Below are 276,936 nucleotides of genomic sequence, written 5' to 3' on the forward strand. Positions count from 1 at the left end.
TTTCTCTCTTTGTTAAAGCAAAGTGAATTTCCTGGTTTACTGATAGAAGTTTCCAACTGGAGAATGCAATGCAGTCTAGAAGTTTGCTCCATTTGATTAGTGGTTTATTTGTAAAACTTTGGCTGAAGAAGCAAGGTTTTGTTCTGTTTCTTCTGAAGGTCTGAACAATAGTAGAAATGGGGGGCAGTGTATCATAGTACAACAAGAACCTTACCTTGCCAAGATTTTGATGTATAGTTAGACAATGCTTTGTAGTGAATCCAATAATGGAAATCCCTGGAGGTATTCCAAGGATAAATTGAAGTGGGTTATGTAGATGCCAAGCAGAAAAGCCCAGTTGGTTGGCTCAGAAAGGAACTGGAATGTAGAGGCTGTCCTAGTCTAGCCCCTGGAAACAGCTACTTCGGTACATAAACCGAGCAGCATGAAATGCTCACATTTTAAGATGTTGAGTGAGAAAATGACAGATTCTTTTCCTCCTTCAAAAGTTGCTGATGAGGTAAGAGATGTACAAAATATCAAAAAGAAAAAAGCCTCCTGAAGATGGTTTTGGATAATAGTTTCTGAGGTACATTTGGTTGACAAGTAGCTATAGAGCTCTCACTGGTGGCCCCAGCTGGCTTTCAAATGGGTCTTACCTGGAGTGGTCATGTAATTTATTTTGGTCTGTGTTCAGCCACGACCTAGTCAATGGCTCAGAATACCATTTAAGGTATGGAGCATCAGGTGGTATATTAATTGGCCCCCCAGACCAGATTTCATTGGACCAATGTATACACTTAACTGTTGGCAATGTACAAAAGTGGTTTGAAAGGAGCAATAATGCATAGACAGATATCCTTCACCACACTCAGAATAAAGTTTGGTTGGGCACTAGAATGAGAAACTAAAACATCTTTTAACCTGGGGGATAGTGCAGGGAAAGACGGCTGACTGAGTTGAGTTACTGTTTGTTTCATCTGACTGTGTGGGTAGTAAAAGGAAGACACTTCTGGACAGGTTTCTGGAATGTGGAGTTGAGAAGAAGGGAGTAGGGTTTTACAGCAATCCTGTATTCTTTTTACCTCACACAATTTTTCCTTGTTTTTCTGTATCCAGATGAGTTCTGGGCCTGGGACAACCCTTTTGGGTCTGGAAAAGGGAGATAGGATTTAGGACATTTGTATTTTATTATTATTTAAATTAGATGTACTGGGGTAACATTTGCTAATAACACTATATAACTTCCAGATATACAAGATCATATTTGACATCTGTGTACTCTATTGCCTGCTCACCACCCAAAGTCTGGTTTCCTGCCATCACCATATACTTGACTCATTGACCCACCTCATTCTCCCCACATTCCTTTCCCTCTGGTAATCACCGTTCTGTCTGTGTCTGTGTTTGTTTTTGTCTGTTTCATTAATTCGCTTGTTATTTTTTGTTTTGTATTCCACAAATAATTGAACAGGATACTCTTTTAATTCCTGTGAATTTGACCCTGTGTATTCTTAAGGGAACAGTAAACTGGAGGGCATGCCATGTGGGTAAACATCTAACTATGACGTCTAAAAGGCCTGACTATGAGTGCTATCTCATTGCCCGGAGGCAGATAGTTTCATCATCCATAACCCTTCTAACTCGAGTCCTTTTCCTGGGAAGGGACAGTAGAGGAAACTCTGGCAAAGCACTAGCTGCTGCCTGTCATGTGGTTGGACAGAGACTCCCACTCAGGAAGGCTGAAACAAAGTAATAAATGGAGACAAGTGGAAACTGTGGGAGATCAGAGGGCAGTATGTAACTGGGTGATGACGCTAGCATCACTTTTTTCTGGAGAGGACATCTCAGAGCAAGAGAATCCTATTTCAGCTGTTCAGGTGGGTGTTGAGTCATGGTCAATGCCAGGCAAAGGCCCCAGGTTTGTTTTCCCCTGAGAAGAACTGGATTGATGCCATACTACCAGATTCATCTGAAGACTGTACTTGGGAACATAGAGAAAGGATAGTAATCAGTATTCCATGATGACCCATTTAACATTCCATGATAAAAGCAGGTTGAAATTGCCATTTGAGTAATTGGTCATGTTGGTTGTGTTTATCCTATCCATTATTTTGCAGTGTCAAGAGGAAATGTGTCTTTGAATTAGAGGATGGATTGCAGGTTTGGCAGCTATAGCTGATACTGTGTCTCGCTGTCAATCAAGACGGTAGCCTGGTGAAGCAACTGTGTATGATGGGAGATGATCTGCTCCATTGCTGCCTGCCTTGTATGTGTGTCTCCTTTACGCTTTCGACACTACCAGATGCAAATGTGGATAGAGTGCTATACAGCTCATCTTCATGGAATCAGGATGGTGCCTCAGAGGGTGAATACTTGCTTGATATGATTATCATATATTATTGATAATCATCCCTGGAACTTCAGAAAAGAACACTTATTGGAAGTTTTAAGGTTTGTGCATATTGAACTGAGCCTAGGAGTTGCATAGGCTCAACTCATACATACCCTGCATTTCATTCAAACCAAAAATACACAGTGGCAACACTTGTGCCTTAGCCAATATTGGCTGCAATATACTAAGAGTGACTCATGAGTCTTGGGAGTTGGACTTGATATCTGAAGACAGGTGGAGATGGCTCTTTTGGAGCCTTGTCATCAAGATAGAAAATAGGGGGCAATACACATTTTCGTTAGGTCTAAGTCCACCTTCAAATAATGACCTATTGCTTTCTGTGTAGTACAAGTACTTTATAGCAGAGTATTTCCAGTTTGTCCCTCCTGTCCTGTATTTCTGACATTGCTGACCTTTATTTCACTTGTCCTTAAGGTATAATCACTCTATATACTATTACTATTAATACTCTAAGCAATAATCTTTTATGTAAGTTAAAAATAAGAAAGCTCCTTTTTATTGTACCTTTATTCATTCTCTGATGTTCTTCCTTTCTTTACATAGCTCTGAGTTTCTGACCTATACTATTTCCTTCTCTTGAAGAACTTTTTAAAACATTTTTTGCAGGGTAGATGTGCTGTTGATGAATTCCTCCTTTTTTTGTTTCTGTTTGGGAAAGTCTTTTTATTTATCTTTCACTTTGGAGGACACTTTCACTGGCTATACAATTCTAGGTTGGTGATATTTTTTCTCTTAATACTTTAAACATTTCACTTTATTGACTTCTTGCATGTATGGTTTGTGATGAGAAGTTGTTTGTAATTTATTTTTCTTTATAAATAAGGTGATTTCTCTCACCCCTACTGGCTTATTTTAAGGTTTTCTCTTTTTCTTTGGTTTCTGTAAATTGAATATAAGACCATGTGTACGGCTTTTTTTTTTCTGTATTTGTCTTACTAGGTATTCTCTGAGATACCTGCATCTGTGATTTGACATCCATCATTACTTCTGGAAATTTCTCAACTATGGTTAATTACTTCTAATATTTCCTCTATTTCTTTCCCAATTTTCTTCCTGATATTTTGATTATATATTTAACTCATTTCAAATGAATGGTTAATTCACCCATATTTTAGTTTGGGAAGTTCCTACTGACCTGCCTTCTAGCTTGCTAATTCTCTTCTCAGCCATCTGATGAGCTCATCAGAAGCATTCTTCATTTCCATTTTTGTGTGTTTGTTTTCTAACATTTCCATTTTATTCTTTCTTAGAGTTTCTATCTCTCTGCTTATATTGGCCATCTGTTCCTGCCTGGTGACTAGTTTTTTCACTAGAGCCTTTAGCATCTTAATCATAGTGACTTTAAATTCTCTGTTGGATAATTCCAACACCTGGGTCATATATTTTATGTTGTGTCTGGTTCTGATGTTTTCTTTGTCTCTTCAAGCTGTTTTTTTTCTTTTTTTTATAATATGCCTTATAACTTTTTGTTGAAAGCCAGACATGATGTACAAGGTAATAGGAACAGAGGTAAATATGCTTTTAGTGTGAAGTTTTATGTTAATTTGGTTGGGAGTTTGGCTGTGTTTCATGTTGGCACGAGTTAAAAGTGCCAGAGGCTTCAAATTCCTCTAGTGTCCTTGGTTTTGACTCATCTATTGACTTTAGGCTTTCCTAAGTATTTTTCCTCAGAGAATTTGCATCTTGTTTTTTAAATAGCTGTAATGCACCAATATAATTAATATTGGATCCCTAGAGTGTGGTGGTAAGTTGTGGGAGAGGGAAGTGTTCCATGATCTTATGATTAAATTTTAGTCTTTTAGTGGGCCTTAGTCCCTGCGCTGTAAACTTCAGAAGTGCTTCGTACTTTTATTTCCCCAGATTAGGTGAGGCAGGAAGGCCCACTGGGGATCTAAGTGGGGTAAATGCCCTTCTTTCAGGAGGGACAAAGCTATGATATGGTATTGTTCCATAGATAGTAACACTTTGTTATGGAGACTCCGCTGGCCATATTTCACAGTGGTTACTCTTTCTCCTCTCCTACCAGGGCCCCGAGAGGACATTGCTCAGTTTTTCACCCTGATGATCTGGTGACATTCCTGGAGGTAAAACTCACAACAATTGGTGGCCCACCTGAATGTGATTTCCAGAAGTTTCTCCTTAGTCCACTCTCAGATTCCACCAATTCCATTTTTATCCATTCCAAATTGTCTCCTCCAGAGACACATATCAACTCTGACTCTGGACATGCCTGTTTCTCCAGATTGGGGGTGGTTATTTGCCTTGTAACCTCAGTTGTTGATTTTCGGCTTGTTCAGCTCTCTTGTAAGATTGGGAGTTACCACTTCCAAGCTATTTCTGAGCTGAAGCCAGAAGTTATTGATTATTCTTTTGATCTGAGGCACTCCTGTTCCCCTAGCAATTTCCTTTGTCTCTCTTTCGTGAATGAAAGCCCTGGATTTTTAGATCCTTAGCTCCTTTTTTCTTGGTAAACCTCTTATTTTAGTGGAGGACCACCAATATCTTCTCAGGGGAAAAAAATGTATGAGTATAAAGTTTTTAAGATTTTGCATTTGAAAGTGCCTATTCTCCTTCATGTCTGAATCACATTTTGGTTGGTCAGAGAATTCCAAACTGCAAAAAATTTTTTCCTTAAGAATTTTGATGGCTGATGTTGGACACTCTTCAAATACCTGTGGTCCTCAACTCTCAACTCTTATTTAACAATGAGGCCTAACAAAGAGGCTGGCGGATCTGTGTGAGTAGAGGTTACCGACTGGTGGGCTTCACTATAGGGCACTAGGCAGGGATGTGACTGTTTGATTGGAGGCCTCCTGCACGTATCAGAACCTATAGGTCTTCTCCTTTGTGCTGGTCATTTTCTCTAGAGAAGTAATCTGTTTTAAGCCAGGCTGGAGGATGAGATCTAAAGGCTTCATTGTTCTTTTTAGAGACTTTCAAACAAACTCTTATTTTGTTTCATCCATCACTCTACCTCCAGAAGTACCAGGTGCCTCCAAGTTCTGAGCCTTTCAAGAGCTCTGTAGTGCAAATTAGCCTTATTCTTTTCAGTGTTAAACATAAAAACACTTAACTTCTACAGCTTGTTGGGAACCGCCCTGACTGGTATCAGAAGCTGAAACCCCCGCCTAGGCTAAAGCTAAGGGAACGCCCTTGGAACCGTAAGCCGGCAAGGAGATAAAAGCTTATCTTCCTGGCAGGAATGCTGCTTCTGCTGCTTTATTCATAACTGAACCCCAAAAAGCTTGGTCGGGTTAGCCAAAGACGGGTAAGATTCCCCACGGGGGAGCGACCTAAGCCAAGCACAATCACTTTGGGAGGCCCCCCAAAAGAAGGACTTGGGGGGCTGCAGCAAAAGGGGGTGATGGACCCTCGCTCCTCGGCTTTGACATAGCCTGAGTTCTCAGCGTCTGGGAGAAAATCTCCTTATCTCTCATTGCCTTAGTTCCCTTGCTCCACCTAAGCCTGAAACAATGACAGGGTGGTGCAGCTCGGTACTGAGAAGTGCGGATTCCCTGGGTGATCAGGCCTAAGAAAGAACATGTAAATTACTGTGAAACCTTCTTTGTTTAGAATGCTCTCAGTTGAATGAGAAGGGTCTTAGGAGGAAGTTAGTTTGTTCCTCAGTCGTACAGCTCTTTGACCCCAACTCAATAGACCGGCAGAGTTCTTTGTTTTCTATAGTTCCTTACTTCCCCTAATGAGTACTGTACTTTACCTGAATTATTATGCAAAATGAGCCCAATAAAAGCAGGTATGGGCTGTAAATCGGCGCGCTCCCCACTAGGGAGGGTGGCCATTTCGTCCCTACTTCCCCACAGAAACTAGTCTGTCTCTGTGCATGTGTTGTTTTTTCGTGCATGTGTTGTTTTTTCTCGCGTGTGTTTCGGCGAGCCATCCACAGTGTTCCGTGGTCACTGCTGGCCGGTGACCCACGCGCAACACAGCTGAAAGCCTTTTTAAAAGAAAGGGTTTATTGAGCCATATGCTTACCAGAAAAAGACCTGGTCCTGGAGCTTGAAGTCTAAACCACCAGCAGCAGCACTAGGTGGAGAAGGAAACATGTCCACCGTCCTGGAGTTTATACACCATGTTTTGGGGAAGAAAGATGTAAATTGTTTTTGAAAGAATTTATATTGGCTGTAGATAAGGGAGCGGGGAGTGAAGTAGGGGCAGTTTTGTGATAGAAGCACAGCCTGTAAAGAAGAAATATTTACTACTTTTGATTGGTTACAGGCAACGGTCCTGAGGGTTCATGCATAGTCAGGATGCAGTGGTCGGCAAATAGACTCCTGGTGGTTGACTGAAAGCTCCCACATACACTGAGAAATGTGAGCAGTCTTTTATTAACTGGTCCAGAGACATTAACTGGTTAATTATTCCCATTGCTTTCTCTCACTCTCCAGCAGCAGTAATTTAATTTAGAACTTCTCAGAATTCTTCTCTTGTGATTGGCTTCTGTCTAGTCTACTTGCTCCTCCCCCCAATACACACACTATCTCTTAAAGGCCCAGAGCTTTCTCCAGGTCCATAAATTAGTTACCATTGTTCGATTGCTTACCTGCTTATGAACATTTTGACATGTTTGTCCATTTTTATATTCCATGTTTTTCTCTTGTTCTTTTGAGCTTATGTCTCTTTTATTCCTTTACTGTCCTTTTAGTGAGGTCACAAGAGGAAATGGAGATAAGCAAATGCATTTATTCAGAGAAACTATATTTATTCTACAATGCTATTTGCTTTGGTGTTGTAACTGGTTGTGAAAAAGACATGTTTTTGTGTTTTCTTTTCTTTCCATTCCAAGCCATCCACACAAGAAAGTGAAAGGAGACTAAAGAAAGGGTGATATTTAAAATTTTTAAAATCTCAAATCATTGACAATTTTATCTAATCTTTTAATAAGGCATTTCTATGTGACTATTAATATTTGTCTTCACAACCATTAACATTCAAGCTAGACGATAAATCGTGTGTGTCCCATTCCCTCTGGTCATCTTTCTGCATCTTGTTCTCTCTCAACCTTCCAATGAGGGGTGCCTCTTTCCCTCCCTTCTCTGTGGCTTCAATCCTGTGGTGGTTCTGTCTCTTACACAGGCTTTCACTACAACTGTGTTGTCACAGACGCACTGCCCAGCGAGTTTACTTATTGGATAAAGTAGCTTTGCTCAAAGTGTTTACTAGTTCAGTAAGTAAACATTTATAGAGTTTTAAAAGTTGTTTCTTGAGCAAACCCTGTATGTATACTCAGATGCAGAAGTATAAAACAATGCCTAAACTATCTACTATCAGGCATATAAACCAAATAGCTAAGTATCAAGTAAAATATTTTATTTAAAACATTAACCCAAGGGAGTTTATACTTTTTTCTTAAACAGTGCCACCTTAGCAAACAGGCTGAATGAATTTGAGGCCCTCAAATTTATCAAGCAGACAATCAAGCCATAATTATTTGTTGAGTATGTATGTGTTCAAACCCGAATTGGTACCTGGAGGAATATGAATAGAATGTATTGTTCCTGCTCTTCCCTCAGACATGTGGACATGTCATGTGAAGTCCTCATTCAGATCAAATGCACAGGGTTGTCATTTGATATGAGAGACCAAATACTTTTACTGTCCAGTTGCTGAGACAAAGTTACATATGAAAAATGCTAGTAGCACAGCACACCTAAGTGTTTTATCATCTGTTGGAGCCAGCAAATACTATAGACATTCAGAACAGAAGGTCAAAGGAGATGGAGTGGAGAAACCACAAACACTGATTGAGTTCCTACCCCATAAAGCTTGTGTTTTAGCTGGTGGAGGAACAGACCCAGAGAGAAATGCCTAGCCATTTGGGTTGGCCATGAATGATGCACTGGATTTGTGAGGCAGAAGAAAAAACATTCCATGGAAGAAAGAAGGTGTACCTTAAAACAATAAAACAAAAGGAGGTATATACACCATTCTGGAGAAGAAGGTAGGAGTCACAGGGAGGTGAAAAGTGTTAATGCGGACATGTAGAGACCCCAGGACACAAAGGTTCCTCCCTGTCTGCCACACCTAGCTCAGATTAAACAACCACTATCTGTGGTGAAAGCTCCTTCCCAAAGCCTGCTATAGGCCTTTCATCTTAAATTCCCTTAGCACTTAGAAAGAAGGTTGAAAGTTCTTCTTGAGCCTTCTGGGCCTTAAAAATAACCAACTTAAAATAATCAATAACCCAAAGAGGCAAATTTTGTGGTTGCAAACTTTTCTGCCCTTCAGGTTCATGCTCTTAAGAGAATATGGCAGTATTGGAAGAATGCGACTATGACGGCGCTTGGTTGTTTTTGGTAAATAACTTTCTATCAACTTCTCAAGTCCCACTTCTTTGTGGAGAAAGATAGCAGGCCACATAGTAGAAGTCCGTGTCGGTTGCACTAGGCGCTGCATTCTGGGCGACTGAGCATATGAAGCTAAGGCCATAGATTCTGCTTTTCTGATTGCTAAGCCAACCTGGTTAGCAGGCAGCTGCCTTTCTTTGTCCTTGCACACATCACGCTTGACAGTGCTTAAGCAAACGGAATAAGCAACCGCTAGGAGGTACTCGAGCTATGCGTAGGACGCCAAGGCAAGCAAAAAACGGTTAACAGTGGGTCCATCCGCTCCGCAGGTCCAGGCGGGTGGCACTTTTCCAAGGTCGAGGTTGCGAAGAAGAGCTAGTCCATGGAGCAAGAAAGACCAGTAAGAACAAGGGTCCTTTAACTTGAAAGGTGGAGTTGGCGAACGAGTCTCCAAGTCACTGTCACGTCGTGAGGTGTGAGTGCTTGGGCACCAGCTACCTACACATCTGGGTGCAGCAATGCCTTTCCCCGCAGGGCGGAGGGGAGGCGGAGGACTCCGACGTGCACGCACCTCCTCCCTCTCTCTCGCGCGCGCGCGCGGGCCCGTGAGCGTCGGTGTCTCTGTGTGTGTGCACGCGCGCGCGCGCACGCGCGCTCTGGTGTTGGTTGGAGCTGTGGCTCTGGGACCGGGTGATGAGGGTAGGGGCCCAGGAAGAGATAATCTCCCCCGGACTCCGCGCGTCTCACTACGTGTTAGTAACAAACCAGGTACAGAGAGACCAGGGTGACCGGGCAGGGTGACAGTTCCTGCACGCCGGCTGCATGTCTAACGGTCAGGTTACTAGCTACTCTCTGCCACACTGAAGGATATATATATATATATATATATACACACACACACACACACACACACACACACACACACGTATATACATATACATATATATACATATATATATGTATATATATATATAATTTTTTATTGTTTGCATCTATCTCCTGAGAGCAAGGGCGGAAGAGAGGGCCGCACGCTCCAGCCGAGCTTCGCGGATCTGAACGGGTCGAAGGAGGCAATTTTGCGAGTGGGGGAGGGAGGGGGACCTTGATTTCCACCAATCCCCGGGCGTTTGTCTGCGAAGTCCGGGGCGCAGCGGAAGGCTGCGGCGCGCTGCTGAATTAACTGATGAGATCGAATTCTTTTCTTCTCCGGGAGAGGTGGGGAGCAAGGGTCCTGGCTGACGAGGCAGGGTAGCGGTCCCGGGCCGCCGTGGAAATTTCCAAGGACTTGTCGCGGCACGGAGAGCGCGTCTGGAGGGCGGGGGGGGCGGATGCCTGGCAGCGCGGGAGGCGGGGAGAGACTGCGAAGGGCGCAGGAGCATCTCTCATAAGGGGACGGCGCGGACCATGTCTGGGAGGAAGCCCAGCGGCTCCCCGGACACAAGAGAAGAACGACAGTGATGCTGCAGAACCAGGGGGAGCGATTCGCCGACGTCGCTCTCTGCGCTCTCGGAGACCCCCAATGCCCGCCTTCTTCAGGGGAAGCGACTATGGCCACAGCTTGTGATTTTGCCCCTAGCCACTTCTCTTAGAAAAAAAATCCTTGAAAAAGTTGCATTTAAAAAATCCTTGCTCCGACCTTTGGAGCCGTGAGGGCTGAAGAAGCGTTTGTGCAAGTGCAAGCAAGAAAGTGGAAGGTGTGTGTGCATGGGGGTCCCGCGGTGGGGGCGCCCTCCGCTGCCACTTCGCCTAGCGTCGTGCTGAGGTTCTGGTCTTCATCCCCCGCCCCTCACCCTGGGACCCTGGGGCTGCGATGAGCCCCTGCGGGCGGGCCCGGCGACACACGTCCAGAGGGGCCATGGCTGTACTGGCGTGCAAGTTCCCGCGGACCCGGCTGCCAGTGGGAGCCAGTGCCCTCTGTATCGTGGTCCTCTGTTGGCTCTACATCTTCCCCGTCTACCGGCTGCCCAACGAGAAGGAGATCGTGCAGGGGGTGTTGCAACAGGGCACGGCGTGGAGGAAGAACCAGACAGCGGCCAGACTTTTCAGGTACTCCTGCCCTCTCGGCTCCTCCCCTCTCGCGTCCTTTCCTCCCAGTGCGCCAAGAACAGGGTCACCAGCGACGCCCGCCTCACGGAGGCAACACTTTTCATCCAGGCTTTCTTGTCCTACTCCCTTTCCGTTCTATTCCATTCCCAACCTGGAGACTTTAGTCAGAAGCCCTTCCCACGCCTTACTCCAAGAGGTGTGCAGGCACCTGCTTTGTGCGCATTTCTGGCCAAGGCTGAGTTGTATTCAACCATTAGGAAATAACTGGTGGGAAGGGAAACTCAGGCGAACTTTATGCCTAGCCCTTATTGAGAATTTATTTCTCGGTCTCTGTAGACGTTTGAAGCTATAGAAAGCTAGAAGCAGGTAGGGGGTGCCTTAATGAGGTTAGGTAAATGGTTGGCAACATAAATCACTAATGAGGGAGTAATGGCCAGGTCTTGGGCAGTGAAAACATGCACACTCAGCCAGGCTCCAGTGGCTTTGTGTGGTGTGCCCATAACAAACACAGGGCACTCACGGATGCCCCACTAAGAGCCAGGTGGTATGTGATATTTATGTTGAGGTCTCAACAACTTTCTGATAACAGATGTTAACCCCATCTTACAAACCACAAACTGAGTCTGTAGAAGGATGAGCTATTTCCCCAAGGTCATGTACCTTTGAAGCCTCCCTGCTGGGATTTTCATCACAAAACCTCTAACCCTCCCAGGTCTTTCTCTTGACTTAGCCTGAGGAAGCCTTTTGAAACAGGGGAGACTGCTTTAAGGAAGGACTTTAAATCAGAAAACAAACACAAAACTATAACCAATTTGGATACCGGAACTCTGAGGATCACGCAGAGGTTGTAGTTTCCTTTTCTTTCTGGGAATTTCAGTTTAAGTGTCTAAAAATAAGTTTTTGGCAGGAGGGGTTTTATGTGGATTGGAAGGAAGGTAGAGCTGCTTCCCCTTCCTGTCCACTTCCCTGGGCATGTTGGGGGACACACCAGTGCTCTCACTACTGCCAGGCACCCCTTTCTCCATCAGTCCCTGGAGGTGAGGATGCTGCAGTTGACTCTTTTGTGACTTTAGTGGTTTGAATGGGAAGTGCTTTCCTTAGCTCTGCAGAGGATCTTTCAAGCAGTATATGGGCAGGTGAGAACCCAATGTAAACATTTTTAATTACTGTTACAAATGTTCAGAATCTATGAATTTAGAAAAACAATGTAAAAAACATATGGTTTCCCTTCTCATTTCAGGCCTGCTCCTGGAAAGAAGGTCAAAGAGCTAATAGCCAATTCTTTTAGGGAAGGTTGCTGAATTCTCCTTTAAACCAAAAGGGAAGACTTTTCTTCTTTTCTCACTCTTTTTAGATTTCTTCTTTCATTAAATTTAAAATAACCCCACTCCCCTTAGAAGGATATAAGGGTTAATCTTCTTTCACCTCCACGGTATTGAGTATTGGACTCAAAAGCACCCAAAAGGCATAGCATCCAGCAATTCTTTTCTCTAAAGACAGAAAGCACTTTCATTTCAAGTAGTATAAGGAAATGAGTTAAGAACTTCCCATTGGTTTGCAATGAAAGAGTCCTTTTTTTTTTTTTTTTTGTATAGGAGGAGGAATAATGAAGCTCTGTTAGAGGGTAGATTTCTTTTGTAGGACATAATCAAGTGGAAAATGGTTCATATTCTGAGAAACACAGGCTGGTAGTTTCAGAAACACATTTGCCCCTTGCTGTCTGTAGCCTGGAGTAATCTTCCGTGTGTTTGGCTGTCATTTGGTCTATCTCTCTGCGCTGAGAATTACTTATGGAACACACAGTACAAAAACTGCCTAAACACTTACCCCTCAAAGTTAGTGTCTGTAAAATGGTGTGAGAGGCTCGGTTGTTTACTGAAAAGAGTTTGGGTTTCAGAGTAGAGACCTGAATTTTTAGACTGACTATGTCATGACTAGGTAAACAGCAGAGAATCTTTGGCAAGTTATTCAATCTCTTTGAGTCTTAGTTTCCTTTTTTATAAATGGGATAATAACATCTACTTTGCAGGGTTAGTATAAGGGTTAAATAAAAGAAAAAACTAATGCTAAGTGTCTGGCACACTTACCCAGTCAATGTTGTTATTATAATTGTTAAAATTACAATTTTCTGTATATATTACAACTTAAATAAGGACAGCTTGCCAGCACATGTGAATTTGGAATGTACCACCTGCCAAATTTGAAAAGAAACTTGATTGGGCCGTATCTGCCCACATTATACCCCTCACACTTAAACTAATTAATAGTGACAATGAGTATAAAATGATCATAAAAGTATCATGGTTTATTAAGTCAAAAAATTCTTTTATTCTCATGTTAAAATCCACTGTTTTCTGGTGTGGCCCAGTGGTTTGAACACTGGCCTGAGAACCAAAGGGTCACCAGTTTGAATCCCAGTCAGGGCACATGCCTAGGTTGCAGATCAGGTCCCCAGTGGGGGAGGGGGCCACTCAGGAGGCAACCACACATTGATGTTTCTCTTCCTCTTTCTCCCTCCCTACCCCTCTCAAATAAAGTCTCTAAAAAAAACCAAATAAAATCTTTTTAAAAATCCACTGTTTTCTTTCAACCATCTGGATTGTTAGTGTGGGAGTAGTCATGTTTGTTTGTTAAATATTAGGTTAGACAGAAGACTGTATTATGTGTAGGAGACCCTACTTTGGCAAACAGGTACCTGTATTTTCCAGTTTGAAATATCTTCTCCACAAATATGTACATATACATGTGTATACATGTATACATATACTTATATACATATATACATGTATATATTTGTGCAGAATATAAACATAAATATATACACAAATGTGCAATATGTACTTATGTATGGGGATATATGCACATATATTCATAAACCATGGCATGATATCATGTATATGTACATATTCATATATACATATATAAAAATGTGATCGATTAGCCCTGGCTGGTGTAGCTCAGTGGATTGAGCGCGGGCTGGGAACCAAAGTGTCCCAGGTTCGATTCCCAGCCAGGGTACATGCCTGGGTTGCCGGCCATAACCCCCAGCAACCGCACATTGATGTTTCTCTCTCTTCCTCCCTCCCTTCCCTCTCTAAAAATAAATAAATAAATAAATCTTTAAAAAAAAATGTGATCGATTGACCACCATTTAATGAATGACTGCTATGGACCAGATACAAGTTAGGTCCTGGGGGATAGGAGTGAATAGGATGGACAGATTGCTTTCTCTGAGAAAGCTTACCCGTGCTAGGAGGTGGCTGATGAAAACAAACGGGTAAGGAAATATGATGGTTGAAAGTGCTGTGGAATGCTCTGAGGACAAAAGAAAGTGCTTCACTATGTTTATGAGAATTTCACATTACATTGGCCCCCTGTGCTTCCACTTACTTTTCTGATTTTCTCCCAGCTCACAACTTGTTAAGTCCTCACTTCTCAGAGGGGAACCTTGACAAATCCCTTGACAGGAAAGGGCAACAAGAAAGTAACAAGGCTGCAAGAGTTGAACTGAATAGGAAGTTTTTCTAACATCCATGTGGCAATAGAAAAGTGGAGAAATCAATTGACCCTATTACAGAAACTTAAGGAAGTTTCTATGTAGCTCTTGTTGCTTCAGACAGAGCAGTCAAGTAGTGTGGGGAAATGCCAGACCGAAGTGGCTTTTGGCTCTCCCTGTCCTTATCCATTTTATTTCCTTCTCAGAAGTTAACTTATTTCAGAATTTATGTGCAAGGCTTTATTCTTGGCACCTGACCTGGTAACAGTGACAACAACAATAAAACCAACAAATAATTTGGTACTTATTTGTATTGCACTATACTAAGTGCTTGAAATGTATTGTCTCATTTTATTCTCCTCAGAACCTTGTGTAAGTGAATACATTATGTATTTATAAAGATGAACATGCCCTGGTCCCTGTCATCAAGGAATTTGCTATAAGCCCATGGGACAGGCATGCATGTATACAGTTAACTAACCAACTGGAAATAGGGCCATCAAAGAGAGGCAGCAGAGCTGAGTGAAAGGCTTAGGGATTCAGGAGCTCTCAGAACATGGTTGGAATTCCAGATGTATCCCTTTCTGGTGGTGTGATCATTGGTAAGTTCATCTCAGAGCTTCAGCTTCCCCATGGGTAAAATGGGGTTTGTAGTCATGTTATACAAGTCTGTAGTGCAGATTACATGGGAGCATACAGACAGCACCTAGAATGATGCTCACCATATACCTCTGGATACTATATGTTAGTTATAATGATAGAAACACAAGCAAAGTGTTGGGGAAGTTTGTGGAACATGGCATTTAATTCTATCGAAAGGAGGGAAATCAGAGAGGAAGTGGTGCTTGTACTAAGCCTTGAAGGATGGTAAGATGGGATAGTAGTAGGAGGTGAGGGCAGAAGGATGCTCCAGGCAGAGACAACAGCAAAGGCCAAACAGGGAGGTTTGGAAGTGCCTGGTGTGCTTCTTGTATGCAGAGTTAGCAAGTAGTCCATGGAGAAAAACATAGTAGAAAGGTAGATTGGAAGTTAGGTGGAAGCCAGGTAACAATTTCCTTTGCTTTTGTTTTTAGAATTGTTTTTTAAATATATTTTATTGATTGTGCTATTGCAGTTGTCCCATTTTTTTCTCCCCTTTATTCCCCTCTGCCCTGTACACCCCGTCCCACCATCATTCCCCTACCATAGTTCATGTCCATGGGTCATACATATAAGTTCTTTGGCTTCTCCCTTTCCTATACTATTTTTAACCTCCCCCCATCTATTTTGTTCCTACCATTTATGTTTCTTATTCCCTGTACCTTTTCCCCCATTCTCCCCCCTCCACCTCCCTGCAGATAACCCTCCATGTGATCTCTATTTCTGTGATTCTGTTCCTGTTGTTTTTTTAGTTTGTTTTTTTTTTAGGTTCAGTTGTTGATAGTTGTGAGTTTGTTGTCATTTTACTATTCATATTTTGGTCTTCCTTTCAACCCCTAGTTTGTTTTTGTTATTTTTAGGTTCAGTTGTTGATAGTTGTGAATTTGTTGTCATTTTACTGTTCATGTTTTGGTCTTCTTTCCAGCCCCTTCTTGCCTGCAAGGTTTGTTTTGAGAAATCAGCTGATAGTCTTATGGGAACTCCTTTGTAGGTAACTGTCTCCTTTGCTCTTGCTGCTTTTAAGATTATCTCCTTATCTTTACTCTTGGGTAGTGTAATTATGATGTACTTTTGTATGTGCTTCCTTGGGTCCAACTTCTTTGGGACTCTCAGCTTCCTGGATTTCCTGGAAGTCTATTTCCTTCACCAGATTGGGGAAGTTTTCTTTCATTATTTTTTCAAATAAGTTTTCAATTTCTTGGTCTTCCTCTTCTCCTTCTGGAACCCCTGTGATTTGGATGTTGGAATGCTTCAAGTTGTTCCAGAGGTTCCCGAGCCTCTCCTCATTTTTTTTGAATTCTTGTTTCTTCACTCTTTTCTGGTTGAATGTTTCTTTCTTCCTTCTGCTCCAAACTGTTGATTTGAGTCCTGGTTTCCTCTCCTCACTGTTGGTTCCCTGTACATTTTCCTTTATTTCACTTAGCATTGTCTTCACTTTTTTCTCTATTTTGCATCCATTCTCAACAATTCTGTGAGCATCCTGATTATCAGTGTTTTGAACTGTGCATATGATAGGTTGGCTACCTCTTCGTCACTTAGTTGTATTTTTTCTGGAGCTTTGATCTATTCTTTTGTTTGGCCCATTTTTTTTGTCTTGATGTGTCTGTTGAGGGGTGGAGCCTTGAGCGTTCACCTGGGCAGGGTAACCCACATCACTGGGTTGTGACTCTGTATGTGGGGGAGTGGTTCAAAAGGGAGTAATGGCGCTTGCTCTGCTCTCTGCTGGATTTCAGTCACTTCCCCCACTTCCCACAAGCAAAGTGGGCCCTTCTGGTCCTGATTTCCCTGTGGGTGGGTTTGTGTATGTTCTAGGACCCTGTGGGTCTCTCCAAGGAACTCTCCTGTGAGGCTGGGAGTTTCTTGCCGCCTTAATCCCCACAGGTGTTTTCACTCAGAGGTTCAAGGCTCTATTTCCCTGTGCTGGGACCCTGGGTTGCATAGTCTGCCCCACTCCCCAGTTGTTCCTTCTGGTTTATCTGCATGTGAATGTGGGACCGCCCACTCCACCAGCCACTGCCTTGAGGCACGTCCTCTCCACCCTAGCTGCCCATCTCCACACCTTCTACCCATCTGGATGAATGTTGCTTCTTTAACTCCTTGGTTGTCAGACTTCCATCCATTTCCATTTTCTAATAGTTCTCATTATTTTTTGTTTATAAGTTTGTTGTTGTCCTTCTTTTGGTTGTGCAAGGAGGCACAGGGTACCTATGCCTCTGTTTTGGCCAGAAATCCAAGGTAACAATCTCTGAATGAGCTTAAGATGTGGCTTTAGGTAAATGGGGTAAAATATATGGTGATGGGAGAAGGTTCGAATATGGGTGGTAAACACAGTGCAATATACAGATGATGTATTATAGAATTGTGTACTTGAAACCTATATAATTCTATTAACCAATGTCACCCCAGTGAATTTAATAAAAAAGGTATAAAATCAACAGCAAAAAAATTTACCAATCCCTTACTTTATACCAGGCACTATAGTAACCCGTTAAATATATTACTACACTTAAAAAAAAAGAGAGTGAAATGAACAAGCATCAAGTATCCAAGGACATTGGCTGTGTGCCAGCTCTCAGTAGAGATGACTTGTCACTGTTACTTGTGGATTTGGGGACTGGGTAATGTTACAGTACAAAAGTGGGGGCCAAGGGCAGCCGAGGCAATATACTATTACCCAAAAGGAACCCCCCAGGTTCATTATGCCTGCCGCCAGAGGAAAGACATCTCTCAATGCTAGATTTGTGAAAAGGAAAGAAATTTATTATTCATTTGAAATAACACAAGCTAAAGTTCCCCACAAATGTGCACAGTCCTCCCAGCACCCTCCACGTGGCAAAAGGGAGCACTTCCAAAGCCTTGTGGTCCTGACTGTCACCCAAGCAGCATGGTCCTAAACAGACGCATGGTCCCAAAAAGAGAGACGCCCAATGGCTGCCTTGCCTCCATTTAAATCCCAGTGCTAATCTTCCTCTGCAGCCCCATTTTTGGCTCCTCTCACAATTGGCCACAGCTGCCTGCATTCTGGGCAGGTGTGGCCCCGTGATGTGGAGCCAATTATCTCCAAGCTCTTCTGGATCCTATTGCAGATCCCTATTTGGGGCTCCCCTCTTGCATGCACCCTGCTACAGTAACACACCGAAGTACTGGCACCCAGTGAAATAGAGTGGGTGGTGGCTACTACTCTGAGCAGCCCTGTTCCTCTTCCTTTCCCAGACTCTGAATGAAACACTACTTTTAGCAGTTCTAGCTTTATACAGAATTTTTTTCTGTACCTGTTTTTGAATCTATGCATACCAGAAGCTTCAGGTATTTCCACAGTTGCCCTGGTGGCTGCAGAGGGCACTGGAGGTGGAGGGAATGAGACATAGGTGCAGTGATCTACATATCTGGGATGTACGTTTTCTGTTAGCTAAGTTGGAGGCTTTGTGGAATTCACTGAAGAAAACGATGGTTTACTAAGTGGTAGTGATTGAGAAAATAAGCTTCAGTTGTGTTGCGGATTTACACATGTAAAAAAAAACTTCATAAACAGTATCCCCAGTAACAAAAATAAATCATTAATATTTATTGGACACAAAATGTACCAGGCCTGGTTCTTAGTTCTTATACTTGTTATCTGTTTGCTTACAGCTACTTAATAAAGTAGACATTTATATGTTCTTTGTTTTACAGATAAGGAAAGGGAAGGTCAATAAGATCCTTTAACAAAATGGTAGGATTGGCTTTGTAACCCAGAATTAGATTCAAAGCCTTATGCTCCTTCCCTGGTAATCTTGGGTAAATGAAACATTGCTGTATGTTATCTCTTATGATCTGGCCATGATTACTTCTCCAGCATCATCTTTCATCAGTTTTCCTCTTTAGGCTTTGGTAATTTGGGTAAGGGTTATAGTTCCTGAAACAAGGCAGGCTGCCTTGGTTTTTCTTGGGTCATTCTCTCTTCCTGGGATGTTTTCCTTCAAGGCCACATCCACTGCTCCTCACCTAGCCAATTCTTACTCATTTTTTTTTGGCCATGCAGTGTAGTGGTTAAGAGCAAACTTTGCAACATGCTCAAATCCTGATTCCACTGTGGGCTGTGTTTTTCAGCAAGTCAGCTGTCATTGTCCATTTCCTCGATTTCTTGTGGTTGTGAGCTTCTTGTGGGATTGTGAGCATTAGAATACATACTGTGTTGAAAATGCTTAGAACCGTTTCTGGCAAATAATTAGAGCTTAATTTACATTAGCTTTGCTCAAGGCAGCCTCCTTTACTCCTTCCTTCCTTCTCATGCTGTGTTAGTAGCTTCTCCCTGCTTTTTAGTTTTTAGTACTTTGTACAGATTATTGCATTTCTATCATTTATCCAAAATATCTACTACTATGTGCCTACCAGCATTACTGTAGAAGACACTGGAACTATAATAGTGAACTTAATAGAATTCCTACTTTCTTGACGTTTATTGGCTAATGAGGGGAGGCATAATGAACAGAAAAATATGTAAATATCTAATATCTGCTAGTGACAGGTGCATTTTTCATGCTATGTTAGAAGTATCATTTTGTCTGCCTTTTGTGCTGATTCATTCCTATTTGCATTCCCAGAGCTGAGCATGGTTCCTGGCTCACCTCATTTTTGTTGAATTACTGCATGAAAAAAATGTTTTAGGAAGGAGTGGGACCAGATAGCCAGTCAGTCAGTCAACACATGCTTACTGAGGTCCAGCACCCCACCTGGCCACGTGGGAATCAAAGGAGCCAATGGCATCCTCTCTGTTCTAAGAGTTCTCACTTTAGAGCAGTGTGTCCTAGTCTCAGCACTGCTAAGTCTCAGCACTGCTCACATTTTGGGCTGGATAATTCTTTGTTGTAAAGGGCTGTTCTGTACATTGTAGAATGTTTGGCAACACCCATGGCCTCTGTCCACTAAATGAAACAACCACATATGTCTTCAGACTTATCAAAATGTCTCCTGGCGGGAGACAAAAATTGGCCCTAGCTGAAAACCACTGCTTTAGAGAAACAAAACCAACCCAGTTGACAGGATTATAAACACCCAGAAAATAGCAGGTCATTGAGAGACAAATTTGGAAAGTATAAACTGTAAATGCTTTGACCCCTGGAAGAGGAGTGAATGAATTGTTCTTTGATAGATCCCCAGGTCTTGGTTAGGGAAGGGTAGGGAGAAGGGATGCATTTTCAGGGATTTTCTGGAAGCAGCTGTCTCTGTTGAAAGTTTGTGTGAGAGCTGGGTTGGCTTCCCATCAGGCCCTGGCTGGAGGAGCCCATGCGCTGCTCCTCCTGTGGTTTCACCCTTCTTTAAGAGGGCAGGGCATCAGTGGCACCTTTGTAGACATTGGAATTCCCTGCCCAAATGACCTGAGGCCACTTTCATAGCCTGTCTGCCTACATGGGGCGTTTCCCCCACCCCCAGTCCTGAGGGTGGCTTGTCCCTCTGCTGTGTGCACTCCTAGGCTCAAGGGATGACCAAGGAACAGCTCTTTGTGGGAAAAGGAGGCTGTGGAAGGAACTTGGATGTGGGACTGAGGGGTCACATGTGCACTTGGGATTCTCTCCCTGTGTTGCCATGTCTAGTACCAAACTTCTTGGGGTCTGAAAAGCCTCAATCTGAGTTTCGTGTTTGAGGTCTGTCATGCAGGTATATTTGTCCCAGGAGAAGGCTATGGGGAGAGAACACATTTTGTGTTTGTTGATTTGATTTAAAATATTTAAATACATTTGTACCTTTGTCCTTTGCCTTGCAAATGAGTGTGGTGTTTTGCAGCTTTGGGAGTCCCGTTACTCTTCATTTTGGAGGGGAGGATTTAGGAAGCTAGCTGGATCCATTGAATGATTATATATGTTAGTGTGGAGTGTGGCCAGTGTGTCTTCTGACAGAGTTGTGAATCATCTTGGAAGTGATGCTGACTGAATATCATTAATGCAATCTTTTGTGATGGCGTTGATAAATATCGATTAATAATACTTTGCAGTTTTTCATTCCACGTTGTCTCTGTTGGGAGCTGTGTGGCCTAGGGCAAGCTGCTTAACTTCTCTGTTTCATTTTGTCACCTGAAAAATAGTACAATATGCTAACCCACTTCATGGGGTTATGACGAGAATTAAGGGAGACAATCAGTCTAGAATCTATAGCCATCTGCATCTGACCAGTGAGATGACAGGACTCTGGTTCCCACATAAAAAGAGTCTGGACTTTCCAGCCTCAGAGAATCAGGTTTTGATCCTGATTCTCTCGTTTATTAACCTGAAAAATTTATTTGGCCTTCCTAAGCCTTAGCTGTGAGTGGCATTGCTTACCTTGAGAGAATTAGTGCTGAATAATTGCTGATTATGAAGCCATAATGATGAGCAGAGCTGCTTCCTGGGACCTACCCCCTGCCTATTACTTGCGTCAGTAATGGAATATATAGCGGTGAAATATAACCTCATGGCATGCCGTTGGCTTCCACAGTGTTAACACCAAGGATGTTATAAAACGGCCAGCAGTATTGGAAGGAAGATGGCAGAGCCCAGCCATAAATCACCCGTTTAGTGATTCATTTGCCCACATTTACTATGCCTGTCACGTGCCGGGTAGGTTGGGACAGAGGGATGAGAGTAGGACATGGTTCCCGATTTGATAAAATTTACAGTCTCGTCTGGTGTCATTAATTAAGTCAGGAAGGAACTGAATAATGTAGTGTTCCAAGGTTTTTAGTTTGTTTCGGATAATTATGCTGACTTTCAAAGCTATTGATTTTTTCCCCTTTCTGTTGGACCGTCTGGGAGCTGCAGCGTTGTGCGAGAGGAAAGGAGCCAAGGCCGTCAGAGCTGTGTCACTCCTTTAATTAGGTGCCAGGAAGAGGCTGAAATGAACTCAGAGTTATGCATTCTTCATTATTCAGGGCTTAAGTAACGGACTCCACTACCAGAGGTTTCCAAATGAGTATAATGAGAAAGCACTTTAAAAACAAAACAAAGCAAAAAACAAAGTGCCTGCTCCAATTATTGATACAACAAATATACACAAGATTTTGTGTCCCCTGTGCTTAATTAAACAATTTATAGTGTTTATTATTTGTCTGATTTTGGAAGTAATGGATACTTACTCTAGAAAAATTGTAAATGCAGTAAAAAGGAGAAAGAAAAACCCACTCATGGTTTCAGCCATCAGAAGTATTTACTGCAAACACTGTTTCTTTTGTGCAGACTTACTGGTGTGTGTGTGTATTACTAAATTGTGTATATTTTGTATATTTAGTTTTCTATCCTCTTTTATTTATTCAATGTTATATCTTCAGCATTTTCCCATATAGTTAGGTAATTTTAGCTTTCAAGTTCATGATAACATAGCTTTATGGTTTTCATTTTGGAAAATAATATTTACAGTGAGTTAAAAGTGTTACAATATTGGAACAAACAACTTTCTTCAAAAAAGATCTTTTAAAAGGATATTGAAAATTGCACTTAGATTTTTAAAAATTTCTCCATATATATTTAGTAAATACTAAACATGAGAAATAAAAAGGCTTCTTTAAAGAACTCTGTTTTCTCAAAGTTGGCATTTAAATAACGAGAACAATACAGTTTTCATTTGTAAAAAGGACTGACATTTAATCACCTAGAGACAAACATTGCTAATATTTTGGTCTATATTCTTCCAGACTAATCTGTGCTTCTGTGTGTATGTGTATAAAACAAAAATATAATGAATTCGACAGTATGTTGTGAATATTTTTGTGGTAACAATGTATGTAGATCTACATTATCCCTTTTTAATGGCTGCAAGATTTTCCTCGGTTAGGATAGTTAATAACTTAGTTAAGTAATTCACTGTTACTGGGTATTCATGTTGTTGCAGTTTCTCGCCTTTATAAATAACCGTGTGATGAACATCTTTGTGTGTGTATATATATATATATCTGTTGTTTTCTTAGTATAAGTTTCTAAATGTAGCTTCTTGATAGTTTTTTTTTCCCCATCACTTCTTAAAACTGAGTTCTTTTGTAGTTCCTAAAAAAATCCTGGACTTTGGCTAAGGGCTCCATTTCATTGTGAATAGTGACTATTGTGTGCATAGCAGATACACAGTGATTGTTAACATCAAGTGATGAAACTCTTCTTAGGGAACTGTGTTTATTGGTATTCACTTACAGTTGTCCCCCTTCTAGCTCTCCCTTGCTCCATTCAATCCCTGCTCCCAGAGACAATCCGCCCGCTCCTGCTGAGGGAATTTTCAAGAGGCCAAAGCAACTAAGAAAGAATCCCATACAACTGGATACGCACAGTGGCCGTGTCCCCTCACTGAGCACTGTGGAGACCTAGCTTTGGGAATTTACTTAGTGCTCCTGAATGCGTGCCTTCACCTGTCACAGTTATCCTCTCCATGAGCACAGTGTTTAATATACATTTAAAAAGCAATGTCTTTATGGGACCATTTGCATCATTTTTCTAGAACTTCAGTAGTTAAATAAGACTGCAATTAAAACAAAGAAAAATGAAATTTTGCTTCACCATGAGGTAGAGATTTCAAAGAGAAAAAGAAAACTGTCTTATAGAAGACAATTGTATTTTTTGACTTGGTTATTTTAAGTGTTATTTTCCTCTTTACTGTAGTTAAAAGTCTTAGGCTTGAGTCTGGAGCAGATCATACCCACCTGGGTGGAGGGTGAGGGTGAGGTAAAAAGGCACAAAAATCCCATGATGGTATTTTGGGGAGTTGGTTTGGGGAGGTGGAGTGTGGGCCATTGTGCTGACATTGACCTGTCATCTGTACCCCATGTCCTTCTCCTCCCTGCATCTGGTTTAGGTCCCTCATCACAGTCTTACTAAGTGTCTCATGAGTATTTGTTATAGGAATAAACCCATGGGAATGTCTGAAAGGCCTGTAGACAGCTTTCAGGGGTAGTTTCATTTATTGCCTAATGCTAAGACTCCATACCATACATACTCACTACCAATTCATTCCCGTACTCATTCCTTTGTTTAACCAACATCTGTTCAGTGCCTTCTCTGTGCCAGGCACTGTTGCTAGCTGTGGTTAGCGAGGAGGACATGGCCGTCCCTCACAGAAAATATATGCACACAGTACACATTATTTATAGGAGCAGTTAGAGTCTCCACAAAGTCTCTCAACTCCTTTTTTATGCAGGAAAAAACAGGCCAAAGTTTAACTTCACTTTCAGGATTTAGCTTGTACATGTGCATTTGGTACAGTCCAGGGAGTCACAAAGTACCTCTGATCCTTTCAGAGTTTGGCCCACATCATGCCTGTGAGGCTGGAGGCCTTTATGCAGTTCAGTGGTGTAATATCTTTTGACTCTGTTTAACCTATGCAACACATGAACTGTTAGAGAGCAAAAGCCCTTTAAAATTGCTAAAAGTTACATGAGTCCATGGGGGAAAGCAAAGCTCAATTACCAGTAGAATAAAAGAGACCATAGACAGGCCCGCTGGGATGGGGATTGCTGACTTGGTTAAGCAACAGACCTCTACTGAACCAGCTCGCCTGCTGTGACACAGTGATGGGAAGGGGCAGGAGCTCACCAGGAAGTGGGGTGTGGGCAGGAAACAGGACTGGGGTGAAAACACAGTAATGTGTTTTCCCTAGTAACCACTCCAACTATGCCCTGTCAAGTTTCTCTCCCTTCCCACCACTGCTCCAGTTTGCTGACTCTAAAGGATCTCTGGTCAAGTTGACAGATGTTGTCCATTGGCATCCACCTTGATTATTGGGGCAGTCTTATTCATTCTGGTATTTACCTCAGTTTTCTTGATTTTAAAGCTTCAGTGCCATCTGAACCTCCAGCAGCTGTGAGTGAAAGTGTGAAGGAGCCTTCTCAGATGCACAGCCCAGTTCTTCCCCTTGAGGAGCTACTGCTTCCCCTTTGGGCAGAGAGGACGTGAATATTCCCAGTCCTTTGTCTTGGTGATTGCAGCTACTCAGGTGCACTGTGATAGGCTGTCCTGTCCCATAACAGCAAATTGTCCCAGTTCCTTAGCTTGGCAGCCTTGTAAGGAGGAGTACTAGTAAACACACCATCCTTGCCACACCACAGGGCTTTTCACCTCCCACTCTTCTCTACCTCACCATCTCTTGCCGCTTCTGTTCTCCTTTCTAAGTAGCACAGGGCCAGTGCAGCTAATGATCCAAGAACAAAATGCCCATTTCTCCTTATTGCAGACCCTGCCAGTCTTTATAAATGATGGGTTTTGAACTCCCCTCACCTTCTCTTGCCCCCTTGTTGGCAGGAAAGGAAAGCACTGGTCTCTAGTCTCCGTGGGGGTGAATAGGCGATAGCCTCACCCACAAACACGACACGCCTGAGGCTACCCACACCTGCCCAACCTTCCCCAGTATAATCACCTGTGTGGTGGCGGGGCTGGTTTTCTGGTCTCTTACTGGCTAGAAAGGCCGTAGAGAGGTGGTAGGCTCTGACTTCTGGCAACTTCCTGAGCTTAAAAGATGGGGTACTTGGTACACATTGGTCTCTGTTTTGTCTGTGACCATAATTCCAAGAGAGATGACAAAACACATTTTGTAATACTTATCACCTGGGCATTTTTGGAACCCTTTCAAAATAGTCACTGTGCCCTGTTTCTTAAAGGATCCCTTTAGGCCCCAGCAATAGCAAAAATGCTCAAGTGGGTCAGTTCATTGTCATCTTGAGCAGGCAATCAAGGTTTCTTACAAGAAAAAGGCATCCAACCCTCCCATCCCCTATTTTGAGGGTTTAGTATAAATGTCTCCAACTGTTGTCTAGCCATTTAGAGTAATTCTTTTACTGCAAATTCTTTCTTGTTTTTTTTTCCCCCTCAGGAAGCTTGGAAGCAAACCAACAGGTGCTGTCCAGGCACCCCCCATTCTGATTTTTGGGGTACCCTCTTTTCAGAGAAGGAAAGAATCCCCACTTCTCAATGGGTTCCTCTTTCTCCCAATTTTCTCTTTTTGTTGACCAGAGTTGGGGGCCAGTCATGGTGGTGGGACTGGATTGTTAATCCGACTCCACCCCCACCAAGCCCTGCTGGAAGGCTGGCCGAGTGTCCAGTGGCTCTCTCAACTCAGAAGGTGCGGTGCTTAGCATCTCCATTTCCAGCTGCAGACTTAAACCATCATTCGAGCATAAAATCCCCCTGAACATCCTGTTACAAAATGAAAGAACCTATAAAGAAACCAAATGATTGCTTCTTGTGGATCAGATTTCAGGATTTATAACTTATAAGCAGTTCAAAGCACTCTCTTTGGGTTTTTACAATAGAGCTGCAATATGGAAAATGAAGTTCATATTTAATTAGCATTTATTAGGCACCCCTCATGTCTAAGGACCATGCTAGATGCTTTTGTGCTCAATATATCAATTCAGTCCTCGAGTTTAAAACCAGCTCCACTTTTCAGGCAATAATGATAATTTTAGCAGCATAGTTGTTATTTATTCTGTCTTCCATATGCCAGGCACTGCTTTAGCCCTTTACACAGTGTTATCATTTAACATTCACAAGTACTCTATGAGCTAGATATTATTGTCCTTATTTTATAAAGAAACTGGCTATAATTATTTGCCTGTGGCCATTTAGATTGTAGGTGATGGTGAGAGCTAGCATTTAATGATGCCTATTATGTGTCAGACCTCCTTTTAAATAATTTATATATATTTATATCATCATAGCAGCCTTTCTCTGCCTTCTCTCTACCCCTAAATAACACACATTTCTTAAGTTTCTGCATGGTAGAAGTCTAGCATGGGTCTCAGTGGGTTAACCTCAGAGTGTCAGCAGGCTGCATTCCTTTTCGGGAGGCTCTGGAGGAGGATCCATTCCCTCCCTGTAGGGGCTGTTGGCAGGATTTACTTCCTTGTGGTTGTGTGAGAGAGATGGCTGTTTCCGTGCTGGACTCCAGCTGAAGGCTGCCCTCGGCTTCCAAATGCCACCTTCATTTCCAGGCTTATGTTTCCCTTCCTTCTTAAAAGTTCCCGAGGGCAGGGTTTTTTTTTTTCCCCAAGACTTTATTTTTATAGACCAGTTTTTAGATCCACAGCAAAATGGAGAGGAAGGTACAGAGATTTCCTGACTACTCTCTGCCCCTACACATGCATAGCTACCCTGTTATCAACCTTCTCTAGCAGGGCAGTGCATTTGTTACAGTTGACGGACCTACATTGACACATTGTAATCACCAAAAGTCCATAGTTTACATTATGGTTCACTCTTGGTGTTGTGCATCCCATGGGTTTGAACAAATGTATCATGACATGTATCCATCATTATTGTATATGGAGTATTTTTATTGCCCTAAAAATCCTCTGTACTCTGCCTATTCATCCCTTCCTTCTCCCCACAACCCTAGCAACCCCTGATCTTTTTACTGTCTTCATAGTTTTGTCTTTTCCAAAATGTCATTTAGTTGTAATCATACAGTATGTAGCATTTACAGATTGGCTTCTTTCACTCAGTAATATGCATTTAATGTTTCTTATGTCTTTTCATGGCTTGATAACTCCTTTCCTTTTAGCACTGAGTAATCTTTTGTTGTGTGAATGTATCACAGTTTATCTATTCACCTTCTGAAGGACATCTTGGTTGCTTCCAAGTTTTGGCAATTATGAATAAATCTGTTGTAAACATTTGTGTGGGCTTGTGTTCAACTCCTTTGGGTAAATACCAATGAGTATGATTGCTGGATTGTATGGTCAGAGTACGTTTAATTTTGTAAGAACCACCACACTGTCTTCCAAAGTGGCTATACCATTTTGCATTCCCACCAGCAGTGAATGAGAGTTTCTATACCTCCACATCTTTGCCAGCATTTGATGTTGTCAGTGTTCTGGATTTTGGCCATTCTGTAGATGTGTAGTGGTATCTCGTTGTCATTTTAATTTGTATTTCCCTGATGATACATGATATGGAACATATTCCATATGCTTATGTGCCATCTGGTGAGGTGTCTATAAGGTCTTTGGCTCATTTTTTAAAAAATTGAGGTATAGTTGACATATAACATTATATCAGTTTCAGGTGTACAAATAGGAATTCGATGTTTGTATATACTGCGAAATGAACATCACACTAAGTGTAATTAACCAATCTCCATCACCGCACAGTCACAAAGTTTTCTTTCTTGTGCTAAGAACTTTTGAGATCTATTAGCAACTCATCTAATCATACAGTACAGTAGAATTAAGTAGAACTGTAGGCATCATGCTGTATGTTATATCCCCAGGACTTATTTATTTTAATATTAGATGTTAGTAACTTTTCACCACCTTCACCCACATCACTCCTCTTCCTCCCCGCCTCTGACAGCCACTAGGAGATTGTCTCCAACTCTGAGTTCAGGTTTTGTGCATGTTTAAATTTGGTTGTTTGCTTTCTTATTAAATTTTAAGAGTTCTTTACATATTTGGGAGTACAGTCCGTTATCAGCTGTGCCTTTGCAGACTTCATGTAGTCTGTGGCTTGTCTTCTCATTCTCTTGACACTGTTTTTCACAGAGCAGAGTCTTTCATGTTGATGGAGTCCAGCTGATCAATTATTTCTCACATGGATTGTTCCTTTGATGTTGTATCCAAAAAGTCATACTTAAAGTCATCTAGGTTTTCTCATGTTATCTTCTAGGAGTTTCATAGTTTTGCATTTTATGCTTAGGTCTGTGATCCATTTGAGCCGATTTTTGTGAAGGGTGTGACGCTTGTGTCTAGATATATTTTGTTTCTATGTGTGTGGATATCCAGTGTTCCTGCACCATTTGTTGAAAGACTAAGATAGTTCTATTTTATTGATAGAAAAACTGAAACAAAAGGAGCATAAAGGACCTTGCTCAGGGTGATGCAGTTAGTGAACTGTCTCTCTGGCTCTAAGGTTCATGGGATCTAGGGCTCTAGGCTCCTCACTATGCCGGACTGCTCCTTTGCATTGAGGCCAACGTTGACGTTCAGGGCTTCAGGCTACTGCAGTGTCTTAACACAAAGGAAATAATCTCAAATGGTAAAATTTCAGTCTGTAAAGGTGAATTATCATGCTGTATTTTACTGCTGTTAATACCCAAGGCTGTTACCACCTACTTTTCAAGGATCCTGTAGATAAAGCCATGAACTCAAGTCACGGGGAAGACTTTTTTATCTGTTCTCTCTCTGCAGTAAAGACTCTGATTCATCCCAGTTTTAGTTTTTTTCTTTTCTTTTTTATTTTTGCTCTCCCACCTAGCTGTTATAGTTCACTTGCTTAATTCCCATTTATATTTCTCCTCTCTCCAGTGCTGAAATCCCTAGGTGCTTTTCTTTTGGGGTCAGTCACTGCCTCTGAAATAGAATCCATGTGATAATTTGTATTATTCTGAAAGATAATCTAGACATCTAATGCATAATTTTTGGCTTTTTAAAATTATTGGGATAATGCATTTTTATTGTAAATGTTAAAACTTCATGCAGGTGTGTATTAAGCAAACATAAAAGTCCCCTCAGCCTTATTTCTTAGAGGTAAACAATGTTAATGTTTTGATGTGTATCCTTTCAGACATTTTCCTATTCAGAGTGTAATTTATTATCTAAACTGAGATACTTGAGGTAAAATACAAACAGTACTCCAGGACAATAGGCATAAACTAGGACTATTTCAAGCAAACCAGATGTACACTACTCCTGCTGTATGTGAGTTTTCATATCTATATCTATAGGAACAACTAGCTAGATTCCATATACATATTACAAGTACATACGGTGATAGCCTCCAAGATGGCTCCCGGTGACCCCCATCTCCTGTGTCCAGGTGTCACTCCCTCCCTGTGTGTGTCAGCAGGGTGTAGTGCCTCACTCCTAGACTAGGGCAGAGTGCTGCAGTGATGATATGTCCCTTCGGAGATGAGGTTATGAAGACCGTGGCTTCTGTTTGGGGCACTTTCTTTCTCCCTCTAATGGATCACTTGCTCTGAGTGAAGCCAGCTGCCATGTTGTGAGGACCTTTAGGCCTTTTATGGAACTGAGGTGTCTGATCAATAGTCAGTGAGGAACTGAGACCATGGACATCCATGTAAGTGAACTGGGATGTGGATCCTTCAGCCGGAGGTGACTGCAGCCCCACCTGATGCTTGTCTGCAACTTCCTGAGACCCTAAGCCAGAATTGCCCAGCTAAGATTCTCCAGACCCTCAGAAACTATGTAAGAAAATAAGTCTTTGATGTTTGAAGCTGCTGACTTTTGGAGTAATATGTTATATAGTAACAAATAGTTAACACATTTATTAAGTAATAATCAAATTATATTCAACATTTTTTAAAACAACATCCTGCCCTGGCTGGTGTGGCTCAGTGGATTGAGTGCTGACCTCCGAACCAAAGGGACACTGGTTCGATTCCCAGTCAGGGCATGTGCCTGAGTTGTGGGTCAGGTCCCTAGCAGGAGGCATGTCAGGCAACCACACATTGATGTTTTTCTCCCTCTCTTTCTCCCTCCCTTCTCTCTCTCTAAAAATAAATAAATAAAATCTTTAAAAACCCCCAACATCCTTAAATGCTCCTTGTTCCACCCACAATATATCTGTCAATAGCTACCTCATTTTAGTATGTGTAGCACAAAGCAATACAATCTCCAAAAAAAAAAAAAATGGAGAGAATACTAAATTCTGTGTTAGGGTTGAACATGGTGTTTTTCTTTTCTTTCCTTTTAAACCAAAAATGGCTTAACAAACATCTGGAAATATGTTTTTCTTCTTCTGCAATTATCTCCACAGGATAGCTCCCTTAAGAGATAATTTCAGGGTCTCGAAGCAACACGTTTCACTTTAGGTTGATATCTACAGGTCATCTTCCAACTAAAGTCATCTTCATTGTGACCAAGAGCCTGTTGGCTCTTCCAGTGCTGAATGTTGTTAACTTTAAAATGTTTTTCTAGTAGAGAGGGGAAAATGATCATTTTAACAGTTAGCAAGGTTGAGCTTTATTTCACTTCTTTATTCCTGAAGATCTCTTTTCCTAGGAAGGACACTTCCACGTCTTTGCCTGTTTCCTTCTTTTTGATGCCTACAGTGTCCTGTGTTGTTCAGGAAATGTAGCTTTCTGTCATATCTGTGGCAAGTGCTTTTCCCAATGTGTCTTTGCTTTGTTTAGGTACGTGTTTAATTATTTTTTCTGTAAAGACTTCAAAAATTCTTTGAAGTCTTTACAGAAGTTGAGTGATAATCAATCAACTTCATCAGTTTTTTCTTTGATAGCTTCTGAACCTTTGTGTCATGATTCCTATAGCCCAAGATATTTTCATCTGATATTTTTATGATTTAATTTTGGCATTTAAATTTTAGATCTATCTGTGACTTATTTTAGTATAATTTGGTAGAGAGTACATATTTTCCCTATTTGTTCTAGCATCATTCTTCAAAAACCAAAATAAAAAACTTATCTTCCCCTACTGATTTGAAATGCCAAGTTTATCCATGCTAGATAATCCTATGTGTGGGTCTATTTTGGAAGTCCCACTTTTCTTCCAAAGGTTTGTATCATTAATTCTATTCTATAGCCATACCATCTCAAATACTGTAGTTTTACAGAAAATTTTAGTATCACTGTTCCTTTGCAGAGTTTTCTTTGTAGTCCTTGTATATTTTTCTTATAGGTACATTTGAGATTGCTTTTCAAATTCAGATGATTCCTGTTGATATTATTAATAGATATATTATTACAAAATTAAGAACTTCTACCCAAGAATAAGATATGTTTACTTATATATTCAATACTTATTTTACTTCACTAAACAGAGTATTTAGTTTTCTTCACTCCGATTCTGCACATTTCTTATTGAGATTACTCCTAGATATTTTATATATTTTTGATTCTTTTGTTTTTATACCAGTAGCATCTTATTTTCATAGTTATTTTTGTGATTATTGTTTACATATAGGAAAGTTATTAATTTTTATTTATAACAATCTACCTTAAGTTTCTTAGAGTGTTTTTTTTTGTTTGTTCAGTTTATTCTCTTGGGTTTTTCAAATTTTCACTTGCATATTTATCATAAATAATGATTTATTTTTCCTAGTATTTTGGGTTCTTTAAGGGGCATGCTTTTAGAATTTCTTCAATTTGTCAATGCTGGATTTCTTTCTCTTTCCTCCCCTTCTCTTTCTCTCTCAATTGAATCTTACCCCTCATCAATTTCTAGTTCTGTGACCTTGGCCAAGTTATTAACGTAAAAAGAAAGTGGAGCTTAGGTAGAGTGATGAGAGCCAAGTTGCAAGCTCAGGAATGTCTAACTTCAGGGCTCACATTCTGAGCACTCTCTCTTCTGGCCTTGAAAATGGTTTTGGAAGCTGCTGGCTTCCAGTGTGTCTCCTCTTCTCTGTCAGTCTGCCTCTCCCTCCTCCCTCTCTCTTTTTCAAAAATTTACTTTCTCCTTCTTCCCACCCTTCTTTCTCCTCCTTGACCTCCCCCCTTCTTCTTCTTCTTTCCCTTTTTCCCTCCCTCCCTCACTCTATCCCTACCTCTCCACCTCTTGCCCTCTCCTTCTTCTCTCTCTCTTCCAGTAGGCATCCCTCCTCACTGCTTATTGTTTATAGATTCTCTAAATGTAGTCACCCAACTTCATCCCAGAATGCATTCTCTTTGAGTCATTGTGGTGGAAATGTGCAGTTGAGATAATAGGCATCCAGCTGTACCATGACAGTGGCTGGAAGCAGGTATGGTGAACCTCTGACCTTAAGGACAGTGGATTCATCATACAGCATTACTCTCTGTGAAGGAATTTTTGTTGTTGCTGTTGGAGAGCATTCTGATTCAATTTGTTTGTTTGCCCGAATCATTTCATCCCTTCCAGATTATTTCAAGTCCTTAATTCCTTCACTATTTCAAAGAATTTTCCTGCATATTCTCCCTTACCCTTCATTGCCCTAAGGTCTCCTGTTTGACAGGAAACACAGCTCACTGTGAAAGTCTTAAATCAAATGAATTTGGTTTCTGGAAATGCCATTATTTTAGGAAGGAGCACAGGAGGGAGTGTAGGAAAATAGTTTAGATTTTTGTGGGGAAATGGAAAGCAAGAAGCAAAATAGAAGGTCTGTTCAGTAGAGAGGCAACAGTGATAGGTTTTGAAAATCAGTGTGTGTTAATTTTGCTGTATTTTCTCTGCATGAATCTTTCTACAGAGAAGGAATGACTGCTCTAAACCAAGGCTCTTGTTAGTAAAGTACAGGTTTGTCATAGGCGATTTAGATGGGGATGGGTAAGGAGTAGGAAAAATGACAAAAATAGAAACATCTTACTTGCAAGTGACTAGAATTTACAACTCTGCTTAGCACATCTTTTATTTAACAAATCATGTTGAGCTTCTACTATGACGGTAACTTTGGGCATACAAAGAAAGGATAAGGCATAGTTTCTGACCTCCTGTGTTTTTGCCCAGTGGGTCAGACAAGTTAGTAATGGTACTTGGGAACAGAGAAGAGCGGATTTTAAATTGGCACATTCTGAGCCTGGGAAAGAGCATGGGAAATGTCTTTGGATTTCAAGTTATTCCAGAATGGTTGATTTGAACAGAACATGTGAGTGTGAGAAATGAAAGAAAATCTTGGGCAGTTAGGATGAGGTTTAATAGGAGTTTGAGAGTCACTCTAGGTTCCTGGGTATGGAAGTAACTCGATAACTATGATTAGGATCATGGATTTGGTAATGGTGTTGCAGCAGATTGGTAGAGGAAAGGACCTGAATTAAAAGACAGTTGTCCCAAGAATCCAATCTAGAGCACAGATAATGGGAATGATGTAGACTGGGCAGATCAAAGAGACTCAGCAGAACACCCTCTCAATTAAAAAATGATTTAGTAGGGCTGAGACGTGGGGAATTCTCATCCCCAGCTTTGTGGAGATGCTCGCTGTGCTCTGCCTGGCCCAGCTGGTGTCTGCAGGGCCTGGAGACTGCTACGTTCCACAGTGGCCAAGTAGTCCCACAGGGCTGTCAAGGTCTACACGCTGGAGGAGATCCAGAAGCACAGCCACAGCAAGAGCACCTGTCTGAACCTGCAGTGCAAGGTATACAATCTGACCAGAGTTTTGGAGGCACATCCTGGTGGAGAAGTCTTAAGGGAGAAAGCTGGAGGTGATGCTACTGAAAACTTGGAGGATTTTGGGTACTCTAAAAATGCTAGAGAATTGGCCAAAAGAAATGTCATCAGGGAGCTTTGTCCAGATGACAGATGAAAGATAACCAAGCCTTTGGATATCTCTTTACTGCCATGACTCTAATTCCAGCGGGCAGGCCAGCTGGGTGATCCCAGCCATCTCAGTCCTGGTCATGGTCCTGAGGTGTGGCCTGTACCTGGTGGAAGACTACACACATCCTCAGAAGCCAACAGAAGAAAAGACTGCTCTGGATCAGGGAGAAAGAAGCCAAAGTTAACCTTTTCCACTCACAGAAGTCTTTACCTCACAGAAAAGTAATTTTAATACACCCATTTTCCTTCCCTCCTATATTAGAAACAAAACAAACCAAAAGAACTGTTCTGTTCGCTCTACTCTTGACCTTCTGCAGTGCAACTTTTTATTCATCAACTTTATTCTAATGTCCCATGATTATGTAATTTACTTATTTTACCATGATCTTTTCAAAATATATCTGGCTTTTCAAATATAAAAAATGTTTTATTAAAGTTAAAAGAGAAGGAATATTTACAATAAGTAAGGTTTGAACCTCAAGTGTTACTATTCAAAACTGGACTGACAGGGGAATTTGACATTTACTTATGTACTCTTATCCTGAGTCATAGAATGTGGGCTGGAATTGCGGTTTCTTCTGCCAAGTGAGCCAGTTACCATTTCATCAAAATTCTTTTCTAGTAGTTAAATGGGAATCTTCTTGCATTCCCATAGTTCTTTTATCACTTCTGTGTTGAACTGTCTTCAAGTGATCTTCCAGTAGATGGCCCAGTGATTGAAAGTCCAAGCTATCACCATGATGTCATAAATAGAGAAGAAGGTTAAAACCTGTGTCCAGAGACATACTGGCTGGTTTCCTTCTTTCTTTTTGATAATATGGGATAACTGTACTTGAACTCTTTTATGACTAACAATCTACAATGAATATTAGTATTAGTGAGCATGGGAGAAGGAAGGCTATACCAGTTCCACATTAGCCATCTTGTCAATCTCTCTGCCCATTATGCAGTAGATGCTGGTGCACCTGGTGGGGTTGAGCCTGTGGGGGTCTGGATAGATGAAAGAGGCAGGCTCCCTGACATACTTTTCCCCCTCTTGTATGCCTCCTCAGATAAACCAACTCAAAGTGTTTATTTCAAGTGTGCCCCTTGTCTGGCGACCCAAACACAGACACTTGTGGTAGGGCAAATACAATCAAAATATTTTTTTTTCAATAGACATTTAAAAAAATGAAAATCTCTGGCTCTGGCAGGGTAGCTTAGTTGGTTAGTGGGGTAGGTCATCCTAATACACTAAGCTTATGGGTTCAATCATCATTCAGGAATATATAAGAATCAGCCAATGAATATATAAATAAATGGAACAACAAATCGATATTTCTCTCTCTCTCTCTCAAATCAGTAAACTAAAAAAGTGAAAATTTCTAAATTTCGATTATGAGCAAATACCAAGGTATAAATATAGTGTATCTGCTGGTGCTAAGTATTTGACCACTGACTGTTCAGCTCATATGGCCTGGGACAGCTTCCTGCTGGCCACACATGCCGTTGGCTCCATGGGCATTCCCAGCATATTCCAGATATAAAAGCACCTGTGTGAAAAGTTAAAGTACTTACCATGAAATTTGTAAATTGAGCTTATGCATAGATCCATCAATGTTGGTATAATTAAATGTACATTCCAAAGATTCTATTTTGCTCTTGAGCATCAGGGGAATCTGGCTTAGTTCCCCAGGTTCACTGAATAAGGTGACATCTGAGGACAAGTGGTTACCCGAGCCCTTTGGCACGTGCTGGAACCCTCTTGCTTCTCATTTTCTGCTCCCTTGGATATTGTTTCATTCGCTACCCCTGTTGGTTTCTCTGTGGAAATAACTCTTCCAACATTTGTTCTGTGCATTTTTGTTGTTGCTGTTGTTGACAAAACTCAAGTGTGTTTATTTGGTGGCTTTAATGCAATGACTTTTCCTGTTCTCCTGTTTCATCAGTTTTTACTTTATGTTGAAAACGAATTTAATAATAATAATGGCTACTTGAGAAATGTGATAGGTTTGATGCAAAGGGACTTATATGTATGAGCGTATTTTGTGGCCTCTGCCAACCTCTGGGGCAAATACTATTTTATTTTTATTTTCCATTTGAGAAAATGAGGCTTAGAGAGTTTATGAGACATACCCACTTATATGTAGTAAAAAATAGAGGAAAAACTCAAATTCACCATATCTTGTTTCTAAAACCCACTATGAGCAGTTACTACACCACCACATTTATGGATGATTCATAGTTGAACTGTAACTAATACAGATATGTCCCAAATTAAAGTTGTTTGAAAATTATAGCATAACATTTTTTATAGTTATTTATTTATTTAGGTTGTGTTTATCATTATTTTTGTTTCTTTTTATATCATTGTTCATGCACAGTTGTCTCCATTTCCCCCCCACCTCTCCCCCCAAATCCAGCCATCCCCACTTCCCACCCTTGATCTTATCCCCCTTTGGTTTTGTCCATGCATCTTTTATAGATGTAAATATTCATTTGTACATACCAAAGGATAAGCCCAATAGTGGACAAAAAGCTAAAGGGTTTTTTCTAAACTAACCAAAAATATAATATGGCATTCTAGGCTTAGCACAGTTTTTGAATTTGCCCATAATGACTACTTCCAATCTTTTTAGGAATTCAAGTATCTAATTATTAAAAATTTATTTTTTCAAAAAATTCTGTGATGCCCCTACTTGGGTGACATAGCAAATTCAAAGATAGTCTGCCTTTTGGTTAATTCAGCAATGCCTAAAGCAATTGTATTTACAAACAAGAGCCATGGCAGTTAAAAATCACAGCCAGTTCCCCACAACACTGATGATGCACTGATGAAATATGTCTTTTCTTACTGTGGGAATTTTAAAACTGTATGTGTCAGGCACAAAAGAAGCATGTTTACACTACCAAGTGATGCAGGAAGCCAGGCTTCTTTGCAGAATGTTGAAGGAGAATCCTTGGTAAACTCTAAAAATGTGATAATTCTATATAGTATTTGAATGCTAAATTTTAATAATTCTTAAAAATTATAGATTGTTAGTAGGTAGTCCTTTGTCACAAATAAAAATCAGAGTCTGTGTGGAGACATGGCATTTATCTATTAGAAATTAGTAAGTATCTTACTATTTTCATCGTTTCATGTCCATCACTAGGATTTGTTGGTTTAGTATCCTGGACAAAGTGATGGGGCAAAAAAGCAGGAGGAAAGATTTTACAGGCTGATTAGCTTATATATTTATTTAGAGGAAAGGGAGAATCTTATTAATATTAACCTTTTACCTTTAGAATGTACACTGGAATTTATGGAGTATTTCATCAACTTATCCTGATTTTGGTTTAAGCACCCACAAACCTGGTAGAGGGGGTGGTTGTCAGCACTAGCATTTTACACACAAGCATTAAAGAAAGAGATTTGCCCAACATCCACTTGCTAGTAATCTCCTTGGTAAATGATTGCATACTTATTTGCCAGGTATATTCTGCCTTCTAACCATGGCAAGTACGTGTGGCTTTATTAATTGTGCCCAGGGTTTCCCAAATTTAGGATATAATGGGTTAGGAAATTACCAAATAAATTAGTAAACAAACAGGGTTAATGGTATTGTATTTTGGCAAGTAAGGAAATGATAAAATACAACCATTTCATTGAAGATTTTACATGTTAACATCAAAATATAGAAAGGACATGATCTCAGTAAAAAAAAAAAAGAAGCCACTCATTAAAATGAAATATGAAAGCCTCACTCATGGCTGGTGTTTTCTCCTTTTTGCCAGAGACTGTTGAAAAAAATTATTCTGGACTGGCCTGGGCCTGTGGTGTGTGGCAACTCTGTGCCTCTGCACACTCTGTTTTCTCCGACAGGAATTTTCTACCTTTCTCATGCCACTACTAGCCTTTGGCCTGTCTGACTAAATCCCCTTAGTCCTTCAATTCTCAATTTACATGTTGACCTTAGAAAATCTTTTCCCATCTCCAATCACCTGTTCTCTCCCACCCTGTCTGCCCCTTCAGCTACCACTTCCTATGGTGGTCCGTGCAGCCTCTCCACTCACTAGCAGCTGTCCTGGGCTTGTTGGTTTGCTGCTCTCTCTGGCCACAGACCGTGAGATCCTCGAAGACAGAAACTGTGTCTTATTCACCTGCATTCGCAAAGTTTAGCATATAGTTTTTTACAAATACTCAGTGCGTAATAAATATTTAATAGATGAATGAATGAATGAGTAAATACTTGGGTGCTCTTCATGCCCTTTGTTTGTGTCTTGTGTGTTTTTTGTGACCTGCAGTTTCAAATGCAGATGATTTATTCAAACACGCTTATTGAGTTGAATTAATTTATGAGTTTTGACCTCATCAGTTCCTCTATTTTTCTTTGTCAAGGAAAACTAATTATGTTCTCCATTATTAGAGTATCTGGGAACAGTCTGCAGCTGCTGTCTGAAATCCTTCCGTGGACAATAATGCTTCTCTCGGCTCTTCTGGTCAGCTTGTGTTTTTCTTTTGGTCTGTTCATTTTTGGTTCATCATGCTGATTTTCACGTTTTTATTTATTTTTATGGCAAAAGGAATGTTAACACATGTTATAAAGTACATATGGCAAATAATCAGTATTTTTTAATAGTCTGATTACTCTAAATCCACAGAGGCTTATGACACTGCCTTTTCATTGCTGTTTCTTTAAAAAATATACACAGTTTTTTGCTCCTTAAAAAAATGTCAAAACATTTTATTCAGAAAGGATAGCCACAGCTTCTCGTAGGATTCAGTGGTGATATGAGCATCATCATTTGGAGACAGAATCTCTAAGCGGTATGAGTTACTGGGTCGAGCATTTTCCCAGCTCCCAAGATGGCTGTGCCTCATTCCATTTCACTGACTTTTGCTCAGTCACGAGGGGACACGCTCCTTTGCCTTTCTCATAGGGATGTCCCTCTCCCTGTAGACAGAGAATTGCTCAGAGTTTTGTTTTTTTTTTTTTAAGGTTATGCAGTCGCGAAAGCCCAGGCAGGCTTCAGTCTGGACTTGGGTCTACATCTTGGAAGAAACATTAGTTCCTCTTCTTGAAACTCTCTTTCCTTACATAGCATTCTCTTTTGTTATGAAGGTAACCTTTTTTTTAATAGTCAGAATAATAATCACAATGACTTATGAGCACTACCTAAGTACTAGATACTTTATGTGCCTCATTTACAATCCTTTCATTTGTTACCAACTAATTTCGTCCCCATTTTATAAGTGAGAGAGCCGAAAACCAGAGTGTTAAGTGGTCGAGCCAAAGCCACTCAGCAGTGAGTGGTGGAGTTAAAGCCATGTGACCCCAGAGCCTCTGTTCTTCCCATTACACCACACTGCCTTCCCCATCAGACCACCCAGATCATAGCTCTGTCTGTGGTCTTGTGGTGCTGCCTAACTCCTGTAAAGATAAACAAAGTACTTGACTCACAGGATTGTGTTAAGAACTAAATGGGGTAATATATACAAGAAGGCCTGGCATAGTGTCTTGTGCATAGCACGAAATGAGCACTTTCCTTAATTCCTTCCTTTCCAGTTGTCCTCTTGTCTCCACTGACCCACTCCTACCCCACCCCAACTTTAGACATCTCCTGATGGGTCCATCCTAGGACTGTTCTGGTTTGTATCTCTTTAGGATATGTGATTAGTTCTCTTAAGCTGAATAAAAGGAATGTGGCTGTGACTCAATCTCTCAGTATTATTAGAATAAAAAGTGCTGAGAACCGAAATTTAAGCCTTGGGACATAACCACATTTAAGTGATGCGAAGAAGAAATGCTGTTTCCTCAGCAAAGAGAGGAAAAGTAAATAGAGAGGCGGTAGCTGAGTAGGTTGATACATTCCCACAGATATCCAAGGTGGAGGAGCATACGAGAAGGCAGGAGATGGTCAACAATGTCACATTCCAGGGTGGGCCGGATGACTAAGGAATGTGGAAAGGCCATTTCATTTGATTTGCTCATTTGGAAGTATTTGGAGACCTTGGAGAAGGCAGTGTCAGTAGGGCCACGGGCTGGAATCAAGTGAAAAGGCTGATAAAGAGAGGCGGTAGTGATTTAATATGTTTGGTTTGTTGAACTCCTTAGAGAGATTTTTGATGCCTTAAAGAGATGGCGTATTTGAGGAATTTTTCTTTAGCTTAGGAGAGGCATAAGTATTTTTATGGACAGAAATTAAGGATTTGGTAAAGAAGAAGACTTCGAGGATGCTGGAGGGCAGGGATAATTGGTTGATAAATTTATGTCTGTTTTGAAGAAAGCCTGGTTACATAACATCAAGATCACAGGAAGAAAAAGTCATTGTACTACTTTTTAACTTTTAATTTCTTCTTTATCTTTTTTAGTATTTTTTCCAGATTTTCTACAATAAGCATCTATTCATTTTTCTTTTTAATAGCACTATTTATAAATTATTTAGATTTATATTGATAAAGTAATATAAGTTCATGGCACTAAAAAACTATAGAAACATATAAGATGAAAAATAAAAGTTCCTAAATACCCTAATAACTTATTTCCATTTATTTAAAAAATTGCCATAAAAAATTTTCCTGATAACCTTTCTCTCTCTCTCTCTCTCTCTCTCTCACACACACACACACACACACACACACTTGCATGTTTTTATTGTTGTTCAAATAGTTGTCTCCACTTTCCCACCACCACTTTCCCCAGCCCCAACCACCCCCACCTCCCACTCTCAATCCTTCCCCTCTTTGGCTTTGTCCATAGGTCCTTTATACATGTTCTTTGATGACTCTTCCCCCTCGTTCCCCTGTTACTGCCCTTCCCCCTCCCCTCTGGTTACTGTCAGTTTGATCTGTAGTCTCTCGTTCTATTTTGCTCACTTGTTTGTTTTGTTGATCAGGTTCCACTTATAGGTGAGATCATATGGTATTTGTCTTTCACCATGTAGCTTATTTCATTTAGCATAATGCTCTCCAGTTCCATTCATGCTGTTTCGAAGGGTAGGAGCTCCTTCTTCCTTTCTGCTGCATAGAATTCCATTGTGTAAATGTACCATAGTTTTTTGATCTACTAATTTACTGATGGGCACTTAGGTTGCTTCCAGCACTTGGCTATTGTAAATTGTGCTGTTATAAACATTGGGGTGCATAGATTCTTTTGAATTGGTGTTTCAGGATTCTTAGGGTATAACCCCAGCAGTGGAATTTCCAGGTCAAAAGAAAGTTCCATTTTTAATTTTTTGAGGAAATTCCATACTGTTTTCCACAGTGGCTATACTGGTCTGCATTCCCACCAACAGTGCACTAGGGTTCCCTTTTCTTTATAACCTTGCCAGAACTTAACTGTTTATTGACTTATTTATTATGGCCTTTCTGACTGGTGTGAAGTGGTATCTCATTGTAGTTTTAAATTGCATCTCTCTGATGGCTAGTGATGCTGAGCATATTTTCAGATGTCTCTGGGCTCTCTGTATGTCCTTCATGGACATACAAATACCTTACAAAATGGTCACCTCAGTAAGACTAGCAACTCACATGTCATCCTACAAATTTATTAAAATATTATTTAATGCATTTCCTATGTTGTATTTTACTTCCTTGTGTCTTACTTATTTCATCACTGGAAGTTTGTATTTCCTAATCTTCTTCACCTTTTTCACCCATCCTCTCACCCCATCTCTTCTGGCAACCAAAAATTTAGTCTTTGTGTCCATGAGCCTGTTTCTGTTTTGCTTTGTTTGTTTTTCTTTTTGGATTCCACATATAAGTGAAATCATATGGCATTTGTTTTATGTCTAACTCATTTCACTTGGCATAATAACCTCTAGACCCATCCATCATATTACAAATAGCAAGATTCATTCTTTTTTATGGGTGAGTAATATATCATTGTATATGCACACCATATCTTCTTAATCCACTTATTGATAGATACCTAGGTTGATTACATATATTGGCTATTGTAAATAATGCTGCAATGAACATAGGGGTACCAATATCTCTTCAAATTAGTATTTTCATTTTCTTTGGATACATACCCATAAGTAGAATTGCAGGGTCATGTAGTAATTTAATTTTGAGGAACCTTCATATTGTTTTCCATAGTAGTTGCACCAATTACATTTCTACCAACAGTGGACTGAGGTTCTCTTTTCTCCACATCCTCACTAACTCTTGTAATTAGTTATCTTTTCAATGATAGCCATCTTGGCAGATGTGAGGTGACATCTCACTATGGTTTTGACTTGAATTTTTCTAATGTTTGTGATGGTGATCATCTTTTCATATATGTAATGGCTATATGTATGTCTTCTTTGGAAAAACGTCTCTCCAGGTCCTCTGCCCATTTTTACTTTATTTTATTTATTTTTACTTATTTTTAAAATTATTTTATTGTTGTTCAATTAAAGTTGTCTGCATTTTTCCCCACTACTCCCCCCACCCCATCTCTGCCCATTTTTAAATTGGGTTGTATGTTTGTTCTTTTTGTGTTGAGTTGTATGAGTTCTTCATATACCTTGGATATTAATTAACCCCTATCAGATATATCATTTGTAAATATCTCCTTTTCAGTAGGTTGCTTTTTATGTTTTAAAACCAGAAAATATTATCAAAAGGTCACAGAAAAAGATATTAAACTTGAAAAGGATAAGATCATCTGACATCTGTTTTTTTGACTCCTCTTGAAAGACTGATAAAATTCTGAGAGGGAAATATAAACAGGAATGAACCTGTTAAGAATGAAGTGAATGGGAAGGAGACAATAGCCAATGAAAGACATCAACTAAATGTTAGGAGATGAAAAGCAGATGGCCCAGTGATTTCTGACTAGGAGAGTACAGAAATCTAAAACTGAGTGGTTACAGCAGGGAGAGCCAGCAAGAAGGAAGCCAGTTCATGTTGCAGAATTCCTGAAAGACTCAGCATTTAGAGGTGATACTAATGAAACTAAAAACAGGAGAATTGGTTAGAAGGGTTCAAAATCTTCCCCTACCCACAGACACAAGTTGTCTTTGCCTATTTGTTAGAAGCCTGGAGAGGAAACAGGCAGACTCTGGACTTGGGACATCAGCTAAAAAAGGGGGAATTAAGATAAATCTTGTGTTCTGAAGAGTAAGACTTCAGTCCCCCATTCATACTTAGCTCCCAGAATATTATTTATAGGCTTATACCTCATCATGATGTTGGAAGATTCCTCTCTGGGGAAACTGACTAGTGCAAGAGAAAAGGCTGTGCATGCTGACACCTAGGGATCCTGCAGTGAAAGGGCTGAGTCCCTGATGGATCACACCCTGATGAGGCCCAGCATCTGGTAATCACTACTCATGCATGAAAGGCTTTCATTCAGCCCTTTAGTACCTCATTCTTAAATGTAAACGGGCAGCTAAGGATCTGTAAATATTTCTAGAAAGCCTCTAACATGAAAGACAGAGACCAAAACAAACCAATAGAAAAAGCACACACAAAACAGACAATGGAGGAAGAAGAATACATAACAAATGATATAGTTATGATTCACAAGAAGAAAATATATTGCATACACAAAGAATAGGAAGTATGAAAATAAAACTTTTTGATGATATGAAAGAATTTTCTGGTTTTATAAATGTGGTAATGGAAATTAAAAGGTCAATGGATGAATTTATAAAATACTCTTTAGGAAATAATTCCCAAAAAAGTAGAAAAGAAAAATAAAAAGGTGAAAAATGGAAAAAAGAAGTTTGGTTAGTAGGAATTTTAGAAAGATAAATATAAAATATAAATTGAAGGCTGTTTCCAGAACAAAATGGCTTGTTCCCTGATTTTAAGGGACCACCAAGTGTCTAGTACAATTAATGCAAAGAGATCTATCTAACACATATCATTGTGAAGTGTCAGAATCCCTGCTTTAAGATGTTAAAAACTTTCAAAGAAGAAAACTGATTATAATCAAATGATTTGATTTAAAAATCATTTCTCAACAGAAACACTGCAAGTTAGAAAACAATGGACAATGCCTTCAAAATCTGAGAAAAATTATTTCTAAACAAGAATTTTGTACTCAGCCAAATATTTAAAGATGCAAAATATATACTTTGCTTGCACCCTTTCTTACAAAGGAATGAGAGTATATGCTGTACCAGAATGAAGAAGTAGTGATAAAGACAAAAAAATGGATAAAGGAATCTGTGTAATACAATACAGAAAAAGGTGAAGGCAATTTCCAAGATGACAGGGATTTATGAAGGCTAGCAAGAAAGCAGCCGAAGCTAGAGCAGGAGGACAGAAGGCTCTGGAAGAGAAATTGAATGGATGGATTTCTTGATGTGTTTGACTGCATTGAGAAAATTTTACAGTTTGTTGAAGAATTAGAAAGGGAATTATTGAAAAGTACCTGACAAATGAAGCAAATGAAAAGTTAGGCAATAACTAACTCCAGAAAGAGCAAATTTAGAAAGGTTACAAGAAGGAAAATACAGTGATAGTACACTTCATGACTCATCTATTAAATAATACTTGTGACATATATTATAAAAATAATTGCTTTAACTAAAATTTTTAATATAATTTTGTAAGGAATGTGGGATGAAGAAAAGTCTGTTCAGGCTAGGATTAGAAAGTGATTTCTGGATATTAATTTCATACCTTGCTAATTTGCTGAATTCATTTATTAGTTCTAGTAGTTTCTTGGTGGAATTTTGGGGTTCTCTCTTCTCTATAAGTATCATGTCATCTGCAAATAAAGAAAGTTTTATTTCTTCCTTTCCAAGTTGGATGTCTTTTATTCTTCTTGTCTGATTGCTAGGGCTAGGACTTCCAGTTCTATAATGAATAAGAGAGGTGAAAGTGGGCATCCCTCTCTTGTTTCCAATCTGAAGGGGAGCACTTGTAGTTTTTGTCCATTGAGTATGATGCTGGCAGTGGGTTTGTCATATATGGCCTTTATTATATTTAGGTATGTTCCCTCTATTCTCATTTTGCTGAGAGTTTTTATCATAAATGGATGCTGGATTTTATCAAAAGGATTTTCTGTATCTATTGATATAATCATGTGGCTGGTATCTTTCATTATGTTTATGTGGCAAATTACATTTATTGATTTGTGAATGTTATACCACCCTTACATTTTTATATGCCAATTATGAACTAACAGAAAGGGAAATTAGGAAAACAATCCCACTCACAATTGCCTCAAAAAGAATAAAATACCTACGAATAAACCTAACCAAGGATGTAAAAGACCTGCACTCAGAAAAGTATAAGACACTGAAGAAAGAAATTGAAGAAGATATAAACAAGTGGAAGCACATACCATGTTTGTGGATAGACCAAATTAGCATCATTAAAATGTCCATACTACCCAAGACAATAAATAGATTCAATGCAATTCCTATCAAGATTCCAATGATATATTTCACAGAACTAGAACAAATATTTCAAAAATTTATATGGAACCACAAAAGGCCCCTTATAATAACGGCTATCCTGAAAAAGAAGAACAAAGTTGGAGGAATCACACTATATAATATCAAACTATACTATAAGGCCATAGCAATCAAAACAGCCTGGTACTGGCATAAAAACAGAAACATAGATCAGTGTTACAGAATAGAAAGCCCAGAAATAAAGCCATACCTTTATAGTCAATTAGTATTTGATAGAGGAAGCAAGCACATACAATGGGCTAAAGATAGTTTATTCAATAAATGGTGTTTGGAAAATTGGACAAATACATGCAGAAAAATGAAACTAGACCACCTTCTTACATTGCACACAAGAAAAAATTCATAATAAATCAAAGACTTAAATGTTAGACCCGAAACCATAAAAATCCTAGAAGAAAACATAGGCAGCAAAATCTTAGACATTGTTTGTAGCAATTTTTTATTGGAAGTATCTCCCTAGGGAAGAGAAACAAAAGAAAAAATAAACAAATAGGACTTCATCAAACTAAAAAGTTTTTGCACAGCAAAGGAACTTATCAAAAAAATAAAAAAACCCCACAGAATGGAGAAGATATTCACCAATACATCTGATAAGGGGTTAATATACAAAATTTACAAAGTATTTACAAAACTCAATACCAAAAAAACACAAACAACTCAATCAAACAATGGGCAAAGGACCTGAATAGACATTTCTCCAAAGAGGACATATGGATGACCCATAGACATATGAAAAGATGCTCAATGTTACTAATCATCAGAGAAATGCAAAAAAAAAAAAAAAGACCATAATGAGATGTCATCTCACACCTGTCAGAATTTCTGTCATCAATAAATCAAAAAACAAGTGCTGGCAAGGATGTGAAGAAAGGGGAACCCTTTTGCGCTGTTGGTGGCAATGCAGATTGGTGCAGCCACTGTGGAAAGCAATATGGAGATACCTCAAAAAATTAAAAATGGATCTGCCTTTTGACCTGGCAGTCTCACTTCTGGAAATATATCCAAAGGAACCCAAAACACTAATTCAAAATATAAGTACCCCTATGTTCATTGCAGCATTATTTACAATTGCCTAGATATGGAAGCAGGCCAAGTGCCTATCATATATAAGTGGATAAAACAACTATGGGACATTTACACAATGGAATTCTACTCAGCGATAAAAAAGAAAATTTTACCTTTTGCAGGCAGTGTGGATAGAACTGGAGAACAATATGCTAAGTGAAATAAGCCAGTTCAGAGAAAGACAAATACCATAGGTTTCACTCATATGTGGAATCTAACAAACAAGTTGAACTAACATGCAAAACAGAGATAGACTCATAGATGAAGAGCAGATGACAGATAGAGGGGTGGTGCTACAGGTTAGGGGTTGGAGGGATTGAGGAAAAAGGACTCTTGGACATGGACAATAGTGTGGTGATTTCAGGGGGAAAGGGGTATAAGGGGACAATGATGGGGGATTGCCTAAGGGAGGGAGTAGGGGGTGCTGGGTGGAGGGGTCAAAGGAGGAATATCAGGATAACTCTAATAGCATAATTGATAATTATAATTTAAAAAAATAAAAAATAAGAAAGAAAATAAAGAATGTGATATGTTCACCTTTCATAGTAGTAAGTAAAATAGTGAGATGGTACAAATTGAAAAATAGAAACAGCACTATTTAAATGATATCAGAAATATGAAAACCATTGCTTTTTGGTCAAGACATGGGGGTCAAAATATGAAAGGGAACTCTTGCTTGTGTTGCCTTATAGTAGTTTAAACTCTGTTCCTATTTTGCTTTACTAAAAATAAAAATTAAAAGGAAATCAAAGATGGTGTAAAATCTTCTGAAGCAAGAGCAACCCCATTAGTATTTACTTTTTAATTCAGCAAATGCTCATAAGAACTTATGCCAAAGAAACCGTCATGGATGTGTTCACAAATTTAAACATGAGAATGTTAACCCCCAAGTTGTTTGTAGCATTGATAAATTGTAAACAGACTAAATCCCCATTTCAAGAGTGCAAGCACTGAGCCTATCTTTACTGCTGTATCTTCAGTTTCTAGAATTGTGTTGTATTTGATACATACTACATATACAATAAATATTTGCCAAATGTTTATTGACTAAGGGAATAATTGAATTAGTGCATAAAAATACACACAAAACAGTCTACTAATAGTGGTTATTTTTGTGTCGAGAGATTATTGTGTTTATTTTTGCCTATTCTTCTAATTTGTATTCTTGAAAATTTCTAAAATTAACATTTTAAAATTTAAAATGAAAAAATATAACACATTGGCATTTTAAAAACAGCCATTAATAAAGAGGAGAGGGCTAGCAGTCCATGGGATTGAGCTGAGATAGTTTTGTAACTACTGTATTTACCTCTGAACTTCCTGACGACCCAGACCAGAGGAGCACTTACTGAATGGATCAAAATAATGTGTATTGTTTTATAAGTAGAAATGCACATTTTAATGTAATTACAAAACATTTTCCAGACACTAAATTCAAGGAGTAAGTGATGTAGATAAACAAGACTATGGATACATAATAAATATTATCTTCTTTTTCATTGCTATTTCATGACTGCTAATCTTTTAAAAATATTTTGTCAATTATGCTATTACAATTGTCCCAATTTTTCCCCCTTTTCTCCTTCTACCTGGTACCTCCCATTCCCTCCAGGAATCTCACCCTTAGTTCATGTCCATGGGTCATGCTTATAAGTTCTATGGCTATTCCAATACTGTTCTTAACATCCCCCTGTTTATTTTGTACCTACCAATTTGTACTACTTAATCCCGGCACCTTTTCCCATTCTCCCCTTTCCCCCTGTCAACTAACAGCCCTCCAAAGGATCTCCATTCTCATCTATGATTCTGCTTCTGTTCTGTTTGTTTGCTTAGTGTTTGTTTTTAAGATTCCGTTGCTGATAGTTGTAAATTTATTCACATTTTAATATTCATAGTTTGGATCATCTTTTTATTAAATAAGTCCCTTTAACATTTCATGTAATAATGGCTTGTGATGATGAACCCCTTTAGCTTTACCTTGTCTGGGAAGCACTTTATCTGCCCTTCAATTCTAAATGATAGCTTTGCTGGACAACCTAGTAACTAGGTTGTAAGTCTGTGCTTTTCATCACTTTGAAAATACTTTTTGCCAGTCTCTCATAGTCTGCAAAGTTTCTTTTAAGAAATCAGCTGACAATCTTTGTAAATTCCTTTGTATGTAACTCTCTGCATTTCTCTTGCTGCTTTTAAAGCTCTCTCTTTATCTTTAAACTTTGGCATTTTAATTATGATGTCTTGGTATGGTCCTCTTTGTGTCCATATTGTTTGGAACTCTCTGTGTTTCCTGGACTTGTGTGTCTATTTCCATCACCAAATGAGGGAAGTTTTCTTTCATTATTTTTTCAAATAAATGTTCAATTTCTTGCTCTTTCTCTTCTCCTTCCAGTACCCTTATGATTCAAATGTTAGTATTTTTGAAGTTTTCCCAGAGACTCCTTAGCCTATCCTTGTGGTTGTTGTTGTTATTGTTGTTGTTGTTGTTGTTTTTGGAATCTTTTTCATTCTTGCTGTTCTGATAGATTTTTTCCTACCTTATGTTCCAAATCATTGATTTGATTCTTGGCTTAATCCACTCCACTGTTGGTTCTCTGTAAACTTTTCTTTATTTCACTTAGTGTAATCTTCATTTCTTCCTGGATCTTCTTTATGTTGTTGAAGTACCCAATGAGTTCATCAAGCATCCTAATAATCAGTGTTTTAAATTCTGCATTTGATAGATTACTTCTCCATTTTGTTTAGTTCTTTCTCTGGAGTCTTTTTCTGTTCTTTCATGTGGGCCCTATTTCTTTGTCTCCTCATTTTGCCAGTCTCCCTGTATAACTGCTTTACTCACTGTCTTAGTAGTGAAGGCTGTTGTAGATAAGTGCACTGGTAAGTTGGATGGGATGGAGCCTTAGGCAAATGCCAGTTCAGGGAAACCCATGTGAACCAAATTGATGTGGTGTCCCACTCTTTGGCTCTGTGTTGGGAAGGGCTCAGAAAGGGGACAGTGCTGCTGCCTGGCCTCTAGAATTTTGTCCAGAAGGAAGCTGTCCCCCAGCACTCACCCTGATGCCAGACCCTTCAATTTCTCCCCGTATACCACTGGTGTGAGCCAGGTTGATACAGTCTAAGATAAGGCACCCACCTGCCATCTCTGTGGCTCTGTGGGGGAAGGTTCAGAAAAGGGACAGTGGTCTCTGCCTGCCTTTTTGTCTGTGAGAAAGCTGTCGCTCAGCTCTCACCCTGATGCCAGATACTTCAGTTGCTTCCCATATATCACTGGTACCTTTCAAGCTGCCACCCTGGTGCTGAAGCCCAGAGGGAGTGAGTCTGCATATGTCCTAAGTCTGTTCTTTAAGTCTTTAAGAGGAGACTCCTGAGAATACTGCGGTCACTTCAGCCACCCCAATCCCCACTGGTTTTTACAGCCAGAAGTTGTGGGGACTTATCTTCCTGGCAATGGAACCCTGGGCTGCGTGGTCAGGTATGAGGGAGCCTGCAATCCCTCACTCCCAAGGTATCCCTTCCTATTTTTATTCACCACATGTGGGCGTTGGACCACCCATTCCATGTCTCCATGTCTCCACATCTGTCCGCACATCTCTGTGTCCCCACCCCTCCTACCTGTCTGGATGAATGTGTCTTCTTTAATTCCTTGGTTGTTGAACTTCCATATAGCTTGATTCTCTCACAATTCTGGGTGATACTTATTTTGTAGTTGTAACTTTTTCTGTGGTTGTGCGAGAAGGTGAGCCATGTTTACTTTGCCTCCATCTTGAATAGAAGTCATGACTGCTATTCTCAATGTAGCTGTTTCTTTTGCTGACCTTTGATAAAAACATAATGTTGTAATGTAACTTGGTGAAGGCATTTTACAGAATGGTTAGTTAATTCACAGATTTTTCAACTTTTGTATAGGTTACAGGTTAAAAATTTGTTTCTAAGTCCAAAATGACCAAAGGGATTTTTAACCTTGCTTTCCCAAGTACGTTTCTACCAAATACAGTATAAGTCTCTCCCTTGAATGCGGGTTCTTCTGCTTTTGTTGTGTAGCCAATTAGATCATTTCCCCCAAATCAAATGGGCTTTGTCTGCGAGGATGCAGCTAAGCACTTCCCCTGATCTCCTCAGGTGTTGGGAGGGGTTCCTCCTCAGCAGGTACTCCACACGCAGTTCGCAGTTCGCCTCTGTTCCCTGTAATGGACAGATTCAGAGAGGCCTTAAGGTGAGAAGCATACATGGCTGTGGCTTGCTACACATTTTCATCAGCAGTACTTGTACCATCTCCTTTAAATTTTTTCGTAATGCCCATCATTACCCTTAATTGTCATTGGGTTCATAGGCATTTGACAACTACATTCTTTCTTTGGCAGTAAACTCAACATTGTTGGACTTCTCCCTCCCTTGTTAGTCTCTAAGCACTGAATCCATCATAGTAAGCTTATCTAGTCTCTAGTTTTCAGTCTCTTGTAATCCTTTATTGACAAACTAAAAAAAAAAAAAGAAAACCACCCATTTCATCTGTCATTTTCCTCTTCTTTTGCTAATCATTGTTTCTTTTAGTTACTCTTTGTCTGATGACTCATACCAATCTATACTTGTAATATCCTTTATTTTCTCAGTGCATTCATTTTTGAGGAATCATCTGTACTTTTGTTTCCATTTCCAAGCCTACACTTCTCTGTAACTGTTGCTGTCAACTCTCTCAACACCTCTGCACTTTTCTATCATGATGGGGGTCAGTGATGTTCACAAGCAATTCAAAATTCAGTACAAATGTAGCAAACATAGCAAGCAAGGATGCTGGATGGATGAGGTGAAAGGTCTGCCTGTTTTCACAATATGTTGGTGGTAAGCTTAGCTGACATGTTTGACCTGAAGAATAACCCTGTCCTCATCTATGAAAGTTCATAGTGTGGATGTTTAAAAATAGCCACTTCATTTATTTTTCTAAAAAAATTTTAATTGTATTTATTCCTTTTCCATTTAACCCCCATATACCCTCCTCCCTCCTATAGTCACCATTGTTGTCCATGTCCAAGAGTCCTTTTTCTTTTTCACCTGATCCCTCCACCCTCTAACTCCCCCGAAATGCCTGTCAGCCTGCTCTCCATCTATGAATTTGTCTCTGGTTTGCTTGTTAGTTCAGTTGTTCATTAGGTTCAACATATCAGTGAAATAATATAGTATTTGTTTTTCTCTGATTGACTTATTTCACCTAGCATAATGTTCTCCAGGTCCATCCATATTGTCTCAAAGGGTAAAATTTTCTTCTCTTTTTATAGACAAGTAAAATTCTGTTATGTAATTGTCCTGTAGTTGTTTTATCCACTCATCTACTGATGGACACTTGAGTTGCTTCCATATTTTGACTATTGTAAATAATACTGTGATGAACATAGAGGTGCTTATGTCCTTTAAAATTAGTGTTTTGGGTTTCTTAGAGTATATTCTCAGAAGTAGGATATCTGGATCAAAAGTCAGATCCATTTTTAATTTTTTGAGGTATCTTCATAGTGTTTTCCATAGTGGCTGCACCAGTCTGTATCCCCACCAACAGTGCACTAGGGTTCCCTTTTCTCCACATCCTCGCCAGCACTTGTTTTTTGATTCATTGATGATAGCATTTCTGACTGTTGTGAGATGATATTTCACTGTGGTTTTAATTTGCATCTTTCTGAAAGCTAGTGATGTTGAGCATCTTTTCATATGTCTATGGGCCATCTGTATGTCCTCTCTGGAGAAGTGTCTATTTGGGTCTAAAAATAGTTGTTGACTTGCATGTGATTTGACTTGATATATGGAAAGAATATAAAGAGTCTAGCTCCTAGGGGAAAATCAGCTAGCATCCCTTTGTCTTTCCCAATACTCATTCCTTTAATCACACATTTAATGTGGACTAGATTATAGTCCATTAAAGGTTGTTGACAACCCGAAATGCTGATATCTGTGCTGAGAAAAGAAGGAGCCATATGTTTTAGACAAGCAGGTGGCACAGCTACTATTCTGTTAAGAAAATTGTGGAATTCTGGCTTGTGTTGTTACACAGAATCCCTTCTTGTGGAAATGGGTCATAAGGCAGAGCCAAAATTTTTCTCAGAAAATAATTTTGAATCTATTCAAGTACTGGAACAGTTATAGAAATACCAAAAGTATATAATGTAAATCATGGAAGAGGAAATTATGGCCTGGAAAAATCTGGGGACAAATGCCCCAGTCCTGCATCTGTCTGGCAGTGGAGATGGGCTGAACCCAAGGAGCTTGACTCCTGGACTTCACTTCCTAAATTTTGCCACTCCCCTGCTCATCTTAATGTTTGTTGGTTCAGTGCCCTTGTCTAGAAGAACCTGTGTGATTTGGAAAACTCATACAGTTTCTGTAACTTTGTCTCCTCCTTTTTATTTGCTTTGTCTTCCACTAACTTCTGCTCATCTTTAACAGAAATAATCTCAGACCTAGGTGTCATTTAAGCAAAAAAAGGAAAAGATGTTCCTGAATACAGCTCTTAGTTTTGGTACATAATATCTTGGCCTCCTAGTGCTCTTCAGTAACACTGCTGATCGCGATTACACAGAGAAATGCCGCTGCACCCCACCCTGCTGTGTAAACTTGTGCATTGGAGAAACAGCTCAGTTGTAAATCAGTGTAATTTGTAACTTGGAATATCTGCCACTTGGACATAAGGTTAAAACTCAGTGGAGTATGGGGCTTTATGCAGAGCCCCGTGTTCTCTCAGACCACTGCTCCACCACTTCTCTGAGTGGATGTTCCCACCCCCTCCCTTTGCTCCTCCTCAAGCCTCCGAAGTGAATTCGTTGCATTCCCCTAAACCTGTGTTTTAGTTTCAGCCCACTGAAAACATGGTATCCAAATTTGATATATATCCACTTAACTGTTTCATTGTGATGCTATGAATAGAGCAAGGGAGAGGTAATTTTGTTCATAAAGATTAAACATACATAACTGAAAAATTCTCTTTGTATCCATGTGACTTACTTCCTCATCTCCTTCTGGTCTTTCCTAAGTGTCCCTTATCCAGTGAGGATTACTTAGTCCCCTTTTAAAAACTGTACCCTGGCCTCCTTACCCACATGCTTGATTTATCTTGTTTGTCTGGCTTCTCCATTAGAATTTAAAAGAGCAGGGTATCCCCTTCCCCTCCCCTCCCCTTCCCTACACTGTAGTACCTAGTATAGAACTGGACACGTAGAAAGTGCTCGATAAAGATTTGCTCAGTGAATCACATAATGAGTGCTGTCCAAAGGAGCCCAGTACCTAAAACAGCAAACAGGTGACTCAAAAGGATAGTATTAAAATCTGTCTAGCTATAGATACAGGTAAGCATAAATAGGATGACTGAAGATAGACGTTCACTGGAATCTTTCCTGGAAAAATTTATGTTCTTTAATTCAAATAATCCTGTGTGCTCACTAAGTACATTACAAAACAAACATACATTAGGAAAAACAAGATCATCCTTGAAGTATTTGTGTTCTTTGTGTTCTAAAAATTTCTCCTTTTCTGATCAGCCTCTTTTGGAGAAATGCCGACTACACGTGACATAATCTACCTCTCTTTGGAACACTTTTCCTTTCTCATGCAGTCATTTCAAATGTGATAAATAAAACGATGCTAAATAAAAGATTTCTTGTTGTCCAAAGTAGCACATAACAGCTGCTTTTCTCTGTTTTGTAGTCCTGGCAAATTATCCAGAAGGTTAATCTTTGAAAAGACTTTTTATCTCTAGGAAACACTATTTTAACCAATAACCAAATAGAAGTACTTCTACTCACCATTTAAGAGAATTTTATGAAAAATTAGATGTATGCAAATAAGTCAGTAAAAGAAAGGCAAATACCATATGATCTCACTTTATGTGGGATCTAAAGAGCAGTATAAATGAACAAACAAAACAGAAACAGGCTCATGGAGGCGGAGACCAGTGGAGATAGTTGCCAGAGGGGAAGGAGGTCGGGGTCTGGGTGAAAAAGGCAAAGGGGTTGAGCAGCACAAATTGGCAGTTACAAAATAGTCACAGGGATGTACAGTACAGCATAGGATACATCGTCAATAATATTGCAATAACTACATATGGTTTAAGGTGGGTACTTGAAATATTGGGGGAACATGTTGTAAAGTATAATGTTGCTTTACCATTATGCTGTACACCTGAAATTAACACAAAATAATGTTGAATGTGGACTGTAATTGAAAAAGAAAATAAAATAATTAGATGAATACACATCTCTATACTATATGGAGGGTGTATTTTGAATCTCTTATGTGGACAGAAGCTCTTGCCTTCGCCACAGAGATGGCGATGCTGCTGCGACTGCTGCCCACAGCCTCCCTGCGGGCAAGGCCCCACTGCCTGTTCGCTCCAGGGCAAGTCCTGCAAGGTCTCGTTCTGCTTCCTGGGCCCTCAGTCAACAGTGACTCCAGGCTTTTAAACTTCTTTCGCAACTGATCATTTAAGACAAAGATTTCTTTAGGTTGGGGGAAAAAATAACGATGTAATAGCCCAATGTTTACCTTCCACCAATTCTTATTGTGAATCTGCCATGTAGAATAAGAAACTTCTCTGATTTCTTTGTAGGCCATCAGATTCTTCACCTAAGGAAAAGCCCTTTTACTGGATGCCAACTGGTTAGCTTCTCCTCTTAAAAGAGTGAACATATAATTTATCATCCAAATTGGGACGTGTTTGGGAGTAGACGGGGGTAACTATTAAAAAATGATGTCTAATAAAATAATAATAAGTTATGTTTCTGTGAGGTGAACAGAGTCGTGTGGTCCCTAACTACTGAAGAGAATGAAATGAATATTTATCAGGACCATATAATGTGCTTAGTGCTTTATATGCATTATCTCAATTTGAAAACCTTCTCTGTTGTGGAATGTGGCCACATTTTCAGCAGTAAATCCGAGGCTCTGTGACATTAACCCAAGGACCTGATATATAATAGTCTAAAAGGAATTTTAGAAACTCAACTCAGGACAGTTTACATACAATAAGGACTATTGATTGAACTGTTTGGAGGAAATGGCAGTAGATACACATTTTGGCCAAAAGCCAAACGTTAAAATCAATAATTGACTGAGGTTAGATATTAATGGAATAGAAAGAAGTTTTTGGAGACAAGATTAAATCTGAAGCCTTCTCAAACCTTACCAAACATTGTAAAGTCAAATTTTGAACGTTTGTCACTATGGTGAAGAAAACACTTTGTCAGCACTGTCAGCTCGTGTGGTCCCTGTGTTGCGATTCTGCAGTCCTATAGGGCTGCTAGCTGTAATCAGACTAATGTTCAATGCACAGTATAAGAAACTTGGGATTCATCAGTCAGCAAATTGCAAACATCCTGGATCTGCTACTACTGGAAATGTTTACCAGTCTATAGCAATTATTTTGACAATCTTTTGTTTTTTGGTCTCCGTGGACTAAAACTGTAAACAACTGACTTCTTCAATTTGAATTTTGATTAGTGAGAACAAAACATACATTGAGATTCTCTTGTTTCTCTGATGTTTTCTTCTTTCTTTCCTACTTTTTATTTATTTATTTAATCAACATTTATTAAATACCTGTTCATAGTATCAGCCACCATTTCAGGAGAAGGGGATCCATTAGTGAACAGAAGACAAAAGTCCCTTTCCTCACAGTTTATGCTCTGGGATTAGGGAGACAGACAATAAGCAAACTGTAAATTAAATCTATAGTGTATAAATAGTGTTAAGTGCTATAGAGAAGAATAAAGCAGGTAAGAGGGATATGAGAAATTCTCTATTAGGACTGGGTCATGATGATTTCTCATGATATTTTTAAGAGCTTTTTTCCCTCATGAATTCTTTAAGGCCAATGTGGCATTTAACTATTAATTTTTCATAACAAGATATGAAGTTTTCAACTAGGACAATTTTTCCCTGAACATCTCATTGTCTAAATGAAACGAAATAACTGACAGTTGAATATAGTTTTTTTTATTTAGTTGTCCATATGTCCTTATACATGTTCCTGAAAACCCTTCCCGATTTCCCCCATTATCCCCTCCCAAATATAGTTTTTAAAGGTTATTTTCTCTAACATTTTGAATGCTAAGACATCAAATAATTTATAAAGATTTGATTTCTCATGTAATCTTAACTTGGTTATTCTGCCTTACATTATTTTTAAAAATTTTATAAATATCATTGGCAGAAAAATGATGTGTTTTTTCCTGAGGTTATCTGTTTTCCATTCTTTCTTTCTCTATTGAACTGAATTGACCTCTTTTTATTTAACAAATACTTACACTGTACCACTTATGTACAATAAAACATAGAGCCAAGCACAGTTCTAAGAACTTTACAAATACTCATAGTCCTCTTAACTAAGCAGGTATCCCTGTTTTTACCATCTCAAAGCTGAAGGCTTGAGAGACGCTGAGGAACTTGCTCCAGGGTACATAGCTGTAAATGAGACAGCCAGGGTTCAGATGCAGGCAATCTCACTGCAGAGGCCATACTCTTAATCAGGATGCTGCACTGCCCAAGATTTTTCCTTGGTCTGGCACAGAGGTCAGAGTCTCCTAGTTGAAGGTCATTGAACAAGGTTCAACTTGGCCTTTCCTTTCAACAAATATTTACAGATGACTTCTTTCCATATTTCTCTTTTTTCAGCTTCCATTTTTTTGTTAAAATTCACAATCTTTGGTTTCCTCACACATATTAAGCATAATTATTTTAATGTTTCTGTCTGAAAACTTCATTATCTTTATCCCTGTTTTGTGCCTATTATTGTCTATTGTTCCTCTTAATTTGTAATCATATTTTGTTGTTTCCTTGTTATATATGGGTGGTTTTAATTATGTGCCAGACATTGTTTTTGAAAATTGAGAAGACAGTTAGGACTAAGATGTTGTTATCTCCAGACAATGAGGGGTGTAATTGAATGATCTCAGTCCAGTCAGAGATTGAGATCATTCAAAGTGGGGCATCAGTTCCTTTAAGGGCTGGTCTATTTCTAGTATACACTTACTTTTAAGGTACCTATACCAACCAAAAAACTAAGGGATTTCATCAGGATGATATCTCCTTGGCATCCTTTGAACTCTGGTTTTCAAATCCCCAGTTCCACAAGTCTTTTGGAAATTTTGCTCAGCTTTTCAGCCTTTCAGCTGCCTCTTCTAGAACCACCACCAGATGATGCCCTTACCAACAAAGGGGTCCTAAATGTAGGACTGCCCTTTCCAAGTTTCTTTATTCTCCTAGATCTTGACCTTTTTTTGGTACTCCTTGTTAATTCTCAGATGCTTTCAAAACAATTTTGTTTTTTGTCCAGCTTTTCTAATTGTTTTTAAATTTACTAATTTGAAAGAGAGAGAGAGACATTGACTTGTTATTCTACTTGTTTATGTGTTCATTGATTGATTCTTGTATGTACCTTGACCCAGGATTGAACATGCAACCTTGGCATGTCAGGGCGATGCTCTAACCAACTGAGCCACCCAGCTAAGACCTCTAATTGTTTTTGATAGTTTGTCCAAATTATCTAGACTACCCTTAATAAGAACATCTGTGTATAAACCATTTCTTAGCTGATGAACCAGACACAGTCCCTGCCATCAGAGGCAGTGAGGGAGATAGCCCTGGAAACACACAAGTTCAAGTGGGATAGAGTAATGGGTCATTGAGAGTGTTGGTTAAGACCAGGGTCCCTGGAGTTAGGTCAGGGTTTAAAGCTGAGCTATGCCACCATGTGGCCTTGGTTAGGTGACCGAGGTGACGATTATGATAAAGAGGAGCGGCTGGGTCATGGAGGGGTCTGGATGTCAGGGTTTACAGTAGGCACTGGAAACCCAGGGAGCTTTCTTTCAGTTTTATTGAGCAATAATTTATCTATGGTGGTTATTTTTATTTACAAAAACAAGTGGCAATCTATAGTCTGCCAACACTGCTACATTAAATTTGAGCGATGAATAAAATCCCTTAGGGGCATATATTTTCCAGGACGTGTTCTAAAGAGATAGGAAGAAGTGCATATTGAAAGAATCTAAGTATTAACCTCTCCATTTCCTTTAAATAATAGTGATTACTATTTCACATTTCATAGCCCTTTAACTCCAGTGAGTTTTATTTCATTTACTTTTTAAAACTTTTTTGTTTATATTCCATATTATTTTGCATTAATTTCAGGTGTACAGCACAGTGGTTAGACAATCGTATACTTTACAAAGTGTGCCCCCTGATGTTTCCAGTACCCACCTGACCCCATACGCAGCTATTTCAATACTATTGACTGCATTTCCTGTGCCGCTTTGGCTCCATTTTAAAAAGGCCCTACTTAGGTCGACTTTCACAAATCTGAGGATGGCTTTTGGTCGTATTGCCATTTTGACAATTTCTCTGACCCATGAGCATGGGATACCCTTCCACTTATTTTTGTATTCTTTTTTTTTATTAATGTCTTGCAATTTTTAGAGTGGAGATCTTGTACTTCCTTAGTTATGTTTATTCCTAAGCATTTTATTGTTTTCGATACTGTTGCCAATAGGATCAATTTCTTTTTTTATTTTCAGAGAATTTGTTGTTAGCGTAAAGAAACAACACTGGTTTTTGTATGTTAATTTTGTATCCTGCAGCTTTACTGGATCCGCTTATTAGACCTAATTATTCTTTGGTTGAGTCTTTAGGATTTATTGATATAAAAATCATGCCATCTGCAAATAGAGACAATTTAACTTCTTTTTTTCCAGTTATGATGCATTTTATTTCCCTGATTGCTCTAGCTAGGACTTCTAGGACTATGTTAGGAGTGGTGAGAGGGAGAACTCTTGTTCTTGATCTTAGAGGAAGAACTCTTAACCTTTCACCACTGAGTGTGATGTTAAGTGAGGGCTTGTCATATGTGGCCTTTATTATGTTGAGGTATTTTCCTTTTATACATGACTTCTAAAGTGTTTTTTTTTAATCTTAAGTGGATGTTGAATTTTGTTGAATTTTTGGGGGTGTCTATTAGGATGATTATATGTTGTTTTCTTTCTTTTTAATCAATGTCTATCACACTGCTTGATTCACATATGGTGAACAATCCTTGCAGCCCAGGGAAAAATCCTACTTGATCATGGTGTATGATTTTTTTAATGTGCTGCTAAGTTTAGTTTGCTAGTATTTTACTGGGAGTTTTTGCATCTATATTTATGAGGGATTTTTGGCCTGTAATTTTTTTTTTAGTAGAATCTTTTTTTTTGGTTTTGGAATCAGGATAATGCTGGCCTTATAATATGGGTTTGGGAGTGTTTCCTCCTCTTTGATTTTTTTGGAAGAGTTTGAAAAAGATTGGTGTTTGTTCACATTTAAATATTGGTAGATTCACCAGTGGAGCCATCTGTTCCTGAGTTTTCCTTCATTGGGAGGTATTTAACTATTGATTTAATCTGCTTATTAGTAATTGGTCTACTTTGACTTTTCTATTTCTCCCTGATTCAGTCTTGGTGAATTGTGTGTTTCTAGGAATTTTTTTATTTCTTACAGATTGTTCAGTTTGTTGGTGTATTGTTGGAAATAGCAGCCTTTTGTGATCCTTTGAATTTCTGTGGTATCAGTTGTAAGTTTCATTTTTCATTTATATTTTGTTGTTGGTTTGGGTTCTTTTTCTGTTTTCCTTGGTTGTTCCTAAGGGTTTGTCAATTTTGTTCATCTTTTCAAATAATCAAACTCTTACTTTGGTTGATATTTTCTATTGTTTTTCTGTTTTCTATTACGTTTTTTTTTTAAGATTTATTTATTTATTTTTAGGGAGGGAAGGGAGGGAGAAAGAGAGAGAGAGAGAGACATCAATGTGTGATTGCTGTGGGCCGTGGCCTGCAACCCAGGCATGTACCCTGGCTGGGAATTGAACCTGTGATGCTTTGGTTTGCAGCCCATGCTCAATCCACTGAGCTACACCAGCCAGGAGTTTTCTATTATGTTTATTTCTGCTGTAGTCTATATTATTTCCTTTCTTCTGCCAATTTTGGGCTCACTTTGTTTTTTTTCTAATTGCTTAAGGTGTAGAGTTAGGTAGTTTATTTGTGATCTTTCTTGCTTCGTAACATAGGCATTTATTGCTATGAATTTCTCTATTAGAACTACTTTTGCTGTATCCCACAAGTTCTAATATGTTGTATTTCCATTTTTGTTTATATCAGTTAACTTTTTAAAAAAGATTTTATTTATTTATTTTTAGAGAGAAGGGAATGGAGGGAGAAAGAGAGGGGAAAAACACCAGTGTGTGAGAGAAACATCAATCAATTGCCTCTTGCATGCCCCCAACCAGATATGTGGCCTGCAACCCAAGCATGTGCCCTGAGCAGGAATTGAACCAGTGACCTTTCGGTTTGCAGGATAACGTCCAACTCACCAAGCTATACCAGTCAGGGCTGTATCAATAGACTTTTTAAATTTCCACTTTAATTTCTTCCTTGATCCATTGATTGTACAATAGAGTGTTGTTTAATTTCCAGGTACACATGAATTGTCTAGTTTTTCTTTTGTTATTGATTTATAGTTTCATGCCAGTGTGGTCAGAGAAGATACTTAGTACATTTCAATCTTTTTTAATTTGCTAAGACTTGTTTTGTAGCCTAACATTGAATCAGTTTATTCATCTCTACAATGAGGTTGAGGTTATTGATCCTGTATTGAACTTTTACTATGTTTTCCACTTGTATATCCTCAGTGAATTCTCAGAAACAGTCTCTGAAGCCAGTTCTGAAGCCTAGTAACACTCTTCAGTTATGGAATTAGTAAATGGCAGAGCCAGGATTTGAACCAGTGCTCCACATTACCATCCCATTTCCACTCTAAACTTCTGATCCATGGGTAGCAAAAATATCTGAGCAAGCATGTCTCTGTGGGGTTGTCTTCAGAAGTGGTTTATGTCAACAGATCCTTCTAGACATGGGACTGGGGAGTATGCTTTTTCACTCAGGAAAGCTCAGTGAGTAAATGATATTGGTTTTTGACAGGCTTTTGATTAGAGGGGAATATAAAGACTGGTCTGTAGAACATTATCAGAGCTTACATTTGAGGGCCAAGTAGAGTAGCAGCCTGCACGGAAGGGTGAGGTGACTCAGAAGATCCTGGTGCTGTAGACACTAAGGGAGTAAGGAGACCTTCTCGAAGGTCACGGTGCTCAACTGTGTTGAACACTGCTGTGAGTTCAGACAGAGTGAGAGCTGAAAAGCCCCATGAGGTTTACCAGTTAAAAGGTTGCTTCACTAGTGTCTGAAATCACGTCTTGTTTCTGTTTTTAAGTTTCCCAGGAGCTGTTCTTCAGTCTTGTCTCTAGATGGGGACTGCACCCTCTTTTGGCTCCCTGCGTACATTCTCTCTTCCACACAGCTCCCGTAAAGTCCCTCGTCACTGAACCTAACTACCTGCTTGTTAAATCACATAAGATGCATTTCTGCTATGGCTGAATATCTCAACAGTTTCCAAAGTTAACCACCTTCTGGAACTGGATGTTGAAATCAATCAATCAATAAATATGCAATTATGATGACTATTTCTACCTTTGGATATATTTCATCTGCATCTGAGAGCTGATGTGTTTTTCTTAAACTTGTTTTTTTTATTATGAAAAATTCCAGTCAGGCATTCTGGTGGCTGGAAGAATGAATTAATAGTAGTCTAATCACCCTGGAGACACAGATGCTTTTGTGAGTTGGCACTGAGGTAAGGCTGCACATCTCTGTGGGAATGACAAGTGAATGAGTCTGCTGCTCACTTAACCTGCTGTTCCTTTTTCTCTCTATTTTCCCTCCTAGGAAACAGATGGAAGACTGCTGTGACCCCGCCCATCTCTTTGCTATGACTAAAATGAATTCTCCCATGGGGAAGAGCATGTGGTATGATGGGGAGTTTTTATACTCATTCACCATTGACAATTCAACTTATTCTCTCTTCCCCCAGGTTAGTACAGAGCTTGTTGCCTTTCCGTATAGTTTCTTACATGTCTTGGATTTTATAGGAAAGATATAATTAAATTTGAGTAATCAGATCTACTTCTTTTCATCTTCCTTCTTCTTTTCTTAATTTTAAATGTTTTTCTTTATAGTTGTTTTTTTGTGTGTAAAGGAATCACATAATGTTTTGATGTAAGAGTAGAGTTAAGATGCTATAAAGTAATAGTTTTCCAACCCTTTCTGATTTCAGTCATATGAGACTGAAGGAAGCAAGCAGAGAAGGAAGCAAGGACAGGAATTGTGGAATTCCAGTATTTTGAGGTTGGCTGTGGAGTGATCTCAAAAATTTGCAGAACTGTGTTTTCTTCAGACGGATGTTCTCAGGGAATGGGGACTATATGGTCAGAAGTTTTGTTTCTCAGAGCTCTTGAACCTTCACGCTGTGGTTAGACTCCTCCTGATGTGAAGTGAATGAGGGGTGGGTATGGAAAGAAATAATTTGGCCACTTTTCAAGTTGTCTACAACAAGCTCTCCCTACTTATTGCTTTTCTTCTTGGTTTCTTGAACATTGAAAAAAATGTTTTACTAAATTATAAAAAAAATTAATTATATCCATATAGCAAGTGAGGAAAAAGGAAATCTTTCTTTTGGGGAGCCCACGTTGGAGAAGAGGTAGATCTTAGGTGAAATTGCCATTAGGAAGAAATGGAGAAATGAGTCTTGGCCTTCCCAAATCTGTCCACTCTTGGTTTGGCCAGATGGTTGTGCAGAAGGAGAATTCATAGCCAGAGTTGGAAAATGGGATGGAACCTTTTATGTGTCTGTATTAACAGCAAAGAGTCTTCAAAGGAGGGGCCCTATGAAGTTGAGGCACAGGCTCTCCTGGATCCAAAGTCCCACTCTGTGAAATAGCCCATGTTTTCCATTTTGTCCTCAGGTGTTTTATTCTGGTTTAATGTAAAATCATTAAAATGAGTGTACTTGTAAGTTATTTTTTAATTTTTATTTTTCCATAGGAAGTAAAAGGCTTAATCATTGCCAGTGTTCACGTGCTTATTCTTCTTCATTTGCCTTTAGGAGGCTTTCTAGTGTCAAAGGACATGATTAGGAATCAAAATCACTGGGTTGTACGCCTGAAACTAGTGTCCTTTTTAGGTCACTACAATTTAAAAAGAAACAAGAAAAATCAGTCATAAAAACGTGGGATTGAGTTTTGTCTCCATCTCTTACTAAGTGAATGCTTTGCTAAGTCACCCAACTCTCCTGAGACTTAGCTTTCTCATCTGTACAATGGGGAGAGCATCCGTCCCACCACCTCTCAGAGCTGGGGTCAGGATTTATGTAGATAATTCACGTGCATGTACTTTGTAAACTACAAAGCATTCTGTGTTAGGTATTAATGTTGTTTTGGTAGCATCTTCGGATGGGGAGATAAGGAATATAATTATATTAGTCGAGGTGTAAGGCAAGGAACAGAAGTCTTCCTAGGTATTTTTCACAGAAAGATATTTCATATTAGGAATTAGGCACTTAAAACTCATTAGAAGAATGGAGACGTGGGAGTCAGGAGGTGGCTCCTGGAATTACCTAGTGCAGGAACCTACCACAGTAACTGTGGTTTAGGGATTAGAAAACCCCAGCTGCTGTTGCCAAAACTACCTCCAAGAGAACCAGGGCCAGGAAGATGGGTTCCAACTCACCCTCTCCTTCCAAATCTCCTTCAAGTGCATCCAATAGGTATGATTAATTTGCATCTGGAACAAGAGTAGTTTAGCAGTCTGGGAGAGGCAGTTTTTAAATCAAGCTTCAGCAGTGAGCTAGAAAAAGGATGGGCTAGAGGATGAACAAGCCAATACACAGTAGCCTTTTTGTTCAAAACCTGATATCAACTTGCTATGAATTGAAGAAGAGATAAGGAAGCAATCACTTTAACAGCTGGTCAAATGGAAAAAAATGTAAAGAAATCCAAAATAGGCTTTGTATACATGAAGGCTTTTGGTCAGACAAACCAACTTCTAACTTTGTGCTGGAAAACAGATTTGAAGAAAAGAGAGACAGTTAAAGAAATACAAATTAGCTTCCCATCTTATGTGTCAGTTGCAGCAGGAGGCTAGCAGGAAATATTTCCTTTTTAAGTGCGTGCACAGAACAATGTGCTTCTTGTGCCATTTGAAAGATCAAGGAATCATTTACTGATGATAACAACTGCTTTTTTTCTTAGGAAGCAGAAGTTATTCCATCACCGTGTGTGCGCGTGCAGGCATCACACATGGCTGAACCAGTTCAATGAGTAGATTTTTAAAATAGCTGTGTACCTTTCTGCTGAGATTCTGAAATGACAAATTAATTTATAGAAATCCTGCCAAATCAGTTTGCATCACCAGGAAGGACTGAGTGTATCCCCATTCTCTCGCCACACTGTTACTTCTTAGTGAAATATTTCTAGTTTGAGACCAGGAAGCTAAGTTGCCAGTTAATTGATATGCTTCCTTCATATTTCTAATGGGAAGAAGTTGTACATATGCTGATTAGACAGAAAAGTGGGTGAGTGGGCTGGGCTAAATGTTGTTAGTTAAACAAAGTGTCCCTTTTTTCCCTGAGTTTCCCATCCAGGCACTAACCATGCCTGACCCTGCTTAGCTTCCGAGGTCAGACAAGATCGGGCGCATTCAGGGTTGTGTGGCCAAGACCCTTTCCCGGAGTTTCAGCAAAATCATGCCATATCATTCATGCTCTAACTCAGATGTATAATTTTATATTGCACCTTTAATGATATATTTTAATATATTTATTTTAATTATATAGTATTACATTTTCCTCAAAATGCTCAATATATATTAACCATCATTATTATTGTTTTTATTCCTTTGCCTACTTTTATCCACTGTATTGTCCTTGTTGCTGTTGTGGTGGTTGCCAACAGGCTGTCCTGGATGCTCTGTGTGCTGTGAGTTAGCAGGTCCTGGCAGCGTGGCAGGGTCCAGGAGGGCCCCATTGAGATGCTGGGCACGTTGAGATAACACACCGAATCTCCTTAATTACAGTTAGTAGCTCTTATTTGGGCCTCCCACGATACCCCATAGCTTTGTTATTAAATTTATTCAGTTCTGTCTCATGCGAAGTTATCTATGTAACAAATTATTACAGTTTTCTTAAAGTCCTTCTCTGCTGACCTCACAAAGCTTCTCTTGTGAGCTTTTGAGGAACAAGAACAATTTTTCAGTTTTGTGCCTAGTGCAGTGCTTCCGACTCAGATGCTCACTTCCAGCTGCTCGTGTTTGCCGAGGGCTCCCTTCCTGCGTCGCCCCTGGGCCGGACAGCTGCAGTGCCTTTGCCTGCACTATTGAGGCCAAGTAACACATACTGAGGCAACCATTTCCGAATGGCTATATAACTGTATTTTGGTGAAATATTTGTTAAATATTATTAGGCATAAAGGGCAGAATTTTAACCCTCACATAGGTTTTCTAGGATATTCTGTGTGTGTTTGGAGGGGCCAGTGTGATGGTCTTCCACTATGTGACTCTCCCCATCCCCTTGGTTGGGGTCCACTCCTTCCTGCTTTGCCGGGAACTGTCCCTTTTAACCCTGCAGGGTCCCATATCTGTAGATATTACTGAATGAATGCTGTTTTGGCCTAAAACACTTATGCTCAGAAAGAGCATAAATTTTCTTAGAACTGAGCAAGGGTGTGGCAGGAAGGTTAGAAACCACATTTGTGCTGATATAATTTGAAATATATTTCCTTTTGGTGTAATAAAAACAAGGTTGGCTCATCATTCTCTTACATTGTGCTGAGTAGTCATGTGGTATAAATCACAGGCTAGACTAGTCATTTTCCCCTTAGAATAGCCACCCAAGGCCATATGTAAAGAACCACAAAATGTCATTAATGCATCACAAATGGACACTCATTTCCAGCTCCTCTGGTCATCATAAGCTCCCTAACATGTTCCACTCGGCCTGAACCTACTGTTCTCTTGGCCCATAAAAATCCCAGCAGGAAATTTTGAAGTAGATTTGTCAAAGTGGCTTTGTTAGAATGAATCCTCTGAGCTCCTGCATATCCCTGAGTCTCACAGCAATTTCTCCCCCCACCCAACCTAAGGAAATTTGGACCATACTATATGATCTATAGTTTTTAGTAGCTGCCTTTTAATTTATTAATAATATTGTAATCATTTTCCTGGCCATGTATCTTTTTGAATAGAAGGAAACTAAGGGGACTAATGTTTGTTAAAGATTATTGACAAATAATCTTTGTTAAGCATGTATAAGGTTCATGTTGTCAGGCTAGTGTTTATGCTACTATGACACAGGGGCATAGCCAAACAGGTGCTTGTTTAGCTCAAGCAACAGCAAATTAGGAGGTGGGCAGTTCAGGGCTAGATGACAAATATACAGTGCCATCGAGCTCCCAGGCCCCCGTCTTCCTGCTCAAACATCCTGGTGGCAAAGAATCTCCAGTTTCGGCCCAGGATTCCAGTAGAAAGAGGGAGGAAACAGAAGGGAAATATGGACAGACTCCTATTCGTGTGTCATTGGTAGGGACTAAATCACATGGGCAGGGGCAGTTGCAAGAGAGGCTGGGACTTTGAGTATTTCAGCTCTAGGCAGATGCACTGCATATGTCGACCTGTACTACCTGCCTCAATTTCTTTACATGTTAATCACTCCATTCATACAATAACTCTGTGTGGTTTTCATTACTGTCTTCCATAGATGGATGACACTGAGACGGAAAAGGGTAATATAACGTATTGAAGATTCCAGAGCAAGAAGGTTAGAAGGGCTGAGATATGAAACCAGGACTATCTGATTTCAGAAGTTTTATTGTTATTATTTTTTCAGAGACATGTGTTCTAGTGGATCAGTTGTTTATTTTTATCACCCAGTCACCCTGCAACTATTTTAAGGTTTTTCACCTCTCTTATATAAATACTCTTAGAGTTGAAGAAAATTGTTTTGTAGCTATTTGAAAGGAAAAAAAATAAGATCCTGTACAATGCAACAGTTTCTGTTGGCTTTGAGCTCTCTAGTGGTCCACATTAAAGGGACAAATATGACCAGTTATATTATTTAGATGTCTATAATATAGAAATCCAGGTTTTCAAAGGAAAGCAAAAATGTTCTTTGCTCACTGTTTCTTTATTATAAGACTCTGGAACATGGTTCCAGTACCATTCAATAATTCAGGTCATTTACTCTATCATTTTTAGCCAAATGCCAACATTAGAGAACTATGTAGGGAGTGGAGTCTAAAGATCTGGGTTTTAGACCTGGCTTTTCTACGATGATACGTATGATCCCAGACAAGTAATGTAACTGTTTTGGACCTGAATTTTATAATTTTTCAATGTAAGACTGTTAATACCTGTTTTTTAGGTTTCAGTGTTATTAGGAAAAACAAAGCTAGAATGAGATTATGCATGTAAAAGTGCTTTGTAATGAACTCGCTACACAAACATATAATAATATTACTGTTACTATCTTCTAAGGCATTTATGGCACAAAAGTATTTCCTTGGCATCTTGGTACTACCAGGAACTGAGGGTGGGGGGAGTGGGGGAAACACCACTAGAAAATGGGTGAATAAAATTTTCCAGGCCAGCGAATGGTGGGAAGAGATCAGCCTCCTGAATCTGGGATTCAGGGAAATACATAGTGATGGAGAGGGCTACGGACTCTGCCAACAGCACATTTGTATCATTATAGATGGAAAATAGTTATGATAAACTTAATGTGCAATGTGAGATAAATTATTAATTTCCAGTGAATTAGGACCACATATGTGAACAATGACTTAATACCCACTCTCCTTCAAATTGCTCTCTAACTGAGATGAGGAGAGTGGGTCATTACAGATGTCCAAATGCCTGTTGTCTTTGTTGGAAAGGAAAGCAAATGATTAGAAGTGAGGCAGTGCAATGGAGTTGCCCCAGAGAGGAGCTGAGGGTAAACTATTAGATGCCTTGTCTGTCAAACTTAAAAGATAATTGCAAATCAAGACCTTTCTCTAGTAAAAATTCAGAGGTTATTTATGGCTGGGAACAAAATGAAAATAACATGTAAGGAATGGTTTCTCTGGTCATGGTGTAGACCTTTTAAGAACATTTGACAGTGTGTAAAATGCAGTCTAAAGACTGATTATGTTCAGGCTTGAGGCTTCCTGGGGGAAAAGATGCATGACACCAATTACCCCTGGGTTGAATCTCATCCTGTAGGTCTAATGGAGGGGTAACAGTTTTTTAGGAGCTGTTAATGTTCCCTGTAACATTTTCTTCTTAGTTTTGGTGACATGCCAGGGTGAATTCCTGCAGAGAAAGCTGGTATAGCTTTATTTTTTTTACCCCTTCAATTGGTTTCTTCATTTTGGTCTTTCTTGCTGGCAAAGGTCCAGATATAGAAAGGAATTTCCATCGTATTTTGATATAGTCTTGAGCATTCATTTGCATACCAAGAGGCCTCTGTTTTTATTTATGCTATTGATATGCTCATTTGCACTTCTTAACTCTGTTAGAGGTCTCTTAGATGCATAGAGATACATTTGATTAATTTATAGAGGGTATGTTGACAATGAAGTTTTCTGTGGCTTAATTTGACCAGGAAATAAAAAGATACAAAGGAGTCTCGAGAATATTTTCTTAATGTATGTATCTGTTCAAATCAATTCACTCATTTTCTTCTGTTCGTTGACTTGCAATCTTTTGACCACATGGCTGGGAGCATCAATTCCTGTCACCCCTCATGGCCTCATGAGTCACACCCTGTTAAGTGCAGGCAGGGTTGAGAAGTCTGGGTACACTTGCCCAATGGAGTGGAGGAGGGGTAGGATGGGAATAGGACAGAGGAGTGAACTTAGCTGTGGGGGCCAAAAGGAAGTCCAGCCAGTAGGCAGAAAGGGGTATTTAGATTCTAACCAGAAGATAATAATAAGCACTAACAAAGTGTGCCAATAGTGCACACAATTCAGAGATGAAGAATGAGGGAGGACGGAGCTATACACAGAGATCCAGTTTAAATAACAATTGACTTCAAATTCTGAGCCACTAGCCTGGTGGTTTTAGCAACTGGCAGCTTCCAGGAGGTACTGGTCAAAAGAAGGCAGGACCCAACCCTTCTAGAAGCTTGAGAAGTGATTAAGTCAGGACTTCAAAGGAACAAGGCGGGGGTCCCCAGCCTTCGGTTTAAAATTAGGGACTGTTTTTGAGAACAAGGCTAAAGCACAGTTTTGAACCTGGGTATGAGCTGGGCACCAGGAAGGACAACATTGGGTCTGTGTTCTGAAAATAAGACAGAAGCCAAGTTACTAGAGCCACACCTCAAAGCCAGAGCTAGAAGCACTTGATGCTGATTCCCACAGCTCTGGGGGACCACTCCTCAGAACATGCCCCTGAAGCCAGGGTTGACCCGCATCTCCCAGGCTCACGCTGGATCCACAGATGTCCCAGGTTGGGGCATCTGCACATTCTGCCTCAGTATGTACACAGAGGTTGAGAAGTAGGCCTGATGAAGCAGATTTTATTGTTTAAGACAAAAACATTAGGTTCTTGCCTTCTTCTGTGTCTGCCTCTGTGTCTTCTCCTGTGTCTGGCTCCTGTGTCTGACAGTATGGAGGAAGCACAAGCTAAGTGAAGGAAAGAGTCCAGGCAAATTGTTAATTAGGACAATGTATTAGCAGCTTGTCAGAAAAATAGGGTAAGTGTGGTGGAAAAATTTAGAATAGGTGGGGTGTGGGTCAAGACTGCTGACTGTAATGGAAGCAGAACTGCTTTTTGAGGAGAACTGACATCTGATACTCTGAAAACTACAATGCAGAGTGTTCTTGCTAAATTTTATTTTTCCTGTCTACCTAGACTCAGTCTTCTCTTTGCTAAGAAAAAAAATAGTGCTGAGAAAAAGGCAGCTGCATATAACAATAATTCAATAATCTTTTTGCCTGAAGTGGTCTCTATCACTAAAGCACTGGCTAACAGCTCTTTTTATGAAATATAAAATATACATCTTTGGATTGTTTTGCTTAAATTTTTCTCTTCCTAAGGTTCAGTCTACTCTGATTTTATATACATTTTGGGTCTAATCTATTCTGATGATAGTATATTAAGAAAGTACTGTCAATTCCAGACCCATAACTTAAGAATTTCTTTTTTTTTTTGCTATGGCCTGGCATAGACTTTGGAATCCACAAGCTCAATGAGAACTGAAGTAACTACAGTTTGCAATGTGCTTTCAGATGCCTGAGATGAGGATTATTAGAGGATTTATTTAAACTCCAAGGCTAATGATATTTATAAACTCAGGAAAAAATATAATCTTTCTATATAAGCCATAACACTGAGTTAAATCAAGAATCTACAAGATAAAATCAGAGTTGAAATTAAATATAAAACAAGGATTTTATACATCAGAAATTCCCTTTCATATTTGTTAGAGTTGTCAGTCCATTGAGTATGTCCTTCTGCTAGCAAAACTATGCCTTCCTAAAATTTTGATGATTCTACATGAAGCAAGTATTCAACCATTCATTCTTCAAGTGTTTATTGAGCAACTACTGCTGTGTGTTGGGGACTGTGCTGATTCCTGGGAGAATAATGGTGAGCAAATACAGACCTAGTCCCTGCTCCTGTTTCTCCCATTAGGTACTGGCTTCAATGTCACCTGCTGCCAATATTGTCATTATAAAAATCTACTTATGAAAATTCTCTGAAGTACTCCTCACTGCCCCTCATGCAAAGAAGAGCAGTGGCCCAGCAGCACCCTCCCCAGGCCTGCTGGCCCAGGGTTCACTGGAGAGAGCTCATGGAGAAGGATGAGTAGCAACCAGTAGCTACTCTGTAGCCTTTTCATGATTAAAGTGATGACATTCTAGATGGTCTAGATTCCAGGAAAGGGCTCCTGAAATTGGGTTGCGTTTCTAGTTGTCTAATTAGGGATGCACCAACTCCTGCCCTGATAGAATTAAAGGGCTGAGATTTCATAGCACTGAGAGCACATGGCAGCATGTTGGCTTCAGCCTGATACATATATACATATATACATATATATTTTTTTACCATTGCCTCTAACAGCTTATTTCAAATGACAAAGACCTCTTGCCTAGAATTCTACAATAGTCTCTTCCTGACCTTATTGTGTCTAATCTGGCCTCTTCTCCAGGCCATTTCCACATTGCAGTTTGAGTAATTGTTTTAAAATGCAAATCAGATTGTGTCATCATTTTGTTTCAGACCCTCAATTAGCTTCCCACTGACTTCAGGAGAGACAAACTCCTTAAGGCCCACAGGCTCTGCTTGGTCTGGTCCCTGCACAGGGCCGCAGCATTAACCTCCATAGTGTTCCCTCTCGCCTGTTCACTTTCCCTTGCCAGCCTTCTTTCAGCTCCCGCAAAACACTGTGCTCTCTCTTTCCATGGAGCTTTTCAGTGCAGTGTTCCTTTTGCTGGAAAACTCATCTTCTTTTATTTAGTTCACGTGTGTTAATTTTTTAGATCCTGTTTGAAGTGTCATTTCCTCAGAGGAGCCTTCCTCATAGCACCCTCCTGGTACTTCTCATTTGCAAGTTTGTATTCAATTGTTTAAGTATGTAATTTGAGTTTTCTCTCTCTCTCTCTCTCTGGCTAGAACACTGTTTAATTTTGAGGGGATGGAGTGTTCGAATATCTCAGTTATTGTTATTAGTATAATATCTGGGACACAATAGAGATTGAGCAAATTTTAGTGAAATAAATGAATGAATAAATGATTGAATGAGTAGAGCTGCTTGGTTTTGCTATGGCCTGGCATAGACTTTGGAATCCACTAGCTCAATGAGAACTGAAGTAACTACGGTTTGCAGGTGCTTCCAGATGCCTGAGATGAGGATTGTTAGAGGATTTATTTAAACTCAAAGGCCAATGATATTTATGAACTCAGGAAGAAAGTACAGTTCTTCTATACAAGCCATAACACTGAGTTAAATCAAGAATCTACAAAATAAAATCAGAGTTGAAATTAAATATAAAACAAGGATTTTATGCATCAGAAATTCCCCTTCATATTTGTCAGAATTGTCAATCCTTGGAGTATGTCCTTCTATCAGGATTACAATTGATGAATTCATATTCACCAATTGTAATCCTGGTAGACCCCACAGCCTATGCTTTGGTATAAATATGGAGAGAGTTGGAGTTCATTGTTAGAGAGTGGAGGGGAAAATCTACATATTGGAAGCAGCCCACATAGGAAACCTCAGAATGACTGTGTCAGACTGAAGTCTTTAAGGGAAGACCATGGAGGCAGTTAAACAGGGTTACAATGAGCCCCTTTTGTTACTGCATCTGCGCTTTGCCCTAGTGTGGTTCTTTATCAATACGGTGTCTCAGGTGTTGCAATGAAATCTGTCTTGCAAAACACCACAATGGAGAAATCACTGCTCTTTCTGAAGATTTAAAATCACTGTCAGAGAGGTTAACTCAGCCAGTCTTTGCCCTCTGCCCAACCAGAACCAAAGGGTAGAAAGACTGATGGAGTCAAAGAAGGGGTGACTCTTGAGTCTCCTCCCTGCCACGAGGTGGCATCCCAACACTAGGGCCCTGTGTTGAGGCCCTGGTGCTCTCTTTCTTGAATCTCCTAAGTATCAGAGACTCCTGCACCAATTTTCCCACAAAAGGAATTTGTGCGATTTGTAGTTTGAAGTCACAACTAGTATAAACCACCATCTTTCAAATTAGCAAACAGCTTCCTGCTTCCTTTTCAAGTTATCTTAGTTCAGGTGATGGAGGAAAAGATTTTTTAATCTTTGTAGCCCTGCAGAGCCAATATGTTTAGTAAACAAAATAACCGATACGCGTCCTAAAGAACCTCTTGCCAGAGACTGATCATTTTTTAACCCATTGGAACTCTAACCAGGAAAAACATTCAGCCAGATGGACATGAGACTTGCATGCAGTGTTGTCGGTTAGAACAATGATCCTTTGGCTTGAAAACTTTGTGACTTTTCTGGAAATTGGAAAAGGACATAACTGAATTCTCTAAAACATCTTTGTCAGATTGTGATCACAGTTCATGGAAGTGGCCTTGAAACAGAAGTAACAAAATGATCTGCAAAATTTAGAAGGAAGAATATAACAGGTCAAAAATTAAAAGTAGATAGCAGTCATCAAATTCTTAAGGCATGTTATGATTTCACTGTTAACCTTTTGTATTATGAACAAATAGAGATAAGGAAGGATTTAGAAGATAAAGACTTGCGTTGAGGGAAATAACTAGTTAGCAGGAAGGATTTTTAAGATGTGCGGTGGATGAACTGAGGGCTAGGAAACCTTAGGGAGAAAGGCATACTATTATTATATTAATAAAAATCATGACAATGAAAAGTCATGGATAATGTCACATCTTTAAAAAGAGAGTGCCTGAGGGAGACACAAATTTTTTATTTTAAATTCTGTTAAAAAACAAAATTCAACTGAGTAAATTTGAAGATCTAATTGGCTTTATTAGGCAGTTCATTAATCGTACAGCTTCCCTTCTGGCAAATGGAAGGTTTTATAGGAAGAAGGGTGTGGCAGAGGACTTATTAGCAAAAGAAAAGACAGGATTATTTTAGACCAGGACATCTTTTTGGGGGGGATAGTGGAGGAAGGGAACCACAGGTTTTATCATGCAGATTACTTGGCTAGCACTAATCAGGGAATTTCAGACTGATGCACTTCATATTCCTGGGATAGATTAAAACTACATTAAGTCTAGGTTTGCTGTCATGCGAGAAATCACTCCATTTTGGCCCCATTTATTTTGTAACAGATGTATTATGTTTAGTACACTTGAAAGGAAATAATTCTAGACTCAAAAATCACCACCTATACACATTTTTTTCCCTTACTGAGTCAATTAAGGGGTGTGTGAGTCAGATAAGGGGTCCATCAAAGCCACTGCTAGAAAAATAGGAAAGCTTCATTTATTTGAGAATCCCATTGATAAATGCAAAAAAGGAAAAAGAAAAATCTGTGTATCTATTGGAAATGCAGACATTACAAAACTGTCCTACAGTTGCTGAAAGCCTACCACAATTGCAAGAGACAGGATGGCAATGAAGAGTGGATGCAAGTGATTATGGCCAAATAAATAGGAAAGTAGACATTTTAATGAAGTTTTGAAGATGTTTCTGTTACCATTGCTGTTTTACTAATTATTAATCAATGAAATAGAGCAAAGGGAACTCAACATTGACATTAATAACCTGGGGAGCATGAGCCTGCTTGCTGAGCCAGGAAGCTACAACTTCACACCCCAGGGGACCACAGCATCGCTCCACCAGGAGGATTAACACTTCTCCTTCCCCCTCATACCAAATTGTTGGGAGGTGCAGGGAGCAGTGTTGGACCAAAGAGACCTGCCCGTCTAACTAAGGAGTGTAAACACATCCAAAGACTGCAAAAACTTGGGAAGTTCATTGGCCAATTTGAAAAAGCTTGTGGTCTTTTCCAAGCCCAAACTAATATAATCCAAGGAGAACAAAGAAGCACCCTCTGGCCATCTCTCTTCCTCTCTTGTGCGTGACCTACTCTTTCACTGTGCACTCACACCACATGGTCATGGCAGCCACATGGCCCATGACCCCGCTGACTCTGCATGCAGGCTCCAGGAGGGGGCACAGCAATGGACTGCAGCTGGAACACATACACACTCAGCTAGCCAAGATGGATTGGACTGTACTGTAACATGAGGCATAAACTCTGGGCATTGGCCTTTACACTGGCCCTACTGGAGACAAGACTGGACTTTTTCAATGGTGAGATGGATGGGGATGGGACATTTGGGAGTCAGGAGAAGAACCCCCTTAATTTTACATCATCCATGGAGTTTACCATGGAAATCCACCCTCCAATGAGGTCTCAGGAAATTATTTTCTTCAAGACACCACAAGAACTTGTTTTCCACTGATAACATCTCAATTTGCTGACTATGACTTTATGACTATCAATATAAACTGTTTACAACTCCGATAAAAGTTTCTTAATTGAAATATTTTTATTTAAAAGAAAAGTTATATTGAATACTTTTGTTTTAATTCAGTGTTTTTATTTTAAATTGGAAATAATAAGTTCATTTCAATAAATTAAATCAGTTTCTAAAATAATGTAACCTTTAGGTAAAATGTCTAAGAAGTATTAATGTAAATCAAATCTATTGAAGAAAATCTACTGAAGAATGGTCTAATTACGTTATCACAATTTGATTAGATTTTGTGAATACACTCTAGAGCTATAGTTAGCTGAGAACTTACTATGTGTTTTGTATATATTACCTGCTAATTTCTACATATGGCTGGTATTATATTCTCCACTTTACATGTAGAAACTGAGGCTGAGAGGTTTTAAGCAGAATGCTCATATTAGCCAGCGAGGGGCTGGATTGAAGATGTGATTCCAAGCTGAGTCAGGGTTCAAACTCAGGCCTGTTGAAGCCAATCTCATTGAATTTAACCACTTAAACTGTCTTGGCTTTCCTCTTAGATTAAGTAATACACCATTGAATGATTACAACACACTAGTGCCTCTTCCGATCAACCTGAAATGTCTGTAATAGTTATAAGGAGTTCCCCATTGTATTTTTTTCTTATGGAAGTGGATGAATACTTGTCCTACTGCTAAAATGCCTTGATATGACCCAATTGTTTCCAAGTAGCCAGAGGAGGAGGCTGAGAGGGGGGTGCTCTCAGGCACATGGTGCCAATGAACCTGGTACAGTTTTTCTCGTGAGTCATGTAGCAATGTGTATCAAACATCTTAAATATGCGCTTATTATCTTACTCAGCAATTCCAAGTCTAAGGATTTTTCTTAAGGAATTAATTGGACAAATGTTCAAGGTTATATGTGTCAGGGAAGTGATGACTCCATTTTGGTGAGAAAAGAAAATGTTTAAGATAAGAGGCCTCAGCCACAGAGAAATCACTGTGGGTAATAGCTGAATATTTCTTAATGTTATTTTGAACTGAAATCAGGGAGAATTTTCAAGGACCGTTTGGTCTGTTCTTTGTCTCTTAGAATCCTGAATTTTTCTTTTTCTTTTTAAAAAGATTTTATTTGTTTCATTTTTAGAGAGAGGGGAAGGGAAGGAGAGAGAAAGGGAGAGAAATATCAATGTGTGGTTGCCTCTTGCACACCCCATACTGGGGACCTGGCCCACAACCCAGGCATGTACCCTGACCGGGAATTGATCCAGTAACTCTTTGGTTAACAGGCCTGCACTCAATCCACTGAGCTACACCATCCAGGAAAATCCTGAATTTTTCACAAACAGTCTTTTGAAAGGACCAATTATTTCATTTGGGCCTGGCAAGGAGAAGAGGGTCTTTCTAAATCGTTGGCTAAAAATTCCCTAAAACTTGTATTTTCCTACATGTTTTTGAATAATTTAAGATTTATGCTCATCTCTAACTTCCCACTCTTTGAATAATGTAAGTCTTCCAGGGCTCTGCCTGAGTTTTGGAGTAAGAAATGCATACTGGCTACCTGCAAGCCAAAATTGGCCATGCAGGTATATTTTGACTAATACTGTTTAAAAAAATCATTTGAGCTATATTTACCATATTAAAAACTAGGAGATTTCACATAAAAATCTGGGTTTTTAATATCATTCAGAAAGGCAGATCAGAATATCTCTTGCCCATCAACAGGGTATAAGCTCCCGATTTCTTTGGTTTCATTCTGTCCTCTGCTAACTGCAGTCCTTATTGTCTGCCTGCCACTAGCTTACACTCTCTGCCTGGAATCTGCAGGTATTTGGTTTTGCAGCTCTTATGTTCCAGACCCCTTTAGCTCATCTGAGCATCCTCAGTCTTCATGCCAGTGGTCTGAAGAGTGAACAGATTTGCTTTGTTTGTTTATATTCCTGGTATTTTGAAGTCAATTAATTAATCAATGAACACATCTATGTACTTACATGTGACGGATACAGGGCCAGAGGTATCCATTGTGGCCACAGATGCTCGACAAAACACGAGAAAAACATACACACGGACAACGGAGTCCTGTGGGGAAATAGGTACCAAATGGTCACTCTCTCTAGTGGGGAGCACCATGGCCACCCTCCCTAGTGGAGAGCACCTCAGCCACCCGCCTGAGCAGGCTTTTATTGGGTTCGTTTACACAAGAATTCAGGTAAAGCTCATTAATCATTGCCAGGAAGTAAGGATCAAACAATAGATAACAAAGAACTCTGAGGGCCTACTTTGAGTCAGCGTCAGATAGCTAAAGAGCTGTAAAACTTTGAGGAACAAACTTACTTCTTGCTTGGACCCTTATCATTTCATTGAGAGCATTCTAAACAAAGCAGGTTTAACAGGATTTTACATATTCTTTCTTAATCCTGATTGCCCAGGGAACTGCCCTTTCCAGCACAGGGCTGCACCACCATCTGTCATTGTTTCAGACTTAGGTGGAGCAAGGGAAGTAAGGCAGCCAAGAGATGAGGCGATTTTCTCGCAGACAAGGAGGACTCAGGCTATGTCAAAGCCAAGGGGCGAGGATCCATCACCCCCTTTTGCTATAGCCCTCAAAGTCCTTCCTTGGGGGCCTCCCACGTGATCATGCCTATTTTAGATCGTCCCCCCCTTGGGGAATCTTACCCATCATTGGCTAACCAACCAAGCATTGAGGGCCAGTTATGGATGAAGTAGCGGAAGCAGCACTGCTGCCAGGGAAATAAGCTTATCTCCTTGGTGGTTTACGGTTCCAAGGTCATTCCCTCAGCCTTAGCCTTGACGGGGGTTACAGCTTCTGATACCAGGCAGGGCAGTTCCCAAAACTTACAGTGGTCATTACATAAAATTAAGGGCATTAAGTGTTACCAGACATGATTTATACCCTTGAGCAGCTTATTCTCCCTTTGTGGGTGATGAGCACATACAGAAAAATAGTGGCCAGCACATGGTACCAAATGCTAAGGGCCTGGAGTGCCTTGTTAGAGGGAGTGACGTTTCATGCTGTGTGTTTCTTTGTGACAATGGGCAGGACTGTGAATGCCGATCCCAGTAGATGAGATTGGTCAGGAAAAGTTCTGTGAAAGGGAACCTTAGGCTGTATGTGAGAAGTGGTAGAATCTGGTGGGTCCCAAACTTAACCATGAACATGAATTGTGTAGGGGCACTTAGTAGCCTTCCAAGCTCTACCTAGAGATTCTGTTTCAAGAGGGTGGAAGTGAGACCAAAAATATGAATCTTTAATATGCATTTCAGAGTGATTTTGATCTATGTGGGTCACCCTATGGAAAAGAAGGGAGATGATAATCCAAGCGGGTAGGGTGAAATAAGCTCAGGTAGGAGTATGAGTGGGTGATTTAGAGGCTATAAAATCAGCTGATTGGAGGCTTGTATGGGGGCAGTCCTGAGAGATGGTGAAGGGAGCGCTGCTGGAAGAAAGGGATGCTCTGGAAACTTCCTTGCATTATGTCACAAGAAAGGATCATGAATTCTTTTTATAAAGTGGGGGTTGGGGTGAAGGGAAAGCGGCAAGAGCTAGGTATTCTCAAAGAGAATATTCTCTGCTTCATTTCTTTATTTTAAAATAGAACGATTATGTACAAGACAATCTTTGTTAATTCTAATTAATGGTTAATTAGCAGGCAGTTGATCCTGTTCTTCCTAGGTCAGGTGCTTACTCAGTTAATTTGGATTAAAAATTGAATGATATGCTGCATTACTTAAGTAATTGCATATTAATTATAGTTGAAAACAAATATCTTAATCCCAACTACATTCTAGTGGAACAAACATTGGTTTGGAGTCAGGGTTTTTTCCTCAACACCTCTTACAGTGACTGCTATGTGGTTGGTTGTCACTCCATAAATGCCTGCCACATGTTTTTAACTGAAATGTACTTGACGTTTGTAGTTCTTCATTTTCGAGAAAACTGGAGTTTGGTGAGATGAGTGGTTTTCTGCACCAGAAATTCCTTGGGCTGTCTAAGTGTCACTTGCAGAGATAAGAGAGAAACAAAGAGATCAGGGAGGGGCCCCCACCCTCTACCTCAAAGAGCATTTTCTCTTTTGTTGTTTTATTTTTGTCATTTAATGGTGTTTTTCTGCATATGATCTTGACTTTCACTGCGAAACAAACAAAATAACAACAATGATAATAACTTTGGAAGTCTCTGAAGTATTGAAGAGATGATTTGATTCAATCCCACATATATTTAGAAGCCACTGCGCACAGCTTAATACATAATTCTCATGACTCGTTGAGCATAAATGAATTTTAATGTTCCTCTGATCTGTTTCAATTTTTGAGCATTCCCTTAAATTTGTAGGGCATTTTATTGAATGCAGTACTCTCAGGCACTTTATAGATCTTAAGGATGAAAAATAATGTGGTAGGTAGAAAATGGAATTGGGAAAGTAGAGGGGTGAAGGGAGGAGGTGTTGTAGCAGCCTCCAAAAAAGTATGGAGACAGGGAGTTCAGACTATGTTGAAGGAAATGCAGGTCGATAAAACAGCGTAGGGGGCGGGGGATGTTGGTTATGAGCACAGACGATGCAGTTCCGGAGAAGAATGAGCAGCTGTTGGGGCTGTTGGTGGCTCCCAAGGGCCTTGATGAAGATCTCGATCATTTTTGTCTGTAGAAAGGGGTGAACATGGCCCATCTTGTACATTTTTTATAGGGGAGTGATTTGCACTGGCCTTTGTTTATTTAAAGATGTATTGAGGGATAATTGATATGTGAAGAACCGCACATATTTAATTTGCAGAGTTTGATGTGTTTGGACATTTGCAAACACCTGTGATACCATCACCTTAATTTTAGAAGAATAACTAGCATATGAGAGTGAAGGAGGCATGATAGGCCAGAATTAGAAGCCAACTAAGTTATAAGCCACTTTTTTATACAGGGTGGGGCAAAAGTAGTTTACAGTAGTTTGTATGGAAAATATTACAATAATTAATAAATAATAGTACAAGAATAAACTCTGTGTTTTGCACATTCACAAATGTAGGCCTCCTTTTGCCCCATTCTGCATTCACAGTGACGGTGGCAAGAGGGGAACAGAAGAGCCCTGTAGAGGAGGCATTAGGATAATATTGAGAGATGAGCAAAATTGACTCCCAGATCTCTAGGCTGTGTTGCTGAGAAAATGTTGCTCCACTGAAAATAAAAATAACTGTTACTGATCACTTACCTTGTGCTGAACAGAACTCATTTATTCCTCATAACAGCTGTACGAGGTGCGTGCCATTATTATGAATGAGAAGGCCAAGACACTAAAGTTAAATACCTTACCAGTGGTCAGGGAAGAAAACTTAAGTCAAGACTCAGGCGCAGACAGGCAGGCAGGTAGGCTCCAGGACCATGCTCACCAACAGGGAGACACGCTGTCTGTATCTGCAGGGAAAGGATCCCTCAGTAGCACTGCCGCCTCTGGAGTTGAGAGTCTAGCAATGGCATGGGGCTTAGTTCCTGCTGCTGCTGGGGCCATTTTCTGCTCCACTCCTAAGAATCACTGGCCGGTACCTTGGAAATGCTGTGCATGTCCCTCATATTTCCTTTCCTTTCCACCACAAACACCCCACAGTTTTGAGGACTCTTGTCACGTGGCCAACCTCTGGCCTAAAGTACGGCCATGGACTTCCTTACGGTTTTGACACTCACGGGTCAGAAACAACATGAGTAACAGATTCGAGTTAACCAGGAGTGGATTATGAAATGTTTAATGAGTCTGCTGACTAGTCACACAAACTGATGATGTATTTGGTTTCTGAGATCATTTGCAGAATAACACATTATATGTGAAAAATACATACTACTCCTTGCAATGCTTGTTATTTTTTAGAATGGATTGAGTAAACATTTTAATAGGGATATAGTATCCATTATATAAATATTCACACCATTCAATTTTCAGAGATGCATCCTGTGTACAAAGAATATTAATACTGTGTTTATCCTTTCAAAAACCCCAATTTTATTAGTAGAAGTGGGAATACAAATCTCAGCAGCAGTGTTTGGGAAATTTGTTTTCATGTATTTGAAGAATAGTTAAACTTCCTTGGATGTTAGGGCTGTGCAAATGTTCTATAATTAGTACTTATAAATATTTATCTGCAGGCAAAGTTTTGGGCAATGTTTTTTTAAGAGTGCAATAATATCTGTAATGAGAAGCATTTGTCTCTGAGGTAAATTACTTACTGGATATTTTCATCATAAAAATGCTTAAATATACAAAATAAGAAAACAGCTGAAATTTTAATTTGGACATCCAAGGGGCTCGTTAAATGACTGAAAAAAGCAAATATAAAGTCGCTTATTTGCTGGGAAGGACCAAAGCTGCTTTTGAGTCAGCTGTATCTTTCATTATCTTGCCTGTTTACCTGGGTGCCTTGTTTACTAAGAATTCACTTGTGGGGAGTTGCCAATCCTTAGCCAAAATAATAAAGTGGGGTACAGAGGTAGAGAGATGTGTATCTGAAGAATATTGTTGAAGGGTTGGGGGCTTAACTGGTGCACTGGATAGAATGTAAGTAGGTCCTTGAGCAGGGCAGTACAATTAAACATGTCAAGGAGGGCATAATTAGGTGGGTGGCTGAATGGTGTAATTACATTCATAAGAGGGGGGTTGTAATTAAATGTGAGGCAGGGGGTGTATTTAGATGCCTAGGTTGAGGGTTTAATTAACAGATGGGTGAGAAATTACGTGTGGGGGCGGAACATAATTATGTGTGGGAGTCCATGTGGATACGTGGGTGACGGTACATAGAAACGAATGGGTCGAACAGCAATTAGATGTATGAGTTCATGTTCTGAGGGACAAAAGCTTGAGATTTCATCAATAAGGGCAAGCATATGTTTTGACATTGTGACTAAAAGCAGCTGGAATTTAGTGACAGCTTTTCAGGCCACTCTGAAGGGTTGCGAATCAAAATCTTTGCTTTTCTATTAAGACTTGAGGCCCATATCTAACAATGACATTGATTCCTCTTCATCGTGGGGCTGGATGGTGCTCTAAACACTGAACGGGGTGGTAGTTTTGCTAGCTTTGAAACACAGCTGCATGACAAGGATGGCTCACTCCCCCTTTCTATCAAAGAGTTTGGACAGTATAGTAGGGCAAAAAAGCAAAAACAAAGAATTTTCCTTTGAATTTTGAAGTGTAAAAATAAAAGTGCCAAGTCCTCTAGCTAAGAGGTAAAGTTACATGTGTAACAAAATCAGCAAAATTTAAGTTGAGAGTCTCACTTTTTTTTAAAGCTACGAAACAATGTTTATTCAGAAATATTTATAGCATTTCTCCTTTTCCCCAAGTGTAAGAGCACCAAGGCATGAGGTGTAGCTTACTTGTCAAACAGGAGCAGAGAGTGGTAGGGGGAAGCTGGAGGAAGAAGAATCTAGAACAAGGTAGGTGAAAAAGTTATTTGGTGCATCTGAGGAGTATACATCAAAGCAGTGAAGGATGGTGAGAGTTATATCTGAGAGTGTCTGATATGTCCTGTATTAAATTTAAAGCAGAGACCTTTGTTGTCATCTTCAAAAGCAAGAGAGCATTTAAAAATATAAGTTAGCTCTTGAAATAAAGAGATTTAATTGGCCAATAGTCTCCTTAATCTGATTTAGTCTGTTCAGTTCTCATAAAGGTGTGTGGTGTAAGGCCTCTTCCTGTCAGTTCAGCAGTTAGATTGTTTCTAGAAGAGGTTCTCTGTAGATGGAATCCTTAGTGGGCTGCTTCTGGGATTTCAAAACTTTTTGGCTTCCTTGTACTCCCAAGATACCTAGATTTAAGGTTAGTGACTTTTTATCACTTGGATGCAGGGACATTATAGCCTGGGCTCCTAATCTCTGCTCTTGTTCTATGAAACATTTTTTATTCTTTGATGCTGATTTTATATCAATGTGTGATGGTAATTTCTTACATTGTAGACGTGCCTTCAAAGTATTCTCTTTCAAAGACTATTGTAACTTAATTTGTAATCACAGGTGCTTTTTTTTTACCAAAATGTTGTGTATTCCTGCGAATACAGTAATCATGGCATTGCTTAACCCAGTTCTCTTTCTATGAAATGGTTTACATTTTTCTTTCTCTCCATGCACCTCCCAACTTCTCCCCTGCCCCTCAAGGCATGCTCAAACTCAAACACAATTAGTGATGATGGTGGCTGACTCAGTTGCCTAGAGAGGCAGTGTAATTCATTCAAGACATCTAGTTACGTCTCCTGGTTGGCAAATGAGCAGGCATGATCGTGCCGGTCACGGCCTCTTAGTGCTTTGCTGTCGTTTGTGGATTGCCTGTGAAGAGGAGAGTGAAGTGAGGTATGTAGCTTTGGAAATGACTGGGAAATAATGCTTCATTCACTTACTCATAAAAGCCATTCTGGGATACTCAGGAGCTACTTACATATGGCACCAAAAAAAAAAAAAAGCAACAAAACCCAAAAAAACAAGGTTTAAATTATTCATATTTCAATAATATTCTTCCAAAAGTCACATTGTCAGTCAGGAATATTTTCAGAGTTTGCACTTGTGGTTTGTTTCCAAAAACCGTCTTCTGGCCAGTAATGACTTTTTACCTTCATTCATGCCATAAAACATGAAAGGCCCTAACTTTTGTCTTTGTTTTTTTAACCGTTCTAAGGTTATTTAATAGACTAGAAATCTCTACTATTTTTCTTACGCCTAAACTTCTGATCGCAGACCTCAGCGTCACTCCCTCAGAGATATTTCTTAACCCTGCAGCACTCTGCCCTTTCCTGTCACATATGCTACCTCCGGTCAGTCCTGTTAGAATGCGAGCTCCACAAGTGGAGTGAGCACATGTCTGCTTTGTTCACCGGTGTATTCCCAGTGTCCAGAACAGCTCCTGGTGGGTTATAGGTGCTAAACAAATACTGTGGAATGGAAAGGGAAAATGGCATCAGGGCTATTTAAGAAAAGGCACAGGCAATATAGGCTGTTGGATGATGGTAAGGGTAAGGGGTATCTCAGAAGCAAGATTCTGAATGGTTTTATTAATTGGCTCATATTTAGATAGTTGTGGGGCTCACATTTGTTCTTTAATTTTGAGAATTAAGTTATACATCCATTAAGAAATTAAGGAAATGCCTTTAGGTCAGGTATTGTTGAAAATTGATTAGATGCTCAACATAAATATGCTGATTAAATGATTAACTTATTGAATACATTGATCATTTGTGCTTTGGACATAGAGAGTTGAGCAAAAAGATATGTTATCTGAAATGAATTCTACAAAATGTGTATTTAAAAACTCATTGGTTGATGGATGTAGGAGATACGCTCTCAAAGGTCCAATGATAAAAAATATTTTGTTCAAAATTTATACAAGTCTTTGAAATTGAAAGTATCTGACACAAAGATAAATGCCACAGTGGCCTAGCAATATAATGATATTTTCCCCATAGAATTAAATTTTTTAATATATTATAATGGATTCATATCATATAATGATATTGGACTTCAGAGTTTTATGATGTTCAGTACTTCACCTTCTTTAAATTCTTATAATTGTACTGGGAGATATATGGAACCATTTCTGACTTCCATTCCTGACTTCCAGTCCTGACTTCCATTGACACACCAAGAGTTTGAGGGGCCTAGCAGACCAGAAGCTGAACATGGATGGTTAATGTACTGAATAACATGGTCATTAAGAAGATAGCCATTAACAGATGGGCAGAGTGATAGGTGGAAATAGTTGGACAGAGATCCATAAGATGAAATTGTGCTCAAGCAATATTTTGAGCTCATGGTTATAGTCGATCTGCCTACTTCATCTTTTCATTTAGAGTAGTAGTTTTTAAGGTTAGCAGAAAGAGTATACTATAATCTCAGATCCAATAGATACTTTCTTACCTGGATACATGAAAGTACCTTTAAAGAGAAAGGATGGAGTGTCTTAATAAAAGTACTTCTTGCCAAAAATCATAGTATTCATTTGGAACTGGACGACTGAAAGTTCTTTCTATGTACTAGACCCAGAAAAGAGGTGTATGGACACCTTGTTCATACATTATTCTGGTAAGTTTTGACCCTTCTCAAGCTGAGATATTCTGTGCTCTAAACTAGCATAATAATGTTGTTGCAATTAGTTTTTAAAAATTTCAGTGTTTTCTCAATTAAAATTTTCCTCCATGTAATGCATCAGTGATTTCTTGTTGTTCACTGATGTGTTACCAGTTCCTGGAAGAGGGCAGCTTAGGCTCTCAAGGAATACTTACTGACGTGAAATTGCTTGTGTGAGGACTACAAGGAGACCGAATGGAGAAGTAGTAAACAGATGTTGCCAGGAAAAAAGTCAGAAATGGCTTCTGTCTTTCTCACTGGGCATTTGTGAGAGGGCTGAACATTTTTTATAGTTTATTGGCTTGATAGTTAAATGCTCTGCTAATAAACTATTCCAGTTGTTAAGACAGAGTGAGATAAATCACTGTTGTACCATGTATCCCCCAAGCCCATGGAACCTAGGTACTTCTTGGCTTAAATAAGTTAGTAAACTCTGCTGCAAGGGGGAAAGGGGTGAAAGAAGTGGAGGAAGATGAGTGGATGACCATTCCCATGACTCTGAGAGCTGCCTTACATATATCATCTCATATAATCTCACGCCCTGGCCGAGTAGCTCATTTGGTTAGAGCTCCATCCTGATATGCCAAGGCTGTGGGTTCGATTGCCTGGTCAAGGCACACACAAGAATCAACCAATGAAGGCATAAAACAACAAATTGATGTTTCCATCTCTCTCTCTCTCAAAAAAAAAAGGCAACAACAACAAAAAATCCTGTGCAATTTTATCCCTCTTTAGAAACAGGAAGAAGAATGCCAAAGGCCTGACAGCCTGCCCCACAATCCCCTAACCCCACCACCTGGAAGTTATGGAGGAGTATTTGTACCCAGGTTTATGTTGCCACTTCCCAGACCTGCTTGTTCTGGGCCCGGATTCTTGCCTGGAAACTTGGGATTGCCAGTCAGTCTTGTTCTACAAACTAACAACACCAAAGGGAGGGGGCTAGCAAACTAAATATTAGTTGAAGATAAGTGAACCCATACTTTTCAAGTAAACTGTAGTATATTCAAATAGGTATGCAAATATACATGTATAACTCACTGATTCAGACCCGTCTTCTGTCCTCACTACTGAGCTCCATCTGTCCTTGTTGAGGTTGCCAGTGACCTCCTGTTGCTAAATCCAGTGGCAATTTTCAGCTGTTTTCCTACTTGATCTACCATAGTGTTTGGTGCAGTTTTTCTCCTTCCTCCTTGAGATAGTTTCTTTTTAACTTGACTGCCAAGACACCACACTTTGCTATAATTTTCTACGATTCCCACGGCCACTCTCTCCTAGCCTCCTTTACTGATCTCTCCTCAGTCTGCCGAGGAGTGCCCGGGATTCAGGCCTTAGACCTCTTCTTCCTCTGTCCACATCATTCACCATCTAGTTGCCTGACTTTAAATGCTCGCTATATGCCGGTCACTCCCAACTCTCTATCTCTAGGGAAGACCAGTTTTCTCACTATATTCTCATGTATCCAGTTGCCTGCTTGGCCACTAAACTGTGTAATGGGCATCTCACACTTGATACATTTAAAATTAAGCTCCAGATCATCTACCTAAAGCCTACCCCTCTCATAATCTTCCATATCTTAATAAATGGCAAGTCCAATTTTATAGGTGACCTTAGCATGATTCTTGGTTTCTCTCTTTTTCTCTTACCCTACTTATTTCCATTGTATCAGCAAATCCAGTCAGCTCTTCTTCTAAAATATCTCCAGAATCTGCTTATTCCTCATTATCCACACTGTCATCACCCTAGTCTAAACCACCAGAATCTCTAGTCTCTTGTAACAGGAGACTCCTAACTGGTCTGTTTCTTTCTGCCCATGACATCCTACAGCCTATTCACACAGCAGCAAGTGATTGCTCCAAAATATGGCATATTGTCATTCCTTTGCTCACCATTCAGTGACTTGATTGTCATCTTAAAATAAAACTCAAAGCCTTTTAACAGGCCCTACAAGGCCCTTTAGAATTTCTTCCCCAACACCCCGACCAATTAACTCTCTGATCTCCTCTCCTACTCTGTCTCCCCTGTCACTCATCTCCAGATGCAGTGGTCCCCTTGCTGTTTTTTCCAAACCCCAGAATGTTCCCTCCTCGAGGTCTCCACCAGCAGGTCCCCCCAGCATCGGTGAGGCGCACAACCTCATCTCCTCAGGGATTAGTTTATGTGACTCCTTTGAGCTCCTCCCTGCCGCCCTGTTTAAATCACAGTCTCTCTTCGAAAGCGTTTCCTGATCCTCTGCTGCCAAAGATTTCTTTCTCTCCACAGCCCATCTTACCACCTGACACGTTCTTCGTTTTACTCATTTATCTTCATTCATCATCCATTTCCCCACTAGAATTAAGCTCTAGGGCAGCAGGGATTATCACTTATTTCTCTGTCATCCAGGACAATTTCTGGAATAGTAGCACTTAGTAAATAGTTGTGCCTTAAATGAACAGCTAACTCAAGCATAAATACTTACATCTTATCTAACAATTTATAAATCTAAAGAGTTTCGAGTGTAGATTTCAAACTCTCCGCCCTCAGGACTGACTGAGAAAAATGCCACATACCATCCTGGGTCATCCTGGATGTGTGAGGGTGCTGGCCTCTGCCCACCCCCCCGTTTATGCATCCTGCTCTGGAGTTCACTCTGCTGGGCTCTGTTGTGGTTGTGCAGGGAATTCTTAACTCTCTGTGGGCAAGTGCTGAGAATTTACACTTTAAGTACTGTACCTTTCTCAACTGTGTTTTCATAGATCTGGTTGTTCCTTTCACCTACCAGAAACCAAGGAAGTGCAACTGTCCTCTTGTGCTGCCTTGGAAGCCTACCTCAGCTGCTAACGAGCACAAAGATTCCTCCAATGTTTTTTCTTGTTTAATTATTTTATGCCTGGACAAAGTTTTTATAGTATACATTCATGTATTTATTCTATTCAATATTTATTCTTTTGGTGCCATCCATGTTTTTACTTCAGATTCATCCAGGATGGCCCACTTAATATCACTGTAGTTATTTTATGTACCAGGTATGTACAGTGCAGTCTCCCAAAGAACTCCACCCATTATGCATTGCTTCATCAGGCAGGAAATTCTGTACCTGGTGGATCTTGCTGATCTAGCTAAAAGAGACCAAATGATACATTTCAATTTCAGAGCCTATTGCTGGGTTTTGATATTCTCTGGTACTATAAATACCACTTCAGAACACTCAGGTACAGTGAACATTTTCTTTGCAGCCCAGTTCCATGTTTGCAGAAAGAAAGTCACATGCTGTCCGGGTCAATTACAAGTCAGTTGTCCCTCAGTCCCTCCTAACTTCTAGACAGACCCACCCAGTGTGTTCAGTTGATCATAAACACAGCATTGGCTCTCACCATACTTTTGTGTTTTTGTTTTGGCTGCTTTCTCTGCCTGGCCAAACTGCTCATCCTTTGAAATTCATTGCAAGTGAGAAAGCTTTTCTTGAGTCGACTTGACAAAAATGCCTTCTTGCTTTCCTATAGAATTCTTGACAGTGTCTGGAGCCAACCTTTCCTACAGCAATTTCAACATTACGTTAGAGTCTGTTACATAAGTATATCTGTTCACACTCTCCTCATGTCCCAAATTGTGAATCCTGAGGCCTGTGACTTCTATGTCCTTGTGTCAGTACACAAGAGTCAGCATAGCAAATGCTCAGCAATGTTTGCTGAGTGTGCATAACCAATTGTACGAATAAATGAAATTGCATTTGAGTTTGTTCCCAGTTTAATGCCTTTAAAAATATTTCTATGTATAGCTTGGATTTTTCTTTTTTCCACGGCAGACAATACTATATGCATGGCCAATTTGATACAGAAAAAAAAGTGTCTATTTAAATACACTTCAAGAAGTTAGTTTTTTATTTTTAGTTCAAAGGAACAGGGTAGTTTTTTCCTTACAAACTTCTTGCATCTTTCTTTCTACATGTTCTCTTCACTCTGACCAGTCTTTAGTCAAATTCCTCCAAAGGATCTGCTGTAAACAATGATTTTGTGAGCAGTTGTGTGTTCTCTGCAGTGAAAACCCGCCTTGTTTTCTGTTGCTAGGCAACCCCATTCCAGCTGCCCTTGAAGAAATGTGCGGTGGTGGGAAATGGTGGGATTCTGAAGAAGAGTGGCTGTGGCCGTCAAATAGATGAAGCAAATTTTGTCATGCGGTAAGAGAGAGCACCCACAGCGTGGCCTCTGCTTTTCCTCCTTTTCCCCACCCCTCCCACCAGCCCCGGGGCCTTTCGAAACTAGTCACTTGTGGTTAATCAGTTGTAGCTGCTCTTTAGCTTCCCTTCAAGTTCATATACAAGTGGGTTCAGGAGAAGGGCCAGGGGAGCAAGGGAACCTGCCCCAAGAAAAGTACAAAGCAGAGAAAGTTTCAGAGGTCATGGGCAGACCCCCAAAATGGAAACACGCAGATTTTATTTTAGATTACACAGTTAGGCAATTAAAACTTTAAACATTTTTTCTGAAGACTAACTTTCTATGAATAAACACTTTCATTTATTCATTTCATTTTATACCACTCTTTGTTTTTCACAAAAGCATTTTTAAGTTGCAGGTAGGGTTTAAAGAGGTATTTCGTCTGTGCCTGATGAGGAAAACTGGAAGCAGGAGAGGGAATAAATTTCGAGCAGGGAGTAAACTTGGAATAAAGGACTGAGCAGAGTGGTGATGTGTGCGTCACTCTCAGTGGAAAACAGGAGGCTTCTGCAGCGGCATGTAAAGGAATTGCTGCAACACCTCCAACCAAGGGTGGAGACCATCAAACTAGTGGCACTGACCTGTCCTATTAGGCAGTTTTTGACCAGAAGTAAAGACAGCGTGTGATTGGATTGACACAAGTTGGGGATTGTCTGAGTGAAAGGAAAGAAGGACAAGGAGTGACAACATGTAGGGTACTGGCTGGAGAGTGTGCTCAGTGACATGGGCTTAAAACCTTGAAGTCTGGCTGGCTAGGAAGTGGGCCTTCGAGGCATGAAGGAGAGACGAAGGGAGGAGCCACATGGGGCAAATGCTAGGGTCCTCCAGAGCCTGCCGGGGTGTGTGGTGAGGATGAGAGAGAGGTGGGATATAAGCACTCAAGTCAGAGAATGGCCTGCTGGAGCAGTAATTTTGAAGCTTATCTTCTCTGGGGATACTCAGATGTATTCTGGAAAAAGAAGATAGTTGTCACTGAAACTATTGAAGGAACTCAGAGGACAGAATCCTCAGCAACGGAAGGCCGGGGATTCAGTTTTTATGTTCATTTTTAAGGATAATAGTAATAGTCTAAATGGTCTACTATTACAATAGTCTACCTTTGGTAAGGTAAGTGAGAGAACACTAGACCACCTTTGCGCTCTGAAGTAAGCAGATAAGGGGAAACTAAAAACTATTTGAGAGTATTTCAGGGGAAGCCACATACATGGGGGAGGACCAGGTTTCCTCTCAGAGAAAGAGAGTTGGGCTTCTTTTTTTAAAAGATCTTATTTATTTTTAGATAAAAGGAACGAGAAAGAGAGATAGAGGTAGAGAAACACTGATGTGAGAGAGAAACATCCATCAGTGGTCTGTCACACATGCCCTAGTTAAGGATTGAACCTGCAACCCAGGCAAGTGCCCCAACCCGGAATCAAACCTACAAACTTTTTCTTTGCAGGACTTTGCTTAACCAACTGAACCACACCAATCAGGGCAAGGGTTGGGTTTCTTGAGATATTTCTAATCTCATTGGTGAAGCCTGCAGCAGAATGGGGAGATCTTTTTACATGGGGAGATGTCCTGCCATAGTTTTTCCAATGTAAGACAGCATTTTCCTCTTCATTGCAATTATTTATTATTATTATTATTATTATTATTGGCAGTATATACTAACAATAGGAAAATGGAGAAGATAAAAATATAATTCTGTTTATTCAAGTCAATATAACTTCTGTTTATTGAGTACCTACACTGTATTAGGCCTTAGCCAGACCTGGAAATGGCTTGTGGAACAATTCTGTCATGGGCTTAAAATCTGGAGGTGTGGTAGTGCTGTAACTCAGAGACATACTGTGGCAGGGGCAGGGAGCATAGCTGGGTGTTTCTGAGGAAAAATGGTGTCTGGGACCAGCTATTCCACCCTGGGCACAGGAACAACCTTTTGCAAGGCTTTAATGTGGGAAAGCCACCAAGGGCCATCACAGTATCGTGAGTCACAGGAATGGTGCGAGGTGGGGCTGGAGACATATGTAAGCTATAGGAGTGGAAACAGTCACCTGGAGAGGACAGACAGAAGAACAGAGACCCTGGGGCAAATTCAGGTACTCACTTCAATCTGTTGGCATTAGGCAGAGGCTAACAAGCCAGCAAAGAAAGAGAGGTAGGAAGGCAGGCCCTTGCCACAAGCCTGCTCTGTGATCCACATTAAGTCATTTTACCTTTGCCGGTGCTCAGCTTTCTAAGGTACTTGAGGAGATGGGAGCAGACGATTCTTCAAGCCTTTCCACTGTAGAAACTCTGATTCTGTCTGTGATTGTATGAATACTATGTCATTGTAACACAGTTAATGTAGACTAGTTTAAACTTTCAAATTGCTCTTGATTATAAATTCATTTGCTCTTTCCAACAGCTATGTAAGGAAGAAGGAATGGATAATATTATGCTCGCAGATTCAGGGACATTAAGTGACTTCAAGAGGTCTTAATGCAATGTAGAAGGAGGCAGTACAATGTCTTTTTATATTGGGTTGGCTAAAATGTTCATTTGGTTTTTGCCGAGAGCCAACCCAGCCCTGCTGTCTGACACAGTCACAGAGGGAGCCACAAGTCCGCACAGCAGACATGGTGGGGGAAAGTACTTGGCACTCCTCTGCTTAATCATTGTGTTACTAGCTGTGCTTAGGGTCTATGTGATTTACCATGGGACTGGGACAAATGGCAATTCCACAGAAGAAATACAGTTCTTTGGAAGTAAGCAAGAAAATGACAGCTCATTGGAGAGTGACTCCCCACCAGAATGTCCTCCTAAGTGGGTTAGACAGTTCAAAGAATGGGAATGGAAAAGACTCCTAGGATTACTCCCTACAAAAGTCCCTGTAACCCACCCTTATTACACAGTTCCTTAGAACCAGGGCTCTGGGAGCTAGACATAGATTCAAAAAGCACATTTGGTCATCATAGTACCAGTATCCATGGTCTGTTCCCCCTCTAACTCCTAGGCCCACTGATTCCCCTTTACCCTATACCAGAATCTATCATAAAGAAACATAATGGGTACATATAAATGGATATTGGAAAGATTATTATACACTCCCCTTCTATGAAATGCTTAAGCGATCAGGATCCCCATGGTGTTTATTGCCTAAAAAGTCAGACATCAAAGATAGAGACAAATAATAAATATACATAAACACCAAGGTAGATGGCAGGCAGCCAAATGGACTGAGTGAAACAAAGATTATTACTTGCACAAGATGACAGGGTTCTGGCGCTGAAGTGAGAAGTGAGAGACAGATACTAACCACATTGACCACGAAAGCCTTCTGCACGGCCTTTGCCAGTGAGCTAAAACAGTCCTGTGCCCAGCTTGCAACTGTAGAATATATAGATTAAACTTAAGTGAAGCTTTAAGAAATTAAGGTGTTATATAATGTGGTAAAATGTGTTACTGATTAATTGCAAAGATTAGGAGCTAAAAGCTTGCACAATAATATGCAAAGAGAGCTGCTTCCTATTTTCTGCAGAATAAGGATAAAGCAAATATGCCTTAAAAACCTCATTTTTTTAATTGCTTTCACATATGCCACATGTATACACCCAACTGTATAAAAATAAAAACCGCAAGAGCCCAGCAGAGATGCCTGGCTGTTGAGCTTGAAACTGCACCTCTTGTGTCGTTCCTTCACCGAGGCCGTCCATCCATTGGGAATCCCTGGACCTGCTGGAGCTGGACTCCGGCAGGTTTTTTCTGTAAGATGGTTCTAGCAATACTTAGTTGTCTTGAACTTCATTCAAAATAATTGTGTTAGATTGTATTATGACAGCTTCCTATCAGCGTGCATTAAAAAAACATCAAAATTGGTAAACTTTTGTGTAGCCATTTCAATATTGAAGATAGAAGAAATGCAACTGAGATGCAGCAAAAGATTTGCACAGTGTATGGAGAAGATGCTGTGACTGATCAAACATGTCAGAAGTGGTTTGTGAAGTTTTGTGCTGGAGATCTCTCACTGGACAATGCTCCATGGTCGGGTAGACCAGTTGAAGTTGATAGTGATCAAATCTAGGCATTGAGAGCAATTATTATTATATCATGTAGGAAATAGCTGACATACTCAAAATATCCTAATCAATAAAGTTATTGGTAAAAATGAAAAATGTCATTTATTTTATGGAATAAAACACATGAACTTTTTGGCCAACCCAGTATTATTCCTGAGTGCATGTGTGTGTGTCACTACATTTAGGGAGATGGATATTTTAAAGGGAAAATGTGGAAGACGAGGCCTAAGCTTCTTAGGGGCTGATCTTGTGGGCCATATTTATTGTAAATCAAGCAGACTAACTTTGAGTTGTATCCAATCTGGTGTTGATATATTCAGGTTCAGAATCAAAAAGTCCCTGTGATTAGAGTGCCAGCATTGCAGTAAGAATAAAGTTCAGAGACGGCCGAGGGCACTGAGGACTGGAAAGCGTTCACAGAAGACAGCATCACAACTAGAGCTCTGTGTGCGTGTGCCTGTGATTTAATTTCAAGGCTGATGCTATTTGCATGACACAATTGAATTTTTTAAAAGCCTCATTTATGGTTTACAACATGGAAGTAATTAAATATTGGTAAATTGTTTAAAAATTATTTTTATTGGACCATTTATGGATCTATTTATAAATGGCTGCTTAGTATACATTTTGGGGGACCTTTAGAAAATTGAGATAGTAGCATACCTTCAAAATTCCACATTTAGTGAGTGAACATGACTAGAAACACACAGTGTGTCTGGCTCTAGACTACAGGACATGAGGACAGTTGCAGTAACAGCCATGGCCTTCTCTCTGCACAGTGATGTACCACAGTGGTGCTCAAAACGCCTTTTGGGACAAGAGTATAATAATGCTATAATATTCTTTGCTTATACGTTTTCTTTTTTTTTAATTTAAAAGCTTCTCTTTATTTTTTAAAATTATTTTTATTGAGGTATAATTAACATATTAGTTTTAGGTATACAACCTTCCATATTTGTATATATTACAAAATTATCATCACAGTAAGTCTAGTTAAACACCCATTACCTCATTTTTTCCACCACTCCCACCCACCCCAGCCATTCCCCACCTCCCACCCTCGATCCTACCCCCCTTTATACAGTTTCAAATACGTCTTCTAATGCTAAAAATCAATTTGCCATTTTTCAAAGTAAATGCTTGCTTTATAGCTAAAAACAAAACTTTAAAAAATAATATTGGAGAATAAAATTTATCTAGAAGGCCTGCAAGAGAGAGATAAGAGTGACTGCATCTTAGAGAAGAATTGGGTGTCTCGGGAACACAAATTAGAGCAAGATCATTGTGGTGCCTTTGACTTATGCTGAAGTTTGCATATGTAAGGAAACATAAAACTGAAAAAGTAATTTTATGCTTTCTTTTCTATTTAAAGATTCCTCTCCATCAAGCCTATTCTCTACCACTCCCACACCCCGATGCAAAGAATATTTCATTTTTGATCACTTCTGTGATTAATCTTTTAGGATCATGAGCACAGCTACTAAGACACTGTAACCATTGATGTCTGTTAATTGTGCCAACAAGCGGTAGTGCAAAATGTGAAGCACTTTACGCAATTATGCTTTATTAGGAACAATTTGACTGTATTAAATATGCCTTTATGTAAATCTATGTGATTATCAATTTAGGAGTTGAGGAGCTAAAATTATAGTGTGCTTTTTCTAAGAAAAGAGCTACAGGGGTGTGTCATAGACATTTGTACTTGAAGATAAAGTTTACCCAGGGAACTTAAAGCAGATATTCACACCAAAATATAATTTCATTATTTTACAGAAAAGCATTTATAAAATGTTGTCTTTATTGTTTCAAGCATTTCCCTCTGCTGTAGGATTTGGCAGTCAATGTCTGCAAGTTTTTCTTGGGCTTTTACTCTGGCAGGAGGTGTGAAGGAACCTAGATATATGAACCATGGTTCTACCTACAAGGAACACAGAGAAAAACGAAGTATTTTCTTTGTTTAATAGTGACAAAGCTGGTAGCCAGCACTCCTTAGCAACATACAGAGTTTGTAGTTTTAGCATAAACTGGTTGATTCTCAAATGTTATGAAGGACCACCAAGATCAGAACTGCTTCACAAGGCAAATCTCCAAACTTTAGCATGAGTTTTATCCTGGAAGTTATCTTCATGTTTGCAAAGATCAATGAAGTCACAAGACCGCAGTCAGCGCTGCGGCCAGCTGAGCCTGGTTGTTAATGCCTAAACTCACTCCCTCAGAAACCCCATGGGATGGGGTGTGCCCACCAGCGGGACACACCTCAAGGGTAGGCTCTGCGACTTGGCTTCCCCTGGGCTCCCCACCGTGCCTACAGTGTTTGTTCTCAGTCACACTCAGCAAAATTCACTGACTAGCTGACTGTCTGTGGGTAGCTGCCAGAAGAACCAGTATCTCATTACCAAAGAACAGATGAAAGGAAGATTCCAAATCAATGGAGACAGGTTTCCACCTAGGATGCCCTAAGGCGGTAGGAGTCACAGGGTAAATAAGAGACATCAGAAAACTGGAGCTGATCAGCTGAGTGGGTGCCCAGACAATTCCATGTCCTGGGGAAACTTTGTAGGAAAAAATGTATTAGTTGGGGAACTGTAGAGACATTAACATTCGTAAGATCTCTTTACCTACAAATAAACAATGCTTTAGGTTGTTGAAGTAATAAAAAGTAAGCAATGTGACCTTATTTAGTAGAAGTCGGGTGGAGAGGAGAAATTAGGACACAGAAATAAAATAAAAACTAATGGAAACTATAGATACATTTGATTATGCATACATAATAGATGCATAATTATGTTTATATGCTACTTCTGGTATGTGACATTCTTGAGCTTTTATTATGTGTGTGACATCAAAGTAGGGACTGTTTATACATTGCTTCTGTTAATCTTTACAACCTTATTAGAAAGGTAAAGTCACTATCCTCATTTTGTGTAACAGGGAAACTGAGACCAGACAGATGAGTGAATTTGTATAATTTCCCACTGACAGACAAGCCATGGGATTTGGATTTGCAGTTGCCATTTTTTCCATTGTAAACATTCGTAACACACTGTGGCCCAGGAAAGCAAACTGGGGAGAGGGTGGTGTGTGTGTGTGAGGGAGAGGCAGATGTTTCTCTCACCGGGGAAGCATCACCTATAGTCTTTCCTTCGGCTGAACCGGGATGATGGAGAATCACTGCATTTCTCCAGATGACATAACATTATGACTTCAGCAGTAATCAACCCATAGATCAGTCATGTCCACAAAAGCGGGACCTGCATTGATTTGGTACATTATAATAGTACATTCAAGGCAGAGTTTGTTCTGAATGTACTATTATAATTCAGAACTTGGGAAAAGAAGGAAAAACACAAACAAATACAATTCCCCTCTATCTCCTGAGGTTGGTAGGTATGCAGGGAACAGTGTAGGTCCTTTGTCCCCTAGTGTACCCCACCCGCCTGAGCTCTAACTTCAAGTCAAATACTTCCTGTCCTCCCACCTCAAAAATATTTTGAATGGAGTAAATTCATTCTAAATACACCTCTTTCCTTTCATAGACCATTTCCCTCTCTGGCTGATGTTTTCTTTCACTTGTGAATTGTGCCAGCCTTAAAAAAAGTCTTATTTATTATGATTACTGATGGTTTGAAAGTAGGAAAATCATTCTCAAATGTTGGTTCTTGTTTCTCTAGATGCAATCTTCCTCCCTTGTCAAGTGAATACACTAAAGATGTTGGGTCCAAAAGTCATCTAGTGACAGCTAACCCCAGCATAATTCGGCAAAGGTAAGCATTTGTGTGTGAGGAGCTAAAGAGGAAGATTTGTGAAGTATTTAGCATCATCAAGGCAGTGAGCATTACTCAGTTTAGGAAACAAAGAAGAAAACCATCTGGATAGGCTGGAAGGATGAAGAAAGAAATTGCAAATAAACTAGTCAGCATTACAGAAATCCAAACACTACTTTGCACTTCAGCTGGAATTCTGTTCCTTGCCTTCAGAGGTGGTAGAAATAACATGTGGATCCATTGTTTTGCTCAAAGAAGCAACACAATATCCTGCTTACTCATTGCTACTACTTTCCAGTGTGTTGGCTTCAGTCCTAACTCACTGATGGACATTGATCGTTAAACTGAATTGTTATCAGATTTATTAAGAATAAAAGCAAAGAAATGACCAATCTACTGCATATGCATGCATGAAAATAACAACATTGTCAGAATGTTGTTAGGAATGTATGATGATATTATATTACATTATATCCAATCAGATTTGGGAAAGCAGATGGAAAATTCTTGCTCTAGTATTGATTCCAGAAATGCTGGCAGCTGTTGTGGGAGCTTCCGAGGGTCAGTCCCTAGTTGATGAAGCCCATCAATAAGCTGTGGAGAATGAGTCAATCTCTGCAAAGATGATTCAGACATTGCCTTTAGACTCTCTTGTGTAGCTAGCAAGTAAGAGTGAATGCAAATACACCCTTCCAAAATGTTCCATTTACATCCTCTTTAGTCATAGATAGGACTGGCTGTTTCCTAATCCTGAAAATGTTATGTACTATTAATCTTTTAAATCTCCGTTAGTTTGTTGGGTGAAAAATGGTACAGTATTTACTTACTTCTGTCTTTTTTCTGAATACAAGATGGGCTGAGTGGGTATTGGCTATTTGTGCTTCTGTGAATTGCCTGTTTATATTTCTTGTTCATTTTATGCTTTAAAATGTTTTTCTGTTGATTTCTGGAACTGTTTATATTATAGATATTGTCTTTGTTTGCTACATATGTAACATATTTTCTTCTAGTCTCACACATCTTTTAACTTATGTCTTATGAAGATTTAACATTTTTTGATGCAGTGAAATTTGTTTCATTTTCCTTTATGGCTTCTTTTTATTAAAAAAATCTTTTTCTGGACAATCTTTCTTATCCACATCCCCTTCAATGAGAAAAAAGTATACTATATTTATCTAGTACCTTTATAGTTTTATTTTTCATATTTAAGAAATTTAGTCCATGTGTATGTATTTATCTTTATAACAATAATTTTATTGTTTTCAATAAAAACATATGTTCATTATCAGAATTTAAAATGAGAGAGAAAAGTACAAAGGAGGTAAACAAAAAAAATCACCCCAAACCTCACCATTTGAAAATAATGGTAATTAGTAATAGGTAAACTTTTTCCAGATATTTCATATGTTCTCAGAACTTTGAAGCTATTGTTTCATTATCTTCTAAAATTCTAGTGTTGCCAACTAGAAGTCCCATATGCATCTATTTATTTTTTGTTTGAGGGAAACCTTTCCTCTCCCCACTGTTACCTTTTAAAGCTTTCTTTTTATTATTTAAATTCAGATAGTTTACCAACATATATCTTAGAATGAGTCTTTTTAAAATTAATGTTGCTTAGCACAGTAATGAGATGTTCTGTTACTTGGGAGACTCGAGGGTTTAGCGTTGAGGATCCTGTACTCTAAAGCAAGAAGGCTTGGGTTTTACTCCCTGTTCGCCCACTTCCAAGCTGTGTGAGCTTGGCTAAGTTACTTAACCCTGTCTCCTTCAGTTTCCTCATCTGTAAAGCAGGATAAGAATACTTATAGGGAATTACACTACATATGTATGTAGGCACATATATATGTATGTGTGTATATATCTCTATATATTGAAATTATACATAGTGCTTAGCATAGTGCCTGGTATACTGTAAGCACCATATAAGTGTTAGCTATCATTATTATTATTTTTTTAAATCTCTGAACATTCTCTTTCTTGTGTGTGCTACATGCCGTTGAGTCAGCTTTGACTCCTGGCGACCTTATGAATGAATGTATCCACAAGGTCTTTTCCTCAGCAGCCCTGCTCAGCTCCTGTAGACTCACATTTGGTCTTCCTCTTGTCCTGCTGCCTTCTGTTTTTCCTAGCATTGTTGTCTTTTCTTAAGAAATCTGCCTCCTCATGATGTGCCTAAAGTAGGATAGATTAGACAGACTCTCTCTTACATGTCTGATTATTCCCTCTTACTGAAGTTGCTCTTTCTTTCTAATCTTCCTATTATGTGGATATTAGAACTTCTAGATGAGTTATCCAACGCTTCTAACTCCTTTCTTGCAGTCACATGTGTGTATGGTATGTTTTATGTTCCAAGAATAACCCTTTTCAGCTCACTAAATCATATTCCAGCTGTGTCCATTGTGCTATATAGAATACTATTTTCATTTTTTAAAATCATGCTTTCATTTTCTGTGAATCTAATTATTTCATTTTAAAGCTCCATATTTTTTGTGGATGTGATGTCCTCTTAAGTTTTATCAAGAATATTAATGGACTTAAAAGTTCTTTGATGTTGCTTATTTCTATGTTCCATTTTTATTTCCTTTATTTTTTAATTTAATGCTACATATATTATTGGACTTTTTAAAAATTGAATTTTAGTTTTCTGTTCATTTTTGTATAATGTCTGTTTGCTCTCAGTGAATATAGGTATATTACTTTCAAAATAAATACTTTGCTTTTAAAATGTCACTAAAAACCAAAAAGGCCATTCAAATTTGTGAGTAAATAAATGGATGACCAAAGATTAGCTTGATGTTTAATTTTTAGGGTGGTTTGTTTTTGATGTAGCTAATATAGAATAAGAAACAAAACATCATTCTGTATAGTTTAACTACTAACTCTCAGTTCTTGTATATATGCATTTATTTATTTATTCACTATTTTTATGGGAGTCTGATTAGGGACATGGCAGAAAATCACCAATGATTATGGTGTCTCTTTAATTTAATTAAGTGGTTTGGGGTTCTGGGAATCCTAAGAATGTGCAATTTTTAAATTTGAGGTGTGTTTTTCTCAGGTTCAAGGGAATGGACAAAAGAGCAAAAATATTTATGTAAGTTTCTTACATAAATATTTTTGATTATTAAAAATGTTTTGTTGTTAAATAATTACAGATACATAGAGAGTTGCCACACCAAAAAAAAAAAAACATAAAAAGAGCCTATGTACTCTTCATCCAGTTTTACCCAATGAAAACATCTTGTATGACTGTAGTATAATACTTTAACTATTATTTTAACTTGGGAATAACTTTTAAGAAGGAATAAATGTTTTGTGCAGGAAAATGAAATATTCAAGGGAAAAAAATTTTATCTTCCTACCTGAACATGTGAAGTTGTTGGTAAGATTTCGAAAGGAAGGTGAAAATAATATTTAGAGCAAGATTTAGTGCAAGATGAGACAAAGGTTGCAGTTGTATTTTTGAGAAAAATTACAAAAACTACAGGAGAAAGGAAAGGGTAAAAAAATAAATATTTAAGAGGAAAAGTGAACCTGTTGGTTAAGACTTATGTTCAACATAAACAGTTAATACATGATAAGCAAGAATCATTATGATTAATATTGGTCAACATTTGTACATGCCAGGTTATGTGCTATTTACATACATTGCTACATTTAATCCTCAAAGCATTCGTAATAGGTAGAATATTTTAATGTGTGTATTTACAGAAAAGGGAAATGTTATGTGCTAAATTTAGTCACCTGCTCATACTCACAGCTGCTGGTAATCACTCTGGGACTTCACTGAGACAAGGCTCAGTCCAAAGTCTGTGCTCTTAGTCAGCGACCACCACACCAGGTGATCTATCCAGGTGACCCATGTATTGTACAAGGAGACAATGGAGTTGTCACAAATGATAAGTTATTTTGGGAAAGAGAATGAAAAAAAAACTTTTTTTACTTAAAAATGTATTCAATATAGTAAGATTTTTGGATTCAAAGTCAAAATGTACATAGCCATTCCATTTTGGGAAATAAGGAAATAACATACCATTTACAATAGCATCAAGTAATATGATATACTTAACAACTGAACAAAAAGCAAGCCTTCTATAGGAAAATTATGGAATTTTATTGAGACAGTTCAGACAACCTGACTAAATGTTACATCAGTACGATGTCCATGACTGAGAGACCCAAAATTGTAAAGGTATCAGTTCTTCCAAAATTGATCCATAGATTCATTGAAATTCCAGTAAAAACCCCAGTAGTGATGTGTGTATAACTTGACAAATTGATTCTAAAATTTATGTAGAAATGCAGAACCAAGATATCAAAGAAGCTCTTTTGAATAAAAAAATGGTTGGAGCAGATGCTTTACCAGATATTATAATACTTATATATATAGTTATTATTATTAAAACAATGTGGTGTTGGCACAGGGATAAACAAACTGACCAGTTAAACAGAAAGGACCCCCCCAATGAGATCTACATACATAGAGACTCTTAATATATGACAGAGGTAATATTGTAGATCAATGAGGAAAGGGCAAACTTTTAAAAATGATTTTGAGACAGGTAGGTGTCTGTATGGGAAAAAATGAATTTGCACCTCCACCTCGTACCCTATACCAAACATTGTTTCCAGAGAATTAAGAACTAAATTTGAAAAACAAATCAAGAAATCTTATTGAAAATAATATAGGCCTTGTGATTTGTTAAATAACACCAATTAAAAGGGAAAAGGCTGATAAGTTTGATTTATTAAAATTAGGAACTTGTATTCATGAAAAGACATACTAAAAGTAGAGGAAATCCAACCACATTGTGAAAAGAAGACAACTAACAAAGGACTTGTATTCAGAATATATGAATAGCTCTTTCATATTTAATTTAAAAGAAATTAATGTGAAAAACAAATCCCAATAGGAAAAAAAAGTCAGAATTCAAAGCACAAGTCCAAATAGCCAGTAAATTAATGAATATATGCTGTATCTCATTAGTAAAAAAAGAAGTTATTTCAGAAAGAAAATCTGAGGTGCAAAGAAATCAGAATATCAAACAAAGCTAAAACAAATCTCATCTGTATAAAACAATAATTACATGTATCTTTACATATAACTTGTAGTGTCAAAATAAAAGGCACAACTTAAATACTGGAAAATAATATCACATATGGGGAGATTGGAGTTGAAGTGTTTTTGGAGCTCTTGTTTTGGTAATTTATTGGTCAACAACAAATCACTCTTTCAAGCTTGAACAATAATACTTATTTCAGTGTCTTTTGTAGTTTCTATGGGTCAGGAATTCAGGAAGGTCTAGGTTGGGCAAATTAGGCTCATGATCTCTCACCCAGCTGACATGGTGCATAGTTGGAACAGCTGGGGCTGACTGGGCATCTCTCTTTCTCCATGTGCTCTCTCCTTGTGGGCTACTTTGGGCTCCCTCACAGCATACTAGCCTCTGGACAGTTGAACTGTTCACATAGTAGCTGGCTTCCCCCAAAACTTGTGTACAAAGAGAACAAAGTGCAAATGCATGACATTAGTTCCTTAGCATTATTTCCATCATATTCTATTGGAGGAAGCAATCATGAAGGCCCATTCAGGATCAAGGGGGAAGAGTCCTAGCATATGAGAGGGGGCCTAAAAATACCCAGAATGTATTTTCTAAAGATTGTGTATTTATTCTTACATGCTTAAACTTCAGTCACCTTCACAGTACTCTCCATTTGATACAATACATCTAATGAGACTTTTTTCCCACTGCTCAAAACAGATTTTGAACTCACCAATTTTGATGACTTTGGGGCTTCTGCCATTTTTTTTTTGTTTCACCTCTTCCACATTGGCAAAATGTTTCAGAAATTTTGAGGACTTTTTTCATCCTGGGAGACAAAAAAGATTGCTAGGGACAAGATCTGATGAATAGGGAGGGTGGGGCATGGGGATCCTGCTAGGGTTTTTTGGTAAAAAATTGATGAACATTCAACAGAATGTAGGCAGGTGTGCTCATAAATCACCCATCATGAAATGGGCAGAAGTGTTGAAAGTCTTCAAAAAGAAATTCACTGAAGTCTCTCACAACAACACCAGCTGGTGCACTGATACAGATGGGTTCCTAGAACACTCACCAAGCATGGGCCTGTACTACAAGGGCCTACCCTTCAGAAGATAGTTCTGGTTTTTGGGGGTCTCCCTCCTGTATCCATCTCTTGTTAGGAGAATTATCAAAGTGACATTGATAGAAGAGTATGATAAGAGATATAGTTATGGTCATCTTTGGAAAATCTCATCTACCACAGACTTCCCTTAGGCCAAATAGTTCCTATCTGTCACACATTCAGCCCTTCTTGAAGAACCCTCAAGACCTACCTCATGACAGTATCAATTTAAAAGTCCCAGGATCTCCAAATAGTTGAGAAAAGAACAATAACAAGAGCAAAAACCCAGCGAAGAATAACCTAAAGAGAAAAATACAACAGGGGGAATCCAAAAAACTAAAATAGATTTTCTCAAACACATAAGTTGATTCATTGAAAAGTTGATAGTGGCCAGAGAGGAGGGAGGAAGGGGGAGGGGAATAATGGTGGAAAGAAGAGGAAGGAACTGGTCAACAGACACATATGGACATATGAATGACTCATGGACATGGTGTGGGGCTTGACTCTGGGAGAGAGGGCAAAGGAGGGCAAAGGGGAAAAACTGGGATAACAATAATAGAGTAACAATAAAAAAATTAAAAATGAAAAAATAGAAATGATTTAAAATATACTTTTTTATTATTTGTCAACAAATCCATCTGAAAACCCCTAAGAAAAACAACCCCTGAGAACAAAACCCTAGTGTATACACATATACATATTATGTATATATTATCATATAATTTGAAAATAATGAAACTCTTTAAACATATAAAAATATATCAGTGGTTTTGTAGCTTATGTAATATATGTAATGATGGAATAATATGCAATGACATTTTGAGATAATGTTAATGAATAATTTTAATCAATGGTAAATTGCTCAAATTATATTATTTAGTGAAAATAAATATAAATATATACGCTTCAACTATATCAAATTATATGCATAGAAAATATCTAAGAAAAAAATCAATATTTTCCAAATTTGTCGCAAAATTGAATAATAGAAAAAATCATTTAAGAAGCAAGCCTTGCTATTTTACATTTTCTCCTAATGAAAATTCATTTTCACAATACAACAGTCTTGTGAGTTCAAGGGGCAGACAATATGCATGAAGTCCTGCTTTTGTTTCTGTGTGTGTGTTCCTGCCCTTCCAGATCTAAGTGAAATTAGCTTGGACCCCAAATTTTATGTATTGAATTTGGAAAGTTAAGACGTTCTCTGCATTTTTCTATAACATTGTCCTGGGAGCAGAGGAAATGAGCATGATGCCAAGAATCCAACTCCTGACATCGAGTAGTTATTACATCAATGTTCATTTGTTTCCTTTCTTATTCTTTCCCTCTGTGACCTTCTAATCTTCAACATTAAACAGCAGATCAGATCAAATGCTTCTCTAAGGCCATAATTAGAACATAGATATTGGAATAGACTAAATTTTCAAGGTACTTTCATGCAGGTGCATTGTGAGTGGGTTGTATGCAATGAGAAAACATTAGGGGCATTGACAGCAAGGGTGCCAGGTTAAGAATCTTTACAAAGGGTTTATATTGACTTGCAATGTACTGAGACCACTGGACCAATCACTGTACCCACTTTCTCTGACCCACCCCTCTGCTGCCTTCTTTTTAATGTTTACTTCGATGGTGTATTGTTCTTGATCAGCAGAATGTCAGTGAGTTTTAATTTCAATGGAAGGAAAAATGTGCAGAAATATTTCTGGAAGCCAGTAGGGCAGCATTGGCTGTGTGGTCTAAGATAAGTTATTTAACTACTCTCTGCATGTAACATGGTAGGAAAAAGATTGTTAGCAGCTGGCACCAGAATTCTGTTTAGAGAGTGTGCTGTTTGTATATGGAACTATTCTTGCTAACTTCTGGGGCTCAAGGAGAGACTAAAGGGCCTGGTATTGTTAGAAGATTGGGTCTGGGTAATAGCAGAAGGTAGAACTGTTGGGATGAGCCCAAGAGAGGAGTTAAGAAAGTGAGAAGGACCAGAAAAGGGAGAAGCAATGAAGGACCAGGAAAAAAATCTTTGAGAACCGTAGGCAAGTCGATTAGAAAAGAACTGAGATGTCTGAAATCAACTGTAAATTATTTTTCACAAACTATGTGTTCTGATGTTATTTCCCCTCGATATAGCTCTTACTTCTCTCACTCTTCAAATTCTAATATATCTATGCATTTTATATGATATTAGTGTGCATGCACATATGTGCACGTGTGTGTAAATGGTGAAGTGACTGTTTTGCTGGGATCAACACAGTTGGTGCTATGAATAATGGCACTTGCCCTGGCTGGTGTGGCTCAGTGCATTAAGTGCCAGCCTGCAAATGGGCAAGTTGCTGGTTGAAAGGTCGAACTGGCATGGGTTGCAGGCCAGGTCGCCAACTGGGGGTGTGCATTGATTGTAACCAATCAATGTTTCTCTCATTCATCGACGTTTCTGTTCCTCTCTTTCTCTCTTTCTTCCCCTCTCTCTGAAAATAAATAAATAAAATCTTTAAAAAATAGTGGCACTCACTGGGCAGAGAGTTCTTGAAAATGTAACTCTCCTGGGAATGTTCAGATTGAGATCCTGCCTGGCAAGTGCTGCATTTGTACCGACTCTACATGCCCTTTTGGGAATGTGGACACCCTCTTGATTCACAAGGAGATTTTGTTACAGCCAAGGCATTTGTGCCCCAGCTTAACTGTGGGAGGAAACCTTAAAAATGAAGCCTGAAACTTGCTAATTATCTTACTAAACTCCTTATGTGCTTAGAGATTCTCTAGGCAAGATGGTAGGCGCCCATCTGTGAACACTTCCATTTCACAGAGTTCATTACGTATGTATTCTGTGGTTTCAGACTGTCTGCCTATTAATGAGCTTTCCTAATATCCTCATAAGAAAAGATAAGATAGTAATAATTCTTAGTATGTATATGAATATTTCTGTCATCTTTGAAAATTCCATTAGTATTACATTTCTGTGTGTGATTAATCTTACTGGAAAATATGAAACAAGTTGAGTAATTAGAATATGATTTTTTAAATTATTAATTGTAATTGTTTTGATTATTTTGGTTAATCAGTTATATATTCTTATTGAAAAAATGTTTGCTGTCCAACTGGAAGGATAAGAATGTTTTCAGAGAACATTATATTTGGTTTGGCCAAAAAGTTTGTTTTCTTCCCATAAGATGGGTCTAGTTAGGACTTAGTTGTCATTAACTTAATTTGAAATAATTTTGTTAGATTGTATTGTGACAGCTGTCATATCAGTGTGCATTTAAAAAGAAACATCAAAATTGGTGAATTTTTGTGTAGCCATTTTAATATTGAAGATGGAAGAAAATAAGCAACATTTTCAGCATATTATGCTTTATTATTTCAACAAAGGTAAAAACACAACTGAAATACAAAGAAAGATTTCTGCAGTGTGTGGAAAAGGTGCTGTGACTGATCGAACATTTCAAAAGTGGTTTGCAAAGTTTCTTCCTGGAGATTTCTCACTGGAGGATGCTCCATGGTTGTGTATACCAGTTGAAGCTGATAGTGATCAAATGGAGACATTAATTGAGAACAATCAACTTTATACCATGTGGGAGATAGCTGACATCCTCAGAATATCCAAATCAATAAAGTAATAGGTGAGAATAAAAAGTGTGTCTTATTTTACAGAAAAAAAACTATATAGGCTTTTTGCCAACTCAATATTATAGAGAAATATTCTCTGGAATTTTTTATTACTAAATTGTTTCAATTTAATATAAATTCTTTCCTTAAACCAGAGCTTTAGTGTTTGGTTGGATCTCTAAACTAGTATGCATTTCAACTTAAGTTTTCACTATTATCTTTCATATCTGTATCTCTGCATGACAAACCTGCACAGTAATATCAACACAACTAAAATCAGTGTTGATATAAATTATTGACAAGGGCAGAAAGTAGATTGGTAAGACAGCATATTTGATAAATACAATTGCACATATGAATAAAGGGAAGGACAGAAGAAAGGGATGCCCACAAGATACAATTACATACTTTACTGATTATGAGTCATACGGTTTTCATGTTTTAACATCTGTGAGACTGAGCTGCCTTTCACAGCCTCTGTTGACCAAGTAGAAGCTGAGGCATAGCTGGCACTGCCTGAGTGAAGATGACCTTGGTCATAGCTGCTCCTATACTGTCATCTCATCTGAGCTTTGTCATCATTGGTTCTGCACATATTGAGTTTGGCATTTAAAATGTCTCCAAAAGATGGAATATCTATTGTGTATGGAGAAAGGTATGGAAACAGAACAATGGGATGCTAAGTTAATTTATAAGCAAACTGTTATTTCAGGAAAATGATGGAAGCAAGTCTATATTTTCTTGTAAAGCAGCAAAATAAAAAAAAGAAGAAAATACGCACAAATAGATGAAGCTGTATTAGAAGTAGATACTGAACTGTGTGAAAATAATTGTATTTATATCACATGCCAAACAATGCAAGTGAAAATGGGAAAAATCTCTCAGTTCCTTAGAATGGATGAGAGAAATGTCAAAATAAGTGGTTAGTGCAGGACTATTCATACCACTCATAAAAACATTGATTCATAGTTCTATTTTCTGTGTTATTGGTAAATAATATGGTAGCATCTTAGATTTGATTAAATATGATTTCTTTTAAATAAATAATATCTGACTATCACTTGGAAATAAAAATGATTAGATAGAAAAGTACACATGTTTGGAGGAACACATAAAAGGAAGAAAACACTATGCATTGCATAGCCATTAGGTACATAGAACGGACACATGGAGAGGCAAGTAATGCAAATATTAGCATCATCCTGGTGTTTTTGTTTTTCCAGTGAAAACATTTACAGTAGACAGGGTAAGGGGTTTTCTTCCATCAGATATTAGCTTGCAGAACTGGCTTGAACCCAGGTCTCTGGACTCTTGACTAGGAAAGTGGTGGAGAGATACCACCGAGGGGTTTACATTTGGATTCACAGCTCAGCTAGGTCTCACTGGGAAAGAGAACTCAAGAAGTCAGGAGTGAGTTTACCACTTACAAAGGAAAAAAAGGATTCATTGATTTAGAAATGACTTGGTGAAACTCTTGAAGAGGCAAAAAGAGTGATTTTGTATTACTGTATAATCACTTTGCAATACTATTATTGCAAAGATTCTGACAGCAACAAGAGATATGAAAGAGTGAAAGAATACATGTTCAATAAATGTTACAAACACCAGAGGAAGCCACAAGATTGCTATTTAAAAACAATAAACCTGTAGGAAAAAGACCACAGGATACTATTAAGTAATACATGAGATCCTTTTTGTGTTAAAGTTTAATTCACATTATCTCCTATTTCCAGTTGTTATTTGGAGCTGTTTAAAACAGAAGCATCTTGTCACAAAATAATTGCTTCTAGTGGTGTCCTTAAACTGCCCCTGACCATTTTCCATCTGGGTAAAAGGTCACTTCCTCCCATGTGCTCTATAGCAATACTCTCTCATTGGGCCTGTCCTCTAGACCACTCCTGCCATTTCTCCACTGGAGTTGACCTCTACCCTTGTTAGTGACCACACAGGCTTATGGGCCACATTCTGCTTAGTTTCCCTTTCTCACATTGGAATAGTTTATGCTCTTCATTGCTGTCATCACCTTCCTTAAGCAGTGTTGATCATTCAGAGAGATGGTAGTTGGCTGGTTCTTTCATGTGCTGCTAAAAATTGGTAGACAGTCCCACAGCATTTCTCAAGTCTATTCATGCTCTTACTTTTAGGTAATGATATTATATCTTCTCCCTCACACCTCCAACACCTTGTTATCCCAGGTAATAAACTTGCTTTCTACTTCCTTAAGAAAACAGAAGTGATAAGGAGAATTTGCATATCTAAAATTATCTTTATTCTACTCTCACACTTGATTGATATTTTTGCTAGGATTTTATTTCTAGTTTGGAAATCCTTTTCTTTTAGCTTTGAAAAACATTCCTCCAGTGTTTTTTAGATTCCATGTTGCTTTTGAGAAAACTAATATCACTCTGATTCCTGATCTGTTATATATGATATAGACTTTTTATTTCTCCCTGCATTCCAAATTGGTCTTCTCTTTATTCTCTCATTACTCCCTCCACATCCTTAGTATTTGAAATTTTACAGTTATGGGCCTTATTATTGGCCAACATTTATTAATTGTGCTGGCACTCAGTGACCTTTTCAATCTGCAACTTCATGCCCTCCCATTTTGGAAAATTTTCTTGAGTTATTTCTGTAACTCCACATTGCCAATTGCAATTATGAATCAGTTCTCATTGTATGTGTGTACATTTGAATATTACTCAGCAAGAACAAAATTTTGCCACTTGTCACAGCTTGGATGGACCTAGAGGGTATTATGCAGAGTGAAATAAGTCAGACAGAAAAAGACTTATTTGATACGATACCTTATTTGATATAGATTGCACAAATATGATATCACTTATTTGTATAATCTAAATAACAAAATAAATGAATAAACAAAACAAAACAAAAACAGACTCATAGACTTAGAAGGAAAACTGGTGGTTGCCAGAGGGGAGAGGGGTGGGAGAAAGGGTGAAAAAAGTGAAGAGGAATAAGAGGTACAAATGTCCAGTTGTAAAACCATTAGATCATAGCAATGTAATGTGCAGCATAGGAAATATAGTCAATAATACCTTAATAACCTTTTATGATGTCACATGGTTACTAGAGTTATTGTGATCACTTAGTTAAATGTATAAATGTTGAATAACTATTTTGTGTACCTGAAAGTAATATAATATTGTATATTAACTAAATTTAAATATATACTATCTATGTTCTGATGACTCCTAAATTTGTATTGCATCTAGTACCTATTTTTTATTTCCAGACTCATAAACTCAACTCCCATCTTGGCTAACCTAGTTGGATATCTAATGTGAGTATCGAACTTAAAATAATTAGTACAGAACTCCCCATCTCCCTGCTAAAACCTGTGTCCTACCCTCCTCCCTGTATAAATAAACAGGAACTTCACTTTTCCAATTGCTCAGTTCAAAAACCTTTGAGGTCTCCTTGACTTGTTTGTTTCTCTCACACCTCACATTTGCTTAAACTCCACTGCCAAATTACAATGAACCTGCTTTCAAACACTTAACTAGTTCTCACCTCCTCCACTGCCACTACTCTGGTCCAAGCAAGCCATATACCTCTTTCCTTGAGTTATTGCAATTGTCTCCCAGCAAAATGGTACACATCTACCTCTACCACTTATGCCAGAAACATTGACTGTCTTAGGGGTGGGGACTGGGAGGTAGTTTAGGTGAAGGAATGGAATCCTTAATGTTGTTTATGTCACACCATTTATATGACTAGTTATTTTAGGAATGGCCTTGTTGTCACAGGATTAACAATGGCTTTTGGAGAACAGCCTCCAATGTTCTGTATCACAAAGCCCCACAGAGGACGGGATTCAGAGATCTACTGCTGTCCTCTAAGACTAGGAGCCCTTAGAAGGCTGTCTCCATTTGGGGTACACCCCACTCTAACAAATCTGTGAAACAGGAAGGCTGCCTTTTTTCAAATATTTGCTAGATAATAATCCATGGCTGATATCAGTAAAAAGCCCCGAAGGCAGAGGTTTCATAGCACAAATTCTCATTGAATAAATAAGTTTTCTGATTAGAAGCATTTGTGCTATTTTGCAAGAGCTTTCTGTTATTTGTTCAATTGCAGTTCTTATTATTAAATAACGATTAGCAAATAGAGATTTCATAGAAGACTGAAATAGCAGTTATCAGTACATATATTACTAGACCTCTGCTGCACCTAATACTCTTATTTCAGGCTTCCCTTAAATGCTTTTCTTCTTGAGTCTCAACACACCCTTTTGCCTTGTTTCTTGTTAGCTCCCTTTGCTGTTTCTTTTTAAAATCTACCCCCTTAATGTTGGTATTCTCCACTGCTGCCCCTCAGCTCTCTGTTTTCTTACTGTATTTGCCTTCCCTTGGGGAAAACATCCACAGCTCTCCCACTCGGCCATTAGCTCATGAGTGCAGATCATCCCGGGCCTGGGTGTCTCCTGACCATCTCCATTTAGAAACCCCACAGGCTCCGCACATTCACTGTGTCCCCAAAGTGAAATAATTATCTTTCTCATCAAATCTTCCTTGTCCCTGGGGTCCTTATTACAACTATGAGCACCATCTATCAAGTCACCGAGGTGGCAATTAAGTCATCCTTGTTCCTCCTCACTTCATCATCCGTATCTACTCAACCACCAAGCCTATCAATATGATTTTCCTATTATTTGTTACTTTACACTATCTCATTATTTCCTGTAATATTGCCTTCATGGAGGTCATAACAATCCCTCACCAGGATTCAAATAGTATCCAAAGATCTTCCTTAAATCTGATTTTTTTTCTCCTACGGTACAGATTTGTCTTCTGAAATCCAAGTTTAAATTTTTCACTGGCTCCACGTTCCTTTCTAAGTGAAGTCTCAGCTTATCATCCTTCACCTACTCTCTCATTGGCCTCAGACCCCAGCATCACTCTCCATGCCCCTGAGACCACGCAGTACCTCTGCGCACATGTAGTGCCCTTGACCTGGACTGTCCTCCACCTCAGTGTCTCTTACAAGGCTTAGCTTATAAGGCACTGTCCAAAGATAGTGACTCCATCTTTTTCATCTTTTTATTGCCAGCGCCTGCCAGAGTGTTTGACACAGAGTGAATCTTCAGCAAGTAACTGGGTTAATATGTGCCATTCTGGTGAAATGCTTTATTCTAACTTTTAACTTAAACAATCATAAATTAACACATAGGCCAAAATATTTACAAGAGAACTGAAAAAGAAGGATAAGAGGAAGTCAAATGTTGGAATCTTCAGGGAATTTCCACCAACTGCAGTGAGGAGAGAGTTGAGTTGAGAGTCATAATTCTAAACTAAGTCTGTTGAAGAGAATAGCATGGAAATCTGAGAAGAAGATGGAGAAGATTAAGAACTTTGCTGTCTAAAGTACTAATAGTAAAATTCAAAAGCAATTAAAAATGTAGGGATTGAATAGTGCTGTACTGGTAAATATTTTAAAATTAGCTTGGGGGTGGGGAGGAAAGACATTATTTGCAGTTTGCCAATTTCCATGGTTTAAGTTCGTTGCCACTGTGGCCAATTTCAAGCTTCCAGTGGGGTGTCCATGTGGAGTTGGGGAGCAATGTGAGCAGTTGACTGTCATATGCCTTTAAAGAGCTAGCTTCAGATAGACCCATTAGTTCACAATTTGAGAAAAAAATTTAAAATTTCATCTCGGACTGTATACAAAATCAATTGTGTACTTATTGTATTAGTTTTTAGGGTTGCCATAAAAAATTACCACAAACTGAGAGATTTAAACCAACAGAAATGTACTCACGAATAGGTCTGGAGGCTGGCAATCTGAAAGTAAGGTATTGGAAAGGTGAGGCTTTCTCTAAGTGTCTAGGGAAGGATCCCTCCTTGTTTCTTCCTAGCTCTTGGGGGTGGCCGGCAGTCCTTGGCGTTCCTTGGCTTACAGACTCATCACTCCAGTCTCTGCCTTCATCGTCACATGTGGTCTCCCTGATTGTGTCTGTCTGTCTGCGTCTCTGTTTTGTCTTCATATAAGGACACCAGCCATTGGATGAGGGCCCATCCTAAACTGCTGTGACCTAATTGTAATTACATACATCACAAAGATCCTGTTTCCAAATAAGGTCACTGTTTGAAGTTCTGAGTAAACGTGGATTAGGAGAGGACACTATTAAACCCAGTACAAACACATAAAATGCAAAAATCAACACAAAAATAACATCAATGTGAATTCTTTGTTCTGAGGATGCAAAACTTTCTTCTAGAAGAATTCACAGAAGGTGATATATACATTTCACATTAAATACCTTTTACATTTGTGCTTGTCAAAAACGTAACCTAAACTTAAATATCCAACAATGATTGGGGAAAAATAACATCAGATAAAAATGAAAAAAAGGGGAGTCTCTTTCATATACAAAGGTAGAATATATCGATATGAAAAATATTTCAGTCTCAGGAAAAATTGGATATAGAGGTAAAGAAATCATGAAGGATTAAATATAGATGGCTCATAAAACTCATAATATTCAACCATATCAATAAATACATCTACTTTAAAAGAGCAGCAAGCTATTTTTTACTGTCAAAATAGCAAAAATGAAGAGAAAAGATAACAGTGACGATGAATATTGTCATAGGAGAATAATGGGAGAATAAATTAGTACAACTTCTAGAAAAACAAAAGAATTGACATGTGTCAAGAACCTCAAAAGTGTTCTTAACATTTTGAATTAGTAATAATACCTAAAAGTCAATCTTAAGGTAATAGTCTTGAATTCTATAAAGCATAAAGAAGTAAAATGCAAAAAATGGCATCAAAGAATTAAGTATTATCTTTACTAGTTAGAAACACTCTGTTGATGATGTATGGCAGAAGATATAATCCACTGTAGTTAGTTTAAGAATAAAGGGAATTGTTTAAATGGGTTTCAGAGTTGGTGGGAGAGCAATGAAACATTGAGGCAATGGAGAACCACGTGCAGAGCCACCCCGCAGAGCCCACTGCACTGAAAGACTGTAGAACTGAAAAGCCAGGGGCCACACCGGGAAGCAGCAGCTTCAGCTGCTACCTCCATGCTCATACCAACTGAGTCAGAATCTGACTTTGAAAACTGGTCCCCCATCCTCCCCTCATTTACCTCAGCTCCAAATTGGAGAAACACAGTTATATCTCACTGGCTGCAACCTACTGCATACATCACAGCTGACACCCTAGCTGTGAAGTTTGGGAAGGGCAGTTGTTAGCTGTCCACCTTCTCATAGAGGAAGGCAAAGAAGGAAGACAGAGTGGACATTGTGTGAGCCTATCCATGTATCCCCCACACCCTAAACATACAAAACAGAGGAAATGTATTCAATGGTTTTACATGATTTTGGAAATATTTTCAATGTAACATTTATTTAAGAAGCATAGAATGGAAGCATATATGGTGCATGATCTCAACTATGCAGAAAATGTATAGTGGACAAAACAATGTAGAGAAATGTGCCAATTCATAAAACACCTGCATGAAACTATGGGGAGTTCTCTTTCTCATAAGTATACTTTTTACCGTTTCTACAATGATCACAAATTAATTGTAAAATCCTCATTTGCCATGGAAACTGGCAGATACGGTTTTGATAAATAAATGCAAGAATTAGTGACATGGCAGAAAATAAATTCCCATTGCTATTTGTTTTGCTGTTTTAGGGTTTAAAGAAATCCAAAACAGTCTTGTTCATTTCCCTCTGAACTTGGCTTTTTCACAGCAGCTCTGAGTTATGGCTGCTGAGATAATAGTATAGGGGGCACAGTTTAGCCATTCAGACACACATTTAGGGTTTTTTGTGTATGTGTTTGTCATAGGCAGTATATAAATTAATATATGTAAATATCAATTTATAATATTTATGTATAACATTTACAAATATGTAGTTTTGTATAAATATATATAAATATAAATATAAATATAAATATATAATGTTTATATTGTAGTGTGTGACTAGTACATTAGGGTTTTCCTGAGAAACAAAACCAGTAGAAGACAGACAGAGACAGGGAGATTGATTTGTTATAAAGAACTGACTTATGCAATTATGGAGGGTAGGATGTCCACCTTGTACTGTCTGCAAGGGGGAGACCTGGAAAGCTGGCTGCATAGCTCCAGTCTGAGCCTGAAGGACTGAGAACCAAGAAAACAAATAGTGTACATTCTAGTCCAGATCTGAAGGGTCACTGAGATCCCAGAGTGTAAATTCTCATCTGAAAGCTGAAGGCTGATATCCTGGCTCGAGTAGTCAGGCAGAGCGAGTGAATGCCCTCTTTCTCTGACATTTCGTTTTATTCAGGCCCGAAGCAGGTTGGATGAAGCCCACCCACAGTGGGCTTCATGGAGGACCATTTGTTTTACTTAGTCCACCAATACAAATGCTAATGTCATCTGGAAACATCCTCACACATGCGCCCAGAAATAGTATTTAACCAAGTATCTGGGCACCCTGTGACTTAGGCAAGTTGACACATAAAATTAACCATTATAACTATAAAGAATCTTATTTAATATTAATACATAGAGAAACTAATTTTATTAATCATAATTATAAATCAATGAGTAAAGTCAATTGCTTGTAAAGAAAAGCAAAACCCAGAAATGCAGTATGTAAAAGGTCTTTTCCTTAACTAGTAATAATCTTATTATATACATTTTTTCTCATAGAAGGCTACTTTTAATTAAAATTTCATCAGTCATTGAATGGATAGTTTTTATTATTTATCATCTGTGGCAAAAATGATACATTCTTCAGTGTCTCTTTTCTCTCTTCCTTAGATATTAGAGATTTACTTTTTGGAAAATTAACAATTTTCTCATTTGAATCAACTTATAGGATGAAACTATATAAGTAGAGTAAAAGTTTTTTTTTTCCTGTGAGGCAGCTTTTATTGCTAACATCTGTCTGTATACCCTGCTTTCCACTTAGCACACAACTTTCCTCAGAAATTCCGGGAGATGACTTAACTGCCTACCTCATTATGAGAAACCCCTATTAGGTCAAGCTGAAAGGTATAGACTAACATATGAAAAAGATTAACCCAGTAACAGGTATAAATTAATTTTTGTCCTTTTGTTTTAGATTTTATTTATTTATTTTTAGGGGAAAGGAGGGAGAGAGAGAGAGAAACATTAATGTGTGGTTGCCTCTCACATGCCCCCAGTTGGGGACCTGGTCTGCAACCCAGGCATGTGCCCTGACTGGTAATTTAGCTGTAGATCCTTTGGTTTGCAGGCTGGCACTCAAAATACTGAGCCACATCAGCCAAGACAATTTTTATCTTTAATTCATCTTTAATATCTTTAGTCTCTTATCCTAACACATGGTGATTATAGGGCATGCTATTAAGAAGTTTACAATATATGCACTGTTCTTTTTTTTTTAACTTGCCATTTTTGAACAATGGGTGAAGAATGATGGTATTAACCATATTTTAAAGAGATAGGAAAGTGAGTACTGTGTTTGTATAACATATAAAATTCATTACTCAAAATGCTTTAGAGCATAAGCAGACAGTGATGGAAGACAGATAGAATGAAAGTAATTGCTATTTGCCCTGCATCTTATATAGATGTAAGTAGGGAAAATGCTTTACTTTGAAAGCTGATGTAACATACTAATACTGAAATTACCACGTGAAACCAAAATAGATGTTCTTTTTTCCACAACTATAAAATCATTAACTCTTAGGCTCTGTTTTTATCTAGCCATAGAATCAACTGCTTTGTAGTCTACTGAGGTTTGTAAGGGGCTGTTTGCAGTTCATGATTTGAAAGAATTGGAGGTGAAATGAAATGAGTGCATAATTAGTCCTTGAAGTTGAAGAGAGTGAGGGAGACATACCTCCTTCTTTGTCATTTTCTTCTCTGTGCTGTTTCCCTCTCCATCTTTGTTCAGTGTGACAGAAAATAAATGGGATCAGTGATAGGGAGGGAAGTGATTTTTGTTCCTTTTTTCTTTCAGTGTCTCAAACTCTGTATTACACAAGCTTCTGGTTGCCTGAATTTGTCTTTCCATTTGTTTTTTGGCATTTTTTTATTCACCTGTCTTCCTCTTGTCCCTTTGTTTTCTGTCTTCTTCCCCCTCTGTCCTCACTCCTCTTCTTTTTTCCAGGTAATGGGATGAGTTGCAGAGTTAGGGTAACAGTGTGATGAGCAGGGGGTGTATCTGATAGGACCGTGTGCCTCTCCAAGAAGACCTGCAGCTCAGGTGTAGTCCATCTTTGTTCTGGGAGGTAAATTAAAAATGGCAGGGCCCAGGGGGAGGCTTGCAATACTAACTCCAGTATGGGATATAGCTTACATGTGATATTTTGGGAGCATGACATTTCCACACTTCTGGTAGGAAGATACACAAACACTACAAGTACTGATGGAGAAGAAGCAGTCTAGGTTGGGAAAAGGCAGCCATGAATTACTGGGACATTACTGACTTCAGTGGTGGTGGCCAACTGGGTGGTCAAAAAAACCAGAGATGCCAGCCACACCTCATGGGCACCAGTGCTGAGACAAGACAAGACCAGTCAACTGCATTAGAGACAGCCTAAGGATCTGTTATTTCTAGGGGGAGCCAGAAGGTGAGGAGGAGGAGAAATCTCCTGAGAGGGGAAAACCACACTGAAGGAGTTTTTCATTTTAAATAGATGTACTATTTACCCCAAAGTCTGTTTTACTTTGAAGACATCAAATTACTTTTAATTGACAAATATAAGGTTATTCTCCTGCCATTAGTAAGAATGAGAACACCAGAATAAGATGAAGGCAATTGTAAAGGGAAAAATGCTGGACTCTTCCACATGTGACTTGTGAGTAAATTTTAATCCTGCTACTAGGTGTGTGTGTGAAAGATAGAAATGAATATGTTAATCAAGGTCGACTCTGAATTGTGGAATCAGATGATTGTTTTACTTTCCCTCCTCCTTATCTCTCTCTCCCTCTCTCTCTCTCTCTCTCTCTGTTTCTGTCTCTCAAATTCGATGTACATTTATTGAATATTTACTATATGCCAAACTTCCTTGTGCTTACTTTTATTTTGCATATTCTCTAGACCTATACGAGTGCAATGTTTGCTTTTGTAAAGAGAAAAATATAATCCAGTGTTATTTAAAAGTAAATCTATCCAGTTCCCTTGCTGCGGTATTTGAAGGACACATGTGCCACCATGTGAGTTACAAACCAGGCCTTGGAGTTGATCTGTCCTTGAGTATGTACTTTAGAGGTTGGTTGATTATAAATTCAAGGTTTTCAGGAATCATTTTGTAGACCTTATGTAGAGCTAAATTCCCATGCAAACCTTTTCAGTTGCAATTTTAGACCCACTGTGTTGTGATTATTTATAAACCAGCATTCTGTCTTGATCTTCAGAAGCAGAGCACACTTGCCAATTACATGGTACTGTAGTACTCAAATGATCTTACCCAGAATGGATGAGAAGATCCATGTTAAAGTCAAATCTAGTAGTTGATTCTGTTACTGAGATAATGATCTCTCTGTGCTACACCTTCCACAATGGATGTTTTTGCAGACAGGCCATGGACACCCTGCAGTGTCTTGTGGCAGCCTGCAAAAGTACCCTCTGCAAGGTACAGGTGGCGCACACTACTGAGAAAGTTCCATCTGCTTTCTCGTGAGTATCAAATACACACTCTGGTAGCTCTGGGGATTTAATAATGATTAGTTGATGATGATTTCCTTTTTAAAGAACTCTCATCAAGAAGTCTCCCCAAATTAATTGTATCTTTTGGCTTGCAATGACCAGCATTCAACCTGCCACGTGACCCAGCCAAAGGCAGCATGGGTGGAGCATTAAGTCCTCCTTTGTTTCTCAGATTTAGTCAGTGGGCTACGCTCACATTCAACTCTGTCCTGGCTCTTAAGTGCAGTTAGCTGCCCCTCTCACTCCCCAGATACCGAGGGCAGAAGGACCCCTGTCTTTCTAGATTTGCAGTTTGAATTGAGTTTATGTCACAACAGAGAAATTCAAGCTACTTTATAATTTTTCAATTGAGAAATAATCAGAGAAATAGAGGCTCTAACTCTAGAAGTGGAATAAATTTAAAATATTATGTGATTTCAATTTATAACAAAGATTTTAAAGCAAATTTTTAAATTATAATTGAGTAATGGAATATGTAATTAAATAAATGTGGTACCTAGACTAAATGTGTAGTATAGTAAAACTGTTCATGCAAATGGTTTCATTAATTGCTTTAAATTACATTATGAAGGGCACAGATAAATTCTTTGTGCTAAAATAGGTGGTACATTTTATAATATTTAGGAGAGATCTCATTCTTTAATAAAACTTTTCTTATGTTTGGCTTTTTTATTAGAAAAGAGATTTTTGATATTCTCTTTTTGCTCTAAATAAATCTCTGTCAAACTCCATGAAACTGACCATTTTAACTGACCTCTTTCCTTGTCATTTCTAAATGTTTACTGATAGTTTGGAATATCAGTCACATATTTAAATATTCTTCAACACAATAATAGAAAATGAACATACAGTTATACTCACCTCAATATTCCAATAATGACTGCATAAACACATGCCAACATATTCTGACTATGAAGTATTTTTTAATTGTGGTTAATTTATAATTGCATACTTGGAGATGTTTATTTCCGTAGAATTCTTTAGGTATTGGTTTCTCATCACTTGTTCTTTCAGAGAGGAGAGAAATGGGATGATGTTGGTGATGAAGATGATGGTGATGGTGATGATAGGGATGGTGGTGGTGATGATGATAGTGAAATTTTAGATAAAAGTCAAAAATTATAAAACTTCCTCTGTGCCAAGCACTATTCTAAGTACATCACACATATGAGCTCATCTAGTCCTCACAGCAACTCTATTATAGGTGCTCTTATTAACTCCATTTTTTTCAGATGAGAAAGTTGAGGCATAAAGAGATGAAGTAACTTGCTGAAGGGTGCAGTTTGCCTGTGGAAGAGGCTGAACATGCAGCCTTCTTAAAGTACCTTCTCTATAATTGGAAGCCACATTTTGAGACCATCATATATATTAGAAAATTTTGTAAGGTACTGGATGGCAAAATCAATGGGCTTGCAATCTATTGCAATCTATTTTTTAAAATACAAGATTACTGCCTTGTGTGAACATTGCTATAATTTTTTTATTTAAAGAGTGAAATTCACAGATTAGAATCCACCTTACTTAATTTTATGTCTCAAAATGAATTAATATATGATTTAACATTTAGAATAGCTTTAATTTCATATAGAAATTTAGGGAAATAAATATAATTGCTCTTTTGAGAACTACAAAAGTGAGAAACCATAAAAGAACACCTGTGATCAGAAAAACAAGTGCAATTTTATTTGTCCAGGAAAAAGAGATTTTTCTAAATGGTGCTGGAGATTAAAAATGATTATATGATTCTTGGATGTTTGTCAGAAATTACCACATTCTGTTTACAGGAAAATGAACTAGTGCCTAATGAGAGATTTGTATTTCAGAATGCTATTCAGTTTCTAATTACCCATTTTTTTTTTTGGTTCAAGGCAAGGAAATGGTTTGCATAAAAACCATTGAAAGAAAATGTTGCTTAACAAATATGAAGGCAATCGAAAGTGTCTCTTATATTACCTTAGTATTCCTGAAAAAAAAAATCTTGTGCTTTTCTTCCTGTGGCATATTTTGGAAATAATTAAATGCATTTGTGAAAAAGATGCAAAAATACTTAGAAATTCACTCATTCTTTTATGCATTTATTCATTCTACCAGGTATGCCCCCACTGTGTCAGGTATGGTATGAGGCTTAGGGAACACAAAGATAAAAGGTATTAGCTTTTTCTGAAGGAACTCAGTAAAGCAGCCATAAAAATTAAAGAGCTAATTAAAGGACAAAGTGACAAGTACCTTGATAAAAATAAAGTGCACGGAGTTAGATACCTAATCCAGATTTAGGGTCATGGAAGATTTTCTCCAGCAGATGCCATCCATGAGTTGAGTCCTGAAAGATTAGTAGGAATTAGCAGGGCAAAGGTGCCTTTCACTTCAGACAAGAGCAGCATGTACAATGGCTTAGAGGCCTAACTGGGCATGACCCATTTGAGGAACCACAAGTAATTTGGCCCGGCAAGGGTAGACAGTGCTGATGAGCCACAGCAAAATGAGAGGCCGGAGATCTAGGCAGGAATAATACCACGGAAGGCTTCGAGCACTCACATTGCTTAGACTTTATCTGAACGTGAGAACAAGCTATGAAGTTTGTTACCAGAGACGGGGAGTGACACAGTCAAATTGGGACCTGGGACAGCACCTTGGGGAGCCTTGAGAAGTAAGTACTGGAGACTGAGAGATCAGTTTGGATACTGTTGTTGTGAGACAAAGCAGGATTGGTGGTGGTTTGAAACAAAACCATGGTCCTGACAATATGCCTTGGTTAGGGTGGACTAACTGCTGTAAGAAACTACCCCAAACCTTCATAGCTTAATGCAATGAAGTATTTTTCTCATTCACATAATTTGAGCAGGGAAGGGGAAGATTTTTGCTCTATACTGTTATTTATGGACTCAAACTTCTTCCTTCCAGTGGCTCCACCATTCTTCTAGAGCCACATTGTCTTTGACTGTGTCCTCTTTATTCAGTGTTGCTGACAGAGGGAGGACTAGAGAAAATGTTGGATATTGAGGGGAGATTTTAAGATCAAGGCCAGGAAATTTCATACAGATGTTCTGTCCAGAATTTAGTCATATCTCTACTTAACCACAAGGGCACCTGGGAAGTAGTCCTTCTGCATGCCCTGGAGGAAAACAAAATGGATTTAATGAGCAGATACCAATATTCAACTATTTTTGACCTGAGGAATGGCCATTTTATATGGCTCAACATACAAGTAACAGGTAGAGAGAGAGAGAGAGAGAAGTAGGCTCAGAAGATGTTATAAAAGGGGAACTTAGTGACTAAGTGGATACAGAAGCTGTGGGAATGGGAAGAATATATGTTTATAGCTGGGCTGGGTTGAGCCATTGGTGGATGCTATTTGTTTAGATAAGGAATGAGGTTGTGCCATTTGTTTTTGTCTGTGATGCTGAATCCCCATCTACCCAGCGCCACATAGAAATCCAGGCCATACATACCAATGCTCAGATCATATTCAATCCCCAGATCAATGTATTTCTGGATCCCTAAAGTTTTTGGAGAGAAGATGCTGATTTTGAGATGCTTTCCACAGATCTCCACAGGACTTGCTTCTTTAGTGTTTTCAGACCTCTGCTAAAATGTTACTCTAAATAAAAGTGACACACCCACCTTCTCTTTTCCTACGACCCTATTTTTTAAAGTTTTTTTCATAGCATTCCCCATACATGGTTCATATTTCTGGTTGGTTGTTTATTGGTTGTCTCTTCTCATTTAAATGGAAGCTCCATTTGTCTGTATTATTCACTGCTGTATCCCACAGTGCATAGGGTAGCGCATGGCACATAGTGAGTACTCAGCAAACAACTGTTGAGTGTGTGAATGAATCCACATAGAAATTACCAGTGGCCTATTGGTTATAATTGTAAATGTCAATATTTTTGAGTGTGTATTGATACTATGGAACAGGTATTTTTCTCAATACCTTGCAAGTATTAGTTCATGTAAGAATTCCTATGAGCCAGATACAGCTAATACTTCTATTTTACAGTTGAGGGGATTAAAATACCTGCAGCTTAAGAAACTGGACCAGACTCACAATGTTAGTAAGTGTCAGAGATGAGATTCAGAACTAGGTGTTGGGGCTTCAGAGTTCACACACTACATCATTTGGCTGTCCTTCCATGTAATTTTTTTTCATGTTAGTGAGTGGAACTGGAGACAAAGATTAGGAAGGCATCAGTATGAATTTAGATGAGTAAAGATCAGCCTATCCTGGAGGTCTTTTCAAATTGAGTTCAGACTTCTAACCTATCTGCCAGGGAGACCAGTGCTCCCTCTGATTTTTAGAGAATTTCCCTAAGCATAACTGTATGGTCATTGTTTATCCCACTTACCTGTTTCCTGTAATTACCTTCAGTTTATTTGTCTCCTCACCTTACCTTCTGTGACTGTTGCCTTCTGTCTACTCCATAGCTATGTAGACATGGTTTAAGGCTTTCTTTCCTTGATTTTTCCAGAATACCATTCCCAAAGGCATTATAACAAAATTTATAGAAGTTTTGAGGTGAGAGAGGGGAAACCCTGAAAAGCTGTCAAGCAAAGAATATAAAAATTGAACATCAGACAGCTCTGTTCTTAAAAAGCACTTCAACCACCCTGTCATTGAGAAGGTTTGACTGTTGTTACATCTAGTCTCTAGCCTCCCAGGATGTTGTCACCCTCATTCTTTTAATTCTTTCTTCTTTATCTCATGTTTGGGTCTCCTAGCCCCCAAATTCCTGTTAGCTACTTATGTCAGAGAGGGTAGTTATCACTTACTGCCTTTTCTGCCCCTAGGACAGGCTCTTAGAATTTCACCTTCAACACTCAACACACCCTGTACACCTAAACAAAGAGAATTCTTTTTCCACAGGGAACTCTGGTATCTGTTGTTAAAATAACATTTCCCACTCCATTGCCAGTTTAGGCACTAGTTGAGGTCATGAAAGTGAATGAAATCTCCCAGAAAGTATGAGTGACTTGAAATAGGAAGAAAGCAATGGATAGAAGGAAAACGATCAAGAAGTAGCTAGAGAGGAAATTTTTGTTGTTAGTTTGTTTTCCCTTGTGGAGATTTGGGCAAGAGCCCATGTGGAGAAAGGGCCAGTGAGAGGGAATAGTTGAAGATAAAGGCCATAAAGAGGATCGGGTGGACCAGGTCCTTGAGAAGGTGAGAATGGGTAAGAACCCAGATTACAAGTGCATGAGTTCACACAATATGTCTTCCTTTTGGGAAAAGATACACATTTATAATTGAAAGAGTGGTGAATCTAGAGTCAAACTGAGCTCAAATCAAGAGTCTACTACATTCCTGTCGTGAAACTTTGCTAGAGTACTTAACTACTCTGATACTCAATTTCCTCAACTACAGAAAAGGGTAATCCTCCCTTCTTAGTGTTACTACAAAGTTTAAATAAGGTAACGTGTGCTAAGCAGGGATCTTACAATTTGTTGATGTTTCTGTAATTCACTTGTTGTCTTCCAATTATTATCCCAGACTGTCAGTAGTGTTATAAATAAACAAGAGGCCATGTCTATTACTTTTTTTTTCATCCTCTCTAACAGAATTTGTGATTCCATGGTCATTGTCATTTGGAATTTTGAATAAGTTTGAGGGTTAACACCAAACTTGTTTGTGACAGGTCAAACTTGGCCTGCATACTTGCTTTGCTTGACTTTTACTTTCTTTCTGATTTGAAATCCTTCAGGTAGAACCTGTACATTCCATTTCCAGATCCACACCCTCTCATCTGATACCTGGCCCTTTGACATATTTTTTGACCTGCGTGGCCCCTGTGTACAACTGAGTTTTCAATCCACGATCTAGACTGATTTCTACTGAAATAGCTCACACCACTGAAAATTTCCATGTTGCTAAATCTCCAAATAGTATTTTGTCTTTATATCAAATTCTCAGCACTTGCTATTGTTGATAAGCTTCTAACTCTTTTATCTTTCTGTTACTGAACATCATCCTGATTTCTTCTCACCTCTCTGCCCCTCTTCTCTGTGCTACCACTCTGCGTCTCTGCCCACTGTTTGAATGCTATAATCTGTCAGTGTATTGTGTGTTGGCCCACCGTTCTTCTGGGTGATCTTATGTCCATGGGTGGCTCAACATGTTCAAGGTTTCGTAATAATCTTTCCCTTCAAACCACCCCCTCCTTTCATGTTACTTATCATGGTGAAAGAAGCCACCAGAAGTCCAAGCCACTCAGCTCCCCAAACTGAAACTACCCTCACACCTAGGAGGGATATATATATTTAACGACATACACAGAATTGACACCCAGTTAGGAAGGACACTTCTCCATACACCTCAGCATCGCTCCCCAGCTGAAGATCAATCCTGCTCCTCCCATTCACCAAAGCTGGCTTCTCCTTCCTCCCTTCCACTCACTATGGTAAGACCCTCACCACTTCCCCCATGCATTAATGCATGCTAATCAGTCTCTATTTTTCCTTATGGGTAGAACTCAACTGTGATTGTCAGTAGGTCACTCTTTCATTCTACTTTATGCACCAAGTAAGCCTCATCTCTAGCTACTCCCAAGGCTGTGAAGCTTCACCATATTAAATTGTTTGCATTTCCCTGAACACCTCCCTCTGTACCTCTGCCCACACTGCTCTCTCAGCCAAGAATGCTCTTTCTTTTCAACTCTGTGTACACAGCTAACTTCTGTCTGCTCTTCAAAATACAGTTCAGATGTATCCATCTCTGAGAGGGTTGTCTTCAATTTCTATCCTCTTAAGATCATTCCCCAGTCTAGTTTGGAATGTCCATTCTACAAATATTTCAGAATTTTGCATTCTTAGGATGTATTTTCACACATACGGTTTATGGGTAGAATGTCTTGGTGTGATGTGTCTCTCCCAATCTGGTAAAATGTTTTCCTGTGTAAGAGACACTCCCACAGGATAAGAAAGTATGGAGGAGGAAAGGTTTGTAAATCAACACAAAATTGATGTTCACTGGCAAAGGAAAATGAGGCAGCAGCTGTGCAAACAAACAGCTGGTCAGGGAAACTGAAAAATGACAATGAGCAACCATGAGCATAACAAATGGTCTAAAATATTTTTAAAAGCAAGTAAATAATATGAGGAAATGAGTTAAGCCACTGGAAATTACTGGGAGGTTTGAATGGGAAGTAAAAAATAAGGAAAACACTCAAAAAAGTTGTCAGAGAAAAACATAATATTTTAATGCAGAAGTGAACTTTAAAGTGAAATATGCTTAAGAAATACATTAACTTGATCATTTTTTGTAACTGTATTTTAAATTTTGTGATTTTTTAATAAATGTATTTTATATGGTACAGACATTATAATAATATTAAAAACATAAAATTATGACAGAGCTCTAATTTACTCTGTTGCAAAAAGTAAACTAGACACTCACAATTGTTTTACTTTACATTTATGTGATTACTAAGGTGCCTGACTTTTCAAAGGGAGATATTTAATAACACTAGTAACACATTAATGTACTTGCCTTCTGAAAAATGAAAGCACTCCAGATGAAGCTCCTTTTCCTTGACCCTCTACTCATAGCCCATACCTGCTACTGTTCCCAGAGGTAGCTGTTATTTTTAGCTTACTATGTATCCTTCTAACATTTTCCTATGCATTTACACTGGTATAGCTAGAGAAAATGTATGTCTTTATTCTGTATGATAATCCACAATACAAATTACCATAGTAATTATACAATTTCTTTGTTTTTCGTGGAACATGTCTTGGAAATATTTCTATTTCAAGACAAATAGAGTCGTGTCATTAAACAAACTGTCTTTTATTCATAGTATGGATATAATTATTTGTTTCACCATCCCCTTAGTGATAGACTTTTAGTTTGCTTCTGATTTTCTGTATACTTCTGCAAACATTCATGAATGTCTACTTAGTGCTGTTGCTCAGCATCCTTCCTGGCACAGTGGGTGTAACAGTAAACAAAACAGTTCTCCTCATGGACAGTCAAGAAGACACAAACAATAAACAAAGACATACCCATATAATAAAATGTCATGTGGTGATAGGTACTATGAATGACTGCAACAAAGGCGAGCGACGAGGTGGGTGGTCAGGAAAGTCGTCTCTGAGGTAATTTATTTGAGTCAAGACCTGAGAGAAGTGAGGGAATTTGCTCTGCAAATATCAAGGGCACCAGCTGAGAAGTGGAAAGGCTGGCTCAGTAAGTGTGTGTATCAAAAGTGCCAAAACACCCTCTGAACTGTCTGTAACAATTCATACTCCCATTTGAAGCAGGGAACTACCCACTTCTCACATTTTTTCTAGTAATTATTAACCTGTTTCTTAATTTTTAACAATTAGACATATAGAAAACTGCTCGTTCACTGTAGTCTTAATTGGTATAAATTCCACCTTTGTGATTGTGTATATTTTAATATGTACGTTGGCCCTTTGGACTTGCTCATCTCTGACTTGGCAGTGCTAATTTTATAATATATCTGTAATTTATTTTATTTTAAAATTTTATAATATATCTTTAATTTATTTTATTTTATTTATTTTTTCTCTAAAATGTGATTGCTGTTGTACAAAGAAACTGTGATGGGTTTTTTTAAAAGACTTTATTTTTCAGAGCAATTTCAAGTTTGCAACAAAAGCGAGAGGAAAGTACAGTCCAAAGAGTTTCCTTGTACCTCCTATCCGCAAGCGCACGGCCTCTCCCGTTACCAGTGCCCACACCAGGGCTGTACATTTGTACGACTGACAAACCTGCACCAACACATTATAACCACCTAAAGCCCGCAGTTTACATTATTGTTCACTGTCGGTGTTGTGCATCCTATTGGTTTGGACAAATATATAATGACATGTTTCTGTCGACATGGTGTCACATAGTGTATTTTCACTCCCCCAAAAGTCCTCTGTATCCCACCTAGTCATTCCTTTCTCCCTTTCTAACCCTAAGCAACCACTGATCTTTTGTACTGTCTCCATTGTTTTGCCTTTTCCAGTGTGTCCTGTAGTTGGAATCATACAGTATGTGGCCTTTCCTGATTGACTTCTATAACTTGGTAACATGAATTCAGTCTTCCTCCCTATCTTGTCATGGCTAGATAGTTCATTTCTTTTTAGTGCTGAATCATAATCCGTTGTATGGATTTCATACAGTTTATCTATTCACCTACTGAAGGACCTCTTGGTTGCTGCAAGTTTGGCAACTATGAATGTGCTTGTCCAGGTTTCTGTGTGGATATAAATTTTCAACGCCTTTGGGTAAATACCAAGGATCATGATTGCTAGATTGTGGGGTAAAAGTGTGGCTAATTTTGTAAGAAACCACCAAGCTGTCTTCAAAGTGGCTGTACCATTTTGCATTCCCACCAGCAATGAATGAGAGTTTCTGTAGCTCCACACCTCACAGACATTCGGTATTGTCAGTGTTCTGGATTTTGGCCATTCTCATAGATGTGAATGTCATTTTAATTTGCATTTTTTTTTGGTGTTTTTGATGTGAAGCATTTTTTTTCATATATTTATTTGCCATCTGGTGAGGTGTCTATGAAAGTCTTTGGTTCATTTTTAATTGTTTTTTTTTTTAATTATTGAGTTTTAAAGGGTTCTGTGTATATTTTGGATAACAGTTCTTTATCAGCTGTGTCTTTTGAACATATTTTATCCCAGGCTCTTGGCTTGTCTTCTTATTCTGTTGAAATTGTCTTTCATACAGCACAAAATTTTAATTTTAATGAAGTTCAGCTTACCAACTAGATCTCTCATGGGTTGTGCCTTTCGGCTATCTGAAAAATCATCGCCATAGCCAAGGTCATCTAGGTTTTCTCCTATGTTATCTTCTTGGAGACTTATATTTTTGCATTTTACAATTAGATCTGTGATCCATTTTGAGTTAATTCTTGTGAAGGGTGAAAGATTTGTGTTTAGACTCATTTTTTTTGCGTGTGGATGTCTGGTCATTCCAGCACCATTTCTCCAGTATATTGCCTTTGCTAATTTCTCAGAGATCAGTTGACTGTATTCATGTGGGTCTATTTCTTGGCTCTCTGTTCTGTTCCACTGATCCATTTGTCTTTTCTTTTGCCAATACCACTCTGTCTTGATTGCTGTGGCTTTAGAGTAGGTTTTGAATTCGGGTAGTATCAGTCCTCTAACGTTGCTCCTCTCCTCTAATATCACATTGGCTCTTCTTTTTCCCTTTCCTTATAAATTTTAGAATCAGTTTGTTGATATCCAAAAAAAATTGCTAAGATTTTGATTGAAGTTGCATTCAATCTATAAAAACGTTGGAAAGAACTGACATCTTGACAATATTGAGTTTTTCTAACCATGAACATCTCATATTTCTCTATTTATTATAGGGAGTTCCTTGATTTTATTCATTAGTTATGTAGTTTTCCTCACATAGATCTCATACAGTCCATATTTTGTTAGATGGATGCCTAAGTATTTCATTATTGGAGGTACTAATGTAAATGGTATTGTGTTTTTTATCTCAAATTCCATCTGTTTGTTGCTGGTATATAGGAAACCAGTTGAATTTCATATATTAACCTTGTAGCCTGCAACCTTGCTCTAATCATTTTAATCATTTATTAGTTCCAGGAGAGGTTTTTTTTTTTTTGTCAGTGCTTTTGGATTTTCTATATAACAATTGTGTCAATTGCAAAGGCAGTTTTTCTTATTCCTTGACACTCTGTACACCTTTTATTCCCTCACTTGTCTAATTGTGTTAGCCATGACATCCACTATAATGTTGAAAGCAGTGGTGAGATGAGACATCCTTGGCTCATGCTTCCCATTTTAATGGGAAAACATCAAGTTTTTCATCGTAAAGTACATTAGGTGAAGGATTATTATAGATAGTCTATCCACTTGAGGAAATTCTCCTTTATTCCTGATTTAGCTGTGAACTTTTAAAAATCCATCTTGTCTAAGCCTTTATTGGTTCCAATAAATAATTTTTCAGTTGGTTCTCTTGTACCTTCTAGATAGGTAATTATATCTTCTACTAAATTTGATAGATTTCCCTTATATCTTATAAATATATTTGAACTATGTCTTTAAAATTATTTTCCAGTGTAGTTGATGTATTGCTATGTTGCTAACCTTTTATTTTATTATGATTAGATAATATGGCCCATATGATGATAATTGCTTTAATATATGTTTTTTTTTGTGACATAGTGTGTGGTCACTTTTAGAAAATTTCTATTTATGTTTAAAAATAATCGACTTTTTAAATTGAATACTCTCACTGTGGTTATAGATTTGTGAATATCTATTTGAATGCTAATCAGTTTTTACTACATATATTTTAAAACTATCTTGTTAGGTACATAAAGTTTCTTGAGTATTACATTCATTTGATCAATGTAAATTGTTTTTTGTTTTTTATGATTTAAAATTTTTAATTTTCATTTTTAACAAAATAATATGAGTACATAGTTTTTAAAATCAAGTACTATTAAAATGGAAAGCAGCAATCCTGTCTCATGTTCCCTCAAGTAATGTTCTAAGACTTTCAAATTCTCTAGCTATTTTTTCTCTTATTACATTATAAAGTACATGCCTAATTGAAATTTAAAATTTTTCCTTTGATTTACTGATTTCTTATGGGAAAATAGAGATTTACTTTTCTTAAAGTGAGGAATGCTCCTCACGGCATTCCCCAGCACACCCACTTTCCCTTTTCTGACCTCTCGATCCAGATGCATCGCAATCTCCGTCAATAGTCAGGACTTTCCTTAGTGTCTACAAGGTACTGCTCACACCTGAGACAAAAGTCTATTCCAATTATTTAACATCCTGTTCTACTGCTGATTTTTCCCCAGAGCAAATAAAGGCTTTCCATACAATACTGGCTTATTCATCTCTAGAATCCATTAGAGCTGCAAATCTTCTTTCATCCCTGTGAACAAATTAGTCTGTTGGGGTACTTTTCTATTGTTGTTGAGACAGCCTTTTAGGAGCTGTTTTTTTCCTCTCACTGGAATCTGATTGATGGCTTTCAAGGCCTGCTGTATAGCTGTTTTTCTGGAACTTTCCTTTATCAGAACCCATCTGTTGTCATATGTTTTAATTACCAACAGCTCTTTCTTATTACCTAAGTTTTCTTTGTTTTTTGTAGATTATTCTACTCTTAGTTCATAGATGCAATACCTATTAATATTTCCAAACAAACATTATAGGTTTTTAAGATTTTTTCTGCCCCTTGAATAATCTTGTTTTCCTCTGAATTCTTTATTTGGTTTTGTTTTCTGACCCTCACATTAGAGACTTTTCTTCAGTGTTTCTGATCTTGGGTGTCTGTCCTTATTTGGTGACTAGAAGCTCTGTGCAGAGACAACTTCTCGACAGGTAGAATTTACTCTCTGTCAAAGAGAAGGTGGTAAGGTGGCTTTCTTTTGGGTGACTCCCAAGTATCACTATATACAGATCTTTCCTTTGGCCTGTCAGAGTCGATATTCTACTTGAGAACTATGAGCCTGGCTTCCAATACTGTATGCATTGAAAAGCATCCCAGTTTTCCCTGGGCTGTGCTAGCTATTTCGATAGCAGTCATTGTTCCTCCCTAGAGCCTGACATAAACAACCCCTGTCTGCCCCCCGACGCCCCTGCTGCCACCACGCACAGTGGTAATTGACCATCCAGGATCATAGGATTCAGTGCACCTTGCTGCCCCATAGTCTTAACAGCAACCTTGTTGAAGGTTCCCAAACACCCACCTTCTCCAGTTGCTCCTCCTTTTGGCATAGGACACTGCTGCCATTGAGAGTGATGCTCGACCAGGGAGTTATGTGCTGATTTCCTTCAGGGAGCTTCCTGTTTGTCAGAGGTAGCCCTGATTTGGGGGTCCACTGAGGGTATGCCTTCTTTTCTTTTTTCAGGTTGGATGTAGATTTTAAAAAAACATCTTTTCTCATTTCTAGATAGCTGGGAGAGCTGGGTCCTTCCCTTCCCTGATTCTATTCAGTTTGTTGACCGGCAGCCTGAAGATGAACATTTTAATGTTTTTTATCCATTGCGATTTCTTTTAGGTTAATTTTTTTGTTTTTGTCCATTTTATGCCAATGTATCAATAGTTTGAAACCATATTGTTTTCAATATTAACCTTCTATTTATCATATTGGCTGAAAATATTTTTTAGTCATTTTCTTTATTTTTAGTTATCTTATTTTTCACAGGAATGGATTTTCTCATCTTGATATAATCAATTTTTTCAATATTTTACTTTGTAAAAGATATCTATAAATGTCCGATAACTTTGTTTTTAGTTTTTCTTGCAATGTGAACTTTAAATAATTATCTTACCTTAAAATTATTTTATAATTATCTTGTCAAGCATGAATCTATTTCCCCTCAAATTTCAAATTGTTAACTAGTTATCTTGGCATTGTTTATTAACAACTTTAAAAAATGTCATGCATTGTGTCTCTAATATCACATATTAAATTTATGTGTAATATGTGCTGCATTTCTATGCTTTCTACTGTGTTCTATTAGTATATTTCTCTATTTCTTGCCTATATTCACTATATTTTTGTTTTTAATAATTCATTGGCTGATCTGATTTCACTTGCATTTTTTTCTTTTATTTTCACTTTCTTCTTTTTCAATTATTACTTAATAGTTTTCTATTTATTTGTGTGTTTTGTTGATTAGGTTCCACTTATAGGTGAGATCATATGGTATTTGTCTTTCACCACCTGGCTTATTTCACTTAGTATAATACTCTCCAGTTCCATCCATGCTGTCACAAAGGGTAGGAGTTCTTTCTTTCTGTTCCATGGTATTCAATCAACCAAACAAACAAATTAGCAAAATAGAACCAGAGACTTGGAAATAAAGAACATACTGACAGTGGCCAGAGGGGAGTGGGGAGGGGGAGAATAGGGGAAAGATGGGGAAGGGGCAAGCAAAGGAACACTACAAATAGAGGACTCTTGGGCACAGACAATGAGGGGATTGACTGTGGGAGTTGGGGGATGGGGTTGGGGTGAGCAGTGGGGAAAAAGGCAGGACAACTGTAACTGAACGACAATAAATGTTAAAAAATAGCTTTCTATTCATACAATATATCCTTATTCTGAGTTAGGTTATAAAGATTAAAAGACGAATAAGATATTTCCCTCTCTTCAAGAAGTACACATTCTCAGATGGCATGATTAGTTCATATTGAGGAGCTTAAAGAAGACTCTTGAAAGATGAAGTTGGAAGGAAGGACTAAACTGTTGATGGAAAAGGTTAAGTGGAGTCTTCATGTATAGGCAGGCCTCAGGAGCACAATGAATGATGAGCAAAAACATGGATGAAAAATGTGAAAGAGTGTACGTTCAGGGATGCTTGGAGTTCAGGGTGAGGGCATGAAGGGTACTGGGTATGAGGTGGCTGGAGAGATAGGCTGGAGACCACTGTTTTATAATTCTCATTGAATTTTTAAAAATTCAGTAAAAGTCAAAACCATTCTTATGAAACTGTTGATCAGGATGACATTAATTATACTAGTTATGCCACAAATAATTATTGAATTGAGTCAAGTAATGCCATTTGTTGAAGAATGGAGTAGATAAAAGTAATAAAATATAATACACAGTATGGGCTGTTTTTAACATTGTCAATAAAATTAAGAGTATAGTAAATCCAAGATGTGCCTTTCTTTTCAAAGCTAAAACTCAAGGAAGGAAGACTACCCTGTTCAAGGTAATCAGTCAGCTTTGAGACAGGGAACATAAAATCAATCACCCTGATTTTATTGGTGCAGTGTTTAATTCTCATTAGTGTGTGTTCCACCAGAAAAATAAGGAGTTTCCATCAGCCAGCAGAGTCCTGTGGAATAGGAGTCATTCTGCATAGCAATAAGGAAGGAATTGTTTATGGAGAACAAAAGGGAACAACTGGAAGTATACTAACTGTTCTATACATTGCTGGTGCAATGAGACCTAGAATGTAGCTCTGGGAACAATGTGGACATCGGAAATTTTTTCTCTTATTAAGTTCTAACAATGTTTAAAAGACAGAAGGGGATAATTCAGTAGAGATGGAGAGGCTGAATGTTTTAAAGAGGGAAAACCCACCTTGAACAAGAGTTCTTTGGAAAATGTGAAATAGCTTGTTCCATGAACAGAGGGGAAGAGGGAACACTCTTCCTCTTAGAGTCGCAACAAGCATAAAATTAGAAGATGTAAAGAAAGAGATGTTGAGGAGTAGACGCAGAGAGCTAGGTAGATTGCACTGTTGGCTCTGATCTGTTGAGTGTGTCCCCTGGATGCCTGCATCATGGAATCACTGGAGAGTGCTGGCTAAAATTTCAGGTTTTCTAGCTAGCGTTTGGGAACCACTGTTCAAACGAAGTGGGATATTATTATCTTCAGGGTGTGTCTACATTATTGAGACTGAATTAGTGTTGGAGGAAGAGAATAGAAAATTAGGATGGGCAATTTAAAAAGATGAGAGAATTTAAAATTGTCTAAGAAGAGACTATTTGGAAGTTGGAAAGCAGGAATTTCTGTTGGAGAAGCTCACTCAGCTCTGGAATATGGTTCAATTGTGCTTCCATGACATCTACGGTAAAGTGATTCCATCTAAAAACGCTATGATCACTTCTCTATTTGTCAGGGCCCCGTAAAAATTGCTAACACAGGCTGCTAAGTCAAGGACATGAAGAAAACTTAAGCAATTTCCCTTCCTTTGGGCTTGAGAAACACACCTTTCTTGGCGGGCAGAATTAAAAACACTGATTGCTGCATAAAGTCATGTGGATTTGTGTGTTCAGAAATTTGGTTTCACATATTTATGATGAGCCCTGCAGAGATGTCAGGCCAGAATCCCTCAGCTAGTTGTGGCTCAGTCCCATTCTTAGATGCTGCTGCAAAGCTCTCAGCTATTTCATTGCCTGTTTCCCTTTGTTTTCCCTCTGAGCTGTATCAGCAACCTCTTAACTGGTCTCTAGGCCACCAGCCCCTTTCTTCCCCAGAACACTTTCTAAATGCCAGAGTTACCTTTCTGACACTGACTGACCACTAAACAAATGATGAATTATTTGTAATCCAAATAGTCAGTGCTATAAGTACTCACTGCTGTGAAGGTTCCCTGTCACTACAGAGTGAATCCAAAGACACACAGTTGTTTTCAACACACCTCATCTTCAGCCCTGACCCCTATCATTTCCACCTAGCTCATTACAGGAACACAGAATCCTCATCCTAGTTTTAGTACACTGTATGTCCTTGTCAATGACCAAAGTGTCCCTTCTAGTTTAGTTGCTGTCCTTCCTGTTTCCCTAAGGAGGTATATTTAAATGTCATCTCCTCTCTGTAGCTTTCTTGAACTCCACATCCTCTTCCAAGGCAGAATGAATTATTTTAAACTAAATTTCCTGGCTTTTTACACATATCAAATGTTGCATTTGATATGCAACAGAATATTAGATTATTATCAGAATATTAATGTTGCATTAGAATATGTGCACTCATTTATAATTTTGTTTCCACAACTACTTGAATTTTTTAAGGCCCCAAATTTGGTAATTAAATTTTTAATTCCCCAATGCCTGACACATAGGATGTGTACCATCAGTTTTAGGGAAATATATTTGAACTTTCACTTCATGTAATCTAAAATGAAAGAACATAGGAAAGAAGAATTCTTTAATGCAAGCAATATGGGCAACTCTTAGCATCATTTTATAATAACAAGTCTTTTTGTCTGTGTTTTAGTCACAATATAGCATTGGTTAATCTGAATACTTGTATTGTAAAATCATAGAATTCCGATGGGAAGAAGTATTTTAGAAGAAGATCCTTGATTTGCAGTTGAGGAAACCAGTCCTGTGCTTATGTCAGGACTCACAAGAAGCTTTTATCAAAATCTTATCCAGTAACCAAAAGTTTCTGCATTCATGAGTATTAAATCATCTTTACACTCCAAGCAAACAAAATGAAGAGAACGAAATGTACAATGTGTGTTAGTTCAGAAGGAATTCCATTAAGGAATGTTAACCTGAGTTTAGGATGTAGAGGTGGGGGAAAGGCAAACTACAAGATGAGAGATAACTGGAAGTTAAGGATGATATGAGCTGTTAAGGCCATCAGAAGAACAATAGAGTGGATGTTGATGAATTTTTTTTCTTCAGGTTAATTGAGCCTCTTTTTCTCTTTAATAGGTTTCAGAACCTGCTGTGGTCCAGAAAGACATTTGTGGACAACATGAAAATTTATAACCACAGTTACATCTACATGCCTGCTTTCTCTATGAAGACAGGAACAGAGCCATCCCTCCGGGTCTATTACACGCTATCAGATGTCGGTGCGAATCAAACAGTGCTCTTTGCTAACCCCAACTTTCTGCGTAGCATTGGGAAGTTCTGGAAAAGTAGGGGAATTCATGCCAAACGCCTGTCCACGGGGCTCTTTCTGGTGAGCGCAGCCCTGGGCCTCTGTGAGGAGGTGGCCATCTATGGCTTCTGGCCCTTCTCTGTGAATATGCATGAGCAGCCCATCAGTCACCACTACTATGATAATGTCTTGCCCTTCTCTGGCTTTCATGCCATGCCGGAGGAGTTTCTCCAACTCTGGTATCTTCATAAAGTCGGTGCACTGAGAATGCAGCTAGACCCGTGTGAGGACACCTCGCTGCAGCCCACCTCCTAGGGACAGTGGGAAAAGGAAAAACTAAGTCAGGGTATTTTTGTTAGGTTTTCTACATGACCACAAAAGGAAATGGTGAAGTCATTTCATGGATTTGCATGGGCCACTTGCAAACAACCACCACCATCCACGGGAAACTCTCCTTTTAATGTTGGCTTGGAGGACAAATAAGAAGTAAAATGTCCTATGAAATATTTTATAGCACATTGTGGATTTGCAACTAGTAACATTCTGATGAAATCACGCTGGTAAAGCACATTTACATGGTTTAAATCAAGAAGGTGCAGTTCACAAATAAGATGGAACTCCAGTTGTTGAAGTTGAGGAGTTACTCAAGGTCCATAAAGGAAATACCAGGGCAAAGTGTTGCTGATTATCAATACAAACTGGATTCATTTAAAAAACTACATATGGAAACTAACATTGGAACCATAGATTTTTAAAAATTATTATTTATTTTTGCTCTATTTAGGGGCAGTGAGTAGATGATGAGATAGATTTTAAAAAATCTAAGGATATAAAACACCGCAGCTGACTTTGTGATTTGTTGAACCAAGTCTATGTTAGCTCTAGTCTCCTTCCATTTAAAAATATTAAATAAGAATTGCTTCCTCCCCTTTTGTCAGGTCTACTTAGTGTGAAGCATTGTTGAATTTAGACTGCGTTGATTCATAGTCTGGATAACATGAATCACTTCTCCTCCTCATCAGAATTTAGGGCATAAATTCAATTTTAGGTCTACATTTTGTAAGCCAGTTTGAATTATTGGTATTTTAGTGCAAAAAGACTACAAATGTGAGTGCATTATTTATTTGCAAACTATTTGCATAATTGTCTTCATAGTTTAATATCCCCAGTGGTATAAACTTAGTCTCTGAAAGACAGAGTGGAAGGTTCCCCCCTTTTCTATCTACCATGATGTATTCACTTTGAGAGAAAGCATATTCACACACACATGCAAGCATCCATACGTTCACACACACATATACACACACACTCGATTAAACAAAGCTCATTCCTGTGCAACTATGAAAGCTGAACCCACGTAACCTGGTATTAAAAACAAATAAACCTGTAACCAGTGTTAGAGAGCTGTAAATGTATTATGTACTACCCATTACACCCCGATGTAAGATAAGCCAGCTTAACTGGTTGCTGCTCATAGTGCTCATACCAGCGTGAGATGTAAGCCTTACTCCCAAATGCTTACCCCAAATGAACAGAATTGTTTTACTCATTCTGATTCCCTTCAGTGGACCATGAGTGGAACATGCTCATACAAGGCAGATTCATACAAGTGAAGAGATGTGAGTTAGTAGCTATCTATTTTCTTAGTAGCAGGTAGGACAATTTAGAAAGCCAAACTCTGACAGACTTCAAGCAGCTAGATGTGTTTACATATCAGAGAAGGGTAAAGGAAGCCTTTCATTGTCATTGTTCTTTGGGATGCCTTAATCTAAAAGGAGACACTGGAAATCATCATCTTTGTGTTTTTTTTAAGTATAGCCAAAATTTAGGTAAACTGTGCCAAAAAGTTTCATTTTTTAAATAGTAGAAATAGTACACAATATAGATTAAAACAGGTGGCAGTTTTTGGTAAATTAACTTAAAAGCTACCAAGATAGCAATGCCCTTGGAAAATATCTATATTATTGGAATAAGAAATTTATAAATAAGATAGAATTTTGAGGTTTTTATAGAAAGCAGCAGTTGAAATATGACTGGTTGACATAACACAGATTATGCTAATACTTAGAATGTTAAGAATTTGAGAGTATTGATTCTGTGCAGAACTGATTTGCTATTTTGATCCCATGTGGCAGCAAAAATGTAGTGCAAATCTACTATTGAGTGAGCTGTGTCAAATATTCACTATGTGCAGTCCTGAATATGTTTCCTCTTTTGAGCTGTTGTTATTAATAATTACCTTAAAAAGGAATACATTTTAATCTATATACTTCATCATAAATATAAAAGGGCTAATGAAAAACACATACAAATGTTAATAAAATGTCACTCAAATTAGTGCTTTGTTAAAATGTAATTAATGAGCAACATAAAGCCAATGAATCACAGTTCTATTGAAAGTATATCTGGAAATGTTACATCTTGTAGTGACTCCTGGAATAGATTTGTGCAATAGATTTGTACAATGTCGAGTCCATAAATCTGTGGCTTCTGAAAGGCAAAACCAAAATATCCTAAACTGATAGTGTTTACTTGGACCAGTGATTCTCAAACCGAGTGATTCTCCTTCTGTATTGGGTGATGTTTTTGATTGTCATGAGTTGGAGGGTGTTACTGACATCTATCTAGTGGGTAGAAGCCAGGGATCCTGCTAAGCACTCAAAATGCACAGGTCAGATTCCTCACAAATAAAGAACTACTGAGTCTAACGTGTCAGTCAGTAGTGCTGAGGATGAGAAACCCTGGATTAGACCAAAATATTTTGATTGTTCCATATTGTCTTCACTTAAGGATACTCACATGTGATTGTGTCATTCAAAGTCTGACTACAAGTTAATGAGAGTATTTTCTTAGAGTAGATTAAAGTTGGGATGACTCTATAGTGACGATTTACAGGTGTGGCATCATATTTCCTTTAGTGTGGTTAGATAGCTGTAACTAAACCCGAGACTGGGAGTGTGTGCTTGTGTATGTAGACTAAACTTATGTGTCTCTATCCTTACTAAAATATGTGTGTTCCTAAATGAGGGTCTGTCTAGAATTGTCTTGCAGAGTACTCTGGAATACTCTATTAAGAAATTGAGTTCTAAACTCTCATCATTTTATTTATTTTTTTTTTGAAATTGAGGATCTCAGAATTGTGCCTCATACTTTGCCAAATTTAGTCAATTATATTTTTATATTAATGACTCTTAAGATTCATCTCAGAAGATATTCAGGTTATGGTAAACACATTCAATAAGAAATATTTCATCTCTTTCAATGCATCTGCCAAGAGAGGACGTCACTCTCAAACATCAATCTAATTTTTAAAGTTTTTTTAGTGACAAAAATTAGGTTGCTCCATGAAGGCCGAAGTGGCGCTGAAAGGACTGAACATGTGTTCCCAGTGGGGACTTTCTGTCAGCTCCGATTGGAAAATTGTGTCAATGGTAAGAATCATGAATGAGGATGACTTCTGGTTAATTTTGATTACACTTTAGTGTAGAATTCAGATAGTTGAAGGATTAAGTCATTCCATCAGAAAGAAAAAAGGATTTTGTTTTACTTTTTAATTTTTAATTGAATTTATTGGGGTGACATTGGTTAATAAAATTATATAGGTTTCACATGAACAGCCCTATAACACATCATCTGTATATTGTTTTGTGTGTTCATCACCCCAAGTCAAATCTCCTTCCATCATTCTTCTCCTCTCCTACCTTCCCCTGACCCCCTTTCGCTCTGGAAATCACCATGCTGTTGTCTGTGCCTATGAGTTGGGATTAAGCAAAAATAATACTAACTTTATATGACAGATTTTTATATGGAAGAGGACATTTGGGCACATAACCTGTGTAAAGAATATTTGACCAGCAGTTTATACAACATTGTGCATTTAAACTGCGTTTAACACCAGAAGTTAAACAGTGCTTCCTGGATTCTGTTTCTGTTTAGTTCACTTTTAACTATTGTAACAAAGGTAAATGATCCAAAATGATCCAGATGATCCCAAATGTCAGATATTCAGACAATGCTCTGTGTTTGGCTTTGTGATGTTTCGTGCCCTTCTTTTGGCTAAAACCTTCACTTAGGTTATATACAAATTGTACCTGAAGCAATGAACAACATAGCTTTAAAATCTCAAAAAATAGCTGAAGATATCCTAGAATTCTAAATTTATCATAAATATTTTTAGATTAGTCAGAAGATTTATAGAAGTATTATAAATGATTCTAAATGGGAACAACATCAACAGCATCCCTCTTGGCAGCAACGATGGTAGTTGTACACTTTGTTACAAACTCTTCTGTGTGTGGAAAATCGGTCATGTATGGTTTTAATTTTTATGTCTAAAAATATTGACCTTGTGACATTTTTTAACTGACAAATCCTTGTTAGGAGATGTAAGAGGAAGAAATGTCACAGTCCATTGAAAACTGTATGAAATTCTCATTGTGTTATGTAAGAACCAGGGAATATATCTGTTTTATGTTTGCAGGATTCCAAAGATCAAAGCGATAAGGATTTTTGTGGGAACTTGAAAAGTATGTGGAGAAATAAGGACTGAGACCAAAATTGTGCTTTGCGTTTCTTCATCTTCCCAGTGTAGGGAGAGGTCGACTCTCTGATTACGTGTCTGCTGATGGGTACACATCAGGGCTGGAAGTGGGTGCACGACTCCGGGTGCCTTCAGCTCAGGCCAGGCCTCTAACCTCCTCAACAGTAACTATAAATATGACTAGCAGTTTTGACAACTTCGGTCCACTGTGTGCTAGGGAGTGAATGAAGCATGTGGAAAGGAGGAGGCGGCCTTGCTCTCAAGTTCTCAGCAACCAAGTGTCAGAGAAGTCTCTGCCCTTGACCTTGGCTTTCAAGTACTATTTATCTCTGTCCAGTCCCCTGGAAGCTGGCCTCACCCTGGAGTTGAGCTAGTAGCCTTGTGACTAGAGAGCTGGTGTGGAAATTTGCTGAGAAGCTCAAAATTTTACACTGCCTTAGATAGATTTTTGTTGCTGTTGCTGATTTTTTTTCTCACACTTGTGCTCTCTAAATTTGGGTATCTTGTGACAGAATGCTGGTCACCCTGACCTAATTATGGTCCTGCCAGTGATTATTCAAAGTGGAGCTTTTCCCCCCATCCAGATGGATCTTCTGAGTCCTTGAAGGTAGGGAGATAGCAAATATTCCACCAGTTCCTATGGAGAATTTTTTTTAATCTCTGGAGATGAACCCAAAGGAATCCTGGAGCCTGGCATGTCTGTTTATAAACTAAATATTAGGCCACAATATTTAGGTTAAGCGAGTGGAAGAAGGTGTGTGTGTGTGTGTGTGTGTGTGTGTGTATGAATCTACAATTGCCATGACCTTTTTTCTTCCCTTCCTAAAACAGTGGATACTATTGGCTTTACCCCCAGGCTAGTCTCGTCCTTTGAATTTTTTTACATACATCTTAGAAGTGAGACACTGAAGCAAGCGCATGAATGGGAGGCTCATTAAAACACAACACAACCTCTGCTTGCCGTCGTCACAATAGGAAAATACGTGGTTATGTTTCCTTCTAATTTTCTTCTGGTGCCAGCATTTCTGATTTTTTGTATTTGTATCAAATAAGGAATAAATGACTTATTATAAATTGGCTTATCATACCTGTGAGCATTTGTGTGATAGCCAAAGCCTGTAACTATAACTTTTCTAAAGCACAAAAGATGAAATATATTTTGTTTATGGTTTACCTACCTCCTCTGTGTTCTTATTGATCTATACAGTGTGCTGAAATTCTTTCTGTTTGCTTTCCTGTTGAAGTTGTGGGATGTAATCAATTGTTGCAAAGCTGTCTAGGAGTTTTATAGAATAATACCCAAATTTATTGATCATGTCTCTCTGCTTTTATGTAATTCATTAGATTTTCTCCAGATATTTGTCATTTTAAAAGCTTATGCTTCACAAGATACCAATGAATATCTGCAAGATGTGATGTTATCCAGGGTAGAGAAAATCGAGAGTCAGATATGTCTGTTATTCTCTGTGCAGCCAGAGAACGGAGAGTTATAATATTAAAAATGGTTTAACCAAAATGAAAAAAAAGAGGAAGATAAAAATCAGGGTTTTAGTTGTGAAGGACCATTCAGAGGGATCTTAGGTGGCTGAGCAGAGAATGCAGAGGTTTTTGTCCTTGAGTGCAGTCCCCAAAATAAAGTCTTTACAGACATTTTAAAGGCCATGTACTGCCACGCAGCTGTTAGGACTAATGGTGGAAGATGCTGGAGGGAACAGTGTGGGAGCCAGGCTGTGAGGCTCTTAGGGAAGAAACCAGAAGAGGAGGGCCTGTTTATCGACTGGGACCCTCACCGTCTAAATGCTTCCCCTCTTCCCACCCTTCTCCAAGTTCTGCTCTCCTTGGTATTTGAGCCTGGATATGAAACACTCCTGTTTCCATATTCCTTTCATTTCTAATTTGACCCATACTTCCAAAATAAGATTATTATCTAGATCTCCTGTCATGACGAGGCAGCAATAGTAGGAAATGTCACCTTGAACCTGATGCTTTGAAACATGGTCGTGTATCATTTTATGCCGTAAAGGGATTTTATATTCATTATTATGTAGGGAGACCCAGATGTGTTTTTTTCCCCTATGTTCTTATGCACACACACAGACACGCACACTTCACATTACTTATGCCCATTGAAAAGAGAAAGATGGCTATCTGAGGGAGGGTGGCAGAGGGTGCCTTAACGTTTTTCTGGCTTGGCTCCAACTTTCTTTGCTATTTTCTTCATGTACCCTAGTGGCTTTAGAGGTATAACCACGTCTGTTCCAAGTTGTGTCTTTATCATCAGCAAGAAGTTTTATAAATGTGGTGAATGTGACTATTTTATATAAATGCACAATAGTATGTAGGCCTTGGAGATGTCTGATAACGGTATGTAAATATCCTTTGTGAAGCTAGAACCTTCTCACAGGGACAGCTGCAGGAGGGTGCATAGATTAAGAATGTTTTCTCCAGCAGATTCTGGCATTCACAGAAGCGAAGAATCTATCTGCTTCTGTTCTCATCTGTTCATAACCACCCATCCCCTGGGCTTTCTTGTTGGTAGATTAGTGTAGACATCCCTCATAAATTACAGGGTTCACGATTTGGGATGATCGAGGGTCCCAGGGCACATCAGAGTCAGGGACACCAGGGGGAAGATGGAGAAAACAGACAAGGCTAGCTCTAGTGCAAAGCTTGCCTGAGTTTTAAAAAGTCTGGAATATTACTAGAACTCCAGTTCCCACACAGCATAGTTGGTCTGAAAAGCTTTGAAAAAGGAAGTTTTTCTTTGATCTCTAATTTGATTATTGCACACGTTGTATTATTCCCCGGATGTGCAAGCTGTTTTTCAAGAGCAGCTTTGCAGAGACTGGAGGTAAGGGGAAAACAGAAAAATTCAAATCTTCTTTTTCATGTAATGTAGTCTACCAGTCCACGAATGCAATAATTATGGAAAAGGTTTTAGCTTAGAATACAAAATGAAATAACCTTTGAAGTGTGCATGGAAATACTTCCTCCTAATAAAGCCACATTCTGCTGACAGGAGGTGTAGGGAAAATCAGTGCTTTTCATTTCTTTCTTTCTTTTTTTCATGTAAAATAGAGCGGGTAAGAAAAAAATCTGTAATTGGTACTTTTTATAGTGTGACTGGAAAAAACCGTACCTATCTCTGTTGGTTCTGCTGAACTGTTTCTTTCCACAGAATCTAAATGCAATGTCGTTGGAGAAGGTTTGCTATAAAAATATGTCTTTTTCTTTGGTGTGTTCATTGTAATTATGGCTGGTAGTGAGAAGGTTCCGTAAGTCTCAATTTCTCTACCTCCCTTACTTGGAGAAAACTTGGAAATGTACCCTGTGAATAAAATGATTTTTTTAAATAGTTTGTGAAGTCTTTTTATTTCCCAGAAGTGTATGGGTAATCCTATATCCTTTTCTGTTCCTCCTTTATTTTGTATCCATATCAGTAACACTGATTTTTTTCTTCTGAATGAAAATTTATGTTGCTTAGTGAGAAAATTACCTGAGAAATATAGTATTGTAGATGCCATAAACAGAACATAAGAACACTCTTGGTATATCTTATGTGGGTGAAAGAAACTCTCTATTGGGCAAATTAAAATAAAAAGAAAATTGAACATTTATTTCCTATGACATACGTACATGAGCTTACTCTGTATAGCAATAAACATTTTCCTTTATGAAAGAAGTCAATACCAGTTTATGTGTCCTAGAGATAGTTTAATACATTCCTACCAAGACTCAAAACATTCAGATTCTCCTTTTGCTCCCGTGGGTGACTTTGACAAGCCCTATGTGCCTTCGTGCCTGAATTACTTAGGTAATTGCTGCAAACTCCCATTTCCCTTGGGCTTGAGTGGCCCAAGTTTGCCTGACGCTTTCTCAGAGGGAGGGACGTCAGCAAAAGTGAACTTGGTCCGTCCTTGGTTATATATTTCTCCTCAGAAATTGATTAGGGTGTTTTATGCAGATCTTATTAATTCTTTGACTTCATTCTCACACAACAGCCTTTTGGGCTACAGCTATTTTAGGAAAGTACATTCTATTACCTAATGTTAAATGTTCATGATGTTTAGCTGAATCATTTGGGAGGGGAGGCAGAGCTCCAGTATAAATGTGGATACCCCAACCTATTCTCAGACCATATGAGGGAAACAGATTTAACTTGTTTTCAACACTATCATTAAGTAAAAAAAAAAATCTAAATATTACTGAGTCCTGCTGCTCTACTTTGTTTCAATTAAAGCATTCAGAAACAGATATTAAGTATCCAAAGGCATTAATTACTCAAGAATTCCGAAACCTAAAATGAGGGTGATTACAAGTCACAAACTGTATTTTTACTTGAAAACGTATTATTTTGGATACACACTCAGATTCATGATGATATGAAAAACTGAAGATGTAGGCTGGTTTAGCTGAATCTCATGAAGTTAATCGTGAATGATCAGGAGAACAGGGGATGAATAAGGCTGTATCTAATTATCCTTAACATTTATAAATCCAAGCCATATTATCCTGTTTCTGGGACTTCAAAAATATGGGGAAACAGCCCTTTGTTACTTCTTTTATATAGAGTGAAAGTGATTTCTTTCCTTCACAAGAGTTATAGTTTCCAGACATGAATTCAAAAAGTCTCAATATTTGTGAATTTTTTTTCATGATAAAGCAATCAAAAGTCAGATTACAGAGCAATCAAGAGTTTGTCTTAAGGTAGACTTCAATCAAGAAGATTTCAACCTTTTGTGAGTGGGAGTAAGAATGGAGTATGAGTATTTATTTGGTGGGTTCACCATAATCAACCTCCCACCAGGTGCATTGTGGATCTCCTGGAAAATGGTTTTCTGATGAGGGTTCAACGTTGGCCTTTGCTATTATTTGTTGGGCACTCAGCAGCGGTGGAAGCCAGATGATTGATTCCATGCATAACCTCCACACCTGCTACCAAAACCATTTTGCATGGAAGTCCATTGAGAAAGTAGTGGGATGAGAAAAGAGATTAACTTGTATCTAATCACCATACCAGAGAATCAGTAATGCCTTGAGAGGTCAAGAATGGTTATTGAGGAGCATGCAGCAATTTCTTCTCATGGAAATAGGCATTGATCCTGGGTTTGCCTTCCTGTCCTCAACCCTCCTGCCAGCCTCAGGCATCCATGAACTTGCAGAATGACTTATGCACCATATTGGGATCATAGTATAACATGCAACATCCTTTTGAACAAGGGACACATTTTATAGCAAAAAGTGTAGAAAGGAGCTTATGGAATTAACAATTACTGTTCTTTACCATATCATGCAGAGCATTCATTTTTAATGAAAGTGATATTGCCTCCACAAGAAAAAAATGGTTTTAGAAGGCAAAAAAATTTTAAACATTACAATGATTGGGGGAAAACATCTTAAAAGTTTCCTTTAAGGAAAGGGTAAGGGAATAATGAAAAAAGAGAAATTGGCAAAATTTTTTTTAAAGATTTTATTTATTTAGTTTTAGAGAGGGGAAGGGAGGGAGAAAGAGAGAGAGAGAAACATCATTGTGTGGTTGCTTCACAAGTGGCCCCCACTGGGGACTCGGCCCGCAACCCAGGCATGTGCCCTGACTGGGAATTGAACCTGTGACCCTTTGGTTCACAGCCCACGCTCAATCCACTGAGCTATGCCAGCCAGGGCTGGATAAAATTTTTAAAAAATAAATTGAATAAAATTTTTTTAATTCTATAAATTGGTAGTTAGGCTAAGAGGCTTGGTCAAATTCAAATTTTTGGTCAAGATAACTTCATAGGTAATGTTGCTTTTATTTGGCAATCATAAATTAAGAATTTACAGAGCGAACAGCTTATATACAATACAGATTTGGTTTTTTTAACTTAAAAACATTCAAAACTTTCATTTATGTTTTTCACATTTTTTATTGTTCAAGTATAGTTATCTCCATTTCCCCCCCACCACTCACCCCCCCCACCCCAGCCATCCCCCACTTCTCATCCTTGATCCTGCCCCCCTTTGGTTTTGTCCATGTGTCCTTTATAGATGTTCCTGACAACCCTTCCCCCTACCCCCTCATTACCCCCTCCCACCTTTAGGTTTTTTAAACTTCAATTTCAAGGAACAACTGTCACCAAAAGGAACTACACTTGCTGGTTTCTTTACTTCCTGGACATCATTAATAGTGGAAGCATGATTCTACCAGAAGGGTGCTGAACTAGTGTGTAGAGAGCTTGGATTATTGTGGTGGCTTGGCCAGATCTTTTCAAGTCCATCAAATAGAAAATTCTAATACCGAGGTTGCCCCTTCATCCATGTTTTCATTCACTCAGTTATTTAATTCATTGAACAAGCAGTCTGAAGCTTCTAAACCCCTCATTTGAAAAAGACTTTTAAAGTCTAGGAACATAGTCATTCAGATCGTCACATGTTTTTTGGTAAACTTGACATAAGACATTTTTGGATAATGATTGTGTCTTTTTTTTTTTCCACCTTCCCATCTGTCACACTTTTGTTGTGCTCAGTAGTGTTGGAGTGGTCACAGGCACTTTTAGAATCTGGCTAAGGGGCAGTTGAACTGGAAGAGCTATTTAGTGAGGGCTTCCTGGGAGAAAACAAAGGTTAGAGAAATGCTGATCTAGAAGCAGCTACCTTACAGAAAGTTGTCAGGGCCTAATAGAGACTCACTTTGTGGACGATGTGAGAGAGAATGTCTTAGGCAGTTGTGGTATGATTTTACAAAATGTGGTGTATGTTTCAGACAGTGACCAATTTCTCCCATATTTATTGTAGATATTTGGATCATATTTAGAATATTTGGATCTGGAGACCAAGGGATAGAAGTAGAAGTGACTTTCACAAATTATATGTTGTGCTTTTATTATTATTAATTCAAAATGCTTTTGAATTACCTTGTGATTCTTTTTTGACCCAGGTGTTTTTAGAGGTTTATATTTTAATATCCAAATATATAGGGAGTTACCGGTACCTTTCTAATCTTTTCATCTCTTTCTAATTGAATTTTGTCATGATCAGAACATGTATTATGATTTTAATTTTGTGAAATTTATTGAAACTAGTTTTCCGGCCAAGCTTCAGTGACTGCTTCAGAGGGATGTCCACTCTACAGCTGCCAGTCCCGGTGCCCTGAACCCATTCGTAGGCCAAGCGTATCCTCACTGACAGTGTGAAAGTGTTCAAGTCTCCTAGCATGATATGTCCCTTTCTCCTTTATGACTTTTAGCTTTACATACTTTGACATTCTGTCATAAATACTTACACTGAGGAGCCTGATTTTATGCCAAACAACTAGGTGTGACACTCTGTGCCTGACCAGGCCTCACCTGGGGAGCTGTCCTGCCCACACAAGGTCTGTACACAGCCAGCTCGCTGGCTTCCTGGGGTGAACCGCAGTCAAGAACTTCGGGCCACCCGGGACAGCCATTCCCATTTGCGTGCCTGCATACCTAGCCCAACATCTTCATTGGAAGGCTTCTTTATCAGGGGTTTCAGCTGAGGAGCTTTTCTCCACTTTGACTCAGTACCTTTTCACTCCCAGCCTTTCCCTCTCTGCTTCCTCTTGAGCCACACGTCTAAAAAGATGCAGGAGCCTTTTGTTAAAAGGGCTCCATGATGGTGAGGTGATCCTCTGATCTACATGGCATCTACCAGTGCCGTTCCATACAAAAACATAAAACCCTACTTTTTAAAAATTGTGCTTTTCAATTACAGTTGACATTCAATATTATTCTTTGTCAGTTTTAGGTGTGCAGCATAGTGGTAAGACAATCATAAACTTCAGAAAGTGTTTCCCTCTATATTTTCAGTGCCCACCTGGCACCGTACATAGTTACTACGATATTATTCACTATATTTCCTAGGCTGTACTTTACATCCCCAGGACTGTTTTGTAACTGTCAATTTGTACTTTGGGATCTCTTCAAATTTTCACCCAGTCACCCAACCTTTCTCGTCCCTGGCATCCATTAGTCTGTTCTCTGTGTCTATGAATCTATCTCAATTTTGTTTGTTCATTTATTTTGTTCTTTAGTGGTGCCTGTTTTTGCCTTTTGCTTGCAACACTACAGTCAGTGAACAAGCCTTAACTGTCACCTTCAGTCTGGCTCATTGTCCTAATGGACCACCTCGACACCAATTGTTTCGAATGCACATCAAGACGTATTTCCTTCATGAATTGACCATTTTATTTATGAGAATACAACATTATCATACACATAAATATTAAGACAAATATAGAAAATTCCCTTCTTTATTTCTGATAATGCTCCTTTTGAAATCTTTGTGTGACATTAATTAAAGACCTATGAGATTTCTTATGATTAATATGTTCATGGTATATCTTTTTTCATCTTTTTACTTTCACCCTATTTTTGTATTTATTTATTATGTTTTTTTTTTCCTTTTTATTACTGGTTTACAAAATTATACAGGTTTTAGGTGCCCAATTCCACAAGATATGATCTGTCCACTGTACTGGGTTTTTACCGCCGCAAGTATCCTCCCACCACCATTTAGCCCCCAATACCTCCTCTGCCTCCTTCCACCTGTGCTTATTTTTAAATGCATCTCCTGTATACAACATATAGTTGGATCTTGGTTAGTTTATATCTGTTCTGACAATGTCTACCCTTAATCAGAATGTTTAGCTCCTCTATATACAATACAATCATTTATGTGGCTGGGTTTAAACCCACCATCTTGCTGTTTGTTTTCTGTTGGTTTACTCTGTTTCTTTTTCCTTAAATGCCACTTTCTTGCTTTCTTTTAGATTAATCATGTATTTTCTTAGTATCTCATTTTACCTCTTCTATTGGCTTTTACTTTATAACTTTATTTCAGTTGTTGCTCTAGGCATTATAACACACATCTCTGGTCACAATATAACTAGATGTAATAAAAGAAGGTCACAAGTGGATAAACCACTTTACTCTGCCCCTCCTGTCCTTTTCTCCCGTTGCCACATGTTATGAACTAAATGTTTTTGTCACCCCCAAATGCAACATTGTACATTGCAACCCTATTCCTCAATGTGATAGTATTAAGAGGTGGAACATTTGAGAGGTGATTAGAATTAGGTGATGCCAAGTGGGGGGAGACCCCGTGAATGGGATTAGTACCTTTATAAGAGTCACCAGAGAGCTTGCTTCCTCTCTCTGCTCTCCACCACGTGAGGATACAAGAAGTCGGAACTCTACTCCCGGTCAAGATGGCCGCATAGGCAAACATAGCTGGCCTCTTCGCACAACCGCATCAAAATTACAACTGAAATGTGGAACAACCATCACCCAGAACCATTGAATGGAAGTCTGACAACTACAGAATTAAAGAAACTACATCCATCCAGACTGGTAGGAGGCGTGAAGATGCAGAACAGGCAGATCCTCACCCATATGTGGTGGATAAAAATTTAGGAGGGATATCTTGCGAACAAGCCCACACCAGGCCCCCGAACCCAGGGTTCCAGTGCCAGGAACATAAGTCCCCACAACTTTTAACTGCAAAAACCAGCAGGGACTGAGTTGGTGGAAGAAACTTCTGGAGCCCCAAGCAGCCCCTCTCAAAGGATCCACACATGGACTCACCTACTCAGACTCACTCCCTCTGAGCTCCAGCACCAGGGTAGCAGCTTGAAAGGCACCAGTGGCTTAGAGGGAGGAAAAGAAGTGCCTGGCATCAAGGTAAGCAGAGGCCATTGTCCCTTTTCTAAACCCTCCCCTAGCAGAGTCAGCAAGCTGGTGCCATATCTGAGACCCCATCAACCTGGCTAACATTGTTTGATCTGCCTTGGAGATCCCCAGAGACTCCACCTCACCCAATTTATGGGCCCACCCAAGCTGCTTTTCCATATGAATGGCTGGGTTTAGCTCATGCTTCACAACATCCTAAATCCTCTCAAACAAGCAACAGCTGGCCTCAGTGAGCCCTAGGCTAGGCATTAGCAGCAGCCAGCCTAGATTCGCAGCTTGGCTTTGCCTGGGAATCTCCAAGCCCAATACAAGTAGTAGCCATCTCAGATTGCTTTATAGCTCAGGCAGGGTGGCCATAGGAAAAACACCAGTAGGGGCTGATCTTGGCCTACACTATCCTGGAAATCCCAGGGCCAGCCAGCAGTGGACACTTACAGACCATGATGGAGCACCACCACCCTGCCCCTGCATGGCTGATACTCCACGGAGGTTGAAGGTTGGTGGTAAGTGGTCATAGCCAGTCCTTGCAGCTGACTGGCCTGGCTAAATCCCTCCCATTGATCTGCCAACAGCTACCAAAACTCAACTACAAAAGGAGGGTATGCTCAGCCGACACTAAGGGTGAGCCTCAAACACCCAGCTTGGGTGATAAGGGAGGTTGTGCCACTGAATCCTGCAGGACACCTACTACATTAGGTGTATGCAAAGAGGCCCACTCCAAGACAAATCATAATTAAAATGCCAAAGGTGAAAGATAAAGAGCTTCCCAGACAAAAAAAAAGCTAAAGGTGTTCATTATTACCAAATCATTATTTTATGAAATATTAAAGGGAATTTATTTAAGAAAAAGATCAAAACTATGAACAATGAAATGCTAAAAATATACAATTCTACCAACATTTGAATCTAAAAACAAATGACGCAAATAAGCAGCACAAACACAGAATCATGGATACAGAGAGCATTTAAATGGTTCCCAGTGGGGAGGGGATGTGGGGCAATGGGTGAAGAGGTGAGGGGATTAGGAAGTACAAATAAGTAGTTACAGAATAGCCATGGGGATGTAAAGTACAGTGTAGGAAATGGAGTAGCCGAAGAACTTATAAGCACGACCCATGGACATGAACAATGGTGAGGTGATTGCCTGAGGGAGTAGGGGGTGCTGGGTGGAGTGGGTCAAAGGGGGAAATTCAGGACAACTGTAATAGCATAACTGATAAAATATAAAAGTCTGAAGTTTGAAACCTGGAAGATAGTCCTCATCAAAATTCAACCATACCAGCACCCTGGTCACAGACTTCCGGCCTACAGAAATGCGAGGAATAAATTTCTATTGTTCATAAGCCACCCATCTATGGTACCTTATTATAGCTGCCAAAACTAACATAAAAACACCATATATATTACTACCACACATTTTATAAACCTTACAATATAATAGTGTTCGTTTTGCTTTAAATAGGCAAGTATCTTTTAAAGAAATTAGTATACTAAAATGTACTTCTGCATCTTTATTCCATATGTATTAATTTCATGCTTTATAATCCTTCCTCTGGAACTGGTATCATTTCTCAACAGCCTGATGAAATTCCATTAGCTTTTCTTATAGTCCTGGCAGTAAATTCTCTCAGGTTTTGTTTATCTGAAAATGCCTATAGTTTATCTTCATTTTTGAAGTATATATTACTGGATGCAGGACTCTAGTTAGACACTTTTTACTTTCAGCATTTTAAATATGTCATTCCATTGTCTTCCGGTTTGCCTTGTGTTTGATGAGGATTTTTCTAAAATTATTAACATTGCATTTTCTGTGATATTTGCTTTTTTTTTCTCACCCTCTAACATTTTTTAGGATTTTTTCTTTACCTTTGGGTTTCAGCACTTTCATGGAGGTTTCCCCTTTGAATTGAACTGTAGCAGAGTCCCCAGTTCCAGGAATCACCAGAATATGCAAAACTATGTGAGTTCCTGTGTGTCTGAGGTCCAGCTTAACTAACCTTTCCACTTCAAAACAGCTGTTGGTGGTGGTCTAGCTGGAAGAAAGATGTCAGGCCAAGGAAATAGTTGTGGCCTCTGAGGATTTTTCCAGTCCTTCCTATTCCAATTGCCAGTAGTTTCACTGGAAGCAGTTTCTTCTCCTTCTCTTTCTATTATTATTATTATTATTATTATTATTATTATTATTATTATTATTATTATTATTATTATTATATACACAAGCTACCCAAGATCTGTGTGGGAGATGAACATTACACTTTAGTTAAATTGTGTTGCTAATAAATTTTTAACAATGTTATTTAGGGATTATAAATGTACAGTTTGATGATTTTAGTAAAATTTATAGTTGTGAGACTTACCAGCATTCAGTTTTTGAAGGCTTCTCATCCCCAAAGTCTCCTCCTTTCAGTTTATACTCAATCCCCGCTCTTAGTGCTAACCACAGACAAGCATGGATCTGCGTTCAGTCTCTATAGTTTTTGCTCTTCTGGACATGGAGTAACACAATATGCAGCCATTTGTGTCTGTCTTGTTTCACATGTAGTGTTTTTGAGGTTCATCTTGTCATTGCACATATTAGTATTTTGCTGCCTTTAATTGCTGAATAGCATTCCACAGTGTGCATTTACCACATTATGTTTGTGAATTCAACAGTCAAGGTGCATTTGTATTGATTTCAATGCTTGGCTATTTTGAATAATGCTGCTATGAATATTTGTGTGCAGATTGCTGGTTCAAATGGTGAGATCTCCCTTTTAAGAAATTACTAATCTGTTTTTACAAAGTAACTATACCATTCCACACCACCCAACGTAAAGGTATGACTGTTTTTTCTTCATATTCTCAGCAACACTTGGTATTGTTTGTCTTTTTAAAAATACCCATCTTAGAGAGTATGCAGTAATACCTCTTTGAAGTTTTAATTTTCTCTTCCCTAATGACTAATGATGTTCAATATATTTTTGGTATTTATTAGCCATTTATATATCTCCTTTGGTGAAATGTCTATTAAAAATTTTTGCACTGCACATTTGTGAAGCTTTCTCTTATTACTGAGTACTTAGATATTAAAAATATATTTTGTATACATGTCCTTTTTCACATATAATATTTGCAAATAATTTTTTCTTTGTCTAAGAGTTTTTTTCTTCATTTTCTTATTGTTCCTCTTGCTATGCCAATCTACTAAACCCTTGAAAATGGCAGAATTGTAGTATCTATAGGAGTCTCATTTTTATGAGTTTTCTTTTTAAGATTTTATTTTATTTATTTACTTTTTTTTAGAGAGGGAAGGGAGGGAGAAAGAGAGAGAGAGAAACATCAATGTGAGGTTGCTGGAGGTCATGGCCTGCAACCCATGCATGTGCCCTGACTGGGAATCAAACCTGCGACACTTTGGTTCACACCCCATGCTCAATCCACTGAGCTACACCAGCCAGGTCATTTTTATGAGTTTTAACTTTACTATCAAATGACTTTTCAGAAATCTTATGTGACAAGGATTCTGTATCTTCCAAAAAATTTACTCTCCACTTCAGCAAAAACTTCCCATAGCATCTTAACTTTTTCTTCTGCCATAGATGTGTCTTCCAAGGCTCAGGAGAAAACAATGGAACTTTGCATCGTTGCTACTTCATGCAGCACTGACTTCACTCGGTGTCAGTGCCACTTTTCTGAGTGCGTGTTTGTGAGCATGGCGTACAAACCTAGCGATGCAATAAAGCAAGATCTGCTTAATTGAAACATCTAATACCCTTTCCCAAATCAGTCCCTACAGTACTTCCTATTCAGGGCTAATAGCTTCTTGGTAGCTATGAGTCAATACATGTGTGAGATTCAAAAGAAGAAAAGCAATTAATCTTCAGTACCTAAGTCCAGGTATTAATCTCCAATACCCACAGTCCAGGTATGAAATAGTTTCCAAGACTGAATCTCATTTGCATAAAGTCTATCTCTGAATCAACAGCTAAATGAGGAAATAAAGCTCTGATATTTAAAGCCAGTAAAAGCCACTGCTTTACTTCAGTTTGCCTTTTGGTGTGGCACATTTTTGGTTGGTAAGAAATGACACACGGAAAGGTTGTGAGGGGGAAGGTGGAAGCAGCAGGCACTGAGGGTGAAGAAAACAAGTGTGTGTTTAGCCATTGAGAGAACAAACAAAAATAAATGATTTTTGCAAGAAAGATACCAGAATAATTACATGACATTTCCAATAGGTTTTTATTATTAAGACTCCTAGTCAAATTTCTAACTAAAAGGCCTTCTAACAATTTATAAAGATAAGTAATTCACCAGATAATTTCAGTAACAATGTACAAGACCCATCTTTTACTGAACATACACACGCATTACATACACAGGAGGGTGTTGCATGAATCTCTGATTGTCAGGTTCTGGATATTGAAATATTTTCCTCAATAATTTTAACAGCTTCATTGAGGTGTAATTGGAACACAGAAACAATTGGATGCATGTAAAGTCATCATACACAGTCATCATCACATCACATACCTGTGACACCACCACCACAGTCACAGTAAACATTTCAGTCACACCCAGAGATTCCCAGTGCCACTTTGTGTTTCTCCTTCCTGCTTCTTCCCACCTCCTTCCTGGCCCTGCCAACCACTTAATCTGTGTTCTGTCATTATAGACAAATTTACATTTTTTAGAACTTTGTGTAAATAAAAATCACACAATATATACTCTTTGTTTTCTGGCTTTTTTATCCAGCTAAACTATTCTGAGACTCATCCACATAGTTGCAGGTATCAATTGTTCATTCCTCTTTATGGTGAATATTATCCCATCATATGAATATAACATAAATTGTTTATCCATTTACCTGATGATGGACCTTTCTTTTTTTTTTAGCTTCTTCTATTACAAATCAAACTGCTAGGAGCTTTCATGTACAAATCTTAGTGTGTATGTTTTAATTTCTCACACCTAAGAGTTGGAATACTGGGTCCTGTAGCAGGGATACATTTCACATTTAAGAAACTACCAAACTGTTTGACAAAGTGGCACCACTATTTTACATTCCCTTTTGTGGGTATGAGAGTTCTAATTCCTTCACGTTCTCACCAAAACTGGGTATAGTTGGTCTTTTTTATTTTAGCCAATTAAATGTAGTCATTTAATAAGAAATGTGTGACAGTATTAGTGAATAAACTATCACTGCCCAATGTCTAAGATCTTGAATACCATTGCTCCTTATATCATCATATATATATTTTTTGTTTGTTTTGTTTTTGAGTTGTTTCAACTTAGAAAGTAAGCCAGCTCCCTCTTACTCCATCTTTGCCAGAAATCCCCCTCAACTTAGAGCAAAGGCAAGAAAACATGAGAGAAAAATAAAACAATGAAGTAAACAAATCTAAAAGAAATTTTCACTTACCAACATTGCATTTTCATCATCACCATTATATGTCCAGCTGAGAATTTGCTGTCCTGGTGAGGACAATTTAACAGCATCAGAGCTCTCAGCAAATTCTTCAATCTCTGTACTTTTTGACCAGAGGCAATACTCTTTTCACTTACTTCTACAATAGTGCATGTTTAGACTTCCCATGAGGACCACCTCTCCAGTGTAGTAAATAAAGGCCGGACCCTCATCAATGAAACCTTCCCTGACTGTTCAAATATAAGTGGCCTCCTGGTTATTCCATTTTGTATCACCATGGTTTTGTTTTTGGTATTTTACTTACCATTATTGGATATTTTTGTGTTGATCTTTTTTTTTAATGATCTGCCTCCCTGAACTAGAATTATCTCCATGAAATCGTGTCCCTTTCAGTCTTATGAAGAATAATGTTTGGCCCATTGAAAGTGCTCAATAAAATATGTTGAAAGAGTATTTTCTGGCTCTGGACTTGGAGCAACGGTTGCTTCAATAGAAATTGTTCTTCCCAGTCAGGGTACATGTCTGGGTTGCAGGCCATGACCCCCAGCAACCGCACACTGATGTCTCTCTCTCTCTCTCCCTTCCCTCCCTAAAAATAAATAAATAAAACCTTTTAAAAAAAAGAAAGTGTTCTAAGAGAAAAATACACATATAAAATATTAGTATCACAACATAGCCATATGGTCACTTGTATCTCCAGGGCACAAAATAGAAGTTCTACTGAAAGTAACTTCAGAAGGTAATCTGATTACAAATTTCTGCCTGAGCAGGTCATGGTGTGTAGTCATGCCCCAGGCATATGATTTTTTAGTGAAGGGTTGCAAACAAGCCTTGTCCATTGTCCTGATGTTGCTAGGATAACACACCTTTAAAACACCGAAAGCAACACCCCTGCAAGGCATAACCACCCTCAAGAGAGCACCTCATGATGTTAACTATCCTATAATCCAATCCCTGCCTTGATTTCCTCCACTTTACATAATCTTCCTTGAATTCCCTCCTAATTCCTTGAATTCCCTCCTAATTCCAAGGACATTTTATAAAAAACCTGCAAATCGTAATCTTGGAAACTTTTGAAATCTTGCTTCCCAGTAACTGACTCAGTTTTGACCCAAATGAAAACTCCCAGCTGGCCTGGACACATCATAAGTCAACGCCGCTCTCGTTATGACCTTAGTACATGTGTTACCTATGAACCTTTCCTGATATTGCCTTCTTATCTGATGTGGAATCTGTCGTATCCTGGCACTTAAAGTAACCATCACAAAACTACCAGGAAAGAAAAATAACCTCATTCTGAGTTTATTATTTCTATAAATAATAATGCCATTCATGTTGGACTCCAGATGAGAATTCTCCAGCAGAGCCCAGTAATGTTAAAATGATAAGAGAGAGAATACATTATTGTCTTACAACACTACTTTTTGGGAGTGGTTTGTTATTCAGCAAATAAATTATAAAACAGAAATTGATTCCTGTATGTGAGGTGTTCTGTAACAACACCAGCCCCTGAGTAAGTATAGAAAATAGAGTACTTATCAACCATGCGGTTTTGCTAGGAAGATTTCCAGGCAGAATGTTGAAAATGAGAACTGACTTCTTCTAGTGCCTATAATAAAAAAATAGAAGAACAAAGAGTTGGGCCAAAGAAAGAACTGTTGAATTTTTTTATCAGAATGTAGTGGAAATAGGGTCCATGACATTCTTTCTAGCTGGCAAAACGTTCTCAAAGTAAGACATGGCCTCAGAACAGAGATCACATCCATGGCACTACCAGTAAAACACAGTGTCAGGGTAAAGATGAAGTCAAGATATGACCATAAGATCCTTGTTGACACCTCAGAAAGATTAAAATGTGTACCTGTCTCATAGACCCATAGGCAGACAAAAGGCTTTCAAGGATATTAAGGGCAGGTCTCTCAGACCTTACCTGCTAGGCAAAAAGCCTCTAAAAATCTCAAAGGCATCATCTCAAAGCACTGATGCTCATTCCAAAGGAGAATGTGGTTTAACCTGGAGATATTTATGGGTGTGGCTTTTGTCTCACAGAGGGAGCACAAAAAATATTCACAGAGAAAACCTGTACCATTTTGAAGAACATTGCATTGGGTCAAAAAAAAAGAAAACCCAACTAAACAAACAAATGAAAAAATAACCACCCACCTACTTGGACTTAAATATTGCTAAAGTACAGAAATACAATTTAATTTCACGTATTGACCTTATAATCCAGCAACCATACTCAGTTTACATGTTTATTCTAATTGTTTTTAGCTTCTTTGGAATTTTCTATGTTGTCAATATAAGAAATTTCTAAAACTTCTAGAGACTTTTTATATTTATTTGAGCCAAACAAAGGATACACCTGGAAGCAAGATCTCAACAGACTGATATAAATGTTTCTGAGAAAGCAGTTTCTTTTATGCATTTGAAATTGAGGGAAGAGGTAACAAGATGGTTAAAATCATGTGAGTGGATAAAGTAGCTGTGGTATATTTACACAGTGGAATATTACTCAGCCCTAAATAAGAAGGAAATTTTACCTTTTGTGATAGCATGGGTGAACTTGGAAATTATTATGCTAAGTGAAGTAAGGCAGTCAAAGAAAAACAAATACCACATGATTTCGATTATATGTAGAATCTACTAAACAAAGTAAACTATTGAAGTGGACACAGACTCATGGATACGGAGAACAAGCTGTCACAGGTGAGGGAGGTGGGGGCTGGGCCAGACAGGTAAAGGGATAAAACAAAAAAAAAGAAAGACTCATGGACACAGAAAACAGTATGGTGTTTGCCTGAGGGAAGGGGGGGTTGGGGAGAGGTAGAAGAGGATAAATGGGGGATAAATGGTGATAGGAGGAGACTCAACTTGAGTTGGTAAACACACAACACAATAGACAAATGATATATCGTAGAACTGTATGCCTGAAACTTGTATAATTTTATTAATCAATGTCACCAAAAAATTTCAATTAAAAATAAAAAGAATAAAAATAAATAAAAACATAATTTTAAAAAAATGTTATGTGCTCTCTTGGAGGTGGTCACATAGAGATTGGACTACAGGGTAGTTAAGATAATGTGTTCTCTTTAGGGTGGTTACAGCTTATTTCAAGGGTGTGTTGACCTAGATGCACAGAAACCATGGACAGGGTTTGTGTAAGACACAGATAAACCTTTTACTAAAAACTATATGCCTGATGACTACTCACCATGACCTGTCTAGTTAGGAACTGATGGTCAAATCACCCTGTGAGATTGCTTCCCACAGAGCCTCTGTTTTGTCCACAATATGTAGATCATCATTCTACATTTCATTTCTGCCACTATTATGTATGTCCTTCTTCTTTAGTTATTTTTTATACAGTGGACCTCTACTTTTTTTGCTTAGTTAAAATGCTGATCATTTCTTTGTTGGTGTACTTTTTTTTTTTTTAATGGCTAGACAGCAAACAAAAAAGATTCGACTGTTCAGTGAGGTAACTGGGCACTTCATTGCCATATCTAATTGAATCTGGAAGATAATAATAGTGACAAACTAAAAATGACTCAGAGTATATCAGAGCTGCATACATCTCTTATGTCTGGGTTTCCGGATACTCATGTTGTCTTTTGTTGCCTGTAAGGTTTATGTTAGTCACAGACTTATCTGCCAGCTCCTAGATGATTTTTTTTTCTCATTCTGTTCCTCTCCTCTTCCCAAAATGCAGTACTAGCTACTTCCTGTACTGTGTGTTAATATTAACAAGTAGTTCAATCTTCCCAATCATTTCCATAGTGATGTAATCCATTACAGCCACTAAAAGCCTTTCCTTATTTAGGCCAAAGGATCTGATTAACGTTAGTTCCCTAAATAATTACATTTTAGTAACTTGGAATCTTGGTATGTAAACTATTTTGAGTGACAAGTGGAGGAAATATTTTTATCAAGTGTGTTATCAGTGAAATTCAGATAACGTCATTTTCACAGTAAACAGTTACCGTTCAGAAATTACTGCTGTGAAAATTGCAAAAGGTATATATATATTCCTCCTGTTGGAATACCAGCTCAGTGATTCTAGGATTGCGTTGTTCCTGAGCTAGGAGCACACTTGCTCTCTGCCTTGTGTAGTTAGTGTTTATTAAGTAATTTCTGACTGATTTGATGAAAGATGTCATCCCAGAACCAGTCAAGTGTTCTTCATAAATTCAAGGACATCCTCTTTTCTACTATGTCTTCAGAAGAACTTCTAAGTTCCATGGATTCTTTCAATGCAAGAGAAGATGATGTATTTCTGGTTTCCTATCCAAAATCAGGTAAAGTTTATGTTAATGTATTGTGTAAATGTAGGAATATAATAAAAATATAATGATGATGATGATGATGATGATGATGATTTTTACAAAACATTTGTTTTTCAGAATTTTCCACAGGAAATTAAAGTATCCCAACTGCTTATTTTAATGAAAAAGTTTGATAGTAGAGAAGCAAAAAATGTGCTTTGAAAAAGTTCAGCTGGAGAAATTAGAGCTTTACTACACATTTGTTTCTATTTGATTTATGAAGTCATACAAATGTTGAAATATATAATAAGCATAATATCTATAACATTATAAAGTTTTCTTAGTACTTTGTGCCAAGCACGAGGATGGTGATAAATAGTGTTTATTCTATTTATAATCAATGATTGATTTATAAATAAATACTTTTTACCTCTGGGCTAATAAGAACCATAAATACTTTTATTATTATAGGTTATGCCTTATTATTTAAATTAATATTATACCATTTTTTATTCTGAGGGGTGACCAGGATTTATAATATCCAACTGCCTGTTGCTATGTCCAGAATAGTGGATGTGTAGCTGAGCACCCACACACCTGCTGTCCTGGATTCAGCAGCTAAGGCTCCAGTCCCCTTTGATTGTATGTGTGCCATGGTCCCCTCTTTGCACTGCCAGTCAGGCCTGGGAGACTCTTCCTTTGGATGACGCAGAGTTCACATAGGGCCAGGTCTCCCAGGGTGTTTTTGAGAAGAACTAAAAACCATGTATGTATCTCTTCGATCAGAAAATATTGCCCCAAATGACTGTTAAATGATTGCCTCCAGAATACCACAGTATTCTTGCTATGCAGTAGGTTGCTCTGTGACTAAAAATATCTTATCTTCAATTGACATGGTAGTTTAAAAAATAATTAATGATACTTTAAGTTTCCTTGAACAGGTGACTAATTTATACTGTATAGAGAAACCACATTCGAGGTTGTCACTGGTCATGTTGGTGCCTCTTCCCACCAGCTGCCAGGAGTTCTCTTTCAGCAGCACCAAACTGTATTTTCCCTCCTTCATCAGAAGAAATCAGTATATTTTCTTAAAATAACACAGCTATCACTACTACATGAGTCACATTTATATGAATAATATAATTATAAATATTTAAGACATTAACATCATGACCTAAAATAGTCTTAAATTTAAAACATATAATGCAAATGAGAGCACTATTTAAGCTATGGGTATTTATTTGACTCTAAAATTGTGATCACAATGAGAAATGGAAACAAAAGCTGATTTAAAGTCTTCAGGGACATTGCTTTTTTATCATTGTTCAAGTACAGTTTTCTCCCTTTTACTCCCAATCCAGCCCATCCACACAACCCTCCCCACTTCCCTCCCATTACCACCCTCCCCCTAGTTTTTGTCCTTGTGTCCTTTAAATTTATTCCCATAAACCCTTCCCATTCTCCCCTGAAATTCCCTCTTCTCTCCCCTGTGGTGGACATTGCTTTTGAATTAACAAACATCACCTCCACCCAGACTTCCGCTTCCCTGCTTCTGTTTACTAGAGTCTACCACACCGGAGCACGTCCGCATTTGCTCCAGGTAAACATGAAAGGGTTTTCCTGCCAGACTCTGAGGTAACGGGCTTGCATCTCTATGATGTTTGAATATGCCATTTTGCTCATTGTTCTAATGCTTTGTTTGCACAACGTCTTGGCATTTACACACAAACAAAAATAAGATCCAGTGTATCTTCAAAGGGGAACTGGGGAGATAGACATAAATAAGCAATGGCAAGTGCACTCTGGTGCGTGTTACTCTGGAGAGACCTGAAAGGTGAGCAATCGTTTCAGGGGAGTAGGGACTTGGAAAAGCAAGATGACAAGCTTGCAGGACCAATGGGAATTGTGTGTGGGAAGGTCTGTGTATTTGTGAATTGGAGAAGATGCTAGAGGTGAGTAGTAGCACAGAGGAGGATTGCATGCTGAGGAGAGAGTATATACAGTTTTCATATCACTTCACACTTTTATTCCTGCATAATAAACTAACATTTTAAGTATTTCAACAGATTTTAATAGGTGTCAGGTTTCAAAAGGTTGTAAAACTATTTATAATAAAATTAATGCATTTATTGCTTTTATAACCTAATGCTAATTTACTATATTCATTTCACTAAAAGTGCCATTTAATTAAAAATGAATTTCACTTTATTTTTGTGTGAAGGTACCCACTGGATTGCAAAAGTCATTGAGAATATTCCCAATGCTGAAATTACTCTAACATCTCCAATTGAATTGGGAGACATTTCTAAATTTGAAGAGCTAAAGATGTGTTGTAAGAGAAGAGTTATTCCAACACATTTGAGCTATAACATGCTGCCAGTGGATATTAAACAAAAACAATGCAAGGTAAGTTCAATGGTGAAGGGTGGAAGCTTGGGAACGCCACAAAACCAAGCTTGGATTCTTGCTCGGCCACTTACAAGATATGTCATCTTGGAGAATTGCTGATGCTCTCTGATGCTTGGTTTCCTCATTAGATACAGAAATAATGGTATCAGTCTCATACAGATTCAACAGGACAAGGCATGTGTAGGTGTGGCTAGGGTATCTAGTTCATAAAAATTATTTTAATAATCCTTCAGCAGTGAAATAAATGTGAATTATAATTATACTAGACAGTGTCTTAGTCTATTCTGAATCTGGTTTTAATCTTTTTACTTTAAATATTGATGTCTAGAGAAAGAAAAATTGCCTTAGTGTTATTTTAATTATTTTTATCTGTCATTTTTGCAAGGAATTATATAAGAAAGGAATAAAAAGTGTATATAAAATGCTTAAAAATAGTTACATCAAGCTATTTTTAAAATAAAGTGTCACATTATTATTATTATTATTTTAAAAGTTAACCATAATTTTAAAGTATTTTATATTTTCATATACTTTATATTCAAATTTATGTTTTCATGGAGAAATGCTTATGGAATAAGGTTAAGTAGAAAGTATATTTCAAATACATATGTACTGAATAATCTCAATTTAATTATAACATATATACACACACACATAGAAAAAAGTCCAGATGTAAATATAACAACATACTGAGTAGCTTTTATAGGGTACGACATTAGGGTTGGTTTTATTTTCTTGACAAATGTCTGTATAAGGTGCACTTCAAAAATTCTGTTTTGATCAGGAAAAAAAACGAAACATTTGAAAAGCAAAGGTGAGATACCTGTATTTGTTGTATCGAGGCCCCAGTAATGAAGCCGCTGTAAGCAATGTCAGCCGTATCTCAAAAACAACAAACACAACCTACCGGTCAGAGGTGCACAAATCAGAGCAGATCTTGTTGTGACTACAGCTCCACAGCTGTGGAGTCTCTATGCACACATCTTCTATTCTGCCCGAAGAAAAGTAAGCACAAGTAGCCAGAAGTAAAGGTCAGCTTTGCCTTTGTTCCCAGCAAGTCTATCAGAACAGGGGAAGGTGTACTATCTCAGTAACACTTTCACTCAACCAAGCATTTTTGTTTCAGACTGTCTCTAAGACAGAGAGAGAGGCATCTGGGCAGAAAAAGAGTCTTCTGAGCTCAAAAACCCTTACTCGGGGCAATGCAATAACACTGATAACAAGTGGCTATCAGAGATTGAGCTGTTTTACAAACATATTACAAAAATTAGAGCAGTGGGCATTTTTCTCTTCATAAACAAAGAAACTGAGCTCAGAATGGTTTGGGTGCTTCTTTCAATGACATACCACACTGAAGGTACAGCCTTAAGGCACAACCCTCTTAAGGTGACCTCTAATGGGGACTGAGACGCTGCTTGGCCCTGGTCCACCAAGAGGATGAGCTGTCCTCTGTTGCTGAGGCCCAGACCTAAGGGCTTGGGGCGGGACCAGCTGTACCTGCTCCAGCAGGGCCTACCAGGCAGAAGGTCCCTCTGCCAGTCTCTCTCTGCCAGCTCACAGCCCCACTAGGCCTCTTACAGTTTTCTCCTAACCTTTGTCTCCCCTTTTTTGTTTCCAAACTATCTCAGGAGAAATTTATGTTTTCAACTCATTTCATGATATTTAGTTCATATTTAATTTTTTTTCAGAGTACTATTCTGCCTTGCTTTCATATCCCTCAAACTTCCCCTAATTATTTCTTATGATTTATTAGAATGAATATACCCTTCTCGTGTGTTTTGGAGCATAATTGACATATAACATTATATTAGTTTCAGATGTAGAACAGAATGATTCAGTATTTGCATATATTATAAAATGATCAGCACAATAAGTATGCTTAACATCTGTTACCATGTTCAGTTACAGCATACATTCCTTTAACCTCTTTTGACAAAATATGTATTAATGGTTTGCATTCATTGACTTTACTACTAGATAATACAGAATACAACTTTGAGGGGCTCTTCAAGGCCCTAAAACTCTTCTCTGTACCACCCCTCAAAATCTCCAACTGGATGGCTAAAAATACTGCCATTTTATCACTTTGTTAGGGCAGTGATTTTTTTTTTAATTAACTTTAGAAAGAGACCAGGGCAAGGCAGTGGATTTTTAAACTGTGCCCTTTGAGTCTTGGGGTTCACAAGGTCTAGAGCAGGTAGAAAAACCTGTGGTGTTGGGTTACTCCACTATAACCTATTGGGACAAAGAACAGACAATGGTGGGGGGTGGTGTGAAGGGGCACCTCTTTCTTGTGCACAGTGGCCTTTACTGTCCCTCAAGAAAAGAGGAGCAGGTGCCGTTTATGTGGGTCACACACAGTACCTGTGCTCAGAGCACAGTACGGAAAGATAGGTGTTAAAAGAACTTAGTAAACACCTTCTTACCTAAGGAAAATGTGTCCACCCTGATTGTCCATTGAAAGTCAAGTAGAACACCTGGTACTTGTGCAGTGTTGACTGTGACTGAGTAATAGTCCTTTCCTATCCAACTAATCACACTGGTTCCCTGCGATTTCTTGTACGCTCCTACTGTGCTCTGCACTTCCCTGTCAGGACCCTCGGAACTCTGCATTGTCAAGCGTGTTCCTCACCTCACTGCTGTTTTCAGGGGACTAGAACTCTTTCTGTCTTGCTCATTATTATATTCCTTGGACCTAGAGTGTTGCACACCACGTGGTATACAGTAGGTATTATATATGTGTATATATTGAATTGAATTAAATTACAGTTGCAGTGTTTATGTAAATTGGTAGGTATCTCAGATTCCTTGTGCTTTGCCGGAATAACTGTAGAAAAAGAAAATTCCAAAACATCATTCTTCCCATAAATAAGAATAGATCACTTTGTAAAAAATTGTACTGTATGTGAATCATGTTTTATAATAAATGGATATTTAAAAAGTAATCTCATCCTATAAAGGAATAGGGGTTTCTCACGTCTACCCCTAAGAAGATAGGACCAAATGTAACACATAAACTGAAAAAGTGGGGTTGGTGAGCTGGCAGCATCAACAAATCCAGGAACTTGTTGGAAATGCAGGAGGCCCGGCTTTATCCGGAACCTCCTGAGTCAGAATCTGCATTTTCACAAGATCCCCTGACCGTTCCTATGCACAGAGCATGTTGAAACACTGGTTTAAGTCTGTGTTTAATAATTAGCCGAAGCTGCCAAAAAATCGTGACTGGCACAGGTAAGGTTAGCTCCAACTGGTTTTTTTATAATTTTTTTTATTTACAAATTTCTAAAATCACAGTTAACATTCAGTATTATTTTGCATCAGTTTCTGGGGCACAGCACAGTGGCTCTACAGTCTATGCTCTACGGAGTTTCTCCCCGATATTTCCAGTCCCAGCTCCTACTTTCTTTTAGGAAATGTTTTGCATTGTGGCTATTTTCACCCAAAAATAAATTGATTTTTTTAAACAGATTATCTACATCATCAGGAATCCAAAAGACACAGCTGTTTCTCTGTTCCACTACTACAGAGAGAACCCTAATCTCCCTGGCATTGAATCCTGGGCTGCATTTTTAGAGCTATTCCTAAGAGGAGATGGTAAATATAACAATGATTTTTATTCATAATATACAGTGAATCTTTCTGCTCAACATGAAAGTGTTTTCCAAAAGTTTAAATAGATTCCAATGCCTATTTTCAGAAGTACATCCTTCAGTAGATTATTCTTTTACTTCTAAGCAGTTGTTTCTCAATGTGCTTCTTCACAGTCTTTCTTATCACCCTTGAGCAGTACATATTAGCAAGCTCTTATTAAGATTAATGCTGACCAAGCCTTTATGTTTTCTATATACTGTCAGTCTTTTCAGTGAAATAATTATGCACTAATTGGAGCACAGTGAGATACGGCTAAAACCTAGACAGGTAGCTGAAACATGCCTTTTATACACCTGCATAGAAAATAAAACACACACACACACACACACACACACATGACCCCTCAAATCCCCTAAATAAAACAAATGTAAAAGAATTAGCCATCCTGGCACTTGGTTTTATAAAAACTAACAGAAAGTCATTTATCCTGAAAATACCACAAGGAGACATCATTTGATTGAGCTGCGTAGCATACGCTGGCCCTGCTCCCGTGCATGACCTTTGAATTTATTCCCTATTTTTATGACTCAGTGGTGTCTGGAGCACTTAAAAAAGCCCTTCTAAACTCCCAATGTATAATAAACAAACATAATATATAAAGACAATGCTGAATTTAAAAGAGACATGGCTTAGAAATGGTGTGCACCCAGAAGATTTTCTCTCTTCTTACTGGGCTTAGAGTAGATCTTAATTGCTAGTTTCAGTATTTTATATGTAAACTGTCATGCTTTTTGCTTCTTAATTTAAGAGAGGCCCCAGCAAGTATAACCTGAATGTGAAGACATTGGGAAATCACCAGCAACAGGATTTGATACTTTGTTTTGCTATATTCCCTTTGCAAGAATATGCTATTCTCATACTATTTTAACTCCTCCATTTCCTCATTTAATGACATGCATTTAGTAGAGTCATAAAGTTTCAGGAATGACAGGTGCAGTAAAGGTCATCTGTTTAAAACACCCACCTGATGTTTCCATCACCTTTACAACATCTCCAAGAATTGTAGGTGCTAAGTTTGAACTTCTTAACCTTGACAGGATGTTGGTTCACACTCCACACTCCTGTTCTCCAGAACACTTCATCTTGGAACTTCCACGTGTTGAAAAATCCTTACCGTGTGACACAGACACGGAGCTAAGTGCTGTGCACACATGATCTCTTTTCATCCTCACTCAACCACATGAGGTAGAAGATATTATTGTCATTTTACAGGGGATAAAACTGCTGACCTCGGAAGGCCAAATAACTTGTCCATAGATGCGTAACTAATAAGGAGCAGAGCCGAGATTTAAATCCAGGTGTCGGCTCCAAAATCTTTGCTCTCACACTGTGCCATAACTCGTCCCACAAAAAATTGTGCCCCGATCATTCATTCCTCTTCCACATGTTAGCCTTCTAAATATTTGAAGATAGTTAGCATGCCTCACTCTGCCTCAATTCCATTTTTGGAATAAGCAGAGTATAAATACATAACTTATATTTTTAAAACAGATCTTGGGCCTGCTTTTTCTCAAGAAAAAAACATTGCATTTGTCCCCCCATTCACACACGCTGAGGCTCACCCATCCTTCCTCACACTGCAGATGCTCAGACCTGGCCATATCTCTGGAAAGCTGAGCAGCAGCAGGGTGTGGTCTGGCTGCTTCTGTTCGAGAGGTTATTGTTCCATGCATGTAGACACAGAAGGGCCAACCCAGGCCATGCACAGGGCAGCAAACCAGTGTGTCACGAAGCATATGCTTTTGTTATCACAGTACTAGAAGCTGCAGTAGCGTATGTGGGAAGGGCAGAGTGCAGTTGGAAAAAGTATTTTGGGTGAACCTTTTACAGCTTCTTAGGTGAGTTAATAGATTTTTAGCTGTAAAGAGACCTGGCATGTAAATATTCTACAACTGGGCAGTCTCTCTAGACACTGGGAATAGTCACTGAATTCCTAAAGCTTTTAAAAAATTTATTCAGGTAGGAACAATTGCTTCACATTTTCCTACTTACAAGATACGGTTGTTCATTTTTGTGTGTGTTTGTGTGTGTTGTAAATGGCTATGTTTCACGGGTGTTCTTCGATGACTTTGTGGGGGAGGATTATTCCTCTTGCAAATGACAACGTGATATAGCAGCAAGAACAGGCTATAGGTTCAGAAGACCCGGGGTCGAGTCCTGGCAATGCTTTGTTCCCTGTGTGATTTTGGACAATAGCTTAACCATTTTAAGGTTTAGACTCCTAATATAAAATAGGACTAATAAAATCCTCTATTTTGTAGGATTATTTGGAGGTTCAAATTAAGTAATGGTTAAAATATGCTGTAAAAATCTACTGACTTATTCTGTTAGACATAACTTTTAAAGACACAAAGACTTTTAAATAATTTTTCATTAAGGTGGAAATATTACAAGTTGATGTTTATCTAGAAAGATTCTTTTACAAATGAGGCATCATGATATCCAAAACCCATATTCAAAACATAGATATAAGTCCACATTGAATGATAAGACACTGCAATAAAGATAAAGATAATGACATTTATTGAATCATCTAATTTATCTTTCAGAGAGTTTACAATACACTTTAGGTTTTTAAATGAAACAGTAACTGTAAATTATATTCTCACAATATCCTGGCAGATTAATATTTCAATGAAACAACATCTTCACATTTTACTTTTTATTCTCTATAGCTAGCCCCTCTCAGTTTTATATTAAAATTCTCCATTTCCTAGGCCACTTCATCCCAGTGAGTTTTGTTTTCTGTATAATTATCTATCACCAGAGTGCTTTCTAGAGACTAGACAGTAAGATACTCATTATAATTGGATATCAGAGTTGGGTAGAGGGCTTGCAAAAAGTATGGGAGTTTGAAACAGCTGAAGAATAGGATAATGTGTTAATGCAGGACAAATTGGTTTGCCAGGCAGCTTTGGGGCCCTTGAGGCTGGAAAAATGAATTTGCAGCGGTGTAAACACAGAGTGGTAAGCATTTCTTCGGCAGATCTCAGCAGTGGGGGGGTGAGCTAGAAAGAAGGCTAAGTGTTTTGATCCAACACTGCATGTTTTGGGGGGGTGATTAAGATAACCTTTAAGGGGACAGGAAGTTGAAAGTATTGGTGAAAAAAGTCTTGAGGAAATGTACAAAGGGAAGAAAGTAAAGGGAGAAAGGGACAAAAATAGTTAGAGGAAGGTATTGCAGAAATATCCATTAAAGTTACCACAGTTGATAGTGAGACCTGAGATGACGCAGAAGATTGTAATCTAAAATCACAGTCGTCAGCGACTGCAGTGGAGAGGTCGGAAGGTCAATTTCTGACTGAAACCAGGATGGAAGGAGTGGTATAGTCGAAGGACAGGCTAAAGGAGCTTGGAATGTCTGGGAGGGAGGAGTTCTGGAATTCCCTAGAAAGCCGAGTGCTGACTCACTCTCCCTAAGATACATGAGTGGGCTGAGAAAGAGCAACTTGTGTTCAAGGCCATCTCAGGGGAAGGAGTAACTTTTGGAAGGCGACTGTGCTCACCTCTGTACCGCCAGCACCAACATGGAGAGCAGGAGGGCCGTCAGTCGGATGTTAATTAAAGCCAGGAGGTGGTGGAATGATTTTGTAATTAAGTGAAGGATATGTAGAAAGATATTTCCCATAAAAGCAAAGTTTCAAATCTCTATTTTGGAAACTGTATTTTCTTACTAAACCATGGGTCCACCCTACTCATGACCTGGACAATAAGGATTCTGATTAAAGAATTAACCCAAACTGTAATTTTCTACATTAGTGAAAAAGGCACAAGCAACCAATTTCTTTACATTCTACTGGCTAGCTTGAGTCCTTTTGGAACAAGGTACAGTAGAAATTAGTTAATAATAGAACAGCTGGCTATCAAATTATGATCAGACTAAGATCTAAAAATTTATTCTTAAATCTATTTTGAATGTGTTGGAATATATTTTCTCCTGAATAACCATAATGGGCAAGGTCAATTAGAGTACCCCACCCATCGGGCCCTGCCCATGAAGTGTAACTCTGGATCTCTATCCCTACCTAACTTTTGGTCAGAGAAATATGGGCTGCCCCCCAGCCCCAATGCACAGTATTCAGGGCTCCGCATTATCAGTGACTCTAGGCAGTGACATTGCCAGGAGGGCTGGGCTGTGGCTGCCAGTGGGAATTGGGATGCTGGTGGAGACTGTGAAGTAGTCTGGGAAACTGGAGACTAGTTAACTTCCTAAATTTATGTGAGAGAAAAATCAGTCTTCTTCCCCCTCTGTGTTCGTACTTGGGAAAACATTGGCCATTCTTATAAGATAAACCCTTGTCACTGATGTGTAATTCAGGTAATTCAAAGCCAGTATTATGTGAGGCACTGAAATAGCAGTGAGATTACTGAGAACTGAAAACTTTATCTGCACAGTTCTTCTAAGAACTAGTTCCTATACAGCCTTTTGGGTCCGAGGGGTAGTAAAGAATTAGGTTGGCTCCAACGATACCACAGTGGTCCCAGAAATTCTGGTTTCAAAAATATGCTACAGTTATTTTCTTGCCCTTTGCTTCCTCGGGAGCCGAAGCCATGAAAAATTGCACGTAGTTTGAAGTTAATTATATTTCAATTTATTTAAAGCTTTACTGTTCAAAATGACTTGGGAACTAGTTAGTATTAAATCTTTATATGATACAGTTCATGGAAAGATGTATATGTAGTATTTTACATTTTTGTTTTATACTTTGTTTTGTCAAGCTAGTCAACTTTTTGTGTTTTTAATCATCACTGTTATAGAGGTTACTTTACATGATAATATTTTACTTTTAAGCCCTGGAGACTTTTTAAGTCTGTCAAATTAACAAAATATTAAAGAGACAACATCAACTACTGATAAATCCATAGGCCTATATTTCTCAACCTTGAACTAAGATACTTGAATAGAATTCTTGTTTGTGCTGGTGGTGGTGGTGTACAAAAGAAGTGGTGGTTTGTAGTGGTTTGTGCTGGTGGTGGTGGTGTACAAAAGAAGTTTGTACACTTTTTGTGATAAGAACTTACAGTTATGAAAAGCATGTCACATTACAGAAAGAAAATGCCAAATTCTCAATGTTTCTCTATTTCTCCCACAATCCAAAGTAGTTAATCAAAACAGAAATTGGAGAAGTGTATATCACTGTATTTCTGTTGTCAGTTCCCCTGATGATAAAAAACATTTACTAAAAATAAGAAAAAAATATACACAACCTGATTAGAAGATCTCACTATCCAGCTTCATTTCACAGTATTGTAATTAGTTGAAACAATAGAGAAATTGAGCTCTTCTAAGGAAAACTTTTTCATTCCAGAGTCTAATAAGTATGTGCCTTGCTTTAACAACTTTGCTGAAGTGGGAAGAACCCAAACCCTAAAACCATAATGTTCAAATATTAACACAACAATTCACTTTTCTTCTAGTTGTGTATGGATCTTGGTTTGATCACATTTTAACCTGGGAAGACCACAAAAGTGATGAAAACATTCTATTTATATTCTATGAAGAAATGAAGAAAGTAAGTCTTTCCTAACATTTCAACAATCAAAATTCAAGTCAAATTATGTTAATACAGGAAGTCAATCAATGAATCCTGTCCTGTTTTTGGATTTCAGGGAATAAATTTGGTATTTTGATGAGTAACACTTTTTAAAATTTGCTTATTGTCCAGAATCCTTCTAAAAGCATAAAGAAAATAACTACTTTCCTCGGTATAAATGTGAGTGAAAGAGAAATCAATCAGATTGCTTGTAAATCATCATTCAGGGAAATGAAAAATGATGCAGCCAAAGAAAACTGTGACGCAAATAAGACCATCTGTGCCCTCACATCAAACAGGAGCCTGGTATTCAGGAAAGGTAAGTCAGAAGAAGGTGCGGTGCCTTGCCTGGGGCTCATATTTGGAAGTAGTTTTATTTTACCTTTTTAACCCTTATTTCCCCGTAGTGCACCCTGTCTTGCACAACAGATGACACATTGTCATCCATCGGTGAATGTTTCTTAAATGAAATTCTTGAATTGCATTCTTTCCAGATTTTGAGATTTCCATGCCCATTTAGGAACCAACTGAGAGAAAAACACAGGTGTCAATCAGATAGAAATGATAAAATGATTTGAAGAAGTGCCTCAGGTCTGCAGACCAGTGTGTTTGCTAATAAGTTACCCTGAATTTTATAAGCACATTCTTAATGCAGCCAATCAAATGCAAATGTCCTGTCCCCCTAGCGAAGTAGGTCACTCAGAGCATGTTACATGGCATGTTTTCTTCAGGAGAGAGAAAGGAGCTGGTAAGTGTGGATGGTGCATTTTCCCAAACTCACCAATCAAATAACTTGCTCTGCAGAAGTCAGGGGTGGAGAGAGAGCTGGGATTGTTGTTGAAGGAAGTTCATCTGCATGGGAACACAAAAAGAAGGAAATAATTCTCCACTAAGTCTTAACGTGTAACTTAGAAGGAGGTTAGGTAATAAAATCTGACAGCAAGAAGAAAAATTCAGAACCAGTATGGAATTGGATGATAATTTTATTTTATTTTTTTTAATTTTTAAAATTAATTTTAGAGAGAAAGAAATGAGGAGAGAGAGAGAGAGGCAGAGAGATAAAGATATCAATTTGTTATTCCGCTGATTTATGCATTCATAGGTTGTTTCTTATATGTGCCTTGACCAGGGATTGAACCTGCAACCTTGGTGTATCAGGATGATGCTCTAACCAACTGAGAAACCTGGCCAGGGCCTCAATCGTATTTTCTAGGAAGAGCTGGCAGTCTCTCATGTGCTAGAATGGTGTATGATGTGTGAAACTGAAGGAGGGAGATGAAGAGATTGGGGCCAGATTCCAAAAGCTTTGAGGGACATCATACAGAGGTCTTTTTTACCCTCAGTCTGTTGGCACTTTCAAGAAGGGATCTGACATGGTCAGACCTGTGTGGAAAATTGATTAGAAGAGGTTAAAAGCAGAGGCAGACAGTCTAGCAAAGAGGCTCTGGTAGTAGTTCAGTTATGAAACATTAACAATTATAACTAGGGCAGTGGCAGTGAGTCACTGTTGGGTGCAGCTGAGCTGAGAGGTCAGTGAGCCATCAGCAAATTGTAGAATTCAATAAAGTTGCTCAGGGTAAGTGGGAAGAGCTTCTGGAGAAAGGGACAGAAAGGGGAGCCCTAGGGACCCTGATGTCAATGGGAATGAAACAGTCTCCAGACGAGCCAAGCAAAAAGATCGGCCAGAATCAGGAAGAAGGCCAGGGTAGGAGATGACCATTTACTTTTCATTCATGAATTCTAAGAGTGCAGGAGGAAGCCAGGCTGAGGGATTTGAAGAGATGAGAAATAAAGAAAGGAGCAACAAATAAGGAGCACTCTTCCAAGAAGTTTGATAGTGGAGGATGGAAGTCAGATGATATGGGAGCTTGAGAGAGAGACAGGGTCAAGAAAAAGTCAGGAGAGGTGGGAGAGAGATGATAAAGGGAAGACAGAAAGAATTTAGAAGATGCATGGAGGAAGGTAAACTGAAATAAAGGGTGAGAAGCAGAGATCAGGATGGACCATGGTAAAGAGGATGATCAGAAATGAAAAAGTCCTGATGGTTACTGGAATCCAGAGCTACTGTTGACATTGCTTATCACTGCCCTTTGAGATCTGATTAGCAAATTCTCAGCACTCATGTGTCTTATCTTACAAACTTGGGAAATTTTACTGGAATGATGGTAGAGATTATCCCTGACCTGCCATTGTGACCCTAGTAAACATTTCCAGGGGAAACCATATCAACATAGTTGTAGGCGACAACATTTATTCTAATGCATTTCCATTTTATCTAAAAGTGGTTTCTTTATATTGTGTCTAACAAAGCACAGAAGGTTGATGATAGGAACATCTTTACTGATACTAGTCACCATGAGCACCGGTTGGTACACTTGGATTATGTGAGAAACTAAACCCAAGGGTGGGTCAATAAAGACCCTTCACTTTATTTATTTCTTTAAAGATTTTATTATTTATTTTTAGAGAGGGAAAGGGAGGGAGAAAGAGAGGGAGAGAAACATCAATGTGTGGTTGCCCCTCATGCTTCACCTGTTAGGGACTGGCCTACTGTTGCGCGTGGGTCACCGGCCAGCAGTGACCACGGAACGCTGTGGATGGCTCGACGATAAACACGTGAGAAAAAACGACACATGCACAGAGACAAACTAGTTTCTGTGGGGAAGTAGGGACGAAATGGCCACCCCCCCTAGTGGGGAGCGCGCCGATTTACAGTCCATACCTGCTTTTATTGGGCTCATGCTGCATAATAATTCAGGTAAAGTACAGTACTCATTAGGGGAAGTAAGGAATCATAGAAAACAAAGAACTCTGCCGGTCTATTGAGTTGGGGTCAAAGAGCTGTACGACTGAGGAACAAACTAACTTCCTCCTAAGACCCTTCTCATTCAACTGAGAGCATTCTAAACAAAGAAGGTTTCACAGTAATTTACATATTCTTTCTTAGGCCTGATCACCCTGGGGAATCCGCACTTCTCAGTACTGAGCTGTACCACCCTGTCATTGTTTCAGGCTTAGGTGGAGCAAGGGAACTAAGGCAACTGAGAGATAAGGAGATTTTCTCCCAGACGCTGAGAACTCAGGCTATGTCAAAGCCGAGGAGCGAGGGTCCATCACCCCCTTTTGCTGCAGCCCCCCCCAAGTCCTTCTTTTGGGGGGCCTCCCAAAAGTGATCGTGCCTGGCTTGGGTCGTTCCCCCCGTGGGGAATCTTACCCGTCTTTGGCTAACCGACCAAGCTTTTTGGGGTTCAGTTATGAATAAAGCAGCAGAAACAGCATTCCTGCCAGAGAGATAAGCTTTTATCTCCTTGCCGGCTTACGGTTCCAAGGGCGTTCCCTTAGCCTTAGCTAGGCGGGGGTTTCAGCCTCTGATACCAGTCAGGGCGGTTCCCAACAGCCTACAATTTAGGGATGTGCCCTGACTGGGAATTGAACCAGCAGCCTTCCAGTTTGCAGGCTGGAGCTCAGTCTACTGAGCCACACCAGCCAGGGCAAGAGACCATTCACTTTATTTCTTTTGTTTGATGGATGGGGTGGGTGTGGGGGCTCCATCCTCTGAAAGTAAGAGTTTCAAAGAAACTACTGAAGTCACTGATTCAGAATCCTTGGCACACAGAGATAATCTTCACAGAGGAGGATTTGTGCCTGCAGCTGTCTTTACTTTAAACTCAGAAGTAGAGCTGATATTCTAGTAAATGACTATGGTGGTCAGGGAGATAAGGTGACAAGCAAGGATAGTCCACATAAGTGTCAGAAGTCTTAGGGCTTCTGACATACTAAAGTCTGGGGGGAGAATTATAGAAGTATGGAATGATTCACTTAAGTATCATTAATCAGAAACTGCTAAAAATGTTGTCATATCCATACAAGGGTTCACTGTGGAGTCATGAAAACTGTAGAGTAAAAATAGCTAGAATTTACTGAGTGCTTTAGTTTGTGCCAGAGACATTACTTGGTTTGTCTGGATTTTGACAGCAGACTTTTGAGGATAACATTCATGTTATCCATATTTTACTGAGACACCCAGTGCCTGAATAACTTATCCAAAGACACATGATTAGTAGCTGGTAGAGTCAAGATCTGAAGCCAGACCCTCTTACCCTATGCACCACAGCTTTCGTTGTTGATATATAAATACTAATATGAAAAGATGAGCAAACTATAGTAAGTGGGAAAAGTTAGGTTATAATTGTGTGATTTAAAATATAGTTTATATGCATTTATACATTTGCAAAGATCTGGGAAAATGCACACTGGCCAATTTGTTAGCCATGTTACCGGAATACAGTTTCCTTGATTTTTATCCTCTTTGCTTATGCGTATTTTCTCTAACCTACATATATAGCTACTATTTTATTTTTTTAAGATTTTTTTTAAGTAAAAGAAAAAATCAGAAACCAAGCAAACAAAAGCCAGATCAAAGAAAGAAGAAAGCAGTGTCTAAGTGAATTGATATCAGAAACTGCAAGGAAGAACCAGGAAAGACCAAAAAATATTAAAGCTGACTTTTCACCTCAGGTGGTGTGTTTTAGAGGCAATGTCATACAAGAAAATGATTATATTTTCAACTCTTTGTTATCAATATTGTAGAATACATTTCCTGAAAATGAGACCAACGCCCCACCCCTGCGCTGTGTTGTCAGCACAGTGACTGCTCCAGAGGCACACAGGCTGGGAAGTAAAAGCAGCATCACTATACCTACATTGTCTGCTTTATGTTTTGATTTTTTTCCACTTGCTGTTGTAAAACTGAGGACTGTGTATTTTTAATCTTCCTTTCTTTTTAAGATAGAACTTTTTAAACTATACAAATTGACATGCAACTATTACTAAAAAGTTAGAAACAGATTAGTGAATAAGGGAAAGAATAATTTCCTTATCATCTTATCACCAAGAGCTGAAATTGTTCACATTTTATTATAAATCTGAGAGATTTCTTTTGTGACTACTATATATTTAAATTGGTTCTTGTCTGACACATTTCCAATTTTTCCAGGAGCAGTGGGTGATTGGATAAACTACTTTACTTCAAAGCAGAAGATAGTATTTGATGAACTATTTGCAGAGAGAATGAAGCACAGTGAACTAGCAAGACACTTTGAAGATTATTCTTAATACAAATGGAAAATGAAACCAATTTCCATTTTATGCGATACAGTGCTTGTAGAATACATAAATATTTTTTACCAATGTGGAAAGCAGATATTTGTTTCAGAGAGAAATGGACACTTTATGAATGCATCAAGAGTGCCATGCGCAAGAGACTATTATTATCATATTTGATGGTAGCAGGGAATCATTAATAAAAGGAAGTATATAATTTTTGAATAGCTGAATTATATATCTGCTTTCAGGATATGTATAAGGCAAAGAGATGATTTCTGTTCAGACAGCATACTACTGTGGGTATCCTATAAACCGCACTAATGTACAAAGAAAGAAGAGGGGGATTATCTGAAGTAACGAGTGTCTGAGAAGAATCTCTGTCCTGCATTTTGGACCATCGTGACCTCTAAACAAATATTTTTATTTCAATATTCCTTGGTGTCCATGTAAAAAGATTCTGTAGTGTCATAGCAATGTAAACATAATTTTACTGAGGCAAAAACTCCTAATAGGCAGATTTTATCAGATGACCGGAATCTGGTATTTTGGTGAAAGGAAGGATGAGAAGGCACCCATTCATGTTACAATAACTCTGATGTGGCTTCCGGCATTCCAGCATGTCCTCTGTTTTAAGTAAAGTTACTTAAATTACAAAACTTCTTATTTCTGGTTTTGAAAAGTATAATTTTCCTGAAGTACTTATTTTTTACAGTATTTTGAATATGTAATATTTCTCCCAGTAGCATTTCTAGCATTAATCTAATCTCTAGAACACTCTCTTCTGTAATGACTATTATTTTGTATCTTTAACCAAGAGGACATTGTAGTGATATTTCAGGGAACTTATTTTAGGATTATTGCCTGAATGACAACATATTGGTTATAAGAATCTATGTCATACTGTTTACATCTGTGCTGTGGTATCTAACCCAAGGCTAATGGGAAATCAAAATCATATATTGTATATGACTCTGAGCCATGAAACCAAAGCAGTGAGTTGAGCGAGTTAATTCAGCCAATACCAGTGTATGGTGAACCTTATTTTTAGTAACAAATCTGTTGGAGTTTTTTGTACCAAGTTTATCACAAATCAGTCAGCATTAGATCTTCATGAATCTTTTACATATACATAATTGTTATAAATAAAATATATCCCAGTTGACTTCGTGAGATTCATGTTGCATTTTTCTATTTTTTATAGAATTAACATACACAGAGATTTACTAAAATATCTCCCTTCCCCAAATAAATGAGCTAAGTGAATATTAAGGCAACCAGGTGAGATCTTGGTCAAGTCCTCATTTCATGTTAAAGTTAAAATCGCACTTAACTTTCCCCAATGTTGATGTGCAGAGAATGAGAAGGCTTTCAGGGTAAGGTGAAGAGGATCAGATGAGATTGGCAAGTGAAGACAGTGACTGTTGTGCTAAGGACACCAAATCCCATGAGGCTATACACCTTCTCACACGGTTAAAATGATCACTGAGATCAGCCCTGGCTGGTGTGGCCCAGTGGATTGAGCACTGGCCTGTGAACCAAAATGTTACTGGTTCAATTCCCAGTCAGGGTACATGCCTGTGTTATGGGCCAGGTCCCCATTTGGGGACGTGCAGTAGATCGATGTATCTCTTACACATTGATGTTTCTCTCCCTCTCTTTCTCCCTCCTTTTCCCTCTCTCTAAAACTAAATAATTGAAATCTTAAAAAAAAAGATTAAAATGACCATTGACATCAAAAGGGAGGAAGTGTGATTTTATTTGATGGCATCATTGTATTTTAGATCTGTAAGGTACCTTTGGGGTCATTGCAATCCAGTTTTGATAAGGAAATTGCTTAAAGCCAACAATCCAAAGGTGTAACTAAGAACCTTGATCAAGACCCTTGATAATCTCATTACCAGTCAATAAAAAATAGTGTGTACATATTCATAGCAGCACTATTTACACAATCCAAGAAGTAGAGATAACCTGTATCCATCAATAGATTAGTGGATAAACAAAATGCAATACATACAAATAATGAAATATTATTCAGCCTTAAAAAGGAAGTAAATTCTGACACATGCTGCAACACGGATGAAACTTGAGGACACCATGCTAAGTGAGGCCTTCGCAGAAAGACATATATATAGTGTGTGATTCCACTTCTATGAGGTATCTAGAGGAATCAAATGCACAGAAACAGAGAGCAGAATGGTGGTTGCCTGGGGCTGGGGTAACAGGGAAATGGGAGTTGTTTAAGGAGTATAGGATTTCAGCTTTTCGAGATGAAGTTCTGGAGGCTTGTTGCACAATAATGTGAATACACTGAACTGTACAATTAAAAGTTAAAGATGGTAAAAAAATATTTTTTGAGACCCTTCCATGTGTCAGGCATTATTGTACACTGTAGGGACACATGAACTTGAAAGAATCCCTTTACTCAAGACCATTACATTCTAGTGGGGGTAAATATATAAATTTTTTAATAAAAATTTTAATATAGAAAATACCTGGGATATGGCAGGCACCAATCTGTGCTATGAAGAAGACAGCATAAGGTCATGTGGTAGGTAATGACTAGGAGACGCTTTAGCTGGGGTGCCAGGCAGAGGACTTTGAGAAGGGGACACAGGAGTTCCGATGCAAATGGAGAATGGGGCTCCCTGCGCTTGGAGGCAAGACAAGGAGTTTGGATTTCATGCTGGCATTGGGAGGGGGTGGATTTTCCACAGGGGAGACATTCTGACAGACACTTTCACAAGATCACTCTGCCCACTAGAGGGAGGATGCACCTGATACAGGAGAGAGACATGAGAACTATACAAATCAGCTAAAGTCAAAAAAAGTTAGGGCAGAGTCTGCTACGTGCTGCCTGTCAGAGAACTCAGCTGATCTGAGATGCAAGCCAACCACGAAGAGCCTCTGAACGAAGAAAATCCCTGCAGAGATTCGTTAATAGCTATTTACTCATATCTTATCATTTACCCTTCCATATAGGGAAAACAGCCCACAAAATATACCTTGTAAAGGTTAAAGTTAATCCCAATTTTTTTCCACTCTCTGTTTCCCCATACCAGCAATTTTCTATAGAAACTACAAGCAGATAAAAGCTCAACCTCTAGAGATGGTTGGGGTCTCTCTTCCTTCTCTTGCAAAGAGAGACTACTCCTGTGTCTATAGAATGGCTTTTCTAGCTTGTCTTCTCTGCTCAATAAAACCTGCTTTTACACTTTAACATTTTGTCTGTTTCATGTCTTGAATTCTTTTCTGTGTGAAGCTAAGAAGCCTCTTGGCTTGGGACTCGAGGCTCACCTAAGGACTTGCCCTTCTGACCTCAGACCTAGGGGTCATGGGAGGGGGCAGCGGTAAGTGGCTGTCACAGTGGTGTGCGTGTATATGAGATAGGAGGGGCACGTGCACAGTGGTTGGAGCAGTGGAAATGCTGAGACATGGCCCATTTCGGGATATAATATGGAAATCAAGCCAGGTAACCTACTAATACAAGAGTGAAAGTCAGAAAGGAATAAATGAAGCCTAGGTTTTAGGCTAATTAGCTGACTCTCTAAAGGCACCATTTATTTAGATGTGAAGGCATAATGGTAGAATGATGTTGGTGCTTAAAGGGAGGGTGGAGTGGCAATGGATGAAGCCTTCTGCTGTGGCCATGCTGCTGGAAATGTCTATTTAGACACTGGGTAATTGGTTGGATGGCAGAATCTCCCTGCTGACAGCTGTGTTGCTCCCTGGGCCCAGTGGGAGGGTTGGATAAGCCAGGGGGAGTGGTGTGGAATTGTGGGAGATTGAGGAAGTTTTGATTTATAGAGCATCACCATGACCGTGGCAACTGCAGAGGATGTGCTGCTGACTGATGTCCCGGATATCCATGCCCAGATGGGTTTTCCCCTTTTCAAAGGTGAGTTCTGGCTCTCCCTGCCTCAACCCTGACCTACCACCCTGCTTTTTTCTTCATTTCCTTGAGGATGCAAAACAGCTCACATGCATTTCCTCATCCAAATTGCCTCCCACATTCCCCTGATGATTCCCCTGTTACTTATTTTTCATTCTCCCTCTTTGATTTCTCTTCTCCACCCCCTCCACTCTGTAGTCAATAAGTAACTGCTAAATCCTGAAGATTTTTTTTTTAAAGATTTCATTAGGTGGCACTTTCTCACCTCAGTGTATCTGTTTGTGCCTTAGAGGCATTTCACCACCAGCTCTTCAAGGCGCTCAGCTCCCTGCCCCTTAACCCCATTGCTTTTTATTTCTCCCCCACTGGCTCTCCAAGGACTCTTCACTTGTAAGTTACTCTCCACACTTCACCTTTCAGGCCTTGTATTTTTACATAAACGTCTGCCTCCTATTCCAGCGTGTCAGGTTCCCACTGTTGGAGTCCACATCCAGTTCATTTTGTACCCTTCCCCACGCCCAGCCCAGCACAGCGCTCATGGTAGATGCTTTGCCAACATTGGCTGTGAATTGAGCTCATGGATCAGTTTAATTCTATGTCTTCCAGAAAACTCAGTTCCACTATTGTAACCCACTTTGATGCTATTTTCATAATCTCCTACAACTTCATCTCTGCAGTAGTCAATTATTAACCTAATTGATTAACCTAATCACATACTCCTTTCTATTGTGACTTAACTCTTTCACATTATGCACGCCTTTCCTCCCCAGTTTTATTGTATCCTTAAATGCAGGGCTTGTAGGACGTTTCCTCAGTGACTGATGCAGTGTATTGCCCTCAGGGATTGTTCAATAAGGATGTGTTGAGTGGAATAATGAATTAGTGAGTGAATGACTGAAAGAACTCCTTCCTATCTACCAGCTTAGTTTCTTGGTTCTATAGGCATAAATGCTTAAAGTCATATTTAATTATTTTATTTTTCCCCCACTTTCCAAATCAAACCAGAGGCAAAATACTATTGATTCTTGCATTTCAGTAACTCTTAATTTATTCTGTTTTCCTTCAGATATAAAGGTAAGCAAAAATCAATTATAAATTATAAGAATAGCCTATAGCTACCACGTGCAGGGTAAATCAATCTGGTGGAGAGGTCTGTGGGCATTCACACAATGTGTACATGCTTTTAACATTACCTTTTTTTTGTAATTTTTCTTTTTATTGTGTAAAATTATAAAGTTGAAATACATTTGGTTTTAAGCAGCTCATTCATATATTTATAAAATATTAATTAAAGTTAGGTGACTGAAAATCAATGTAAAGAAGAATAATATAGCATTTTGGAAAATGTTCACATCGGTTTTATTTATTTTTACATCAGTTTGATGAAAGGATTGTTGATCTTCTAAGTACACAGGCACAGACCCAGAAGGAATTTTCTAAGGAGTCAGGAAGTGAGGAAGTAGGAAAAGGCCCTTCTGGCTACTGTGCAGGAAAAGCTCTAGAACAAAGTAAATAAGGAGTCATCAATCCACCTCCCCTCCCCCTATCTCCAGTGCCAGTTAGGAGAACTAATTGCAGGTAAACACTGAGTGTGCCTCATTTAGACAGTTTGAATTATTGCCCTTCTGAGGTGAGTAAGCATAACCTCAAGCTCTTACTACACAGAAACGGACAAATAAATTTGAGCAGTTTTCTTGTTTTGTTTATTTGCAATATAACCATTAGTAATGTAAAATCTCTGTGACTATTGGCATATAGCTATGAAGGTTTACTAATCCTTAATTGTTCACTGATTGGGTTATCAAAAATCTCAAGCTATAATTATAAGAGTGCAAATCTGAGCCAACCTATGTTGTGATATATATGTATATATTTTTTAAATTCATGACTTATGTCTATTTTATTTTAGGGTTTTTTTATTGAACTTATTGGGGTGACATTGGTTAATAAAATTATGTGTTTCAAGTACACAATTCTATAATACACCACCTGTATGTTGTATTGGGTGTTCACCACCTGAAGTTGTGTATTTCTAAAAATATAATTTTATTCAGTTCAAATGTGTTATTTCAATGATTTATATTAATTTATGGTATCAAAGTAGCTTTAACAGAGATGAGAAAATATATGTCTTTAAATGTTCTCAATTATTTGGGTTGTGCCTTCATTTTTCGAAAGTTTCACAGTCTACCAGGGTCTAAATAAATAACAAGTGAAGGGAGAGGCAGGCAGGCAGGCTGGGACAAGACATTCTTGTGATAATTAGCTAGATTTTAGGGAGAGAGGGTATGTTTTTAAATAATTGGCCCAAAGAGAATTTTAATTAAAAGAAATTAGTGTGATCAGCTAAATTGCCTGCTAGGTTGTTTTCAGCTGAGCTGGAAAATGATCTAGAGAAATTTATTCATGCCAGAAATATTTAAAAATCATCAGGTAAACATGCAAAGTAATAATGTTAACTTTATTTTAAAAGGCAGTTCTAGCCAATCCATCAACATCTCATTTCATTCTTCTCTTATTTGCATAATGAAGGTGGACTATATCCTTGCTGTTCTGTGAGAGTTCAGCTTCTGATTTCACTGAGGTTACAGGCTTCAGCAGAGGCTCTTATAGCCAGTGGGAGGGTGAAGGAAAGTTTCTCCCCTGAGAGTCAGGAAACCTAAATCGGAATCACCTGAGGCCTATAGAACGGATTAACACTGCAGCCGGAGGGTGGTGAAGCTGCAGTGACAGGACTGGTTGCAGTGTTTTTCCTGTGATGCCAGTGAAACAGAGGGCCGGGTTTCCAGGAAGGACAATTAGCAAGTGTGCTAGCCGGGCCTCGTTTGTCATCTCCGCCATTGAGGACCGCAAGCTGCTGGCTCGAGGAAGTGCCTGGCTTCCATCAGAGGTGTTGGCTTTCGAGAGTTTGGCCAAGGCTCGGATGCCTGCTATGAAATGAAAAATCTGACATTCAAAGAAAGAGAACTTGAGTAGTAATGCTTATTCATATAAAATGAGGAGAGTATACAGAAAGACCCCTGAGGGCCCATCCAGGTTAGCGCCTTTCCTGCTCTGAATTGTCTCCCTGGAAGTGAGATCCCTGAGACATGGGAAGGATGAGGGGTATGGGTGCAGGCAGAGGACAGAAGAAACCAGACATGGAAATGTCCTGTCCCCAGCCTCACTGGGTCCTGTCTTTACCCCGACTCCCTGCTCTGCTGCGCTCCCCCTGCTGGTACTGCAGGCTTTCTGATAAGCAAGCATCAAAAGGTGTTCATTCACTAGTTTTACAGGAAGAGGATTGGGAACCGTTTGGAATAGAGTTGAGGTGCTGTACCAGATTCTGAAAATACTGATGAATAACCTGAAGGTGTTGCCACTTCAGAGACTATGTCCAGAAGTGGAGGGGAATTGTTAAAGGAGAAAAGCGCAGTGACAGAGCTCTCGAGGCCCTAACCTTGGTGTGCGGGATGGGAATGGTGTCCCTAATGCAGCTGCAGGGATTGCAGTCTGGAGGCAGGGGTCTCCCACCACTGACGGACACACCTAACACTCAGGTTTTCTGGCGGAAAAGTATAGAGTGCCCACAAGGCCAACTGTTGGGAACCGCCCTGCCTGGTATCAGAAGCTGTAACCACCGCCTAGGCTAAGGCTGAGGGAGTGGTCTTGGACCAGAAGATAGCAAGGAGACAAAAGCTTATCTCCCTGGCAGGAGCGCTGCTTCTGCTGCTTCATTCATAACTGAACCCCAAAGCTTGGTGGGTTGGCCAAAGACGGGTAAGATTCCCCAAGGGGGGAATGATCTAAGATAGGCATGATCACGTGGGAGGCCCCAAGAAAGGACTTTGGGGGCTACAGCAAAAGGGGGTGATGGACCCTCGCTCCTTGGCTTTGACATAGCCTGAGTCCTCATCATCTGGGAGAAAATCTCTTTATCTCGTAGTTGCCTTAGTTCCTTTGCTCCACCTAAACCTGAAACAATGACAGGGTGGTGCATCTCTGTGCTGAAAAGGGCGGGTTCCCTGGGTGATCAGGCCTAAGAAAGAATATGTAAAAATCCTGTGAAACCTGCTTTGTTTAGAATGCTCTCAGTTGAATGAGAAGGGTCCAAGGAGGAAGTTAGTTTGTTCCTTAAAGTCTTACAGCTCTTTGACCCTGACTCAAAATAGGCCCTCAGACTTCCTTGTTATCTATTGTTTGATCCTTACTTCCTAGCAATGAGTAATGAGCTTTTACCTGAATTCTTATGCAAACGAAACCAATAAAAAGCCTCTCTGGGGAGGGGGAACGGTGCTCTCCCCACCAGGGACGGTGGCCAAGCAGGGCCCTCCAGGAGAGAGGGTGGCCAAGGCGCTCCCCATGTGAGGAGTAGCCCTGCTGTTCCTATTCCCCCACAGGACCTGGTTGTCTCTGTGTATGTTTTTCTCGAGTTTCGACGAGCCACCATCCGCAGCGTTCTGCGGTCACTGCTGGCCGGTGACCCACGCATCAGCCAACCAGGTCTCATCTTTTACAAAACATGATTCCTTGGCCTGGTGGGTCAGGCTTGAGGAAAAAGACACTAAGGCTAAACTGACAGGCCCCCTTTGCTCAGTGTCTGACATGGCTTCAAGACTGCTTGGTGTCCAGATCTGGGAAACCAGCCATACTTTAATATTGCCGAGGAGGGTCTTAACCAAACATTTTTGTCTCATTTTCTTGGCATTCCTTTCCCTGCTCTGCCTTCTTATTTTTTAAGACAGTTTCTCAAAGTGTATTTTGCAGAGTTGTATGCAGATCACCTCTAAGATATTTGTCAGAGATTCCGTGTGAGCACTACTGCTCAAAAACAGCAGTTACCAACTCTGGGTGCACCTGAGAACGGCCTGGAGAAAAGCACCTTTGTGAAAATACCATGTCCAGACCTTCTGATTTTCAGGGTTAGCTCCAGGCCTCTGGATGGTTTTAAGGCTCCCCACTGTGCCGGGTGTGCAGTCAAGTTTGGGAGCCCCTGAGTTACAGGAAGCTGCCACAGGTCAGCGGGTGTGTGTCCCGAGGAGGGAGCATTGGAGTGGGACTGGACCACTGAGGCCTGCTGGCAGCCGGGAAGATGGTCTCCAAGGCACACGTGGTGTCTACTAAAAAGGGTATGGGGTGGCCCTGAACCCAGATTCCATCCCTGCTACACTTTCAGAAACACATTCTCTCTCCTCCCTTCCCAGGGAAGGAGGTCTCCCCAACTTCGCTCTGTAACTAAAGGATTCTCCAAATTTAGTGCACATAACAGTTACCTGAAAAAATTTTTCTGAGGCGCAGATCCCCAGCCCTCATTCCAGAGGTTCAAATTCAGTGTCTCTGGGCTGCAACTGGAATACGCACGTTAACGTGTTGTATATAAACATGATTGTGTGCCATTTTGATGAAGGCAGGTCAGGGACCACGATATTTTGAGAACACTGCGTTGGCCTTCTCCAGAGGTATAATCCGCTACCTCTGGGAATGTTCTCTGTTTTGAATTCTGGCTCTGCAACCTCATCTCTGCCTGTGAGGTTACTAACCTCTCTGTGCCTCCATTTCTTGACCTGTAAAATGGAAGAAATAAAAGCACTGACTTCACACAGGTTGTGAGGGTTAGAAGAAGGTGAGACCGGGGACAGAGCCAGCTAGCTTTGGGACTGCAGCTGTCTGTTTGGTTGGCTCTGGTCCTCTGGCGAGGCAGCAGGTACCTGTGTCCACGTCTTTACCCAGCCCCAGACTCCTGCCCCATTTCCCCACGCGCTCGAGGTCGACTGCAATCATTGTTCAAGAAACTTTATTTCCGTGAGATTTGTTGTGAACAAAACCCCTGAATTTGTACTTTATTCATGTGAGTATTCATGTTCAATGTATAATGGTTGAACAATGAAAGTATATTTTCAAATTTTATTAGACTTTATTAGCTATTCCCACTCAGCAGGCTGAAAGTCCATCCTTTAAAAAACTAGATCTGTGATGACACCCAGTGGCCAAAATGTTAACCACTGACATTTAAGAGATAAAATGTATTTTCCCCAGCATACGAATACTTAACGTTGCATATACTTTATCTTTACAGTTTGAGACCAGTTCAGTAACAAAGTATGAGAAAGTTTGGCATGAAGAATATCATCAATGAAATTCGGACAAACAAATATTCTTTGGTACTATTTTTGGTAGTAGTACAACTTTCCCAACCAGTGAAGGCAGAGAAGGGCACCAGGTCATCAAAGGTGACATTTCCATAGCAGATTTGCCCAGGACCTGTGCTGTGTAGTCATTCACTTACTTACTGAAGGAGTATTTCCTGGTGTCCCAGATTGAGGCGGAGTCTCCAAGAGGGAGATTAGTGTCTGGGGGGTTTATGTCAGATCACATTTGTAGAAGGGAAAGCAGGGAAGGAAGATGGAGCAGAGGGAGGAGAGAAGCTGCTCTGGAGTCTCGGGAAAGGCTCCAGCTGACCCCACGGGGAGCTCTGAGGCTAGCACAGACCCTCAGTGTCGTCTCTTCTTGGGGCAAGAGGTCAGGGCTTTTATCCTCTACGTCCATCCAGTCCCCCTGGAAGGGGTGACCTTGGGTGAAGCAACTCTTTTTTTGACTGAAGCAGGGCTGGAAAGGGCTGGCAGCTGAGACTTCTCTGTTGACAATGCTCTCAGCGGTTGGGGAAGTATATCCTCCAGCCTCAAGGGTGAGCTGCGTGGCCCATGCCAATATTCACCACACTGAAGTCATATGATGCCAACAAAACAGTTAGGTTTTATGACCTTCTGGAACTTAAAGATACACATGAAAAACGAACACCCAGATAAACACTCATGGCTGTGAGGGAACACTGGCCTTTAGGAGAATAATGAGCAAGAGTGGGGTAAGAGGAGGAAGGGCAATGCTTAGCTCTCTGCCGGTTTTCTCATGCAAATAGAAGGGCAGGGACGATACCAAGAAGACCTATAACATTTGGACTGGGAAGGGTTTGCCTTATTCTGTGGGCAGTTTGGAGTCATTATAAGGTTTTACAAGGGAAATAACAAGCACAAAGTATACAATTAAACTGGTATGAATGATTGAACTGGAAAAGCATTGGGCATTTTAAAGCCAACATAGAGATTAAGCATTTTCTTTTAAAGGTCACCCCCAATTTGCTTCAATATTTCTGGTCTCATTCCTCACTATTTCCTTCCAGATCCCATAGGTCCCGTACACAATGGGAAAGTTTGGCCTCTTCCATTCACTGAACACAGACGGTTGAAATCCCATTTCTCAGATATTACCTGTTGACACCAATGAGATTTTCTGCAGCCATGAAGGCCGAGCACAAATTTCACCTCCTCTTGAAAAGCTTTTATTGCTTCAAGCCCTTTAAAGTCCCCTCTCTACTGTCATTCTTAGACTAAAGTAAAAATTACTTCCTGTAACTCACAGAATTCTGTTTGGCCTGGTCTCTGTTTACTTACCTGTCTAGACTCATCTCTCATCCCATTCCCCTGGGGAGTAAGTTACTAGGACCAAATGTACAGCATGGTGACTATAGTTAATAATACTGTGCTCCCATTTTCCTAAGTTTTTCTGAAGCTTAATTGGTGAACCAGTCTTATTTATTTTTCTATTTTCAAGGAATTTCACAATGTCTTTAATATGATAGATCCTCCACTGTTGAGTTAAAAAAAGTAAATAGTTCTCACAGATAACATTACTGATAGCTACTGTCCTTCAAAGAATTATAGAGTTTAATCAAGAGTATTTCATTTCCAAGTTCATTGATGTACTAAGAAATTTAAAAGAATTCTGCACTATATTTGGTAGCCAATCATCCCCAGAGCCATAAATGCCTACATTTACTATATATATGGTATATATTTTTTTCTGTGAAATATGTCTTTTAAGTTAAACATCAGTACATTTTCAACTATAGAAGTAGAAGGGACCATAGAGGCAATCTATGTCCCCTAGTTCATATTTAAATAAACTAGATTGTAGATATTAAATGATTTGAAAAATGTCATTTAGCTACTTTATGAGAAAGTCAAAGTTGGAATTCAAATAAATCAATCAACACCATCATTATTTTAATCATCATCAACATTCAGATGCCCTACATTAGCCAGAGACTTCTCTAAATGTACTACTTACATCATCTAATGTAATCTTTACAATCCTATGAGGTGATACTATTATTCCCTTTAATTATAGTAAGGAAGATAGGGCACAGATTGGATAACTTGTCCAAAGTGCAAAATGCATAATATTACAATAAAAACCCTCAAACAGGTGTCTTTTTTCAGCCTCTCCATTTCACAAACCCAGATATATCCACATGTACTGTGGATGGAAATGGAACTGCATCCATAGTAAGTGGACACTTTCTCTTGACCTCTTGATCTGGGCTGGACGGTCTGCAACTCGCGTTCCTTTAACCGGTGTGGAGCTGAAGTAACATTGTGTGAGTTCTAAGGAAAATTTCAAGAGGTTTTGAGAACATCTAATATCTTCTTACTGCTTGGAGATTACCCTGTTAAGAAGTCTAGGCTAGTCTCCTTAAAGTCGAAAGATCTCCAGAAGAGAAAAAGCCCGAACAACAGCCAGCAAGTAAGTGGAACCTGGACCATCCAGCCATTCTAGCTGCTGGCTCACTGCATGGCAAGAGTGAGCCCTGATAGGACCAGAGCAACCCTGCTGATCTCTGCCCAAATTGCTGACCCACATTAGTGAGAAAGTGATTGGTGGTGGCTTCAAGCAAATATATTTTGAAGTAGTTCATTATATAGCAACAGATAACTGGGGCAGTGTATGGTTCTATCATTTGATTAGTGTTAGATGTTTCTCCCCCCTTTTGAGTCTTTCAAGTAGTTTTGTGGTAAGCAGTATATAGTTGGGTGCAGTTTTTATAACTGAATCTCATAATCTCTTTCTTTTAGCTGGTGTGTATAGACCATTCACATTTAAAGTAAATATTTATACAATTAGATTCAAATTTACCACCTCTGTAAGTGTTTTTTTCCTCATTGCATTCATTCATGGTTCTTGAGCCCCTCCCCTCCCCTCTGTTTTCTGGACTCTCCAGCAGCTGCTGGTAAAGTATGCAGACAAGTGCCTTCCTGGATGAAATCGTGTAAGATGCGTGTTTTTGCCTACTCCCTCGGCATCAAGCCCTGGGGGGATAGCCCTGGAGAGTGTTTGCATGCACATCAACATTCCTTATTTGCTGTAGAGTTTTTTTGTCCCTTGTATATAAGCCTCGTTGACTTTCAGGGTTATATGTTTTGGCTGCTGGTCCCATGGGTGGGAGTCTTAAAAGTTGGAGCACTAAGTGTGGAGTCCAAATTCTTCACTCCTCATGGAGAAGCTGTGAGTTGGGAGCTCCCTCACAGCTGAATGGCGCTGTGCTGAGGTTTATGGCCAGAGGGCCTCAGCCTTTCCTACCAGTTTCAATGTGGGTATTTTCTCACTTGCCTGATAGGTAGGAGTTGCTCCGCTAGTTTCTGGATTTCTCTCAAAGGGAATTGCTTCATGGGTAGCTGTATATTCAAGTATGTTTGTGGGTGGAGGGGAGTTCAGGAGTCTCCTGTGGTGTCATCTTGGACTACCTTCTATATCTGTACTTCTCTTGACAAATTCATAATGTATGCACATAACCCAAGTGTCCATCAATGGGTGAATGGTAAGAAAATGTGTACACACATTTGCTAAGTGAAATAAGTCAGACAGAAAAATATTGTTATGATCTTATATAAGTGGAATTTTAAAAAAACGGAGTTAATAAACACAGAGTGTATTTATGGTAGCCAGGGGTGAAGGGCAGAGGAAACAGGTTATGAATGGTGGAAGGGCAAACTTCCGGTTATAAGATGAGGAAGTTACTGAGACCAAATGCAGCACATGGTGACTATGGTTAGCAATACTGTACTGTATATTTGAAAGTTGCTAAGAGAGTAGATCTTACATGATTTCACCACTTAAAGAAAAAAGAAATGGTTACTGTGTTGTGAGGTAATGGATGTGTTGACAACCTTATTGTAATCATTTTATAATGTATACACTGTTTAGCAATATTTCAAGTCATATTTTACATGTTAAACTTACACAATGTTATATGCCAAATACACCTCAACAAAGCTGGAAAAATGTAGTAAAATGTAACATTTGTAATTCATATGTAAAGAGAAAACATAAAATTGGTCAATCTTTAAGTTTACCTATTCTTTCCTCTCTACTGATGAGCCTATCAAAGGCATTCTCCATTTCTTTTTTTAAAAATATGTTTTATTGATCATGCTATTACAGTTGTCCCATTTCCCCCCTTTTATTCCCTTCTACCCTGTACAGCCCCTCCCACCCATATTCCGCACCCCCCCCCCCTTTAGTTCATGTCCGTGGGTCATACATATAAGTTCTTTGGCGCTTCTACATTTCCTATACTATTCTTAACCTCCCCCTGTCTATTTTCTACCTACCATTTATGCTACTTGTACCTTTTCCCCCTTTCTCTTCCTCCCACTCCCCTGCTGATACCCCTCCATGTGATCTCCATTTCTGTGATTCTGTTCCTGTTCTAGTTGTTTACTTAGGTTTTTTTTTTTTTTAAGGTTCGGTAGTTGATAGTCTTGAGTTTGTTGTCATTTTACTGTTCATATTTTTTATTTTCTTCTTTTTCTTAGTTAAGTTCCTTTAACATTTTATATAATAAGGGCTTGGTGATGATGAACTCCTTTAACTTGACCTTATCTGGGAAGCACTTTATCTGCCCTTCCATTCTAAATGATAGCTTTGCTGGATAGAGCAATCTTGGATGTAGGTCTTTGCGTTTCATGACTTCGAGTACTTCTTTCCATTCCCTTCTTGCCTGTAAGGTTTCTTCTGAGAAATCAGCTGATAGTCTCATGGGGTCTCCTTTGTAGGTAACTGTCTCCTTTTCTCTTGCTGTTTTTAAGATTCTTTCCTTCTCTTTAATCTTGGCTAATATATTTATGATGTGCCTTGTTGTGTGCTTCCTTGGGTCCAGCTTCTTTGGGACTCTCTGAGCTTCCTGGACTTCCTGGAAGTCTATTTCCTTCGCCAGATTGGGGAAGTTGTCCTTCATTATTTTTTCAAATAAGTTTTCAATTTGTTGCTCTTCCTCTTCTCCTTCTGATACCCCTTATGATTCAGATGTTGGAATGTTTAAAGATGTCCTGGAGGTTCCTAAGCCTCTTCTCATTTTTTTGAATTCTTGTTTCTTCATTCTTTTCTAGTTGAATGTTTCTTTCTTCCTTCTGGTCCGCACTGTTGATTTAGTCCCAGATTCCTTCCCATCACTATTGGTTCCTTGTACATTTTCCTTTATTTCACTTAGCATTGCCTTAATTTTTTCGTCTAATTTGCAACAAATTCAACCAATCATGTGAGCATCCTGATTACCACTGGTTTGAACTGTGCATCTGATAGGTTGGCTATCTCTTCATCACTTAAATATTTTTTCTGGAGCTTTGATCTGTTCTTTCACTTGGGCCTTTTTTTTTTGTCTTGACATGCCTGCTACACAGTGAGGGGTGGAGCCTTGAGTGTTCACCTGGGCGGGGCAACTCACATCTGGGTTGCGATGCTATCAGTGAGGGAGGGGTCTGAGAGGGAACAATGGCGCTTGCTCCACTCTCTGCTGGATTTCAGTCACGCCCCCACCTTCCACAATCAAGTGGGCCCTTCTGGTGCTGATTCCAGGGTGGGTGGGCTTGTGTACGTTCTAAGACTCTGTGGGTCTCTCCAATGAACTATCCTGTGAGTCTGGGAGTTTTTTGCCGCCTCAGCCCCCACAGGTGTTTTCAGTCAGAGGTTCGAGGCTTTATTTTTCTGCATTGGGACCCTGGGTTGCATAGTCTGCCTGTTACAGGGTGCAGCCAAGAGGGGGGACCCCAAATGGGCATTTGAAATGGGGTCCAGAACTCAAGGTGTCCAGGAGATTTTAAGATGTCTCCATCCCCCCACCCAGGGTGTGGGTTGGGGGAAGGGACAAATGGAGCAAGGGCCATTGAGATCTGTTTTGCATAGCAACAGCCTTGCAGCTACCCTCTGGCATGGTCATTTAACATATCTATAGCCTTTGGCTGGTCGCTTAGATATGTTAAATAGCTGTGATCATCTCTGAGCCAGGGGAGATGGAAGTAACTTCCCCACCAACACGTGACTGGGGGGCAGATCCCCAAGCTACAGCGCCTGCGTGGGAGCTTGGAGAAGATTGGCTCCAGGACATGGGGCCACACCTGCCCAGACTCAAGATGGCAGCCCAGTAAAGCTGGAAGGATATGAATTCTGGCATGTGAAGCCGAGTGTGGGAGGAGTCGGAAATGAGGCTGCAGAGGAAGATTGGCAGCGGGGATTTAAAACCCAGACTTGGCGGCCATTAGGAGGGAGAACCACGCGGCTTTGGCAGAGTGGGGACTCTCCCCTTCCCGCAGCCCTGAGAGAGAGAACCATGCGGCTTTGGCAGAGTGAGGACTCTCCCCTTCCCGCAGCCCTGAGAGAGAGAACCACGCGGCTTTGACGGAGTGGAGACTCCTGCATCCGAGAGAGAACCGTGCTGCTTTAGGAGAGAGAAACACGCGGCTTTGACAGAGTGGGGACTCTCCCCTTCCCGCAGCCCTGAAAGAGAGAACCACGAGGCCTGGACAGAGTGGGGACCCCCGCAGCTTTAGAAGAGGGAACCACCACCTGGTTTTAGCAGAGATCCTGGCGACTCAGCCGAGGGTGCCGGGAACCCAGGGAAGTCTCCCAGTCGAGAAGGAGGACTAAGAACCAGAGGACTGTCTGAGCCATGGACTTCATTTTCCTTCCCTGAAATATGGTACTCTGGACTGGGCAAAGGGGGAAGGAAGGAAGGACTGTGTCTGTTTGTGGGTGTTTTGGGGGGGACTTTGGGGTTTTTCGATAAAGACATTAGGTCACTACTTTAAGTTTGTATAGCATTAAATAAACATTTCCTTTCCTTTTCACGAATCTCTGGCATTGAGAGATGTCTTTCCTCTGGCGGCGGACATAACGGACCCGGTGCCTTCTTTCAATAATAGTATATCGTCCCAGGCCCCCCTTGTTCTGTGTTCTGTAACATGCCCCACTCCCCAGTTGTTCCTCTTGGTTTATCTGCATGTGAATGTGGGACTGCCTGCTCCACCAGCCACCGCCCTGCCCGCCAACTGCTGCCTTGAGTGCCCCGGGCCTCTACCACCACCTTGCCTGCCTGGATGCCCATCTCCGCTCCTCCTACCAGTCTGGGTGAGTGTTGCTTCTTTAACTCCTTGGTTGTCAGTCTTCCATACAGTTCGATTTTCTGTCAGTCCTGGTTGTTTTTGTTTTTAATTTGTTGTCCTCCTTTTGGTTGTGCGAGGAGGCAGTGTGTCTACCTATGCCTCCATCTTGGCAGAAGTCCGCACTCTCCATTTCTGTTGTTGACTTCTAGCATTTTCTTGTCTTTCTTATAGTTACCATATTTCTACTAATATTAGTTATCTGATATCTTATGTCGTGTACTTTTTCCATTATGTCTCTTTACATATTAATCATAGCTATTTAAATTGCCTGTCTGACAATTCTAACATCTGTGTCATATCTGAGTCTGTATGACGATTGCTGTCTCTTCTGACTTAGATTTTTTCTTGCCTTTTCGTGTGCCTTGTAACTTTTTTTGTTGTTGTTGAAGGTCAGATATGTTGCTGGGTGATAAGTACCAAGACAAACTGGTCTTTAGTGTGAGGATTCAGTAATCTTACTGGCAGTGGGGCTGTATTTAATGTTTCTTGTACCAGAGACTTCAATCCCCCCGCACCCCCCACCCCACCCCCAGAGTGCTTTTGTGACTTTGGGACTTTCTTTTGTATTGCCCCTCAGTACAGTCTTTCAGCTGTGTCACTGTTCTTCTACTGGAAACATATTGGTGCGGTGCAGGGTATGAAAAAGAAGGGTGTGCTATTTACTGGGCTTGTCTTGGGAGTACAGGAGTGTTTCCATCCCTCTGCCTGAGATCCAGCTTTCTTCCCTGTGCTCCTACTGTCTGTCCTGCCTGCAACGTTCACTGTCTGTTGCCTTGATGTCCTCTCCTTTCTGTTGACTGTGGAGTTTTTCCCCTTTTAGGTGAGAGGAAGGCTGGTATTGGTTGGAATAAAGCAGAGTTCCCTTCTCCCAGTTGGGGTACCATGCATAATGTGTGCCTCTCTGGATGTACATGTCTCCTCAAATTTTGAAGTGGTTGTTCACTCTCTGACCTCAGTTCTCTGATTAAGTCTGAGAAAACATTACTGAGTTTTAGTTTACCCAATTTTTCTTGTTGCGAGGAACAAGTTGGCAACTTCTAAGTTCCTTACATATAGGAGAACATATTTGTGGCTAAGACTCACCACAATTGAGAACACAGGAAGTAAGAATTACAGTGAGGACTTAACTCTCTTCTTGTACTTACCTTTGGGTCACTAAAATGAAACAAAGACTCCAGTATAATCTATGCTACGCACGATATTTTCTTTGGGAGATATTTTGGCAGGAATTTATTGAAAATGATTCATGTGGCTGTTAAAGGTAAGATCTGAGAATAGACGAATAAAGGAACTGTAAGAGAATTCCACAGAATAGCTCAAGGGACCCACAAGAATCAGCAGTAACTGGGCTGGAAATAGTAGGTTGTGTCCAGAGTACACTTGGACTGGGGAGCATTTTACCACATTCTGTGGTCAGCATGGCGTCACTAAAAGATTTTTTTAAAGACTTTATTTATTTTTAAAGAGAAGGGAAGGGAGGGAGAGAGGGAGAGAAACATTCATCAGCTGCCTCTCGCAGATCCCTGACCAGGGACCTGGCCCACAAACCCAGGCATGTGCCCTGACTAGGAATCAAAGCAGCAACTTTCTGGTTTGTGGGACAGTGCCCAACCCACTGAGCCACACCACTTGGGACTGAAAGATATTTTAAGGGTAACAGTAAACGTGGACAGTTAAACCTAGCAATAACATTGGATAAACTGAAAGGACACTGGGCTAGTTCTATCAAGTTCAAGATTTGGTAACCGACTAGAGATGAAAAGGAAATATTGTGAAAGACTGTGAAGTCTCAATGATAAGATCAGAATTTGAGAGGTGAAGTCCAGGAGTCTGGGTAATAACACGAGTTTGAGATGCAACCAGAACTCACAGCAGATTAGATTTCAGTCATTCAATTGTGGAGTCAGCCACATGGCAGCTACAGCTGAAAAAGAATAGAAAGATGTGTCTCTGGGAAGAAAAAGTACTGGGGTTAGAAACTTTGGGGTGTGTAAACTTAAAGGATAGGAGAAAATAGAGTCAGCACATGGAAAAGCCAGAAAGATGGGGGTAAAACCAGGACAAGTTGTTAAAAAAAAATTAAGATAAATGATATTCCTTTTCTTCAAACTTCTGTCTGGCCTATTACAGGGGCAGATGCTGAACTGTACAAATCCATCCAGTCCTGACAACAGAAAACAGCTTCCAGTATAGCTAGCTGAATGGATTGCTTCTTGCCAGAGGTTTACATGAATTGTTTTTTTCACTTGAAAGAAATGCAAACGTTCCACAGGAAATGGTTAGTGATTATTAGGTTAAGTGTTCACATTTATGAGATAATGCCCCACTCTTACAATCTAACTAGGTATAAAAGTCATCTGTGGTGGCTAGAACATTGTGATGAGAGCCAAATTTAGGATACATAATCACCATGACCTCAGGGGTAACTGCAAATAATTTACCCAAGTCAAAATGTAAACTTTATGGCATTTCTTCCGACAACTGTACTGTGTATTTATGCTATATGTGTACACGTGCAAACTATGATCAGGAGTTTTACACCTGGTATTTAGTGGTTTGTTTCTCACACTCATTGCATAGTCAGTGTTTAAATGATTTCCAGGCATGTTTGGTTTCTTCTGTAGCAACAAGGCTGTTTTCATCAAGTCTGTGAAATGTAATTTTATTAATAGAAGAGCATGTCTTATCAGATCACTGCCCCCAAATAAATAAAACATCAGCATCTTAAAAGCACACGAACACAGTTTTACAGGGTACGATACAAAGTCAATTTTGATTATGTTCTCACTTGCATTTACTAAAATTGTGAGAAAGACAGTAATCAATCTCTAAATAATTATCTTGCTTAAAGAGAAAAATACAGCACAATTATTTCACAGAAGATTCTGGAGTGACGACTTCAGAAGACCTTGCTTTAGAAGATAAGAAGATATATCACAAATTGAATCACATTCTCTGAAACATTAGAACATGGAATTGTACTTGATCAAAAATAAAAGTGGCTGAAGTAGGCTGTATATTTCTTTCCCAACATTGTACTAATTTCTATTTTTGGCAGGAATTAACAACCTTTTCCATTAGTAGGAAAATGTGCTCTGCAAACTCTCGGAGGGCACCACGGCCACCATTGCACTTGCAAATGTACCCAACAGCCTTCTGGGCAGTGGAACAGGCATCAGCAGGAGCGGCGCTCAGGCCCACTTTCTTCAAGCACTCCTCATCGGACACTTCGTTTCCTATGAAGGAAAGGAAATACTGGCTGAATATTTAAAGAGACAAAGATATCCTTTCCAAACAATGCAAACAGCAATCAATAAGTAATTCTGGTAACTTTAATAACTAAAAGGACTGCATATAAGAATATTATGGATCAAGGTGTCCAACCCCTGGTCCACAGGCTGCACGTGGCCCAGGATGGCTATGAATGCGGCCCAACACAAAGTCCTAAATTTACTTAAAACCATTTTTTTTGCTCATCAGTTTTCATTAGTGTTTGTGTAGCTAATGTGCAACCCAAGACTACTCTCTTTCTTTCAGCGTGGCCCAGAGATGCCAAAAGGCTGGACACCCCAGATGGAACAAAAATACGTTAAAGGATTTAACATATAAGAAAAGTATAGAGACGGGGGGGGTTTCCCCAAGCAATTCAAAATAAACCTTTATCAGTTAAAGGAGGAGAATGGAGTATACTTTCTGCTTAACATGCACATTATAATAGCTAGACATTATATATATAATTTATGGATTATTTAGAAGTTCAAACATATGCAAGAACCTAAGTTCTTGTAATAATTGATAACGTGGAATAATTATCAATGCTTTGGATCATTTATCAATATTTTTTCTCTATTCCTTACCATCTAGTTTTTTGGAGGGGAGAAAAAAAAATTCCCAGATACATTTTACTCCCAAACTCTTTTGCATCTATCTCTAATAGACACATATATTTTTAAAAAGTGGCATAATATCATCAAACCAATAAAACCATCAATTCCTTAATATTATCCAATAATATAGTACATAATCAAATATCCCCAATTGTTTCAAAACTGTATTTTTATAGTTGATTTATGTGAATCAGAAACCAAACAAGATCTATATATTACATTTTGTTGATATGTATCTTAAGTCTTTTTTAATCTGTAATAGTTCTCATTTGTAAATCAATTATTTCATTGAAAAATCACCATCACAACTGACATAACCACATTCCTTTCTTCCCTGCCTTGCTTCTTCTCAGTCCCCACCCTCGTAGTTCCCCCTTCTGTCGACAGAAGGAATTTCAGAAGTTCTCAATACCTTAGATTGGCCATTCTGAGTATAACATCTACTATGGAGCAAAACTAATAAAAAAAATGCTATTTAAAAGTTTATTTGTTTTACATTTATCTACTAAAATATTTTTTCTTATCTTTAAATGTACTAAAATTTAAACTTTTCACTGAATAATGATGAAAATTAAGGTATTTCTTTGTATTATCAAACTAAGCTTTACTTACTGTATTTTTTGGACCATAAGACACACTTAGGTTTTAGAGAAAAATAGGGAAAAAAAAATTTGAAGCAAAAAAATGTGGTAAAATATTTAATAACATAAATAACATAATATTTCACCAATGTAAATGTAAACAGAACTCAACAGCAACATTAACAACCATTATTCCTCCCAAATTTGGAAGGGGGGTTGTGTCTTATAGTCCGAAAAATACTTATAAAAATATCAGTATTTCTAAGGACTATATTGTTCTATATTGTATTTATATGGTCCATATAAAACACTGCTCTGATTTCTTAAATAAAAATTTGGAATTTATTCTCTATTTTCCTGATTTTCTGATCTCTACTTTAAAATTTTTTTCCATACTTTTAATTTTATTTCTTTTATCATTTTTTTACTGTCATTTGAATACAGTTGTCTCCATTTTCCCACTCCCCCCCACTTTCCCCCACTTTCCTCCCATTTTCCCACCCCACCCACCCCCACCCTCAATCCTACCCCCCTTTGGCTTAGTCCATGGGTTCCTCAACCATCCTTTCCCTTCTTTCCTCTGTTATCTCCCTTTTAGAGTTTCTTCTTATCTCATATAAGTAGTGCTTATCTTGGTAGAAACATTTTTTAAATAAAGGCAAAAATATTCAAAGTCATAATTATCACTATTTATGGATAGACACTACGTTTTGGCGTATATAATTCTAGAGTTTTACCTGTATAAGTAATACACTTATTTTTACTATACAAGTTCTGTCCTGAAAGTATTCAGCCATGCACTATGAGAAAGATATTATCGAAGATACAAGAAACACTGTACAACAGGACAATGGTGCCTCAGTCCCTTTCAAAGTAGATACCTTGGGACCTCACACAGGGGGGTCCCTGTGGACCTTGGGACCTCTCTGATTTTGTTGATTGCAGCCCCTACACATTCAACATTCTCAGGTGTTCTGCTTGTTGCAGGCCTTCCAGAACATGGATCATTTTCAATAGATTCTCCATCATCTTTGAAGCATTTGTGCCACGCTTCATTTGTGCTGCACTCATTGCATCATCCCCAAAAGCGTTCTGAATCATCTGGATAGTTTCCATGGAGGAATGTTCAAGCTTAAAGCAAAATTTGATGCAGATTTGTGGCTCTACTTGCTCAGTCATTTTTAATGTAAGGGCCACATAGTACACATGCTCACAATGGTGTCTACCACCCCCACTGACTGGTACAGTGAAGTCCTCATTGTTCATGCATGTGCATTCTAGTCCACTCTCCACGGCTGCCAGGTTACATTAATAATGGCTGAACTTTTTCTGGACATACCTCGTATATAGGCATGATATTACACATTTTATATCATTTCTGATTCTCTTTCTAATGGCCTTACAGCGTTTGACTTGTGTTTATATTATAGACCAGAAAACCAAGGCTTAGAGAACCTTGCTTAAGGTCACACAGATACTAATATGCAGAGCTAGGATTTGTTATATATTCTATTAGAATTGTTTTCTTGTTACAAAACCTAGATCCCTTCCTATCAAAGAGATAGTATTTTTATCCATGGAACCTCCATATGTAGTTCAAAGGCTATTCCTGAAGGCCCCAGATCATATGCTTCCAAAGCATTCTGTACTTTTTTAAGGTCCATATTACCCTGGTAAATATTTAATTCATACATGGTTTACAGTTCTTATGTATTTTAATAAAGTGCCATTGTTGGTATTTAAAATACTGACATCGTTAGACTGTGAGCTCAGTGAGTATTACGTCCGAGGAATCGGTTCAATGCCTGCACATAGCAGACATCTAATAAATATATTTGCTTAGTACTATGTAAAAAACTTGTGAAATCTCATCATGTCAATGAATATACTTTAGAGCATTGTTTTTAATGGGTACATAGTATTTAATTTTATGGATATTCTATTTTTGTAGGATATGTAGATGATTTCTTTTTTTCCTCCATTATTGGCACATTTGTCCAATTTCTTTCCTGGAACTGGAATTTTAGTGTCAAAACTATGTACATTTAGTAACAGCTAAAAATATTCAGTGTACTTTTTATATATTAGAAATTGCTAAATGCTTAATTCAGACTATATCATTAATCTCTACAACACACCAATGACAATGGGCAATTTTAAGAGTTCCAGTTTATAGATATAGACATGAAGCCCTTCCATACCAAAACTGGCCAGTCAGGGCTGTGGCCTGACTCCACAGCACGTATTGGACATCACGTTACCAGGCTATCCTCAATAAATATTTCAAAGTAAACTCCAGAAAGGCTACCCCAATTTAATACTTTTTGTCAGTAATGTAAGAGAGTTTCTATTTCCTGACGATAATGCTAATCCTGGGAATTTTCTTTCTTATTTTCTACTTCTTTAAAAAAATCCTGGTTCATTTTATTATGGCTGAAGGAAAAGATACCAACCAAGATATGCCACTTCTTTCCAGCACAGGCCCATCTCTTTTCTCCACTCATCTACAACTGCTAGCTTGTCTGGCACGTTGACTTCCATTTTGCAGTCCAGTTTCAAGGAAGAGAGTGTCTGCTTTGAACAGGCCCTTTCTGAGATTAACCTCACCTTAAAAAAAAAAAAAGGCAAAATGAGAAAATAAAGGAAACAAATCTTTCAGAATAAGATAAGACCTCGTAAAGAATACAAGTCATAACTGAGTAGTCCTTTGACCTTTTGAAGGACAAATTAAGTAAAATCAACTGTTACTTTAAAATAATAAAGCTTTAAAATATTTTATATCTAGTAGTCCCGTAAAGGTGAAAGACACTGTTTTCTATTATGGAAAGGATTCTATCTACAGGTAAAAAAATACAACATGCACTGTCTGAAGCCAATCTAAGATTTTCCTACAACTCAATTTATCCAAAGGAAAGTGTATAATCTGTCTCTTGTGCTGCTTAGGACACATGTGTAACATTTTCAGTGAATTATGAGAATCATCTTAGGCTTCATTTTTAAAAACAAATGTTATTGTTATCGTGTTAATTGTTAACAGTTACCTATACCTAACTGTATAAAAAAAAGTATGTGTCTATTAAAAAAGTAAATAAAATAATATGCTATTTTGAATTAAATTTTTAATCATAAGAATAAGCTGCATTTTAAGGTATCAAGATATTTGCTATTTTTCTGAACAGTGGCACCTACTTTTTATTAAATCTCTCTTGATGCAAGATCCTATAGCAACTAGATAGCACCTATTTAAAAATAATATGTTCACATTTATTAAATAAAAAATAAATATTGCTTGCTAGTTGACATTTTTCTCATTTAAAAGTAAACAGTATGATAATTTTCTAGGTATGTGAAGGCTAAATATCATATTTTAATAGCCAATACTAAGAGTGTGCATCTTGTTTCCCTCACATATTCCTTGACCCTGAATCATAACCTTAATAAACATTGCTATATTCAGGGGCACATACCTCAATACCACTTTTCTTTAATAAACTTATGCCAATAGCATCTTTTACATCATAAGATATTATTTCTTTTTGGTCTCCTGATACATAAATGTGGCCATTGGTGAGACATCCATCAATACTGCAAACCAAAAGTTTTATCTCCTTAAACTTCTCTTTGCCAAAATAGCCATATCTAAAAGAAACCAAATATACTTTTGAATACAAGTGCAATGCTAATCACTATTTCTCATCTGGCTAACGCAAGTACACTTAATAATACATTCCCATTCAGTTATTCAAACATTACCCTTCATATTTACTTCACATACACACTTCACCTTACAGTGGAGCCTAAGTAGTGTGGTCTGGGTGGACTATGTGTTTCTCAACTTACTGAATAGGTCATCTACAGGAATATTTTATGTACATGTCTTCCTCACATGAGCACACTAATTACATGGATCCTAAGATACCTGGAGTATCACAAATCAGTGTTTCTAAATACAATTAAACATATCTACTAAAAATGTTAGAATCTCATGCAAAGGCTATGTAAATTGTTTTTACCTTAATACTCTTTGTTCTGCAATAGGCCAATCAATATCCACATCTATGTCCACACTGTACTCGGCTCGCATTTCGTAGTAGGCCATTTTTCCACCCTAAACATATAGTACAAATGCCATGAGTACTGTTTTTAACATGCATTCACATATATCAAAAAGCTCCTCATAACAGAACAATGAATTCATTTCTATAGTACTGAGAAAAATGAGTAACCCAGTACCATTAGTGACATTCAACAAATCTTTTTTTTTTTTTTTGAGGGGAAAGCTTATCTTTTTTTTTCCCATATATTCAAACCACATAAAACAAATAACCTTAACATTTCATCTAATAGTGCAAGTTCTCATTTTTGTTTGAATAGATTTCTATTTTAAGTTTGCCAAAAGTAGAAATAATACCCATCCTCCAGTATTATGACTACAGGAATTTTCTGTTCTGATAAGTCTCTCTCATCATCATTCAAAAGCAGTATAAATGTGCTTGGAATTTGTTCCTATTTAAAAGTAGGGGCAAGATAGGGGAGAAAACATAACTGTAGTATCTATTGTACAGAATCGCCTTAGACCCCTGTGCTACTGATGGGAGTGGGGTCATATTGTCTGGGTCATATGTGGGCAAAGGTAGGGATGGTTTCCTGACCCTGGGATAAGGGAGCAAAAGGAGAAACCTTTCCTATGATTACATTCATTTCAATATCAAGGTCAATTACTGGAAAATTTCATTTTTCACTATTGCTAGTCTCCTCACAAGTCTACTTATGATAAGACACTTCATATTTTTCCACACTTTAGAGAAGGGTCAAACCACAGTTAGGGATGGTGGTATCTCTGTCAAATTGAATTTTCCTTAACAGTCAAACTAGTCTGTTTATAGTTTGCGTATACACTGACCAGAAGATGAGAAAAATACTTTTCCCTCAGAGCGTAAGTCACATTAGAATTTCTACTATAGAGAGTAGAATTCTGATTTTTCTTTTTAATGCTATTTTTTGAGTAACATAACGATCTCAATCCAAATCCTGACAGTACCATTTACTACTTATTTTTGCCTTGAGCCAATCACTTCATTTTTCAGAGCTGCCATTTCTTCCTCTGAAAAACTGGGCGAGGAATGTCCACTTTATTCTGTTGCTCAGCAGATTACAAGAGATACCCTATGTAGTGTTTCATATAGTCCTTGTGCATGGTAATTGCTGAATAAATAACAGCTTTAACTAAAATGAAAAAAAAAGTGTATGATGTAACCACGTAGGCTCTAAAGATGAGACAGCCAACTTCCTTATTTTAAGATAAGAGCAAAAATGGATAAAACAATATATGCAATGTTACATAGGGATAGAGACAAAACTATAATTAGTTTTCATGATGTTGAGGTTGGTGCTGTTTCACCTTTACTATACTGCTTTTTTTTTTTTTTTTGCTTTTTCTTCATCTTTTTTTTTTTCCCTAAATAAAGCAATAGAAGCTATTCAACTGTACAACCACAACTTGACAGTAACATAACTGTAACAGAGTTTTGAATGGAATAATATGACTACCAGGACACTCATAGAATATTCAACTCTTGATTGATTCATTTCTTATCTTAATGTTACAGTTGTAGCAGAATTCCTTGCATATTTACTGAATGGATTCCAAACACCAGCTTGGGTGAGCCTGTAGGATAAATGCCTCAGATAATAAATCTTGTCAGTAGTGCCTTTCCTCTAAGGGTTGATATTTTCCATTATCAACTGTGTCATACGTCTTTCCTAAAATTCAAAGTATACACACAAAAGGGTCTAAGAGGTTTTTGCAAAATGAAGACACAAACCTGTAAGTAACCCATCTCTATCAAATGTCGTTTAGCAAAATAAAATGAGCCATTTTCATATAATTCTCCATCCCAATCTTGTCGACGAGGTCGTTTAGCGGGATTCAAATTCAGAGGTTCAGTCACTTCACGAACTAAAAGCAAAAAGCTATAGTAAGTCCACACTGCTTTGGATACTAAAAGTGTTCATTTAGCATAAAAATAAACTCAAAATATAGAATATTTCTGTATCTGGATAAATATTTAAAAGGATCTTAACAAAATCTCTATTAATTCTGATGACTTATCCTTGTTTTCTAATAATAACAATAATAATAAAAAATAAAGTATTTCATAGAGCAATTCTGCATAATAGGATTTTAAGGTACTTATGTAAGTATAATGCTTTGGGAGGGCATCAAGGCAACCTTCGAGTACAACAGATTCAAAAAACCTGAATTATTATAAAATACTCATATTCAATATCTGAACCCTTTAAATTATTTCTCATTATTTGTTTCTATAGAAACACAATGTATGTATTATTTATCTCACATGGTTTAGAAATGACTTTATGGAATTATTACAGAAAAGTGAAAATTTCACCATTAAATTACTGAAACTTTTAGTGACAGAAATGTTTACATGTTATGTATTCTTACCAGTGGTTAAAAAAGATATTAACCATAATGTTTATTTATTATTAATCTTGGTAATGAAGGCTCAGCAATATCAATATTAATTATCATAATATGATATAATAAATGATGCCCTCATTAGTGGCATATAGGGATTCCCTTGCCTTTCACCTAAATTGTGTTTGTGGATGTATATGGGTACATATGCACTTGCGTTGTGTGTGTGTTTAATAGCTGGTAATTCTTCAGCACCTTTCTTCACTTCCGATTGTTACTTCTCTATACAAAGAGTATGTAGTGGTAGAAACAACCTCCACATACTTCCCTAACTAAACCATCCTCTGCTCAACGCCACGCCAATGTTTGATACAGTCAGGAAAACACTCAGCATACATCTATGGAATATGTGGTATAGTTTTACAGGAGCTGGATCACAGCAGTGAACATAATTCTCCTCTCCTGGAGTGTGCAATCTAGTGGTGGACAGAGACAATAAGCAAATACGTGTAAACTAGATAATTCAAGTAGTATTTGAAAAACAGGAAAGGGGGATAAGTCCTTCCTATGTGATTAAGGATCAGTGGCTGAATTCTCACTAGGGATATTTACTTAGTTTGAGGAAGATGTAAGAGAAAGATCAAGCTTGGTTTAAGCAGTGAGACTCTGCTGGAATAAGGAGAAACGAGAAGAGTTTTTAATGGCCTTGTGGACTAGAGTCACAGAATGTCATTTGTAGGAACCTCTAACACAAAGCCAGTTCTTCCCACCCTGAGATTCTCCGGACAGAACTTCACTGCATGTGCGGTGGCACAGGAAGCTGGGAATCAGCGGGAAGGCAAGGAGAGATCGTTACAGTTTCATAGTGCTTGGATCCCAACGACCTGTTAGCAGAGGGGTATCATCCATACATACAAGGTGCTGACAGACACCTGCAGTAGTAGGTGAATGGAAATTATAGCTGTAATCCAGCCCAACTCCTAATTAGATCAAAGTGATTAGCACCTTATCCTGTCAGCCCAATAGAAATATACTCCAGTCTGTATGGAATATGATAAAATATGATAAAGAAACAGAGACACATGATATTGGAATATGCAATTAAAGATTTTCAAATAACTATCATGAACATCTTGAAGACATTAGAGAAAAAGATTTTTTTTAAAGAATGAAAAGATGTAGCATTTTAAGAGAGAATGGAATCTCTAAAAAATAACCTAAAGGTATGTTCTACAACGGAAAAACACGGTATCTGAAATAGTTCACCAGATAGAATATGCAGTGCACTGGACAAGTCAGAAGAAAGGATCAATGAACTCAAATGTAAATCAACAGAAATCACTCAAAATGAAGCACAAAAACAAAACTAAGTAAATAAATAAACAACAAATAATCAATACAGAACAGATCGTGAGAGACATGTGGACACCATAAAATTGTTTAAAACCCATTAAGTGGGAGTCCCAGAAAGAGAGGAGAGTGAAAATGTGGCAGAAGAAATATTTAAAAAGAATTTTTGAAAACTGATGACAGACTACCAACCTACAGATATAAAAAGTTCAGAGAACTCCCAAAAGATGAACACAAAGAAAAAGCACATCAGTACAACTAAAGATGAAATCTTAAAAGTAGCCTGAGGAAAATCCTATTCAGAGAAATAATGGTAGGAATTACGGTTGATTTCTTATAAGGAACAACAGATGGTGGTGCAAGATAATGGAATAACATGTTAAAGATACACCTTGAAAAGAATAACATCTTAAGTTACACATATGTTAGAGATAATTAGGCCAGCTTCCTGCATTCAACAAATGTCAAGGCACCTAACAGAGACCACAATGCCTTTCCTGAACTATATTACATTTATCTATTTGTTGGTGATTCTATTCATATTAAATATTTTGCTAGTTTATATGCCTAGAAATTCGGCTCTAGCTAAACCCTATGGACCTCTTCTTACATAAAGAGTTACATATTTTGGGAAGTAATTGCACAATTCATTCTTGAGGTCCTCTGAAACTTTTTGGTGAATGCTCTCTATTCCCACAATTCTATATGGCTTATATGGAATTTGTCAAACATGTCTAGAAAAATCATAAAAGTATTTGATCTAGAAAAATTATAAAGTCAGTATCAAAAGGCACATAAAGGGTTAAAATGTCTCTGTAAAAAGGAAAGCAAAGACTCAATTTGGGCTCACTGTCTTGCCTCAATAATTACAAGATGCAGAACTGTTTAGAAATGTCATTACCTACTACAGTTAAGAATCACACGTTCTCTTTTACTGCTCCCTTGTTACTCTCCTTCCTCCTAAAGAACAGCTGCATATGAAAAACTAATAGACTGATTCTCCATAAAATGAGCTAAAATAAAGACTGATGTAACAGATTACCTCCTTTCTGAATTTCACTCCATCGAAACTGATGGCGTCTCACAACAGAGAAAACAGAATCATATCCTTCTTCTCGAATCATTTCTGCAACTTTCTGAAGGTCAGCAGGATGTAGACATGGAGAAGTAGCTTGAATATTTCCTACGATGTCAACCTCTTAAAAAAACAAATTAAAAGGACATCAGAATAAAGTTCTTTGTGAGCCAGAAATCTTAAATGCAAATGTTAAAGAAAGTCTTGGGAAATGATAAGGAAGTTGGAAATTACATAAAATTTTGAATAAACTATTAAACTCATACCATTGTGAAAATTAAGAAATTCTACGATGGCATCTAATGAGGTAGAGCTGTCTTTTGAAACTTCAGAACTTCTTCGATGCACTTGTGCACCAAATTGTTTGGCCACATTCTCAATTTCATCGTGATCCGTTGAAACCCACACACTGTATAGGTATTAAAAATATATAAATAATGCCAAGTCACTAAAAGAAATCATTAAAAATAAAAAGGTGCTCTAAAACCCAAAAATACAGCTTATGTAATGTTAAAATACTTTTTGTACCATCAAAATAATGTTAGAGATCCAAAGTCCAGTCATACCTCAATACTCATCAGCTTCAGAACCTGTCAAATCCTGAACTCATCACATTGGATGAGAAAAACATGTTTCAGCACTGGCGCTTGCCTGGGACTTGTCCCACTTGCTAGAACTTTTCTGAGTCATGATGCCACCCCGCTAAAGAAAATGCTTGATTGTTCTGTATTCGTCGGTATTGACACTTGTCAATACAAGTGTTCCGGAAGGAATTAACGATGAGTACTGAGGTACCACTGTACTATAAAATTTCAAAATTATAAAGTATTTTGAATATAAGCAATATTTTAAAATATCTGAATAAAATATCATGGATATGTTTAAATTTACATACGGAAGTAATTATACTACATATGACATATTGTTATTTATATAAATATTATTGATGTGGCTCCAGACATAATTTCATAAAACTGGAAAGATACTTGGTATTTTTAAGGCCACTGGTATATTAAGCAAAATAGTAGCTCTAGAAGTTCAAATTTAAAAAAAAGTTAAAAATACTTTGCTTCTTATTCCTCATCCAAATTTAAAATATTTTATAAAGTATTCTAATATACTTGTTTTAAAAAAAGTGGACTTGGCTTTGCCAAACCATGAAGCTGAAAGTTTTAAACTTAGAAGAAGCTAAATGATAAGTCTGGGCCCAAAAATAACAAAAAGTTGCAACTCTCTTCGCCAAATTAATAATGGGTATATAAATATTTGAACACAATCAAGTGGGTTACAGCCCATTGATAACAATTAGAACATGACCTGATTGGCTCAGGAGATTTTAGCTTAACAGATCTATTAACCGCAGCTAACAGAGCTGCCCATTTAGACGTAAATGAATGACAACTAAAAACAAAATGCCATTATGGAGAGGTGCACCGGTCTCTATTGAAAAGTTTCAGGGACCTTTACAAATCCCCACTGCTAGAAATGGAAGATGTGAATATTACTCTAGCCATAATGTTTTAACAGTGTACTACACAAAGATAATTTAATGACTTATAGTCTTTGGCATATGCATGTACTTTTTTTTAGCCTCTTCATTCAACATTCTCTGAAGAGGAATTACAAATGTCAAATGTCTCCACTCAGTTGCCAAGAATGAAAAGAAAGTAACTAAAGAAAATTTTCTGTTATCTCTTTATTTCATTTATTAATTTGATTTATGCCCTTTAATATTTGCAGGAAGATTTAAATCTAGAAATGAAATCAATTAATCTCCCCTCCCCCATTTTTTTCTAAGGAACCCTAGTAAATAAAATGAGTCACTGGCTAGAGGTCAGGTGTCTCATACCTACTTATGTCACTCTGACCCTGTCTTCTTCCATCTTGAAATCTGAAATAATTTGAGGATAGATTTTCCGATAGGTAAATGTCACAGTCAAAGGTATATAAGAAAGTAAAGTACCATTGAAAATCTAGTGAATTTTTTAAACAGAGAAAGCGAGGGAGGGCAGTAAAATAAGAGAATATACTTAAAAGTGAATACTGAAAACAAGAATATGGGTCTTTTGACACATAATTTACATCATTAAATAAATTGCTGAAGCCATTTATTTTATTGTCCTGATCTTTACTGTATGAAAATTCAACACCACAGGATTCAGTGAACTTTCTGAAATGCTTAAAAGATAAGTTAAATAAAATAGAGGTTTTTGGAAGAGGTTTGTTTGCTTGTTTTTCTTCTTTACTGCCTTTTATCATTCATTCATTCCTTCACTCATGAAATGTTTATTTAGTCCTATTCTGTCTCAGGCACTAGGCACTATCCTGGATACTGGGGATCTACAGACCTTGAGAACAGGCCACGTTGTTCAGCCCTACAATACTGTGTTGGCCAGCACAGTACTCTAATTCCCTTGAAGCCATTGAGGAAGAGAAGTAAGGAAGCAACAACTAACCTTTCTGTAATTCTTTACCTTTCACAAAGCATTTTTATGGTGCCTGCCATGTAACAGGTGCTAATACATATTTGTTGAGTGAAGCAGGAAATGGTTGAGAGTATGGACTCTATAGGAAGGGTCCTATAGAGGTCCTATACGGTTGCTATACAAGGGTCCTATACACACTAGCTATATGACTACACAAAATCCATAATCTCCCAAAGCCTCAATTTTCAGTAAAATGGAGGTGATAACAGTAATTACCTCTTATGGCTGTTATGAGGATCAACTATAAACCACAATATAGAATGTTCATTCTATAAGCCACAGAATGAACATTAAAAAAATGTTGGCTGTTCAAAATAATAAAATAAAAACGTTAATAAAAAAAAACACCTACACAGTCTTATTTAATCCTCATACTGACTCTGTTTAAAGTTCTGTTTTCAGACCATCGAAGGTCCAAATTGTGTAATTTGTATGTATTACATAAGGCAATGACACTGGGAATGTAAAAATAGCATCCAATTTGTACACTTAAAATCCAATGATCATTATCTATTATTAAAGGGTCCAAGTAAATAGACAATCCTCCTGTGGTTTAGGGGAATCAGATGAGGAAGAGCAAAAGAGAAAAATTGAGCAAGTGAACAAACAGGTCACATAAAATTTACAATCAAGTTTAGAGTAAATGTCAAAGTCTAAATGCCAGTGGCTTTAGCCTCACATGAAGTCATACTACCTCTAACAGGATAAACAGGAATATCAACCACGATGCCTATGAAAGTTATTTCAAATCATGCGCAGCCATTTTAAAGATAACACAGGCCTTTTGTTAGTCATAAGTCCACACCCTAGAAACACTTATTTTTCACATGTTAGGCAACCGTTAAAAAAATTAATTTGTTCTGAGCTTTACTTATACAGAACTGAACCACTGTAGAAAACCAAGCTTTTACAAACTCAGCTCTAACAAAACACAAACCAGTCAGATTTCTTCAGTTCCTTCCTGGGGTAAATATTTGTTGAACAAAGAAAGCAGATGAGAGGCAGGAAGGCTGCTCCAAACTCTAACTGCAGCTTCAGAATAAGTCAATTAAATTCAAGCCAGCACATTTTAATTGAGGTTCGGATATAAAAAAGCACACCAAAGTGAGTAAGGGAGTAGCTTCTCATCAGCTTTTCACTTAGTAGAGCGAGGGTCATCCCAGGCCAAATCTGGCTCCAAAGAATGTTAGCATTAAAACAACTTTGAAGATAATTACTACTTTCCCATTTTACCAGTAATGCAACTGGCCCATGGAAGAGATGAAGAATGTAAAAACCTTCAATACAAGGGGGCAATGTCAAGGATCGATCTTCGTGCTATATGCCAGGCACTAACTTAATGGTTGTATACACTTTATCTCACTTAATTCCTTCAGCGAGCCTATGAGACAGACACAAATCCATTCTCAAGATGGATGCAGAGGCTCAAAGAAACTGATTTTCCCAAATTTGCACTTAATACATCCACACACTTTGACCCAGAGTCTATGGTCTTGCCTCCCAGCATAGTGCACTCAGTAAGCAAAGAACAACACTGCTACACATGGGGAAACAAAGGCACAATTAATTTCCACAGAGGGGACTAGCAAAAGCTTCCTGGAGGAAGTAGTGCTGGTCCTTTCTAGTAACTTTTGAGTGAAACTTTCCAGATCCCTAGAAAGGATGCCTGATAGCAAGCAGCTGTGTGACTCACGGAGTAAAATCACAGTAACAGATATCTTACGTTAGAAAAAGGAGTTGGAAAGATTATACTCTTTTTATGAGTAAGGGAAATGCAAATTTTATTACTTCTAAGTACTATTGTTGGCAAAGTGACAGGTACCATAGGTGGCTCAAAGTATAAAACATTAAGGAGTTTATACTCTAGGCTAGATGTATTACATAAAACTGGCACAGAAAAAGTTACTACAGTGCTCCAGTCATTTATTCTTTCAGGGAATTTCAAACAAATGCATTCAATAAATGAAGACAGGAAAATAATTGTTTAATATACTCGTATACATCTTTTCCAATAATTTCATAGCAAAATCCCCAATGTCTGCCTCAATGGCTGTTTATTGGGTTTTGATTTATAGCATCTATTCCCCCTTTTGGTAACTGCACTCCGATTTTTCTCCTGATTAACCTCTGTGTCTTTGTGTCAGGGCCGCTTCATTATTGGCTCCAGGAGTGGAAGAGGGGCTAAATTATACCAAGACAAGCACTGTGTTTTCACAGTCACAGTGACTGGTTCAAGGATGAGCAGGGAACCCAGTGAGACCTAATGAGACTTTAAGTTGCAAAAGGAAAGTTCTTTTCGACTAGACTGAAACCTGGCATAATATGAGGAATACTGCCAAGAACAAAGCCAGACACTAGTTATAGCAGCAAGGTCTGGTTTTATTCATTCATTAACTATTACAATAGGGAACCTAATCCAGCATGAACTGAATTTAAATTCCCCCAAACAAGGCTGGGGTATGCTAAGAGAAAGGCACTGTGGGATGTTAAAGGGGGTCACTCCATGTAACTAGGCCATTCTGGGTTTGTTAAGTGGTACTTAGCCAGAGGAGATGCAAACATCTAACTTGATGACAGGAGGCAAGGTGCAAGCTGAAGCAAGGCACCTGTATCCTCCCTAGAGGCTGGGGACTGAGTGAGTTATCTCCCCAGAACATTCGAATTTCAAAGAGATGGCTATCAGGTCCTTGAGGACCAGTAAATTTAGGTCTCAAAGGGCAGCGAAGAGATTTATAATTGCAAACTCTCGTTTTATTTATTTATTTTTATAGAGGGGCAGGGGAGGAGAAAGAGAGGAAAGAAACATTAATGTGTGGTTGCCCCTCCTGCACCCCCTATAGGGTACCTGGCCAGCAACCCAGGCATGTGCCCTGACTGGGAATCGAACCAGCGACCCTGTGGCTCACAGCCTGACACTCAATCCACTGAGCTACTCCAGCCAGGACAACAAACTTTCTAAAGTAACTGCTGTAAGACGGGATTCAGGAGCTACATGTTGAAAGAAAAGTTCTGGCAAAATTGAGCATTCTCAGGCAGGCATTTTTACGTGGGACTGGGATCATCCTAGGAACACAGACTTAGGCTGCTAGAAACCTCGCTGGCATCTGGTTGAGAACAGAGGTTTGGACAGAGTTGTTATGTGTATGGGAAGTTCTGCAGTTCTCAACACAACCACTCTGATACCCTAAAGGAAGAGACTATATAGGAAAACCAAGAAACAGAGGATCCTGGTGGCAGAGTGTACCATTACCTTACTTTAATTTTAAAATATTTATTACCACCTGATAAATGTACCTTAATTTGTTTGCACATTGTCAGTCTCTCCCTATTATAATGCAAACTCCATGAGGCTAGGGACTGGCCCTATTGCCTGTCATAAAGTAGGTTGTCAGTAAATACAGGGGTTGGCCAAAGTAGGTTTATAGTTGTTCATATGGAAAGTAATACAATACAATAATTAATAAATTATAATACAAGAATAAACTCTGTGTTTTGCATACTCAACAACTGTAAACTTACTTTTGTCCACCCCTGTATTTGCTGAATGAATGAATCCTTTTTTGCCCTTGAATATGATGGTACTTCAAACAAGCCTTACCGGTTGTTTTGGTGAGCCAGTTCGAAAGGTATGCAACATACCTCTTGTTGCATACCTTCATGTATGCAACAATAAGTTGGAAATGAGTTTTACTCTCAACCTGTAATTTTAATTTCTAGTTCATTTCACAAAAACAGAATTTTACTATATCACTGCAGTCTGGATGCACCTTCTGAATCCTTATTTTTCGGTGTATACTCTTTGTAAGAAGGTAAAAACTTTCGAAAGTCTGTAGGCTTCACGGGAAAGAACCACGACATATTCACGCTGGTATTATCCCCTTGGATGAATATTGCAGGGATTAGGGCTCAGTAAATATTTACTGAATTGAACTATACCCCCAAGTCTTTCCCTATCTCTCCTCTGCACACTTCCTATTACATTAGTGTTATCTTCTGTGGGCCAGCTCCTATTTACCTCGCTCCGCCCAGGCTTCCATTGGATTAAAAAGATAAATTAGTAACTGTACACTTTTTGGTGCCTCTTTTTTAAACAAGGCTGGGTAAATGAAAATCACACATATACATGTGGGTAATTAATATGCTTCAGAAACAGCCATCTCTTTAAAAACCAAAACTGGGACATCAAACGTTAAAATAAGTAATTTACTCCCCACAATAACAAATTCAAATATAATTAGGTTGAAGTTACTAGGTGTAAACTCATTCTTGGCACAGAATTCTACCTCCCATCTTTTATGAATGACATCAGCTTGTAACTCCCAACCATTATGGCATCTGGCAATGTCTCTCTATGATGCCGTCCTCAGGGCAGCCAAGGTTCCAAAGGCATGATAAAACCATTTACAAGCTTATGAAACAGCCAACTGTACGCTTTCCCACTGTCTCTTCCCTACGTACAAATGTAGGGAGCCCTAGATTGTGCTGACTCACAGGCAGGCAGACAGCAGTTGAGTATTTTTCAAAGGTCAGGAAAGGATCTCCAAGCTGAGCTTAAAATGAGAAATCCTTTCTATTTACACCCCACCATTAATGAACCTGATGCCTCCCTAATGGCAGCACCAAGTGGTCATCAGATGCTGAGCAACAGTGGATCCCCAATGGCCTTTCTACAGAGTTCACACATTATGGAAGTCATTTCACAAGAGTGGCCTCCTTCACCCAGTGCGGTCAACAAGAGCGGCGGAAGACGGTTAAGAGAAAATTTCCGCCTTTATGGGTCGCATTCTCAAGGGCGGGGACTGGAACTGTCCCAGGTCATGACCATCAGCAGCTACAGAACAAGGAATACGCGGGAGCCCGTTCCCCCTGAGCTCTCGGCCAGGGCCCAGACACGCCGGATCTTGCACACCCTTTCCAGCAGCGATTGCCCCCAGACCCCCAGCATCGCCCGTGGCCGGCTCCCACTCCGGACCCCCGCCCAGGCCGCGCTGCCCACTCCAGTACATGCGCACCTCTGGAAGACCCCCGAGTCCAGGGCCGCACGCAGGACCCAGCCAATGAGCGGGACCCCCGCCAGGTGCTTAATGTTCTTCAGGGGAATGCCCTTGCTGCCGCCTCGGGCCAGAATCAGGGCTGCCATGTGCGGGGGCTTCTCCACACCTCGGCCCTGGCCGCCGCGGGAGTTGCGCTGCAGCTTCGGCGGCCGGCCCCGGGACGGCCGCCCCCGCGGGTTGGAAACGGAGGTGGCGGCCCCCTTCTCCATCGAGTCCATCTTCCTCCCACGCCTTCTCCCCAGCTTCTCCACATCCGGGATCTCCTCTCTCGCCACCTCAGCTCGGCGCCGCCGGATCACCCCGCCTCACCGCTCGCCGGGTGGCTGCTCCTGGCCTCGCCCCCAGCCGACCCGCCCCATCCAGCCCCGCCCTCTTCGCGGAGCACGCTGGGAATTGTAGTCCCGGGCTTCCTCTCCAGGCTCTCTTAGCAGGTTCTCCAAACCCAAGCCTAGCAGTGAGAATCCAGAGATGACTGGAAGTATAGCTTCGGGGGCTGGGGGTGAGGGGGATGATATTGTACGGAAGTTCCTAAAATAGCGTAGGTTATTGACCTTTTGCTAGAGAATTTACCCATGTAAGAATTGTAGTGGGTTTCCTGCAGCATACCCTGATGCACCCTAACACGAATCAATTTTATATTTAAAAATTGTATTTTCAATATATATCTTTCCGCCATATTCCCGACACTCATTACTTCCAAGAGATTATTTCATTCGAATGTCCTGCAGTCACCTTCAACACAACATTCTAAAAACTCAGCTCTCCCTATGGGCTCAAAATGCTTCTGCCTCTATACTTTCTATCAACTTCACCAGCCACCTAGCGACAAAAACCTGGAAACAAACCTGAATATTCCTTTTAGTGTAGCAAACACCTATTCTAGTTATTTTCATGTGTTTGTTTAGCTTCGGTTTTCTGGTTGAAGTTTTTTGGTTTTTCGCCAAAATTCTTTCCCTTTTAGGAGGTGTTACTTGTCTTACCTGGTGGGGCTTCCTTTCATTCACATCCTGTGCATTGTGATGGAGGTGTGTGACCCAAGCTAGTTAATGTAAGTACCTCATCTTCCTGAACACAGCTGTGGTCTAGGGACAGGCCTATGATCAAGCAGAACCCATTGGAGTCCTTCCCAGAGATCCCCGGGAAAAGAAAAAATCTTTCTCTTGATGAGTTTCTGGGTACTAAAGGGCACATATATCTGAATCCTTAGAGCAGGATAAGGTATGGGGGTAGGGGAGTTGCTGTTTTGAAATGGATTGGGAGACTGATGTTCACACCAAAGAAATTAGGGCCAAGAGATACAGAGAGAAAAGAGAAAGAGCCCTGATGGCATCATTTAAACTTTCTGATCCAGCTCAGAGGTTCAAAGACATGTACACACACACACACACACACACACACACACACACACACCCTGCTGTTTTTTATAGATTTTGGGGAAGGCACCATTGACCTAACAACAAGCATTTTGCTTTTCACCACTTTTGCAAGCTTTCATCTGGAAGTAGAGAATTTCCTTGTCTGTTCTACATGGGGGCTAATGCATCCAGAAGGAATGGAAAGTGGTATTGCTGTCCCTTCTCGAGGAGAGTAAAAAGATGTTTGTGCTTCTTGGGTCTTGGCCTTTTGTGAAAGATACGGAATAAGCCTGTAGTGTTTTGAGTCCTAGGATAAGCACTGGAAACTTTAGATCTTTTTGCTTGTGAAGTAGCTGATGGCCCTGCCCTTCCTGGTAGTGGCTCTAGGAGAAAAAGCTGTGCTCTTCTTGGATATGGGGAAGGATGGCTATGGACAAATATCAGTGCAGTGCCTGAAGAAGGGGCCGGACTCCAAGAGCCAGCCCAAGACTACAGCGCAAGTGGTCAGTTTGCCCATACACTGGCTCTTTGAATAGGACATTTGTAGTTACTGTGCTTCGGAAACACCAACACTGATTTTTTGGCAACTATGTGAGAAAGATACCTGCTTCTTACCTACAAAAAACTCTTTTCTTCTCTCCACCCAAATAACAATCTTAGTTCCCACTAATAATAAAGTTACCATTCTCCACAGTAATTCCTGAGAAGCTCATAAAAGCTAATGGGCCACCAAAACCTGAGCAGTTTGACACTGGTGGCACATTGGTGTCCTCCAAGCTGGGAACAGAACAAGTGGCACACAGTTACTTATCAAAGGAGATTACAGCAATTTGAGAAAACGCAGTGAGATTGTGAGCTCCTCCAGGAAAAGGACTGTTCCTTCCTTATAATCACATCCAGAACGCCATGTGGGTCACAGTATGTACTCAGTAAATGTCAGCAAACTGCATTTCACATTACTTCCCCAGTCTCTGCCGACACATACTTTTGTACCCTTATGATAATAAAGCATTTTTTATTCATTGTATTGTTACAGTACAATTTTGGTTAGAGCTGACAACTGGCTGTTTCAATCATGAGAAAGAGAGGGGGAGAGGAAGAGATAGAGAGAAAGGGAGAGAGAGAATGGTAGTAAAAGTGGAGGGTGATTCTACTTTTCAATATAACCCTAGGTCAATATATGGCACGGAAAGTCTGACAAATACTTTTTCAATGAAGTTAGAATACACTCATTTAATATATTTTTCTTCTTTGTAGTCAATGCATATAATGTTTAAGTTAAAAAAGATGGATAAACTCTAGAGATCTGCTATACAACATTGTACCTATAGTTGATACTAGTGTATTGTACACTTTAACATTTGTTAAGATGGTAGATCTCATGTTAAGTGTTTTTTCAAAATAAAAGAAATATTAAAAAGAGAGAGAGTGAGGGAGAAAATAACTACCAGGAAGAGAAAATGTTTGCTTGTCTTTGTATTGCTTTGGAGGAATAAAAATAAACCACTCTCAAAGCAAATTTTCAACTCATTCTTCCTTTAAAGATAAATATTAAATGTTGCTACCAAAGAATCATTTATTCATATTTATAGTACACAAGTCTTTATATTACCTCTTGTTTTATGATTACATATATGAACAAATGCAATATACATCTGAGTCCTTTTATCCATTCATTTGTCCATCCATGGACATTTGTCTGGATGGATACGTTTATTGCATGCCACCAGCCAGGGCCTGTGCTACACTCTAGGAATGGCAAAGCAAGATGAGCAAGACACAGAGCTCAGAGCTCTGATGGGGAGACAGGCCAACATCAGCAGTTTGTGGTTTGTGCTGTGGTAGAATTTGTGTGTGCGGAAGTAGGCAAGCTCCAGTGGAGATATATTTAGGTTAGAATGATATTTTTGTTGGCTGAGATGAACCTTGAAATATTCTTAAAGCATAAGAGCAGTCTAGGCTGAGGGAACAGCATTGAGGAAGGCACAGAGGAATGAAACAACATAATAAACTGGGAAATATAAAGTCGGTCACTGTACTTGGAGCATATGATACTTGTTGGTTAGTAAGAAAAGATGTGAATAGAGAGGAACATGTGGGCCAGATTATAGCACATGAAGGTATTATGGGCCTGGCATTGTCAAGGCAGTTACAGAGAGCAAGAATATGACGTAATTTATTCATTCTTTCAAAACATTATTATTGCATGCCTACTGTGCCTCAGGCACTGGGGCACTGGAAATCCATTGCAGGTAATGAAAAGCGCTCAATTTCTGAATATATCTTAAAAATATAGTTAATAGGATTTTCTGACAGATCCGGTGAGGCGAGTGAGAAAAAGAGGGAGATATAGCAACAGCAAAATCTTTGACCTGGCTATTACTAGGAGGGAGCGGCTATTTACTGAGATGGAAGAGAGTGTAAAAGGACCAGTCTGTTTTATACAGGTCATATATGAGACACCTACTAGACATCCAAAGGGATACAAAAGTGTTATTAAATATATAAGTCTGGAGTTCACAGGACAGTCTAGAATATAATTATAACATCATAATTGTCAGCATGTAGATAGTATTCAAAACCATAGTAGTAGATGACCTGTAGTCAGGACAGTAGGTGGAAAAGAGACAAACTACATATCAGCTAGAATGAAAAAGCTGATAGAAAAGTCCAAAGTCTGAGTCCTGGTCTCTCTACCATGCAGAGGTTAAGGACATGAAAAGGACACAGTGAAAGAGACTGAGGGAGAGCAGCCTAAACAGAAAGGAAACCAGTGTGGTATCTGAAACAGAAATGAAAGCAAGTGTTAGAAGGAGGAAAATATGATCAACTATATCAAATGTTATGATGATGATATAAAAAGAAACTGTTGTATATAGCAATGAGGAGTCTTCAGTGACCTTAAGGAAAGCAGGTCCATTGGCTTGGTGTTAGCAAACCCCTGGCCTGGAGTGGATTAAGGAAGGAATGGGAAGAGGGAATGTAGAGTTTGTAGTAAGTACAGGAAACTGAATAAAGAATTGTGTAAGGAACAAGAAGGAAACAGACAGTAGTTGAAAGGTTAACTGGGGTCAGAACAGGTTTTTATTTTATTTATTAATTAAGAGGTCAGAAGTACACCATCTTTATGTGGTAGTAATAGAAAGGAGAGAGAGAAAAATTAATGATACAGAAGAAAGAGGGAACAATAGCCGAAGCAACTTTCCTTGAGTAGACTACAGGGGAGGTGGTCAGATTTTAGGCTAGCTTTGGCTAGAAACAAAAGAAAAGATAAATTTTATGGGCACAAGTTCAGGTATGTGGGTTACATGGCCAGTATTCAAAGACATCTCAAGAAAACTACAAATCAATATGCCCCATGAATATCAACATAAACATTCTCAAGAAAATAATGGTGTGTTAATTTCCTATGAATGCTATAACAAATTACCGCTAACTTGGTGGCTCAAAACAAAAGGAATGTATTCTCTCACAGTTCTGGAGGCCAGAGGTCCAAAATCAATATCACTGGGCTAAAATCAAGGTGTTAGCAAGGCTGCCACCTCCCTGTAGATTCTGATGGCAGCTGGCATTCTTGGGCTGGTGGCTGGAGCACTCCAATCTCTGCCTCTGTGGTCACATTGGCTTCTAGAATGCTTCCTTTCACTAATATGCAGATTACTTTAATATACATTATGAGTAGAAAGGGTGGAAAGGGTGTCATGTAGCTCCACCTGACAGCCATGTCTAAATTCCAGATCTGGCTTAGGCATCATTTTTATCTTAGAATTAATTAAGATAGTATAAAAGTGCCTAGTTCAGAATTTGGCCCATTATGAAAGATCAGTGAATTGTATTGTTCAATATAATTTTGTTAATGGTGATGAATTTCACCAGCGAGTGGGCAGTAATGAAGCCACACCAATGTCTAAATCTAGCGCAGTGTCTGGTGATGCAAGAATCTTAGTTCTGTGTAAAGTCCTCTTTCCTTTCACATTTCTGTGAGTCTTCAGGGTCGTCTTACATAGGATGAAAGTCCTGGCTGCCACTTACAGTGCCTGTGGTTGTTAGAGACTTGCAGACTCTGAAGACCTCACTTCTGTCTCTGGAGCTAAGCTAAGACTTTCTTACTAGGTTTTTAATGAATAGATTTTTACAGAGTTGTAAGTGCAATATACATGCAATTTTATATTCATTTGGCATCGTCTGTATTATTACAAAGTCTTTCAACTTATTGTTAAATGCTGTATAAAATTACTTGAAGTTGACAGACCATAATTTATTTAGCTCAACCGTTTCTTATTGCTCAGCATTTTTATGTAAGGTAATAATCCCTAATAACTTTGTGTGTAAACATGTAATTATGTAGGTGAAAGTTCCTGGATTTCCACAGACAAAATTGCTGGATTACAATGTAGTGATTATCTTCCGTTGAATCCAAATTAAGATTCAATGCTATCTGGGTGTGTTGGCAGCTCTTACTAGTTATATGCAAGTTACCTCTTGCTACATAATAAATTATCCTAAAATTTAGGATCTTAAAACAGCAAACATATGTATCTCTAAGGGTCAGAGAGTAGGTTTAGATGGATGATTCTGGCTCAGGGTTTCTCATGAGGTTTCAGTCCTGCCCTCACCTGGAGCCACAATCATCTCAGGCTTGACTGGAGCTGGAGAATCCAAGTCCAACATGGCTCACTCACGTGGCTGTTGGCAGGTCTCAGTTCCTTGTGGTCTATTGGATTGCGGGTCTCAGTTCCTTGCTGGCTTTTGGCCAAATGCCTCTCTCAGTGCCTTTGTATGTGAGCCTCTTTATGAGGCAATTCACAGTATGGCAGCTGACATCCTCAGAGCAAGTGACTCAGGAAAAAGTGGAAGACAGTAAAAACAACAACAACAACAACAACAAAATGAACCAACAAACAACTAGAACAGGAACAGAATCACAGAAATGGAGATCACATGGAGGGTTATCAGTGGGGAAGGGGAGTGGAGGAATAGGGGAAAAGGTACAGGGAATAAGAAGCATAAATGGTGGGTAAAAAATAGACAGGGGGAGGCTAAGAATAGTATAGGATATGTAGAAGCCAAAGAATTTATGTATATGACCCATGGACATAAACTAAGGTGGGGAATGTGGGTGGGAGGGGGTGTACAGGGCAGAGGGGAATGAAGGGGGGTGGATATGGGACAACTGTAATAGTATAATCAATAAAATATATTTTTTAAAAAAGAAAAGTGGAGAACAGAACAACCAAGATGAAAGCTAGAGTACTTTTTAAAGACAGTTTCCAAAGTCATATACTGTCAGTTGTGTTTCATTCTAATATCAATGCAAGTCACTAAGTTCAGTCTACACTCAAAGGGGGAAATTGGGCTTTACTTTTGAAGGGGAGTCACCTTAATGAATTTATGGACATATTTTTAAAATCACCACAACCAAGGAGTCGGGTATTCTTCCCCCCATTCCTTTTTTCCTCCTTCTTTTTTATAGCTCAGGAAAGAAGGAGGAAACCCTCCCCAGGCCCAGATTCCTGGTAAGGATCTTAGAAAGCTAGCTTAATATGTCCAAATAGGTAATGATCAGTACAATATTTTTTAAAACCCATAGTAGGGCTCACAGAGTCACCAAATCATAGGTTCTCCCAGAAGGTGTGATGGCGGCCCCTGAACAGGAGAAAGTTCAGCTGCCAGATCCTGTTGCCCGAACTCGGGATGCAGGTCCCTCGAGGAGAGACAACGAACAAGGTGCCAGGGTTCGGACTGAGTCACGAGGGTTCGGACTGTGGTGTTTGTGGCCTTATAATTATTAAGATTTGAATTGGCATTTAATACCTGGGATAAACAGATTAACTTTTTAAAAATGTGTAGCAAGACATATAATTTTTAAAAAACATGGATGTGTTTAATGGTAGGAAAATTATTCCAAAAAATCAGGTTGGAAAGGAACTGGAGAAAATAAAGAACTATAGAAAATAAAGTCACATGGAGCAAGTAAGAGAAGAATTAATATGGAAGGAAAGGCTCCAGTGGAAGCTCAGCTTATCTGCAAGGACTCACTGGCTCCTTATCTGCCTTTCCCTACAAAACTCTTGCTGATAACGATTTTAGGAGCGATAAAAGGGAGGTGCCTGAGAAATACTGAGCTCCGAATCAGCAAGGCCCTCAGCTACCTCAGCCTTCGAACTCCATGGCAAGAGTTGATAAGGAGAGGTCTGAAGGTGGCAGAGCTCTTGTGGTATTAAAAACATTTGAAAAAGACCTGTCCGCAATTAAGGAGCAAAATATCAGGTCTTTACAGACACACACTTTATAGACATGTTACAGCCGTTTTTCTATGACAGGCATGAGAGAATAGAAGGTGGAGGGAAGCAGTTATACTGTATCTGCTGAGGGAGCCATCCTCTGTTACTGAGAATGCCAAGGTGGGTCAGGAAGCACCCGGGACTCCGTGTTCTCTAAAGCTGTGGAACGGGTCCCATGAATACTAGATTTAAGGCCAACCAAACCAGAAAAGGATTTGTCTAGCTCTGAATGGAGAATGCTTCTGGAACAATAGTCTGCAAAGTGGTGAATTCAAAATGCCCATTTTGTGCCTGCTTCGGCAGCACATATACTAGTATTGGAACAATACAGAGGAGATTAGCACGGCCCCTGCGCAAGAATGACATGCAAATTTGTGAAGCATTCCTTATTTTTTTTAAATGCCCACTTTGAGGATGTTAACAGAGAGAGATGTACGCATAAGCACAGTCAACATTTATTGAGAACTCGTGTGCCGTGCAGATTGCCGAGTATTTATGTGAATTCTTTTTTCGTTTTCATGACAACCCTAACCATCACCCCCACTGCGGATAAGAAAACTTAGCTCTGTATATAACTTTAACTCCTGTTCAAAGACCCATAGCAAGTGGTGAAATTTGAATGCACAGTATCAAAGTCTTTAAGCTGGATTTTGGATCTCTATGCTCTGAGGACTGAATGATTTTGTTACAGGGTGCAGCCAAGTGGGCGGACCCCAAATGGGCATTTAAAATGGGGTCCAGAACTCAAGGTGTCCAGGGGATTTTTGGATGTCCTCACTCCCACTACCCAGGTGTGGGTTGGGGGAAGGGACAAATGGAGCAGGGCCATTGAGAGCTGTTTTGCATAGCAACAGCCTTGCAGCTACCCTCTGGTGTGGTCATTTAACATATCTATAGCCTTTGGCTGGTTGCTTAGATATGTTAAATAGCTGTGGCCATGCTCAGAGTGAGGGGAATGGAAGTAACTTCCCCACCAAGATGTGACTCGGGGCAGGTAACCGCACCCCCCCACCCCCCCCCCCGCCCCAGCCAGCTATAGTGTCTGCATGGGAGCTCGGAGAAGATTGGCTCCTGACACGGGGCCACGCCTGCCCAGACTCATGATGGCAGTCCAGTAAAGCTGGAAGGATATGAGTTCTGGCATGTGAAGCCGAGTGTGGGAGGAGTCGGAAATAGGGCTGCAGAGGAAGACTGGCGTGGGGATTTAAACCGAGAAGACCGCAGCCATGGGGAAGAGAGAACCACGCGTCTTTAGCAGAGTGGAGACTCCCGCAGCCCTGAGAGGGAGAACCACGTGGCTCTGGCAGAGTGGGGACTCCCGTGGCCCGGGGAGAGAGGACCACATGCCTTTGCCAGAGTGGGGACCCCCGCAGCTTTAGAAGGGGGAACCACCACCTGGTTTTAGCAGAGATCCTGGCGACTTGGCTGAGGGTGCCGGGAACCCAGGGAGGTCTCCCACCAGAGGACTGCCTGAGCCACGGACTTCTTTTTCCTTTCCTGACAATATGGTACTCTGGACTGGGCAAAGGGGGAAGGAAGGAAGGACTGTGTCTGTTTGTGGGTCTTTTAAGGGACTTTAGGATTTTTGATAAAGACATTAGGTCACTATTTTAAATTTGTATAGCATTAAATAAACATTTCCTTTCCTTTTCACGAGTCTCTGGCATTGAGAGACATCTTTCCTCTGGCGGTAGACATGACAGACTTGGGGGCTTTTTTTTTCAATAATAGTATATCGTCCCAGGCCCCCCTTGTTTGTTCTGTAACAATTTCATAGTTAAAGTCTGACTTAATTGGGAGAGGAAAGAACAGAGAGAGCAGACTTAGAATAGGTAGGATCTAGTAAAAGATGTTTCTGTAGCTAGTGTGTTCACTTGTGTGGTATAGATGGGGTTCTTGGGTAAGATGGTGGAAGAGCTGTGGAAACCTCAAGACCTTAGGATCAAGCTAGTGCTGATCCTATCAGGTGATTTTATAAGCCACTTCCCAATAGGGGGCTGATAGAGAATTTCCCTGTTCATCGTGCACTTGCTGTACAGATGTTAAAGCTGGTATAAGGCAGGAAGGAGGTATTCCAAAAGGAGCCATCTAGCAAGTAGAGACACAGGAGTATCGCCCTGATCAGAGGTTCAAGAGGGTGGGTCATCTTATCAGAACTTTATCCCCAGATGTTGCCTTGTGCAGAAGACAGCTGCTAGTCCCAGGTCACAAAGGTCTAGCCCCATTTCTGAAGGAGTCTGTAAAGGGAAAAAGGAGGCTGTGGATGGAGGTGAATAATCTGCAGAAGCTGTCACACAGTTGCCCCGTGCCCCAGCCACGTGCCCTCCTCCTTCTCTGCGGGGGTGTGGGGCTGGGCAGCAGGGCTCCTTTCAGGCATATGGGTGTCTGTGCCCCTGGGAGGAAGCCAGAAACACTGGGGTGCCCCAGTTAATACGTTCTACATTTCTGAACTCGGCAGCGGGATGTGTGGATGGGGTGCAGATCTTTGCATGGGATTGAAAGATTCCAGAAGACAGACTGTCACCTGCACCTGCTTTGTGCTCAATGTCTATCTGTTCAGATCTTCCTTTGATCACTGATTAGTTTGAAAAATTACTTAGCCTCTATGAGTCGAAATTTTCTGGTCAATGTCATAGATATGATAATGGCCACATAATAAGATTATTTTGAGATAAGTGTCTGTTGGGAACCGTCCATGCCTGGTATCAGAAGCTGTAACCCTCGCCTAGGCTAAGGCTGAGGGAATGCCCTTGGAACTGTAAGCCAGCAAGGAGACAAAAGCTTATCTCCCTGGCAGGAGCGCTGCTTCTGCTGCTTCCTTCATAACTGAACCCCAATGCTTGGTCGGTTAGTCAATGACGGGTAAGATTCCCCAGGGGGGTAACGACTTAAGACAGGCACGATCATGTGGGAGGCCCTCAAGAAAGGACTTTGGGGGCTACAGCAAAAGGGGGTGATGGACCCTCGCTCCTCGGCTTTGACATAGCCTGAGTCCTCATCATCTGGGAGAAAATCTCCTTATCTCTTGGTTGCCTTAGTTCCCTTGATCCACCTAAACCTGAAACAATGACAGGGTGGTGCAGCTCTGTGCTGAAAAGGGCGGGTTCCCCGGGTGATCAGGCCTAAGAAAGAATAAGTAAGATCCTGTGAAACTTGCTTTGTTTAGAATGCTCTCAGTTGAATGAGAAGGGTCCAAAGAGGAAGTTAGTTTGTTCCTTAAAGTTTTATAGCTGTTTGACTTTGACTCTGACTCAAAATAGGCCCTCAGACTTCCTTGTTATCTATTGTTTGATCCTTACTTCCTAGCAATGAGTAATGAGCTTTTACCTGAATTCTTATTCAAATGAAACCAATAAAAAGCCTCTCCAGAGGAGGAACGGTGCACTCTCCCCACCAGGGAAGGTGGCCATGGTGCCCTCTAGGAGAGAGGGTGGCCAAGGCGTTCCCCACGTGAGGAGTGGCCCTGCTGTTCCTATTCCCCCACAGGGCCTGTGGTTGTCTCTGTGTATGTTTTTCTCGCATGTTGACGAACATCTGCAGCCGAGATGGATACTGCTGTCCGGTATCCATCTACAAGTGTCAATGTATTAAAAACATTTAATAGAGTGAATAACATATAAGAGTCATAAATGGAGCTATTGAAATATTTATGTATTAGGGAAGAAAATGTTAATTTATGAGCTGGCACAATGTTTCATATTTCCTAAGAAGATATCTGAGCCTTCCTTTTTAAAGCATAATGCCTGAAGAGGCTCCCTGGGTAGAAAAGTTGAAGTTTGGGTAGAAAAAGTGAAGAGCGTGGCCTGCATGAGCTGGGAAGAGCATTTATGATGCTTGTGGTGCTGTGCTGTGCTGAGCTGTAATCACCTTCTGTGCCCTTCCATCTTCAGCTAGAGGCCGCCTCTCACACAGGCTCCGCCAGGGGCCTGGGTGTCGGGGAGTGGAGCTCAGGCTTCAGGGCCATGTCTAGCATGTGGGAAAGAGTCCTACAGCAGGACAGAGTGCACCGGATACGAGATGTAGACTGGGACTGGGAATGCTGCAAAAGCAAGAAATCGGAAGTAAGAATGAGTAGGAGAAATGAGTGGAAGCCTCCCAAGAGTCTTTGGTGGAATGACATGCCAGCTAGATGTAGAAGCAGAGTTTGAGCGAGTTTTCTTTAAATCTCAAAGAACAAAGCACTGTGGAAAGCTCAAGGACTTTGAGGACTTATACACAAGTGATATTTAGGTTACGGTTTATTCTTAGTTTGATTCCAAACTTAATCATGTTGGTGAATTGCTGGCAAATGTGGTGATGGGTCTTGAAGTACTCGGTTATCTTTGTTTTCCTGAAGGCATTTGTGTTTTGCTGAAGGAGGGTACAGTAGGCTGAATAGCAGCTCCCCAAACATGTCCAGATCCTAATCCCTAGAACCTGTGAATGTGTTACACAGTAAAAAGGGCTTTGCAGGTACAATTAAGTTAAGGATCTTGACTTATCTACCCTTAAACTGATCTTGAGATGAAATTATCCTGGATTATTCAGGTGGCATCAGTATAACCAATAAGAGTAATAAAGAGGGAGGCAGGCATGTCAGAATCAGAAAGAGATGATTAAGAATAGAAGCAGAGGTCAGAGGAGAGAGAAGATGCTGAACTTGCTGTCTTTGAAGACAGAGGAAGGGGTCATAGGTAAGCAGGCAGCCTCCAGCACCTGGGAAAGGCAAGGAAACACCTCCCCTAGAGCCCCCACAAGAAACAAAGGCCTCCAGGTGCCTTGAGTTTAGCCCAGTGAAACTACCCTCTAGACTTGTGGACTTCTGAGCTCTAGACTGGCGAGCTAATCTGAGTTGTTTTACCCACTAAATTCAAAGTAATTTGTTACAGCAACAACAGAAACTAACCCAGAGGGGGAGTTTTGAGCTTTTGGGAAAGAATGGGAAGGCAGAGGGACAGTGTGCTGTCAGTCTTCCGCCAGGCACTATGGGTTCAGGCTCTTTGAAAGGAAGAGTATAGATGGCAGGTGCAGGAAAATTGGAGGGATGAAGGCAGAGGCAGCAACGCTTAGGGCTCTGGATGAGACAGTATGACACACACCAGGGAACGTGGAGAGCCAGCACTGCTCTTAGGTGAAGAGGTTGCTTCTGGATATGTTCCTTTTCTGGGCAGAGCAGAGGGAAGCTTCAGAGTCTATGATGGGGGTAGGGGTTACAGGAGACAGGGCCAGGGGCACCAACAGTGTCATTGGTGGAGGAGGACCTATTTGGGGAAATGTTAGACATCCTGAAATTGAAAGACTTGAGGGACATTGATGGGAGAATGAGTTTTCACATGTGCAGGGAAAGCCAGACTGTTTGAGTCACTGCCACTTCTGCTACTTCATGTATAGGGCTTGGAGAAACTTAGATAACATCGGTTTTAAGAATCCTGATCCACTTAGTCAAATTGCTTTTCAGGATTTATTTACACTGGTTCCCGGGATGAATGTAAGGCACTACAGTAGGCCTTTTAAAGGTGAAATGTATTGAGACCACAAATTAAGAGGGTGCTGGTATGTTCTGACCACTAGGTGGCCCCATTTCTATGGACTGGAGAATATGAGGACCACCAAGGGTTGAAACACAGCAAAATAAGTTTTTTGAGTTCGGTAATCTGAGTACTTGTGTGCTCTGGGCACATTAAAAAAAAAAAATGGTATATAGGGTCATATTAATACAGGAGATTTTTTCCACTATCCTTTATATTTACAAGTGTTTGGTCACCTGAACCATGTAGAGGGCCTTTTTATCTATGAAGTCAGAGGGTCCTGTGTTCCCTAGCAGGCTTGAGATGTGGACAGGAGAATGGCATTGAAATCCTCCTTCTTCTAATATTTAATTTCGTTCTCCTTTTGATAATGGTGGGATGACAGAATATGCAAGGACTTAACTGTGTTCTTCACTTTATACATTATTGGCCACAGTATATTTGTATAGCCATTTACCTCATCATCCAAGAAACATTCATTGAAGACCTGCCTATTCTGAACAGAATAAATTTCTTAAGTATTGTGGTGGGTGATAAAATTAAAAAAAAAAATACACCCCAAAGAGCTTCAATTGTGAAGAACCTTAACGTTTCATGGAGAAGAACAGATATATAAATTATTGAATATGACACATGGGGAATAAGATGTATAATGTAAACTTCCTTCAATCTTCATGCATTGAGTCATATTCATGCATTTATTTTCCCATGTGATACATTGGCACTTCCTTTCACTAACATTTATAATAAATATGCTAGGAAAATGTGCTTCAGCTCTAACAATGGATACAAATTTAAGTCTTGAAATACAGTCATTTTAAACTCACCATCCATACCTTAAACATAAAGAGAAATGACAAGTATCAGTAAAACTGATCTGAAATACTTTAGAAAGTCCAGGAAATGGGGGAAATGGGGAATTTTACAGTGCCCAAAGAAAAAGAAGTGAAAATCATTAAATGAAAATTGTGGTAGTGTGATACTATTTTGAAAATACTGGTAATATTTGAAAAATACCGACGTATTCTCCTTATTGCTTGATTGCCCTTACCATTGTTTTGGTAGAAGACTTTATTCCTAAGTTCATGTGCTGTTATTTGAGATAAGAGTCCTCTGTTCATTACTTTTTATTGTCATTGGTCTATGAAAGGCCCCTCTCTTATTTTTTCCCTTTTCATTCCTAAATCTCACTCACTGTGCTCTCCCTCCCACACACACACACCCAATGTGTTTCATACATGTCCTTGGGTATGTATGTGTGTGTGTGTGAATGTAGCTTTGCTTTGCTACATTTGTATTTGTTTTAAATGTGCTATGTGAAAGAAGTTCTTTCTTCTTGTTCTCCTCCTCCTCCCCCCTCCTACTCCTCCTCCTCCTTCCTTTTTTCTTTTGGTCCTATACTCGACCAGTATAGTGGATAGCAAAAACACTAGCCAAAAGCTTCAAGACCCTACAGGCAGAAAGGTGGGTGGGGGGATTGGGGAGATGCCCTTTAAGGGTACAGACATGCAACCAGTGAAGCCCCCTAGGCCTTGTCTTTTCTTTGTGCAGTTTTTATTACCTATTCTGTGATGCTACTTGTTATAGGTCTATTCAGATTTTCTATTCTTTCTTGAGTCAGTATTAGTAGTTTGCATCTTTCTAGGAACTTGTTCATTGTTTATTTAGTATTATTTTTAAAATTAAATGTACTGGAATGACATTAGTTCATAAGATGATATAGGTCCCCAGGGTACAATTCTGATACATCATCTGTATATTATGTCATGTGTCCACCACCCAAAATCAAATCTTCCATCACCATACTTTTAACTGCCTTTAACCCTCACCTCCCTTCCCTCTGGAAACCACCATGCTGTTGTCTGTTTGTTTTTCTTGTTTGTTCACATGTTGCTTTCAATTTTATAACCTACATATGAGTGAAATCATGTGGTTTTAACTTTTCTCCTCTGACTTATTTCACTTAGCATCATATCTTCAAGATCCATCGATGTGTTGCAAATGGCAGTTTTCATATTTCCGTATAGCTGAGTAGTCTTCTACTGTACATGCAGCACATCTTTATCCAGTTACAAAGGACACTTCCATTGTTCCCATGTCTTAAACTTTTTCTGCCTCCAAAGGTTGGTGGGGGAAACTCACCTTTATAGTCACACCAACAAATGAGGTATATCCTCCAAAGAGAAATGCAGTTTTTGGTTGCTTATTTTGTTTTGTGTGAAAGTCTGTTCATCAACTCAAACTGCAGCAATCTGTCATTAAATATGTTTTCCTCCTATTAGAGTTAAAATGTTAATTTCTTTTGACTTTTCCAAGATATTAATGAGACACATAATATCTAGGTCTTTAAAATTACCTTCTTTTTATATGACATACTTCCTCATTCTCACTAAAGAATCAGAAAGAGAGCTTGTGTCTACTGAGTGTCATATTTTTGACCTCATTACCTTGACATTAATACAATTCTCTGTCCTGGTTAATGAACCTGGTTACCGTAACACCAGTACAGCAGTTTGTACTGGCTCTTAACTCATCCAGTGTTGGCAGCTTGGCCAAGTCTCAATCTATTAGTGTGAAAGTTTCTTATGTGTTGGGGTATATATAAAACTGCATATAAAATATATAAAACTTTCCTTGTTGCAAAGTTTTCAGGCTATAGAAAGTTGATGGGGCATAGAAAAGCATTGCGCTACTTGAGAAAGTTTATTTTCTTGGTCTATTTGAGCTTTTTTATTATATATTTAAATTTTATTTGTAAATTGTGCATTAGTCATTCTCTATATACATAAAAATTTTCATAAGCTCGTGCACACATAATTCTTCTTTGTGGAGACCTGGTTATTGAACATTTACCAACAGATCATGTTTGGGGCTAGAGAGAAAAGGGGTATTTTGTGTCTAGGAATGGAAAGGGTCCTAACAAAAAGCTAATTAATCTTCAATGATTATGTCCTTGACATACATACAACTTGCACATCCTCTTCTTCTCTCTTCTCTGTGCTCTGGTACCTTACCAACCAAGGTTCAGAGCCAGGCTCCAGCTGGCTGTGTGAGCTTGGGCAATTTGCTTGAACTCTTTGAGCCGTACTTTCTTCCACTGTAAAATAACAATAACAGTCATGATGGCAATGAGGATAATAGTTTAAAGCTAAAATATATTTTTGCTTACTTTGTGTTTTGGGCTATGCTAAGCACTTTCTATATATTAATTTATTCACTTTTCACAGCAATTCCATGGGGCAGTTATAACCCCTGTTCCTGGTTTCCAGATGAGGAACACTGAGGCCCAGAGATATTAAATACTTGACCAAGGTTTCATGTAGGCTCTTGGGTTATGAGTACTTGGCAGGGTAGGACACCAATCCAGGCAGCTCACCACCAGCTCGCCACCAGGTCTTAACCAGTATGATGCTCTGCAGCCTTGAAGAAGGTGAAGATCAAAAAAGGTAAGATACAAAAGTCTTGACATTGATGATTAAATATTAACTATGATTTACTTCCCCTTCATTCTAATTTTGTATAACATTTGATCTCTTCAGCTAGATTTAAGGTTCTTTTTAGAAAGATTTTACATGATTTTTCTTTTCCCATTACATTTGACATACATTATTATACTACTTTTGGGTGTATACCTCAGTGGTCAGACATTACATGACTTACTAAGTAATCACTTCAATAAATCTCACACCCATCTGACACCACACAAAATTATTAGAATATTATTGACTATATTCCTTATGCTGCACTTTTCATCCCCATGACTATTCTGTAACAACCAATTTGTACTTCTAAATCCCTTTATCTTTTTCACCCATCCCTCCCAACCCCCTTCTATCTGGCAATTATCAAAATGTTCTCTGTATCTATGAGTCTGTTTCTGTTTTGCTTGTTCATTTATTTTGTTTTTTACATTCAATTATTGATAGATTTTTTCTTGCCATTTTATTGTTCATATTTTTTTAAATCTTGTTTCCCCTTCCTCTTCCTCTTAATGAAGATCCTTTAACATCTCATATAATACTGGTTTAGTGGTGAGGAACTTTTTTTTTCTTATCTGGGAAAATTTTTGTCTGTCCTTTGATTCTAAATGATAGCTTTGCTGGGTAGGGTAATCTTAGTTACTTGCTGTTCCTCACTTGGACTATTTCTTGCCCATCCCTTCTAACCTGCAAAGTTTTTGTTAAGAAATCTGCTAACAGTCTAGTGGTGAGTTTCCTTGTAGGTAACTAACTGCTTTTCTCTTGCTGCTTTTAAGGTTCTCTCTTTGTCTTTAACCTTCTACATGTTAATTATTTGTCTTGGTGTGAGCCTCTTTGAGTTCATCTTGTCTGGGAGTCTCTACACTTCCTAGATTTTTATGTTTATTTCCTTCAACAATCTGTCATTACATTTTGAAGTAAGTTTCCAGTTTCTTGTTCTCTCTCTTCTTCTCCTGGCACCCCATTATGTGAATGTTGGTACACTTGAAGTTGTCTCAGGGGCTCCTTACTCTATCCTCATTTTTGGAATTCTTTTTTCTTTTCCTTTTTTTTTGTATTTTTAAATTGTTGTTCAAGTACAGTCGTCTCCATTTTTCTGCCACCATTTTCCTCTGTGCCACCTATCCCCACCTTCCACCCTCAATCCTTCCCCTCTTTGGTGTTGTCCATGGATCTTTATACATGTTCTTTGATAACCCTTCCCCTTCTTTCCCCTGTTATCCCCCTCCCCACTCCTCTCTGGTTACTGTCAGTTTGTTCTTTATTTCAATGTCACTGGTTATATTTTGCTTGCTTATTTGTTTTGTTGATTAGGTTCCACTTATAGGTGGGATCATATAGTATTTGTCTTTTACTGCCTGGCTTGTGTCACTTAGCATAATCATCTCCAGTTCCATCCATGCTGTTGCAAAAGGTAGGAGTTCCTCCTTTCTTTCTGCAGCATAGTATTCCATTGTATAAATATATCATAGTTTTTAAATTCTTTTTTCTTTTTGCTATTTCGATTGGATGTTTTTCTTCCTTATATTCCAAATCACTGCTGTGATGTTCAACTTCATGTACTCTACTGTTGAGTCCTTGCAAATGATTCTTCATTTCAGTTAGTGCATCCTTCATTTCTAACTGATCCTTTTTTATGCTGTTGAAGCTCTCACTAAGCTCCTTGAGAACCTTATAACCAGTGTTTTGAACTCTGCATCTAGTAGAGTGCTTGTCTTTGTTTTGTTTTGTTTTGTTTTGTTGTTTTTCTAGAGTATTAATTTGTTCTTTCATTTGGGACAAGTTTCTTTGTCTCCTCATTTTGGCAGCCTGCCTGTGTTTGTTTCTATGTATTAGGTAGAGCTCCTACATCTTCCAGGCTTGATAGAGTGGCCTTATGTAGTAGACGTCCTGTAGGGTCCAATGGCACAGCATCCCTGATCATCCAAACTGGGCACTCCAGGTGCATACCCTGTGGGCTGTGTGTACACTCCTGTTGTAGTTGAGCCTCAGTTGCAGTTGGGCACACTAATGGGATGGATTTAACCCCAGGCTGATCAGCTACAAGGACTGGCTGCCATCACTAATCATTGACCTCCTATCACCATGGAGGATTAGCTGTGCAGGGAGTTACCTTACAGAGCTCACAGAGCAGGACTTACTTCAGCAGGGCTCTGGTACTTGCTGTTCACTGGGTACACTGGCTCTGGGGCCTCCTGGAAGGTGTAGGTCAAGGTCAGCCACCACTGGTGCTCTGCCTGGGGCCACCTGGTATGAGCTACAAAGTGATGTGCATGTGGCTCCTACTTGTGCTGGGCTCAGAGGTGCTCTGGCAAGGCCAAGCTGTGAATCAAGGCTGGCTGGTTGACTAGATGTTTACCCACCTCACTACAGGTGTGAGTCAAGGGAGCACTTACAGGAAGCACTTATTTTGGGCCATATTTTACATTGCCCATATCTTAGTTACTGTGATTGCATTTCTCAATCCATTTTGATCCTTCTGGGTTCTAGCACTAACCACTTTTATGGTTGTTCTAATAGTCTGGATTCTCTGACTCTCTATATCGCAAAGGACCACTTTCCTTTGAGTTTTTGTTAATTTATTTACAGGCATTGTTGGCAAAAAGTTTGCAGGAGATTTGTGAAGAAGCCTTCCCCAGAGATGGTGAAAAAATGTGATTATTGTATATGTCCAATCTCTGGATGATATGATAGATTTTCTAATTTTATTCTGTTTGGTAAGCAAATTGTACAAACCTTACTTTCATCTTTTTTGCCTGCGTTTGATTTGATCTTTCAAACACAAGTACCCTTTTATCTGCCTCACACAATTTGGTGGGGTGTGTCTTCTACTAGGCTTCAGGTCACCAAAGAATTTTTATCACAACTTTTATTTTCCTCATAAAAGTTTATGAATTAAAGATAAAAGATGGCTCAGTAAACTGGAAAAGAATTTTATTTTATTGAAATGCAATCTGAGAGCACTCAGGAAGTGACTTTTAAATTTAATGTGATCTTTTAGGAACTATAATAATTTATAGACTGGAACATTTGATCACATCAAATATACAGATTGTATGATGTGTGTGTGTGTGTGTGTGTGTGTGTGTGTGTGTATTATATTCCAAGCTTTTAAATGACTGTGGGTGGTAAACAAACCAGTTTGATTTGTGTAACATTTGGTTATAGGCAGGCTAATTATACATTTTTAACATTCAATCTTGTTAATATTTATTAAGCTCTTACTGTGTAGAGGACACCAGAATGATTAAGAGACAGGCTTTGTGCTCAAGGAATTATTGGAGGGTGTTATACAAGTAGAAGTAACAGAAGGTGGGTAGTGAAATGTGAGTACTGAAGAATAAATAATAGAATTTGGTATTTAAAGGGGAAACAAATGACATCCAGTTCAAAACATCAGGAAAGAAATCAAGGAGTATACAGCCTTTTAAAATGAGCCCTACAGAGGGACTGGACAGCATGGGACACTATATGCTATCAGATATTATCACAGGTATTCTCATTTCACTGTCATCCCTACTTTTCTCTGGCCCTGGACCTCTTCCCTACTCTTTCTCCCTCTTTTTAACCTGCTAATAAGAACCAGGTGAATTCAAGAGCTCATTTTTTTTTTCTTTAACACACGGGGAGTATTAATGTGAGTTGACAAACAGCTGGTTGAAGTAAAAATGAAGTAAAAATTACTAGGATCTTCAATTTGTATATGGTTGTTTGGTTTTCTCCTTACCACGATTCACACCTAACTCCTACCGGCCAAAGGTTGCTCACCATTGCACACGCAGAGCCTGCACATACAGGAATTCAGTAAATATTTGCTGAGTGATGGAACAGACAGACAGGTAGAGGAAAGGAAGGGAGGAAGGGAGGGAGAGAGGGAAAGAGAAAGGAAAGCATCAGGATAATTGTCCTTGTAATTTCTTCATTTCAACTTTCTGATCTCGTGTTTAAAGTTTACTATTTTTCATGCTGTAAACTAATTAGAAAATAATTACAGCACTGACAGGTAAGATAACACTCAATTTCCTTATAGATGCAGAATGATTAAAACATACAAAAACACCTAAACAGTAAAAACAACAATCTTCTGCTTTTATGAAAACACAGACCTATAGTCTAGTGATGTCTATAAATTCTTCTTATGATATGAATATAATATTTTTGTATTGATTCCTAAGGAAATAAAAATAAAGGGAGAATAAGAACAGAAAATGTTGAATATAACATTTTTCTAAGGCCTCCAAATATTTGAAATTAAATGATAATACTTGAATTCAGGTAATTGTCTGTCGAAGCTCAGGGGGAGTCTGCAAACACACATCAGCTACAGAAACCTGGTCCTTAATCTCCTCAACGTGCCGGAGTTCACAGGACACAGAATGCTCCCAATTTAACATGTTTCTATTAAAAATGACTTTATTAATACCTTGACTTTATAGAATGCATGTATTCCTCATTACAGTGTTTTTGTAAGAATTTTTTATTCACACTATTTAAACTTTTCATTCTTTTCACCTTATTTGTTGAAGTTACTTTTCATATTTAACTGTGCTTTATAATTACGTAGTTGAATCTACTGAGCAAAGTATAGTTAAGGAAGCCTGGCTTCTATTTCTGTTTCCTCTAACCTCTTCCTCTTTCTAAAGGATACTGCTTTTAATCTTTTTATGATTTATCTGTTTATAAATAACACATATGTATATATATTATATAGGTTACATATAATAACATATATATCCTTTCTCTTTTCCTAGATAAATCACACAAAATTTTCTCTACCTTATTTATTTATTTATTTGGTTTAACAATATAGCCTAAAGATAATTCTATAGTAAATATACCATGTTAAAATGATGAGAAAAAAATGAGTTATATTCCATAAACACTGAAATCACTTGTAGACTTTTTGAAAAATATGTCAGAGGTAAGCAAATTTCACTCCATACAAAACAGTTGTTTATTAAATAAACATTAATTTTTTGGTAATCAGAAAGTAATTTTTAAGCACTTATTCATATAGTAGTTTGTTGCATGCATATATATGCACACATATATACTTATGTACACTGTAGTGAGCTTTTGTTACAGTTTATACAATCTAAGAGTTTTGGATTGATGTGTAGCATGTTCTAGTTTTTCAGTGAGAATCGCATTGAAATAATGTAATATATTCTTCAAGTTAGAATGTCTAATTTACAGAAAGGGATTCCTGATAATAAAAAAAGATAACTGTATTATATCTTTATCCTAATTTGTCAGTTTGCTATGGTTTTACTACCCAACAGTAGATGGCACTCTAAGTATATACTCATTAGAGGACAAATTAATTTATTTTCTAATAGACTCCAATGTGTAATTTATATTATTTGATATTCGAAACTGTTGTATCTAATGTTGTTCAAAAACGAATGGACCTTTGCCTGACATCTAGAGATATATTTCTTATATATTCAAATTTATTTGAAATACTATTAGTTATAACTAAGGGATTTTGTGGAGGTAAAGATGATGCTACTGGTACAAAGTCTAACTTTTACATTTTAACTCAGTATGGTGAATAATTTAATGGATCAGTCATTCCAGGGTTAGATTATCTAAAATGTAGACTAAGTGTAATCTTTAACCACTAACAATGGACTACCCACCCCCCATTTTTAAAAGACTTCAATAATTTTTAAAAAATCAAAGTAATCTTAATGTCCAAATCATAATTTTGTTAGCTGTCCTTAACTTATAATATATGTTCTTTTACTTTGAATTCTTTTGTGGTGTGTTTGAAAAGCTGGTCTTTGTGTTGCTTAATCCAGTTTTTATTCATAGGTCTCATCTTGTTGGACAGTCAGCAGCATTGCATACAGCTGGTCCTCCTTTCCTCCTGGAAGCTCCTTTTTGCTTGGCTTTCAGGACACTGACAGACACCTCCTGGTTTTCCCTTTCCTTGCGGGCTATTTCTTTTCCCACTTCTCCCTAATTTTCTAATCTTCTGATGCAAGCGTGCCCCCACATCGAGTAATCTCTTTTTCTTATCTTCCTTACTGATATCATTCAGGTTTACAGTTTTAAGTATAAGTAAAATATCCACATTTTAAGTGGAGTCCAAGAGATTGAAGTGTACAAAAGGAATTGCCGGATTATTTTAAAGCTAATCTGATGCAGAAGAACAGTGATTGTTAATTGTGTTATATTTAAATTCCACAAAATTATGGAATGTGTGGTTGTGGGTCTGGTGTGTCATCTGAATTCAACCCTCATCTCTAAGATGACAATGTTCACATATATAGTCTTTAGCTTAAACCTCCTCTCTTAATTCTGACATATGTTCAACTGTTTATCTGGCAATTCTATTTGGACGTCTAATAAAAATCTTAAATGTGCCCAAGCGTTCTTCCTACCTCCAAACCTCCTCTGTCATACTCTTATTTATTTCAATTAATGGTAGCTCCATACCCTTTCAGTTGATCAGGTGGAAAACATTGAAAGCATTCTTGACTTCTCTATTTCCAACCTGTCCTGAAGTCTTGTGAGTTCCTCTAACTTCACATATGCAGAATTTGACCGTCTCTTACCGCGTCCACTCTCACCACCTTGGTTCAGTCATCGTCTCTCACTTGAATTATTGCAATAGCCTTCCAACCTATCTCACCCTCCACTCTGACTGCCTCACGATCTGTTGTTTCCAGCAGAGCAACCGGAACAGTACTATCAACATGTAAGTCAGTTTGTGTTACTCTTCTGCCCAGAATGCTGCAGTGGCTTCACATTTCACTGAGAATAAAATCAAAGTCCTCATAACAAACTACAACGTCAATAAGACCTGTCTCTTATTACATCTTTGGGGTCATCTCTTAGTACTCTTCCAGTCTCTCATGCCATTCCAACCGTACTCGCCTCTTTGCTTTACTTCAAACACAGCACATGAGTGCCTACCTCAGGGACCTTGCACTGGCCATTCCCTTTGCCTGAAAGACTCTCTTTAGTATTTACATGGCTTCCGTTCCCATCTCCTTGCTTTCTTCACTTCTCACATTGAGGAGTATATTGAAGGTCCAATTTACGATTTCAAACTTTATCACTGGCCCCAGTAGCCTGCCTATTTTACCTGACTCTCTATTTTTTCCCAAAGCACATATCACATTTGATACAATATTTATTATGTTATTTATTTCCTGTGCTAAAATATAAACTTCACTTTAGTGGAGGTTACTGTCTTTTTGATAACTTCTCTATCAGTGCCTAGAACAGTGCCTGGGATATTGTAGGTAATCAATAAATATTTGTTAAATGATGACTGAATAAATGAATGAGTGGTAAGGGGGATAGTATACCATAATCTTTTCAGTATTAAAGGTCTCTAAATATCACTTAGTCTTCACTTAGAAACCGCCACTCATTTGAAGGATGAGTCACTTTTATGATTTTTTTTTCTTTTAAATCTGATTGAAACAATGGTGGACTCACTAGAATGAAGTTCCAAAATATATTACAGCTGGCCTAGTTAAAAATATGATTTACACAATTTAAAATGTAACAAATAGGTGCCTAATATTTGAGAAATGTTTAATATTGTGAATATCTTGAATTGCCTAGTAAGGAAGGAAATTGACTTTAATTGGGCTGCTAACATGTATATAGACACTATAGGATGTTCACATATACATTATCATTTACTCTTTGCAGCTCGATGGGGTGGGTATTGCCCCATTGTTGCTGACTTAGAGGTTTGGCTAGGGAGGATAAAATTACTTGATCAACATCATGACTAGCTGGTACCACATTTGGGATTCAAACTTAGTTTTGATTCATAAGCTCATAGTCTTTTCATGACACTCACGACCCTGCCTCCCTTTTAAAAACTTTTTAAGAGGAAATATATATGTGTATATCTATATATGTATATTTCTATATAGTGTACCAAGGCCAGGTATATTAAAAATCAGATAGTCCAGTCATTTTTGGACATGCATAGCCCAGAGGTGTCCCAGCTTCTGGACTCACCTCTAGTTTCAATCTGGTCTGCAATGAACTTGATTTCATTTGATTTTAGTTAAGATAAAAATAGATTAAAAAGAAACAGCATTGTTGAGTTCCCTTATACATACCCTAGATCTGGAAAAGTAGAGGTTGAATATTTCAAGTAGTTACACACTGAACATTTTACTCCTTTTGTAGAGAACAAATCAGTTTAAACTATAAAATAAAATTATCCTATAAAGGATACAATTTGGCTACTTTGACCTCTCTAACAACCAAGATTAATTTTATTTTGAGTCCCATAAAAAATTAACCTAGCTCTTGACCTAAATTTGGATGGGAAAATAATAATTGAACAAAATACTGTTGTCTGAAGTAGAGTCTTCTTCCGGTCCCAGACTCTGCCTGATAATGACTCAAAGGGCAAAGCATGGGCAAAGGTCACATGCTCACACAGCTGCTCCCACACCTGGATCTCTGGAGACGGCTAATGATCTGCCAGAGCCCAAGTTCGCCCCTCACCCATTTGGAAGCAATAGCTTCAGGAAGTGCTCTGACCTTTAAGCTATAGGTTGGAGTCACAGAAAGTTCTTTCCTCTCTCATGCCCCAGTGTTAATAGAGTGACTTTTTAGGTCTGGGGATGTTTCACATCACTTTTATTTTGAGATCCCATGTCTTGAGACAGCTGGGGAGTGTTAATGACCGGGCTACAGTGCTCAGGTCTGCACGTCCACGTCCCTCAGTTCAGAACAAGGGAAACCTCCTGGGATGCAGTTCTCACAACTCAAAGGAGACACTAAAGCCTTGGGATGATCCTCAGTGGGAGAGGAGCTATTTTTCAACTTGGCTTGGGACCAAGTGCCGAAAACCATGAGGCCATTGATCACATATTACTTCTTGGGGCCAAAAAGTGGAAATTATACAAACATACAAGAAAAACTTATTGTATTTTTCCCACATTCTTTCTTTTCCCTAGATATATTGTTTAAATTTGAACAGTGGTGCAAAAGATCCCATGGGAATGATACTTCGCACATGAATGGCTTCCTCGCTTACAAGAGATTTAATTCAATTCTTTGGCGCAGAGGGGCTGATTTAAGGCTATAATTTAACAACAGAAATCCTTGCATGCCATTATGTGAAAGAAGGGAAGGAAAACAAGATTAAATACCAAAATTCTATAAGTTGATTAAAGTTGTTCAGTGTGGTATTCAGTTTAGCATTATCTTCATGTCATACTTGCCTATGCCAACACAAAGAAGTCTTGGGGACAAGAGAAAAATAAGGAGGACTGAGATGTGCCATAGAGCAGTTCAGATCAACAACCACATATTAAGATCCACATTCCAGGAACTAAGCTAGTTGTCAAAGGTTCAAAGTTGTTGAATTGCATTCAGTCCTTGCCATGAGCTTTACCATGAACTAGAATTTAAAGGTTATACTTCACAAACCAAAAGCAAAATCAAACTTAGTGCAGGTAGATGCGATGAGTTACCTTACAATGCCTTTCAACACAGTGACATGACCCTTGTCCGCCATTTTGAATCATAGAGATGTTAGGAATTAGCAGTTGTATCTGATGAACTAGCTAGACCAATGAACCATCCAAAGCAAATTAAAACAGAGAAGCCATTTACCTATCTCCAGGAGATAACCTATGTTATTATGTAACTTTATTGTACTCCTATGAAACTGAAGGTATGCTCCCTTCTAACAGAAAAATATTTGAAATATGGATGAAAATAGAAAGGTTCATGGAGGTATTCTGTGATTCTTTGGTAAATGTTACTTTAATCATTATATTATCAGAGCCCTGTAGGGTCCCGCAACCCACATATCTCAAAGAATGGGAAAGGACTGATTCTTTTTATGCTATCGGGATTCACATACATAAAATTTTGATAACTATCTTTTGAGCTACAGACTTCAATCTGCAGCAAAGCCTATTGAAAAATTCAAGTGCTTGTCTGTATATCATCTTATTTACTCTTTATAATAGCTCTCTAAAGAAGCTAATATTATTCCTGTTATCCAGAGAAAGAAATTTTAGAGATTAATTAACTTGCCCAAGGTCACTCATCAACTTAATGGTGGTGCTGGGACTCCAAGTCAAGATGATATAGTTACCAAATATGATGAAATAAAAAAGTGCTAGAATTGTAAATATTTCATTGCAAATGTAATTTATTAAAAGGCATTTTGCTGTACTTGAACAATAATAAAAAAGGAAAAACTAAAAAAGTAGAATTGCTTACATTGTGACATCTGCTAAATATAACCAATGACAGTAAATAAAATGAGTTCAAGAAACAAAAAAAAAGCATTTTGCTTTCTGTGTAATTAATACTTGAGGATATCTTTGCATTTTCCAGAGTACCCTTAAAATTTGCAAAGTGTAATTCCACTTGAAAGAACAGTTTTATCAATTTACTAATTAAAGTCACTTTTCTTAAACAAACAGGTAGTTTAGGGAAGAGGGCTGCAAAGTTAAGAAAATATGTATTGTATGTGTCTTTAATTCTTCTTTTTTTAGGAAATCAACCAGTGCTTTCTTGTTGACATAACTTCTGAACAAGACTTTTAAAACCACTGTAATATCTAGAATATATATGCTATGGAACAGACAGGGAAAGGGGATATTTCAGTAGCATTGTTTGAATGGGAAACAGGAATCTGGGCTTAAATATATTATATGATTCAGTTAGATTCAAAGCCTATAAAACATGCTTTTTCTTTTGTTATACCTTAATAGCCTCCTTTCTTTATTCTTTTACAGTGCATAAATTGCTTTTGAACTGTGAAGAAAGTATTCGTTTAGTAAATGTATGGTTAAGAATTAATTAATTTTTAAAATTCCCTTTATCATTTCCCCCACTCTCCCCCTCCCCATCCCTGCTGATACCCCTCCATGTGATCTCCATTTCTGTGATTCTGTTTCTGTTCTAGTTGTTTGCTTAGTTTGTTCTTTGTGGTTTTTTTTTTAGGTTCGGTTGTTGATTGTTGTGAGTTTGTTGTCATTTTACTGTTCGTATTTTTGATTTTCTTTTTTTTTTACTTAAGTTCCTTTAACGTTTCATATAATAAGGGCTTGGTGATGATGAACTCCTTTAACTTGACCTTATCTGGGAAGAACTTTATCTACCCTTCCATTCTAAAGGATGGCTTTGCTGGATAGAGCAATCTTGGATGTAGGTTCTTACCTTTCATGACTTGGAATACTTCTTTCCAGCCCCTTCTTGCCTGTAAGGTCTCTGTTGAGAAATCAGCTGACAGTCTCATGTGATCTCAAACTGTCTCCTTTTCTCTTTCTGCTTTTAAGATTCTCTTCTTCTCTTTAATCTTGGGTAATGTAATTATGATATGCCTTGGTGTGTGCTTCCTTGGGTCCAACTTCTTTGGGACTCTCTGAGCATCCTGGACTTCCTGGAAGTCTATTTCCTTTGCCAGATTGGGGAAGTTCTCCTTCATTATTTGTTCAAATAAGTTTTCAATTTGTTGCTCTTCCTCCTCTCCTTCTGGTACCCCTATGATTCAGATGTTGGAACGTTGAAAGATGTCCTGGAGGTTCCTAAGCCTCTTCTCATTTTTTTTGAATTCTTGTTTCTTCATTCTGTTCAGGTGAATGTTTCTTTCTTCCTTCTGCTCCAAATCCTTGGTTTGAGTCCTGGTTTCCTTCCCGTCAATGTTGGTTTCTTGTAGATTTTTCTTTATTTCACATAATGCAAACTTCATTGCTGCCTGAGTCTTTTTCATGCTGTTGAAGTACCCAGAGAGTTTCTGGAGCAACGCAATAACCAGTGTTTTGATCTGTGCATCTGATAAGTTGGCTATTTCTTCGTCGCTTAGTTGTATTTTTTCTGGAGCTTTGATCTGTTATTTCATTTGGGCCATTTTTTGGTCTCAGTGCACCCCTTACGTAGTGAGGGGTGGAGCCTTAGTTATTCACCAGGGCGGGGCAACCCACATCACTGTGTTGTGACACTGTATGTGGTGGAGGGGTCTGAGAGGGAACAGTGCTGCAGGCTCAGCTCTAGGCTAGATTTCAGTCACTTCCCTTCCTTCCCACAAGCAAATTGGACACTTCTGGTGCTGATTCCCAGGTGGGTGGGTTTATGCACATTCTAGGACCCTGTGGGTCTCTCCAAGGAACTCTACTGTAAGGCTGGGAATTTCTCCCACTGGGGCCTCAACCCCCACAGGGGTTTTCAATCAGAGGCTTTGAGGCTTTATTTCCATGCGCTGGGACCCTGGGTTGTGCGGTCCATCCTTCTCCTTAGTTGTTCCTCCTGGTGTATCTGCACTGGAACGTGAGGCTGCCCAGTCCACAATCCACTGGCTCACCCATCTGCCAGCCACCGCCCTGCCCAAGCCTTCTCTGCCTGGCTGCTCATCTCTGCCCCTCCAACTGGTCTAGGTGAGTATTTCTTCTTTAACTCCTTGGTAGTCAGTTGGCCTTCCATTCTGTTTGATTTTCTGTCAGTTCTTGTTGGTTTTTGTTTTTAAATTTGTTGTTGTCCTTTTGGTTCTGGGAGGAGGCATAGTGTGTCTACCTATGCCTCCATCTTGGCCAGAAGTCCTGGTTAAGAATTAATTTTTAATACAGTGATAAAATCCTGCAGAGCACATTGATAAAAAACACACCACATACACTTATAAACAATCTTTAGAAAAACTGAGAATACAAAAACCAATCAGCTTTGTGCTTGTCTTATATCATCACTACCTTTTCTGTTTTAAATCCCTAAGGTTAGAATAAGAATGGCGGGAAACAAGCTCAGTCTCTGAATGCTGCTCCTGGAGATCTATTTATTTGCACTTGTCTTGGTTTATTATCTCATTTCACAGCTTCCGTAATACATGGAGGATATGAAGCAACTCCTTTAGAGGTCCTATAGCTATGAACATCTGTGTGATTCCAAGGTTCAGGGAAAGTGTATTTATTGTCTTTTAAATGATAATGGTAACATTGACTTTAATATAATTAGGTATTTTATTTCTTAAGTAGATTTTGCTGTGATATTTAAATTAAAAGAAGGTTTTTTTCCTTTATAGTGGAGCTGAGAAGATGTGCACCTGTAGCTGCTATAGGCTGGCCATAACACCAGCCATGTGGAAGAAGTGGGTTCACATTGAGGGAGATAAACCCAATACACAGAAAGATGCAAAAATAAGAGGGAGACTCACACACACACACACACACACATGCGCACACGCACACAGCCCTGATGACATTGGATTCCTGATTCTAGTTCCTCAGGGTGTGGCAGTGGCCTTGACCTTAGGTGCCTTGACATCTGGCTCCTCTTCTTTAATTCTGCAAACTATGTGAATAGCTTTTCAGGAAATATTATTTGTGGTTGCTGTTGTTGCTGTTGCTGTTTCTGTTGCAATTTTTGCTTAAGCTAGCTCAAGTTTTGGTCATCTGCAACCAAAGGTCCTTATACATTTAGGAACATGTTCATCTCAAAAGGTTTATACATCTCAAGTATAATCTGGGCTCAGAAGTTCTGTGAACAGGAAGGAAGGGGTCATGCAGTGTTGCTATAGCCTCTGAAATGGTCTTTAGGGGCTGAGCACCAGAAGGTCTAAAAGAGTTCATTATCATAGTGCTAAATAAGAGATAAAGTTATATACTCTGGTTTGCCTGGAATACCCTAGTTTGTACCACTTGTCCTGGTTTTCTGTCAGGCTTGGCATTTTTCTCAGAGTTTTAATTTTCTAAATAAGCATTAGTATATATAATTGTATTAAAATAATCCAGCCTCAGTTTGTTAGAGTACCACTTCTCATACCTAGCTTCTGCAATGGTCTCATCAGATACTGTGAAATATGTGTGCAGTGAAGATTCTTTTTAATATACGATCTAGTCTAAAAGACATTCAGCAATGGCCTGTTTCTCTTCTCCTAATCTACCCAACAAGCAATCCTTCTCTATTTTATTTTAATTTAATTTAATTTAATTTAATTTAATTTAATTTTATTTTATTTTATTTTATTTTTATTTTATTTTCTTTTATTTTTCTTGTTCAAGGACATGTTCATTGAATTTTAAAGAGAAGGGAATGGAGAGAGAGAGAGAGGGAGAGAGAGAGGGAGAGAGAGAGAGAGAGAGAGAGAAACACTGATGTGAGAGAGAACATTGATTAGTTGTCTCCTGTAGGCACTCCAACCGGGGATCAAAACCACAACCTATATATGTGTCCTGACCAGGAATCAAATCAGTGGCCTTTTGGTATACGGGACTGCACTTCAACCAGACTGAGCCAGACCAACCAGGGCTCACATTTCTCTTAAATGGCAGTATGCAGAATGAGTGAAGGCGCATCTAAAGACAGCAAACTCTTGCCCTCTCTGATGGTGGTAGAGATGTGTTCAAACTTGCGGCCCTAGTCAACCACTTGCAAGACCTTTCAGTTATGTCCTGAGTCACGCTATTGTCTTCAAGGGGCAGGAAGCTTCCAGGCTCCTAGTTCGGGTGCCAGGAGTAGGAAGAACTGCAGGAAATTGTAGGTTAGGTTTACATGAAATATACATAGGCAATTACAGGCAGAGCTGTCTTTGTGTCGGTCCATACATTATAGTTTGAATACCTTTCCTCTGATGATTTTGTTATTATTGTATGGTGGTTAGCTGCAGTTACTTGTTTCTATCTTATTCCTTGGTAGCACTTTAATATTTTGCCATAAGTCCTTTTAGGCAATGGTGAACTTCAAAATACTAAAGTGCATATCAATCAAAGAGTTAAATGCCAACCTTTTACAGGTTGATTTACTTATAAATTATATTCCACTTGTCATTAAGCAAGGAATTATGATAAAATTTGTTTTTGAAGAAGTAAAAGTATGCATAAAGGTTCACTTGTGTTCCCAAAGTCTCTTTCTCTGTGTATTCATTTCCTTGTGTGCATGTGTATACATAAGACTTCTAAATTACAAATTACATTCTAATTTTTTGGAAATTCATGGCAAACTAAACTAGGAGTATATTGGGCAATTATCCAATGGATTTAGTCACAGGAAATAGCTAAACCTGATAATGAGTAGATAGCTCATTCATTGCCTAAACTCGACTGATAATTGCTCATAACTTTATTTTCTTTTGTTTATGTAATACAGATTCTTCCCAAGTGTATCAAAATACGTTGCTGATGGGGAGAGTTCTAAACATTCTAACACATGAACTTGCTTTTGCTTTTCCCTTTCTATGTAAGAAGCAATGATAAGTAAGACAATTAGATACCTCAGTTTATCATCTTCTTCAAGAACTATGCTCTAAGCAGGTTATTACTGGCTCATGGTTCTCTTTTGTGTCCTCCACTTAAGCTCTCCCCGAAAGTCTTAATTCTCCATTGAGGTTTTCTTCATGGGAAAAATAAAGTAGCAATATTTGCACATTATGATAGCATAGTGATGTAGTGGCCTAGAGTCTCATGCTCCACACCCAAAGGAAAATGGGCAGAAATCATAATAACCAAAGCTAAGGATTCACCAGAAGAAATCAATCACAGAACCAGACTAGGATATTAATTTCAAAACATCAAAAATTATGTTTTTTGATAATAGAAGTCAAAGAACCTGAGGTGACCGGTCTTCTTTCCCAGCAGCTTCATCAAAGAAACAAAAAGAAAACTGACAAGATCCTGAGAAATACTACATACTTTATATCCTTCAACTTGGAGTGAAGCTGGCTAAGGGGTTGCAAGGGGGAAAATCCATGACTAGGTCAAGTAAAGTCTCTCAAGAGCAGAAAACTCTACATGTCATCAGAAGACCTTAGTAGAGGCTCAGTGGCAGGGAGCTGAAACGGAGGAAATGAGTCACAGCCACAAAGGGTCACATCCTGACTGAATTGAAGGGTCTCCAATCTAGGACAATTAAGGGGAGCTTTGAAGACTAAGCAGAATCTACGTGCTTAGCAAGTAGTTAGTTTAGCCCCATCTGGGTTCTACCGTTTTCCTTCCTCTGCACCCATAGGCTGTAGCCAGTGTATACACTGCCTGGTATTTCAGGTGTAGAATAAAAAGGGGTGAGAAGGAATAGTTTAGGATAACTGGGAAGAATATTTTTATTATTCCTCTCCAGAAAAATTTTAAAACCAATCCTTTAAGGAAGTGTCTCTTGAGTATAGAAACTGTTGGGATTGGTTTACAAGTCTGTTTCACATGAACCAACAGCCAAAGGAAGAATTTTTACATCGTTCTCCAAGTGTGTCAATACAACATGGTTGTATTTTTCTAACCCCAAAGAGTATTCACACTCTTTCCCACAGTCATTTTGACTTCTCTGGTGTTTCCTTTTAATCAAATTGTCATTAACATCTGTTTTAAACAACAAGACATTCCCACGGTAGCAAAACTATGATGATTTTTTCATATGGAGAATGTAATGGAAACACATGAATTGAGGAAAACAAACCAACAACATTAAAAACTTGGAATTAGAGGGGAAACTCTGATCAGTTAATCTAAACCTCACTTTGTGGGGAGGAAAGTGAGAAGGAGTCACTACTCCCACAAAGTTCTTCCTTGCTAAAATCTGCAGAGAAGAACCAACCAGTATCAGAATTTCAGTTATATTGAGACAAGCCACCACTAACTCTTCTGTCCCATTGTTCCTTGTAGGGACTTTCCCGAGATGGCAGGAGCCTTTCACACTTAGTCTCATTGTCATTAGTGGGTCTTTTGTGTCATAAGCAATGTGGTAAGATGAACACATTTTTCTTAATAGCTCTGGTACAGGGTAACTCTAGGGGTCAAACACTATTAGATGATAACTAGAAGGAGCACTTACTTTTGCTGTTAGAGTCGTTCCATGGATAAAACTGTGGGTATCGCCCATCTCAGCTGGCATGAATTTTTACCCAGCTCCATCACCAACTGAAGTACTAAAAGTAGGCAAGGACCACAGAACTAACTCAGTCAACATGTTCTTTTTATAATAGGTTCTCCATCACGTTCCACAAACAAGAGCTCTCCTCAGGTCCATCAAAATCCATATCAGGCCTGTGGCTCCTTTAAACACTGTACTGTGGTGTTATACCCAAAATATGGGTATATTTCACAAAAGGCAAAGGAAAAATTGGTTTAACAAAAGTGTTTTTATATAAATGCCCTGAGATGTTGACCAACATTCTGGAAAATTTTTTGTGGAATCAAAATTTTATAATTAGATGCTAAGAGGTGGAAAGAAAATCTCAGATATTTAGTTTTGACCTCTCTCCAGTCTATTCTTATTTGATGTGTGATTTCTTATAATCTCATCTTTTCATTTACATCTGTTTAACTTAACTGGGAGCCTACTAATCTCTGTTACACACTGGGTATAGAGTGCAGAACAAAACCCATAGTCTCTGACCTCATGAAAATTCAAGTCTACTGGGAGAGGCAGAACTAAATTATCATGCAAATGACTATATAATCTCAGTTTGCTAAGCTTCCATTGCTGTAGTTGCATGGCACTTACTACTTTTATATATAGCTGTTCTGTTTGTATAGTACAGACTATGAGGAAATTCTTCTACAGCTGCTTCTACCTCACACAGTGTGGGCCATCAGTTTTCATACGCTTCTGGGAACCATCTGAGCACCAGGTTTGCACTGTCTCCTTTGGTCTTTGCCAGAATTTTATATTCTGTATCTTAGAAAAGCGTTGTTGTTGTTTTTTTAATTCCAATTTATGTCCTACCCATCTTGATCCAGTACCCTTGGAATACAGCTGCATATGAAATTCTCCCAGTTTCTGCTAGTATGAGTTGGCTAGAGCCTACAGCTCCTTTGGAAGAGTCCCTTCCTTTTTTTTCTTATCGGCTCCAAAATGTTCCAGCTGGGTTATCATTGTCCTTGTGGCCAGGAGGGAAGTGAGGACAGATCCTGGTTGTGACTCATGCTGTGTTGCAAGGAAGGACTTCAGTATAATCTTTGAGTAAGGGGGCAGTTTATACCCTTAATGGAGAGGAATAGGCCCCTTCTGTGGCTCACAAGGCAGGGGTATCTGCAGATTCAAGAATTTCAGATAACTACAACTATGTGTCGGGATCTCATTCTTTCCCATACAGCATCTGATCTTGGCATAGCAGGCATAGCAGAACCTTGGAGTTGCCTATTCTTATTAAGTGCTGGCCTTGGTCCTTAGCTTTCACTGACACTATCTATATAGATTAAAATCTTTTGTGTGCTACAATGAATGTCCTCTGGCTTACAGATTTCATTTTTAATTGTCAATTAATCATGTTAGCCTTTCCCAAAGAGTCAATAGAGGTTAGCATCCAATTCTTCTGTATTTGTAGTTATTACATACCCTATATTTCTCATTTGCCAAAAAAACATTTCAGATCACTAACAATGACAGTTTTAACAGAAGCATGGATGCATTATACATGGAATATCTGTGTTTCAACTACTACCAGTGCTGGAGTCATCATTGTCAGCTGGGTGGCAAGTAGTTCAACTTCAAAACCCCATCTTGGTGTTTGATTTCTTGGACTCCACTTCTGGTACCAATCGTTGCCTGATTAGCCCCCTTCAAAGAGAGCAGGGAGGTTATTAGGGCATACTTAGGATCAACACCTATAGAATGGAAGAGATCTAAAAAAGACAGGACCAGGTAAAGGAATAAATTGGGCTGTGCCACAGTATCAACAAAGGCCTCAACTGACCTCATGGGAAGTTCTGGAACTGGGGTGGTCCTTTAGAATGGTCTCAACTTAGGGCAAGGGGGCTAGCTTTTTATGCCCCTGAGTCAACCAGTCAGTGAATAGGGGCTACCTGGGAAGGAAGTGTGACCTTGGACAAGGCGAGCTGCTTCAGCAGAGGAACTCACCAAAGACATACCTGGGGCTATCTTCTGGGAATAACGGGCATCATATTTATTACTGAGAGCATGAGGGAACTTCTGGATGTGGCCCATTTTAACCAGGAATATGCTCGAAGGCATGTGGAATGGCTGGGGCTATCTCTAACATCTTTTCTGTCTAAACACCCTGTACTTGACTGAAGTTCCCCTCTGCACTGATTGCTTCATAATGCAAAAGTACATCTGTATCCATGAGACAGTCTTTCTACAGACTACCCAAGAGGGTCTGTTTTACCTCTCTTTTTGGTCTACCTGGGCTTTCTACCATCTTAAAAGCACTTAAATATTTTTCAAAACTGAGAAAGGAAGTAAGAATCTTTGAATTTGACCTTGTTTTCTGTCCTCCCCTGTCATGGCTTCTTTCCTAGTTTATGGCATTTCCTATGCTACATTCTCTGAATACTCTTCACTCTGAGTCATAGATATATAATATATATAGCTCCATTGTAAAAGTCTACTAGGTCTGTAAATGGCATTTCGGAACTTAGAAATTCCTGTGCACTTTAGCAAATGTGGCTTTCAAATCAAGACTTTCTACAGAGGAAAAAATAAAATATATAATTTAGCAATCAAATCTGATTAGGGCCTTTACAGTTCTCCTGATGCCCTATAACTCAATGTTTTAATGGATGGTAGTCACACACGCACACGCACACACACATCTTTTTAGTGAAAGGAACATAGTTGTGTTTAAAGTTTTGCAAATATTATAGTTACTATGATAGCAGAGTTTCAAACTTTATGTATACATTGGCATAATATATTGAAGTTCTAAAAATTATTTGCATCACACCCTGATTTTTCTATTCATAGCCATCCTCCATACAAGTGGTAGAAACAACTTTCTATATGCTCTGCCTTCGAGAGGGGGGCAGATGTGGTAAATGACAAATAAGCCAATTAAAATGCTTAAGAGCATTTGTAAATCTACAGCAGAAACAAATAAGCTTGAAAACAAAGCTTTTATTTGAAGCAGGAAGGCTCTGTTGAGAGAAACATATATAAGTAAACTCCGACTTATCCGAACCAGCATAACTTGAAGCAGATTCCAAGAATACAGGACATATCACTGATGTTCAAGTTATATTAACTGGCCCACCGAAAAAAAAAGAACCTAATGAGATGACAGATGGAAATGGAGGTGATGTATTACTGAGAACCTAGAATAAGTTGGTTTCTAAGAAAAAATTCTTCTCTACCTGCTTTTTGAGTAGGAAAATTAAAGTTCCAGATAACTGGAAAACACTGGAGAACAAACATAAGGTAACTGTTTTGGAGACTCCCGAAAGTGGCCTAGGAGACCACAAGCTTCATAAAGAAGTTCCATGTGTAATATTGCACTTTAGAGTAGGTCAGTGATGACTAAGGGAGGTGACTAGGCTGATGGTCCTGCGGGTGACCTTACAGAGTCACAAGCAGCTCAAAGGATAAACATCACCAGTTCTATCCAATACCCAGTTTTACTTCCTCCTCTGACATATGAGAGATAGATTTCCCAGTCCACAATTAAGTGGGACCATGTTCCTAACTTGGCCAATGAAGTGAATTTATAAGTGATATGTCAATTTTGGGGGCTGAGGTACTAAATTCTCCCTAGTTGATTCTACAGCCTGTGTCTTCCCCTACCACAGTGACAGAGAAGGCCAAATAGCCTATATTAATGATCCCCAACCTTTTTGACACCAGGATCTAGTTTTGTGGAAGACAATGTTTCCACAGATGGGGGTGGGGAGACGTGCAGCCAGGCTGTATGTGAGTGAAGCTTTGCTTGCTTGCCTGCTGCTCACCTCCTGCTATGCTTCCCAGTCCCTAACAGGCCGCAAATTATACCGGTTGGCGGATAGGGGTTGGGAACCCCTGGTTTAGATAGCAAACTGCAAGATGGTTGGTGGAGTCCTCATCAGCAGGGCTCCTGAGTGACTATATGGAGCCAAGCTCCCTGAAAAACCCCAACAGACATGCAGCATGAGTTAGAAATGAACTTTTGTATGTCAGTATCTGAGATTTGGAGATTATTTTCTCCCTCCCTCCTTTCTTCCTGTCTTTCTTCTCCTCTTTCTTTCCTTCTTTCCTGCAGCATAGCCTCTCCTATTCTAACAATGCGTAGTACAGGAAGACTCTGAGACTTCCAAGCAGCAGGTGCCTGGAGGGCCTGAAAAGACTGGAGGTTAGAATGAAGAGGATTTAGAGGATGTGGACTTCAGTAGTCATCACCAGCTAGCTTCATGATGGCAATCAAAAAGCCTAGATTTGATCAGAAAAAGCACAGCAAAGGCTAGAGAACTTCTTTTGATTGCAGAATAATATATAAGTAATATTTGGCAAGTAATACTTATATAATTAATATGTATGTAATATGTTCTTTGGAAATTTAAGTCTACTCTAAGGAAAGGAAAGAAAAGGAGGACGAGGAAGAAGGAGCAGAATAGGGAAGAGAAGAAGAAGGAGAAGAATTAGAGTAAGGAAAAATCTTGAGCAACTGAATTTAAATACTGAATTGATCACTTTAAAATCAGAAATGATGGCATTACTTCAAATTGAAAAATTCATTTCTTCCTTCTGGTCACAAAAATTGAGAGGTCATCATATAAATTGAGTAGCCAAAGCAAAATAAAAAGTAGTACAAAAAACTAACAACAAGCAGAACTGGCTTTTACAAAATTGAGGCAATAAAGATAATTTTAAAAACCCTGAGAATAAATGATAATGCAATAATTAGAAGAGAAAATATTATTTTTATTTCCAGATGATTCAATGGCTAACTTTAAAAAGTCCAAGGATTCAACATCAAAACTACTAAAACAACAACAAAGCTCAGTAAGTTCTGTGGTTTCAACACAAATAAACAAAACCATTAATTTCCTCAATTTAAAAATCAGAAGTTATAAAATACCACTTTAAGATGTTCCATTCACATCAGTATATTAGTTATATTTAGCATTTTGTTGTTAATAACAGTTTGGTAAAATGTCTGGTTTTTGAATAATAAATAATTTCCCTATATAAGAAAATCACAAATGGTAAAATGCAACTTTAAAACATTCCCTTACAATAGCATGTTAATTATGGAATGGATTTTGTTGCTAGTGGCAGGCTGAAAATAAAAGTGGCATAAACAAGGTAGATGTATCTTTATCTTTCACTAAAAAGTATAATGAAAGATAGGCAGTCGAGGGCTGATATGACTCTGTAATTATCAGGTTTCTTATCTCTGTGCTTTGTTATCCTTAGAGAGTGGCTTTTCTATAATCCAGTTTCCTTCTATGTTTATAATGGCAGCTTGAGCTCCAGCCATCACGCCACCATCCCAAGGCAGAAAGCTGAATGTCACATGGGGCATGTACCCTTGTATGTCCCCACTTTAATAAACCTTTCTAGAAGTTTCATCTAACAACTTTCACTTATGTCCCAATGACCAGGGATTGCCCACTGGCCATACATAGCTGCAAGGGAGACTGGAAAATGTTGGTTTTTAACTGAAAATTTTGTCATCTGGAATCAAACCAATATTGTTTTATTAAAAAGGTAGAAAGGGAGAATGGATATTAGTGTTGGAAACTAGCAGTCTCTGCCATAAACATGTTTAAAACTGCATGACACTTAGAATATTAAGGATTTTTATTGGCATATAAAATTGGAATAAATTATAGTAAAGTTGAAAAATATAGTTGGAAGTGCAATGATGGTGGCCTTGGGTGGGGGAATCCTGAGGATGCAGTAGATTGTCAAAAATGTTCTAGTTTTTGTTTGGGGGGGTAGATTTGTGAGTGCTTATTTCATTACTAAAAATTAGCAGCCAACTAAACATGATACATCAACAAACAATGCATGATACATGAACAAACAATAAGAGTGTGTCATGAGTCAAGATGCATTATCATCCTGTTTTAAAAATGGAAGTACAATTTTGAATCCTAATTTTTTAATTCAAAAATGAAATGACTCTAAAACACGTATGGAAGAATAAATGGGTGGGAAAGCCAAGGAAAAGTGGGAAAAAGAGGATAAAGAAAACAATGTTCACTAACTGTCAGATTTTTAAAAATCCTAACACATCATTTTGATGAAGCACTTTATTCTTTGGGGGAGGGACCAGACGCCAGTCATAAAGCTATGTGCTCACAGATTCATGGGTGAAGCTCTTTGCATGCTTTATGGGGAGCAATGAAAAGGGATTACTTGTTCACTCTTCTACACCGAAGAGAAGTTATTACTGCTATGCTCATTCTACTACGTCCACCCATGACTCCTGTAGGGATTTCAAGGTGCTTTTTTTTCTGTATCATTACCACCTTCTGCTACAAGTCTGTTGGTTGCCTAGCCCAACATCTATTCTCTCTCTTTCTGCCCTGATCTTATTTAGTACCTTAATAATGTGAACGGGAATTTTGTAATTTCTAGGAAATTTTCTTTTTAAAAAAGATTTTATTTATTTATTTTTAGAGGGAGGGAAGGTAGGTAGAAAGAGAGGGAGAAAAACATCAATGTGTGGTTTCCTCTCACATGCACCGTCCACTGGGGATCTGGCCTGCAACCTAGGCGTGTGCCCCGACTGGGAATCGAACCAGTGATTCTTTGGTTCCCAGGCTGGTGCTCAATCCACTGAGGCACAGCAGCCAGGGTAGAAATTTTCTTAAAAGACAACTGAGTGTACCCTTTGTCACTTTTGCTTCTGCTTGGGACTGTGGCTGTGATGGCTGGAGCTCAAGCAGCTGTTCCAAACATAGGGGAAAAGTGGATGACAAAAAAGCCATTCTCTAAGGATAATAAAGCAGAAAGAGATAAAAAGACTGATAATTGCACAGCCATACCATCCCTGGATGGCCTGCCTCTGCACTAGTGAAAGATAAAGAGACATCTGTCTCATTTATGTAGATTTATTTTCAGTCTCTGTCACTAGCAGCAAAATCCATTTCATGACTCATACACTATCATAAAAGAAATATTTTAAAGTTGCATTTTATAGTCTGGGCAACAAAAGTAATACATTTGTTAACAGAGTGGAAGGGAGAGCTTGGAGCAACTCAGGAGTCCCTGCGACTTCACGGAGCCACCAGTCTCTGGAAGGCCACTCCACTGCCAGAGATTCCGACATGACCCCCTGGGGCATAGTTGAAGGTCACTCTGGGTTACCTCTGTTTTCCCACCAGCCAAGGTGATCTTGTTAAGACTTACCTTCTGTAGATTGAATTATAAAAGCAATAGAAAGCTTTTTCAAATGTATAGCTATCTTTTAGCATATGGAGTAGTACAATACATGACCTCCTATGCCAAAAATTGGATATGTCCCTCATATCACTGCTACTTCAAATGGAAAGTCCTTACTCCAAATCTAAAGTGACAGTTGTGGAAATTCTAGCCAACAACCTGACAGTCTAAGAGCAAGTTACAGTCAATTTGAGGGTGGAGCTGCGGAGATTTAGGGATGTTGGGGAAGAAAAGGTGGAAGTAAAGATTTGAAGTGAAGGGTTGACTATTGAGAGTGCATGAGAACTCTCATTGGGTAAAGTAAGCTTTGCTAAAAATTTTCTGCAGCCCTAAAGGATGGTGGGATTCTTGGCAGGTCAGTATTTCTAACCTGTGAGGGACAGATGCATTACTCAGAAGTCTGGGAGGCACAACATTCAACTGCCAGGATCACTGCTAAGCTGAAACTGCAAAGTGGCTTCTTTCCAAGTGTACCTGAGTCATGGACTTCATTCTTGGAGGATGTAAAAATATTTACAAGGAACTTTTCCATTTTTTCAGATTAGTTAAATAATGCTGATTTATGATAAGATGTTTCTAAAAATTTAGGTACTACTATAAAAGCACAGTTTGAATTTAAAAATTAAAATAGAGACAGAGTCTTAACAATTGTTTTTTCCATTTTATGTATTCTCTTGGCAGTTTGGGTCAAAGGATACCCATCAGGAATCAATGCTCCGCTCACTGCTGCATATGTGGGTGGTGAAGAGCACCCTTTCCTGACTTGCAGAAATATTTTTCAATGTGTAAATACTAGGAGATAATAAGGAAAGCTAATAAGACAAGGATGTATTCATTTTAAATACGGTGTTGGGGGAGAGCTCTCCGAATACCCTGAGCTGCCAGAAAAACAAACAAGTGGGTCCTATAGAAAAGTAAGCCTGAAAACACTTCGCTGGAGGCACAAAGAAAAACCAAGGTTATTTAACTTCAGGCATATCAAGAGAAGGCAGAGTTGATTGGAAAAAAACAACAATGCTGGGGAAAATAGAAGGCACCAGGAAAAGAGGAAGACCAAATACGCAATAGATTGACTCCATAAAAGCCAGGAGCTGAACGGGGCCTTTGAGGATGAGCATCACTCATCACTCATTTCCAGGGTCAGCAGCAATCAGAGCGCTCGAGGGCATGTAACACACACACACACTCAATTCTTTCTCCACTTAACCTTTCCTATCAGTTAAATCAGCAAAATGCCTGCATTGTCTCATAAATATTCAGTCTCATCCAGACAACGCTAGGGGGAGCAACACTGTAGAATAAGAGCTGTGAAATTTTGAGCTTCACACTCATTCTAGGAATATTAAAAATGACAAAATCTCAGACAGGAATGGCTGAGAAGTGGCAGGATGTCCAACAGTCTGTGAGGGTGGGCAGCTTCTCTAATCAAAAAGGGAAGCACTTTCCCAGGGAGTCAGATGGTTGGAGCTGGGGATGTGGCTTTGGATGGCTGAAATCTTTGTAAGGGAACTTTTGTTTTTAAGACTGTTTCTTGTCAAGTCTATACATTCAGGAAACTAGGACTTATCACTCTCAAAGACTTTGCTGCCACGTTTTGCAAATTAGCAGGGACATGGCAAGAATAAGTAGGTAGGACAGTTTTGGGTCAAGAGCTATACAATTATGACCTAGTCTTAAAAAGAAAACCCTTGAAAACAAAGAATTTTTAGAATGAATGATACTTAAAAAATGCAGAAAATACACTATGTTATTTTCTTGTAAGAATATTTAAAAATACAATTCAAGAAATTTTGAATTAAAGACCAAGAATTATGGGAAAATATTACAATACTGAGGACAGAAAAAAATAATTAACATATATTAAGTGCCTGTCCTTGTGCTTTGCATATGTTGTTATTTTAAGCTTCACTAGGATCCTAATAAGATAGGTAGGGCCAATCATATTTTTCAAATGAGAAAATAGGCTTAATATTAGCCAAGTAGTACCCTAATAATTATTTGCTCATCTCACTCTAATATATTTATATAATAGAGATGCTCAGAAGTGACACAGAAAAAGTTAACTTTATTTTAAAATATAATTAAAATTAAAATTTAATTTTTTAAATTACTTTATTGTTGTTCAATTACAGGTGTTTGCATTTTCCCACCACCACTCCCCCCCCACCCCAGCCAAACCCATCTCCCTCCCCTTGCTTCCACCCTCCCCCTTGATTTTGTCCATGTGTCCTTTATAGTAGTTCCTGAAAACCCTTCTCCCCACTGTCCCCTGCCCCGTCCCTTCTGGCTATTGTTAGATTGTTCTTAATTTCAATGTCTCTGGTTGTATTTTGTTTGCTTTTTTATTTTGTTGATTATGTTCCAGTTAAAGGTGAGATCATATGGTATTTGTCCCTCACTGCCTGGCTTGTTTCACTTAGCATAATGCTCTCCAGTTTCATCCACACTTGGTATTAAGATTTAATACAAACACTGGAAATGTATGTTATCTAAGAAAGCCTTTTGGCATTTGACATTTAGTAAAAAAAATTAATCTTTCAAAAGTTAACTATATATCTTATTACCCAAAGTGAAAGTTTGTCTCATAGTGTTCTTGACAATTAAAAATGATTATATATATATTTATGTGTGTATATATACATATATATATATATATCCCTTCACATTCTTTCTTCCAGCCCTCTGTCCCCCCTCCCCTCTGACAGCTGTCAGTCTGTTCCATGTTATCCACGCCTCTGTTTCTCTCATGTTCCGTCAGTTTGTTCATTAGATTCCACATATAAGTGAGATCATATGGTGTTTGTCTTCCTCTGACTGCCTTATTTCACTTAGCATAATAGTATGCAGGTCCATCCATGCTATTGTAAAAGGTAAGATTTCCTTCTTTTTATGGCCAAGTAGTATTCCATTGTGTAAATGTACCACAGCTTTTTTATCTATTCATCTATTGATGGGCACTTGGGCTGTTTTCAAACCTTACCATCATACTTTCATTTTTAGTTCTCTCCACCTGTATCCTGGATAATTTACTTATTCTGTCAAGGTGTTTTTCTATTGCACGAAGTCCTTATTAGCAATGAAACACCAATCCAAAGAACCTCTGCACCCCAATGTTAATAGCAGCACAATTTACAATAGGCAAGTGCTGGCAGAAACCTAAAGCTTCATCCATAAATGAGTGGATCAAAAAACTTTGGTACATTTACACAATGGAATACTACACAGCAGAAAGAAAGAAGGATCTCCTACCCTTTATGACAGCATGGATGGAACTGGAGAGCACTATGCTAAATGAAATAAGTCAGGTGGTGAAAGACAAATACCATATGATTTCACATATAAAGTGGAACCTAATCAAGCAAAATATAGCCAGAGACATTGAAATAAAGGGCAAACTGACAGTATCCAAAGGGGTGTGGGGAGGTGGATAATGAGGGAAAGAAGGGGAAGGGTCATCAAGGAACATGTATAAAGGACACATGGACAAAGTCAAAGAAGGGAATGGTTAAGGGTGGGAGGTGGCGGTGGGGGAAAGTAGTAGGGGGGAAATGGAGACAACTGTACGTGAACAACAATTAAAAAAAAGAAAAAAATAATAATACTGTTATCATGTCTGCAGATTCTGTCCCAGATGGATTTTATTTTCTCTTGTATGTTTTCTTAATTTTTAAAGAGAGTTTGTCTTTAGAGGTGCTTGTTTATTTTCCTGGGAGAATCCCGTGGGAGTGTGTTGGGTCACGTTCCGCAGAACCAGACACTTGAGATGAGGTTTTGGTGGTGGTGCTTATTAAGGAAGCGTTCCAGGAAAACTGGCAAAGGGGGTGGGGGTGGGACAGAGAAGAGGAGAAATCCCAACATGTGGATGATTTCAGATAAAGTCCCACCAAAAATGATCTCAGGCTGATGCTGCAGAGGCCTCTGGGGTTTCAAAGTTATGCCACAGAGTTGCAACTGAGGCTAGAGAGCTATGAAAATTGTGTGGGTAGCAGATGTGTTTTAGAGGGCAAGTTTTTGAAAAAGGAGGCCCAGTAGGTGCTGGATAGGAAAGCACACCAAAGGAGGGACCCCACCCTACCCCGCCACCCCAAGAAAGAATGAAAATAGATCCGGGGATCTGGGTGAAGCACAGACTCTGACATCTGAGGACCATTATTTATGTTTGGTTCTAAATCTGGGGATTTTCTCATACTATGTGGGTTTCCATTCTGAAAAATACCAGGCCAAAGGAGCTAATTTCTCATTTAAAAATTGTTTTCACCCAAAGTGCATGCCATGAGGAGCTTGCCTGTCAGCTCCCTGGGTGGCTGAGCCATTTTTCCCCTTAGTTCCTCTTTACATGATGGGAATAAGTCCTCTATGAAAGGCCTTTAAGCAAGGTTTCCTTTCAAACCCCTAATCTGTTCTATGTAAGAATTAAAATTCAGTCTAGGCATTAGCTGATTGAATTATCTCCCATCGCACCTTCTATGGCTGCACACATTTGCACGCAAGTCTGGTTGAAGACTTTGGGCTGCGTCTTCGAAAGGGCTCTTCTTGCTCCTGCTTTAGTTTTCTGCTTATACAGTCTTTCAATTTGGGATCTTCTATCTCTTCTCTCTTTCAGATGAGTTTTGTGTGGGAAGAATTTTGAATGTGAACTGAAAGTAAGATTCTTGCCCTTCCAGTCTCTGTCTGGACACCAGTAGTCTTTGAGTGAACCCTACATTGTCCCTTAAGATGAGTGATGGAGAAAAGCAGGAGGGAGGGTACAGAGAAAGCTGTGACATCAAAGCGTTCCAGAAATGAAAGTGTGGAAAAGTTGATATCCTCAAGAGGGGTAAACAGGAAGAACACGCCACCACCATGACCAGAAGGCGTGATGAGCGTGTTTGTGTGCTCTGTGGCCTACATACGTATTTGATTTCTGTAGCATGAACAGAATTGGTAGGAAATCCTCTCTTTTATACTCTTTTCTTAGAAAATAGTATGAGATTTTCGACATAGCCAGAGAAACAACTGAAATGCAACCTTCCTCATTGTTCTTCCAGCCTCCGAAACAGAAAAATCCCCGTGTGCTGAGTGTATGATAGGAACTGAGACTGGAGTCTGAAGTTAGGATTTTTTTCCTTTAGTACTTTGTGAAAAGTACTGACATAATACTGCCCCTCCTAACATGCCTTATAAGGTAACAGCCCAAATGAAGATGTAAAAGAAGCATTTAAGCTTCCAGCAAAGACAGTTTTTGGCAAACACTTCAAATACAAACTGTAGGACTGATACTGAACCCTTTAAGCTATAGTTCCAAAGTGTCAAGCATTATTTTGACTCTCTCAGATGCAAGTATGTGTACTGAAAACATAGGATGATATTAATGTGACAGATAGAAGTCAGATAGAACATTCAAGACTATTTATGAGGATTGTTGTATGCCCACTCTGCCCAGTTTGACCAACAGGCTTGAAAAAACCATGGTCATGTGGGGCACGCCATTCTGTCAGGAAGAGTTTGAGCACGTTTATAAAACTCTAGACAGAAAAAGATATTGTTAAGAATAGCTCTAGTCACACTGTTGATGTAGGTGATCGTTGTGTTCAGGTTCTTACAGAGATTGTACTATGAAAATGATCAACTACTCAGATTCTGATATTAGTTTTACATTCCCTAGGAGCTGAAGGAAACTCTTAAGGAAATGTAGCAAGTATCTCAGCTTCCATCCAAAGATAGAAGAGTTTCTGCCTATATCTGGAAGACTGGGAGTTTTCCTACAAATTTCTCCTAAGCTAGGAGGGGGTAGAAGTACAGAAGTTTGGTCAAGTCCAATATGTCACTGTTAGAAGGGAGTGTATTTGCATTTGCCACTTCGATTATCAATCCACCTGGCCACCCTCAGCCCAGAGTAAAAGACCTGAAATGAAAAATAAGAAAAATCTCAAGAGACCCTGCATCTTCCTGGAAGTGCTGGCATTGGTGACACAAGAAGAGAATCTCAGCGATGTTGACAACAGCTGCATTGGTCATATGGGTAACGATAAAGTACTGACTCCAGTGCCTTCTATTCTCTGGATGTAAAACATCAGAACACGACCAGAGACGAGAATCCTCAGTCTTGGGCTACTTGGCGTCTGCAGGGGTCTTGCCTCTGGGCAGTGGTAGTGCCAGTGGGTAACAACGGCACAACTGCCAATCTGAATTTAGGCGCTTTTGGACCCGTTTTCTCAGTGATCTGGATTAGGAGATAAGAAAAATGGTAGGTTACTCCATGGCAGTCAGCAGAATGCTGTTAGAACTTGTGTGAGAGACTGGATATTCTTAAATTTATTTGGGAAGATCTGGGGGTCATATTTGTTTTTCTTTTCATTTATGAAATGCTTCATGAATTTGTGTGTCATCCTTGTGCAGGGGTCATGCTCACCTTCTTTGTATTGTTTCAATTTTAGTACATGTGCTGCCGAAGCGAGCCCTGTGGGTTATGTATTTTGAGGAGTAAGCCAACAACTTGTCCATCACAAACACATACTTCAAACAACTGAACAGATGATTGTGTACATGGTCATAACCAGATGACCAATACAGAAATCAAATAGACTGTGTAATTGGAAGCAGGAGATGGAGAAGCTGTATTCTCTCTGCCAAAACAAGAGCAGGAGCAGATTGTGGTACTGACCACAAACAGCTAATATCAAATATTGGAGTAAATCCGAAGAGCGCTAAAAGAATTATAGTGCCAAAATATAACATAATAACATTCCTAATGGATTTAAATTCCACATAAAACACAGATTTGCACTGTTAAATGTAATTGACCGAGAACCAGAAAAACTGTGGACTGAGCTACAAATGTTATTAGAGATGAATGCAAAAAGGCAGTGCTGGGTGTAAAAAAAAAGGGAAGGAAAATTAAAATGGATGACACAAGAAACGCTGAACATTGTTAAAGACAGATGAGAGGGAAAGTAGAGGTTATAATCCTGAACATAGTTTTTCAATGATTATCACATAGAGACAAAGAGAACTATTACAACAGTCAATGCAAGGAGATAGAAGAAAACAACAAAAAGGGGAAAACAAGAGATCTCTACAAGGAGATTCAAGAAATAAAAGGGAAATTCAAGCCTGGACTAGGAATGCTGAACAACCACCAAGGAAGCATGTTATCTGAACAGGAGAAAATGGAAAGAAAGTATAAACAATGCACTGAAAATCAATACAGAAGAAACAAAAGAATGGCAGATATGTTTGAAGTTTTCTATGAGGAGGGATGTATAATTCTAGGAAGCTTCTCTAAAATTATTGGGAAGAAATAAACCACCAGGGGTAGATGGGTTACTAATAGAATTATTTCAAGCCACAGAGACAGGATCTAACTCTAACAAGAATATGTCAACAAACTTGGGAAACAAAACAACGGTCTACACAGACTGGAAAAGTTCAATATACATCAAAATCTTCAAGAATGAAGATGCTGAGGAGTGTGCACAGTAATTATAAGACAGTTGCTCTAATTTCCTATGCAATTAAGTGGTACTCAAGGTGATGCAACAAAGACTTCTATCTGATACAAGCAAGAAATGCTGGATGTTCAAGTTAGATTCCAAGAAGGAAAAAACATGGATGCATGCAAATTGCTATGCAAAGCAATTAAACCTCCTCCTGGCATTTTCCAAAGAGAGATCTCATTTCATGCTCACATGTACTACATGGATTTACTTGTATTTACTCTTTTTTATTTCCCTGTATAAGAAGCATTTACCACTAAAATGTGTAAAATGCATTTTTTTTTCTTCTTCGTCTTCCTATATAACTGAAATTCCCTTTACTATAAAGTTTTCTTGCATGTATTTTCTTTTTTTCTCTTGGAATTACTACTTTTAACCATATCTCATCTTCTGCCTCTCTTGAAATAAGTCTTTTTTTCTTAAAGTTTTGTATATTTTCCTATCCTTTAACTAAGTTTTATTGTTGTTATTGTTTTTGCTTTCCAATGAGGGGAGGTGTTAGCTCTTGATTGTTATAATTAATAGGTCAGTTTTCAGATGTGAATTATCTCTATCGTGTTATTTACTGTATTTCAAAAGAGAGGTTTCACTTCATTTAACTTCCTCTTTGTCTTTTAAAATAACTACTTGAAATATTTTCCCTGGTGTTTTTCCATAGACACAAAAAAAATGGGACAGGGACAGAAAAAAAGGAGTATTACGGAAAATGTTTCAAATGAAGTTAGTTTTTTTTAAATGATTTTTGTTTGCCTTGCCAAGTTTAAACCCATGAAGTCATAAATAGATACTAAATACAGAAAGGCCCCAAATGAATTGAACCTATTATATTTTATGTATAAAATACTACATCTTGAGAAACAATCTTTTCAATGTAATAAGTGTTTATAATAAATAAACACCAAATTGCACTAATGTCTTACAAGTTTATGGTTTGATAGGGGTTTTCACTTTATGTTATTTTAATTTTGTGCAAAAATACCCAGAAGGCTGAATTATTCCTTTACACTCTTCAGAGCCTTCTTTCTATAAACTAAGAACACTGGAAAACTATGCAGTCGAGTGTTCAAGCGAAAGTCTTGCTTGAGACCTTAAGAGCCCAGAGACTCTAGACACACAGCCCCTGGGGAGGTGAGAGGCCGGAGGGCAGCCCCCAAACACAGCCGAATGAGCGCAGCCAGAGTGTAAATAAGAAATAAGCTTTTGAGGTTTCTGAGAGAATATCTGGACTTACCTTCATTAATATACCCTAAACGATTAGCAAAATGTACAAGAGGAACATCATAATGCTGAAAGTTATATTGATGATAGCTTGCACAATATGAGACATAAAGATATCTCTACCACGTAAGTCAGTAAGTCTATTTCTTAGTGATGCATTATTGAAAAATAATTCAATGTAAGAAAGTTTTCAGATGAGTACAGAAGATCTCTGTATAGGCTTATATATTTTTTAAAAAGAGGAAACAACCTAAGTTTTCACCTCCTGATGGGTTTCCTACTGATGTCAGAATAAAATTAAAGATCTTTATTGTGACCTGCTAAGGCCTTGCCTACACTGCTTCATCTTGCCTCATTCTTCTTTGAATTTACTGTATCTTAGCCAGTGGCCTTCTGTTGGTGCCTCCGAGAAGTGCATCCCTTTCTACCACAGGGCCTTTGCCCATGATCTCTTCACTTAGAGCACGATGAGCTTCCCTAACCTTTCTTGCCTTTCAGCTGGCTTACCCTTAGCCTCCTAGCTGAAACTGTCATTTCCATAGGAAAGCTTCTGATAGGTCTGGTATTGCAGACCTACTTTCCCCTTGTAATGATCATAATTTTATTTGAAAAAATGTTTCTCGTCATTTATTTAATAGTTTTCTTTTTGCTAAATTTAAAGTTTTAGAAGGATAGAAGATATGTCTGCCTTGTTCAATGCTATTTTCTCCTGCTGCACGTGAGACACTTAGTTCACAGTCAGTAAATGCTTGTTGAAATAATATATCAGTCCCCGTCTTAATGCTCGTTGTTTCAAGAAACAAATGCTCTGTGAGGCTGGTGGAACCAAGAGCATCAACTTGTTCATTTTTAGGACTTTTTTCATCAAGATCTAAGGAATTTCACTTTCTTTGGCTTAGAAAGATATCTAGATATCTTTTCCCCCAAACGAATCATAGAAAAAAGGAAATACACTCTTATAAATGGTTCACATTTGCAAAAGAATAAAAAATTGTTATTATGTGACTGATCCAATGTAATCTTAGAGCTTATCTAAGTTTATTAAATGACCTCAGGATCTGTTTCCCAGATTAGCCTCTGTGATCTGCTGTTCCAGAAACAACATCATGTTCTTTTTAAAAAAAAATTTGACTCTAACCTTATGTCCTTTTATAGTATTTCCTAAGGAAGTTCATCTGTATTTACATCCACAATAGGAGCTTTTGAATATTCCATATTAAATGCATGTGTATGAGTCTGTATTTCCAGATTTGTGAAATTTTTAATAATAGAAATATAGGTTTTATATATGCTCTGTTTTTTTCATATAAACATTTTGAAAATCCTTAATTCCTACAAACAATCTTTACAGAAACTGCTCCCTGGTTTCTATTGCTGGGTTCATGTTAACTATAGTATGGTGCAGAACAAAGTTCATTGCTTTAATTGCAGTATACCTGACCCAAAATGCTATTGGGTTCACATCTGCAAAGTGTTCTCCTGGTATGTCTCAAAGAACACAGATCATTGCTCTTAACCTCTGCATTTCTCTTTACTTGAATCTCTGTTCTCATTTTAAAAAGACTTAAGGGCAGGAGAATATCAATTTCTCCATGAAGGTTGCATTGGATTAATGGCAGTAAAGGCATGATTTAAGGGATGATAGAAGACTCCTTGCTTGATTGACTCCACTGGCCTTTTTATCATTTGTCCTTTAGGCAATCCGTGCTTTGCACTTGAAGGGAGAAGAAAAGGAGTAGCGGCTACTATGACTATTGCCTTCTGAGCTCTCTTGATTTGGGGAGAAGTGTGCTGGCTAGAACTGGAGCCTCTCCTATGGCAGGGAAACACTGTGAAAGTCATGTTGAAGGATTGTTACAACCACAATTACAGAAAGGGCCTGTAACCATCGATTTAGTATCAGTTATGTGGCAGCTAGACCCACAGTTAGGTGATTCACAAAACAAGGTGTTGGAGAAGAGGACAGGACAGGATTCAGAGAGGGAAAAGCATAAAATATATTATTTGGGCAGCCAGATGAACAAAGGCAAAGATATTACAGTGGTCAGAGCAGGGGGTGTACTGGAGTTGTAAGCAGAAGAGTTTGGTGGGAATATAAGGGGTTAGTAAGAATGAGGCAAGCTTTGTAAGGGCCTTAAGTGACACAATGAGTCATGAAAGTTGTATGAATGTGGTATCGCTGTGATTGAAGATGTATTTTAAGAAGATAAATATAATATACATGTTTAAAGTGATTTAGGGAGAAAGAGACCAATTAAGAGGTTGATGTAATAACTAATGAGATTCTAGGAGAGAAGGGAGGCAGAGAGAAACAAAAGAGACAGATGGAAGTCATTGCTAAACATAACATAAATTAATTAATAGCTGTATGAGGTTAGACAGGGAAGAATAAGAGAAATTGAACAACGAGTTCAAGGTTCCTCCCAGGCTTCAAATGTGACTTACTAGTCAAATGAAACAGAGAATTAAGAGTTGGGGCTACTTTAGGAGTGGGGCAAAGGACAGAGAGAAAGAAAAGAATAGTTTACATTTTTATCATGCTGACAGCACTCTAATTAATATTTAGATTTTGCTGAAGTCCTAAAACTATAGAGAATTTTTTCCTGATCAATATCAATATTCTGGGATTTCCCTAATGTCCCCCCCAAATTATGTCTAACCCCATTGCAATCATGAAGCAAATATATTGCAATTGCTGGTTTACTTCCATCCACTCTGCAGTGTTCTCGAGGGCAATGGGAAAAATCCTGGTTATATTCTCAACACCACTGTGTTCATGGTGGGAGTGGTGAGAAATGCAATTATTCTCTTTTCATTAGTTTCTTCACCAACATAAAGAAATTGTTAAATTCCTAATGTGTAGACTAGTAGTGAGGTTGAGTAAGACGCTTAGCGTGGTGTCCAGCACATAGTAATAACTCAGTTTGCTTGTTATTATTGTTATTTTCCACAGATGAAGAAGTGAATCCTTGTGCCTTCCAGTCAAGCTCATAGAGGTAAGAATGTTTTCTATCCTATTTTCCCAGGCAAATTACCTGTATAATTGTGTTACCTATTTCCCAATATTTTTAGTTATTACCTAAATGGTGAGGATGATTGCTTCAGCTTTTTACTTCAAAGAGTCCAGACAAAGAAAGAGCTAAAACAATCTGCAGAGACAAGAGAGGCAGAGATCCCTGTGTGATGGAAAGTTGGGACTTGACTGTTTAAATAGTGATTTCATTAGTCCATAGCTAACTGAAAAAGAAAATAAAGATTGAAGTTAAGTTATAATTACCTTAGACCAAGAGCTATATTTGGCACCATGACTCGGCCTCAGTATCTGTGATTAAAAGCACTTCTGAAATTATCTCAGTAAACCATCAGTTGTGAGGCCATTACACCACCCTGTGTCTCAAACTGGGGTCTGCACAGTGGACAGCTGGCACAGCAGAGTAATGATGGGATACATTCCTAGTGCAGTGATTTTACTTGAATATCTAGGAAGATATAAAATGTATCTAAATGTATTTTTAAAAGTTCACTTTAAAAAAGATACCTGGATAATCTCTAAATATTTGGCAACTAAATGAGTCAAAGAAGGAATTTTAAAGAAAATTAGAAAATACAAAATCAATAAAAATTAATTTCTTATGTTAAATAAAATTGATTTCTAGCAATACTGATCAATAAAACATAAGGAGACAATACAGACGACCAATATCAAGAATGGAAAAGGGGATATCAATAAAAACCCTGTAGATATCAAAAGGATGCTAAAAAAAATATAAACACCTCTTTGCCATGACACTTACAACTTAGATTAATTCCTTTAAAAGCATAGGTTATCTAAACTAACACAAGAAGAAATTTGTGTACCACCGTATCTAGTAAAGAAATTAAGTTCTTAAATAAAAGCCATTTATAAGGAAAATTTCAAGCACACTTGCTTTCAACTTTGAATTCTATCAAAAGTTTGTGGAAAAAATAATCTTACCATTTTTTCCCCGAGAAAACAGAGCAGGAGGGATTACTTCCAAATTCATTTTATGAGGCCAACAACAAAAATCCTGATATCAAAATTGAATGAAATCTTTGCCAAAACAAACAAACAAAAAACTTCCCCCAAGTACCCCCAACTTCAATCTCTATCTCATACCATACACAAAATTACATCCAAATTAGACACTAGACCCAAACACAAAAGCTGTACCTACATTTCATATTCCTAGAAGATGTAGGAGAAAATGGGCTTAGGGTTGTCTGAATGTTTGTGTCCCTCCCAAATTTATGTGTTGAAATCCTAACCTCCAATGGCAATGGTATTAGTAGGTGGAGCCTTTGGGAAGTGATTAGGTCATGCGGGTGGAGTCTGTATGAGTGGGATTAGTGCCCTTCTGAAAAGAGATTCCAGAGAGACCCCTAGCCCCTTCTGCCATCTGACGACACACAAAAAAGTCCGTGACCCAGAAGAGGGCCCTTACTTGACCATGCTGGCACTCTGACCTTGAACTTTGAGTCTCTAGAACTGTGATAAGTAAGTTTCTATTGTTCATAAGCTATCCAGTCTGTTGTATTTTGTAACAGCAGCCAAAATACACAAAGACAGGTAGACAAAGACTTCTTAGGGAAAAATTCAAAGCATTAACTATTAAACAAACAAACAAACCTTGAGAATCATTGGACTTCATCAAAATTAAAACATATTTTCCACATTTTTAAAATTATTGTTAAAGTACAGTTATCTCCCTTTCCCCCCTACCCCAGCCATCCCCACTTCCCACCCTTGATCTTACCCCTTTTTGGTAAAACACCATTAAAAAATGCAAAAGCAAGACATCAACTGGCAGAAAATATTCTCAATATTTATAGCTAACAAGTAACATATTTAAATACGTATTTTAAAAAGTTACAATTCAAAAATACGCAACTCGAAACAAAATGGGCAAAAGTTTGAATAGACACTTCATGAAAGAAGTGCATTAGTTTTCCTTCATGGCAAAGCATATTACTAAGTGGTTTATAAAAATACCCATTTCTTATCTCAAATTTCTGAAGGTCAGAAGTACAAGTGGGCTCAACTGGGTGGTTTGTTTAGTGTTTTTCAAGCCAAAATCAAGATGTTGGTTTGACTGGGCTCTTATTCAGTGGCTCAGGGGAAAAATCCACTTCCAAATTGGTTCAGTTTTTGTCAGAATTCAGTTCCTCATGGCTGTACGAATGAAGTCCCCATTTTTTTGCTGGCTATTGGCTGGGGACTGTGCTCAGCTTCTAGAGGTTATTCTTAAGTCCTTATCCTGTGGCCCTCTTCATAGGAACAATAGAGAACCTCCCTCACATCAAATCCTTCCCATTTGTCAAATCTATCTGACTTTCTCTTACACTACCAACCTCAGAAAATGCTCTGCTTTTAAAGGGACTATGTGATTAAACTAAACTGCCTAGATAATCTGTCCATTTAAAAGTTAGCTCTAATTACATCTGAAAACTCCTTTTTGCTATATAATATAAAGTAATCATGAGAGTAACACTGCAAGGAGGAAAGGACATGACAGTCATCTTAGAACTATGCCTGCCACAAGGAGATATGTGAACAATCAATAAACCATGAAAATCTATGCTCAAAATCCTTAGTCATAAAAGAGATGCAGTTAAAACCACAATCGGGAATCAGTACACACCCAATAGAAGGATTAAATAAAAATTTTTTAAAATGGCCAATATTAAATATTAGTAAGACTGTGGATCAACTGGAACTCTCATATTTTTTTTCTGAAAGGAGTGTACAATGTTTCAATCGCTATGGAGTACATTTTGGCAATTTCTGTAAAGTTTATGTATAGTTATCATATAATCCAGCAAATCAACTGCTTGGCATTTACCCAAGAGAAATGATAACTATATTTACAAAACTTTCATTGAAGCTGTATGCATCACTGCCAAAAACTGGAAATAACTCAAATACATATCTACAAGTGAATGAATAAACAGACTGTGCTGTATTAGACAGTAAAGTTCTCCGCAACAAAAAAGAATAAATTTTGATCCGTGTAACAACATGTATGAAATTTTAAAAACTATATGCTTAATCAAAGAAACCAGACCACAAAAACTATGTACTGTATAACCACATTTATATGCCATTTCTGAAAAGGAGAAACTAATCTCTGGTGAAAGACCTCAGATCAGTGTCACCCTGGGCGGGTGGAGAGGAGAGTGATCAGCCAGAGGCACAGGAAAATGTCCTGGGGAGACAGGCTTATTCTCTGTCTTTAGGGAACATGATTATGGCAAATGTTTTGGATTTTACATGTAGAATGGGTGGCTTTTATTTTATAGAAAAAATTATACTTAACAAAGTTGGTTATAAAATGTATATATTTCTAATGAAAGCAAAGATGTGGTATCTTCTTTTATTGCTTAACACCATTCTGAAATTAAGAGTTCATAAACTTCAAGAGACAATATAAATAGGCTATAAGTTTGAAAAGGAGAAGCAAGCTGTCTTCATTAGTTTGGGCTGCTTAACAAAGTACCACAGCCTGGGTGGCTTAAACAACAACATTTATGTCTCACAGTTCTGGAGGCTGGTAAGTCCGAGATCAAGGCATGGGCAAATGCAGTTATTTGTGAGGGCCCTCTTCCTGGTTTGCCAATATCTACCTTCTTGCCGTGTCCTTACATAGTAGCGGGGGGGGGGAGAGAGACAAGAGAGAGCTTTAGTGTCGTTCTGTTCTTATATGGACCCCAATCCCATGGTGGGCCCCCAATCTCATGACATCATCTAAACCTCTCAAAAGCTCCTCCTCCTAACACCATCCCATTGCAGGGCAGGTTTCCAACATGTGAGGCTGGGGTGGGCACACAAACCTGCAGTGTGTAACACAGTGTAACTATCATTTCCAGACAAAATTGTGTTTTCTGGGAAGTGAAGGGAACATGGTAATATTGGGAATGTTGAGAAAACTTAGTAGATGGCTGAATATAAAATAAATACACAATTGGCTAAAAATATAAACAACTAGTGCATTCTTAAGAGCAGTACAACAAATGAAAACAAAATAAGAAATTTGTATGATCAATCATTATAAGATATGAACAGATCTAGGCAAATTTAATATTGAGCTAAAAAGAAAACAAATTGCAAACATGTTTTTAGATGGAAAGAAAGATGCTAAAAATATGATATTTCTTTGTAAATTACTTACTAGATTTAATAGAATTCCCAAAAGAGAACAGCTAAGAAAATTTTGTAAAGAGTAAGAAGGGAACTGACATCCTCAGAGTTAAAATACATTTCAAAGCTATAATAGTCAAATACATGATCATAGTAAGAGCATAGAAACATTGAAAAACAGGTCAGTTGAACAGACTAGGTAGCCCAGAAACAGATCTTATTATGAAAGAGTTATATGTCTATGACAAACGAGGTATTACACATCAGGACAAAAGAAAATAATTGTTCAATAAATGGTGTTTGTATAACAAACACATTATTAACTTAGTTCTCATCTAATAGCATAGGCCAAGATTAATTCCAGAATCAAATTTAAAAATCCTCTAGCCCTGGAGGGTGTGTCTCAGTGGAATGAGTGCTGGCCCGCGAACCGGAGGGTCGCTGGTGCAATTCCCAGTCAGGGTCGATGCCTCAGGTCCCCAGGAGGGGCTGCATGAGTGCAACCACACACTGATGTTTCTCTCCTTCTCCTTCTCTCCCCTTCCCCTCTGTCTAAAAATAGATAAAATCTTTTTCAACTCCTTTAAACAAATATAAATAAGGATTAATACTTGATAACTAAAGCACTGAAGTACAATGCCATGGCAAAAAGAAACAAGTGAGCTGTAGAGCAGCAATTTTCAATCGGTGCCACAGCACACTGGTGCGCCACAAGAATTTTTAAAACATGCAATATCTGACTATTTAGTCAGGGGCACTGACCTCTTTTTCCTTAGATTGTCAAATGAAAAAAAATGCCAACAGCCAACAAAATAGCCTTTTGGTGTAAATGAATCAAAATTATACCTATTATTTTCTCAGATAGGCAAAAAAAATATATTTTTTGGTGTGTCGCAGAATTTTTGTAATTACTTTACATGTGCCATGAGATGAGAAAGACAGAAAATAGCTGCCTTAGAGGGAAGCACCATGAAGGCAGAGACCCTAGAGGTCTGACTTATCACTGACTTCTGTGGCCAGTAGGAGATCTAGCCAATTGTGTGTGCACTAATAAATCTTTATACAATTCATACATTTGTAAAATGTATGAAAATAATTGTTTATTTTTTGTAAAGGCAGAACCACTATCAATTTTAAAATGGCAAATTGTGAAAAATATTTGTCATATATATATGAAATAGGATTAATATCCTTCTCTTATTAAGAGTTCATGTAAATGATAAGAAACTTCTTTGAAGCTCATTAGATGGATAAATATGTGACCAAACTGTTCACAATAAAAAGAATACAGAAATTAATGAGCATTTGAAGAAATACTGAGGACTTCTGGTCAAGAGGGAGGTATAGGTACACACATTTTGCTTCCTTGCAGAACCACAAAAAGAACTATAACTAAATCTCAAAACAAATAATACCCAGAACTGTCAGAAATTCAAACTGCCTGGAAGTCTGACAACCAAGAATTTAAAGAAGCCACAATCATCCAGATGGGTATGAGGGTTGGAGATGCAGAGATGGGGCAGAGAGGTGAGGAGAATGGGTGTGGCACAGAGTGACAGCTGTGATGGTGGTGGCAGAACAGATGGTCCCACATTCACCTGTGGTGGATAAAAATAGGGAGGGATACCTTGGGAGTGAGCAATCCCAGCTCTAGACCAGACCACACAGCCCAGGGTTCCAGTGCTGGGAAGATATATCCCCATAACTGCTGGCTGTTAAAACCACTGGGGTTTGGGGTAGCAGAATAAACTGAGGGATTTTCAAGAAGCTTCACTTAAAGAGCTTGCACAATCTTAAAACATACACAAACCCACCCACTCTGGGATTCAAAACCAGGGCAAGAGCTCAAAGGGTGCCAGTCACATACGGAAAGTAGGTGAGATGACTGGATATGGGGCAATTGTCGAGCAAACTCCCAGAGGCCAGGCAGTAGCACAGTCCCCTCTCTCAGTGCTCCCCCGCACAGAACCGCGAAGTGGTGAAGCGGGTTGCCCCACTCTGGCCTAACACTCTGACCTACACATTTATAGGTGCCTTTTATGGAGAGTCAAAGCAGCTCTACTCAATACACGGAAACAAACACAGGGAGGCTGCTAAATTGAGGAGGCAAATAAATATGGCCCAAATGAAAGAACAGAACAAAACCCTAGAAAAAGAACTAAATGAAATGGAGATAGCCAACCTATCAGATGCAGAGTTCAAAACACAGGTGGTCAAGATACTCAGAGAACTCACTGAGTAAGGCAACAACATAAAGGAAGAAATGAAGATTACATTAAGTGAGATAGGGAAAAATCCACAGGGAACCAACAGTGAGGGGAAGGAAGTTGGGATTCAAATAAATGATTTGGAACATAAGGAAGAAATAACCAGAACAGAAAGAAGAAACAAGAATTCAGGAAAATGGGAATGTATAAGAAGACTTTGAAATATCTCCAAATGTGCCAACATCTGAATCATAGGGCTGCCAGAAAGAGATATGAAAGAGCAAGAAATTAAAAACTTATTTGAAAAAATAATGAAAAAACTTTCCTAATTTGGTAAAGGAAATAGAAATAGACATACAAGTCCAGGAAGCACAGAGAGTCCCAAACAAGTTGGACCCAAAGAGGACCACACCAAGACACATCATAATTAAGAGCCAAAAGTTAAAGAGGGAATCTTAAAAGTAGCAAGAGAAAAGCAGAGAGTTACCTGCAAAGGCGTACCCATAAGACTGTCATCTGATTTCTCAAAAGAAAGTTTGCAGACAAGAAGGGACTGGCAAGAAGTATTCAAAGTGGTAAAAAGCAAGGACCTACAACCTAGATTACTCTATCCAGCAAAGCTATCATTTAGAATGGAAGGACAGATAAAGTGCCTCTCAGACAAGGTAAAGCTAAAGGAGTTCATCATCAACAAGCCAGTATTACATAAAATGTTAAAGGGACTTATTTAAGAAAAATAAGATAAAAACTATGAACATCAAAAAGGCAACAAATTCACAACTATCATCAGCTGAATTTTAAAAAAAAAGCAACCAACTAAGCAAACCACAACAGGAACAGAATCATAGGTTTGGAGCTTATTTGGAGGGTTATCATCTGGGAGGAAGGGGGAGAAGGGATAAAGGTGCAAGGATTAAACGGCATCACTGGTAGGTGCAAAATAGACAGGGGAATTTTAAGAATAGTATAGAACATTGAGAAGCCAAAGAACTTACATGTACAACCCATGGACATGAACTAAGGGAGGGGATCACTGGAGGGAATGTGGGTACTGGGCAGGGGATGGCAAAGGGGGGAAATTGAGACAACCATAATAATATAATAAAATATACTTTGAAAACATTGAATGTTAATGAAAAAGAGTTGTGTATTATCTGTCAAATTATAAGATTAAAAAAATAAAAATATCCAATGAGAGTTTGGTAGTAATAGTGTTACTGATCCAAAGTCTGTGTGTCTGAAGCTTCAAAAGACTAAAACTCAAAATGTCAGAGTTTGGAGTAACGAAAGGTTTATCCATCTAGAATTTGCCGATAGAGGAGATGAGAGACCTGGTGGTCTTCAAAAAGGAGTTAAAGGGAAGGAGGGATGGAAGAGGCAAGAGGTGACTGAGGACCACAGACATCCAGGCCCTAGCAGGGGTCAGAGGAAGATTGTACTTAGTCTGTTGGCCCTAGCTGATGTGAGCATGATCACAAGGTTCCTGGAAATATTTGCTAAACAGTGCATACTTCCCTTATCGCTTTGGAAGAGGAACTTTCTGGTAAGGGGTCGCTTTTGTAAAATTCAAGCCATAAACAGAATTCCTCTACTGATTATTGTGTCTATGTGCAAAAAGTTATTAACCTAAAAGCTTTAGGACCAAAGGAGGCTTGAACAAGATGGAGTGGGGGAAGCCAAACAGTTCACTGTTGTAAGAGGTCGTATCACGCAGTTTGGTACAAACTATTGTAAGAAAGTAATATTGCATTGTGTATTCTCAGCCTTAAAAATATGTACTACTTTTGACTCTGTAATCACTTTTCAGATAATGTATCTTAAAGAAATTATCCAATACAAAAAAACTTATAAAAAGTTTATCATAGAATTATATATGGCAATGAAAATTTGGCAAGTCTATGCCTAACAACAGAAAAATGGGTTTAAATGTTTGGTATAGCCACCCAATGGAATACTATGCAACCATTTAAATTGTTCTTATAAAGATTTTAAAATATTGGGAAATAATGGTTTTAAAAGATACTGTGAGGAAAGTTTTGTGATTGCCAACAATAGAAAATATGCATAGAAAAATAATAAACATACCATAAGTGTTACCTTTTCCTGAAGAGGTACTCTCTCAACACTTTAAAGGGATTATGTTATTTACCCTCACATCACACCTAGGATACTTTTTTTTTATTTGTACCACTGAACGACTGAGGAAGCTGATTCACAAAGTAACTAAGTAACTTGCCCAAGTCGCTGGGGTAACACGTGGGATAGCAGGGTTCGACGGAGGACTAGCTTCTATATCCATGCTTTTCATCACTGCACTATATGGCTTGTTTCTGTTAAAATGTAACAAAATGTTTTCACTAGTTTTATAGGTTTGGGGCTCATTGCCTCTCTATACTTTATATAACTTCCAAAGTTTTTACAATAAGCATTTATCATTCTAAATAATCTTAATAATTTTATTAAGATCCCCAAATCAACTTGATTCTGTATAGTCACACCCAGATCCTGTATCTGGGAATTATTTGCAGCCTTGGGAGCCTCTGGTTCCCATTTGGTCTTGTTCACGGGGTCTCCTGGATTTTACCTACAGTATGTCCAGATCCCCATTCTTTTTTAAAACCATTTTTTAATTGTTGTTCGAATACAGTTGTGTCTAGATTCCCATTCCTGAAGCATGCTTTTTTACCCTGCGCCTGTGTGGCATCAAACAGCTCAAGGGTGCAGTTGCCAAACTTTAAAAGGCCGCAGGGCCAGAGTCTTCTGGACCCTCCCGGGTGCCACCCCACGAGGCCCTGCAGACTCCTAGCGGCCGCGGGTTCATGCTTCTGTCGCTGGATGAGTCCCGGCACCCATCCAAGAATGCAGCCTCCTTCCTAGAGTGAGGTGCCCATGGGGAAATCCCCTGGGGCTTGCAGGCGGGAATCGGCCTCTGCCCACAGTCAGAGAGGCCGGGAGGCCGCAGGGTTTGAAATTCATGCCAGGCACCAGCTCCGGTGCCAGAGGTCTTGGAGCAGTGCCTCTTGGGTTGGGGGATGCGCATGCAGCCACAGAGGCAGCAGCCACCTGCTTGACCATCATCTATCAGACTGGGGAAGTTGCTGAAAACAGTGATTCTTTCAATCTAACTGTGCAGTCAGTGCCTGAGATAAGCGAGTGTTAATGAAAGAAGGTTTTCTGGGACAAATTTACGGCTTGTGTCCTGGGTTGAGGAGGGGGGGAATTATTGTGGGGTGAGTGTATTTTAAACACGTTTTCATCTTGAGAATAAATGATCTCTGGTGGGGAACATGAGTAGGGGGAACGGTTTGTGCAGCCGTGGGAGCCGAAGTCCCACTTTTGTGGTGTTAGGGCAAGGGATGCCTTGTGAAAGCGCGGCCCCTGGGTAACCAAGTTTTCCAGGTCCCCGGGGCTATTATTCGGCTTAAGCCTGCCTTGTTCCTGGGAGACATTCGCAAGCAC

The 276,936-nt window shown here is 38.8% G+C and overlaps 3 protein-coding genes and 2 non-coding genes across 5 annotated transcripts; 3 read left to right on the forward strand and 2 right to left on the reverse strand.

Annotated features, from left to right (window-relative positions):
• The first annotated feature begins 10,071 nt into the window (after positions 1-10,071).
• Positions 10,072-144,027, forward strand: ST8SIA1 (ST8 alpha-N-acetyl-neuraminide alpha-2,8-sialyltransferase 1). The gene is made up of 5 exons (XM_045829772.1): positions 10,072-10,746; positions 62,264-62,408; positions 89,488-89,597; positions 97,346-97,438; positions 135,989-144,027. Exons 1-5 carry the CDS (start codon positions 10,511-10,513, stop codon positions 136,473-136,475), a joined length of 1,071 nt encoding a protein of 356 aa, XP_045685728.1. The 5' UTR covers positions 10,072-10,510; the 3' UTR covers positions 136,476-144,027.
• Positions 144,028-159,946: 15,919 nt separating this feature from the next.
• LOC123813080 (sulfotransferase 6B1-like) lies at positions 159,947-176,940 on the forward strand. Its single transcript, XM_045830128.1, has 6 exons — positions 159,947-160,091; positions 162,280-162,464; positions 165,935-166,061; positions 171,537-171,631; positions 171,785-171,971; positions 176,649-176,940. The coding sequence occupies exons 1-6, from the start codon at positions 159,947-159,949 to the stop codon at positions 176,765-176,767; spliced, it is 858 nt and encodes a 285-aa protein (XP_045686084.1). The 3' UTR covers positions 176,768-176,940.
• A 19,603-nt stretch (positions 176,941-196,543) lies between these two features.
• On the reverse strand, positions 196,544-215,083 carry CMAS (cytidine monophosphate N-acetylneuraminic acid synthetase). Its single transcript, XM_045830149.1, has 8 exons — positions 214,728-215,083; positions 207,496-207,638; positions 207,197-207,352; positions 204,191-204,324; positions 202,379-202,473; positions 201,833-202,004; positions 200,819-200,972; positions 196,544-197,133 (listed from the first exon to the last, which is right to left on the reverse strand). Exons 1-8 carry the CDS (start codon positions 214,985-214,987, stop codon positions 196,943-196,945), a joined length of 1,305 nt encoding a protein of 434 aa, XP_045686105.1. The 5' UTR covers positions 214,988-215,083; the 3' UTR covers positions 196,544-196,942.
• Positions 215,084-222,695: 7,612 nt separating this feature from the next.
• On the forward strand, positions 222,696-222,802 carry LOC123813185. The gene has a single exon (XR_006784679.1). It is a non-coding gene; the product is annotated as a U6 spliceosomal RNA (small nuclear RNA).
• A 38,952-nt stretch (positions 222,803-261,754) lies between these two features.
• LOC123813193 lies at positions 261,755-261,861 on the reverse strand. Its single transcript, XR_006784686.1, has one exon. It is a non-coding gene; the product is annotated as a U6 spliceosomal RNA (small nuclear RNA).
• Positions 261,862-276,936: the final 15,075 nt, after the last annotated feature.

This window comes from Phyllostomus hastatus, unplaced genomic scaffold, assembly GCF_019186645.2.
Source record: "Phyllostomus hastatus isolate PE091 unplaced genomic scaffold, TTU_PhHast_1.1 phas_scaffold_93, whole genome shotgun sequence".
NCBI classification, from domain to species: domain Eukaryota; kingdom Metazoa; phylum Chordata; class Mammalia; order Chiroptera; family Phyllostomidae; genus Phyllostomus; species Phyllostomus hastatus.

Excerpts from the sequence above, each read along its gene's own strand:
- CMAS (XM_045830149.1), bottom strand. The coding sequence starts at position 214,987 with ATGGACTCGATGGAGAAGGGGGCCGCCACCTCCGTTTCCAACCCGCGG. Across the intron at positions 207,639-214,727 it reads GACTCGGGGGTCTTCCAGAG|TGTGTGGGTTTCAACGGATC; the intron begins GTGCGCATGTAC and ends ATACCTATACAG. Across the intron at positions 197,134-200,818 it reads GAAAGAAGTGGCATATCTTG|GAAACGAAGTGTCCGATGAG; the intron begins GTTGGTATCTTT and ends TTTCCTTCATAG.
- ST8SIA1 (XM_045829772.1), top strand. The coding sequence starts at position 10,511 with ATGAGCCCCTGCGGGCGGGCCCGGCGACACACGTCCAGAGGGGCCATG. Across the intron at positions 62,409-89,487 it reads CTTATTCTCTCTTCCCCCAG|GCAACCCCATTCCAGCTGCC; the intron begins GTTAGTACAGAG and ends TTCTGTTGCTAG. Across the intron at positions 97,439-135,988 it reads CCCAGCATAATTCGGCAAAG|GTTTCAGAACCTGCTGTGGT; the intron begins GTAAGCATTTGT and ends TCTCTTTAATAG.
- LOC123813080 (XM_045830128.1), top strand. The coding sequence starts at position 159,947 with ATGTCATCCCAGAACCAGTCAAGTGTTCTTCATAAATTCAAGGACATC. Across the intron at positions 162,465-165,934 it reads TTAAACAAAAACAATGCAAG|ATTATCTACATCATCAGGAA; the intron begins GTAAGTTCAATG and ends TTTTTTAAACAG. Across the intron at positions 171,972-176,648 it reads GAGCCTGGTATTCAGGAAAG|GAGCAGTGGGTGATTGGATA; the intron begins GTAAGTCAGAAG and ends CAATTTTTCCAG.